The sequence below is a fragment of the Micropterus salmoides genome, unplaced genomic scaffold (genome assembly GCF_014851395.1).
Source record: "Micropterus salmoides isolate LMB-PRFRI ecotype aquatic unplaced genomic scaffold, ASM1485139v1 Ms_hic_scaffold_20, whole genome shotgun sequence".
NCBI lineage: Eukaryota > Metazoa > Chordata > Actinopteri > Centrarchiformes > Centrarchidae > Micropterus > Micropterus salmoides.
In genome coordinates, this window is record NW_024041151.1 from 16483028 (window position 1) to 16771385 (window position 288358).

General features: G+C 40.3%; 14 protein-coding genes, 2 long non-coding RNA genes and 1 pseudogene across 42 annotated transcripts; 7 read left to right on the top strand and 10 right to left on the bottom strand.

Moving 5' to 3' along the window:
* The first annotated feature begins 610 nt into the window (after positions 1-610).
* On the top strand, positions 611-9694 carry gdnfa (glial cell derived neurotrophic factor a). The gene is made up of 3 exons (XM_038733858.1): positions 611-2719; positions 3623-3856; positions 6645-9694. Exons 2-3 carry the CDS (start codon positions 3649-3651, stop codon positions 7202-7204), a joined length of 768 nt encoding a protein of 255 aa, XP_038589786.1. The 5' UTR covers positions 611-2719; positions 3623-3648; the 3' UTR covers positions 7205-9694.
* Positions 9695-11864: 2170 nt separating this feature from the next.
* On the bottom strand, positions 11865-52338 carry LOC119914516 (WD repeat-containing protein 70). Its single transcript, XM_038733859.1, has 18 exons — positions 52253-52338; positions 50845-50904; positions 50648-50731; positions 50463-50562; positions 50132-50321; positions 49446-49505; positions 48814-48947; positions 47573-47726; positions 43840-43916; positions 37013-37187; positions 26369-26468; positions 25869-25953; positions 25626-25764; positions 18718-18818; positions 18085-18164; positions 16268-16384; positions 13508-13670; positions 11865-12594 (listed from the first exon to the last, which is right to left on the bottom strand). The coding sequence occupies exons 1-18, from the start codon at positions 52275-52277 to the stop codon at positions 12507-12509; spliced, it is 1932 nt and encodes a 643-aa protein (XP_038589787.1). The 5' UTR covers positions 52278-52338; the 3' UTR covers positions 11865-12506.
* Positions 52339-52822: 484 nt separating this feature from the next.
* Positions 52823-74509, bottom strand: cplane1 (ciliogenesis and planar polarity effector 1). 4 transcript variants are annotated; one of them, XM_038734093.1, is made up of 50 exons: positions 74285-74508; positions 73910-74063; positions 73685-73820; positions 73479-73598; positions 72419-72651; positions 72202-72305; positions 71966-72122; positions 71755-71858; positions 71156-71338; positions 70321-70570; positions 70008-70205; positions 68960-69735; positions 68618-68808; positions 68430-68510; positions 68178-68342; positions 67412-67576; positions 67100-67331; positions 66833-66969; positions 66521-66738; positions 66008-66172; positions 65425-65572; positions 65230-65339; positions 64993-65142; positions 64786-64897; positions 63876-64179; positions 62655-63782; positions 62077-62228; positions 61898-61983; positions 61743-61807; positions 61233-61497; positions 60832-61152; positions 60053-60727; positions 59789-59970; positions 59613-59700; positions 59448-59523; positions 58612-58746; positions 58278-58340; positions 58089-58174; positions 57425-57659; positions 57039-57298; positions 56803-56902; positions 56472-56633; positions 56089-56131; positions 55859-55990; positions 55593-55773; positions 55422-55477; positions 55172-55339; positions 54586-54722; positions 54205-54488; positions 52823-53343 (listed from the first exon to the last, which is right to left on the bottom strand). In XM_038734093.1, the coding sequence occupies exons 2-50, from the start codon at positions 73988-73990 to the stop codon at positions 53188-53190; spliced, it is 9756 nt and encodes a 3251-aa protein (XP_038590021.1). In that variant the 5' UTR covers positions 73991-74063; positions 74285-74508; the 3' UTR covers positions 52823-53187. The 4 variants fall into 4 exon arrangements, 3 of the variants coding, with proteins under 3 accessions (XP_038590021.1, XP_038590019.1, XP_038590020.1); XM_038734091.1 differs by having other exon boundaries at positions 67412-67579; XM_038734092.1 differs by lacking the exon at positions 74285-74508 and adding an exon at positions 74149-74263 and having other exon boundaries at positions 67412-67579.
* A 3455-nt stretch (positions 74510-77964) lies between these two features.
* Positions 77965-99254, top strand: LOC119914029 (protein FAM222A). Of its 3 annotated transcripts, none has more exons than XM_038733003.1 (3): positions 77965-78289; positions 88113-88278; positions 96136-99254. In XM_038733003.1, the coding sequence occupies exons 2-3, from the start codon at positions 88149-88151 to the stop codon at positions 97515-97517; spliced, it is 1512 nt and encodes a 503-aa protein (XP_038588931.1). In that variant the 5' UTR covers positions 77965-78289; positions 88113-88148; the 3' UTR covers positions 97518-99254. The 3 variants fall into 3 exon arrangements, with proteins under 3 accessions (XP_038588931.1, XP_038588930.1, XP_038588932.1); XM_038733002.1 differs by having other exon boundaries at positions 77966-78289; positions 88110-88278; XM_038733004.1 differs by lacking the exon at positions 77965-78289 and adding an exon at positions 78306-78665 and having other exon boundaries at positions 88110-88278.
* Positions 99255-100155: 901 nt separating this feature from the next.
* LOC119914030 (glycolipid transfer protein-like) lies at positions 100156-102810 on the bottom strand. 2 transcript variants are annotated; one of them, XM_038733007.1, is made up of 6 exons: positions 102603-102810; positions 102112-102170; positions 101844-101977; positions 101584-101734; positions 101099-101305; positions 100156-100810 (listed from the first exon to the last, which is right to left on the bottom strand). In XM_038733007.1, exons 1-5 carry the CDS (start codon positions 102703-102705, stop codon positions 101123-101125), a joined length of 630 nt encoding a protein of 209 aa, XP_038588935.1. In that variant the 5' UTR covers positions 102706-102810; the 3' UTR covers positions 100156-100810; positions 101099-101122. The 2 variants fall into 2 exon arrangements, with proteins under 2 accessions (XP_038588935.1, XP_038588934.1); XM_038733006.1 differs by having other exon boundaries at positions 100156-101305.
* An 87-nt stretch (positions 102811-102897) lies between these two features.
* On the bottom strand, positions 102898-122734 carry git2b (G protein-coupled receptor kinase interacting ArfGAP 2b). Of its 5 annotated transcripts, XM_038732997.1 has the most exons (21): positions 122504-122734; positions 121847-121980; positions 121593-121705; positions 118619-118724; positions 116694-116780; positions 116456-116586; positions 114500-114594; positions 114339-114384; positions 114104-114109; positions 113939-113990; positions 113782-113854; positions 113586-113683; positions 113381-113492; positions 112910-113061; positions 112651-112803; positions 109553-109762; positions 109310-109399; positions 108595-108677; positions 107449-107604; positions 105792-105855; positions 102898-105521 (listed from the first exon to the last, which is right to left on the bottom strand). In XM_038732997.1, the coding sequence occupies exons 1-21, from the start codon at positions 122553-122555 to the stop codon at positions 105312-105314; spliced, it is 2223 nt and encodes a 740-aa protein (XP_038588925.1). In that variant the 5' UTR covers positions 122556-122734; the 3' UTR covers positions 102898-105311. The 5 variants fall into 5 exon arrangements, with proteins under 5 accessions (XP_038588925.1, XP_038588927.1, XP_038588926.1 ...); XM_038732999.1 differs by lacking the exon at positions 114104-114109 and having other exon boundaries at positions 113939-113987; XM_038732998.1 differs by lacking the exon at positions 114104-114109.
* A 1497-nt stretch (positions 122735-124231) lies between these two features.
* sgsm1b (small G protein signaling modulator 1b) lies at positions 124232-136990 on the top strand. 2 transcript variants are annotated; one of them, XM_038733796.1, is made up of 25 exons: positions 124232-124399; positions 124496-124539; positions 126479-126554; positions 127462-127624; positions 127834-127986; positions 128262-128329; positions 128475-128617; positions 128714-128845; positions 128960-129084; positions 129171-129238; positions 129329-129492; positions 129645-129774; positions 130226-130352; positions 130435-130499; positions 130623-130768; positions 130878-131006; positions 131097-131270; positions 131434-131502; positions 131938-133188; positions 133268-133392; positions 133476-133558; positions 133665-133774; positions 133870-133966; positions 134088-134255; positions 134558-136990. In XM_038733796.1, the coding sequence occupies exons 1-25, from the start codon at positions 124393-124395 to the stop codon at positions 134644-134646; spliced, it is 3906 nt and encodes a 1301-aa protein (XP_038589724.1). In that variant the 5' UTR covers positions 124232-124392; the 3' UTR covers positions 134647-136990. The 2 variants fall into 2 exon arrangements, with proteins under 2 accessions (XP_038589724.1, XP_038589723.1); XM_038733795.1 differs by lacking the exon at positions 124232-124399 and having other exon boundaries at positions 124477-124539.
* A 987-nt stretch (positions 136991-137977) lies between these two features.
* srsf9 (serine and arginine rich splicing factor 9) lies at positions 137978-143348 on the bottom strand. Of its 3 annotated transcripts, none has more exons than XM_038733797.1 (5): positions 143200-143348; positions 141219-141621; positions 140832-141031; positions 138987-139159; positions 137978-138895 (listed from the first exon to the last, which is right to left on the bottom strand). In XM_038733797.1, the coding sequence occupies exons 2-5, from the start codon at positions 141374-141376 to the stop codon at positions 138668-138670; spliced, it is 759 nt and encodes a 252-aa protein (XP_038589725.1). In that variant the 5' UTR covers positions 141377-141621; positions 143200-143348; the 3' UTR covers positions 137978-138667. The 3 variants fall into 3 exon arrangements, with proteins under 3 accessions (XP_038589725.1, XP_038589726.1, XP_038589727.1); XM_038733798.1 differs by having other exon boundaries at positions 141219-141395; positions 143200-143333; XM_038733799.1 differs by having other exon boundaries at positions 141219-141418; positions 143200-143322.
* Positions 143349-148830: 5482 nt separating this feature from the next.
* Positions 148831-162509, top strand: prodha (proline dehydrogenase (oxidase) 1a). Of its 2 annotated transcripts, none has more exons than XM_038733677.1 (14): positions 148831-149319; positions 149468-149676; positions 151959-151993; positions 152944-153093; positions 153288-153352; positions 153833-153949; positions 154126-154205; positions 154418-154499; positions 155774-155866; positions 156022-156168; positions 159968-160143; positions 160229-160327; positions 160629-160717; positions 161019-162509. In XM_038733677.1, the coding sequence occupies exons 1-14, from the start codon at positions 148846-148848 to the stop codon at positions 161207-161209; spliced, it is 2007 nt and encodes a 668-aa protein (XP_038589605.1). In that variant the 5' UTR covers positions 148831-148845; the 3' UTR covers positions 161210-162509. The 2 variants fall into 2 exon arrangements, with proteins under 2 accessions (XP_038589605.1, XP_038589606.1); XM_038733678.1 differs by having other exon boundaries at positions 151959-151988; positions 152939-153093; positions 161019-161209.
* A 1189-nt stretch (positions 162510-163698) lies between these two features.
* Positions 163699-168336, bottom strand: LOC119914287. The gene is made up of 4 exons (XR_005446754.1): positions 168200-168336; positions 167087-167252; positions 164407-164523; positions 163699-164209 (listed from the first exon to the last, which is right to left on the bottom strand). It is a non-coding gene; the product is annotated as an uncharacterized LOC119914287 (long non-coding RNA).
* Positions 168197-177457, top strand: LOC119914286 (galactosylceramide sulfotransferase-like). Of its 5 annotated transcripts, none has more exons than XM_038733493.1 (5): positions 168197-168463; positions 170936-171026; positions 173689-173796; positions 174511-174653; positions 175791-177457. In XM_038733493.1, the coding sequence occupies exons 4-5, from the start codon at positions 174529-174531 to the stop codon at positions 176950-176952; spliced, it is 1287 nt and encodes a 428-aa protein (XP_038589421.1). In that variant the 5' UTR covers positions 168197-168463; positions 170936-171026; positions 173689-173796; positions 174511-174528; the 3' UTR covers positions 176953-177457. The 5 variants fall into 5 exon arrangements, with proteins under 5 accessions (XP_038589421.1, XP_038589419.1, XP_038589418.1 ...); XM_038733494.1 differs by lacking the exon at positions 168197-168463 and adding an exon at positions 169435-170104; XM_038733491.1 differs by having other exon boundaries at positions 170936-173796.
* Positions 177458-183759: 6302 nt separating this feature from the next.
* On the bottom strand, positions 183760-184484 carry LOC119914289 (cytochrome b-c1 complex subunit 9). The gene is made up of 2 exons (XM_038733499.1): positions 184318-184484; positions 183760-184108 (listed from the first exon to the last, which is right to left on the bottom strand). Exons 1-2 carry the CDS (start codon positions 184456-184458, stop codon positions 184058-184060), a joined length of 192 nt encoding a protein of 63 aa, XP_038589427.1. The 5' UTR covers positions 184459-184484; the 3' UTR covers positions 183760-184057.
* Positions 184485-184518: 34 nt separating this feature from the next.
* On the top strand, positions 184519-188323 carry zmat5 (zinc finger, matrin-type 5). Of its 3 annotated transcripts, none has more exons than XM_038733496.1 (6): positions 184519-184675; positions 185711-185884; positions 186132-186194; positions 186304-186384; positions 186770-186878; positions 186988-188323. In XM_038733496.1, the coding sequence occupies exons 2-6, from the start codon at positions 185758-185760 to the stop codon at positions 187133-187135; spliced, it is 528 nt and encodes a 175-aa protein (XP_038589424.1). In that variant the 5' UTR covers positions 184519-184675; positions 185711-185757; the 3' UTR covers positions 187136-188323. The 3 variants fall into 3 exon arrangements, with proteins under 3 accessions (XP_038589424.1, XP_038589426.1, XP_038589425.1); XM_038733498.1 differs by having other exon boundaries at positions 184525-184605; XM_038733497.1 differs by having other exon boundaries at positions 184534-184748.
* A 6224-nt stretch (positions 188324-194547) lies between these two features.
* LOC119914984 (calcium-binding protein 7-like) lies at positions 194548-201281 on the bottom strand. Its single transcript, XM_038734528.1, has 3 exons — positions 201191-201281; positions 194813-194956; positions 194548-194696 (listed from the first exon to the last, which is right to left on the bottom strand). Exons 1-3 carry the CDS (start codon positions 201279-201281, stop codon positions 194548-194550), a joined length of 384 nt encoding a protein of 127 aa, XP_038590456.1.
* Positions 201282-213091: 11810 nt separating this feature from the next.
* Positions 213092-214352, top strand: LOC119914985 (annotated as a pseudogene).
* Positions 214353-216150: 1798 nt separating this feature from the next.
* On the bottom strand, positions 216151-228094 carry LOC119914291. 7 transcript variants are annotated; one of them, XR_005446761.1, is made up of 11 exons: positions 227787-228094; positions 226742-226833; positions 225349-225405; positions 223395-223727; positions 223019-223296; positions 222743-222875; positions 222593-222652; positions 222399-222492; positions 221878-222248; positions 221487-221731; positions 220935-221377 (listed from the first exon to the last, which is right to left on the bottom strand). It is a non-coding gene; the product is annotated as an uncharacterized LOC119914291 (long non-coding RNA). The 7 variants fall into 7 exon arrangements; XR_005446759.1 differs by lacking the exon at positions 222399-222492 and having other exon boundaries at positions 221878-222041; positions 222137-222248; positions 222561-222652; positions 227787-228093; XR_005446756.1 differs by lacking the exons at positions 220935-221377; positions 222399-222492 and adding an exon at positions 216151-216346 and having other exon boundaries at positions 222561-222652; positions 227787-228093.
* Positions 228095-233075: 4981 nt separating this feature from the next.
* LOC119914290 (calcium-binding protein 7-like) lies at positions 233076-252908 on the bottom strand. Its single transcript, XM_038733500.1, has 5 exons — positions 252016-252908; positions 236854-236997; positions 236625-236737; positions 235929-236076; positions 233076-233700 (listed from the first exon to the last, which is right to left on the bottom strand). The coding sequence occupies exons 1-5, from the start codon at positions 252122-252124 to the stop codon at positions 233573-233575; spliced, it is 642 nt and encodes a 213-aa protein (XP_038589428.1). The 5' UTR covers positions 252125-252908; the 3' UTR covers positions 233076-233572.
* Between the last annotated feature and the right edge of the window lie 35450 nt (positions 252909-288358).

Below are 288358 nucleotides of genomic sequence, written 5' to 3' on the forward strand. Positions count from 1 at the left end.
ACTCAGATTCTCCAGATGAACTTAAAGTAATCTTGAAGAACCACACAGAATTCTGACAGCACTGGCTCTGCTGTCAAATGACTCAGTATTTTATTATAATCGAATGTACGCCTGTTCACATAACATTCATCCATTTGAACTTGTTTATAGACTTACAATTTCCTGTCATTCATTCTCTTTGCCTGCTTATTCCTGTCCAGGGAAAGTGGGAGCCCGGAGGCTATCCCAGCATGCACTGGCAGGGGAAACATTGTAGAGTGCCGCTTTGAGGACAGTTTAATATTCCTGTTGAACCAAATGAAAAAACAAATTGCTTTATTCTCATTATAATACAGCTGAGTTGGACCTTGTCCACATTATTACTCACACTGAACTAGTGTGATGCTGCAGTGATCAAAAGGGCAGAGATAATTATGACTGCTGATCTGTGGGATCACTGTTAACACCTTGATTATATTGATTATAGGAACAGTGCTCATTTTCCGTTATAACAGAACAGCTCGTGTACAGTACAGCCAGGTTAGATCTCAATATCAGGAGTAAAAGGTGACTTTAGTCAGTGTGGACAACTTAAATAAAACAAATGTTTTGTTAGTTCTGGAACTTGTATTAAATGTAGAAGAAAATAATATTAAATTGCCAGAGGTGTGAAATACCTTTAGATTTCTATTGCAATACATTATCTAGAATGCACCAAATTAAATAGTTTGCATGGGGAGAGGAAGTTGAAGAGGATATGGAGACAGGAAGATATCCCCAGTGGATCTACGCTGAGACTATACTGTAAAACACCCTAGCAAACATCCACTTATTCTAAACACCGGAGACTTTTTGCCATTGTATAAAAACAATGAAGCTGTCAGCTCTGTGAAATAAGGTATAAGTCAGGGCCGAGTTACCTTTAAAGTTACAAACAAAAACAAATGATATGAATTGTTGTATCATGAAACATTCATACCTGTCAGCTGATACAATGAAACCATGTGAGGACATGAAAGCAAGGAATCCATACAATAAGGACTTGCCTCAGACCATGCAGATACTTTAAGAATGGGTAGGGCGCAGATAAAATGCTTGAAAGAAAACATGTATTGACAAGAAGTTTCAACCCACGAGCAAACAAATATGAGCCTTAATACCACAGAATAACAGATAAGTCAGTAGGGATTTAATGTGTCAGTGCTGGGATTTCTATCCTTTTATTGATCAGCCATTTTTAGCAGCATTTTACATGTTAAATTAGAACCAGAAAGCTTCTTGGAAAAGCAAGTGTTTAGTTGTTGGAAGCAGCCGGTCTCTTCTGGCACATGAACACAAAATTACTTTAATTCTTAAATTCTTTCAGCTTTGCAGAAGATGAAAGGGGGGCGTAGCTTGTAAATCGTGAAGGGTGATGGAAAGGCTTTTTTCAGGTGCCACATCTTAGCTGGTTCAGAGTCCTCCTTTTGTGGTCTCTGCGGTGTTGCCCCGGGCTCACCTTGACACGAAACCGCTTATTGAATGACCAGATGCTCCAAGGTGTGTATGAGTTACATTTGTATGTAATAATTTTGGAGTGGAACACATTGCACATGCCTACATATAGGCTAACACGACATATCAAAGTGTCCACTGTGCCCTAAATGCTCGCCTCATGTATTTACAAATATGTTTCTAGTAAATAGCAAGTGAAGTGGGACTCTTAAATGTGAGACGAGTGTAGCCATATGATGGAACCTGACACCGTTGCGCAGAGCGCGGAGATCAGGTTAGTAACAAGCATCGCAACAGAACATCTCCCAATCGCATTCCGCACACTGAAATCTAATCCGAGGACATCAGGATGTGTGACATAATCCCCAAGACATCTGAAAACTGCGCTCCTCCGAACGGGGCTCCAGGGGTGTTTGGAGAGATATGTGGACCTCCGTTACTCACTGTTTGCTCTTGCAGGGGTATATGAAAGAGGGGCGGTCACCAAATGCCCCAAACGTCAGAGCGCACTTAACTATAAATCTCCCCAAACTGCCTTCTGCGCCCGGTGCGGTGTTATGCGCAGACATCTGTCCTGCTTCAGACCAGTGTGATGACTACGCGTTGGGAAACTCTTCGAGCTACATAGACACTTTCTGACGTGGAGAAAATGGAGAATAAATACCCCGGTCTGTGTTGTTTACCATGTCAAGATACTGTCAGATGTTGGCGATTATGAACATTTAACCAGTTCTGGATATAACGGCGCTTTAACAGTTTTATCAAGGGGCAGACACGAGCTTCTTGCACTCTGGGAAACAGATATTGTGCGCCTTTTTTTGCGCCTCGCGTATGCGCGGGAGCCGCTGATGTCTTTATTTGACTCCTTTCAGTCGGAGATGGTGGAACTCGCTCGGATTTCCAAGGTGGAAACGTAGCATCCAATTAATCAGCGACTGCAACTGTACCCCGTGCGGCGCAGTGACACTTGGTCCGCTCTCACCAACACCTACCTTTGGACTCCAAAGTGTGGAAAGAGGCATGGTTTGCTTGGTGCGCTGGGTCGGAGTAAGAAAAACACACCTGGTGCAGTAGGCTATTTCAGCTTTTATTCTATCAGGACACAAGCCGAATTTTAACTCGTTTTAAGGACATTTTCGTATCGTGGCTGTTAAGCGGACTGTGCTTGGAACGCTAAATGAGTCGCGTTTTGGATTTTAACACGAACAGCCAAGTGAGTTTCAGGTCTGCATGGGCCATATTTGAGGTAAGTGAAGCATTATCATTTTTTATATCATTTTAGTGTGTAAAATGAAATAATCTCACACCCTCACAGTATTTGTGCGCAAAGGGCTTACAATCCTCACTTTAGTCATTTTCGTTGAAATAGCAAATCCAAACGAAAAATGCAACTTGTGCATTTTTAAAGACAGTTGTTAGGACTTTTGCATAGCACGTTTAAGCCCAGTATTTATCCATGCATAGCTGTTTAGGTTTACTGCAGACTCAACATGCCATTAGACAGAGTCACGTAAGCTTTGGCGATTGCCATCTGGCCAACTTACACCATTATTTAGGCTATGCTTGCCAACACGCTTTGGTGCGTGCTTTAGCCAACGCATTCTTTTTTAGTGCGAGGCGCACCCTCCGTGCCTCATTACAAGTAGCAAGAGGTCGCCTGATATAACAACAACATGAAAATATCATCTTATAATCCTGATAGGTCTGGAAGTCAGTGGGCTGCTGGTTAATCACAAATGTTTGTCATTTTTTAAAACAACACTTTTACGCACACATTTTCGCATTATTCTTTTCCCCCCTATATTTTAGTTATGTATTTTAACTACAATATATGCATTTTTTCCTTATGATATATTTTGAATTTTCTTGTAGGTTTTGTCTGATATTCATATTTATATCTACACTACGCGACAAAGGCAAAGTGAAGATCAAAGCCTATTGACATGATGACACAGTTATTAATACAGAATGAGTCACACTGTTTCAAACACTTTGCTGACTTCACTATAAACAAGAGTTGGCCTACATTCTGATTGGACTGAGTGTGTTTAGATTATTATTAGCATCATCACTATTACTATTATTTCGTTTGTATCAGCTTTGTTTAGTCTCCTTAATTTAAATAAAATACCCTGTCCTATTTTTGCAGCTTTCTTCATAGGAACTGAGTCTAAGATGAAGTTATGGGATGTTTTGGCCACGTGTTTGTTGCTCCTGAGCTCTGTTGCTACAAGGCCTCTCTACCAAAACACTCAACCAGCCAAGAGGACTTATTTCCCCAGCAGCTACAGTGATTCTGTGTCCCTGTCTGTGGAGGACGAAGAGCCGCCAGTGTTCCAGCGTGAAGACCACAACCTGCAGGAGATCTCTATGGAGGGTCAATGTAAGGCACACGGCATGTTTTGACAAAATCTCTCCTGATGTGCAGTCACTCTTGAATGGTGGATAATTGGCTCACATTAAAGACCTGTGCTGCTTGTGCAAACCTTGATAAAATAACATGCAGCTAAACATTTAATCATGTAGGAAAAAGTGAGGTCCAACATCTTTTCATCTCGTCATGCACTGCCATGTGTTGACTTTTGAGAGGAATAGTAGGCAGCACATGTAGCTCATACTGTAGGTTGCATTTTGTGTAAGGGCAAATCAGATGTTACACAGTTGGTTTGCTGGCCAAGTAATTGAGCCTTCCTAGACTAATTACACTGGAGAAACAGCATGTAAAGTGATAGCCAGTGGATTGAGCCAACAGTGGAGAGTCCTGCGTTGATAAGGCTCTCAGACTGGCGGGTTATCAGACGGAAGATCTTAATTTGTGTTTTATTGCTGCCGTGGGTTGCATCACACTGATGTCAAAACAATCCAGCAGCATTAATAAGAGTATGAACAGCTCTGATCCCAGAGGTCGCTCTCCCCATTTCCCCTCCTTCCTTTGTTTATGTTCACCTCTGTGACTTAGAGACCCATGATCTTTACCCATCTGCACAAAGTCAGAAATCATCTTTTTTTCTTTCTTTTTTTTAGAAGGCAGTGTGAACCAGGTTGCAGGAATTTCCAGGGTAGAGGCTTGACAACACCGGAAAGTTTGAAGCATCTAGTGAGAGTTCTGTGTTTATGTTATATTTTAACAGCGACAGTGGGCAGGAATTTATTTTGTTTGGATCACTGTGACACTGTATCATCTTCACACAAAAGTAAACTTGGCCAAGAACTAGATAAGGAATGGAACATTTGGACAAATGTTTGTCCTGCCACCTCATAGTCTGTTTGGGCAGAGGTGACATCACTGATCTGCTTTGTAATCCAAGACCATTAACAATGCACTAATAGTGTAAACAACATTGTTGCTCTGAGAGGGCACGGTCTTTGGTTTTGCGTGTAATGTCAAAGAAAAATGGGGCTTTCTTTTAAATTTTAAGCCAAAGATCTGCAGGCAGCAGCTGCACCAGAACACTGATATTGTAGAATTCAGTTGACAAACATGTAAAAACAAAAACAATATTGTATATTGCATTTAAGGATCCCACTGGTGTGTCTTTAGTATAGACTCTGCAAAAATATGGCCCAATTATTACCATGAATCTTTCCGTTTGCTGCCGCCGGTCTAGTCTGTCAGCAGGTGTACACTGTAGTCACCCTGCCTGTCAGCTGACATACAATAGGAGGTGTCTAAATCAAAGGGCAGGTGTGTCTAAACAGATTGGCCCGGGCACACCTGATATACGAGCGGCGGCCCAATAATATACCAAGCGCAGGCGGATCAGATGGCCTGTGCCAGCTACAGGTAAGAAAGGAGTGATAGATGACACTGCAATAGAGAGTCCGTGTCAACCACAACACCACCTGCCAGACATCATGCCCAGCCGCCCTGACTTCTTGACACACATACAACATGACAACACACATCCACCCACACACGCACACAGGTAATGTAATTAGAGTTTGACTAAATGATTCATTTAAAAACAATATGTCTTCATTATATTCATAAATAGTTTGTTAAGGCCAGACCTGCAGGTATTGGAGTAGGAGACACGTTACTCCATAATAGAATCAACATGCAACACAGGAGGGTCCAAGCCTTTCAGTCAGTCCTCATCTCTCTTCGCAGCAGATGGTGGAGAGCTGTTTTGAGTTTCAAGCAGACTACAATCTGCTTCATCTAAATGACTGAGCATATGATTTCCTTTTATTGGGCGTTTGAAGTCTTGGCATTCTAAAATTACACCCATGAAAGATTTAAATGACAGTGTCTCTCTTGGTGGTGTACTTGTACCTACTGTATCAATACAGGCAATAAGTTTGTGAAAGCAAACCGGGATAACTTAAGCTGTATAACTGAATCATCTTTAACAACCCAGGAGAGTACAGACTAATGTCAGAAGCTTGCCAGCCATGTTATGAATGCAAATTGAATCCTGCTCCCATCCCATCATTACAGATGTACACATTTTCTTCTTCTCTGACTACAACCCTCTAACCTTCAGCCTCCACCTCATTACCCAACAGCCATGTTGGAAGGAGTTATAGCAGGGGAACCTGCAGGTCCATATGAACAACTCTGGACTGCTTTCTGCATTCCTGCGCCTGAGAGAAATCTATAAATCAGCATGAACAGTTTCTGATCTGCACATGTCTCAGTATTTATGAACATTGTCTGCATTTGTATCAGAACATATTTTACAAAACATTCCTACGCGTATGCCAACTAAGCATGTACACTCAACAATAATGGACTTTCCCCCCCCCGCACAAACGGAACCTCAGTCTTACATATAAATAGTTCAGCATTTTTGGAAATACGCTTATTTGCTTTCTGCTTTAGAATTAAGATGAGCTAGAAGAGAAGATCAGAAGCAGAGGAGACTCCAGAATAGTCTGACACAAAATCTTCTATAAAACAGCAAATTGTCGTTTTGCGGTCACCTCAGTTTTTTACAGATCAAACAAACAACATGACATGTTATTTAGTGATCTTTAGAGGTGGCAGTAGGCAGATGTTGTTACGGTTGGACAAAGGCAGGCTAACCGTTTCCCCCTGATTCCAGTCTTTGTGATAAGCCAAGCTATCTACGTACTGGCTGTAGCTTAATGTGTAACATGATAAAATTGTCATTTAAAAAAAAAACAAACAGCTTTTTGAGTGAATCTGTTCTTTCTGTATCTTTCAGATGACATCACGGGTCCCTATCCAGAGCAGTTTGATGATGTAATGGATTTTATTGAAGCTACCATTGGCAGACTCCGAAGATCGTCGGAGCCCAGCGGGGACTCCAGGGGACGGAGGGAGCAAAGACAGAGGGGAGCAGCAAACACAGGAGGTGCGAGAGGTGAGAGGAGAGGACATGGCGACAGGAGGCGGGGTCGGGGGCGAGGTGGAAGCCGAGGCGGGAAAGGAGGGCGAGGCGAGAAGGGGAGGGAGGGGATATCGGTGCAGACTCGAGGCTGCTTGCTTAAGGAGGTCCATCTTAATGTGACGGACTTGGGGCTGGGCTACCAGACTAAAGAGGAGCTGATCTTCCGGTACTGCAGCGGCCCTTGCGTAGAGGCGGAGACCAACTATGACAAGATCCTCAACAACCTCACACACAACAAGAAGCTGGACAAGGACACGCCCTCTCGCACCTGCTGTCGACCAATCGCTTTCGATGATGACTTATCTTTCTTGGACGACAATGTGGTGTATCACACGCTGAAGAAGCATTCTGCCAGGAAGTGTGGCTGTGTCTGAGGAAGTCACATGGATGTGACAAAATGACCAGCATCAGTGAACTAAGGATCACCTTTACAAGCTGGTGCTGCAAAGAGAGGGATCACTTTTGGAAATGGGCATACAAGGTCGAAGAGGGAGTGTATTGTCTCTTTTTTTTCTGTAGGGGTCAAAGGAGACACAGGTGAGTATATAAAAGTCACCTGAAAGACAATGAAACAGCCGTTAAAGAAGCAAACTGTACATTTAACTTACAGTCCACACTCAGTCCTTCAGAACCCCTGACCAGTATTTGACGGTTCATGCAGACACATGCAGAAATGTGTAGAGGCGTGTACCAATTTTCCGGAAGAGACAACACTTTTACACTACACAGGATTTGCTAACTGTGCTGTCTACATAGGTGAGAGTGAAGAAAACATCTGACTAAGTTGGCTTGTTTTCCTAGAAGAATTCATTTTTTCCATAGCTGGCTCCTAACACTCCAAATGAACGTGGGAGATTTAAGGAGTATATTCAGCTGCAGTCTAAATCACTTCCACTGCATAGTCTGGATGATGACACATACATTCAGAGCCAAGAGATGATAAATACCACACCGGAGTTAAGCAAAGACTTTTGGTGCAACACATCTACATAAAATCCATATATACATACATATATATATATATATACACACGTGTGTGTAAGAGGTATATTTATTAAGATGGAATTAACTTATTGTTATTTATTTCAGTCCATTTTATGAAAGAAATTGTTTTTCTTATTTATTTAAAAGCTTTGTTTGTCCTGGATGGTGCCAAAGTGGAGCATTTTTCTCAAGCAAAATCTAAAAAGGTGATCCAGAACTGCTAAACACTCATCCACACATGCAATTTTTACATTGCTTATTTGCGTCAATTAAATTCCAGGGTTCCTTAATTCATGAGTCCAGAACATCATTGTTAGCTATCAAGTTATGGGAGGGTGGGAAGAGACACAGAGGGGACCAATAAAAGATTCTAGATTTAATTGATCTGTTGTTTTGGAGTTGGGGGGGGTTCACCTCATTTTCCCTACTGTGACCACGCTACAGGGGGGACTTTTGTTGCCCTTTCCTCAGAACACCAGGGTATAGGCTCCTGATCAAACGAACACATCATATATACATACATACATACTGTATTGTTTACAAGAAGACAAATGACTCTTTGCTGCTGTTTATTTTCAAGGCAATTTTCAAATGAATCATCTAGAAAAGATTTGTCACTCCAAACAGGAGCTGTCGCATCTTTTAATTGAATTCTGAAAACAACACGAGAGTAGTGGTCTCTCTGAGGATCTGTAGGTGCCTTTGAGGATCCATACTTTTGAGTCACAGAGTACAGAAGCTGCTAGATTGCCTGCCTATCAACGTCCGTTACCCAAAACCTCACTCTGGCCTTGCACCAAGTCTGAGCAAAGGCTTTGCAGTGGTTACTGTCCGAGTAGGCTTTAAAGTTCACAGGACTGCCTGTGTTTCTGTCTCGACTGTGACAGACAGGTCTTACTCCGTGAAAGAGGATTTGAAAGTGATCCTCTAACATGAGTCTTAACCAAATATTCCTGTTGGCAAAAGCATTTTGATGAAGGCAGTTTAAGGAAGATCCAGCTACTGTAGCGGCTGTCATCGTCAGCCGATGTAAATATCTCAAGACTAGACGTTTTGACAAAAGAATATGTTTTGGAATTACAGAGGGAAGACAATGTGTTGGCTCAGCATGCTTTCCACATGCAATAACTTGCTCAGCCAAGTTTATTCCCAAACTGTACAGAAATATACATCCAGGAAAACAGGAGGCTCCTTAAAAGCACGTTGCTGTGTCCATCAAGACCCTGCAAGGGGATCGTTTAAAGTGGAACAAAGAGAGCCCTCGGGTAGGTCTTGATGTTAGCACGGATTAGGGACCAAGGTATCTGTGCCCACCCAGCAGCAAGCAAGCCAGCTTTACTGTGTAATCCCCCTGCACACAGAACAAATCCACTGCATCAAGCTGAATTTAGGCCAAACACTACACAGAGACGAAAAAAGCTCTAGCTTTTATCACAGCATACCTCATCAATTGGATCATCTTCCCCTTTAACAACTGATTTGTGCGTAAGCCTTTCCAGATGAGAATGTGCAGTTAGGAGACTTCCCAGAAGCCTCAGAGTGTCCCGCTACTCTTCGATACCATACATTAAAGCGTGTAAACTGTGACCACTAGCCCTCTCATCTTCGTGGCTGTTTGCTCTACTGTTCTTTGGTGATTAGTCCTCTGGTTTTGATGCAAGGGTGAACAAGCAAAAGGTAAAGATGCGAAGAAATCCTCAGTGTTTTAATATTTGAAGAAAGGATTGGATTTGTTATTGTGTGAACACCTCTGTGGGAAAACCTGTCATGTCGTCTCACTTGTTTTCGTGTTACAGAACCAAAGCTCTTGGCAAACTTTATTTTTGTACAATATTCATTTTATAACTTTTTACAGAATTAAACTTGTTTCTATCAAATGAGCTTGTCTCCTGGTCTTCTGCCATGTTCAACAGCGCACCGGTGCCAGATGGTGCTAATTTGCCTGGGATATGTTTACACAAGCATCATGTAAAATTGGGGATGAAAATTTGGGCTACATGGAGAATTGTGGGGATGGCTTCAGAGATGGCCTCTAACAGTGTGGCGTCCCCTCCTGTTCTGCATTCCTGAACACTAGCCAAGGGTCGTACAGTAAACAAAAGCTAACCGTAAAGCGCCACTGAGCTGTAAATCAAGGCGCTCGAGAATGTTTCCACTGTGCAAAGAAGATATGTAAATGCTGATGAGTAAATGGCAGCAGTACAGACAGTGAGTCACTAAGCTTGGGCTCAAGGTGTGTATACAGTGTACAGCTGAGGTACTACAAGAGCTGTTTTTATGTCTTTTGAGTCAAGTCCACCAAGTCACAAGTCTTTAACTTTGCATTTAAAAAAAAAAAAATGCAATGTCTCAGTGCCGTGGTCTAATAATGGTGAACACAGTTGAACATTTAGCAGCTGAAGAGCCAGATATTTTCCTCAGGAAAAAACAGAGCTGAAACAGAGTGAATATTGGACTTACATTCACAAGATGGCCAGGAGCACACCTCCAAATTCAGGATGATGTTGCTTTGTAACTGCTGGATGTGTAAATAAGCAACTGTTTGCCAACAAGTGCGCTATATTAACTTAAAGGTGATAATAAATGTTGTGTTCAGAACTTGCGCTGTACCTTAGTGGCAAAAAAAAAATATGTAATTGCAGGTTTAACCCATTTCAGTAGGAGGCAATGGGCTTGTGAGGAAGCTAGAAAGACAAATTAACTCATTGGTTTTAATCTTTTCAAGGGATTTGTTGACAATAGGAAAAACATCTCCATATGCTTTAACTGTGACCAAAGTTCACAATTTTTTTATCCGGAGTCCTGTAAGAAAACATTTATTTGTAATTTGCATGAACTGAACCTATAAGGTGTCTGTATCTTAAAATGCATGTACCTGGAGGCTTTGGTTTCAGGTCCACACACAGCTTCGCCTGTTTGCTTGCCAACTCGTTCATCATATGTTGGTGGAGTGATCGACCCACTTGAATCACACAGCACTCCTCACCTCCTGCTGCTGGCTGAAAACACAAGAAGAGCTTGACGTCAGTATTTCCCCCACGAAGCCAATATCTTCTCAGCTCTACTCTTCAGTTGCTCTTAAATCCATCATTCATAGTTTTAGTCCTTCCATATTTCATGTCCTGGTATTGGTTTGTCCATGGGGAGTTTGCAGGGATGCTAAGACATTCAATTGTGTACTTGTAACTTTGGTTGGCGAGGAATTTTAAGATCGCTCTACAGTTTCACCCAGTGCAAGTCACTCAGTAGAAACAACTAACTGACAGACACGAGTGTGTGAAGATTTTTCATATCCTTACGATACACGTAAGGTGACATCAGATACCAGTGGAGGGATAAGCACTGAGCAATTGGAAAACAAAACCTGCATATCATCATGCCAGTGAAATTCAGAATTTATACAGCAGAATTAACCAGATGGCTTTTTCAGTTGTACTTGAAAAAACAAAAGCACTCACATTTGTTGCTGTAGGCAGAGGATGCATTCCAGAGAGATGAATAAAGAAACACAAACATGGGTTTCATTAGATCTTTATGTTGTGGTTTTCTCTGTCAATTTAATTTTTTCTGACACTGTACAGGTCAATTAAAACAAAAAAACAGAAATGGCTCCACTTTCTTAAAGGTGTTTGACGTGGTACAGTCATTTCCAGATTATTATTTGTTGTTGCAGAAAAAAAATGCAACAAACACACAATAAAATTGAAAGCAACTGGAGCCCCTAGAAATATGACACAATTTTGTACTGGAGCTTGAGCTTGTTATTCACCTTGAGGGTTCATCTCATGGTCTTCCTCAGGAAGATGAAGTTGTCAACTGAGCAAACTTCAGTTTGCTGACAAATACTGTGAGATGTGGTTGTAAACTAAAAAGGTAGTAAGTGGACCTTTATATTAAAGTTAATTTGAATAAGAATGACATTGTGCAATGTACCAATTTAACTATGCCAAAAGTAGCTTATAAAATCTTTATTTAAAGCAGTGAGGACTCGGTGTCCTGTAAATCTGCTGGTTTGAGCCAGTGCCTCACTTTGGATAAAATATATCACCATTTGACAAGAGACTACAAATTTCTTTATTTAGGTTTGGAGGTGAAATACAGTATGGAGGCAAATTAGCAGTTGGCTGAACTAAGTTTTCTATGTTGCATCCAACAAAACTGTCCAACTTTAGAAACCGTTTATTTAGGTTGCAATTTTCTTTTCTTTTTTTTTTTTACTTTTTACAAACTTGCAAACTGTTCTTTGTTGATGAAGAGAACCAGACCACAAAATCTGGACCATATTTATGAGGCATTAGCAAACTCTGGAAATGTGGGAGGAGAGGACAATAGAAATGATGAAAATAAAGGCCAGATAATCCAAACAGACATAAAAAGCCAAGATCTTCCAGAAGCTGACAAATTGCAATAATAGGAACATAAACCTGTATAAAAGGATATTATGCTTGCACAGTGAACATCCCCTAGCACACAAGCACACACAAAGACATTTTCGCTTAAAAAAACATTACTGGAGCGAGGACAGGGGCCGCACAATTTAGTAATATAATTGATGCTCGTATGCACAGTTTCTGACATCGACTCAAGTGTTCTGGGATTGATCCTGAGACCTTGTGGTTACAGTGCTGTATATCCAACCACAAGCCCACTACATCAGCTATCCTATATACAATGAACTGCTGTTGAAGAGCCTCAGATCTTGCGTTTCTTCCACTCTGGTTCCTTGTCAGCCTCCTCGTCCTCCTCTGAGTCCTCTGCAAACACAGGCTCTGGCTGGGTCCTAAAGTGATTCACAAAAGGGGGGGGTAATGATTTAACGGTTTTTATCAGGCAAATTCAGAGCAGAGCAATAAATTACAAATTGCAGATAATCAGATGACAGAGCTGTGAAGACAGGAATGCTTTAAGAGTGTTAATTTTTGGTGCCTCAGACAAATGATTTTTTTTCTGTCCAGGCCAACTGAGGCATAAGGAAGTTCAGGCTGCAGATGTTACAGTCACATGCTGCAGAGGACTGTAACTCAGACCAAATCTAGACCTGCCTTCACAGGGCAGCTCCTCAGCAGAATTAACTTGCCTTTGGTGTGGGAGACCTGGGTTCGATTCCCACTGTGAGACATCCACCATTGTGTCCCTGAGCAAGACACTTAACCCCTAGTTGCTCCAGAGGCGTGCGACCTCAGACATGCATAGCAATTGTAAGTCGCTTTGGATAAAAGCGTCAGCTAAATGAATAAATGTAAATGTTTAATGTAAGTTCTAGCCAAGCAAAGAGAGTTGTGATTGTGACTACTGCTGCTTGAGAGCGCTCTTGCAACCAGGCTAAAATGGTGTACTTAACTACTATACTATAATGTATAACACAAGTATTGCAAGTATGTGAAACAGACTGTCTGATTTGGCTCACAGATTTGTTCCACGCTCACATCGCTGTCTGAGTCTGATAGTGATCTAAAGCTGGCCATTAAGTAAGTGTCTACGTGTAAAACAGTACAACTCTTTAAACATTTATGTGTCACACCAGTAGGAAGAAACACAAGTACCATCACAATGGCATACGCAGCACTCCCAGTGCTCATCTTACACTTTTTGATAATGAGAGAGGATGTGTGAGTGAGGAAAAGACAAACTGATGGACAGAAAGTGTGTAAATTATTCATATTTTTACAAACAAAGATATGAGGTTCTCTTACTGTGTATATGCCGGAGCAACCCAGTAAGGGTTATCTGAAGCTGCTTTGGCGTGACGTAGGATGGCCTCTCGTGGGTTACTGTCATCTGTTTTATCTAAAGCGATGTTCTTTACAATGAATGAAGACAGAGTTCCACCATGAGCTGCTACTCTCCCTCCACGACCTGTCAAGACACATGATTACTGGATTAGATACAGTTTATGCACATAAAAAAACCCACACATTTTAAATGTAGGATTACAGAATTGTTCCAACATTAAAAATGTAAATGTGAGAACGTGCTGACATGGCTATACTATGACACCCTATTTTACCAGATTTACACACGTTAGCACACCACAGTTATCATTATAGATTTTTTTTTAATTTATAAACTGTAATCAGAAAGCACTTAATTAAATAAAATCCGCTATCAATATAATTAGAAAATTACTATATTTGGCACCCCAGAGTGGTATTATAACAATGGCAAAAAAAAAAAAATGTATATTTCAAACCCAAATCTGTTATTGGTGACTTCTACCAGACTGACCTGGCAGTCTAGTATTGGCTAGTCTACGCACTATTATCCATTATAACCTTCTATACTCTTTAGAGTATGAAATCACCTGGCGCACTGAGTCATCAGGGCATCTGAGTAATTTTTTAAGGAAATTCACTGACATTTATAGTATTTTATTTAGTAAAACGTAATTGCAAATATGTTTTTATCCTGTACATGATTTCAGTGCTTTCTTAAAAAAACGAACAGAACAACAGGCCGAGCACAGCGACAGCCTCGTCATCACAGAGAGTTTGCCAAGCAACCAGCGGAGACGCTGCACAGAAGCACAGGGTGGATAATTAACGAACTGTTGTTCGTTAAGAAATACTCACAGCACATAAATCATAAAGAGTTGTTTTTACATTTCTGTTTGGGTACAGATTAAACAAACAACACATCATGGTAATTAGTGAGCTTTAGAGATGTTAATGTATTTTTGAACTTTGGAGAGACCCAGGCGTGCTATTTTCCACCTGAGTCTAGTCTTTATGCTAATGCTAACTAACTGTCAGGCATAAAGCAAATAATCATAGTTCCAAAAATTTACTCCTTTAACTGTTAGGTACACAGTTTTCTTTTTGATGAATATTTCTATTTAAAATAGTGGGATGTGTACAAAGATTATGCGCCCTTTTCCACATTATTTTAATTATTACATTATGAGTTTTTTTATTACCTTTATATTATATTTTATGTTTTATGCACTTGTTAAATTCATGTTTTAGAAAGCGGTGCATGAAAGCTACACTGATCTTTGCTGCAGCTACCATACTTTTTGTGCTGTTGAATGTATCTGACTGCACTTAATGTAGCTTTTGAGGAACAAACTTCCCGTTTTCCAGAGAGGACATTATTGTCTTAAAGGATAAAATAAATACACGAATGTACACACACACACACACACACACACACACACACACACACACTTAAACACGCTGGGATTTCCTGGTGCAGTTGGTTGGTGAGGTTGTTTGGGGGATTGAGAGGCACGTCTTTCCATTGCTTGTAAGCATCGAGCCAACCACCAAACATTACCTTGCACTTATGCTAAGTCATTCTACACAGAGGATAAACAATATAAAGACACCCTGTCGTCTAAAAACCACTGGCCTGCTATCAAGTAGTCAGGCTTACATTTTCATTTGCAGACTATTTTCTGCATCGCTCGACCCCTGTCACTCTGTAGGTTTTCATACTTATAATACTAACGATTCCTAAATAATTTCATTTGGCTGAGCAGGTGATTTTACTTACTTTTACTAAGTGTTAATAAGTAATTTTTTTTTTTTTTACTTACACAACATATTTAAGTAAACAAAAAATGATATTTTAAAAATTTCATACTGTCAATAACAACTTCCTCTAAATGCAAAACATTTTACTTATCTTGGAAGGTTGCTGTGGCTTTCTTCTCCCCCTTCCTTTTTTTTTGGTGTTTTGTAAATTGGGCTAAATTTCTTTTACATGATTTTTTAAAATTTGTCTACTTTTGGTATGTTCCATGCTTAAACGCTTATAACATTTTGCTTTTTTCAATCTGAGAAAATATTGCACTGTGGAACCATTAGATGTGTTGTAAGTACATATTACGGAAGGAAAAAGTGAGTGAAAGTGGAAAAAAAACAACACACAGCAGCAACAAGCCAGCTGGAATACAATGTAGCAGGAAATGTTGTCTGGCACCGCGTCTTATTGGAACGAAGCTCAAAACTGTATCCATGACCATGCATTGGTGTGGCATGTGTGAAAGTGTGTATTACAGTAAAAAAAAAAAAAGTAAACAGATCGACTTTGAGTTCCAGAGAAAGTTCAACATGCATCATTATGTCCCAGCAGTTAAAAAAATTTGATGCCAACAGCAGGCTTTGAGAGGCCACGTGGGAACAGTGTTGTTATAGCTCGACTTCAGCTGGATTATGTAACACCGAACCCATCAACAACAGTGGATTTGTACATCTGCCTCAAACAGAATCACGCATTCATCCAGTTAAGAACATGACTAATAAAACACTTAAAAACAACTGCAGAACTGCAGCCATACGTCATTACTATACTCCTATTCAAATGATGGTATTTGTTGTGCATTTTTGTTGTTGCTCATTAGTTGTTTTTGTTTTATCTCGTCTCTGTGGAGTTGTACAAACTAAAGCATGCTTTCCTTGTTACTGTTTTTGTTTATTCTGTGAAGTTAAAGGTTTTTGGTTTCTGCATTTTACCTGGTCCGGACACAGGAGGCTCGGGTTTGTGGGATTTCTTTGGGTCAAGTCTGTCCTTCTCCAGCTGTTTTCGTGTACTCCGCTGCCGGGCCTCTCTGAACATGGGTAAGGCATGAGCTGGAGACACACAGGGTAAACAAGGATAATCAAGTTGCTTAGGTAACTCAAACTGCAAGATCACAAAACACAGCCGCGCAAATAAGCAGGCAGCGCACTTGGCAATATGTCCAGTGTTTGTAACCCACATATAGCTTACTGCAAACTGCTTTGCTAAAAGATGTTTCACACAGAAAGTGCAGAAACACAGTCTCACGTACTACTACGCCTTTCAGACGATACGCTGCATTTACGCAAAAATACACGCACTTGTTGAACCCTGGCAGCATCTCTCCCCTTGTGTACTTTTTCTGCCATAGTGCACACCAACATAATATCCCCCATGTTTAGATTCAGACCATCACACCGCCACTCTTCACATTTGTGAACACTACCACAATAAAGGCCCCCAGCACTTAAATCCATGAGTGTGTGAGTGAACGTGTGCATGAGTAAGTGTGAATGAGTGCCCTCAAAGGTGTGTAAGAAGGAGAGAGAGAGAGTGCGTATGTGTGTGCGAGCATTTGTCTTTGTGTTAGTGAGTGTATGCTCTGCTCTTATCCTCGGGGGTTACAAAGAGACACTTTAGTAAAGGGCGAGATAAAGTGATTTTCCATTCAGGAGTCCTGTCGCTGTTCAGTGTTAATTCTTCTCCTCCACGCTACATTAAGCAAAAAGGTTACTGTTAACAGATTCCCTCGCTTTTCTCAATGGGCCATCACTTGCTTCCTGTCCCCTCTAATTTTCCAGTGCCAGGGCATCAAGTGCGTCACTCGCCGCTCGTGGCAGTCAAATGCCTGCCTACTTCACACCCTGTTGGCATGGCAATGAAATCACATGATGCATTTGAAAAGGCTGCAGCAGCCCAAACAATAAATGGTGTCTGAATTGAGTCTCAGCAGCCAATCAGGGACAACGTCTCAGCAGCTGTTCTGTTCCTGTAGGTTCACGACTTCAGTCTGGGGGCAAAGGAGCGTGAGGCACGCGCAAAAGAGATGACAGCCTCGTGTGTTGGTGATATGACAGGATGACAGGTAGGGGGGTAGTGTTTGTGTGTTCGGGGGGGGACCAGCAGGAGATCAGGCCAGCAGAGGTGGGAGAGGCGGCTGTCCATAGCGTGATCCTGCGTGACTGCAGAGCACATGGCCGCCGCGTGGAACAGTGCCCCGAGGCTGTCGATCCACTCATCCACACCCCACTCCATCAGCTAATGGGCCAGAAAGCCCCCAAATACTCTTATTTCTCAAAAAGCCCCCCGGTTTGAATGTTTCTGTGTGAGAGAGGGAGCGTGTAAACAGAGGTTAGCAGTTTTGTTTATGTCAGAGAAGGATGATGCTTAGAATATGCTCCACTTATCACATCACGCACTCGGAAGATGGCCGGCATTGTTTTGGTGATGTCTTTCTCTTGCTGTTAAAACAAACAGTGCCCTTATTATGTGAAGAGCAAAGAGCACAGATGGGTTAGTAGCCGAAGGTGGATTAAACTGCTCGAGGACTTTGAGAAAGGCACTTCACTTTAATTACCTCAGTAACTGTTTACTGATTAAAAGGAGATGCATGAAACTGCATGTCATGCACGACAAGGCTAGAGAGCAGGCAATGAAGTTCAAAGCTCACTAAGGGGTGAATTTTATTATTTTTTGAAGGTATGGATGACACAGATTGTGAGTGTGTATGAATGTGTTTTGCGTCTGCGAGTACCAACGTGGAAGAACTTACGTGTGATGATGTAATCTTGTGTTAGCGTCTCTGCTTGTTTCTCTTTCCGCTGGGACTTCACTACACACAGTTTAGCCCCTCTGGAAAACAGCCAGTTGGTTACAAATTACATAATTTCAAGGTATTGTATAGAAAACAAGACACCAAGGATAAGGCCTTGCTTTTTTAAATTCACCTGAAGAAACTCAAACCAACAATGAGTTTATTGCACCTGCAATCCTTTGCCGCCTCACACTAATATTGCTTAAGCCTCTGTGCCACAGAACTTAAATTTTGTCCAGAAAAGATGACACAGGTAAGACATATTCGTCATTGGGAACTACCAGTACATGATTGAACTATAGTATATGGTTTGAACATAGAGACATGATGCTGCATTTTTAATCTTACATAGCATTTCATGTTTACACTGTTCTTCTCAGCTTGTCAAAGCAAACTACACTTGCCATGTTGATTGCAATAAACACATATCACACTTATCCATTCCAAAAGTATGGCTCTTTCAGTTGTAATTGTTTTTGGTCAACAATAGAGTTCTATGGTATGGAGGCATAGTGTTTTCAGTTAAATTATTGTCAATAAAAAGAAGATAAAAATAACAGCCTTATATCTAAAGTTCTAAAGTGAACATACCTGTGGCTTTTAACAGGGTCATAGTAGACCTTGGCCAGTCCATTCCCAGTTCCCACCATTATCTGGTTAAGTTTTGGGTGCCACAGGCAGCGGACGATGCTCTGGAACGCACAGGTAGACAGAAACAACAAGATACAGATAAATGTTTTTTGCACAGTAACTGAAGGTGGTACGCATGCAGTAAGGAGGTCACACTTTGAAACAGCAGCCCACAGCAGGTGGTGAGCAACTTTCTCTACTGTGGTTCAGATTTGCAAGGATATTTCCTTGCAAACAGAAGGTAACAATCATATTTTATTGTCTTAAGTATTGTGAGTGCATGACCTAGGTTGGTTGTAGTACAGAGATCAGTCCCAGCGTGCTGTGCTGCTCTAGTTGACTATATTTGGTTGTTGGGATGAGGGCTGGATCCCTCAGTCTGTGTGTGACAGATGGCCCAATGCCAATAGGCGAATGTGGCCACATTTATCCAGAGGTGTGTGTGTGTGTGTGTGTGTGTGTGTGTGAGCGAGAGAGACCCTCTGTTCATTCTGTGATTTGTGAGCTACAGTAGAGAGAGCTAGACTCCCTGCAGCAGTGCCTCCTTCCTTCACAGACATTATTAGAGCATCACGACCCTCTGTGATGACTTGTGGTTAAGAGTGTCATTGTTAACACACATCTATGTATATTTTATGCAGATGAGTATGTCCCGTAGTTGTACAGAATTTTTGAGAGAGTGAGCGTTTGGCACGTCTTTATGTGGAACACAGTAGGCAATCTGGGCGGTTGGGGGGGGGGGTGGACTACGACTGGGATGTCCAGATTCAATGACGGTGAAAGCTGCTTAGCGCCCAGCTGTTCGGCTTCCCTCCAGGATACCAGGGGAAGGAGTCTAAATCGCACACAAGAGGACAGACACGCACGAAGACAAGTACTTGTGCATACATGTACATAGAGAAAATGCAAGCATGGCTAGTGTTTTAGTTCAATATTACAATATGAAAACTATAAAATACAACTTGAAGTGATCATATAAACATATATTCTATATACAATGAAATTATGTCACCATGTTAATAAATATAATTAACAACCCTCATATATGCATATCTACACTATCAGGCCAACAGCTCAGTGGTGTGTAGCTCATTGGACAGATGAGGGTTAATCTGCTCAACCAGATCATGAACTGGCTAGAAAGATCTGGAAAATGCTTTAAACAGGATGTGCTTAACATGAGCCTCACATATCCTATTCATATATTGGCACATAAATGAAAATGTGTAGAAATAAGAGAAATGACTTAATAAGCAGAAATGTAAATAAGTTTGCAAATGCAGTGTGATATTGTAGCATAAAAACCGTTTATTTAACAAATAATCTGAACTTTGAAAATCTGCAGCATTTGTCCTTAGGGAGATGCTTTTCCCATAGAAAGCTCAGTCAACACTTAGAACATGTATCAGCATGTATGTATCGCGAACAATCAAAGTCTACCTACTGTGGATGTGCTTCAGTGTAAATGTGTAATGGGTTATAAATTGCCCTGTCAGAGTTGCTAAAGCAACGCGGACAGTCCCTACATGCGAGGAGAGGCAGATCCGACAGTTAGGAATTCTGTTGCACTCCGCAGGTGCCGTCAAATCTCGAGGAATTCACCCAATACAAAGCATGGCAACACAACATAGAATGACCCTAATGAGGCCATAAAAATAAAAAACAAAATAAAAGTGCCAGCACATAGCCAGGTAACAGCAGCCCAGTCAAACTTCTTCAGACCCAAACAAATCATTCTGTCAACAGTGAAACAAGTCAAACAGAAAGAGCAAAGCAGTCTAAAACAGACCAGTTCAGTGGGGCCCACCCCAGCTGGGTCTGCTGAGAAGCCCAGAGCCAAGCACAGCTCAGTCCAGTCCAACAGTAAGGCTGCCTTCCAGACATTCAGAGCAGCGTGTTTACACTCTAGGAACTCCTGTTTACGCTTCACGTCCACCAAATTATATTACATCACGAAGAAGAAAACTTTAATCAGTCAGTTCTTCAGTAGCAGCCTTCTATGTCTGGTCAGATTAAAATACCAAAGGCTGATTAGGGATAAATAAGACAACAGCCACTCGCCTACCCAATATGCTGGTTATGCAGCACTAATGGGACACACCAGTCACAGCTGTGTTGTTCCTTTAGTTGCTGGAGAGTAGATCCAAATGTGCTCTGCTTCTGACATACTTAGCTACACAGGCCAACTGAGTGCAGTAGGGGAGAGGGGAACTCTAGACTTAGCACCTCAGCTACACACTGAGTGGGCACACATCCGAGAAGTCTGCGATTAGTACGAACCGTCTTACTGGAACAACTGGCTTTTACAATCTTGCAGGATTTACTTGGTAAGATGCACAAGAAAGAGCAGAGTTAAGTCCTCCCTTCTACCTTTCAAGCTTACTGAAGGTGAAAGACTAAACATTATAATCAAAAGGTCTCCTTGAAAAACATGGGCACAGGGAGCAGCTCATTGTTTAAGAGCCACCAAGCATGAGATGGTAAATGTGACCTCAAAATTGTTCTATAAAAATCCCATTCCATGCAAAGAAACATCATAAATATACACATTTGGAGTCTGTGGGGGACTGGGAACCAGAGAGTTGCCGGTTCGAGTCCAGCATGGACCATTGTCGAAGGGGCCCCTGAGAAAGGCCCTGAACCCCTAACTGCTCCCAGAGTGCTGCACAATGGCTGCCCAATGCTTCTAATGAGAATGGGTTTAATGCAGAGAAAGAACAAATCAGGGATCAATAAAGTATAATAAAAATATAAAATACACAATAATTGTACTAATCAATGATTAGCTGCACCCCTAAAATGCAGGAATCTGCTTTTTCTCCCAGGATCTTTTAGACTTTTCATCTTATTTATCAAGTCATTCTGACACTTGATGATGACATGAGGCAAAAAACTCCCTCGCCAGAATTGCCAAAGTGCAGGTGATCACAATACAACGTACTAGAACACACACATGCATGCAAGTTGAAATGTGAATACATACATACACAGCACACATTTACAGAAAGTGCATGAGGGCTGCAAGTTTAAGTTGGTCTCCATTTGAAATTCGCCTAAAAGCTCAGTGCTGTGATAGTCAGCAGAGTCTCACCTGGTTTCTGCCCCTTTTGATGGACCAAGATAAGCTTAAGAGTGTCTGACATATTTACCAAATGGGCCTACAACAGCCTCCGCTCCCAAGCGCACCCCAGAATCCAGGTCTGGGGTTATGTAGACTGTTTAGTTAGAAATGATTGGTGGCCCTTCCTTTCACTCGCCTGCCTGGTATGCCACTTTATAAAGACTGCACTTAAATTCTCGGGCCATCCAAGAAGCAGACAGCTGATGTAAACATAGTAAATAGCACATTCACTAGGTTCACTGAGTGCATGTCAAAAAGAAATAACTGATCTGCTGAAAAACAAAATTTCGCTGCATCAAAATTATTATTATTATATTGTTTAAAAGGGGTTAAAGCCACCAATATAGTTACACTCACAGATTGTTAGATTAATGGTCAGTGGGCTGGGAAGATGGGCTGAATCTAGAGAATGAAATTTATGAAAACTATAAAATATGAATACAGTAAAATACCATCAACGGCATCAATCCAAATATGTAGGACATCAAAATGGTCTAGGCTGGGAAATCTGCCAGCTAATCCTAAAACTTCTCTCTATATACACTTCTCTAAACCTCTCTATTTCCATTTGTCAAGTGAATGTCAAAAAAAATGAAAAATTCAATATCACAGTTAGGGCTGAACAATAAAACAATAATTATCATGATACAATTCTTTTCAATAACAATATAACAAATGTTCACTAAATATTCAATATTCACTTGAATCATACATGAATTGGGACTTAATTTTTATAAAGATTTTTATTTTGTTGAAGAAAAAGGACTGAAAAAAGATTTTTCCTTAATTTTACTCGTGTGTATTTGTTGACAAAGATTTTATCATAATGATTTTGAATGTTCTACCTCAGATTTGTGAAGTGATCCACTGTTTGACATCAAGTGTTGACCATAAAGAAGAGTTTAAACCACAATTAACCATCAGGTTTCAACTGAAAGAAATAATGATACGGATAAGGATAAGGATACTTATCGTGATAATTATCAATGTTGAAAGATATTAAACTTTTTCTCGTGATAACATTTTTGGCCATATCATCCAGCCCTAAATACAGTAATAGTCCTCAGTTTTAGAAAGATTTCTCAAGTGCACCAATAGCATGATTCTCCATGACAACATGTGTTTTCTCTGTGCGCCATCCAACACGACTTTTGATGCACAAACCATTTATGTAAACGAAAGCAATTAAATAAAGTTATACGACTGCAGGAAACTAAAATATGTGAATGGCTTTGAAAGGATATCGCCATAGACTATGATACTTTAATCATTACCATATACATTTTGAGAGGTTAGTACAATTAACACAAATAAAACCATTGCCAAGGTGATTGGCAGGGTGCACCAGTCTCTAGACTGCATTGTTTTCCGTGGCACCGGATTGTATTTTGTGGGAAATCTGCTGGATTTCTGTACAGCACAAAGGGTGAGCAGACAGGAAGAGGTTTTGCCATCCTTCCAGCGAAACTGAGCTGAAGCTTTCAGAATTTCTCACAATGGCAGACGGTGGAATGAGTTAAAGGCCAATGGAAAAATCATTTCCAAATGTTTACCCTCTTCAGTAGAGTGATGCAGAGGAGGGTTGTTAAGTTCTAAACAGACTCTTTGACCTAAAGTGTCAGGTCTTTCTTTGATGCTGCCTATAGTGATACCACAATGAAGCCCGGTGCAAATGTTACAGCTGATTCTGTTTATAAATGTTTATGTAGACTCTGCAGGAAAACCTTAAATACAACATATGATGACGACCACCGACTGGTTTAAATGTCAGAAATCCACACATATGTGGACTTAAAAATAAATTAAATTAATAATACCACCGACCGTCTTTGAGTGACACCATCAATACTGAACATTCAAAAGTCAAGTATTTTAATTGGAGTGCAGACAGCTATCTAGAGAGGAGAGGACAAGTACAGTAGCAACATCATCTACACAACAGGGTATCTAGAAAATGGGGTTATAATTTTGAGAAACATTTGCATAAAAAATAGTGTAACATGAGTGTGAAATAGACATTGCTGTCATTTCTCTTGAATGAAGGAGCGCAGGAAACCAAGGTACTGACGGCTGGTATATTGATGTTAAAAATGCTATTCTTAGCTTTTAGTCAAAGTAACCAACCCTGAACTCAGCCAATTCTATTTGAACCCAGTGTCATTCTTTATTCTTCAGACGACTGCACAGACACGTTCATGTAGCTCTCTCAGTTGCACATTTGAAAGCTCACACTCCTTTTATATAAACTGGCAGCTTAAATAACTTTAAAGTTGTATTTAGATAAGGAAACAACAATAAATAGAAAATTAATACACTTGTTTTAAGTTATATTCTCAGATAAAATGGGTCACCCATAACACAGACCGCCCTCCACTCAGTTAGTGAAACTGTGCAACAGGGAGTACTTAGAGTGGATGCTGTGCCAAGGTTTGCAAGCTAGCAGCAGCTGGCTCGCAGGACAGGGGGATGCACAAACACACAAACCCAGCTTTTGTTTCCCCGCCCCCTTCTCGAACATGTTCACTCAGCGGCCCATGTGAACATGTCATGCCTTAGCCAGTGAAACAAAGTCAGAAGCCATTAGCCTCTGTCAGACCTCACTGTTATGACTACAGATACACAGCGCTAAATCTGTTGAAAAGGACAGACAGGACGACAAGGAGCAGGAAGCAACAAAAAAATGTTTTTCTACTGAAGACAGCACCTCTGCCCTTCATTTTAGCACCTATGGCTGGTTGCCTTCACCAAATGGATTTCTGAGAAAGCAGGATTAGTATAAAGTGTATGGTATGCTAACGTGTTTGACAGTGCGATCAGTGCATGTGAGTGGAACATGCTGATAATTTAATTTCAAATATAACTCAAAGGCAGCACATGTAAAAGCATCAATAGCTGTCCTGCCAAAGGTTTGTGGGAATGATTTGCAGCCAGGAAAGGTCACATTACTCTATTTTCTCCTGGCTTGCCTCTAACCATTAAAAAAAGTTGCCTTCACTCCCTTAGCTCCTCTCATCTTCCTCTATATTTTCCTCCAAAAACTGCTACCGTCAGTCTTTCATTCAGGATGAAGATGGAGAAAATATGGATATGCTATGCAGAGATAGGACTAGCTTCAGGCACAAAATAATTTAAAGGGAAAATATCTAGTTGCTGCTAGAGAATTATTTAATATTTGATTTACAATAAAGCAAAACTAATTTTGAGTGAATTCAAATGGCATTTAAAGTGTTTTTATAGACTCGAGTTTCTAACATTATTACTTCATAATTACACATAACAGAGGCTACTGTTTGCACAATTTTGAATCCGTCTCTCTAAATTCCTGTGGTGTACACTACTACATAGTTGCTGTTAGAAATTAATAAATAAAGACTAAAACAGATAATAGACTGAAGTTCTAACCCATTAGAATAATCCTGTGTTGGGTTGAATAGACTGTTAAATAAATCTCCATATCAGGTCAATCAAATCTGTTAGGCTGTCATAATGAGGCCTTAGACTTTTGTTGTTACAACTAAATAAAAACTTTTTCAGGCTGCAGTTTTGTTTGGGCCCAGACTACTTAACGTGGAGCAGAAATGACATGCACATTGGTTTAATTACATTTCATTGTGGATTCATTTTGTTTCTTTTCCACTGTGCATCATTTTGGGTAACTGTGGTTTGCAACCAACATATCACATCAACCAGTTGAAAAACATCTTGCAATGAGCGCAGCTGCGGTTCTGGGGATTGAGGCAGTACTTACTGCGTTGGTGACTTCTATTTCATAGACCCGCTGAAAGGAAGCTCGGTCAAAGAAAACCAGCTTCCCATTTCCCTCGTCTTTCTTCACTGAGGTCCCCGTTACAAGAAGCTTGTCATCTGGGCTAAAACAGCAGTCAGTCCTAATGGTGGAGAATTACACACATACAATATCATCAGCTAATAATCCACACATAATGTACAGTGATCAAGCATATTGTAATTAAGATGAATTGAAGTTACTCACATTGCAAAGTAGTTAGTCAGTCCATTAGCTACATTCACAGGCTTCCTGAAGTTACGTAAATCCCACGTCTTCAGAGTGTCATCACCTAGAAAAATGAATGGAGACAACAGGTAAACTCTAAATTGTGTGAATTACTTCACAGAGAGTCATCATGCTGTAAGAATTTATTTAATTTACATTGTAGAAATATGTTGGGTGAAGGACTCTTACAGAGAGTTGTTTTTCTTTGCTTTACAAACCTCCCGACTAGAACACATAAGGAGGAATAGAAATGTTTCTGTGTATAGATCTCTTGTGAGTCTTCTATACTGTGTTAGCGATGGTCCCTGTTTATTTACACACTCAGGAAGAGTCAAAGTACATATCTGCTTAAAAATCATCGCTTTGAATCAGCCATCAAGCATTGGACCTAAAAAAAACGCAATTGTCTGGGCTGCTGATGAATGCAACTTGTGTAATAGCTGGCTGTGGGGTTTGGAGGATAAACATCTTTGTATTACCTCCACGTGAAGCGAGAGTCATGCCATCATAGGAAAAGGAGAGGCAGGAGGTGTCTGATCCTGGAATGTGTGCTTGCCGGCAGTGGAACTTCGTGTGAACCTAAGAAGAAAAAGTGAAAACAATGCATTTGACCACTGATTTATACAGGGTCTGGTATAGTTTATCATTCAGTAGTGATGTGTGTAACAAACTACAGTTTATAGCAGAATGAGGTCCTATGTAAACAGCAATGACAAGGTGTTAACCTGTGACTAAAAGACTGGCATGAGTGGGTCAAATAAAAGTTAAATGTCATGTCATGTGGCTAGGCCTGCGTATGAAAGTTAAAAGTCTAGCACAGAGGTTCATGATAGTAGCAAATCCCTCCTGTTTGTATCTGATAATATTTATGTGCAAGTCAACAAAGTTAATTTATTTATATACTGCTGATATGTCTCACAGACAAAGCATTACAGAGACAAAATGTGATTGATCATTAATTACAGAACAAAATGAATAAATGCTTGGTCCTGGCTCTCTGCCTTTTCCATAAACATGCTGCCCTGGTCACTACTGCTCATCAATATTAATATAGTTCTTTTAATCTTCTGAAGTACTACAGTATGAAACAGCCAATGCTCTGCTTCAGTAGCAGACATTTCAGTTGCTCACAGCAGTAACAAAAAGACCTTTTCATTCTCGGTCTTCAAAACAACACACGGTTTCAATTTCCTCTGTGAACACCGTACTATATGTTTAACTATGAAGCACAGTACAGCTTATGAAATACCAGCAAACTTGACACACTGTACCCACCACACTCTTTAGCAAGACTCCAGACCACAGAGATTTACCTTGGCAAGCTTAGGTAAATCTCCCCATCTGACAGATGGTGTTTTAAATTTTTCCTTTACTCCTACCTGAAATGCTATTAAAATATTAGGGCTGTAACTAACGATTATTTTCATTATTGATTAATCTGGTGTTTATTTTCTCAATTAATTGATTAGTTATTTGGTATATAAAATGTCAGAAAATGGTGAAAAATGTCAGTGTTTCCCAATGCCTAAGATGCTTGATGCATGATCAAATGTTTTGTTTAGAACCCAAAGATATTCAGTTTAGTCAAAGAATAAAAAATAAAAAAAACTATAAAATATTCACATTTAAGAAGCTTGAATCACAGATTTTATACATTTTTTTCTTTTCAAAAAAAATTACTCAAACCGATTAATCGTCTATCAAAATAGTTACCGATTAATTTAGTCATTGACAACTACTCGATTAATCGTTGCAGCTCTATGTAATATTCGTACTGTGTACAGTTTACCAGCCAATGACGTACATTAGACGGTCTGGGCTAACATCGCCCTTTTGATTGTTTCTTAATGTTTGCCATCATTAAACAAGTGTTGTGTCACAAGTGTCAGCCAGTAACAACAACTAATTTAAATGTCACATCAAAATATCAACAACCACCAGGAGCAATTACAAAATAGATCTGTGCGTCACCCTAATGATGTCATCAGAGTGATCTTGGCTTGGGCTTGAATACTTTAAATTTTTAGCAGAACGCATGTCTTACAAACTGGGGGTATGGAGTTTTAAAGACAAGGCATTTGCAAGGCAGGAAAGGTCTAATGAAAGAGTATCGAGTTGCATTATTATTATTATTATTATTATTATTAATCTAAAAGAAAATGAATTTGCAACTATTTTGATAATTTATTAATCATTTTTCAAAAAACAAAACTAGTTCCAGAGTCTCCAATGTGAGGATCTACTGCTTTTCATTGTTGTCTTATGTGATAATAAACTAAATATCTGTGTTTCAGACTGTTGGTCGGACAAATCAAGAAATTTAAAGACATCAGAACCATTTAGTGATGTTCTATAGACTGAACAATGAATTGATTAAACAAGAATATAAATCAGTAGATAAACCAATAATGAAAATAATCCTTAGTTGAAGCCCTTGAGACGGTCCACATCAAACACACACAAGCTTACAATGTAAAAATATCTGCACACTAAATATTACAGCCAGCCAACGTTTCCCCAATCAATGTCTTTGTCAGGCTAATCATGTGTGCAATTCTTCCCTTGTAACTATTTCTGTGGCATGTTGCTGTATATCAGAATGTGGTCTTAGTCAACTTGGCTGTGATGATCAGCATGTATCACTGAAAACCAAGTAGGCTAAGTGACATTTCAGTTGGGGGTCATTGTATAGAGGTGAGAACAGACCAATTACAAAAGCTAGAGGGTTACAGAATCTCAGCTTTGTAGTTCATGGGGTCAAAACAGATACTAAATTGAGAATGAGAAATTACCATACACCCAATTAAAAAGACATCGAAAATCTTCCTAATTAATCCCAGCCATGTTCCCGCCCTGCAAACAGAAGCATTTGTACTTCTGGTCTAAACAGCTGTTTCCAAGATGGCCAGCCATTCTATGTACTTTCTCAATGTTCACTCTGAGCAAGTGGTGTACTACAGTAGTGCAGTGTAGGGTGTGTGTGCCAAGGTCCGCAGCCCCAGGTTGGAAATAACCCAGCTCCCAGACAGACACACACACACACACACACACACACACACTTCTCTCTCTCTCTCTCACACACACACACAAAGGAACAGCAAGAAGAAAGATCTCTACAAGTACACGGCCACTCAAAATGCGGACAATGAACACAAGTGAAAAAGGAGATAACCAATAAATAAGTACAATGACGACAACATTTCTTGGGAAGTTTTTACTCCAGATTTTACAATTAGGGGTGCAACTAGTTCTTACTCTCAATGTCGATTAACCTGAAAATTCTTTTAATCATTCAATCAATCATAATTTCCAAAAGCCATGCTGAGGTCTTCAAATTGTTTGTTTTGTCCTGCCAGTCTAAAGACTTTTGATGCACAACGATCACATTCACAGCAGCACATTCTCATATTTGACTTGTTGAATCCAGTGAATGTTTGGCATTTTGGCTTGATAAATGATTTAAAGGACTAATCGATTATCAAACGATTCATTTTATGGCGGTAAACGATTCAAATAATTGTTTCAGCACTAACTACAGTGCCTTGCTGCCTGTGTCTTCCCTCTGCTTTAGTTTAACCTGGTCTCGGTACAGCCAGATTACAGAGATCGATCATTAAAAGACGGCGGTGAAGCAACAGTCTGGGCAGCAGGCTTGCTAACACTCATACAAACATAACCTTGGTTTATACGGCTACATTTTCATTAATTCTAAACGGAATGCAAATAAATCAGTGAAAAGAGAATTGCAGCAATACAGGCTTTTGAGTCAGAAAGGTGGATAAGGAATTTGTGAGCACAGAGTGTGGAAGACAGATAAGATAGAGAAATGAAGCGAAAAGCTGGCTAACAGAGCAGGGAAGAGTGGAGCATGAGGTGAATGAGTGATGTGTCCTTATGATACAAGAAGGAAACCAGGCCATACTTCACTTCCAAAGTAAATGGAGGGAAGTTATTAACTTGGACGCGACAGATAACACTGTTACCTTGAACTGTAGATAACACGGATTCCACTTTTTTAAGGCCTTGGCCATTTAGCCTTTGTAATCTCTCCAGGGATAATTTTCTGCTTCCCATCATTTTGCTCACATATTACCTTTGACTCAAATCCATTCTCCTCTTTTGTTATCTTAGATTATCTACCTATTCTTTCATTTGCTGCATTGAAATTGACTTGGTTAAGAAATAAAAGTCAAAAGGTCAATGTTTTATAGAAATTAAATTTTCTAATCTTACAGCAGGTGTGTAACAGCTTGGCCACACGCTATCTCAGGCCTGCTAACAGCAGCTGAAGCATAATGTGTAAGGCCAATCAAACACTCAGTACCCCATTGAGAATGCATAGTGACTGAGCTTTGAGAATTGACTATTTTATTTGATCAGTCTAAAACAAAAGACACTGGGGGCCCCATTCCAGTCACGCAATCATAATGACTGCACCGCTGCCATGTACACATGGACAATGGGAACGTATCCAAACATACAATTTCCATTCATATAACTGAGAGCACATCTATGCATGGCAAGCACAAATAGGTTGGATGGAGTCAGCGGACTATGAAAAGGAGAGTATGCTAATGAACTGTTTTTTCGTAATTATCTTGTCTTATGACCAGTTGCATGAAGCTCAATGGCACATCATAAAAATGTGTCAAGTTGAGAAATCCAGGCATATTTTTAAGGTTTGTTGGAAAATAATAGCGTTGTCTGAGGGGTGCAGGGTGAGAATACATGGCACCAAGCATGTAGATAGTACACCATAAATATACTGCAAGGGGAAGGTGATGAAATCTGCTTTACGTAACTCCAGCGAGAACGGCGGAGATGCGCTTGTTTTTCTAAAACATGACCTCAAAACGCATGTTTTTCACTATAGGTTCTCTCAGGTCAACTAGTAAGAAAAGTTATGAGCGCTTGTCCGGCCTGCAATGAATCATTCCACAACGTTTTTCCCCCTCCTCTTCTTCTTAAAAAGAAAGACGTCATCCAATGTCTTTCTTTCTAAGATTAACACCATCTGCTGTTAGCACATGCTGTGTTTTAACCCCTTTTATGTATTGTTATGTTATACTGTCTTCAGTGTCTGTTTTGTTTGCATTTTGCATGACCATTTATATATTTAAAAAATATTCTCTCATCCTAACAGAGAAACAGGTGGAATAACCGAAAGAAAACCCATATACCACTCTAGAGTAAATTATAAAAAGAAAAATCAGGAAACAGTAAGAATTATTGTTTTTAAGTGAGTAAAAACAGTGGCTTCAATAGGTAGCGAGTGGTTATTCTAGCTGCTTATTGCAAACATACACCCACTCCAGTTATTTCTAGATCATGTACTGCAGTTGTGAAAGCTTGTGTGTTTATTTACTATCCTGATGTTGGCTGGCATTGGTAGATGCCAAGGTGTTTGCTTCCTGTGATAATCTACACAGCCGGCTTGTGAAACTGGATTCTCATACGTTGTTTGAAACCTCTCTCATGCCTTGTGACATCCTCTGTAAGCTGTGCCCTTCTCCCTAGCTTAAACAAGCAATGGGCAAAATTGTCAGGGTTTTTTATTCAGCAAGTGAGTGTTTTTCTAAAAAGATATGCATGTATGTATACAGTTTTATATAAGACATACATACATGCATATTATGCACACACACACCGAGCCCTAATACACATCCACACACATTCGGCAGCAGGAGTTGATAAATAGCTGAAGGAACACAGCATTGGATTTCATCCTCAGCAGACTATGATAACAATCTGCCACAGGGCCAACTGTTACTAACCACGCTATCCGAGTATCATTATCTAAATACTGCGAGGCTCTGCCTTTCCCCAACCTCCATACTTTTATAACCACACACCTGATAGACTCTATGATGCCCACTGTGCAGTCAGTTGTAACATCTCACTCTGACCTCTGCTACTTTCTGAGGATCAAGTGGCCAAACCACAGTCCAGAACAGCTGCTCTGATCTTTCATGGAAGTCAGCAAGTCATGATGGTGAAGTAGAGTGTGTGTGTGTGTGTGTGTGTGTGTGTGTGTGTGTGTGTGTGTGTGTGTGTGTTTTAGAGGATCACACTGGAGTGAGTATCCACATAATCTGATAGTGTGTTCCATTAAAGTAACTTTATTCCTCTATGTCTCAGCTACAAACTGTGTAAAAAAATAAATAAAAAAAAAAAAAAAAAAAAAAAAAAAAAAAAAAAAGTAGGACGCTGCATGAGGACATGTTGTTTCCACGTCTTTGTTCAGGGTTAAAACATGAGGTGATGAATGGGCACAACACAGAGCTGTTGCGATTGAATTGATAAAGAGCACCTCAACCTGTCGAAGGTCATTTAGTGACTAACACCTGGTGTAGAAAGGGTAGATCAGGCCGTGGACAACTCACAATGGAGGACTGAAATCTGGAGGAACTGTTTACGACTGTCTTTAGATAGCTTGGTGGATGAGCCTGATTGCACGTTCATGATGGGTGCATGCACTCTGGCCGGATATCAGGTCCCAGACAGTTTTCTAAACATTTTCATTGGACTTTAAGAAGTTCTTCTGTTCTTATTTTCGACAGCCCAATCTTTTATGACCTGCAGAGTTACTAGTTTACTGTGCAGAGTCGCATTACTGTGCTGAGGGTCCTTTTGGGACCGGTAACTGTAAATTATGTGCTGGTCAGCACTTGTGGTCAATTTAGGCAGGTGACAATAAACTGTGAGTGACTAGAATAATGTGGAGTGGAGAAAGGGGAGTGGAGAAAGGGGAGTCTTGAGCCCAGATGTGCTACAGGCAAGAATCATAAAGAATTAAAGATGAAAAGACAAATTCATCTTTGGACCAATTAAAAAACCTCTCAGGGATGTCTGGTTCTTCTCAAAATTAAGGATCAATTGCATTGAGTGACAAAGCCAGCAAATTCAGAAAACAAGAGAAAGTTTGCCACGTCACCTTACACTCTCTAACTAAGTAGTTCATCAAAACCACCCTTTTTGAGGTTCCACTTTGAAATCTGGAAACATCTAAGTCCGCAAATGACATCATAATATTCCCCAGATCTCTGTGGTAGTGTTTTTGAACGAAAGCCTGCACCCTCAATGCAAAAACTTGCACAGAGTGCACATTACCTGGCAACCATTTAAATGCACTCCTGTAATTCTGGCACGGATCCCTCTGGACTGGGAATGAGCATGCAATCACTCTGTGCAGCAGTTTACTAAAAGAGACCTACTCGACTCCCATCATAGGATCAATCATCTCATGTCAGGGTTCGAGAGCACGATGCGTCATCCTCAATAGCGTCTCCTCAGGCTGAGCTCTAGATCAAGGTCATGTACATGATTGATCGTGATTGATCTGCCTGCATATTCCGGCCATGAGTAATAGTGGTGATACAACATGAGATAGGCTTCCTTTGACTGGGGGAGGGAGAAGCAATAAAAACATCGGTAGGTCGACTCCTTTTTAGGCTTATGGCTGAATTTGTGTCAGCAGCACAGGTTGCTGATTAGGGCAAAGGGCATCAACCAAATTCTTGAGCCATTCAGACAGGACAGGCTCCAGTGGTCCGGTAACAGACATGACTATTGTAAGCTGCTATGGGACGCAGGGTAAATATTTAGTTTGGAGAAAGAGGGGTAATAAATTTGGAGAGCTTTAACCCAATCCCTCGAAGCCTGCTGCTATGAGCAGCCCACGGGTGGGCAAGTGGATGAGAGGTGGGAGTCCCTACAGAACGGGTATATAGAATCAGAAAAGCTCTTACAGTAAGAAACAAATCCTCCATCTAAATACATTTTTTGTGTGTCCTGTCATTACCAAGTTGACGGTTGGAGTAATTATCATGTAGCCTACTTCCCATTTGACTAATCTGGATAAGTCCCTCTGTCCAATCAAGCTGTTCCAACTCACCAACTACAGCTTAATTGTCACTGTCACTATTCTCATATGAAATAACAGAATCATTCAACCTTGTCCACATATGGGGTTGGACAGATGAAAGGATATCAAGTGGAACAAAAGAATTAGAGTAGAAATGTGCCAAACGCACAGGGCAGAAAAACAACTTACACTGGATACTAGGGTGCCACTCCAAAATGAAGTTTCTAATTTTCATCTTCCCACCCCCCAAATGTGTTAATGTGACAAAACTAAGTTGACAAAATTTGAATGTTTTCTAATAATTTTTACTGGTAGCTCAACACTGACAAAGTTTTACAATATTCAACATTTTCCGATTTTATCAGGTAATATTAACTTTAATATCACAAGTTAGAATAATGTAAAACTCCTCAAAAAGAAGACACATAGCTGCTAACGGTTACTTCATAAGTTAATAATAAACACTTAAGTATTCAGAAGTGTCCACAGAATGACTGTATTGCAGCTTAAAAAACAGCTACATGTGTTTTCTTGTAGGTTAGCTGTCCAGCTCACAGAGTAACTGCAGATTTCTATGAATTGGACGAAACACATGCACATGTAAACCAGATAGACTTTCAGATAGACCTTAATTGTGGCATAGATAGATAGGCATAATTATGGCTTTGACTCGGGTAGAACGGTCGTCCCCTTAAAGGAAGGTTGGGAACCCGAAATTGCTCCTGGTGGCTGTGCCATCAGTGTGTGAATGAGTTAATTTTCTGTTTCTGATGAGCAGTTGGGTCTCTGCTCATAGGTGGGTGAATGTGATGTAGTGTAAAGCACTTTGAGTGGTCGAAAAGACTAGAAAGGTGCCCATTTACCATATGTGACAGTTCATTTTGAATTGGGGGCGAAACCGGAAAATGTTCAGACTGTAGATCACCGAGCCCGGTGGAAAGCTCTGAGAGCCTAAATGTGTACGTCCGCACTGCGCTCCAACAAATAGAAGCGACAGCTGCAGAAGAAGCTCTTGTTAAGTGACCTCTCTTGAAGTGTCCTTCTTTACTGTACCAGAAAATAACTGGTAGGTGGTGCTAAAAATGAGAATAATTAAGATTAACATGACACACAGCACTGTCACCTCACAGCAAGAGGTTCTGTGGATTGAGGCCCAGGCCTTTATTTGTGGAGTTTCCATGTTCTCCTGATTCCTCCCACTGTCCAAAGACATGCATAGGTTAATTGGTGACTCTTTGCCCTTAGGTGTGAACATGTGAATGACTTGTTAGTCTCTGAGTTAGCCCTGTGATGAACGGGCAACCTGTCCAGGGTTCACCAATGACAGCTGGGATTGGCTCCAGCCCCTTCGCGACCTTGCACAGAGTTAACTATACTACTGACTATGGCTGCAATAGTGCTAACCCAAAAATATTATTCTGATTACATAGTATTTAAACCAAATAATAACACAAATCAGAATATGAAAAAGAACAGTTAAATTATATAAAATATTATAACAATACTTACTCAAGGATTAATTTACTTTGGTAGAGAAATTTTGAATTAAACAACATTTTATCGCAATGAAAGTAAATAAAAAACATTGAACTACCAGTAAATGTTAATATATCTGAATGAAACTTCTCACAGTTACTATGCATCATAAAAAGGAACAGAATGAGGGGGTGGGACCTGGAAAATGTTGAAGAAAAAAAAATTGGTCATTACATTGAGTAGCACCCTTCTGGATACTGGTTGTATCCAGAGTAAGTATTTAGCAATCTGTGTGCAGTCCTCCATCAATTTTATTTCCCATCTTAAAATGTGGGTTTATAGTCTTTTAAGACTCCCAGGCGAGTATCCACAAAGTATTTCTCACACCATGGAGAAAGCAACTTATTAAACTTTGCAAAAGAGCTTGTCATAATGCAAGACAAACCCAAACTGGAATGATGCCTGCATTATGTCATCTTTGAAGATGCTGAATTATGAGTGCTGCAGGTCCCCTAAACCCACTCTTTAACAAAAACGCACCTCTCCCCCTTCTTTTCTTCTCTTCCCATCTGTTTCGTGGAGGTGAATTTTCTGTGTGAACCAGCATGTGAGCATAAGCTGCCAAACCTGCTCTGTCAATTATCCACAGGAAACAACAGCGAGTCGTTTCCTTTTGCTGCCCATACATTAAGAAGAAGAAGAGAGACACCCAGGTAGACAGGCAGGCAAGGGTTAAGGTGTAGCCATCAGTATGCAATAAAACATTTGAGAGACCCAGATGATGTAGTTGATGAAAGACGCAGTGGATGCATTCTCTAGCCCTGAATGGAAGTCATTTTTATCCACAGTGACAATTTGTCAAATAACTCAAGTGAAAACAGCCAAATAAGTGAAAGCAATGCTAGTTCAGAGCCAAGAGCAACTATTACTTCAACTATGTGAATCTTGAAGAATGGAATGAACACTTTGATCACTTTATTGCCTAATTAACTAATAGTGGAAAATGTACAGAGCAAAATTGTGATTGGGCCTCTCAGTAACTTTCATGCAACTCAACTCAATCATCACATGTGAGTTAATTCAGTTACATAATCAGCTATTTTGAGCCATGCTAGTGGCGTGGTCCTAAGAATGGCAACGTCGGTCTGACGGTCGGCCCACCACTTTGATTCAGAGTAAAATAGCTCAATAACTATCAGACCATTTTGATGATCCCTTAATGTTTCATGTAGCGCCATCGTCAGATTGAATTTAAATGTGTCAGTTACTTTGGTTTATGGCCAAATACCTGCACAGCTGAATTACATTCCCATCAACCAGTGCTGTACTGGGGCTAATTAGCGACTGTTGGCATGCTAACACACTAAACTAAGATTGTGAACATGATAAACTTTTCAGTATTTAGCTCAAAGCACTACTGTGTCCAAGTAAAGCCTCACAGAGCCTCTAACTTGGCTGTAGACTTATGTTTTTCCAGAGTTTGGATTGAATGAGAGCTCACTTCCATGTACCTGGTTAATGTGATACCAGGGTCAAAACAGGTCATACAGGTTATTTAATAATATTCTCAACTACCCGCGCAGTTTGAACAAATGCATCTTAAAGCCAGTCGTTTTGAATTCTGGTCAGTGCTGGTGACTTGTTGAACTCTGACCTCTCTGGCCTGTGACCAGTTGACCCGAGTCTTATGACTCCACAACCGAGGCCATAACAAAACAGACATCCTATGTTTACAACCTACTGCACATTGGGCTGGTTGGTATGTGTGTGCTTTAAGACTCACGCTAAGGTTTCTGTCCCAGATCTGGATGGTGCCATCCTGGCAGCCTGCCGCAATGAGCTTCCCATCGCGGCTGTAGGTGCAACACGTGGGGGTGACTTTTTTCCCCTGGAGGGTGCGTGGTTTGAACACAGACTTGTGCTTCTTCTCTGAGTGCAAGTCCCATGTGCGCACAGTGCTGTGGACAGACAGAGAATGTAATTTATCCTCACCCAATTGCCATGAATCACTCATAAAAAAACAAATCTATCCCTCAGAACATATTTGGTCATCAACACCATCCGCCACCGTAATAAATCAGAATTATATCAAGATACAGTGTGCTTCAGCCATTCTCATGAACATAAGGTTGGGCAGCTATGTGTTGCAGGGTGAGGGCATTAATAAACAGTAAATCAGTCTGACAGGCATGTCTGAAGTTTCTATGAAGTCTTTGAACACATTACACAACCTGGACCACTGAGATGGAGGAATTAAATGCAGATTTCTCATACATTTCAAATACTGCACTCATTATGCTAATTAAAATTGTGTTATTTTTCTCATATTAAAAAGTCTAGTGTGTAATATTTAGAAGGATCTATTGACAGAAATGCAATTCATTATCAATAACTATGTTTTTAGAGGAATAAAATACCTTACCTAATGAACCGTTATGTTTTTATTACCTTAGAATGAGCCATTTCTATCTACATACACTGCGGGTCCCCTTACATGAAAGTCGCCATGTTTGTCAAGAAGAAAAAGATGATATACTATATTTAATCCCGCGAGGGGAAAGTCAATGTTTTCACTCTGTTAGTATTCTTTACACACAGGTCCGAAGGACACACACATGCACACAAACAGGACCTATACAACACAGCAACACACGTCTTAACTTTCAAATGATCATTCATTCCTTGCAGTCTTCATGTGACTTAAAATTAAAACAAAAAGAATAAAGTTACTATAAAAGCCCTTAGAGCAAGAAGATTATTTAGACTGGTCAAAGCAGTTGTCAGTATTTCCACATACTTTGAATTTCAAAGTAGAGTGTAAAATGATCTGAGAACACCAAGTTGTTTAGGTTAAAACAAGTTGGAACATTTCACCTTTGACCCCATTGGCATGGCTTGCTGTCTAGAGGATGTTCAAGCAAGGGATGTTGTACACAACTTCTACCCACCTAATGTCATTGCTTGTCTTTTCATTCAGCTAGTTCTGTATCTTTTCAGGGCTTTTGTGAAAACCAAAAAGTTGATGAGGGAGGACGAAAAAGGAAAAGAAACATAGAAACTGATAAATAAGAAAACAAAACTTATAACAAAACAGACATGCTGAGGGTGCCCACCAGCACCTCAAGAGCCTAAAAATCTCCATGTTTATTTGTTGAACTAGGCTACCTGACTACACAGTACACACAAACATGTTTAGCCAACCTCTCACACACCAACACTCATGCCAGACAGAGTGTATCCAAATGTGTCTGTGACCCACTGCTTACTTTAGTGAGCATCGTGACCTTTGGGTCATGAGGTCAGCAGAGGAGTATAAACATATAGGCAGGGCTGCTACTAACATCTAGGCAAGGATTCCTCCGTGGCTGGCTACAAAGTTACAGACACACACACACACACTCAACTGTGTTTGGATAAGTCTAACAATGTGATACAGATCCTAGCCGAAGACATACGGTTTGAGGGAGAAGGGTCAAGTAAAACTCTGTTTGATGCATGGATGTGTTTAAATCCACACAAACCAAAGCTGTTAATAAATCCACAAATCTCTTGCTGGGAAAAAAGACGCAAAAGCCACATATATAAGGAGTTTGCCTAGTATAATGTGAAGGCTACTGCATTGTCCAGTAAGTCTTTACATGAGTAGATACATGCATATGTGTGAGAAGGGAAGAGAAAGAGTGATAGCCATGGACAGGATGAAAAATTGGTCCACCTGCTGCCTCACACAGACATCTCTATTTTCTTTAGAGACTGTAGGCGTCTGTCAAGCCAATAAAGACAACATAACCTTTCGCGTAGCACACAAAACCTGGAATGCTATTTATCGTAAGGGCTCTTTCCAAAACATGGCAGTGCTGGCTGTCAGGGGGACAGAACAGAGAGGTTGGAGCCCACCAGTGTTGAGCCGAACATGAGCACAGGGCGAAGACTGCACACCGTCACCTGTCAGGAGCAAAACACACAGCAGGGCAAGAGAAGGGAAACCTCTAATATGTGGTACTCCAGACTTGTTAAAGTGTAAAAACTTTCCGTCCTCCATTAGAGTAACAAAGAAGTAATAACTGTAATGAACTGCATTTACCTAATTTAAGTTGCACTTTTTACATCATCTGGGGCAGTCTCAAACCTTATTCTCTCAGAGCAGGTGGTTGTGTTGGGAATGCAATAGCAGTGAAAGAGTATGACATGTCAAAATATTCACATTCGTCATGAAGAAACCACCAAAAACATTTGAGGGCAATACCTTTGGCCACTCCTCTTCCCTGTTTTCCCTTCAATCAACAGCCCCCTTTTTCCCGCACAAATGCTTCAGAGGCAGAGGGGTGAATGTAATAAAATGAGACCCATACATCCTCAGTCATGCATGTGCACTTTACGAGGTAGCATAGTCATTCACACATCAACTGAGGAGTGACAACTTTCCAGGCCCCAGATTTTATCTGTCCGTCAGGTAATAGGCCTTGTGGGGATGATGGTTGTTAGGATCACTTTCCCAGATGGTGAGATAAGGAAGAAAAAGGGATAAGAAAGGTGTATGTCTTGTATATGGTTGTTTATTGGTCGAATTCCGGTGATGGGGCTAGGCTGTGTTGCCCGATGGCCGGTTGACTGACTGACTGGGGCTCTGTTATTAGAAAGGCGGATTAGGAGGGGGAGATGCTCCATCTTGTATCGGAGCTGAAGAAGATAAAGTGGGGAAACAACAGAAGGATTTGTGAGGAGGCATACCCACAGTGGCACTCAAGCAAGGAAGCTAAAAGAAGAAACTGGTCTAAGCACAGATGTTCACAGCATTATTAGTGTGGCTTCAAAGTAGAAAATCAACCTGAAAAGGACACAGCATGGTAGGTGAGACCACACACTACAGGCTCAAAATGCTTGACTCAAGCTAAAAGAAAATCAAGACAGCTCTTCAGATTTAAATCAAGCAACCTGATAAGATGTTTTCCCTTCCAGGGAGGAAATGGCCCCATATTTAGTTCAATAGAAAAAGAAACAAACACTGCATTCACACACTAAAGAACTAGAGGTTAACGTCAGTCAAATATTCAGCCACTCGGACTGTAAATTGAACAAGGAGGATAAGCGCTCCTTAAAGGTATGGTATGTGCGTTCTTGGGCAGGATATGGAACACTTGAAGTGTAAGGCGGGCAGCAGTTGGAGACGAACTGGACTGTGGATGAACCTGATGTGTTAAAACTGTGTGAATCGCCCCAACATGCTCACACGCACTATGTGATGTCTGTCCTCACTCTTCATCCCTGTTCTGTCACGCAGATCACACATAATAACTCAGCAGTAATGCCCTTTCCCCTCAAAAAAAATAAAATAAAATAAAATCAAAACTAAGCTATCACCAAGCATAGGACTGAGAGCATTGACAAACAGATGTTTGGAGCGCATGGTAAAGACAAACAGTTTGTTCCTCAGCAGTTAAAAAAAAAAAAAAAAAGACCTGCCATGTTGTCCTCTCAGTCTTCTTGCATACAGCTACACATCCAAATCCAGCTGCAGCTCTGACAGAAGGCCAGCATGAAGGGAATCCCTGGCATTCAAACCTCCTGGAAACATTCCTCAAATTGTGTGTATTTGTGTGTACACATGTGCGAGTGTGTCTCAACAGAAATAACATGTGGCCCCAATTAGAAAGTCGCCGTTTGTCCTATCCTCTGCTCCACTGGCTGAAATTTCAGTCAAAGAAAGAGCATAACATGAATTTTTGATCGTCCTCCTGGGGCACTATAAAACTGCATAAAGTAAAACCAAGAATCAGCAATGTCATGTCCTTGAAGCCACTAATTCAAAGCTTTCTACAATGTTATAGTTAACAATTCCACAGTATGCAATGTGGTTTGTTAACTTTTTACAGAACTTATTCAAGCCACTAGGGTTTAGATCATTAGAAAAGGCTGCAGCTCACAAAAGGTCCCAGCCATATTTTTAGTTGACTTCTGCCAAAGAAATCCTTCCACCGGGAATAGACCCAGCACATATTGACAAATCTGCGGTTTTCAAACAGGTGTTTCAGCAAAGACTCAGTGAAAGTGTCTCATTTGGACACTTGGATCTACCGTGTTGGAAAACATCTCGCCGTTTTAACAACCACACGACTCTCAAACAGAAGAAGAATGTGAAATGTTGACATGTTCACACCAGTCCAAGCAGAAATGCTTTTCACTGACTGACAGTGAAAGTCGCACAGTTCAGCTGAAGCCCCATTCAAACCAAGGACAATCACTACCACCCTGCTGCTGCATTATGATGCTTCATCAGTACTTCCCTCACAGGGAAAAAAACTCTGGATAAATGAAATCATTCATGGTACTGGGAGGTAGTTCTTATGAATAAGATTCCATATAACTACGGGGACTTTTTAATTAAGGAGCTGGGCGGTCCAGTGATCATGCTTAATAACCTATTCAAATAAACACAACAAAGCCTCACTAACTAGGACAGGAAGAATGAGAGAAAACCTTGGTGTCTCTCTGATGTTTAAGTAGATACAGCCAGTAGCAGACACCCACTGGTTCTATTGGCCAACTGCTGGTCCATTCTCAGAGGCCCACTGACTACAGTATGGCCTCTACAGACTCCATAGTTGTTTAAGGGTGGTGAGGGGCAAAGAAAGGAACTGATGGAGCTAAAGAGGGATGAGCAAGAGGCAACCACCACAACAGAGTGTAATAGACTGAAACCCCTGTCAATCTAGCAAACACCCTCCCACGGCCCCCCAAATTGTAGACCTTTTGTCTAGCTGTACAGCAACAGGAGCTCTGTGCTGAAAATCTAAGGTTGTCTTCTCAAAGATGCTCAAATTTACCAAGGCAAAAAAAACAACAACAACAACAACTGACTAACAAAAAAAATGCATTCTAAAATCCTAAATGTTTAATTCTGAAAATGAGTCACCAGAGTACAGAAACAGGGACTAAAGTATCGTTATGGGTATGTCTGGTATCTGTTTACACCCTGGCGGCTATATTCTATTTGCACTAGAGGAATGAGGGGGGGCTTTATTTGAAGTGGGAAGTTTGAGGGGTACTGGGTTGACCAAGAAATCCAGGTACATGACGTTATCACAAATTGCACTGGACTTTACATTGTGCATCTGCATTGAGATTTGACATGGGGTTACATGTACACCGCATTTCACCTGTAAATCACTACAGGCAGTGCCTCCCTCTCTTTGCTCTCTTGGTCACAACCTCTTTACATCTCTGAGACTCAGGTTGCTGTGCCGACCTGCTCTGCTGTGAACACTCCTCACATGCAGCTGCTCCGCCTGTGAATGGTTCCCTGGGCACTCCTCTCCTCTGTTCTCCTGTGTGCTGGCCAGGGGCAACATCCAGTGCTAACGTGCCAGGGGAGGATTTCCAGAGCCTCAATAAGAGCTAAATAAACCAGCCTCCACATCTGGGAGAGCAGTAACACTGGTAAACACTGGGCCACGGCCTGCCTACAAAGCCAAGCCCTTGTTTCCACTTAATGATGATAGCCCAGGATTTCTGCATTGCTGCCTGTCACACTCACTTAGACTCATCACTGTGGTCTTGCTCAAAGTCACACGTATTCACTCACAAATATTCACTCACATCTATACACAGGGCAAAGGGATACAGCTTCTGCAGTCATAGAGGACTAGCAATGCTTTAAGGAGGCAGAAAATATGTATGTGTGTGTGTCGTCTTGTTATCTCCAGCAGTGTTTCTCTGGCCCAAATCACTGCATACAAATAAAGAGCGGCATTTGGTCTACATCCAATATAAAAGGTGCCATGTGTCAATGCGCAGCTGTGAGGCTAAGCTACTCTTTTCCAGAGGCATAATCTGGACTAGAGGACTCCCTGCTGGTGACATGAGAGCAATGAAGAGTCTTGAACATTGCCCTGCACGTGACATGCACAAGTTAGGTGCACAGTAAAAAGGATTCTGAATAAATGTTGGGCAAGTAGTCGTAATGTTCGGGAGGTGTGTGTATTAATGTTATCAGCAAATATGCCACATCCAAAAACAATTTCACTTGTCCTGGAGGATAGTGACTCGTGTGTGTAAAAGCACTCGCGGAGATCCTTCCGTTTCGTTCAAATACAAGATTTATTACGTCAAAAAACAAATTCTCCATGGTTGACTTTCAACAGAACCTGTAAACTTAAACTCTTCAGATAATCTTACAATACAGTAACTAATCTGTTTCAGTCCTCCTCCCTCAGTCATAACAAAGTAACTCTCCAAGCTGTCACCCAGCCCCTCATTATACCTGTGAAATTACCTGGTGAGGAGGGGTCAAGGTAATCATTTTTACCAACATTAGTTAATAGTTATTTCAAAAGTTTCCTAAATCAAAATCCAAGTTTATATTTCTTGATCTCAAAGTTTCAACAGAAAGAATGATATAAATTCAAATCATCTTGTTTTACTATAAATTAGTGACTTAATGGGAATAAACTTATTGTGGATTATTAATTATTATTAATGGATGTTACTCTCTCCTGAAAATGTAAAGGATTAAACCGTGATTGTTCAGGTTTACAGTGTGGACAATATAGAGAAGGAAAGTAATAGATTCTACCTACAACTCAGAGCTCACAGCACTTATTTAAAACTTACCCATCATTGGAGCAAGTCAGGAATTCTTCTTTAATCTTGGGATGCCAGCAGCCACAATTCAGCATCGCTGTGTGGCCCTGAAAAGAGCAGAAAGTGAAAATTAACGTAAAGTACTAAACAGTTGCTGACCTGATCAGTCGCTTCGAGGTGCAGCAAACCTGTGAATTTGCTGAGGATCCAGTCTGTAATGTGGACATTTAGGGCTGCCATTTGCCCTAAAACTGTTTTCAAACAAATTTGATATTTAGAGACCACCTGCAGCTGTTGAAAAAAGTAAGAGCTGGTGGGAAAAGGGAAAAAGATGGTGTATCCACAGAGACTCAGTCATCTATTACACAAACTAAAGTTCCCGGGAGGAACCAATTATGCATAATCTGATGCACCTTAAAGGACCCTTCCTTGAGGAAAGGCTCTCTGAAACTTTAATTTGATCATATTGTAACCTTGATTTTTGGCCTTTTTTGACATAGGCGTTGCCTTACAACTGAGCCAGTGAACTCTGAAGTGGCTGTGTCACCGCTTCAAACAGCGAGCTCCTACAAAGAGTAACTTTTAGAAATTTCCTCAGCTGTAGAAGTCCTGTGGAGAATTACTCATAACACATGACTTCAAAGTGGGATTACCTAGAGAGAGCCACCCCCACCCCACTGCCAGGTCAGAGAGGAACACTTCAGTGTGCTGCAAAGATGCTTCAAACATGACATGCTGCTATTTGACAGGATGCTCAAGAAAGCAGAGCCTTGCATGAGCAGAAGTTGACTAAATGACATTGGTATGTGTGCATCAGGAGAAGAGGCCTGCCTGCTCACTGTCAGATACTTCAGACACACCGCTTTAATAATTGATAAAAGGGAACAGCTTAGGCCCTGCTGTTTAATGACCAAAAAAGACTAATAACAAATTGCAGTGTTGTTAAATTTTATGGTCAAATACACACCCCCTATATGATGAGGTTAAAGCTCAAATGGGCCATGAATGGCTGCCTCCCTGCTCTGTGCAATAACATCAAAATAAACAGAGTCATCCTTCACAAGAGCTTCATGATTAGGAATGAGAGAGTCTCTACCTTCCTAAACAAATCTGATTCCTCTTCCTCAACAATTTAGGACAACCAATTGGCAATGACTAAAGAGAAACAGACTCATAATATATACTTACAGTAAACAAAATGGAACATGTTGATGACAAACAGAGCCAAGAATAGAAACCTCCCTGATAACAGGAAGTGACTTGTTGGGGACAATACTGGCATGCCTAGTTTGTTTCATTGCAATTGAATCTATCTTAGGCTAGATTTAGGAGTGCTGGAAGGATGAGCTGATTAATCAATGAATTAAGTGACAAAAACTTGGAGCTGAAATGTCAATAAATCAATAAACTAAACTGAACTGACAGAAAGTTTATTGACAGCAATTTAGTTTGCTATTTAAGTCACCTATGAAGGCGAAAACATTCTCTGGTTTCAGCTTCTCAGGATTTGCTTCTTCCCTCTGTTTTTCTCTCTCTGGGTTTCGGTTGAACAAAATTACCAATTTGAAGATTTTGGGATATTGGAAACTGTGCTGAAGAATAAAAAAATATATAAACATATCATGCCATTCTACAGCATGTGTAATATAGACCTCTGTGTGGGGTGAGGGAGGCAGCAAGTATTGTCTGTCAACAGAGGCAGAATAGAAGCAAGGAGGTAATTATCATATGAGACACAGCTAATCGACTGGGACACTGTCAGCGGGCCAAAACGCATTCTCATTGAACCAAACGCTCCCATCAGCTCCAGATGGGACTGAGCAGGACAAGAATGTAGGACATTGAGGAAAACACTACTTGTAATCAATGGGCCTTCACTTGTTCAAGTCATTCATATGGATGGCATAAACCATGTGTAAATACACTGCAGCTGGCACAGATGGTTGGTGACCACCAATACAGCTTTCTTAAACACAGTAAAACCAAACCATGGGCACATAATTAGGATCCTCCTTTGTAGATGCAGGTATATAAGCAAGAGATGAACCACAACAGTCCTGAAAGCATGTGTTGTTCCTCTCCCCCTGAGACTGCCTGTGGCTGGTCACACAGCACAGACCATTATCCTCATGTACAAAAACACACCAACTCATGGCTACACCTTTCTACAATTATGCATTGGCAGGATAAACCCACAGAGCAGAAGAGCAGAGTATCCAGCCTCTTGGGCACTATTCTGTTGCTAAGGAAGTGAAAACACGAATACCTGTAACATAATCAATCATTTTGTAATAACAATGTATCAATGTGACAATGTGAAAGGGGTCGTTCAAAGTGATGAACCTACACAGAATTATAACCTGAATCTGCAGCCCGTCTGTGCTTTAAGGAGCTCAACACCCAACTTTACTGTTTTGGTTCACTCTCGTAGCATAACTTTCAGCTGCAGCAGACAGCTGTTTTTAGTGAAAAAGCTATAAAATCTAAATGTATACTACCTGTTCAAGACCAAACAGCAGTCAGACACATTTAGCAACCAGCTGGTGAACATAAAAGACCATTTAGCAGCTACGAAGCCAGATATTTTCCTCAGGAGTTGGTAGAGACTAAAAACAAAGCTGAAGGAGAGTGGAGATTGGACTTAATTTCATCAAGTGGAACAGAAACATAATATTGTTGGCTCTTTAACAGCTGGACATGTAAATAAGTAACTGTTTGCTATCACGTTTGCCACATCAATGTGATGATATTTCAGTGTTGTGTTCACAACGCGTTTCTGTTGGCCAAAAAATAAAATAAAAAAATCACTAATAAGTTATGATAACAAGGTACACACAAAGATAATTGCTGAAATCTGGGAATGCTGCATCATCGCTAAATAGAAATCAGACAGGACAAGAAACACAAACTCGATTATCAGATCAAACACCCAGGTATGCCAAACTTATCTGGAAGACAAAATGGAAGGAAACTTTGTGGTTCAACTTTGGCCCATCACACGTGCCATCATCATCGGCGATCACTTGAAGTCGAGTATGATGGCGTTATTATCTGCATATTGCAGTTCCACAATGGATGTGTTAAAGATCTTGGGTTTGGCCTTCAAACGGTTAAATTGAGCAGCTGGCCATCAGTTCTATAGATGATCTGGATGATGGAGGGTAAGCCGCGACCAATTAGGTGGAGAATTGCTGCAATGAAAACTGTGAAAAGGGTCAATAACGCATCCTTGTTTTACGCTTTGAAAGGTTTGTCTCACTGCCATAATAGAGGACTTTGCTGACATGTGGTTGTGAAGAAGCCTCAGAATCCTAATGTACAATTCCAACCATCCATACTTTGACAGTTTTGTCCAGATCGCCTGACGGTTTACAGAGTCAAAAGCTTTGATAAGGTCAATGAAGACCATTTATAGTGGTTGTTTTTGTTCCTTGCATTTTTCTCGTAACTGTCCGGCTATGAAAATCATGTCATTTGGCGCCATGGTAACAAATACCACACTGGGATTCTGGGAGGATTTCTTCTGATAGTGGGAGGAGTCTCTTGAAGACAATGCGGGCAATCTTTCAATCTATCTAGGCTGTGGACAGAAGTGAGATGCCCCAGTAGTTTCCACAATCTGTCTCCTTTTTTGATCTGTCAGACCGTGTCGCCATGTTGCCAGATCTCACCAATTACTTTGTTACAATGTTATAATAACCACTTTAAACAACAGCCAAAACTATGAAAACACAACCCAAGTTCTATTAAACCACAACTTTACCTTGGTGTTGGCCATATCCACAATGTACTGGTCTCCCTTAATGCACTCCATGACATTGAAGCCATCACGGTCCAGCACCTTGGCCTGTGCATTGCCAGAAACGACCAGAATGACATCACCAGTGATGCTGTACTGCAGGGACCTGATCTGATGGCTGAGGGGAGACACACACAGACACGAGGAGGACATCTGAGATAAAGAAGACAAATTTTGTTTGGATTTGTGTGGTGCTGATAAGTATCTGGTGCCTGTTTGCAAGTCATCTGCACGCTGTGAAGACTTCTGCACCAGACATTGTTATATGATAAGCTTTTAATCTTTCAGACAGCTCAGGAACAAAAAACAAACAAAAGATAAATGTAGCTATAGGCAAAAAACAACACACCATCTTATTTACATCTGACGTCTGGTCTCTCTGATCTATGACAGGCAACAAACACACAGCGAACATTTTAGCTTTTTAAAGCTAAGAATGGAAAGAATGATAATACTCAATACATAATGAAACACACAGAAAGGCAATAAACATACCTAAAATCTGTTATTACAAACATGTACCACAAGAAAAATGATTTGGGATGCAAATTAAAAATCAGAATGGATATGGCATGTTGATGTTTTCAATTTTACAATGACGAACTAAGAAACACATAATTCTACAATGCACAGCAGTGCACACAATTGAAGAGATAACTGTTTGGACTAGTTAACCTGGGTGAGTCCTCTTCAAAGGCTCACTTCATAGCACCAAATGCTCATTTTCCTCAAAGAGGAACAGCGGCCCTCAACAGCACAGCTTTCTATATGAAGCCCAGGTTGTTAGTAAACCAAACAGACTACCGGATCACACTGTAATCAAATTTAATGTAGCGTACATTCCTGTTAATAAGAGGAGGCCTGCTCCAGCTCAGCCCACTGGTTCCCAAAACCAAAAAAGAATTCGATCTTTGATGATGGCCTCGGTGAAACACAGAATAAACACGCACAGACACACAAACACCCACATTTCTCTACCATCTGCTTCTGGAAGGCTCATTTTGAATGAAAAGAGAGGATGTCACAGAGTTAACATGAGGCTCAATGAAGCTCAACAAGTGTGTGTGTGTGTGTGTGTGTGTGTGTGTGTACACTCTGGCACATGTAAATGCAGTGAGTGTACTGGGTGTTTGCATCAAACTAATTAACCACATGTTAAGCAACTGTGTTGATGTTTCACATTGTGTTCTCAGAAATTGACTCACCACTCACAAGGCTGGAGGGATCGGAAGGCCTGCAGAGCCTGGTCCATCCCAGCAAAATCCCAGAAGCGCACATCATAATCGTACCCACCAGTCACCAGACGAGCTCCAGAGGGATCTAAGCCAAGAGCTGATACCTGAGGAGACAACGGTCTTCTTTAAAACTAACTAAGCCTGTAGTGGTCAGAGGAAAACCAACTGCGGAAGCTTCTGCTGCTTTGACAGTGTAGTTACACTGCATCCTCTAAAAGGAAGCTAAAATGAAGCAAACTAAAGTTGGTTCTTGTGTAATGATCAAATTATTTAGATCAGCACTGGATCTGGATACCAGATTGGCTTTATGCAGAAGTCACAGAGACCTCAACACAGAATGTATCCTTTTTCTTGCAACTACAAAGTATCAAGGGAAACTGACTTCCATCTGCTCTTATTGGTCAAATATAGAACAGTTAGGTGACCTTGGCTGAAAATCAAATAACAGATGCAGATATCCAGCTGTTTAGTGTGTGCATAATGTAAATAAAATATGGTGTTGATTACAAGCCACTTACGATGAATATAGACCTCCTTTCTAACAGAGTCAAGTCATTAAATATACTTCCATAGAGCCACAAAAGCAACAGCTAAGTCCTTACTGTCTTGGTGCCGTGCTGCAGAGTGATTTCATGAGTGTCTGGAATCTTCTTCACTGGATTCTAGGGTGGAAACATAAGGAAACGGTAAAAGACTGACAAACGCTGGATTAGGTGTGTAGTTCAAGTGTAGCATTTCATCCCAAGATTTAATTACACATTTTAACTTTAATGACCTGTATGACAAAAAAATGTCTGGAATCACAGTCTTCAGCTGCAAATGACTCACTGCTGGATGTAAAAACTTAGGAACTTCATTAATGCATCGCCTTTTTGGTAAAAGAAACAAAACAGGAGAAAACACCTGAGAGACAACACTTAAGTTACTGTTCAGTAGCGCAAGATCATGGTTGTTAAACCCTGTATAGTGCATCACTGACTACTGATTGTATTTTCTTGTGCTGCCATCTAGTGGTGAATTCCATATAGCTGCTTTGGTTTCAGGGTCCTGGTATAGTGCATGCTATCTCACCGTCATGGCTTAATGGGACACTTGAAAAAAAAAACAGAGCCAATGTTAAAGTTTATTTGTAACACCTGTGCTTTTCCTGCTATAACAAGTCAAAAAGTCGGATGTGAAAAAGGCCTATCTGAGGCAGCAGGAAGAAAGATTTCACCTCGTCAACCTATTGGGAAATATTTAGTGATACACCTAATGCCTACTGTTAAGCGGTACATTTCACACATACGTCATCATCGTCATCTTGTGCCTCCCCTTCATCGCTGTGAGCCGGGCTGCCTCTGTAACCTGGTGGATGATGCAGTCGCACGCGCTCATCAGCATCATCGTCGTCCTGGGCTGTATGTTGAGGAGGCAGTGGAGGCCCAATAAGATCTGAGTCTGAACCACTGTCACTACTGCTCTCACTTTCCTGTTTTCTAAAAAAAGGAAAAAATAAACATCATTGTCAGTCAAAGCAAAAACGTATCTTACTGCTTGAATAACAGACTTGTAACTAACCTCTAAGGCAGTGGCAGGTTGTAATACTGTATTCACTCAAACAGAAAATTCCTGGTTACCTGGAAGTAGTAGCTGCAGCTTTTTCTCTCTGGACTGATGAGTTGACCGATTTGGAGCTCTCCCCTTCCTCCTCCATCTGACTATCCTTCTGCCGCTCATCTAAGGAATTAAACAATTACAGTGCAGTAAAGTACACCTTGTGACAGGACAACTACTAAACTGCTCATCATGTTGGTAAACCTACCTAACATACGCTGACTCCTCTCAATGGCTGTGCGACGGGTCTGTTCAAAGATGGCATCCAGGTCAAATGTGCGAGCCTTCTTACCTGGAGGGAACAAAGACAGTTAACTATAACAATAACTGACACGACCCATATGGTCAGTTAATAGTATAAGAAAGAAAATATGTCAAATTAGTGACCATATGTGTTGTACATACCAAACCCTGAGAATCCCATGACAGATGCCATGTCTCCATCACCACTCATCTTGCCAGATGCTGCAAAAGAGGTGAGAAAATCTATCATTGCTTGGGTTATCTTGTTGATTGTCAAAATTACAGCACTACAAAGTTAAAGTAGTAATGCCACAGTGTAGAAATACTCTGTTACAAGTACAAGTCCTGAATTCAAACTGTCATTTAACCCCGTTTACTCCCCTTGCTTATTTGAATTTTAAACCCCAAATCTATTTTGAATTAAGAAACAACCTGTCATTCATTACAAACTGATTACCTGGGATTTCCCTCTTCACAGTGCAAAAAGAATGCATTAAATCAGTAAGCACCACTAATTTTTATTACAACACACTTGTCATGACTGTTTACTAAAGTAAAGGTTTATTATTATCATTATGATCGCTAAAGGTACTGCATAGGTGGGAAAAGATTTTTATTTTATTTTTTTTATTTGTATTTTACTGAAGGGAAACAATACCAGTCTTGAAAAATGAGGAATTCAACTACAAAATACTAGTCTTAGCATAACCCTAATATAAGTAAAGTACAAGCACCTCTAAATTGTATTTAAGGACAGTACTCAAGCAAATGTACTCCACTGGAAAATTGTCATGACATGAATTTGCTTTGGATGTGAAGGCTCAAAAACATAGAATGCAGCTATGACCCCTAGAGGGGTCTTTTAAGGGAGATAATTATTCTAAAGGGCATAAAAAATACTCAGTATCGACAGAAAGAACCACATGAACGACAATATAAAGGGCCCTCCCATACCAAAAAAAACTGGCACAAACAATAACGTTAAAAGAAAACAGCGTGGAGTAAATACCTCTAAGTTAAAGTTACAACACATATTTGGCACCCACACATCAACTTTTATATATTGTGGTCTGAAATTCTGCATTCTTAAAAACCTGTTAACTGTTATTATGTAAAATATCCATGCCTTCAGTGAGCTTGATTTGAGTAACAAACAATGCTAGACATACGTCAAGTTTACAGATTCACAGAATAACGTTAAATATTGAACCTTAGCTGTTAGCTACAAAAAATAATGTGACGTTATTATTTTAACTTGACAGAATGGATATAATTTAACACTGGTAGAGCAGCAAATCGTTCTCCTTTGAAAGACAGTTGACTAAAGCTAACGTTATATAGTGGAAAGTGTTGTACACCATGGCAGAGCAGAACTGTTAAGCTAACAAATAAACTAGCAAAACAGCAACGACGCCGGCTTCTTTTCACATAACTTTACTGGCTTACTAAGGCAGCTCGCTGATACACGTCAAACTAACTAGAAATACAGCTCAGTATACCACCCATACAAGTAAGTCGAATAAAATGAATATACAAAACTAAAAAACGTGTGACAGCACAAAGTTGCTACCTTCATCCACTTTGTTGGGATCCATGTTTTCAAATACGAAGATTACCTTTGACCTCCGGAAGTTCTTTCATCGTTTTCTTCTTCTGTTGCGCTTTTTGAGGAAGAGCGAATGCAGGGTGCTCCCATAAACTGTATATAGACTGCTCCAAGTGTTTTCAAAGTGCACGGCTCTTGCCTCATTTCATTTACGATTACACAGCAAAGCTCAGTTATAAAAGAAAAAAAATGGATTTTTGATACAATATCACTTTTTCAGTGTTAAGTGCAATGTGAGCGTGTCTTGATCATATGCTGTGGATAAAAATGATAAAGACTGCTGTAAAGGAAAATAACATAGGATCTGTCTAATGTAGGACACGTTTGTAGACCTAACGTTACTGCAAAAGCCAGTGTTTAAGGCAATAAAAGAACATTTAATATTACTGGGCACGTTTCAATCTATATGATATATGCTGTAAACTTTAAATACGTCAAATGGTAAAACTTTAAATACGTCAAATGGTAAAACAGGCAGGCTGTGATCCAGTCAGTAGCTCTCTCAATGAAACAATGAAATTGAGAGGAAACAGCTTTGAAATCAATCCAAAGATTTAATAGTTGGGACAGTGGAGTCTGTACAAAAATAAATTATAATTGTAGAAAACTTCACACACATCTAAATTTTCAAGGACATCACTGCAGATGTCAGTGCAGCAAATATACACAAATTATTTACTATAAATTATGTCTGAAAATGAAATTGATTACATCACATTATATATATATCACTGCTGATCATATCATATTTATTAAAACATACCTACATTATAATTTCTATGACCATAATTTAATATGCATCTGATTTACAGTATATTCAATAGGCACATAAAAGTTTTCCCCCAACAAAATACCATCTACTTGTCAACGTGGTGGTGTTTTTCGTTTTCTTGTGACACTCAAGCTTCCTCTGCAGCCACCATCCTTTCGATAGCTGCCCAGTCTATTTTGCTGAGGACACTGCTGCCGGTCTCAGAAAAGTTGTCTAGCCAGTCCATCTCTGACACAACAGCTCTGGCACCATTATCCTGTTCATCCAAACGTTCAGCCAAAATCTAAAAAGTGAACAACAATGTATGAAACCAGAGACATTAAACTATCTATGAAGAAAAAAGTATGTACTTTTGTGACACTGTAACATTACGGTTATTTTACAGAAAAGCTATCAAAAGCTTTTAACCAAAACTGACTAACCAAATTATTACTTACTTTCTATATACAGTAGTTACATTCCTTTCAAGCAAAGGCTAATATAATCAGTGTGCAAACTATACCATAGCTTTAGGGGGAGCTCACTTTTTTTTTTCCCCAGGAGAGGGGGATACAGGCTGTGATTCTTACTGCTGAATCATTAATGGCTCATAATTATTATTATCATCATCATCATCGGTAGCCATTCTGCTACAATTACTCTTCACACAACACCTGATAGCCGTGTTTTTGACCTGACCTTTCTTTTCTCTGTGAAAGGGAAGAATTTAGAAAGTTGCATGACGCTGCAGAGAACCCCCAGCTGCAGTGGTGCATGGATCACGTGTAATATTCATCCAGCCAGAGGAAGCGATCACGAACTGTTCACAGCGCGTCGCTCGTACTAGCAGCACAGCCTGTATCGGAGAGGGGGTGGGGCGGTGGAGCCTACAGGTCCAGAGACAGGAGATTGTGCAGTGACCGGCCTGCAGCTGACGGTCGGTGATCGTTCCCTCTGGCTGGATGAAGTCTGACGCTCCTGATTTTACGCATGGATCCATGATGATAGAGAAATATAGAAATGAATGGCAATAAACCATGCTGTCAGTATTTTAGAGACCCCCCAAAATATCACAAATCATGCTTCTAGGGGAGCTGATGTCTTATTAAGGGGAGCTAAGCTTCCCCATAGTTTGCACCCTGGATAATGCAAATGTGATTCTTACTATGGTAGATTCCTCTTGGGTCAGGTGCCTATTGAATTCTGAAGTAGGCTCCCAAAGGTTGACCTCTTCCCTCTCTTCCATCATCCTCGTCTGCTCCCTCAGAATCCCTCTCCCTACAGCAGTCGTTCCTTTCGAAAGACTTTTGTTCACCCCTGTCTTCTTCTGGTATCCAACATGCTGTTCCTCACTCTGACTGGCTGTGTGCAGTTTGGTGTGGCCCTTTGCGTCAGTGAGCATGCCACGTCTGGTCACCTGAGACAGACGGTCCCTTGGCAGAGAGGTAACTAATACAAAATTCACGCAACAAACACGTTTAGTGAATTTGACAATATAGTGAAAATACCTACAGGACATCAATGTAGCTGACTGTCATTATGATACCTGGTCTGTGTAGTCCCAGTCTCCTGCGGTTATCCTCCGAAGGCCGTGCCTGCATCTCAGCAGTCCATGGACGAACGTGGGGTTGAGCTTGTCCTGATTTTAGAATTCTTTTATCATTGGCAGATACACTGTAAGTCCTAAGAAAAAGACATTGTAGATGTTTCGAACAAATAGGTTTGGGTCTGTACAGGATCTGATCATTGACGAATGATTAAAAGTTCTGTGTGAGTTTTAATGTGTGTCTAACCTGCAAGGTTAAATAATTTTTTTTTCCCCCAAATAGAGTGGTGACAAGCAAGAGCGATAACAGGTGCTTCTGGTGGAAAAAGGATCTTATTCTTTGAAGTTTGACTAAGGTGTCTTTTTATGATGATCTGCAAGGTAAAATTACTGTTTTCTCTATAGAGTCTGGTGCACGACAGTGCCCATTTGTTTTGGTCTGAGATGCTGTGCAACATTTAGTGGCAGCGAACGTCACATACAGCTCCTTTAATGAAAAATGAATGATTTGTTCAAATGCTGGATCAGAGTACAATTATTCTTTAATGAGAACAGATCCTGGTCAGATTACTGTTGCAGGAAATACCTTTGAGCGCTATCCAGGAGTGGAGCTGAGTTGGATCGTGCACTTGGGGGCACTGGTGAACCCTCAGTCTGTGAAGAACAGTGTATGGCTGAAGGAGTGGTGAGAAAGTCACTGGCCAATGAACAGGCTTCACGGGTCCTCTGGTTGTATTGCTCCAGAAGAATGAGCCTAATAAATACAATGGAAATAACAGTTATACATAAGCATGTCTATATCATATTGTGCACCGACAATGTAAACAGGTACATACTTTTCTTTTTCCTCTCTGCTTCTCCAACTGGTTGCTCGATTACTGTTTGTTGGTTTCTGCAGGGGCATAACAGGTGAACAGGAATGTATAAATACATATGTGTATACATATATTTTTTTTAAGAACATACAATGGAATATTAATTTTGGTAAAGAGGCAAACATATCTCACAACTGTTCCAGAGGTAGAAAAAGGTTTGTGCTCCCTCTCCCTCAGGCTCTCTCTGTGTTTTTGATAAACAGCCAGTCGTTCCCTTTGTTTCCTTCTCATCCAGATCCTCAGCTCTCTCCTCTCATCCTCTGGAAGGACACGTTTCAGCGACATCCCGCTACTTTGCTGCTGGTCCAGCCTGCTAGAGGTCACATTATTTTCCAGCTCAGTGAAAATCATAGTTTGTTTGGGTAGTTATTTGGACAGCAGTGAATTTAAGTAGATACCTGCTTCGGTGTGCAGTCTGTGAACTGGACAATTCTAGGTCAGTCAGGGATAAATACCCTTCCTTCACCAACTCGTCTAAGATTTCTGCTGTATCGGATAGCCCTGTCTCACCCAGACTGTCATCTGCCCATCTAGAGATGGACAGGTAAAGGGCAGAGTGAGGTAAGCACATCAGTGAGGTAAGCACATCCATATTAACATGGTTAAAATACGTCAGACTTAAACTTACACAGGAGATATTCCAGATGGTTTAGTCGGCTGATCTCTCATTTCTATGGGGGCAACACAAACATTGTGACTGTACTGTGAAAATAACCACATATCTGAGTGATTCTTATTCTTGTAGATTTAAAAAGTGCATCAGCTGAGTTAATAAGAGTGCCCCGGTCAGTTGACTTAAATCTCATTTGCATCTTTGGGTGAAAAATGTTGCAGGTGGCTTTCAGGATATTACTGCGCCATATGTTGCTACATTGCTTTTACCCTTTGCACACAATTTAATATCTCTCCATCAACTATACATACAGTTGTTTGCCATTGTGCTAGCCACTTGTTTAAATATGTAATATTTAATATATGTAATATATATGTTTGATTAAATTTCATCGTTACTTGGAGGGGTGTGAAGGTAGGAAGGACCAGCATTGTGACCATGAGAAGCAGTGGCATAACGAAAAGATAGCTCATTATGAACCACACATTCTTCTTCCAGATTTTCATCATCTTCTTCAAAGGCATTTGGGTCAGTTGAAGTGTTCAGGCGTGGCATCCATGCTATTAGAGACAGGGAATGTTCAACAGTCTTTTAAACAATATTACAGTGTTATATATTACTCTATTAAAACTTTGTTTTTCTGTTTCTGGGTTTGAATGACTTGCAATGCAATCTAAAAACACAATTCAGTTTTGGCTTTTATTACAGATGAATAGCTTTAGGTCATACCTTCCTGTGGGACAGACAGTCTGACAGTTTTTTTTACTGCTGGGGCAGTCTTCACATCAGGCACCAAGACTGGGGTGAGCTTTTCAATAGTGTTCACCAGCTACAGAAACAAAGCAGGACAAGCAAGGGATGTTATATTACATATATTTGTCAGCCTTCAAAAACAATAAATAAATACATTTGGGTGTCATTAGTAATATGAGCAGGATAAATAGAAAAAGAACTAGTTTATGTACCATCCTGGAGTTGGAAAAGTCCTTCTCCAGATAGTCTGCAATGTTCTGTAGAGCAGCGAGCTGAGCGTCCAGCTCCGACAGGCGAGAGGAGAACCAGACTGTAGGAGGCGTGGATGAGGCAATGTGAGGTCCAACGCTCTGGGTCTTTACGGCTCGACCGATTTCAGAGTCAGAGGGATCTACCATGTCTAGTGAAGTGATTCTCTCTGGTTCCCTATTGGGTTCAATGAGGCTGAGTGACGGCGACTCCTCAGGGATATCTACAATAAAACAGATATTTGGACTAAATCTTACCAAAAGTGTTGTGCTTCACCACAGTATACGGATTGCATTCAGTATAAAGACATAACTGCATTAGACTTTATATATAAAGACATATAAAAGACCTGTGTGAGTGGTGGGATTCAGGAGATCCTCTGGAATTGTGACTAACGGTTGTGAATCAGCAGCGCTACTCCTCAAAACAGAAGTCGCAAGTACATGAAGCTGAGCAGAAGTAGGTGAAGAGGGGTGGATAGAAAGAACATCTTGTGCTCCTGGGCTGAGAAAGGCTGGCAAATCCTGATGCAGGGTTTTGTCTTCTAGATCCAAGACACTTATGAACTGGCGGCCATCCAGATCCTGAGAGACGAAGATGGAAAAACAAGGAAAAGTGAATTGAAATATCTATTAATTAAAGTAACCCCTTGCTAAAATTAGAGTTTAATATAAAAAAGGCATGCGTGTTGACACAACATGGATGAAAATATGACGTATGGAGACCGTGGTCACTACATTAAAATAAATCTCCACAATTCTGTGCCTCATTGAGACATTTTCTATATTATATGACAGACAATAAAGCAGCAAGATGGGGCATCTTCTGGTGTTAGCAAATTCCAATTTCTTTTAGTATACAGCATACTACACGCAGAACAGTAACCACTAACGTACTATGTGTTTCATTCAGTACAAAATTAGTAAGTAGAATGAAGGCCCTATTCAGACATAGCTTTAGAATCTCATAGCGTCATTCACAGCCCCTGCTGGGTCCTATGTTTGGTATCTTACCAAATTCTTCTCTGGTCCCTGTGTGGTCTCCATTGTGTCTTGTACAAGGCGCTCTTTGTAAAACTGCAGATCCCCTGAATTTGGTGCTGGATGGAGAAAACACACAAATACACACACGGTTTAGCTCTTCATTGTACCCACAACAAATACAAAGCAGTGTGTTATCTTTGTCATTTCAAATTAACTTACATTTAGGGCTACTAGCAGTCACAGAGGCAGACACAGCTTTATCCACAAGTGTGGGAGGACAAGCTAAAACAAAAAGAAGAAAAATGTTACTGGAGCAGAATCTAGGTTTTTAGAAAGCATGCACTTGAACAACCCATGAAATGAAATTGTCGTGAAATGCTGCAAAAAAGAGAAATCCTGTTTATGCTATGCATTTCTCATTGATCAAGAAAAGCTAAACTCATTAACACTTAAAAGCACTGTCATTCAATTACAAATACAAGAAACAATTGTACAACTGTGCAAAGCTCACAATATTAACACTGTGTAAATCTTAACCCAAACTCTAACTCACCTGGGTCTGTGTTGGTGAAAGCATCATGGCACTCTGGAGGTCTTTTACATGTGGAAGCAAAAGCATGCAGCTCAGCTGAAGTGGACATGGCCTTGTCCAATAATCTCTGACCAGTCAGCAAAGAGTCAAAGGACCCTGGGAGTTAAAGTGAATTAGAGAAAGAACAACAGATCAATAAGATTGGGGCCAGTAAATAAACTGCTGTGAAAAAGGAGTTACAATTGGCTCTTTCAGCAATGCTTATAGGAGCCTTTATTTCATCGCTAGTTCAAATGGCTGAAAACAGCAAAGAGAGAGACTTGGTTTGACTGCAGTACATCCAAATGTGATCAGTGCCAAGCTGTCTAAGAAAGTGTGTATGAGGCAGTTGAGGCACCCTTCTTAATTCAATCAGTGTATATTTGAAACAGCATTAATGTAGATTTGGCATATGATAAAATAATACAATTTTATATTATAGTAGTTTTGTTTTTTAGTTTTAGTTATTGCTTAGAGGTAACCCCTTTCTTTAAAGCTACCAAATAAAGGCAAAGTATACGCCATCAAAACTGCTAGCTGGACGGTCGAACAGCTTTGGAAACCCCCTTTCCCAAGACCTTAAGAAAGAAGCCGGGCTTGAAGTTCTTCCTCAAATTATTATTATTATTATTTTTTTTTATCCCCATTCTTTACACACCTATTTCTGTACAACTGTACAAGTGCAGCACTATGATTTGTCTTCCAGGATAGACTTAAACCCATATTTAAACTATATCAGTATTGGGTCTAAACTCCCTCAATATATCAGTTTAATGATGAAACAGGCATGTGTAATTATGTATGTATTTCACACTAACCAAACTGAATGCCAGGGTCCTGTCCAGGAGTGAACTTTTCTGCAGCTTCAGGCTCTTCAACAGGCTTATCTGTTGGCTGTAAATATATTGGAACAAACAAATGATAGTGGAATTAGACTTATACATTGGTAATAGCACAAAATACTAGAATTAATATTTTTATACCTCTTGTCTAGGGATGATCGACTCATTCGGTCTGAATGTGACCTCTGTTTTTCTTGCCTTCCCTGCTTTCTCCTCTCTCCTCTTCTGCCTATAAACAGCACAGAGGGAGTCTAGTGAGTAAAATAATTAGCTTTAAAAAAACAAAATCAATACCATGAAAACTAAAATGGGATTGCCTCTTGCTGGAGTTAGAGCTGGAAGAAACGGTAGCTCTTCTAGTGCGTTCAGTAGGTGGGTCTACTCTGAGCAAGCACAGTCCCCCCTCTTCAGCATTCTGCCTCCCGATCACTGAACTCGTCAACTCCTCCATGGAGATGAGGCGGGTCATTTGGGCTGGAGGAGCAGCCGGGGGCACCATCTGTGGCGGAGACAGATATCTGTACATGCAATATTCAATAATACCTCATTTAAGACATGGAAGTAATGGAGGTACTGCTTGCCATTTTTGGTCCAGATTCTATATGTAGAAGCTTGATCATAGGTGCTTCTCCCCTCGGAGCTGCAATGACAGTAGCGGGCCTGGAGGAAGATGGTAAGGGTAGTTTGGGGAACGTAATGTTGCTGTTTGGAACAGGCTGAAAGTGCAGCAGACGAAGGCCCTGCATTGGTGCAGGTGTGTGAGCTGGTAAAGTGGGAGGAAGTAGTGAGAACTCTTGATTCCTAGATCTCTCTGAAGTCTGAAACCCGGGTTGAGAGTTCCTGGGAGTTGGATCATGTAGAGAATTAAAAGTGAGTTGTGTTTTTGGAACAGAAGACCAGTTTCTATCTTCCTCTCCAGTCTTCTTTGAGGTGGACTGGTCACTGTTTTTAACCTTGTGCTGATGGGATTCTGTGGTTGCGGAGTTTGCTTTGTGCAGCGTCTGGAGCCCCTGATAGTTTGGGGCACTCTGCTGGAGCAATGGAGGACTATGGAGCTGAAGTAACTTCAAGCCCAAGACCTGGGGAGCAGGTTCACTTTGTATGCTATCGTTAGAAGGCATTAACACAGGTGCAGTGTGAATAGCGTAGCTGGTGTCAGTTGTGGCCAGAAGCCCCTGTGAGGGTGGGATTAACCTCCTGCTCTCTCTAGACTGGATTTCTGATGACACTGCATGTACAGAGAGTGGCTGCATTTCCTGAAGAAAAAAATTATTTGCATTCAGTTTGGTTTCACTGTGATTAAGTATTGTTTACATAGAAGGACAAGGTGACACAACTTAACAGAACACTTGGGCAATACCTGATAATTTACACTTGCACCATTTACAGCGGAGGGTAGATTCCTGGTGGTGTGACGTTGGCTGCACATAGGTGCAGGGATCTGACTGAATTGAGGGTTGTTGGATCCTGAACTTGGCATGCATGCTTGTGTCTGAGATGCCACAGAAATGGCGGTTTGAACGGGTAAGGAATTTGGTTGAGGGATGAAATTGGTAGCAAAAGATGATGCCACATTAGGGTGCAATGAGTTAATGTTAGCCAAAGAAGAGCTCTGCTGGGCAAGTTGTAGGTTAGAAAATGAAGCTCCTAAAACCTCCATCAGGCTCACGTGATTGATGTGCTGTAATGAAGAACAAAGACACTTCAGACGGGAGTCAATCTAAAGAGTCAGTCAAGTACTTTTGGTAAGTCTGTTCTTACCTGAACCAGTCTGAATAAGTCTTCACCCAGACGCTGTCTCATTGGCTGAGAGGATAATGTCTGATTGGGGGCTGTAGAATCCGCAGCGGGTGCACTAGCCATGGAGCTTTGTGGCTGAAGGCTTGGAGGATCCACAGGTGTGTTGGGGAGCAGCACTCCAATTGAACCAGAATGCTCTGCATGGATCTCTGCCTCAGGCTGGACAGCAGGAAGAGCTTGGGGCTCTGGGTGTGGATGGGCTTGTAGGCTCTTAGCCTGACTGTGGCTTGAACAACAAAGCAGGCAACACCCAATGTCAACAATTTTGTATGTTGAGGTTTAATCATCAGAATGTTGATGTAGAAATAACTCAGCATAGATTATGTTGATAAAATTTTAATAATTCTATAGTGCTTTACTGAAGAATTAAAGTGACATGTTATGCAATGATATAATATTGGTACTGCAATAATTACTCTCGTTAGAGAAGAACATAAACGCACAAACGCAAAGTTTACGTTAAAAACTCACAGAGAGGTGGAAGTGAACGTGTCTTCAGCGTTGTCTGAAAAGTCCAGGTCTGCAAGCTTTAAACTCTGCAAAGGACAAAAACAACACTTATGTGTGTGCTCTGACAACGTTGATAATACACATGAAGAATGTGAATCCCGAATGGTAATATTCACCATTTCAGGTGTGCAGATGGCTCCAGAGGTGTTACCATTGGAAACCCAGGATGATGTGTCCAGGCCCTCACTGTCACTACTTTTGCCTACAAATATAAAACACAACAATTAACATTCTCTGTTATAAGGGTCTGCATTACAGCAACTTCAATGATTCATTATATAACTTAGTATCATACCTTCTTTTTCAGGTGTGACATCTAAGTCATCGAGACATAGTTGTTGAGAACTGGATTGCCTCTGCTGAGCATCAAAGATCAGCGGATCCTGATCATTAGAAAAAGGTGTCCTGTGACATGTCAGTTCCTCTGGTTCATCTGTATGAGAACCACTGCAGGGAAACAAATAATATACAAATACAGTAGATAATTCATATTTATAAAACAAAAAAAAGGTTCTGTTTGAAATAAAAGTTTTTGAGATGAAATCATGTGAAATGCTGAGTCAGCAAATAAAAAACAAAACAAACTCCAAATTTAACCATACATTTGTCATGTTATTACAATTAGCTGACATACAGGTTTATGTTTCTTGCGCATTTAAGACATTCTGATAAACCACTCTCACATGAGTTTCATATACTCACTGAAACTTCTCCAAGGTCAAATGCCAGCTATTTATTTTAGATAAATATTTTCATTTGTGGAATTTCTCATCAGCTCATTTCAAACTGGCTTGATAAAAACTTGAAGCTTCTGTCCTAGTTGCCATTTAGTCCAATAATAAGCCATTGTAAATAACAACATGGGGCACTCACATGGACAGTTCTCCTTGCTGAAGATTGTGATCAAGACCAGTGATGGGAGTGTTGGCTGATCCAGGGTAGCCTGTATCAACACTGCTCTCTCTCTCCAGCTTCCTATCCACCTTAGGTTGCAGCACAGGGGCTACAGTCCATTGTGTTTGTGGAACTTGGATGCAGGACCCGTAGTGGTCAGTCCCGAGTAGAGCAGTGTACCTGCTCTGCAACAAGCTGAGGGAAGTGAGGACGGCAGGCGCCGAGGCTTTGACACGAATCACTACCCCTTCATCAGCTGTTCCCCCAACCCCTTCTCCCCTCTCTTTCTTCTTTTTGCCATGATGTCCTAGTAGCACCCTCCTATCAGCCCAGCGTACCATCCACTCCAGCAGCCTGCCCAGCTCTGGAAACTGAGCCTCCAATTTAGGGTCCAGGCCCTGCTGCAATTGAATCACGGCTTCCACAGCTGTTGAAGAGCCACATGTCAAGCTCTCTGATGGCTGCCCCGTGGGAATGGCACTTCGAATAGAGCTAGTTTCAGAACCAAGCAGGCCTACCTTCGTTCTTTGGCCTAAAGGCACATTGCTCTGCTGTCGGAGGCCAAACAAACCTTTTTGCATGCCAGTTCTCAGCCCAGGAAGAGAGATAACAGAAAAGCTAGTTCTGGATATGGGGGCTTCACTACAGATGGAGGACGTTTGCAGCTCAGGTGTTGCACCTTGTTTCACGGGCCTGTAGCAGCAGCCAGCTCTGAACACTGGGGGATCATTGCCTGAGTGTTTTCTTGCTGGATGGAGCGCGTCTCTTTGACGCCGATGAATACTTGTGAGCACGTCAAAGGTGAGAGAATGCAACTCCCTCTCCCTCAGTTGGGAGGAGAAGCCCTTCAGCAAAGGAAGTTCACCACCTGAGTCCCCTCCATCAGCACCATCCTTCTCTAGCACATAGCTGAGGAAGAGCTCCAGGAAATTTAGATACTCTTTGTCTTCCAGCTCAAACTCCCAGGTGCCAACCACTGGTAGGGATGGCTGCTCATTCTCCTTGGTATCGACTGGGTGACTCTCCTCCTGAATGACATTTTCAATCTTAACAGCAGTCTTCTTTGCATGTCCTCTGTTCTCTCTCACTTTTTTTGCTTCTTTGCCCCTGCAAAGAAAGACACAGAGTACAAAAATAAGCCAAAACATGGATACATTTTACCTCAGAGTAATAGTAGTGCTACTATTCCATGCTGGCTACCTGCTCATGTCTTTGCTATGCATGTCAGGAGAGACAGCCTCAGATGTATTATCCGCTGTGTCTCCATCACTGCAGACTGGGGGGAACACACAGTCAGTTAAGGTGCTATTGCTCAGACTTGTACCCAGTGAGAGTTCCCTTAACATGGCCATCCCATGTTTGCTTCCCCTGTCCTCCTCATCCCACAGACAGAGCTCAGGGGGGGCCAGGTGCCTCTGCAAGCGCCCAAGATGTTTTCTTCTCTGCCTGACTTTGTCTTGAATCACAATCATCATCGAATCGTTCACCTCCTCTTTTTCCCCCTCTGGAGAACAGGCAGAATTACATAGAACATATGGTTTAGGAAGTCATGGCTAAGAAGAATATATCATCCTAAATCTCTGCTTATGTATTCACTGAAAGAAATATATAAAGCTTTGAGGATTTTAAACCAAAATTAGCATACAGTGATCATATGTAACCAGTACAAATCAAAGCACAAAGACTGGTGTTATGACAAATTACCATGAAAAATTATCTTTGGGCCTGTCACATTTGGCCTTTCAGAACTAAGGTCCAAGGTACATTTATTTGTCAATACAACAGGTTGTAGAATGAAATTGAGTTTGTAACTCCCTTCTGCTACATAGCAGACAATATACATATAAAAGCAATTATAAAAATGGTAAACAGAAATTTTATTCAATGGAGCAGTGCTTAGGATGAATTAGAGTTTAAAAGCTTGGGGGGAAAAGCTGCACTGCAGAAAGTTTTTAATACATTCTCTATGTATCTTAATAGTTTAAATCAAGTATTAATAATAATGTGTATAATAATGTGTTAAACAAAAGTCAAAGTAAAAAAAGGATCAATGTGTAAAAACTGCATTCCTATAAGTGCACTTTAAAGCAACTTGAAGAGGTGTCCGTACCGATGACATTGCATTGCCTCAGTCTCTGCAGCAGTGAGTTATACTTTTCTCTCAGAGGGACCCTGACAGACTCCTCCTCCCCTGGGAAAGCTCGTACCAGCGTGTCTGCCACCTAAGAAAAAGAACAGGCGAGGATGAGAAATTTACTCACTCAAGGTCATTCTGTGTTACTTCAGTTTTTATGTAGAAAAAGGCAAGAAAAATCACCAGGGAGAGAGGAGGAAGCTCAGACAAAAGGCTGAGCAGTATGTCCTGGAGGATCTCCTCGGCATTGAGGAAGCAAGAGAAAGGCAGAAAACGACAAGCCCAGTGGAGAGCATCGATACAGGCAGATCTCACTTCTGAACCACCAGGGACCTGAGGGACATAAATACAAGCTGAGGCATCAATGGCTGAGGATATTTATGCTTAAACATGTCACACAATTAAACACAAATGGAATACCTGTTCATCTCTTCCATGCTGTCTGGCAGCCTGATATTTTCTGCAGGAAATGGAGAGCTGGTCCCTGACATGAAGCATCCAACATAAACCACACAGCTCCCGGAAACAGACTTCAGAAAAATGAAGTTAATAAGTACTTTTTGAAAGTAGATCATTAATTGTGATATCCACAATTCACTGTGAGTGGTATCTTACTAATAGTTTGAATGGTGACAGGGTCCAGGTGACCATCTTTGTTAGGCCCACGTCTGAAGAATCCACTACGGGTGACGAACTTCATCAGGCCCTCTGGGAAAGCCTTTTCTTCTTCAGTAACTGATGGATAGGAGTACTTCTTCTTGACCTTGATCATATATTTGCACAATTTACGATGTGGCATGGCACTTCATACCAAAGCAAAGTAATCACCAACTTTTAAACACTGCTAGTGAAGTTATGGTAATCTTTGCACAAGATAACATCATATTAGCAGGATAGGACATTACTATAGAGAGGTGGAGTGTGATAGGTTGTCTACTTTACACCATACAACCAATCATAATTTGAATTTTATTTTTATTCTAATTCCCTATTTGCACGATGAAAGTGTAGTAAAATGGAAAAGATTTGGCATTTCCTCTGACAATATTGGATGTCAAGTGTCTTTTAGAACAAACTCTTGAATTTGCAATGCATGAAAGTGCAAACAAAAAATCAGATCCACTAAAAATGTCAGCTACATATTGGGGATATTTAGTCCTATTAAACCAGATTAAACCTTTTCACTCTTAGAAAGTACCTTATGTAGTAGGTGTCTGGCACGGCGCAGGTGGCTGATGTACCACTGGGCAGCAGGATGGCAACAACGTGCAGATCTCAGAAGTAACAGTAATCTTTGGAGAACTCCAGACACTTTGTGACGTGATGCAACTTCTGTAAACTGCCTTATTGTCCCTACTGGGTCCTAAGCATGAGACACACGCAGCATTTAATTATATATACACAGTATCTCACAAAAGTGAGTACACCCCTCACATTTTTGTAAATATTTGATTATATGACAATATATGATACTTGTGTAAATGTAAAGTAGTGAGTGTACAGCTTGTATAGGTGTAATTTTGCTGTCCCCTCAAAATAACACATCACACAGCCATTAATGTCTAAACCGCTGGCAGTGTTCAGTGTTGTCACATGAAAGGATATAATCAAATATTTACAAAAATGTCAGGGCTGTACTCACTTGTATGAGATACTGTACATTTATATCTAAACACAATGCATATAAAAGTTGGTCTTGTGTGTTTGGTACCTGTGTGTTGGGGGAAGGCTGAGGGCAATAAAGAGGTGGTGAAGGTAGATACAGTGCATTAGGCACCAAGATAGGCAGGCAAGAACACAGGTCTTTGGCTGTATCCAGCAGGGAAGACAAGGGGGAAGACATAACATTCACTCCAGCCATGACCGAGGCCTTCAGAATCTCCTGTATGGAAACCTGTAATAAGTCCCAGTCGTCTCCTTCCAAAGGGTCTAGTAAAAAGGAGTTCAGATAAAAGCGTAGGTTCAAATCAAAGAGTTCTCTGTGCATTGCGGTCATCTTATAGCAAGGTCAGGTCTCACCAACCTGTAAAGCTCTTGTCACCATCTTTATCTCTGCAGTCTCGGGAGTCAGACTTATTGTCAAGAAGACACTCCAACTCAACTTGAAAAATGCTTTCTGGTTCTAAATCTGCTGGGAGGTGGAGCTCTCTCCTCCTGAGCCTGTCATAAAAGATGGCACTGAGATGTTCATGAAAACATACATGGTAAAACATAGAAAGTGAATTTCAGACTTTTACAGAAAGCCTACACCATACACTCATTTTCTCCTAGATTATACTTTCACACTGACCGAGTGAAGTCAAAGTGGTCAGCGCAGTAATTTGTATAAGCCAGGCTCAGAGAGGCCGCGGTCTTCCAGTCCCCAAGATGGTAAGCCAACCACACAGTCTCAGGAAGCAGACCCCCTAGCAGGAGCAGGTCCTGGGCGTAGTCTACTGTCCATACTTCTGACAGCTGCTGTTGTCGCACTGCTCTAGTCACCTCCTCTTGGCACAGTGGCACTAAGCGTCCAGCACCAGGGGCTGAGAAAGGATATGTTACCAAATAGCAATACAAATAAAGAAATTGTACTTTAAACTGACAAATAATTATGGAAACACACCATGAGGTATATGTAGTGGCGGCAGGACGGCCACATGGTGAGGGGGCAGGATGTAGAGGGGCTGATTGGAGAAATAAGAGGCCATGAATCTCCCCAGGGTCTGAACCACGGCACAAGCTGCTTCACTGTGAAGGTCAATCGGTAGCCACAGGCAAGGAAGAGAGTCTGCTGCAGGGCATAAAGGCAGAGCAAATAACTAACCTCTTACTTTCATAGTGAGGGACACGTCATTTTGTATAGTCACAGAGGAAAAAAAAGGTAGTCCTCATTTGCTCAGCTTTCTGACTACGTTTGTCAGATTGTGTCTATTCTGGTTTTACATCTGTAATGTAATGTGATTATATAGCATGTTTTATCAGTTTGTGATGATTGTCTGCTTAACATTGCTTGAATTACATGCATTGTACACATCCTACTTTGCAGCTCCCCCACCTAAATGCTTTTAGCTTTCTATTTACTAATGGCTAATTAGTATTTACAGTGATATTGATTAATGTGCATAGTTTCAGTTATAAAAGAACCCAACCTGTGCCTAACATACTGGGTAGTTAATAGTAGATAGCTCTGCTCTGTGCCAATATTAAGGAATTAAAAGTAAGACATTCAAACAGAATTGAAATGCTAGTATGACATACTGTAACCTTTTCAGTTCTCTCAGCACACTATGATGTACTGGCATGAAGGAGCTATTTGCAACTTGATTCCATAAACTGACTGACATATGAAACCCCTCTGAAAGACTGAGGAATGATTGACCACGGCTGACCTGTTATGCCGGTCATGTTGTCCTTCTGGTGTCCAGCCCTGCGCAGGATCAGGCAGGCCATGTGGTCCCCCAACTCCTGGGCTTCTCTCAGACGGTACTGGGATAACAGACTGTACAGGAGTGCCAGACAAAGCCGTGTCTCCTTGAAGACACTACGATCGCAGCCTAACAGAGAGACATATGATAAACCATTTCAGACTAAATGTGACCATGTGGTGTACTCAATACAAAAATTGAAGCAGCAGCTCTTACTTTTGTCACTCTCCTCACAAATTTGTGACCGCCATGTCTCAGCACTTTTTGGGTAAGACCCACACAGGAAAAGATGTTCACCTAGGGGGAAATGAGTGAAATACTAAACAATAACAATAATTATTCAGACATAGTCAGGCATAGCTCTTTGGCTTTTCTTCGAGTGGAACCACAGTTGAATTACAGACCTGGGTAACTCAGCAGTGCAGGACCCTCCTCTAGTCTTTCTCCTGTAGCCTGCAGAGCTGTTTGGATCTGTGACATGATGACAGACAACTGCTGCTGTTCCTCCTCCCAGCCATCACAGCCTTTAAAGCTTTTCAGTTCCTCCATATACTGCTGGGTGACCTTGTAGACCCACTGCCACACTCCCAACAATCTGCCAAAAAAAAGAAAATCACCAATCTTGTTTGTCTTTGAGACAGTCATAAACTCAAGCCAAAACATGACATGCTATGACGACATCCACAAACAATGGACTATTTGCTCAGAAATGCTGAGACATAAACAGCCAGAGAGATGGTCTATACCTGCTGGATGGTCGCTGGGGAACAGGTCGTGCCTGACGTACAAACGTGGATTTCTCTTCCGTTTCATCCTGTAACATAGGCACATCGTGTACATCTGAAGGCCATAGCTGTGGTGGCTGGGAGGTGGCTGCAGAGGACCAGACAGCTCTTTGCTGCAGGCTGTAGGTGTGGTCAAGAGAATCGGAGACCAGTTGAAGGATAAGGAGTACTGTAGATAGACTGTGAGATGATAACTGACAGTGACCAGTCTGATGTGACTCAGGGTAAGGGGTCAGCAGGAGGCGTACCAGCAGTTTACTGAGCTCCACCACCAAGCCCAGGCAGCGTGGCCCATCTGAGTGAGTGCAATCCCAGGGAAGAAAAGAGAGAAGGGCTTTGAGAAGGTGCAGGAGGCAAGCAGTAACTGAGGTGTTCTTTTTCCCTTTGTGGGACGAGGAGCTGGGGATCAAATGGAGTAAAGCTGCAAATCGCACCACGCAGTAGAGGGTATGCTTTAACAGGCGAGTTCTGTTTTCCAAAGTATTTCCTAGAGACATGCCAAAAGCCCAGGCAGTTAACAGCTTTCTCTGGATTCTTCCAAGATCCTGATGAGAAAGAGGTGTCTTCTTGTCTGTTTTAACAAAGTCCTTGTCTGGGCTACTGATAATTCCAGTGTCTGTCTGTGTGTCCAGGGCGTGGAGTGTGTCAAACATTGAGGCAAACTCAAGATGGCCGCGATCCTCCACATGAGAACCAGCAGGAGGTCCGTCAAAATCAGAGTCATCCTCAAAGAAAGTCTGGAAGCCCACACAAACAAACGGCAGTTAAAGATAGTTAACAATAGAGAATCTAGCAACACATGCCACATTATTACTCAGGGTAAACTGGCATGTAGGAATTACAAACTAAACTTTACACACCACACTGAGAATATGCCAATGCTAGGCCAAACATAGAAAAATCTGCTCTCATCGGCTTCTTACCTTCCTGTAAATGTAGCACAGTCAGTGTATACACCATACACTATACTCAAGATCTAAAGCTATTAATTTATAACTACTTGACCGACCTGTACTTTTTCAAGAAGCTCCTTGGTACCATCCAATGTCCCCTGGTCCTGCAGGAAAAGTGGCAAAGTGGATCTATCTGTGGCTGCTGAAATGACAGAGTCTGTGGTGTTAGGCCCACGAGTGAGTATGGGGTGAACCTCAAGGCTGCCGTCAAGATTCAGGCAAGATACGGACTCCAGCCAGGCCTTCACATGAATCTGAAAATAATGAATGCGAGGAAAATGTATTGTCAAGAATAGTCCTACAGAAATTACACAGACAAACTGCAGCCGAGTAACATCCCTATTCCTACTTCTTGAAGTGATTAACCACCTGTAATTTATCCAGTTTCCGGGTGGCCTTTTCAAGTTCCTTGCTTGTGTCCTTTACAAGTGTTTTCAGCAAAAGAGCAGGAGAAGGCTTATCTAGCACCCTCATAACTGTGGCCATGTAGCCATCAGACACAATCAGATACAACAGCCGTGGGTGCCAGGTCACAGAATATCGCTGCCTCAGGACATCCCGCACAGACAAGCTAGAGCTGGACAGAGAGGCCTCCCCTTTGCCTGCAGACATTGGCGGCCTGGAAAGGGCAAGGACAGTTGGTGGAAAAACAGAAAACCTTTGCTGAAAAACAGAAAACAGTACTGAAAACCATTATTCAATTTGTCGATTGATAGAAAATGAACCGCCAACTATCAACTATTTTGATAATTGAATAATTGTGCAAGTAATTTTTCCAGCCAAAATTATATTTTTTTTTCTGCTTCTCCATGAGGGGTTTGCTACTTTCCTCCCTTTTATATCATTGTAAACTGAACATTGTTTGGTTGTGGGACCATTTCAGACCATTTCAGACATCTTTGGCTTCAAGAAATAGTAACAGACATTTTCTTAGTGTTTTCTTACATTTTATAGGCCACTATAATGAAAATAATCCTTAGTTACAGCCCTACATTACATATAATAAAACATTACACGGTCCAGACTGGACTCAACATTTTGGACAATATCAAGGAGAGAGACTTGGCTCTCGTGCTAAAAAGTAAAAGTAAAGCCGTCAATAGAAATGGTGACTATAGATGAGAATTAAGATCATCAGCCCACTCAAACCAATAACTTGTTACAAGAGCTGACAAATGGTGATCAAATTGTCTCAAATGTATACCGGTAAGTGACGAGAGGGTGCAGGGGTAGGAAGTGTGCAGGCCCAAAGTCAACACTGCAACCACAGCTTGTTAGAGTGACAAGCCCCCCAAGGCGAGAAACCATAAGAAGGGAGCCTCTTTTCAAAACACAGGCCAGGAAAAGACTGCCCGGTGACCAGCTCACACTGCCCACCCAGTAGGACCTACAAGAGAAGATATGTAAAGTCTATTTCTAAATAAATATACACTGTACATCAAAGACTTGAAAGTAGGTCTATTGACAGATGGCATTCAGGTGATGCAAAGCACCCTTTGGTGGCAAGAATTTCCTGGTGTCTTACCTCTTTGGCAGTCTTGATACAATTTTATAAACATTCTTTTCTGTGCTGGTGATGCTCGGAATTGACTCTGGATATGTTGTGCTGAACTCAGTCACACTGTAAACACTATGTTTATTTAAAGTAGTAAATAGTAAGTAAGCAAGTAGTAAGATTCAGTTCGACCTTTGCCAGCAATATTTAGACAGTCCAGATAAACAGATGTTGACCCCGAGGTTCAGCCTCTCAGTGGAAGACTAGTGCTCAACACCTGTTCCCATTTTTATTTATACATACTGTACCTTATGTATTTAGAGGGGATGTCCATTTTCTTACTTCCACATCCTCCGAGGCCACTTGATATGGAGACAAAATTCTGTGTGCTCACAAAGAGGATCTGTGTAGCCTGCATTCAACAACAGGGAAAACAAATGTTGATTCACATTTCTAGAGCTGGACAGATGGAAAACAGATGAAGATGTGAAAACAGAGACAGAGAGGCCAGATGCTCACTTTAGGATGTCTTTGGTTCAGGACAATGGCTAAAAGTCGGCCATCTGGGGAGAAGGCTGGCACTAAGGCCCCTCTGGACTTGACTGGTTGGCAGGGTGGGGTGAGGCGAGACATGGGGTATGTCTTGGTGGCCCACTGTAAGCTGTATCCCACAGAACTAGAGAGAGAAATGTGTACATTTAACTACTGTAATACCCAATGACAGTCCTGCCTGTTACATCGAGCTGCTCACTCACCCCACTCTCACACGGCCCTCTTCCCATTGGATTTTCAGGCAGGTAATGATTAGCTTCTTCCCAGATGTGAAAACAAATGCTGATAAGCACGCATCACCCACAACCTAAGGGAGTTTGGCGAGAGATAAAATAAGATATTATAGAAAATAAAAAATGGTGTTCAGGTTTTTAAAATTGTGCTATTGGTTGAAACATGTAGTTTCTTTAGTATACAGACCTCAGACTTGACAAAGACAGTGTGTTGGGAGGCTTCTTTGTCTAGTAAAGAAGGCAGAATGGAGTCTTCAAGGGGCTGTATATGTGCCCAGTGTCCCTTTACTGTGCCATCTCGCACCCCTGTCAAATCCCTGACATCCATACACTCCCATAAGAACACTTGCCCTGTTATGCCTACCAGGAGCACACACATCCCATCCCCTGAAACCTGGAGTGACAGTCGTGTGGCATTCCCTGTGAAAACATACAATCGTAAATCCATGGTTTGAAGACTAAATATTACATTTAAATGTGATTAACAGTAATTAGGACATTCAATGTGTAGTTAAAGTAAGTTAAAAACAAAGAAAGAGTAGAAATCACCTTACAAACACATATCAACAATCTGATCCCATTTTTATTTCCAAGATAAATTATGTAAGCAAATAGGTACTTGTAGAGTGCGGGTCAGGAATGCACTCTCCCTCATCTTCAGAGATGATAACATGTGTACATCCAGGTAGTGACTGTCCACTAGTGTTGTAGTCAAGACCACCCAAACAGAGACCAAGTTAAGACCAAGACCAGAGTTTATTGAGACCAAGACTTTTAGTTTTTATTTTTAATTAGGATTATTGGTTGCATTTGAAGTAATACTTTTTACAACCACTCAAAGTTAGGATGTTAACAAATAAATCAGACAAGGCAAAAGCAATTTATCGATATTCCCAACGTAATGATTTTGACTGGTCTTGAAATAAAATCCTGAGTCCTCAATGTCCGAAACCGAGACAAGACCGAGTACAAATGCGGTAGAGTCCGAGACAAGACCAAGACCATCAAAAAGTGGTCTCGAGACCAAGACCATCAAAAAGTGGTCTCGAGACCAAGACCAGTCTTGAGTACTACAACACTACTGTCCACACTAGGCCAAAACAAGCAGATGTTTAATCAGCAGGCCTGAGCTCTTTCAGATGGGTAACACTTTTCCAAGATGATTGCAGATTTAATGTCAGCCCTGCTAACCATGCAGTTTAAGAAGAATGCTGTTATGCAACTTAAAGTGCCTGTACTGTGCATACCTCGAGTGGCAGTTATCATATGAACTACTTCTGGGACTGATGCAGCAGTCTTCAACAAGTCTTTATCCCTGTTCCACAGAAAAAGCTCTCCTGAGACCAAAAGTCCACAAAGCCACATGCCTAGAAAAACAACAAGAGACAAGTAATGTATTCTCAGAATTAACAGGTGACACATGTTTTGCTTTGCCTTGACACATTAAACTCACCATTGTGGGATGAAGCCATTGTCACCACACTGTTGAGTAAAGGGTGGAGTTTAGGAGTCCTCTTCTTGGTGCGACCAGACACCATGTTGATCTCACTGATCCGTTTGTCATCTAACAGAAACACAGACTCCTTCTCCTGAAAAGAAACATGACACAGGTTCAGTCGTGTTTTTCTGACAAGGCTAGCAACGTTTTAGAGTCATTGCCTGAAATGCTTTTCCTCACCATCCCAAGCCAACAGAATCGCGGCCATGGTTTCTTCCGTTTGATGCTGGATGACAAAACAACCTCCAAATTTAGCTCCATGTTTAAAAGACAGCATTGGTTCTTCCGCTTGATTATGCACTCAGGAAGAGTTCGTCGAGATTGCAAGACACCACTAGACAAGCAAGACGTTAGAAATCAATAGGTTAAGCTAACAAACAAGAGTTTTTTGTAGCAAACATTCTGATTAGCTAACTTACATAGCTATCGACGCAATCGTTATGTTTACAGCAATAAGTGTTATGTAAAGTTATTGACCGTGTTTAAGTATCGTGTTATTAGCTAATGCTATCCATTGTTTGAGTCAACAAAAGCAATCACCAAGGTTAACCATACCGTTAACTAGCGTTAGCTACCTAGCTAATTTTGCTTCCTGCACGGAGCATCAGTCCCGAAAAAAGCGTAACCTGAACACTTCAACTACACTGGTTATAGCCAAATATAATGCTAACACCATGTTAATATAACTATGGTGTAACGTGCTAAACCGTAGCTAATCATGAAATATTTCGAAACTCCCTCCGCTTCAGTAGCCAGAATTGTTTCCCATGATCCTCTTGGATGAAGCTTCAACGCGTTGCCGTAGGAACGTAGATGTTGAGCTGTGTCCGACTTTTACCCTTTTACCTGTGAGCCAAACCCTCACAGAAAAATCTTTAACCTCCTTCTTAAACATAGGCGTTTTCGTTTCATTAATGGGTTTCTTAGCGTTGTTACTTTATCTTTTGAGCACTTACTATACTGGACATAATATTTACAGTTTATACGGTGTTTTCAGCATCATGCCGTTGAAACTAACGCCTTTTTTCATCAGAAGTTAGCTAACCCGGTTATGCTAGTAACGTTAGCCTGATGATAAAAAGATTGTTGCCACTCCATAATGGGCAGTTATTCCGAGCCACTTTCATCGGTTTTGTTACATGGTCCTTTACAAACATTTCATTGTATTGAAATGTCTATCTAGGTTTGAGGGCTTTAATGCTTCCACAAGAGGTAGCCTAGTTGTTTTTTTATTTTTTGTTTGCTTTTGGTTTGAGCCAGAGGTGACCACACACATTCAGGAGCAGGGGCCAAACGCCCCAGAGACATTAGGAGAGAGTGTACCAACACAATTAATAAAGACTGCAAGTAAAGACAGTTGCGGTGTGTAGTGTACTGCACATTCACATATGCTTCAGAATATTTATGCACAAGCATATTGCCAGCAGATGGCAATGCTACAACAGAAAGTAGGCCACTGCTAACTGTGCAGACAGCAGTTTCTGAGTTCACATGAAAGCCAGATCTGACTAGAGCAGAAGAGATCACTGCAATAGATAAACGGTGGCATAAGAGGCTTTTTGTACTTTGTCTCTGAGCTATTGCAGATAGTTCTCCACAAGGTCAATTTTCTCTGAGGAACATGCATGCCTATTAATATTTGAGCACAGTTGTGGTCGTCTTCTATTAACATGCTTTGGGTTGTGTGAACTCTTAAAGCATACCTCATTGGCTTGTTACAGAGAGTTATTAGGTTTGCCCCCTAGCCCTTGCTGGTATTTAATTGCCCTTGCACGCTCTCCTTTTCATCATGATGGAGATGATGGCAGCCATTGCCAATAGGTGAAAGAGGAGACTTCACTAGACCTTAATTGGTTCATTTGCCTCCGCATGCCTGGCGCAGATGGAGCTCTTTATTAATGTCACTGCCAGGTTCATTCTGGTCTGATGAGAACCGTCTTAAGAGGGAGAGTGGGGCATCATATGAGGACATGATGACATGGTCAAAACAGAAAGATAATCAGGATGAGAGTATAAGAACAGTTACAGTCCATGCAGACTATGTGCATTCATAATATAAGCATACACATTCCTTTGTTACCAATTTGTTATGTTGTTTCAATAGAGCAAGACTACCATACTGTTATTGTCATGCTAATGAGCTCATTGTTTGAAAAGATCTAGCTGGTTCCAGGGTTTCAATTACATTCCTTGAAGCAATCCTAATAAGGTTTTTTTGTATACTTAAAGCTGTGTGTGTGTGTGTGTGTGTGTGTGTGTGTGTGTGTGTGTGTGTGTGTGTGTGTGTGTGTACATGTTTACAAATTTATAAATGTTGTTCTTGTATCTGTATGAGGATATTGTTGAGATAGTCCCTCTGCATGTGTTTATTTATCTAAATATCTTTAGTGTAGACTTTGGACACATCATTCATTGTTAAATGCATTTACACAGCCAATGGCGTAACTGTGGAATGCATGGCAAGAATACACATTTTTATGAATAAAAATCCAAAATGGTTGTGTTTGTTATTTATTACTTATGAAGTAAGCAAATACAAGTCTTCTGAACTCTTGTGCTTTGAATTACCTCTGAAATTAAGGCGATTTTGATTTGAATTGGCATATTTTTTTATATATAGAACACCTACCAGGAGACAAGAAATCATTAAATTAGCATACCATACCATACCATTAGCTAATTGAATCACTGAATGGAAATAAACAGTATTTCCACACAAATCTTCTTTCAATTTGTTCCTCACTGAAGATAACACACAAGCAGGTTAACAACTGAAGGGTGTCCCTAAATCACCCAACACCCTTTTTGTATCAGAAAGAAAATTTGTTAAAAGTAAGGGGTAATGGAAGTCTACTCTGTAATTACACTATAATGAATGTTGCCTGCTCTCTCAACAAGGCATGTCTGCACAGAAGGTGGAGGTCGAGCAAGGATTTCTGGATGATCCTCTTGCAAACTAAACAGTTGCTACATGTGGATTCTAGAGATTTAATAACGTATTTGACCACAGAGGGTTGGTAACATGTATGCAAAAATTCTCCTCAAGCACATGCTCAGACTGGACCATTATACTTTCAGTAAACTGTAGTATAGCCATTACGACATGCGATTAACTGGAGGACAATAACCCATCTCTGTCTTCAGTGTTCAATACAGGGACATTAGTTGGCATGGTAACCTCATTTGCCATCTGCAGGCCTCATTCATTCTGAAAAATGACACTGAGGAAGATGTAGAGAAACAATTTAATATTCTTTGAAACAGCAACAGTGGGTCAGGGTATATGTCAGCTGCAAGTCTCTTGGTGTGCACTTGATTGTGTTACTCAGAAAACATTTGCCTTCAAAGATCTGAATTCATAGCGGTTAGTTTCCATCATCACGTTTGTGGGGAAGATTTATTAGTGTTGGCTACTGAGTGAGGCGCTGCGTGTTAAATATTGACAAAGGGGTGTTCAAAGTGCAGCATTTGAGGATGTAGGAATGTATGTTGCCGTGTTTACACTTGGTTGGGTATTATGGATGCGAGGTCTCAGATGCTTATTTGAGGGTTGCTTTGGGCAGCTAACTTTCAACAGAAAAGCAAATAAGTGCAGAGGTGAGTGCTGCTGTGATTGATCTTCAGACATACCTACAGTAGAATTGGGCCGTTTTCAAAGCAGACATTCTTACATGTCATAGTAGGAGAAGCACATGTGTAACTAATAACATGAACACTGCTGTGACAATGGCATACCAAATTTGTTTTCAGCAACAAATCACGACTATCCTGAGATATTTCTAACCCGAGACAGGATTTGTAGTAGCCTAACATTAGTTATTTTCCTGTCAGGTCACATAATAATTAGCATTACTACTTTTACTTTAAATGATCCCAATCCAGTTCACATCTTCTCCTTCCCGATCCCCAGGTGATGGAGCTTTTTCTTCCAGCTCCAGCTAAGAGTTAATTTAAGCCCTGCTGATTGGCTGGGTTGTGATTCGAAACACATCTAATGTTACACATGTGTACCTTTCTTAATCGATCAGACGTGTAGGAGTCAAGATAGATGTTGTGGGCTAACATATAAGACGTTCTTCTCCTTTAAATGTTTCCGCGAAACAGCAACGTGCTTACTTTGACGGGGCAGGCATCACGGCAGCAGGCCGCCTTCTCTTTCATGCGATTGGCCGAGCCGTGGGAATATTCAAATTTAGCCTTGATTGATTGGCCCAGAGCCGGTTTTAACAGTGCAGGGGACTCATTTCCATTCCGACATCACTCTCTGTGGCACACACACAGGCTCAGCTTGGTGGGCTGCCGAGATGAGCTACAATCGGAGGCACGGAAAACACAATCGGTGAAAATATCTTTTTACACACAAGTGTTGAATAATGTCGAGGAAGTATAGTTAACCGAGCCAGCGTCATCAATGGATGTATCTCCGGAGGTTTCCAGCGCGCATCCCGAAATCAGTGGCGAGGTTGCTGTAGCAGAGGAAATACGCCTTCCGAGCAGGAGAACAACCAATCAGCCGTGGCGAACCAAAGATAAACAAGCCTTATGATAAGACAAAACTCTGTAAGGCATTGATTATATTCCTTATGTCCATCCTAATGTTCGGGGGACACTGTGTGGGCTCGTGGAAAATGTTTCCCAGTGCAGAAAATGTTTCGTCTGCTCTTCAGTTTTACTATCTGATTTGATTTTTTGATTTAACGGTAGCTGTGTAACTACCTGACAATAACGGAGTTAGGATAAATATTTAGGGTCGTAAAGGTCCTTCAGTGCATGATGGCAGGATTCGTCATGCATTGATTTTTTGGTCGACGGCGCTAAAGTGGTGAAAGATGCCCAGGGTGCACTAATGGATTAGGAGCGTCTCGCCCTCACTATATCAGTGTCCTGCCATTGGCTAATGTGTATTTATTTTTTATGGGCCGAGTCCAACTATGAGGTTTGTAATTTATATTAATTATACAGAGTAATTCTTGTGGTGGCAGATTATTCCCTAAAATGTATTAAACAGTTAAATATAGGAAATGTTAGGCCTAAATTGGCTGATATAATCGGAGTAAAAGACAAATCAATTACAAAACGTGTAGTTTCTAAATGTTTTTTTGTGTCTTAAAACTTAAATAGTCATGTTTTTCATCCCGAAATGACATCTTTGTTTGGATGATGGCTTTGCGCGCAGTGCAAGGCGCTTCATATGTCAGCATCTGAGTGGATAGTGGAAGTGCTTTGAAGTATATTACCGGTCATTCAGGGCTGCCTCTGAAGGTTTCCATTTCTATTGTCTAGAAGCCGGAGGTGGGATCATCGCACCTCACTGCACCGGTGGCAGCCGAGGTTGAAGGTTAGCCGCAGCAGAGGGGCCTATAGATTAGTGGCCAGGTGTGAAATTCTACCCTGCATGCTTTTCCTGCTTGTGCCAGATCCTTTATTACCAAGAGAGATGGGATGTCACAGCTTCCCACCAGAGGCAGAGAAGAAAAGCCTGCAATTTGATGTTTTATTGTCCTCTGTTTTTACTGGCTGAGTGAGAAAAGTAGTCCCCCCCCCCCCCCCCCGTTTATTTTTATTTTGAGGCATGTCACAATCAGGAATATTCTTATCTTTTTTTCTCATGATTTACTATAAAAATCATCAAATCACGTCATCGCTGCTTTTGATTTTGCTTTTGATGTCATAATACACATTTTAGTGCCTCGTTTCCCTTTCATCATAAAGTATATTGGTTAGCTTCATTCACTTTATATTCTACAGTTTTACTTAGCCAGTGAATGTCTGTTGCTGAATACTTTTCGTATAATCTAGACATTACTTGTGCTTTACCAATTGTGTTTTTAAATTATAGACTGTTAAACATATATAACCTTAATGGCATATTCATATTTTGTTTTTTTGTTTGAAATGTGCTTTGTCTTTGCCTTGGGTCTGAAGTTGTGTTGAGAGGCTTGTAAATGTGTGTCTTATTATGAGCAGTCCATGTGCAGGTATCCCATGGGGGTTTCCCCCTGATCTCACATCACAACCTAGCAGTAATTCCAACTCTGTCATTCGGCTGCCTGCTCCCCTTTGCTTTCTCAGGAGCAACACTGAGCTCTGATTTATTGTGAAGTTTCCCCAGGCTTGCTCCATGCCTACTAAATTACTGAATGGAGGAAATGGCGCACCACAAGAATGACCTTTTCTTGGATGACTATTACCCGGGCAAGTACAAGGACTGATTAAGGTCATGTCTTTTTCTTCCGTGTCATCCATAGCTTCACACTTAAGGCTAGTTAACTGTGCAGTAAGGTTTATGGTTAGGAGACTGAATGATAGGATGATGCAAAATACATATTGCACCCAACCTCTCTGGCCATCTTTTAGAAATAATGTCAGTGGCTTGGTTGCTTAGCATTTTCTCTCAATCACCTTTGGAATCACCTTTGTATCTGCTAAGATATGTCATGTGTAATTACAGGCAGCCTGCTATCTTCTGAAATCTGTCTAATTGGTCTTTTCATTCTAATAGGATGAAGGGATAGCGAGACAGGGGTGAGGGGTGGAAGGTTAAGGACTGGGCCCCTGAGGTCAGTGGGGAGGGGAAGCACTGCCAGGGTTATTTGGAGCTCCAGTATTCTTTATTTTTTCTACATGATGGGTCTCAGTCGTTGCATCAAGTCAGTGATTAAGCCTGCCAAATTGCAACTGATGCATTATCATTTGCCCCAAATAGAAAGGCAGCGAGATGATGACATTTTTAGTTGGTCCAGAGATCAAACACCTTTTTTTTTCCTCCCAAGAACATTTTGATGTTTCGGTGATGCATCAGAGAGTGCATCATTAGGTTATCTCCCACATTAGAGCCATACAGCCAGCGTTTTCTCTACAGTTTCTAATGAGTTTTATGTTTGCTTGAGTATTTTAATGACATGAAGGAATCAGTGACCCTTAACAGCGTGACAGTAAACAGCCAGGAGATTGGGGGTTGGAAGAAGTATCTGTATTGACACAGAGTCAGTTTTTCCTGTCATTTATGTCTTCTTCTATGGTTTTAACAACATTTTCCATGAGGGTGGTGGGTATAAAAGTCATTTCATCCGTGCCTGAGTTGACCGACAGATACAGTTTACATCATAATTTGATTCTTTTGAAATGGAACTTATCTTTCCACAAAACCTTCAACTCACTTTTTCACCATCTGTTTTCTTTGAAGTCAAGGTTTTCTAAAGGCTGGACAGCCTACCCGTAGCTCCTTGACAGCGTGTCTCAGTGTGCATACTGGGATACGGATAAGATAAGGCTCTGTTTACCCGCTAATGCTACCTTGGCATTGGCCAGACCTTACCCCATGCAGTGTGTTTCTTTTACCTTGGCACCATCTGTGGGCAAGGGCAGATTTGGGTCACTCTGAGGCTTTCTACTCCCGACCAAGTCTGTTCGCAAAGATAAGACTTGATTGTACAGCTTTGGCTTAATGGCTAAATTTGTTCTCAGCATTTATATACATATAAAGTCAGAAATTCTGTTTTCCAAAAAACAAATCCATGTTCAAACACTGGAGTATAACCTTGTGCATCTTCTGCCTCTTCACCAGCCATTTCCTCTTGGCATTATGCGGCATTTTGCACAAATTAAAGCTGGGCAGAGAAAAATGTGGACAAAACAAAAGAAAAAACCCCACCAGATATGTTAACTACTAATCATCATACCAGTACTATTTTTGAAAGGCTGACTCACAAAAATGCCGTATATTAACTCAAAGTTGTAGTAAATGATTAATTGTTTGTCAAAACTGTAAACCTCCTAGACAAATACTTCATGCTGGCAGTAGCTGTGGCTGCTGCTGAAATTAATGGTGCATGCGTTAATTCTTACGAGTTGGACAGTCATTCATACCAAACCATTTGTTGCTGCAGTGTTTACATGTAGGTGTTCGCTTCCACTGAAAATGTTGTTTGAGAAAGGTAGTCACTAGCTTGATGTGTCTATAGGGCTTCTTTGCACATAGTCAGCTGTGCTTTTTTGTTTAATTTTCTCACTCAGTTAAGCTTTTTCATAGTTGTATGATGCACATGCCTAAGTAAGTTGTGAGCAACTAACTGCTGATTGATGTCATTTTCATATATGAAATAAAGTCTTCACCCATCAGCTTAATTTCTCATCACACGTACATATATTATACATATACATATATTATAACCGCTTATACTGCTTTTGACAATAGATTTGTAAGGTGTCTTGATGAACACCATGTTTTCCTACAATAGAAAAGCCTCAAAGGGAGGCGGTTACATACAGGAGAAAAAGGCTATTGAAACATTGAAATAATATAGCTATGGCATAAGAGTTTACAGTGACAGACCACATTGGACACTGCATAAGCAAGTTTTAATGTATCCATTTGATCTTTGTCCAAGCGTGTGTGTCTTAGCAGTAGTGAGGAACTATGTGTAAGATAGTTTAGAGGCTGTTAAAGATTGTGAGTGGATGTTTGTCTGTTATCCAGTTGTGGACCTGTGATTTTTTAGAGTTTACCCACTCACGTGTATGCCATTATCTTTAACATTAACTGTCTTGTGATGGCTACGTGGAATTTTGCATGAGAGAAACAGCAATGTTAATGTTTTTTTTCTCCCAGACGCCTAGCCATTAACGCTGTATGATTTACACCCAGCTGAATGCTCTGGACATCTGTCTGAATATTGCCAAGCAATCGTATTTACATAAATGTTGTGCTTGCGCATGCATTGTATAGGAAACGCTTTTTAACACTGTTGTAATACCTTTTATAGGAGCTAATCTCAATGGAAATGAGGCTCATTGTTATCAGCCACAGGCCCTGAGTGTTGTTGCAGTGTGGAGCAGAGTGACTCCGGGTTGTTTGGTTATCCTGTATGTGAACCTTTGTATCATCTTTTTCTTTTTCTACAGAGAAGGAGAAGGGAGAAATCTGGTTCTCTCTTATATGCTGCTGTGATACCAATTATGCAAACTATTATAGAATTTAACCAGGCCAGCTCTTATCGGCTAATCCAGAAGTAATAGATTCTATTAAAAATGTATGAGGGGCTTGGGAGGGGGGGGGGGGGGGGGGGGGGGGGTATGTGTGTTGATGGGTGTATAGAGATGAATCCAGCAGCTGCAGCTCTGTCTAATTCTGTCTGTGTGTCAGACTACATGTGGTCAACATTACTTAGGCAGGTTCCTGCAGTGCCTACCTTGGAGACAGTATAAAAGCCATACATAATATACAGTTAATTAGATGGAAAGTGGATTGTTATTCATGGCCCATGTCATGTTCATTCAAAGAGTGACACTGCCTTTTCTCCTCTTTAATGACCAATTGCTCTTTGTTAATCATTTATTTCTTCCTGAATTAACCTTCTTTTTTTCTTTTTTGGGGGGGCGGGGGGGCTTTTGTGCTCTTTCCCCTTTTGCTTGTCTGCAGTTTCTGAGTGGAAGGAAAGGAAAAATATTAGCATAGCACTCACATGCTAATCCACCCAGAGAGTGAAAAGGGTGCTCGTCTTAAACCTTTTTCATTATCATCTAATTATTAACTGAGGATTCTGGGAACTGCTAACAGGAGCTGAGATGGCTCGGGTAGGGAGGTTGAGGATGTGTGTGTGTGTGTGTGTGTATCTTTTTTTGTGTCCGTTTCATGTTTGTTGAGAGGGAGGCTCTCTTTACAATTTGCTTCTATCTTCGCTCTGACCCTTGATGCTGCATGAAGACTGCAGAAGGTCAGGCAGATGCTCTTGTCTGAATCCCCGTATAATTTAAGGGCTATTCTTTTTTTTTTTTTTTTTTTATACGTATAGTGTATTTTCTGGGTAATGGTGCATAGCCAGCTTTATTATATCAAGAAATGGGATCCACATAGCCTAAATTGTCAGTTTAACTTAAGTCAGGTTTCCTATTACAGCATAAATATGAATGGTGCTAGTTTGATGACACTACATCAATAGTTGTCTGAAGAAATTAGCTATAGGATACCTTAGTTGTTGAAGAGATGTCATTAAAATTCACTTAACATTTTAGGCATCATCTATCCGCCCTTATACTAAAGCCATTATAAAGTCTCTCCATCGCTGCCCTCATCGCTCTTCAACTGACCTTATTTTCCCACAAAGTTCCATGTCCTGATCCCAGGACAGGCGACACATTAGAAAATGTTCGATGGACTGTACACCACAAGGTCTTTATCTCCCTGGCAGGCCCTCAGCGGACCACATCCATGCTGCTTATCAGCCGCATGGATGTCGCCTGAGTGTGGCGAGGATTAGAAGTCCTTGCAGCTTAAACTTTGTGCTCTTTTCCTTATTATGCATGTAAGAAAAGTCCTTGAATACACAAACATGTGAGACAATGCAAGTACCAGAGTACATGCTTTGGACGACACATGAGAAGTGAGACATCTGGTTTTATAACCTCCTCCATAAAGATCCTTGAACTTACGGCTGGACAATAAAACAATAATTATCACGATATATTTTTTTTCAATAACTATATAACAAATGTTCAATAAATATTCAATAAATGTTTGAATTTATTTGAATCATACAAATTAGGATTTAATTTTTTCATTAAGATCTTTATTTTGTTGAGGAAAAACAACTTAATTTTACTCATGCATATTTGTTAAGAAAGATTATATCATCATATCATCAATTGTTTTGAATGTTCTACCTAAGTGATTCACTGTTTTGCATCAAGTGTTGACCATAAAGAAGAGTTTAAACAACAATTAACCATCAGGTTTCCTCAACTTTCTTCAACTTCAACTGAAAGAAATAACGATTTGATACTTATCGTGATAATTATTGATATCGAAAGATATGAAACTTTTTATTGTGATAAAATTTTTGCCCATATCGTCCAGCCCTAGTTGAACTATGCTGCCATTTTAAGGAGGCTGGAAATTACTTTGCAGTTTTCATGCACCTAATTTCTGTATTATCAGCCACGCACTATTGGAGCGTGCTGTATGGAGAGAGGTCTTGAAATGACATTGTAAGAAAGTGCAAGACATAAAACTTTTACATTATCTGGGAGGGCTGGATAGTTGATATTGCGTGCGAACTTAGCCCAGATAATATCATGCATTCTGGGATCACTTTGATCTCATATCTCCCTTCCCTTTTTTGGGTGCTTCCACTCAAGAGCAAGAAGGCAATTTTAAGCTTAAATTTTCAGAAAATCTCTTTAAATTTAAAATTTAGATAGCGGGATGAAAGAAATTACTTGCAACACTTGTATTTCTAGCTCCCTTTTTCCGCATTCAGTGAAACTTTTTTCTTTAAGCCACTGCTGGCCTCTCCTTGAATTATAATGCCTTCCTTGATGTATTTTATTCCAGCTGCAAATTATGGGAGTAATGGAAGGTATTTCAATTCATGTCTCATTTTTCTGCAAGTGAAGGGATTTCCCTGGAGATACCTTTTCTCCCTTGTGTTCATTCTGTGTTGTCGGCACCTCCCTCTTGTCAAATGTGTGGTAATGGAAGGGTTGTTGTGAAATTGCCATTATTTTCAAAATGGAATCTGACCATACCGAGGCTTTTAGCTCTTCATATGTTTGTGCTCAGACGAGACAGGTTGCACTGAGCAGTTTGAAGTGGGCTTGTCACCAAGGGACAGATGTTGAGCGGAGGAGGGGAGCGGGTATATGAGAAAGGGAAGGGTGAGGGAATCTTTTTTTGGTTGACACCTCAGTAAAATGAAAGGCACTCTGTCTCTTTTTCCTTTTGAGGCGAACATAATCATGTTTCTGCAGCTCGTCACTGAACACTCTGTTCTGTGGTTGACTTGCTTTAGCTGCCCTCTGGACCCTGAGGGAGAAATGAAAGCAAAAATCCAAAAGAACCTTAAAACCAAACAAGAAAAAGAGGCAGTCTGACAGCTGTGTGCTGCAGGCTTATATTAGTCTTGTTGGGGACTACTAATACTGTTTCTTTCTATTTGTAATCATTGCCTTTATTAAATCCAGTCTGTGATTATTATTATTTTTTGCATAGATTGCAGCTGTCTACAAGGTAACTGACTCACTTACAGTTTTTAGTTTTGCAGTGCTAGCATTCAGATTTGGGGACTTTCAGATAATCAAAGAGAATGTCAAATGAGAAATATTCCCTCAGTGCCTGGCTTTATCTCCAGAATGATTGCTTCAATCAGCACAGCTGTGGAGAGGTCCCGTCTTTTTCAGACAAAGCCTCTAATTTCCTCTGACAATATTTAACTCTGCAAACAGCACGGCCTATTTTAGGTAGCTGTTTTTGGCTTTCTCTGCTGATCAATAAGGCCATAAATTTATGGAAGAAAAAATCCAGGTCTCAGGGATAATTACAAATTGAAACACACAGCCTGAGGCTACAGGAGGCCCTGTAAATGATTTGTGTGATTGCAACCGACAGAACAAGGTTGATAACAGGAAAGAGCCATCATAACAGCCAGGCAGAAAGGAAGTGATGAAGTCCTCATTAAGTGATATTACTTTTTTGAATGTACAATCTCAGCAGCTCAGCTCCTCTCAGCAAAGAGGGGCTCCTGAATTTTAATATGGTAAATGGACCCAAGTGGTTGCAGAGTTTTAGATATGTAAGCTACTCAAGTAATGTGGAAAAAATGTTTTTGAAAGAGGAGATCCTCCTATGGGGTTTTAAGTGTTCTCTAACAGCAAGCTTGCAGTTTTCCTCCAACATCAAACTTGACATTTGATGCAAGAGTTTAAATGTATTACATAAAATTTGACGTTTTCCCAGACTTAAAGTTGGCATCTACTTTCTTTCCATTGATCCTCGAAACTATGTGGCAATCACAGAAACGTTTAAAACACATGCGAACAGAACTGGTGGGGGATTAATTAGTCTCTTGTGAGGTCAAATTTTTTGAGTCACGCCAGCTGAATCACACTGGATGGCAGCCTTGGTCTGTTAGTTCATCCACCCCCTTGCCCGAGACTCAAATATCTCAATAGCTGTCGAATTGATTGCCAGGTAATTTGGTACAGACGTTCACGGTTCCCAGTGGATAAAACCTATTGAATTTGTTGATCCTCTGACTTTCTCTCTAGCACAACCACGAAGTTGACTTGTTTGTTTATTTGTGTTTGATGGATTGCAATGAGGATGTCGGTACTGACATTCAAACCATAATTTTAGCTTTCTAATGTGGTAATTAGTATGGTGAAAGTAGTTAACATATACCTGCTAAACAACAGCATGCTAGCCATTGTGAGCATGCTAGTTCAAGGCACCGCTGTCCTCAGGTATAGCCTCAAAGAGTATGGAAGATTTTATTGGACTTTAATATTTGTAACCCACAGAAAACAATCCACAAATGTGTACAATGATGCGCAAATATTTCACTATTCACTAATATAGCTGCAATAGGGCTAACCCTCAGTCTTGGGTTGGTTGGGAACGGCACCCCAAGATAGATCTCCAGTATTGAGTTGTCATGTAAACCCTACTCATGAGCCTTACAAAAATACAACGGAAAATGGACATTGACTGTACTTTTGAGGACCGTAACCTTATGCATAGGGTTTACAATAGCTCCTACAAACAGTAGGTACAACAGTACTTTCAAATAGTCTATTTATTTAAATATAAATGTAAAACAAATACAGTGATAAAGTATTCAGTAGTAAACTATATACACTTTTTTATATATATACAGCAGAAGTTGTTGTCTCCTACAGATGACCCTGGGAACTGCAATGGATATTCTTACAACTCATGAGAGGCAGTGTCGCTACCGCCACTGGCTGGTGTAGCTAATAAACTGCTCTCACATTTACAGATCTTTGTGGTACAGAGTTGACAAAATTCCACAAATGCGTAAAAAGGAAGTCACAAATGTAACGTGACCTGCAAATTGACAGGAAATGATCTTGAAAACTTTTTTGCATGTAAAAATAGATCCACAAATGCGTAAATAACACTTTGTATGTGAAATAAAAATATGTGTGTACAGAGTAAATTGTACATATTTGCAAATTGCACTGTATTTTTATGGATATGATTTTACACAACACAAATGTAAAAATACATGTTTTGGGTAGTGAGATATTTGTGGATATTTTTTTACAGATCTCCGCAGTACACATTGGACAAAATTCCACAAATGTGTAAAGTTACAAATGTAACATGACCCACAAATTGACAGAAAACAATATGCAAATGTAGAAAAACTGTTTAGTGTGTAGAAATCACTCTGTATTTTTGTGGATATGATTTTACACATCACAAATGTAAAAATACATATTTGTATATAGTGAAATATTTGAGCATCATACTACACTTTTGTGGATTGTTTTCTGTGGGTTACAAATATTAAAGTCCAATAAAATCTTCCATAAAAGAGCTGCTACCAAAGCTATAGAAGTCTTGTTTTTTTCCCTTTAGCAGGTTTACCCAGGCTGTGTGCAGCCCCAGTGAACTATCATGCTGGCCTGTATCCAGAGACGGCAGAACCTCTCGTCGCAGCGTCTGGCGTGCACACCCAAAAGCCTTGATGTTCAACCACCGCCCTTACTGCTGTCAGTACCACCACTGCAGCCGCACACCCACAAAGGTGAGTTTATATCACACAGGTGAAGACAGGTGGCAGAGAGGACAGACAGCAAGCACTGTAACTAAAAACACACAATCTACACAGTAAGGATCTTGTTCAGGTTCCTGAATTAATTTTTAATCAATCATGTTCAGCTTGGCATTGCCTCCAAGTGCACATAAAGATCATGCGTGGTTTCAGCGGTGCCCTGAGATTTTAGCTGAATTAGAATAATGGGCCTCTCGGTGATGATGATGCCTGTTAATTGGGCTACTAATCAGTGTGCTCCTGCAGTGCAAAAGCAGGGAGGTCAAAGTGGACTCTGAAATTACTGAGTTAATCAACTCTCCCATACAGGGTTACTAATGATGTTCACATTTGTTGCATACAGTGCTCCATGTCAGTGTTATTTGACCTTCATCTTTACTGATTAAACTGCAGCCATTTTAAGGTTGAGTGGGCGTCTTTGGGACTAACCTGGACTGACATTTGCAATTAGTTTCCTTTGACTTAATTGATTGAATGCGACATGTTTGCAGATTTAGTTCGTGGTCTGATACTGCTTTGTTTATGTAGGTTACTCTACATCCATATTGTCTGTGCAGTGCTCCCAATTGTATGTCTTTTTCTTCCTGGACAGTCTACATTCACATAATGAGATCATAGTACCACAAATGAAGTTATTCTGCTGTGGTTTCCTTTTCACGATTGCTTTAAAAATCTGCTGATGCTTTATACTTCTATGCTGGGTCTGGTTTGAAGCTATATTGAATATCTCTAACTACTTACAGTTTAATGGTTTAGCTGGATGTGTATTGCAGTCTTGTATGTAATAAAACATCTTATTTGGTCCTTTTTAGATGTTTTCTTTTCTTTTTGGTATGGGTGATGCAGTATGTTATGTTTTGGAGCTTGTGCTGTCAAATTTCATGTGTTTTTATTTGGACCCATGGAAGCATATAATCTACCACACTGCAGAAGCTACGGCACGGCTCACTGTGTTTCATAGAAAGCAACAGCATGAACATATTGACCAGCAGCATTGTGTACATTTCGATTTCTCCTGACAGAATCAATCACCATTATTTGCCTATCAATGTGTGCTTAGACTATATGACATATGTGCACTCTTGTCTGCAAAGCGGGTCGGGATTATCTTATCTGACTCATCATGTTGCCAGTAATCGTTTGGGTTTATTTCCACAAGCCTGTGCTTTCTCATACAGGATATCTTTGTTCGTCCATCACTATACAAAGTTTAATCGTCCATGGAGAGTGAATGAGTACTGTAAATGTAGGTTTGGGATGTATGCGAAGTATAGAAGGCACAACATTTTTCAGATTTAAAGACCCTGTAATTATCAGATTACAGTGAGGTTAACCAAACACCTACACAAACAGGTCCTTTTACTGATTCTGAATAATTAGACCTATTCTCAGGTTGAACTTGGGTGGAACCATACTTCCAGTTTTCTGAGGTCACCCAAACTCCATATACCTAAAAGAACCATAAATGTTTTCTTGATCTAACAGTTGCAACAAGACTAACAGGAAGATGTCAGTCAAGTGCAGAGTACAAATAACCACAGGGCGACGAGGTCTAGTCAGCCAAAATAAGTGAAAACGCCTGTGTGGTGGTGTGACAGACTGTGTAGTTGATTGACAAAAAGCGTTTCACATTATTTCTCCCTGATATACTTGTAGCCAAGAATTGTGTATCCATCTGTACTCATATTTGAAACTCCTTCTCATCGCAGTCCATCTTTCTCTTCTGTCTCTTTGTCATCTTTGCTATTTAATATTAATTGGGAATCAATGGTGCACTCGTCTGCTAAACGCTGGAACAGAAGGGCCTAGCTGCCTCAAGCAGAACCAGGGGTGCATTTCTTATTCTCTTTACTTGCAGGGCCTCCCCCTCCCTTGAGTTTTATGTACTGCGACTGTATGTAGTGCAGCTCCCTCCAGCTCTAGCCTGACATTTCAAGCACAACCACAGGGAATAAACTGCTGATGGGAGCTCAGTCTGTGTGGCCCAGGCTCCCTTCATTAAATGAGTCGTTGTTGGACTGAGTTAAATAGGGACAGTCTTTAGTTGCTGCTGCACTTTTGAAAGCCATTTCCATTTTTAGCTATCAATAAATGGAAGGCACAGGACGTGAAAGCTCTCTGCGGTACAAACCAATGTGAAAGTTTTCTGAGAAACAAGGGTTATAAATTATGTGATGAGAGTGAACGAGAGCTCTTCTCTTCTCTGCTATCTCCGCTTGAAAGTGGGGGCTGGAAATGCTTTTTCCCACGCTGCTGGCCTGTGCTCGGGTCAGCTTTGAGATGGGGAAACTTTGCCCAAGCTGGGCCAAGTGGCACAGAAACAAATGAGGAGTGACACTGGTGCAAAGGAGTATTCGCCAGAGCCTCTTCGAGCACACATAACTAAGTGTTCAACCCTGAGGTTACCCTGTTCTGTGAGCACCCTCCATGTAGAGATTACTGACATGGAAAGCGGAAGGCATGTGAAAATGGGGGTGAATGTGTGTGCATTTGCGGAAGAAGATCGTGAATAGAGAGGTTAGTGTGAGTGAGATTTAAGAGCATATGTTCTGGTGTCAGGCAGCGAGTCCTGTGAGTCCACTTCACCCCTCTCTGTTTAATGGTCCTCTGGTTTTCTAGGTTGAGTAAACCACATGGAGGCTGGCAACCTTCTTTTACCCCATTGGAGATTTCTATAGGTCTGTTGACATAAGAAAAGCTGCTTACTAGTGATACTTATTAAATCTGAAAACTGAAAGTTATTCAGGGACAAACCCAGTGAATTAACTTTCAGTTTTCAACTTTGAGTTTCAACTTTGAGTTTTGGCATTGTTTTGGTTTAAGGAAATGTGTACAATATGGTTCATGTAACCAGTTGTATCAACTCTGTTTCTAACAGCAGCAGGTAGTCGTATTCAGCAAACAGCCCTGATAAACCACTACACGCTACCTGCCGAGCACCAAATGGCAGACACAACAAAATAGCCAACATTACTAGCTGGTGATGAATGTCAAACATTAAGCAAGCTAACATTAATGACTCGGATATCATCAGGTGGCAAAAAAATAGGACTCCAACTGAATGCTAATGTTACTTCGCATCTGCTGGATGTGGAAATAGGCAACTGTTAACTCTTAACATGTTCACAATAGAGTTGTGAAGTAGTGCTGGTATTTTTCTCCTTATGGTATTCCCATTTCATATTACTTAATGCTATTTATGATTGAAACATAGATAATGTAACTACGCTGTAGAATTTAAAGTTTTAGTTTGAACTTTGTTTCTGAGAAATTCATGTTTTTTTGTCCGTCATTGCAGACTGCTCTAAACACTACAATACCCATTTGCCATGGAAAAGAAGCCAGAGGAATTTACAGAGAATCTGCAAGTAAAATAATTACTGCAGCCAGCCGTTTTCTCAACAACAAAATTCTTAGCAAACGTACATGTGCACAAGAGTGGCACATGTAACAGAATTTTTGCTTTGTGACAGGATATTTCTTGCCAAAATGAACTTTGGGAGTCGTAGTTAACTTATCATTGTATAATTTTTTTGAACTCTTATCACCTTGTTTATGTACACCCTATGTGTACACCCCACTGGCCAAAAATCCAGATTTAATCTGTATTGACCGAATGTTTGAAATGTGAATCAAAGTTGGAAATGTACTGAAATAATCCACTAATAAACAGCTGAATATAATTTGCATATGATGATAGCCAAAATAAATAAATAATAAATAAACAACAGAATTTTCCTTTCAATGTATGGCCTGAATTGAGATTGAGAACCCAGCAGCTGCTAGTTGTGGTGCTAATGCTCTCTCTAACCAGCAGATAGTCACTTGCAGAAGCTCGTCTGAAAGAGATGAATGAAGTCTGGCGCAATTAATTACATGGTTCTAATGACTGGGCTTATTGGGCCAATTGTGTGCATAGATGGGGTTGTCATGGTAACAGAGACATAGGTTTTAAATGTGTTGTGAATGTGCTGAGCTCAGTCCCTTGTTATTAGGGTAGGCCAGAGTATTTTATATATCAGGATTATTGGTGTGGTAAACAACTCTTTATGCCTGCTGACAAGCTCTGTTCTGTTATTAATTGACTGCTCTCAGTGCCATGCTCCTGCTGAGGATTTGACGCTCGCAAACATGTTAGTATTCTCGATAACTCTTCAGCATAACATCCGAGGCCTGCGGGATTTTTGCCCAGTAGTTCTGCCAACATGTATGGATATTAACATGGAATCATGTTGAATCCTTATGTTGGCCCGCTGGGTATGTAATGGTTGGAAGCCGTGGTTTTGGAAACGCAATGAGCTTGTCCAACTGCCGTTTTCAGCCCTGCCTCCGGGGCTTGTTTTGCCCATAAATTAGTGATTAACTCAAACTGCAAACTGGGGGGGGGGTGACCACGGGAAAAAGATTAACCAGTTTAAAGTGGCGGAAAGCATTGAGTGGGATAGAATAGTGGTAGAATCAGGGTTATAAAATACCATATATATATATATATATATATAATGTCTAGTGGTGATTGAGAACTTATAATAATTGGCTCCCCACCCCCAACTGTTTCTGTCTATGCACGTCCTCTGCATGGAAAGAGGAAATCAGGATTAGGTGTTTCCTGTGAAAGTGTGCCAGTTTTGCTCAGCATGGTGCCACAACAGTCGAGCAGCATGTTTAATGTGTGGAGCCCCTTCCAACCGAGAGAAACCTACAAACCTCACTAGCGGGACCATTAAATCTATCAATCTAGAGTTGTGGATGCAACACACATCCGTATCATTATGCTGATTTTTGAGGAAAAGAAAAAAATACAAACAAGCTTTTCAATCCCACGTAACCCACTTCAATCAGCCCTGTCTAAAAGCAAGTGGGAGAAAAAAATGTTAAGGGTCAAAGAATTAAAATTTGTAAGCGCTGCATGATGCCCTCAGCCAAGGTTGCTTGCGAAAAGTGGCTGTTATTTTCTGTGCTGTTTTTTCGTCTGCCTCTGTGCCTGTGCTCTCTGTCAGGGCTGGAGAGTGAAACAGCGTGCAGTCTGCAGGTTCAGGGTGATTAAGTGCTTCAGGTCAGACCGATAATTATCTCTGCCGTTCCTTACCTGACAACACACAGCTGCCATTTCCCGGTTGTCATGTGAACATACTTGTATTTGTTTTAATTTCTCGTCTTTATTTTACACCACTGAATTTCGCTGTGTGACTCCAGAGCTTGTCAATAAAGACAGACAGGGAACCATGTCACATGAAATTTACAGTTGGCGAAAAGATGACTTGTTAATATGTTTTATTTATATTTGTTACAGAATTAAACACGGAAGCCCTTGGGATCTTTTAATGGCAAGCAATAATCTCATCTCCTAAGGTGGTCCCAAGTGAAAACATTTAAATTTACTTGCTCATACGTTTTTGTGCTGCAATTCAAATGCCTAGGATTTAAAAGAGCCAAATAGCTGACTGAATATAATTATTGTTGCATAATAATAAGTAAGAAGGTTAGGGTGGGCTTCAGCTCTTGTAGTGCCAGATTGTAATTAACAAACCACACATTTAAGCACTACTTGACTTGGGTGTGTTTTGCAGGAAGGCCTTGTAAAATGAGCAAATATTGTGAAGAATGACTTCAAGATACACTTCTATGACTGCTACCACGTGTTTTGGGAAAGCCACAACTGACTGGTAAACATGATCCACTGTGTGCAGTTTTCTTCCATTTAGCACCCACTGGTGTTAAAGTCCTCAAGATTGAAATAATTGCCTCTGGTTGTGATTTAGAGCAGTTTTCAATGCTGATCATGGTGTTTCTGATCTCAGTTTTAACTTCACATTACCCAGCAGTTGTGCTTCTGTCAGGATCAGCTAAAATGATCCCTTTTTTTCAATGCGTATGTGACACAGTAGTGGTCCTCAGATGATAAATATGTGAATGCAGAGCGGGGAAGGCTTATTTGCTAATGAGGTTTCCATAGTGCCACATTAAGGCAGCCGCAGAGGGAAGTGCAGCTGTGTTGTGTCTCCATGGCTCTGACAGGGCTGTAATCTCTGGACTAACAATATCAGACACCCTGTGAAGACGTGTTAGCATTCAAAGCGTTTGAAGTGTTTGCGGAACAGCAAGCCAATCGCGCCACGCAGGGCTTGACATTGACATTTTTTACCGAAAAACAAACACCAATATATTTGTTTTGCTAAATTATGTATCTTTGGTAATTAAGCAATGTTATCCAATGCTGGGGTTCTCATCAAAGCTCCCTTTCAGGTGGATGTGAACCTCTTCTACTTATCATTTGTGGTCATAAATATTCAGCTTTTAGCTAAAGGCCAGAATTTGCAGCTGCTTTTTACCTCTTTCACCATGAGTGGGATTATAGGGAAACCAGAGAAGAGGGAGCACACATCTTGATGTTGTATCCAGTTTAAACACCTCTCCAACATCCTAGATGTCGTGGTTTTCTATAGCAGCACTACACTGTGATACATAATAAGCAGTGTTTTGCTTTGTTGTATTTCTCTGTAGAATTCATTCATGCTCCTGGCACCATGGTGCTGTTCCTTCTGCTCTGTTGGGAGATTGCTGGATGGATTGAACACTCCACTGTGCCTCTTTCCTCCATTTTAAACACCCAATTTATTTCTTTCATGAGATGGATCTTGTAGATTGAATCATTTTCACAGTCGGGAGGCTCACTGTAGGCCTGAAATGAAATGAACTCCCAAATCAATTTCAAATGGGAACAACAAGTAAGCTCTCCCCTGCATCGCTGGAATTGGTTTTGTTATTGAAAATGAAATGAAGTGTTTTGTTTTTATTTTTCGCCCTTTTATTGCAGATTATAGCCTTGTTCTTTTGCCTGCTATGATTTCCACCAAGCCTGATCTAGGTTAATTTCAGTGCCTTTTCTTTTTATGTCAGGAAATTCCATAAAAGTGTCGCTCTGAAAGGTGGCGGTAATTTCTACCAGGTGATTTATTGTTTTTAAATGGGCCGCGTTTTCCCACCTTTCCTTTGTCGCTAGGAGTTAAGCAGCCATGAAATTGCCTGAATAATAGTGTTTAAATCCAATCTTGGTTTGTCCCTTCAGCTTTCCCCACACACAATTCAATCGACGGTGCTCTTGGTGATTGCTCTTTTTCCATCAGCATCAACTTTTCCTTCACAGTTCTTTTTTTGGCTCCAAGTTTCTACAGCAGAATCAGATCAGGTTCATAAAAGCATAAAGTGGAACAAAATTTTCACAGTCAGGAACTGGTAATGCTCGACTGATTACATAGTTATGGAGAAACAACCAAAAACGAGGTGTGGATCAGCTTGGAAGAGTTTTAGCATTTAGGTAAATTAATGAAATATTCATCAGTAATCTTAGAAATGACTAACTAAGCTTATGCTAAGGTGTGTTCCAATTCTCTTTTTTTTCTTGTTCATTTTTTTAAGAAAGCTACAAAAAAAAACCTTTTGAAATGTTTTACAGTTTACTACAGTCAGTCAGCCCACTTGGCTCCTGCTGTGGTTTGACGGCTAAATATCAGCAAATGAGTCTTATTGGAGCCATTTCAGTAAAATTCGGTCCTCTCCCCTCTGCTGCTGCTGCCACCTCTTGTCTTTTGATTTCCCAGGGTAAACTAATTTTAGGTTGAACTAAGTCTAAATTAATTTCATTAAGAACTGATCACACCATGCTGGAGGTGTTTCCCTCCTTTGAAATTAGTTTATATGACATGTTGATGCCACTATTACCTAAAAGAGGTTTGAGATTGAAAGGAAAAAACAACAGAAAAGAGATGGAGGCACGATTTCTCCAGGTTTGCTTGAAGAGTAATCACTAGTTTCTGTGTGCTCTCTCCTCAGGTGAGCCAGCCTCCATGATTTCTCGGTACCCCTCTCCTGCAGAGTTGGATGCTTTTGCCCAGAAGACCGCCAACAGCCCTCTGTCCATCAAAATCTTTCCATCTGACGTCCGGGTGCCACAACATAAACAGCTTAACAAAACAGTCAACGGCTTAGACACCACAGGCCAACGCTATAGCCCCTATTCACACCCATACTCAGGAGGCTACCAGGGTTTGCTGGCCATCCTCAAAGCCTCTGTGGTGGTCAAAGGTGTGGTGAAAAACTCTGAGGGCAAGAGGACTAAACATGCAAACACCAAGACTTCTGTGGCACCATATAATAATCCTCTGAATAATGGTTACACAGCCAGACACGGGCATAAGGCCTATCATATAAGCTCATGTAAGCCTCCTGATGTTCCCATTGAGACACTTTGTTCTAGCACAGGGATGGCCTCCGGAGATCAGAGGCTGGCCCCCCAGTCTGAGCTGGCAGAGGTTCAAAGCCTGATGAGGCAGATGAGCAGAGTTTCCCACAGCCAGGCCCTGCAGCTGGGGGGAGAGGCTCGAGCCAGCCCCTCTCTGCAGGCTGTGGCTGCGGTTGCACATTCAGACTCAGACTTTGTCTTAGGAGTGCCGCCCCAGAGCAGCCTGGCGTTCACTGGGGCAGTGATACCTACACAGAGTGCAGACATAGCCAAAGCCGGGTACTTAGAGAAAGGAGACTACGCAGTGTGGCAGCATAAACATCAAATACAGCAGCAGCCCTATCAGCAGGGAGCAGTGAGGATGTACAGTGTGAGTAACAGTGCTCAGAGGCACAGAGCAGCAGAGGCTGGCCAGCCTCCTGAAACCTGCCTCCCTTTGGCGTGCTCCTCTCAGCTGTCATATAGGCCACATCCTGCCAGTGTGGGCGCTGGGCGGGAGCGAGTCAGCGGCTCCTCTCTGAACTGTGCCGGCATGCAGGAAGAGTTTTCTGTTGGACAGTACTTCGCCCCTCTCTGGGATAGTGTTGTGGCCACCCCTAATAGCGACTGTTATACTTCTCAGGTGCTGGCAACAGGTACATGCGCAGCCCGGCCTAGAGACCTGGGGCTCTCCCATCCCCATCTCCACCCAAACCGCCATCAACACCACCACCCGCAGCTGCGTCCTCCTTTTCCTCTTCATACCCAGGCCTACAGCACAGACCAAAACCTCTGTTGTGTGCTGCCTAGTTCTAGCCTGTGCCACGCCGCAGTACTTAGCAGCAGCCTGCAGTCTCTGGAATGCCTCATCAGTGAGATCCACCCTCCCTGCATCAAAGAGCGCATGCTGGGCCGTGGGTACGAAGCCATGGGGATGCCTCAGCTACTGGAGCACCACCAGCAAACCCACATCCAGCTTCCCGTCTACAGATAAGACGGGGTGATGCTACACAACGGGACGCAGAAGTGACAAACCTTTTATAGATGAAGGAAGTGTGACAGTTTAGACATCTATGACAATGAGACATGCCTTTTTGGTTTGTGCATGTACTGTATTTGTAGAAGGCTTTGTGTTATAAGCCAGAAGAGGTAAATGATAATCATGGCTTAAGATACAGGTTTATCTTATGGACTTTTCATGTTTTATTTTTATATCTTAAAATGCCAACAAATATGCTTGCTGTTCCTCATTTAATACTGATGCTGAGCACCTAATCAGAATTTCCCCTTATATTTGAACATGAACTGTGTAATTGCCGGTATATCCTCTCTAGGCCTTTACAAATATGGAAACTTACTGAACTGATAAAATCATTGGTACCCTTATAAAACATTTACTTGAAGGATGGCTGGTAACAGTTTTTGTGAATACATTGTATATTCTTACATAAAATGGCTTCTTATTTGGGAGGGAACACCTCTTAATTGTTAACTGAACTTTTGGTTGTCTGCTGCTTTGCTGTGGATTTAGTTTTGTCCACTTTTTGTTGACATACGCAGTGCCCCAGCTTCTGCAATGTGATGCAAATTTCCTGGCCACTGTATGGGGAAACATTTTGATCACTTGCGTACAAATGTGATTTTTTTTTCTTGTTGTTGTTATGCAGTTATTTAAAGTTATGAGATTTAAAATCTTAATCGATTTAATGTAGTCACGCTCAGCACAATGTAATAGGACTGTTGCATATCCAAATCAACACTGTGGCAAATCAAGCCAGACCAAGCAAGATGTGCCCTTTGGTTGTATTTTTAACATTTTAAGAGGTTGTGTGGACATTTCTTCAATTAAATTTTTTTTTTTTTTTTATGGAAGGTTGTGACACACAACACCTGCGTATAATGGAGTGCCACATTAGCAAGCAGGCCACCTGAATCATTTACAATATCTTCTTTGTAGGGCTATATTATATCTGATGGTGTGAGATGTATGACTGAGTAGTTCTTTGTGTGTCTGCACTGGTTCTGTAATACTATTTATTTATGTCAGCCTGTTGAGTTATATGGCAAACCGTCTCTATAATTATAAAGTGCAATTATTATATATGAACATGTGAGCGCTCTCCATGAAGTATGTTGTTGAAATAACTACATTTTGCAATGTATGACCCTAATCCCTCACCCTTTTTTGCCTCTTCTTAATAAGGATTGTCAAGTAAATTAAATTTTCTAAACCCAGCAAATAGTTTGTGTTATTACGTATCATCAGTATCTGCCCGACATGCAGCTGAGAAGACGGCATTATGTTCATGAATGATGAACTTGTGGAAAGATGAGACATTTTTCTGGTGTTACTGCAAAGGGATTTAAGGCTTAACCATCGGGCATGTCTTTCTTTTTTTTTTTCATTCATAGATCTCCTTTTATTAAGATCTATCTTTTCACTGGAGGTTTATGTGATGCAAGTCAATCCTTTACTGAAATATATTACACTGGTTCCTCTATAAATGACGCAGGTTGAAATTAATAATTTAGTTATCATAGTGAATTATGTGAGTCTAAATGGATGGCCAACGCTTGAGGCAGAAGCCACTGAATACTTCTAAATACATATATGTAAATAATATACAGGCCTTCTTATATATTACATTTGTACATGAAAAATACATGTTTTGTTTAAGGGAAATCTACAAGAATATTACTGTTCACATTAAATAGAAATGGGCTTGCTGTTACCCAGCTGTTGAATTGCTGATCTTTGATGGCGGCGTACCTGCACCTCTTATTTTGCTGTATTTGTCTTCCTAAATTAGATGCTATAGCAGTAATCTGGTTTAGGTCACAGTAGACATAAAATGCACACCCATTTTAAGTAGTCTATTACAAAACAAATAACCTTGATGGCGTGAATAATGGCATTAGATGCACTGTTGGGAATAAAACTGCAATATTCAATTGATTACCTCATTGCAGATAACAAATATTGCAGAATTAAAGGTCAGTGGCTTTGTCATTGAGGCATTGTTGTGAATGATTTCCTGCCTTTAGCCTATTGTGTCCTGGCTTAGCTTGGAGCTTTTCCATCCTATCTATCAGTCAGGACAGGCCAGGCCGCTCTGCTGATAAACCTACAGGATTACAGACATGCTCCTCTTGCTCTCGCTCAGAGACGATTAGCTCAGGCTCAGCTCCTCTGGGAGAGGAACCAGAGCCACTTCAGCCTCTGGGACACACTTCAGATAAGTGAGACTGGGCATAGGAAGAGGTTGGTTGATCTGGGGGATTAGGAGACATGAAGAAGAGAGGGGATTTTCCTCTGATTTACAGCTGATGTTGGCTGTGTTAACATTCCCCCCCCTCAATCGGCCTCAAAAATATTTTTGCTGAGAGCAAATCAAATTGCAGTCCACTAAAGGAGCTTTTGAAAATGCACAAAACTGCTTTTGCAAAGTTACATAAATCACATTTAAGATCTCAGTTAGGAAACACTGGAACTGGATCTACTTTGCATACAGTGTATGATTTTTGTCAGTGAACATAATTTACATTATTTATTACTTCATGCAGTAACCGCACCATCATTGTGATTAAAGGTGACAAAAAAAACAAGTAAATATCGCCGCCTAGAGTATAACTTATGAACTGCAAGTGTGATTTTTATTGGTTAACCATTCAACTAAGTTGACACTTTTCTAAAGTCACATTAAAATCTTGTAATAAGCACAAATTTGATCATTGTTGAAAATCAAGGAAAAAATAGCCTGTCTATGAGTAGTGATACAGAAAATGACGATCTGATGAATGAGTTATTAATAAATGTGCACATCATGTGCAGCTTCCTGAAATTAAAAATATTTATTGACATTATGTTTGTGTAAAGACATTTGGTTACTTCAGATATCAACTGGAACAGAAAAAGCCACATTACAATACAAAAACAAAAAGCTGATCACACCTTGTTATTCAACACAGACACACCACAAACTTCAGACAGGTGAAGCCCTCAGAAAACAGTTCTGGCTCGGCTAATTTTTGTAGGTGAAATAGCATTGCAATAGATTAATTCTGAGCTGAAAATATTATGTACGTGTTCAGTAAAACCAAGGCACTAAGTGGATTTCAGCTATTAATACATGAGTAAATGGGTCGTAAAAATGTAAAACTACTACTGGGGCTGCTGCTCCCAGGTTAACAGTGGAGGTAACTCCAGGGCTCAGGATGCAGAGAACTTCTGAATGTGAGGCATTAACAGTGTTTACAGTCTTGTATTCTTGTCTTGATGGGAGCCACCTGTTGTCATAAATAAAACAGCAACACACACAATAACTATCATTCTGCATAAGAGTAAAAGCTGCACGGTTGCTGTAACAGTCCTTCAATGACTTAAAATTAAAAATTTTAACAAACAAAAACCTGTGATATTTGTTTAAATTTAAGGCATTTGCATAATTTTAAGATCAAATATACAGTGTTATTATCTATTAAGGCATAATCAAAGCAATAAATACCACACTGAAAGGAAACAATCCTATTAAAAACCATTGTTGAAAGCTGGATTTGTAGGAAACTATCACACACCCAGTCCAGTTATTTCCCGGGACATCAAACGGTGTAGTCCAGTTCTGCGTTCAGATTTGTGTACATCTCATAGATGGCATTTACTGTGCTGGTGTAATTAACCAGGAACTGACGCACATTTGCCAGACAGTCCTCCTCTTCCACTTCCTCTCCTTTTGACAGAGCCTTGAGGAAGTTTGATCTGTAGGGAGCTGCATGTAATGCTGCCTGCAATGGACAAAACAATAAATAAATGTCCAATGATCATTAGGTAGAAGTGAGTTTACCGAAAGGTAAATTAAATAGGCTGACATCACATGAATATAAATGAAGAAAAATATACTTGAATGCAGGGTATGGACACACGATTAACATGTAAAATGCATTACAATAGCAAAGACTGTTTCCACAGCTTCAATGGCCTAAAGCATTTGTGTAGTCAGTCACTTTATTATATTATAATGAGTTATTAAGAACAACAAAAATAAAGAGGACATTTCACTCACTGTGAAAATCTTTTGAACAATCCAGCCGTGGTATTTCTTCAGCGCCTGTTCATAAGCTTTTGTGATATTAACCCGAATTAGGTTGGGGTTGTTCTCATCCCTTTCTCCATCTGCCAAACTCTGCAAGAGAATCTGTATGAAATAGAGACCCCTGCAGGAGAGCCACAGAATTAAAGAAAAAAAAGTTACAAAAAAAATAAAGCCTCTGCTCAGCAGCTTAAAGTTCAACATGCATAACAGTAAGTTCAGGGAGTGCTCACCTTTTCAGCCACATCAGAGCTAATGTCGCTCCAACTTTAGGCCATTCTGCTGCGTGGTCTTCTCGCTCTGCCACCAGAATGTCCTGCAGGGTAGTGTACTTCGCAGGATCTTTAAGATATACTGCTTTGATTTTCTAAAATAAATGCACATTTTTGATTGGATTTACATGTAGGAGCTTTACCATTGGGCTCCATCTTATATTCAGTTCTTAACAGTGCACTTAGCAGAGCAGAGGCATACAAATACACAGACAGATCTGTATCTTACAATTATATTGCCATTAATGTCCGATTTGATGACTGAAAACACTTTTGATCCCAAGCAATCTGAAAGAGAAAGAGACATTTGAGAGCAAAGCAAGAAAATATGGATGACTTCATCACACGTCCCTGGCTAGGAGGGGATGATTAATACAAATCAGCCTTTATGTACAAACAGAAAGGAGAGGGGGTGCAGTGAATTCACAGTTAAGACACAATGAGGTCATGTGTCCTCTGTTCAATGAGTAAACAAAGAGTTTCTCTATAGGCTGCACGACCGCAGCTGTTTCGGGATCCAGCAGCTCCACTTCTGGTATGCGTATAATAACCATGTCCTGGGATCAGAGTGGCAAGTCATTTAAAATCAACATGTCATGAGGAACATGAAGTCAGCCAAGTACGCAATGAACTGTGACGGCGGCAGCACCGCGCCAACATCGTCTCACTAACACTCGCGCTGTTATCGTGTTCAGGTGGAGGTGGTGGAGGTATACTCACCAAAAAAAGAAGGAATATGAGAGACAGCCTCCAGGAACAACTTTGTATCTATCGACTTGTCAGGAGGCAGCTCTTTGAATTGGTTATCTAGTAAAAGAGACATGGTCCCGCCGTACGCAGCAGTCGCGAGCAGCTCGGCTGGAAAGAACCCGGAACTCTCTTCTTGTCAGATGGGTGGGGAAGCGCCACCAGCCCCTATCGCTTTCGTCCTTGTCCAACAGGTGGGGAATTAAACATGGGCGTGTTGAACCCCTCCCGCCCAACACACACACACACGAATGAACACGACAATGAGTTGAGGTATGAATACTTTATTATACCTAAGGCAGGGATTGTTGTCAACCACAGAGGCAGTGTAAGCCTATAAATTACAGGGAGTCACATCTCAGGGTTGAAACCTTGAAACCAGGGGTGGAAGTAACTGAATACACGCACTTGTATTAATGTAACAGAGTACTTCATTCGTGCATTAAAAATTAACCCATAATGCTAAAAGCTGTGTTTTTAACTTCCGTTTTAAAACAATTTTGAATGTAGAATCAGGTTTGGTTGTATTGGGTATCGGATAGTAACTTACATCAGGCAATGCGCTCATGAACCACTCTGGATATCTAGTTTGAAATAAAGATTTAAAGCGCGACTTTTGAAGGAAGAAATAAAACATTATTCTGCTTGAAAATGAAAAGTTGCACCCACGAGCAATTAAATGCAGCATTGCTCAATTCACTACACAAATAGCCTTAACTTACTTGGTCCGGTATTACCACTGTTATGGTGGCAAATGCTAGCAAACCATAGCTAGATGTTGCAGTATAATGGATGTTGCTGAGTTTATGGAGGTGCTGACTGTCGGTCTACTTGAGCTACTTTCACATACTTGTTAGCGTTTGCAAGTATGCTGTAGTGGGTCTGTTGAGTAAAAGTTAGTCATGGATTAAGAACACTGCATCAGTGGGGGAGAAGGAAAATGAAAGTAATTGGTGGCTAATCACATGGCTGTCTGCATGACTAGTTCTCCCATCAGAATACCATACAAGAGGATATACACAAAAGGTCACAAAAAAGCTAGTAAGTGGACGTTGAGTCAAGGTATTTTTGTCCTTTAAAAAACCTTTCAACAGAAGAGATGAATAGTGTAATATTATGAAGTTGGTTTAAAGACAGTTTAATACTTATCTATGACTTCCTGTTTGCCTTGAAACCTTTTTCTCTTCTTAGCCAGCCTTCTGAAAAAACTTCAGAAAGAAAAGACATTTGGCACTTCAGAAATGACCACTGAATCTGAGAGATTGCTCAGGGGAGAGGTCGCATATTCATAATGTAATTCGACATGAAATTCATGCTGACCAGATATGTTGTAATAATAATAATTTGTACTTTTCATTAAATACATCCCAACACAGTTAATCTTACTTGAGTAATAATGAGATAACTGTACTCTACTTGTGCAGAGTATTCTAGTTCTCGTTCCATCCCTGGTTGAAACATATCTGGCTCACAATGAGTGACACACATTAGACCCAAGTTCTACAACAGGTACTTTGAGGGTACATTTACTTAGCTGTACGTATTTGACAAGAGGCAGCATCTAACACACTGAAGTTACAGAACCACACCAAATAAACAGAGATCACAAGTTGCCTATAACTTACTGCCAGCTGAGACGTCCCAAACCTCAGAGCAAGAGTTAGTCTGTGAGGAGCATCATGTTAAAAACAAAAGCTTATGAAAATAAACATTGATATTTTCTTAGAGGTATGACATTCAATTTATAAATAGATTAACATTTGGGTTATTTTGATAAAGAATTACATGGATACATACATCTTATATATTTGCATAATGCTATTAAAATTGATTCAAAATGGTTTTCACACAGCCATGGAGCCCATCTCTGTGACGACTGCGCCCCCACACACACACACACACACACACACACCCCCACCCCAGCGGAAGTATGGCTGTAACATTATAACCAAAAACTACTGATACTTTACTTAAAAACACATCTTCAACCCGAGCGGAGGGGTTGGACAGTGAAATCACCTGCTGGAGCTGCTGGATGGAGTGAAAGTTTGCACACTTCACTGAATTGCTGGCGACTTACATGGTGCTCAGTGCACTGAAGCATTTGCTTACTAAACATGTGGGCAAGTGTTGTCACACTGATTCAAGATTAAAATACTGTCATTGCGTCTTTAAAAACATTTAAAATGGATAAAGGCAAATAAACTGTCGCTGGTGTAGATGAAGGTCCATCAATAATAATCATTGATGCCGGGTGTCTTTTAGACTTCTGTCCTCTCTGGCAGCTCAGCCATACCTGACACCCGATCTCAAGGACCAGAACTGTTGACCTCTATGGAGAAAAGTACAATGTAGAAGGTTCACCTGCTTGTTCTATTTGTTTTATACACACACACACACACACACACACCCACCCACCCCCACCAGTGCACTTCTGGAAATTGTGTGGATTTAAATGTTATCTCTTTGTGAGGTAAGGAATAGTAACAGATTTGGTCCTTAGTCTGTATTACCATGAAACCAAAACAACAAAATGATCTGTAATTTTGCATGATATATATATATATATATATATACACACACATAGAAAACAAAAAAATGGCACTAACACTGATTACGCTGTAGTGAGCAACATCACTGATGAACTGTATTTTGGGTGTATGAGGAATGTCTGTGTTTTAGTTAGTTGCTGTTTTCTTTGGTTGTCACAGTGACAAGTTGCTTGGCAGCTTTGGCAATGTCATAGGCGCACTGGATGACCTGCTGAGTGACCAGCTGGATGTCCGATGGGCAGGGGCTGTGCTCTGCGGCCTTCTGGCACTCTCCATGGAGCCGGCTGGCGCTCGAAGTGAGCAGACACAGAGAACCTCGCACAGTCTCTGAGGACGGCCTCTGTGATGGAAATGAGGATTGATGGAGACTCGTTAAGAGACAGACATGACAATGTCCATAAATAAACCCTCAGTGTGGGCTGCATGTATGCAAGAAAACTTCAAACAAAGTAATCCAATAAATATTAAACAGAACACTAGGCCATGCAATGAACAGGGCCTACCTGATATAAAGATGTAATTTTAGATACCCTTTGGTTGGTTTAAAACAAACAACAAATCCCTTAATTGTACGGGGGAGGGACACCAAGCTGTTGGTGAGTCATCTTACCTTGGGAAACAGGGCAGCCATCTCTGACACAGCCATGCAGATCTTTTCTGAACAAGGTAGGAAGCTGCAGGAGATGGAGACAAAAGGCTGAACCACCACTCCTGTGCTATATATAGAAACATTATTGCAAAACAGCTACCACAAACATTCCCAAACACCAAACTAAAAAAAGAGAAACATGAAATACTACTCCCTGTCATGTAACTTTAATCCAGCACCCCTGGTAAAGAATACAATAAACAAACAAAAAAAAAATCTATGTTCCTTTTAATTGTTATTTTTGTTAATTGAAAAAAGGGAATGTTCTTAAATTTAGACATGTAAGTACAAACGTATTTAGTAGCAGAATATATTAAGTATTAAAGTAGTAATTAAAGTATTAAAACTAAAAGTATTAAAATAAAAGTACTCATTAGGTGGCAAAAAAAAAAAAAAAACCCATCTACAAACGTAACTGCTGTTTACACAGTATTTCTAAATAAACCATTCAAATGTCTGACACACTGCTCATCTTCTGTATTTGACCATGTAACTAATCACATGCAAGGCAGTGGTGCAACTTTCCAGAAGAACCCTGAGATAGGCATCTTGGGGGAAATGTGTCACAAAACTGCTGATGAGCAAACACGACACAGGGTTAGATGACAGCGGGGTTGGTGAGGCTCCAAAATAAACAGTTTTATTCAACTTCTTGATATATACTCAAACTGAAAGTTTGACATAAGAAGCCAATTATAAAGCTGTGAAAGTCTGTAGTAGACCAGTGATACCTAAAAAACTTCGGTCTATAATTTCATATCAACGCTAAAGGCTATGTTTGAGTATGTTAAAGAGCACCATGAGAGCTGGATCTAGGTGGTGGTTTGGTTAAGACCTACTTTCTAAAAATCAGTAGCCAGTCAAGACAACAAACATACCACGCCCAAGTCAGCTACAATATTTTTCACAAAATTAAACAGAAAAAGTAAAAGTAATCCACTAAATGATTCCACAATTAGCCTTTCATTATTGTGAATACCTAATAATAACAACAAGTACACACTTTGAATTTTGAAATATTTACACTGGATGAAAAAAAAAAAACAAACAAACAAAAAAAACTGGGATGAGGTAAAATGTACCCTAACAACAGCAATAAATAACTAAAAAACAGGAAATTAATATATGGTAAAGTACATACAGAAACCTCATTGACTAAATTAGCTCGCTGTGGATTTAGCAGGCCACAGGGGAATGTGGCGTTTCCTGTCAGCTGCATTTAAAGACTCAAGGCCTACCCCCAGCATACACACCGTTTCTAGGACACAAGGACAGAGGCCAGTCTAAGAGCCTCAAAATCAGTGGCTGTCAATACTGGTCTTTGAGACCAGAGTGCTGCTGGTTTACTAATATTACTTCAGTTGCCTTGCAACTCAAGTGTAAATCTGTCGTTAGCTGGCTAGAATGAATGGAAACCAGCAGGGTCGTGGGCCCGAGGACGACTACTGAAAACCACTGACCTAGAAGCAGCCAAGACTAGAGGATGAAACGGCATTTACCATCAAAAGGACAGACAAAAAGAGAATGATGACAGCAACTTTCAATATATTTGAAGTTCACTCATTTTATACTTTTATTTATATTATTATTTATTATTGATTTATTAGTCATTAACTACCTTTCATGTTTGGTCTCCTGGGCAGCTCTCAGAAGCTCCTGTATGTTCTTAGTGATCTGCTCAGTCTTACAGATGACGTCCTCTGTGCATGGCAGGGTGGCATCTTCCTCCCCCTCCTCCCCTGGCTCCACTGCTTCAGAGGCTGTAAGAGGGCTGCTACGAATGAAAAGAAAAAAAATGGTTTGTTACGGCTTACGGCTTACTGCTAAATGCGTTGAAACTCAAAAGACACAGGTTTTGAAGGAAAAACTGAAAAGTTGTGAAAAATGTGGGTGGTGATCCAGGCCATAACTGAATTCTGGATTTTTATTTCTTGTCCACTGACTGTGAATTAAGTGAAATGCCATTCCCTGTGATAAAACAGATGCAGTCTGGCTTGTAATTAGAAATTAAAGTTTAAGGAATCACAATTCAGTGCATTTTAGGTTCTATCTTAACCACATCTTTACAAAAAAAAATATCACAAAAATTGTATGATGGTGGTTGACATAAAATGCGCAATTAGTGTAGAGAACTGGATCCATTCATTTGTGGCTTTTCAACAAGCAGCCAATTGCAGTGACTTTAATCAGCACTACATGTACATATTTGCAACAACCAGAGGTAATGACGTGCAAGGTTTCTGGCTCTTGCTCTTATGTTGATTTTTTGCAACTGGTAGCTTATGTCAGGCAAGTGATATGTTAACTTAGTCCTGTACAGCCAGACTGTTCTAATCAATTTGAACATCTGTCAAAATCAATATTAGTCTAGCTTCCTCCTCTGTCTTCATGTGACCTTTAACTTTTGTAAGCTACTGCTACGATGATGTCACCATCTCCAGCACCCGTAACCAGAAAAACATTCCCATTTATTTAACTTCAAAGTTCTGTCCTGTCATTTCTTACTCCATGTCTTTGCTCGCCCTTAACATTTCATTTCAGTAAATACTGCATATTTTTTTAAATGTGTTTGTTTGAAGAACCTATTAGCTTGTTTTACCAAATAAATTGAGGATTTTTTGTGTGTTATATTGGGGATGAAAATATACGAATGTTTACAAAGCTTTACAGAGAAAATTGTATAAAATCTAAAATTAGTTTTAAAAGTATCACAGTCCGTGCCCTTTTGAACACGTGGGTACAAAGTTAACGCAAATGTTCTTACCTAGTCTCCTCCAGTTCAGAGTGGTTGGGCGTGGTGTCATAATCATTCTCCAGCATGATACTCTGTCCTTCCAGACTACAGCCCTATAGAGAGAGTGCATTACCATCAGTCAAACACAGTACATACTGTATATGATTAGCACAAACATAATACCAGAGCAACTGTAGGCACACACAACTCAGAATCATGCTTTTCTGAAATCAAACCCAAGTTCACATGATCAGACATTTTGTTTTAAAGCAGATTAAGAGAAAAAGACATTTACAACCAGGTCACTGTGGTGTAACACAGTGCATACTGCTGTGGATGCAATTAGTAGATGCACAGAAATCCTGATGTAAACTGGGTGCACTTATCAGTGGCTAATGAGTGCAATGTGATGAGCCATTTGATCTATCTTTCATGGATTTTGGACTCTGCTGTCTGATCATTCGAATAGCTTTCTCTGGCACAACATTTCATCATCACTTCTGATGTCAACTAGAGACAAAGCAGCTCTGGTTAAGGTTCTTTGTGGATAAAAAAGCTGGAGTTGTTCAGTTGACTGAACTGAAGCAGAGGCACTGTGGTGCATGCATGCAGGCAGGCGATACTGATAAAAAGCAGTTTAAAGACAAAGGTCAGGAGAGAGAAGACCGTGGGGTCAAGCAGAGGGACAGGTTTTAGTGTCCCCTGGGGGCTGCCTCTGAACCGAGGGGGAACTTCAGTACTTAACCCTTCGAGATCTCTCATCCCACGACCAGGACAGGGAAGAGGGGAAGGTAGGAAGGGAGGAAGCAGCCGTCCCCAATGGACCCCTCCCAATCTAGAAAGGGGTCAAACCAAGTTGAGCATACTCTATTGAGATGCAATGAATGAATGATTGAATGAAAAACCAACACCAGCCCCCAAAAGCCAGGCATAATTTTTTTGTCTTGTGAGGACAATCCAGCAGGAACATTGGTGCTTCTGTGCTTACATTGCTTGGGAAGGGTTGTAAAATGACTCCATCCTCATGCCGAGCTGTTTCGACTCGGTGGAGGTACTGCCTCGGAGCAGAGCCCGTCTCATACATGGACATGGCACGACCTCCGCGGGGTGGGTGTCGACCAAAGGGCCCCTGCTGGTGGTGTTGTCCGCTGGGGGTCTGCCACCGCAGTGTTGTATTTTCAGTCTGCAGGGTGTTGAGCTGAAGAGAACAAAACATCTTTCAATTCTACTCTAGCTGGGGGATGATCTTACAAAAGCTCAGCCCGACATCAATAATAGAGTAGAATACAGCCAAGTCTTCAGGATAAAGGCTATTCCTTAATGTTGAGTTCATAGTCACCTTTATTTTTTTTTTGGTTTCTCAAAGTTTTTCCTCACAACATAAGTTTTGTTTCTTCGACAATGGATAAGCTAACACTGTGTGTAGATAGCAACTCCTGAACTACGAGCCCTGGAGAAACTGCTGCAAGTGGTTGCCCTTAACATGAACTGTACGTAGAAACTGAAAAGGGCAATGGAAAACACGGCTTTCTGTCTCTTTGACTAAATATGTCCATCTCAACAACTTTTCTCCCATGAGGAGACAATGATATCATCACTGATCACTAACTGTGGCTATTTCAACATGCAATTTCTTAAATAGCTTAATGTGTAACTTCACCAAAATCTCTTTTTGCTGTCACAGACAAAAATAGAAGAGACGAAAACATTTGGAACGGTTTTTGAAACAACAGCTGGTGACAAGACATGTAACTGATGATAAAACTATAAACCAGCACAACAGATGGCAATTACCAACATGAACCACCAGGTTCTGAACAGACGCATTACAATCACCAACAAAAAGTAAAAGAGAGCAAATCTGTTGCGTTTTCCAGAAAGCAAGTTAAAGTTAACAATGGCAACAACAAGGCTTGGGAGAAATAAACAAGGCGATACTTGGGCCCATAAAATGGAATTTGAAGTAAGTGTGACTAAAATGACAAATAATTACTGGTTTTGGCTAGACCGTTAGCTTTGACTAGATTGATTGAAATGTTTAATATAATCTGATGATTAAAAAAAAAGGCTAAAATGTCAGCAGTTTTCATTGACTAAAACTATGCTACAAATACTTACAAATTCATAGATTTTTATACAACTAAAACCTACCTAAAAATGATTAACACTAGTCCATATTAATTATTTTTGTTAATTATTATAATGTCAACTTTTGGGATATGAATTAAGTGCTACAAAACCGATAAAGGTTAGATTAACACAAAAGCAGTGCTGCCTACAGCTTGGCCATTTTCTTTAATTAATGTTAATAAGGCTGTGACAACATACAAAACATGATGAATATTAAAAGGAAGAGCTTTTAGAGGCTAGTTAGCTCACAATTTGTCTATGTTGCATAATGTCTTGGGGTTCCACTGAGGATTTGGAGGGTGTCAGAAGCAGATAAGGGACTGAAATGAACACTTTTGTCAGTAAAGCAGTATGGTTAAGGAGTAAATAAACCAGCAGTAGAAGGCAGTACACATTATGTTTCTCAGCCAACTTAAAAGAGAAAGAATGTGGGCAGTGAAGAATTTTGAGGTGCATGAGAAAACCAAATAAAATGCTGCCATTTCCCAAAATGGGTGCAAACATTCCTGTCATACCATTAAGCATGCAGACTTGGTCTCTCCCTAAGGTGATACACTACTTAACTTGGTAACATTATCAGGTGTATCTAGTAGCGGAAGCTGACAACGGTCAAATAGAAATTAATTCATCAGATCACCGGAGGAATGATCCTAATAGTTCCCTGCGAGGGAGTGTGACCCCATTTACACTTAGTCACTTCAGGCATCCTGAGCGGATCAGACAGCTATCAGATTTCATATAAGTGTAAATTTATCCAACAAACATTCAAGACAGATTGAGATCGGATTGCCAAATGCTGAAAAGGTGTAAAACATTGGTCCACGCCAGCGTCTGTGTATTTTGCTGAATAACTGGGATGTTGTTTCTAGAAACAGACGCTGCTGTTCAAGTTCAAGTGTCACCATAGTATTGGGAGTTGTGGCAGAAATCTTAACAGGGAAGGATTTCCTCAAAACATGCATGTCTTAGTATCACTGCGGCTAAGTATCGCTACTTTTTTGTACTACTAAGAAATAAGAAACTGAGTGACAAGATATGCCTGGATCTTCAGATAAATAAATCAGTTGTGTATTTTGCCACTGCTTGCTACATGCCTTCTGGGGGTGTCAGAGATTTAATTTAAGTTGATAACTCTGGTCATTCACCCACACTCAAACACTAATCACTGCAACACTTAGGTGGTTTGTTGTTGGCTGTCTGATGGCTCTGATTTACAATGATGGATCACAATGTCTTCTGTGGCTACCATTTTCTGATTAGTATGTGGTTCTTTTGACATCTGACTTGGGACTCCTCCTCTGAATCCTCACTCTGAGACCACAAACAACTAGAACATCCAGTCCTATTTTGCTTTTTCACTAAACAGCATAGCAGAGAAAATGTTGTGATTGTTAATTATTACCACAGGAATTGTACCACATCCAGAAACATAGCAGCCATTTTCTCTGTTACGCTAGTATTGAGTTATGACATTCTAATGGTATTTTCATCCATTTGTCGAAATCTGCTCTTCCCTGCAACTACAAATTCACTGTATAATTCATACATGGTGTAATTTTAAATTGGGAAAAGGCTACGTCTGACACATTCAAACAGGCATGACCTGAACATAAATTACTAATGTCTGTGGGTTACATCAAATTACTTCATGTCTCTAGTAACACGGAGAAGCATCAAGTCTTGCACACACAGGCTAAAATGTTGAACACAAGCTGTTTTAAGAGGATAGAACGACTAGCAAGTAGAGAGGATGCAAAAAAACATAAATCCAGCACATAGTGACCTCTAATTAAGAATACTGAAATATTCATGTGGACTACCATCTAATTAAAGTGATGGAAACCAACCAATTAAGGGCATACTGACTTTGAACACATTCCTGCAAACAGAAAAAGTGTAAACAATCTGCAGCACAATTCCCACTCTGCTCATGAGTTCCATGTTATTTTTACTAACCTTGCCCTGCATCAACCGCAGCTCTTCACTAAGGTGACAGTTGACTTTAAGAAGCTGCTGTATTTTAGCTTCTGATGCGGTGAGGGCGCTCTTCACCTCCATAAATTCCTGCACTGTGATTGGTCCATCAGAGAGGTCAGATGACTCCGAGCTCTGAGGCAGAACATGTTGCATAGAATAGGATTAATTTGACCGGTTTAAAAAGTAAAAAGCAAGATTAAATATCAAGATGGTAGCAGGGTCCGAAAGGAACATTAACCTTGGTCCTTCTGTCATTGCAGCTGTCCCCACAGGTGGCCTCTTGCACCGGATCTTCATCTGACGCCACACTGTCATAATCGGGCTGGTCATTGTCCTGGCTCTCACTGTTATGGCGACTGTCTATTCCCTGAAGGATCAGCTCCACATTCTCTGAAGGCAGGCCACCAGTTCAAAGCATTAGAGATCAAACAAGTCATGCTGGCTACAGGCAGCAGTATAAAATCAAATAGCTAAGCAACACTCTTTCCTGAATTCAAAAGTCAGGACCTGCTCTTCTTTATGACCCCTAACAATTTTTGGTGCATACACACAGAAGAAAAAAGGCTGTGATGTGGTTTGCCATAATTTAGAGGATTTCGAGAATGCAGTTTTCTGTCCCTGCTGATTCATTAATAAAAAACAAAACAAAAGTACATTAGCAAGGAAATCCAACATCTGTTAAAAATATAAACAAGAGAAGACTTAGTACCTTTGGGACTTTCACAGGAATTACCCCACTGCCGTCGTTTAGCATCCGTTAGAATATCAATGACCAGGGTGGCAAATTCATGAGCACTAAACCTTGCCAATTTCTGACGACCCTGAGAAAACAAATGTGTCAAAACACATAAAGGAGAACATATCACACAACAAACTGAAGTTTAAAACAGGGAGACGTTGGCACTGTGACTTGCCTGGTTTCTGGTAGATGAATACTCTGGATTGACGGGCAGAAAAGGCACAACTGTGGTGTCTGTTACAAGTGTGCTATGGTTCTGGGTGGCCAACCACACTGAAAAACCACAACATAAAATATAGAGAAAATGCAGGACATATAGAGCATTACATACAGCATTATATAGCTCATTTTTATAATTCTTGGAATTTTACCTGCATCTGTTTCTCTTCTGTCAACTTCATCATAAACATCCATGGCAAGTTCTTCAAACTGATGGTTACTTAGCTGGGGAAAAAAAAGCAGCATTGAACAACTATTGAATAGTAAGAAAATGTGTTCACATGTAATAAAATGTTTTAAAAGTCTCACCGACTGGAGCTTCTTTTTTGCCGCTTTTGCAAACTCTGACAAATCCAGGCTGCTTTGAACGAAAAATTTAAACTGCTAAAGTGCCAACCTTAAATTGCTAAATTGCTATAAATCTAACAAAATTCCACACAAAGAGACATGCAAACACCTAACAAGTATACTTACTTATTTCTTATGCATCAAAAGAATGCAGCATAGGAAAAATAATATTGGAATTATTTTGTGAACATCAATGATCAAATCACAGTGCCTTTATACAGAGTAAGACATATAACATTGACGAGTAGCCAGTAGCCTAACAATTTCCCTTGGTTTATTTTCTCTGCATTAAAAGATCCCAACTTTGTAACTAATAGATATGACACAAAATCCCTAATGTCACTTAAAACATAGCTATTACCTGTCTGCCATCTGTGGAATGATGAAGTGTTGCCCATTTCTGTGATCTACAACACAAAAAAGGATATGAGAGAGCGCAACTACCATAGAAAATAATATATAGAAAAAGCACAGAAAATTCTTAAATGCCACGCAGCAGCAATGTTTAATACGCCAACTTACCTGGTCTTCTGCCACATAGGTAAAATGTTAACCGGTCAGTGAGTTCATACTGTATCTCCACTAGCCTCTCTGCCAGCTCCTGATGCCCAGCTTGTCTGCACAGATTAGGAATAAAAGGTCACATTTAAGAAATATGGCACTGGTGCCTCAGGTTGAATGCCTTTAAATTAATATACGTCAAAATCTTGTGTCTATGAAGTTCAATACATATCCTTTTTGGAAAAGAGTGGGTAATTTAATCTCAGAGATACTGGACCTGAAATATTTTACCTTTTTGTACCTTGTAAATATTCCCAAAGGTCTCAGTTAACGAGCGACACATACCTTTTGAAGATTTTTATGGCCACAAGTAAAAAAACATTTACAAAACACTGGCTCCAGGGGACCCCTCCCACCATTGTCCTTCTTATGAACATAATCAACTCTATGCGCCTTTTCTTTTCTTTGATATGCATTGTGAACTGTACCTGTGCCTTTTTGCCCTCTCACTGTGCTGTAACACATCAGGTATCTGTTCTATGTTCATACCAAAATAGTAATCAAAATCTGACATTCAAATGGAAGTGGAAGGTATGTGGGTGTTAGCTAGCCATGGTGACCAGTCACGCATAGACACCAGCAAGCCTTTATTATGCCAGAAACACAATTAAATATTTAGTTTTGACTTTCAGTGTGTCCCATACATTGATTTGTGGAGGCCTGACAAAATAGTAACGCTGACCGACACATATTGATTTTTCTTTACTATTTAAAAATAGATATAATCTTATTTAATTGCTTGCTCCGTCTCTCTCTCACAAACACATTGTCAACGGACCCGTCTGTGAATAGCCCCTCCTCCTTGTGCACAATCTGAATTAAAACATGGACATGCACTGGAGGAAGGATTGTTCCCGGCTTTTCCCTGCAGAGAAGATTCCTGAATCAATCTAGAGCTGAATGGTTAAAATCACGAACACTGCTGCACAAATTTGTCCAAAACTAATGCATTCAAGTTAACTCTGATACGTTAGTCCCCCCTCCCCCTAACCCAAACCATACCACCACAAATAGAATCCAATTCTGTGGGAAACACTGACTTCAAGTAAAACAAGGCACTTATTATGTAGCTCACATTACTGTGCAATGCAGATATTGTCTATATCATATATCTGTTTTGTACAATATGTATACTAATACGCAACATGACAAATCACTACCGCTTATTTTATTTTTTTATTTCTAGGTCTTTCCAAGTTTTGCGAAACTGGTCCAGCTGAGTCAGCTAGCACACTGAGCTACAGAGTGTTTCCTTCCTCTCTTGCCTCAGTTAGTCATACTCTATGAATTGAACCGTTTTATTGTTGAATTAGTCATACCGATAATGCCAGTAGGTCTGTGTCTAATGTTCATTGTACTGCGAGACATGCTAACTATTTTACCAATTCAGCTGGAGAGTTTGTTTCCAGTTTCTAACGGAGCCTTTTCTACCCGTTCTTGTTTACCTTTCAACAATGTGCAACATTTCGTCATTAGCACCTCAGTATATAAATAGTACACAGTTTGTTTCTGGGTATGTGCTTAAATTTCCAAAGGATGTGTATCATTTCCTGTGAGCTGGGCTGTGTCTGTTAAGGCGATGCTTGCAGCCACACTACAGGTTAGTCATGTAAGTTGGCAGTTGGCAGTTTGCTCTAATTTATACAAAGCCAACATTGTGAGATTATACCACAGAATTCACCAGAAATCATGGGTGATAGAGGTGGCCTGTGAGCTTGGGTAACTATGACTTGCAATACACTTCATCAAAACAATGAAGTTCTACATTGTAGCAGCTCTACAATGTATGTTGTTAGTAACATCATATAGTGTTGGTAGGACTTCATACTGCTTGTACCTAAAAACATCCTTTATTAGAAATAAAAAGACGAGCCAGTTAAATTAATATTAAATTAAAAAACATAGGCCCTGTTTTACCTTGCATAATCGATGGGGGTCTTTCCACTGGAGTCCAGAGCCCCGGGATCAGCTCCATATACCGCCAACAGTTCTGCTTGTAACATCTGTCCTGCTTTTGCTGCTATGTGTAGAGGGGTGTTCCCTTTCTCCTTTTGTCACAAAAACCAACACAATAGCAAAGCATTATTATGTCAACTTATAACCCACAAAAAAAAAAAAAAAAAAAACTACAGGTTGCTCCTTCCACTACACTTACTGGATGGAAGAAGTTGGCCTGTGCTCCCAAAGATAAGAGTCTTAGGCAGGTCTCCAGGTTTCCAGTCCGAACACTGGAATGGAGTTGCTGAAAGGAGATCAACAAGTAGTTAGTTTGTAATTTGATTGTGGGGTGCATACAGACCGTATAAAAGGCTCTGACATTTCTGGGTGCCCGCAGCTTTACGACTCTTGTTCTGTAGTAAAGTAGAGGAAGTGTGTAGCTGGTGTCTTGGCTATAGTGGGAACGAAAATGTGTTCAAGTTCAACGACCATAGTTTAGCCCATGTACCTGTGATGATTAGCATCTTTATTTCCTCCTGAATGATCCAGCTTCCAATATTCCATATGTTGAGTCATTGACGAAAAGTAAGTGAACGTCATTTCGTTGTGTTCATGTTTCTGTATTGTAGAGTTACCATGCATTCACATGTGTCCAGTGTGATGAGTGAGATTTCTAGTGCTGGCACAATGTTCATGCTTTTAACACCGCAGGAGGTAATAAGTTAGCTTGTGTGAGCCTTTAGATGTCTAACTTACGTAGTAACATTTATGACACTGAGTTAAGTTCATTTAATATCGTGTTTCGCCGTAAGTCTCAAGAAAGTCCCAAGTTACTGTGATGAAAGTCAAGTCAAGTAAGGTCAAGTCATTGCTTGGGTCAAGTCAAGTCATATAAAATTCTTAGTAATTCAGTTTGTTTAAACAGTTTAAGAGAGGTGGCAATTCAACTGTATGATCATTTTGGAAGATGTAGTGAGGTTTTCTGTTCCAACTATATTGAATTATACACAAAGGTGTTTCTATTATTTAGTCTACTGAAATGGAGTAGAAAAATTGAGTAATAGAAACATGTGTCAGTAACGGTAAGCTCTTACCATTCCTGTAAAATTCATTTTAAATGCTTTTTCAAGGTATATCCAAAGTTAATTGAATGCATTTCTTTAACCATTTGGAGTGAATTCATGATTTTGGGGCTGCTCTAACCCAAAAGTCAGAATAACTGTAAGTGCTACTGGAATTGATTAATGTAAGTTTAAACACACTAAAAGGTATATATTTTTCTTTTCCATGCAGACAAATACAGCTGGGATTTATTAGATGGAAATCACTGTGGGACCACAGCATATAGCCTTAAAAATTCCAATTAATATTTTAGTTTCTGTAAGTGCATGTCTTAGCGTATTGTTTTCAACAACAACAGCACTGCCCCTTGGCCTACCCAGGAAATAATAGGGGCATCCTTACAGGGTTCTCGTTGGCTATTGTAGGCTGTAGTAATGTTGTTGTAAAATATTTTCGGTTCAATATTTTTCCTTCATTTTGAAACTATGGTGGAGAAAATTGGTCTCGTTAACTAATGGGAAACACTACGCACCGATATGACAATATAGGTTTATGGGTTCGTTCACCTACATGCACTTTTCTCTTTAATTCTAAATCACAAAAACTTTGCTGTTATTCAACCACAATTGTTTATTGAAATACCTATTAACATGCATATAATCCAGCTTGTCGTTAAATTATTTGTAAGGAACACTGGAGAATTCAGAGCACATATCCAAGAGAGTGTCAAAGTTCAGAGAGGCTATACTATTTCATAGTCATTGTCTTAGTGTGACCTGCACAAGCAAATGTGAGTGGCAGTATGTCACAGTGGCACTGAATGCTAAAAAGCAATCTATAAATAGGCCAAACCCTTTTTGAAATGTATAGGAAATGGTCACATATCAAGATTAAAAACCAAAAATGCACTTTAGTAATGCAAGTGAGTGCCACTTGTGGTATTCAGAAGACACACCGCCATCAGTTTCACTCCAAGAAGATTCTTTGCATGGGACAATGTTGGATTATTCTTACATTTTAAAAAACTGTTGGCAATGAAGTGAATGAAAAATTAAGCAAACAAATAGAGCAATTTCTCACCTTGCTGAGGTCTTTTGCGGTTACACTGTCATCCTCCCGACAAGGCATCCGATGGACATACGCCAACATCTGGTATTTGGCCTTAATGAACTCGGTCTTGTTGGGACTGGAAACAACAGAAGATGCTCACATCTAAAACCAGGAAAACTGAAAATCTGGACCACCGTTGATATCTACATGTGTTTAAGACACATTAGCATTTTTGACTGGTGGCAAAGCATTTCCTTCATTGAATAAGCCACTTTACAACATCACAGGAACCTGAATATCTTGTGGTCCCTTAAAATCGAGAACAAAAATTGTCAGAAAATTGTCCAGAAGCTCCCCATCTCTGAACTGTCTCGCCTCTTCGAATTAGCATTGCAATTTCTGAGAAGACGTTCACGTCCAAACTAAGAGTATGGATCCTTATGTATCCTTCCTCACGGTCATATGAAAACTTGATCTCTGTACACAGAATACTGTACAGTAGACTACATTACTTGGGAAACCAACAACTAACTTTGTTTTAATGTTAAAGAAACTCCACCCTACAGTGCCTTGCGAAAGTATTCGGCCCCCTTGAACTTTTCGACCTTTTGCCACATTTCAGGCTTCAAACATAAAGATATAAAAAAACTGTAATTTTTTGTGAAGAAACAACAACAAGTGGGACAAAATTATGAAGTGGAACGAAATTTATTGGATATTTCAAACCTTTTTAACAAATAAAAAACTGAAAAATTGGGCGTGCAAAATTATTCAGCCCCTTTACTTTCAGTGCTGCAAACTCTCTCCAGACGTTCACTGAGGATCTCTGAATGATCCAATGTTGACCTAAATGACTAATGATGGTAAATAGAATCCACCTGTGTGAAATCAAGTCTCCATATAAATGCACCTGCTCTGTGATAGTCTCAGAGGTCCGTTTAAAGCGCAGAGAGCATCATGAAGAACAAGGAACACACCAGGCAGGTCCGAGATACTGTTGTGGAGAAGTTTAAAGCCGGATTTGGATACAAAAAGATTTCCCAAGCTTTAAACATCCCAAGGAGCACTATGCAAGCGATAATATTGAAATGGAAGGAGTATCAGACCACTGCAAATCTACGAAGACCCGGCCGTCCCTCTAAACTTTCAGCTCATACAAGGAGAAGACTGATCAGAGATGCAGCCAAGAGGCCCATGATCACTCTGGATGAACTGCAGAGATCTCCAGCTGAGGTGGGAGACTCTGTCCATAGGACAACAATCAGTTGTATACTGCACAAATCTGGCCTTTATGGAAGAGTGGCAAGAAGAAAGCCATTTCTTAAAGATATCCATAAAAAGTCTCGTTTAAAGTTTGCCACAAGCCACCTGGGAGACACACCAAACATGTGGAAGAAGGCGCTCTGGTCAGATGAAACCAAAATCGAACTTTTTGGCAACAATGCAAAACGTTATGTTTGGCGTAAAAGCAACACAGCTCATCACCCTGAACACACCATCCCCACTGTCAAACATGGTGCTGGCAGCATCATGGTTTGGGCCTGCTTTTCTTCAGCAGGGACAGGGAAGATGGTTAAAATTGATGGGAAGATGGATGGAGCCAAATACAGGACCAGTCTGGAAGAAAACCTGATGGAGTCTGCAAAAGACCTGAGACTGGGACGGAGATTTGTCTTCCAACAAGACAATGATCCAAAACATAAAGCAAAATCTACACTGGAATGGTTCACAAATAAACATATCCAGGTGTTAGAATGGCCAAGTCAAAGTCCAGACCTGAATCCAATCGAGAATCTGTGGAAAGAACTGAAAACTGCTGTTCACAAACGCTCTCCATCCAACCTCACTGAGCTCGAGCTGTTTTGCAAGGAGGAATAGGCAAAAATTTCAGTCTCTCGATGTGCAAAACTGATAGAGACGTACCCCAAGCGACTTACAGCTGTAATCGCAGCAAAAGGTGGCGCTACAAAGTATTAACTTAAGGGGGCTGAATAATTTTGCACGCCCAATTTTTCAGTTTTTTATTTGTTAAAAAAAGTTTGAAATATCCAATAAATTTCGTTCCACTTCATAATTGTGTCCCACTTGTTGTTGGTTCTTCACAAAAAATTACAGTTTTATATCTTTATGTTTGAAGCCTGAAATGTGGCAAAAGGTCGAAAAGTTCAAGGGGGCCGAATACTTTCGCAAGGCACTGTATGTCCTGGTATCTAGAATATTTCATTATCGTTTTGTGGATGAAGGAAGTTAAAGCAGCTGTAGGGTCTGTGTTTGACCATTAAGCCACATGCAGCCCTGAAACCTCAGGCCTGATAGTTCCTGAACCATAAGACGGTAGAACACCCAGACACACACCTGGAACTATTCAACAGGAACTAAATATAGTCCTTGTTCATCGGGTTTAGTTCCCCAATTCTCCAAAAGGCTATTAGTTCCCTGGGAAATTTCCTGTGGTGGGAACACCCAATACGATTTTTTTCGATCGAGAACAGTGCGATGGTTGGACTCAGCATGGCTGTGTTTATATGTGGCTCACTGTTTATCTTTACTCTACCAGCCAGACGCAGTGTTTATACCTGGCAGCAGATGGGGGTGACTACGTGACATCTCTCATTTTGTTTTCCATCATGAGTGACAGTACACACTGCATGTTTAAAGAAAAGCATTCATAATAAAAGGAAAAGATGCATAAACCATTCAAAATAAAATTTCTTGCATAATCATCAACATCATTGTCAAATCGATCCCATATAGCTAACATGATTATGATATTGCCACTTGCATTTAACTGAACATTATTTTTGTTGTGTATTTTCCCATCTGCATCTTCATTTCTTAAAGTTACTGTCTGGCCATGAGTCATATTCGTGGTACAGAAGGCCAATTATACATGTTCACTGACCTTAACTATGAAAATCAATTTTGCCAATAGAGCTTTATATCAAAGTGCAAACAGGCATACCAAAATCAGCCCTGACACAAGAATATCCTTAAAAGCACTTACTGAACTCTGTCCTGGGGGTTGGCTTTGCGCTTCCCACTCACTGAAGAGGAAGGGTCCAGAAGGCTATGCTCCCATATGGAATTAGCTCCATTGCCATACAGTGTCTGGACCATCTAAAACATGAAACCACAAGCCATTCACATACATACATACACACGTGCGTGTGTGTGTGCATATATATATATATATATATATATATATATATATATATATATATATATATATATATGTGGCTAGTGTCCCTGTCTTCTCACCTGTAACTGGGAGGATGGCCATGGAGAATGAGTCAGATGCCGGACTTGAGAGCTGTGTCGCCCCAGACCTCGATGGATGCTGCAGCACTCATCGCAAATCAACACACCCCTGTTAACGGAGGCCCAGCGTGGCTCTAGGATAAGGAGCACATGCTAGTTAACCTAACGGTGTAACGTTAGATAATTAAAATTAACGATAACAAAACCTTAAACTGAAGCACTTATGGCACATTAATTAATCGATTCTAGTCAGACTTACATATTCGCTAATAGTAGCAAATCATCTCCAGGTTAGTTGCTTCCAAACACACATCCACAATCACAAATCAGTCTTAGCGAGCTAGCTAATTTAAGACAATTAATCTGATTAAACCGAAACGTTAACGTTTAACAATATAACAATTCAGGCAAATAGTTTCCGAATCAGACAAGTTAATGTGATACAGACAAACAGATACGACACATTTTAACAAATGTTTCCACAAGAACAACAAATACAACCATTTCACTTAAACATCTAACAGTTAGCTGGTAACTGCTAATTAGTTATCGGCGTTTGGTAACGTTAACTAGGTTAGCTAACCGGACGTGTGGTAAGTTTTAATAAGGGCTAGCAGGTTAGCTGGGCAGCTAAAGCTAGCTTGTTTGACATCCTACCCGGAGCACTGCAATCAGCGCAGACCTCTCTGCTTCGTACTCGCTTTGACATCCCTCGATACAAATCCTTAGAGTGCGAGAAAGACAAATATTTAAGGATACGCTAGGACACAGCTAGACAAAGGTAAGATAGGATAGCCCGCCCTAGCAGACTGTACTTATCGAGTCTTCTCGCTGGCAAAGCCAACTGTGCTCGTCTGCTCTCTCCCCTACTGTTGAACAAAGCAGTGTCCCATTCCAACACTCACACAGCCTCCTCTATGGCCCCTTGTCTGCTTCCTTCCTCGTTTCCTTTCCTTGTCTACCCTATGCAACTAGGCTATATATCGACCAACTCACTGCTATATGTGATTGGGGCAATATCAATGCTGGTCAACCTTTGGAATTAAAATATTAACTTAGCTTCAAAAGATGAAAACCTGGTGTTGGGGGTAGATAAAATAATTCACAAAGTTCACTTTTACCAGAATCTGGTTGCCTCTGTCCTCCAGTGGTGGAAAGTACATTCACATAGTTTCACTTCATTCAAGTATTGTATTTGAGTAGGCGACAATTCTGAAGTAACCTACTTTACTTAAATATCTCCTCTTAATGCAACTTTAAACTTAAACTGCACCACATTTCAGAGGGAATTATTGTAATATATAGAATCAGAATCAGAAGGAGCTTTATGGCCAAGTAGTGTTTTACACATATGAGGAATTTTCTGTGGTGATAAAGTGCTACACGTAGACATACATACAGTCAACATAAATAAATGTAGAAATATATAAATATGGAATGGAAGAACAACGTTGCAGATATATACATGTGCATTATTCTGGGTCTGTGCCGTGCAGAAGTAACACAACAGAAGAGAATATTGTGTAGCCTACATAAATATATAAACTGACAACATAAAAATATACAACAACAAAGATCAACAATGAACAACAAATGTGTGCAACTTGCCAGGTCTGTGCCCCACATGAGATGAAACAGTCATGAGATGAAACAGTTACTCCACTATAGTTAGGCTACCTGGCAGCTAGTAACCATAGTCATTTTTCAGATTAAGATATCACATACTATGATCATAATATAAAATATGAGAAATTATTTAATATGAAACTACCCAACAATATAGGCAATAAAATACCTTTGTTAAAAGTAGGTCCTTCTTGACCAGCTACAACATTAAAATGCTGCTAACACATTAATTCACCAGAAATAATAATATAGTCTAATAAGAATTCAAACCCCAAAATGGGACCATTCTGCATATTTTTCCTTTAATATTTAAGTGCATTTTGCTGATATACACTTTTTTATAGGGTTTATACCTCTGCAGCTACAACATCTAGGCTATACACCTATGTATCCTATTTCACTGCCCCATAGCCTATTTCATGTCAAATGTGACATAATTCCAATTTCCAACATCCTGGCTACATATCTAGCAGATCAAACCATCATCTCTACTATATTAAAATCAAGCTGTGAAGATTTGATTAATAATGTGACTAAGAAACTTTTAAGGAACACCAAAACATCAAAAATATGTTATTCTCAAAATAGACCTGGGGACTTAAAAGTCCCTGGTATTTTTGGTCGAAAAGGCGCCTTTACTTGACAATAAATAGCCCACACCTTACATTTCTTTTCTTCAGTGAGGGGACAACGTGTGAGTGGTCTTGGCGTTGTATCGCTTATATATATGTATAGGCTACTGTGACTTTAAAGGGGTGGTGGTTCGCTCAGAGGTAACAGATAGGTTTAATTTAGTCGCTAAGATCACATCGTACATCTCGGAGCCTCTCTGCCTTTTAAGCATTGCTGTCTACATTGCTTTCTGGACATTCTCCCTAAAATAAGCTGTGCGTGTCAGCCGCTACACCCTGCACGGAGCGATGGGAGGTACAGCCGCCTTTATTATTATTTTCCTGTGGTGATCCTATCATCATTTATTTCCGATACGGCATCTGATCAGGGTTATGTTTTCTCCCGTGACAGAGGCCGAGACGCGTCAGAAATTGCTGCGCAATGTGAAGAAAGAGGTTCGTTGCATTTTTATTTCTTTCCTGCTCATCACAGTTTGTGTTTACTGGCGCTGTAAGCAAGACACTGTGTGTGTGTGTGTGTGTGTGTGTGCGTGCGTGTGTGCGTGCGTGTGCGTGTGGACATCGTTCATCTGGGTTGAGCCACGACTACGCCACACCACAGGCTTGTTTATCATAGAAATGACCATTCCGTTTACACAGTAAGAGTGCATGCAAGTAGGCTACCAGTAAAATTGTATGTTATGTGCTGTTAGACTGGCGTAAGATCATGATGACGATGATGGTGATGATGATGATGACGACAATGATACAGATGATGGTAGTGATGATGATGATTTTATAGACGTGTGTGTGTTGGGGGGGGGGGGGGGGGTACAACACATGTACAGATTATTTCATATTAATGCAATATCAGTTTTTTTCTTATGCTCTCTCTCTCTCTCTCTCTCTCTCTCAATTCAATTCAATTCAAATTAGCTTTATTGGCATGAATGTGTAACAACAATATTGCCAAAGCATCATACATACTACATGTCTCTCTCTCTCTCTGTCTCATAAGGGATAACAATTAAACTGACATTCCCATAACATAGTAAGATGGTGACCTTGGCATCTTTTTCATTGGCATGCAACAACAAAAAAAATACTACCCAAGCTGTGGGAGTCATTACTGAATTGTGAGCCATTTGGATATGGATGTCCACAGAAATTAAAGAAAGGACACCACAGACCCTTCCAAACTGCTCAGTGACTACATGACTCCCTAGGGATATAAAACAGCATGTTTAATTCATTGCTGAGAAAGCCGGGTACTTCCAGGCTTATCGTGTCCGTGCTCTCCCTCACCTGTGACTCATTGCCTCATATCTATGACTCTGGTGCTACATCCTGCAGCAAGGAGGGGCTCAGCTGGGATATAAAGATTTAAAATGCAACATATAACTAAAATAATGGATTTTTATTAGTAAATCCATGGATTTTAAATTTTGAGTTCAGGTTGCTATAGATGTTTATATATTACAAAGCAGACTTTTCAGGTTGTTCATTCATAAAAACAATTCTGTGCTATACAGACATGGCATCTGATATTTTGTCCAATAAACATTGTTTAGTAATAGTGTGCTGTTTCGCATGTCTCATTCTGTGGATATACAGCAACAAATTGCCCCTCTATGTTAATGTAAATTTAGTTAATTTTACAACACACATAAATACTTTTTAGAATATTACCTTTTCCAAAATCTTTCCTAAGTTAACTGAGAAGGTAAATCCCCTGATTGTACACATCAGTTCTCGTCATTAGGATATGTATGATGTCTTCTGTGTCTCTAGAGAAGGTTTGTCAAGTCAGAGAAAACAACCCTGATGATGACAAAAGGGTAATCTCAGGTTCGTCTTGGAGACTACAAATGTATTAAGAAAAGTCTGATTTCTAAACATGGTGCTAAGATGTATGTATTTACCTGACACCGAGGGATCTTACACTGAGATACAACAAAATTATGGGAAGTGAAGAATGCAGTGTTTTTGGAGTTTGACCCATAATGAACTTAAATACAGATATTTCAGCCTCTGCTTCGATTGTGACCATTTAAAAAAATCTGTTCTCCAACCTTATGGAAGTGCATAATCAAATTCCCAGAGTACCCCTTTAAAGGAAGCAAGAAGAAAATACTTGCACTTCTCTGATAGTGACATTCCTCAAAGATCAGTCCTAGGTGTCTTGAACCAAACTCCTCCAGAACGTCTCCAGAACGTCTAGGAAAAGTCAAAAGAGAATGTAATGAAGGTGTTGTGGGACTGTGCTGCTCAGTATTACCTCTTACAAAGTCGTCTCCCACTGCTTCATGTGCTTGTAGTTTTGACACCTTTGTGGCCTTATGCAACTGTGTCAGACAGATTACGTTTGGTCTCACTGTGTACCTTTCTCTCTTAGGTGAAACAAATTATGGAGGAGGCAGTAACGAGGAAATTTGTGCACGCAGACAGCAGTCACATCATATCCTTCTGTGGTAAATGTTTATTTGCACTAAACCTATTGTGTTTACATTGCACAGGAAGCTATATTTCTTTGGCAGGGTGTTCAAAAATTCAGGGTACATGCTAAGGCCTTTTTCATCAGCTTTAGGCTTATTAACTTAAGAATAGGTATCATAGGCTACATACAATAGGGCTATACAGAGGGCGACGCTATAAAAAAGCAAAATAAGAAAGAATCATTTTGTGGCATAATTTTGTTTTGTTTTAATTTTAATTTTCTCAGAAAAACTGTGCTTTTTTGCCTAAAATAGTTCAGCCTTTTGTATCTAATTTCAGAGATATTAACACAGGGCATGATGTATTAAATAGTACAAGTCACAGTATTGGTTACAACCACATTTACATGTACAGTGCAGCATGATGGTTGCCATCAGTTTGTGTCAAGCCGTCACCTCCTACGAGTTCATCCTCACAGTGCAAAATGATCCTCTACAGTCTGTTCCAGCAATGTAAAACCTAACAATTTCTTTGCATAATGCTATTAGTCATGTCTATATTTAATAAGGTGGATGGATGGATGTGTATTAAAGTAAACTAACACCCTTTAAAAATGTTGCTACTAACCAGGAGAGAGGCGTGTGTGATTCACATCCCTCATATCCTAGCAACGATAGACAGTGTTCGGCAGATTTCATTCTATTTGTACTTGTGCCACCTGCGCTTGCCTTTCACTTATTAAAAACATCAAGGCTTTCCCAAAGAGGAAATTATTTTGTGCTCATGAGATAAAAAAAAAAAACCTCAAGGGCAAATAAAAAAATTCCACCTCAAAGAAAACAAATACATGAATTAAACTGAAATCTAAATCAAATATTGACTAATATTCTGTGTGTTTGTGTGTGTGTGTGTGTGTGTGTGTGTGTGTGTGTGTGTGTATAGCCGTAGTGGAGGCCTGCGTGCTTCATGGATTAAAGCGTCGTATTGCAGGCCTGCTGTGCAGCAACAAGGTTGCAGCGCTCTTCATGAAGGCGGCAAAAAGCTTTTTGCCTGCCGAGGAACTCTGCCACAAGGTCCAGGAGCTGGAACAGCTCATTGAAAACAGGTGAAGCGTTAACTTCCACCTGTGAGAGGCCAGTGACATAAAATCATTATATGCATTCTTTCCTTTCTAGTCTCACAAATCTTTTCTCTTTGTGTTCTAATTTTACATGCTTTAATGCATCCTAATGCTTTGTTCTGTCCTATGTGTCTTTCCCAGTCTAACAACCTTTACAGACATCTCATCTGTCTGGCTTGTTTTCTGTTTTTCAGCAAGCAGAACAATTCTTCACTGAGTAATGACCGCGGCCGGCAATCCAAGTTGGCCAACCTCCCCCCTCAGGCACTAAAACACCTGTGGATCCGAACTGCACTTATGGAGAAGCTCCTGGACAAGATTGTCCTGTACTTGGTGGAGAACAGCAGGTATTGTTATACATTATTGAATGTCATTATTATCTGCTGAATATAAAAGATTATCTCCTTCATTCAATACCATAATTTTGCCTTAAGTAGTTCTATGTAGGAACCGATTCCTTTACTGATTTCAAAAACAGCTGAAGGTGTCCAACCTATTTCCAACCTTTTTGAATTTTCAAACATTTTAGTATTTTATAGCTGTTGTACAGATCTCACAACTATGATATGTGAACAGAGAGTTTTTAAAATTAAAAAAACATTCTAAATATTGTTTCCGGCAGTGCCTTCTATGAGAAAGAAGCCATGCTGCTGGATCCTGTGGATGGACCAATTCTTGCATCTCTATTGGGTATTTATAAACTCTGCACTAACCCATAAATAGACCACACTAGTACAATCAGATCTTTATTTTGCCTTACTTTCAGATTATGATCAATTATTCAAAACTTGGTAATATCTGAATGACTTCAAACTGATTAGCCTTGTTTTTACAGTTGGCCCTTGTGCTTTGGAGTACACCAAAGTTAAGACCGCTGACCATTTCTGGACAGACCCATCTGCTGACGAGCTTGTGCAGCGGCACCGCATCCACAGCGGCCACTGTCGGCAGGATTCACCCTCCAGACGGCCTGCCCTGGTTAGACTTGAAGATTTTAATCGAATAACCAGCTGTAAACTATTGTATGTAATGCCAGATCTGTAATACTTCTGATGTCTTCTTAACCTGGATCAGATCCAGAAGAGGCAGTCCAGTGGGAGCATGGATGATCGCCCTCTCATGTGGGTGAGGGATTACGTTGAATCACTCCACCAAAACTCCAGAGCCACACTTCTGTTTGGAAAGAACAATGTCCTGGTGCAGCCGGTATGAGTTTTATCCTTTTCAGTGTATCTTTCCTTTTTTAATACAATCTGCTTCAAGAGAGGGAATATTAAGAGAGGCATGCTGTGGTTTGAAAGCTCTTACATGTCTCTGCAGAGAGATGACATGGAGGCCATCCCAGGCTACCTTTCTCTTCATCAAACTGCAGACCTCATGACACTGAAATGGACGCCCAATCAGCTGATGAATGGCAATCTAGGGGAGCTAGATTCTGAGAAAAGGTTAGTTAGAACCCAATCTAATAAGAATAAATCCTCATTTTTACACAGTTGACTGAATGGCTCCCATTCTCTCATGCTTCCTTCAGTGTTTACTGGGATTATGCCATGACAATTCGTTTGGACGAGATTGTGTATCTCCACTGTCATCAGCAAGGTAAAGTAACCCCCTCATATTTCTTTAAGAACATAAAGCAGGAGTTTTACAACTTTCTTACCTTGTTATTTGTTGTGTTCATTTCTCTAGTGAACAGTGGTGGGACAGTAGTTTTGGTGAGCCAGGATGGGATCCAGAGACCTCCTCTACATTTCCCCAAAGGAGGCCACCTCCTCCAGTTTCTCACCTGCCTGGAGACCGGGCTGCTACCTCATGGACAGCTGGACCCACCACTCTGGAATCAGAGAGGAAAGGTCAGCATGTAACAGAAGATAGAAAAACACTTCTATAGCTTCTCATTTTCAGTATTTGAGGCAATAACTCTAAAACTATAATCTGTTGTAACAGTTCATATTACTACTATTTACAGTTAGCATAGATGAGGACATTGCATTTCCATTCACAGGGAAAGGTTTTCCCCAAACTGCGAAAGAGGAGTCCACATGGCTCATGTGATTCTGTGTCAGATAAGGAAGACGATGAAGCAACCGATTATGTGTTTCGGATCCTATTTCCTGGCAATCAGATGGAGTACAGTAAGGGTCTTTAATCTTCCTGTTCTGCCTCCCTGAGCTAATCTAATAAAGCATCATTTATAGATTACATCTACGATTACATTATTCTCTTAATACTGATGTACAGTTTAGACAGTTTCAGTTTAGATACATCTGTTGTCATCTGTCTTATTCATTTCTCTCTAATGCTGCATTTCATATCTTTTTCCTGCCTATTTAGTACCCATGTGTCCATTTCACATTATAGTCAATAGGAGACTTTGCATGGACATGCAGTAATTTGTCTGCCACATCTCCATCTCCATCCTCTCACTTGGTTTGTTTTTTTCCATTCCATATTTCCACAGTTTTTCTTATTATTTGCAGACATGCACTTTTATGTCCAATCTATTGGAATTTCATCTGGTTTTCAATTGCTTATGATGATCATGATATTAGGAATGATAATGATAAGGCCTATTATGCTGTGCAGTGGCTCTGGAGCTGATGGACCAGGGCGTGAACATGTGGCAACCGACGCCCAGAAAGTCCTCGTGCTCCTCCTGCTCACAGAATGGCTCTTCTGATGGCTCTCTGCTTAATGGCTGTAATCAGGAAAGGTATGTTGTTCCCATAGACATACTCAAATCGAAATTCAAATTACACCATTTGACTAAATTAGGCATTTCCCTTTCCTAACAGGGCTCCCTTAAAGCTCCTTTGTGACACAATGAAATACCAAATAATCTCCCGAGCTTTCTATGGATGTGAGTACAAACAAACAATTACTGGGGGTTAACATTGATTAATTGGAGAATCATTTCATTCAAATTGTTCCTGGTGAAACATTAGTTCTTGTCAATATGATAATGTGCATCTTTTCTCTCCAGGGCTTGCATACTGCCGCCATCTGTCTACAGTTCGTACCCACCTTTCTGCTCTGGTCAACACCACTATAGTTGACCCTGATGTGCCCTGTGGTGCCAGTGGAGGCCTCTCTGTGGAGGTCTGGGGCAGGTTCCTTAAGGACAGCACTGTAAGATTCATACTGAAACATCAGGCCATAAGATATATTTAAATTTTATTTCATTACGGTAATAAATAGTTATTTTAAATTGCGTGTGACCAGACTTTATCTTGTTCAGGCGTATGAGGAAAAGGAGATACACAGGCTTGTATATTTTGGTGGTGTGGCTCCTTCACTACGCAAAGAGGTCTGGCCCTTCCTGTTGGGACACTATCAGTTCACCATGACTGAGAAATGCCGGCTAGAGGTATTTGTTTGTGCTGTCAGACAATTTTAACATCTGTCTTTACACATGGGGTATGTTACAATCTTAGTTTACACAAGGTTTCTGTTCCAGATTGATGAGCAGATGCGGACAATGTATGAGCAGACTATGAAGGAGTGGCAAGGTTGTGAGGCCATTGTCCGTCAGAGGGAGAGAGAGAAACATGCAGAGGCCCTCGCCAGATGTTCGTCTGGAGCCAGTGTGGAAAGAGGACCAGTGCAGCGGGATTCGACTATCAGTACAGATGCAAGTTTGACCTCATAGCATAAAATGTGCAGCATTATGTAACCATTGTCACCACAGGCAGAACACAAAAGGGACCTGTTTGTTGTGTAACAAAGACATTTCTAAGCAAGTTGGCTGACAGTTCTGCTTTTTGTCTCTTGTGCGGTGCTTTTCCCCAATCCAGTCGTCTCTCAGTAGCAGCTCAGATCAACAGAATGCCCACTCGCAAAGTGATTCCAGCAGTAGCGCCCAGGTAGTTTCTCATGAACATGAACATCACAACAACAGTCATCTCCAGTAAAAGACCATACCATTGTTTTTTTCATGTAATAAGTGTTAGCCCACGTAATACAGCTTATATATAGTTTACTATAGGCTAATGTCCTCAAATTTCCAAAGCATATCATAACTTCATACCTTTCATTAACATTTTATTAGAATCAAATTGTTTGGAATAGGTAAAGAGTCATAGTAAATATTTTGCCACCTTTATTCCTTGTCTTATTATCATTATTATTATTATTATTGTCTTTGTTTTATACATTTTTCAGCAGTAATGTTATGTCTGATTTGTAGCTAATGGGCTGAAACATGCAAAACCACTGGTGTAACCCTTCAATAGTTGTCCATTTCATTGCTACGGGATACAAAATGTATTGCATGCCCACCATTTTTCTTTGGTTATCAGGTGTTTCTATCAGTTGAGGCAGTGGATCCAATTGAGTCCAGGGCTGAGGAAGGTGTAGTACAGCACAGCAGTCCACTGAAGGACATCACGAGTGACACTGCAGATCTACAACATCCCTCCTGCAACCCCTCCTCCCAAAGCCTGTCAAATCAACGTCCAGGTTCAGAAAACAATCCTCTTGTAACGGAGTCAGCTGCTGGATCTACAACCTCTCAGCAGACAGTGGAAGCATCAGAGGTCTTAAATGAGAAAACTACAACTGGATCAGAGCCAGTAGGGGAGAATGTAATGGGCCCTGTAGCCAAGGACAAGGTTTCAGAGACAAAGATGGAGACAGTTTCAGAAAGTGAGGTGGTTAAGGACTGTGGGATCAGTAAGTCTCAAGAGGCATCTAAATCTGAGGAAAAACCAGAAGTCAAAGAAAAAGATATAACAACAAATGAGCGATCTGAAGATTTAAAAGCAGTAGACACAAATAAGAATTTAAGATGTATTCCAGAGAACACTAATGTCCTAAAGCTAGAAACAGAGATTCATAACGAATATTTCCAAGCACCTCCACTTGGGCAGACCCTGACCTTCCAAGCACACAAGGGCAAAGATCTGGAAGTGGAGCCATTATGTCTGGCTACAGCAGAAAAAAATACTAATCCACCGACTGGAAAAAAGCCAGAGATTCCTGCAAAACCTGAAACAACTTCTGACAAAAACACATCACAACTGACAAAGGCCTGTTCCACGGAGTCAGAAAGAAATGATGCTGAAGCAGCAGTTTCTGACTTGGCTGAAACCAAAAAAGCTGCAGAAATTCCGTTTGAGAAAGCTGGTTCAAATTCACCTGTCAGACACGTACTGAATGCTCTTCAGTCAGCGTCAAGGGGGAGCCTTTCATTATCATCCCACTCACGGCAGTCTCCAGACACAGCAGATTCAGACGACTCTCCTTCTGCCCTGGAAATGGAGGAGATTCCTGCAGGGATAACATGTGTGACCTCTGAGAATATCAAGGCACGGCCTTTGGCAGGCCTTGCCCCACCCCCTATCTTCTTTGCACAAAGAGAGAAAATGGCATCAGTGGACCTTGTCCTAGATCACCATCTGGACACAGCTTGTAACACCAGTCCTGAGGGCACCGACTTGGGCCTTTCGGAAGATGAGCCTGAGATGGAAAATGTGCTCACTGAACCAGAGTCTGCAGAGGTCGGAGGAGACACCAAACACGATGAATCCTCAGAAGAACAAATCTATTCTGTAAGCATTGCACATGACACATGGCATACTTCTTTTAATCATAAGCATTCGCTAACAGAATTCACTATCATTTTTGTAGCAAGAAACACTGGACATGTACTTGATCAATTTACATCGCATTGACAAAGATGTCAGACGTTGTGACAGGGCATATTGGTACTTCACTCCTGAGAATCTGGACAAGCTGCGTAACATCATGTGCAGGTAAATCTGTCACCAAGCTGAACATCTCTGAAGTTTGTCTCAACCCAAAACAAAAAATCTGAAACATCTGGTTGTCTTTGTAGTTACGTGTGGCAACATCTGGAGATAGGTTACGTCCAGGGCATGTGTGATCTGCTGGCTCCCCTGCTGGTTATTCTGGACGATGGTCAGTGAGACTTTAGTGCAAACTCTGTTAGTATACACTTTTCCAAAATGCATTTAAATGGCTAAACTGGTACCTTTTTAAATGTGTGTGTGTGTGTGCTTCCCAGAGGTCATGGCATTTAGCTGTTTCACTGAACTGATGAAGAGGATGAACCAGAATTTTCCTCATGGAGGCGCCATGGACTCTCACTTTGCCAACATGCGTTCTCTTATCCAGGTATGTACAAATATCTGCACAAACACAAAGTATGAATGCATGCATTCAAGTAAAAGCTATGGTTTAATGATGCCGTTTTGTCTTTATACTAAAAGATCCTGGACTCTGAGCTGTTTGAACTGATGCAGCAGAACGGAGACTATACTCATTTCTACTTCTGTTATCGTTGGTTTCTGCTTGACTTCAAAAGAGGTGATGGGAAGCGAAGGCCTCGTGACATTTGTTTGAATTGCCCATTACAGAGCCAAATTTAGCATTTTACATAACATGATACTAAATGTGATCTGCTTTCTTTCTGTCGGTTGTTGCACAGAAATGGTGTATGATGATGTGTTCTCCGTGTGGGAAACAATCTGGGCGGCCAAGTACACCTCCTCTGAGCACTTTGTGCTCTTCATTGCTCTGGCACTCGTGGAGATGTATAGAGACATCATCCTGGAAAATAACATGGATTTCACAGACATCATCAAGTTTTTTAATGGTAAGACGATGACGAATGATAATACAAATGCTACAATATGATGGAAGCAATTGCCAATTGCCAGAGCTTATTCATAACTACACCAGGCTAATATATCATTCAAATAATCAGTTGGAGCAAAGTTAAATAGTTGATAAAGATGATATTATAGATCAGATAATTTAGGATACTTTCAAAATAGGTTAAAAAAAATGCTAGAACAGGAAATGTAAAGCAAACTTTACTTACTCAATATTAATATATCAATATTAGTAAGCAATTAACCTTTTTAAGTCACACTGATTTTTATATTCTCTTCTCAGAAATGGCAGAGCGACACAACGTCCCGCAGGTCCTGATGATGGCTCGAGACTTGGTCCACAAAGTGCAGACTCTCATAGAAAACAAGTGACGATGCTGTTTGGCTGCTGCTCCCACGTTTCCTTGTGCTGAATTGTTTCAAGATACGGACACGCCCACATAACAGTCATGTATTTAAGGGGAAAGGAATCAATGTTAATGAAATACAGTGATTGGTAAGTACTGGAAAGACTGGTAATTAAAACTGCTCGTTATTCTAAGACAGTTGTGCAACAGCTTCTCTCCGGTTGCTCCTTTCTATATTCAGGAGATGCAACTATTGCCAGTAAATGTATTTTTAAAGTGTTATTGTTCACCTAGTGAATGTACCCTTGTTGAAACTGCTTCAGGATGTTATTTATTTTGCCTTAAATCTAGATATTGTTTCAGGGATACCACAACCAAATTCTTCATTGTATTGTCATTCCACATATTTCACGAGGTTAACGTTGTTTAATAACTACCATACATCTTGTAATACACTTGAATATATTTCCAGTATTATTATTTTGCTGAAATTGTAGCTACCATGATTAAACATCTTGTGATGCACTTAAAATATATTTTCAGTAATAATGTCTGGCATTATTGGATGATATGGTTTTGTAAACATTAGAGATACTAGCTAATACTGACCGACCCCTTGCTCAGGTCAGTGCTAGGTTGTGTCCAAGTAGCATGTGTGGTTTGCTTCTCAATAGCCATTTTGAGGGCCGCTTGCTGGCTTCTCGGAGGCTCCTCTTCCCGTGTTTGCCTCTGATGCACACAAGCTTGCAGGATATCCAGACCAAACCTGTGAACTCTGTGCAGTCCTGCATGATTGCACATGGTTTGCATAAACCAAATCGCCCTTTCCTCTGGCACGCGACCAAGTTCTCGCACAGTGTGTTCCTTCCCTCTCCAGCCTTCTCTATGCATTAATTTAGGTGTGATTCATCCTGCTTAATTTCATGCTTTGACCCCTCTCCTTTTTATTTCTGTGCAGACCAATGCTTTTGGAATCAGCTGGTTCAAATGGTTAATGCAGACACTCAGTACAGCCTGCTTACCTTAACACACTGCTGCTCAGGCTGAAGAATTCAGCTGCTCTGGTTCTCATGACATCAAGACAGTACAGTGCTAACAGGTTCTGCTTCCTTTCAGCATTGCGAGGGCTGCTGTGATGGTTTATTTTGGGCTGATGGAAAACTCAAAGGCTTGTGCAGTAAAAGCAGCATGCTTCTTTTGCACTCTGAACCTCTCTCTTTCACTTCCACCTTCAGAGCACTTTCATGATTTTCTGCCTCGGTCTTGCCCTGCCAGTCTTGGTTGCCTTGTTTTTAACATTCTCTACTTAATTGTTTTCATATGCCCAAGCTTCATTATTACCTCAAGAGCCCCATGTTCATGCCCGTTACATAGGAGCTAACCACTTAACCTCTCAGTTGAGGCTAAGCCAGTATCACATTCGTGGACACCTTGCCTCAGTTACAGTACATTTTTCCTGTTATGCTAGTGTGTACACAGTGTGTACCTCCATTTATTTATTTGAAAGAGCAGTCAAATTGACGGTCGGCCTGCCTCATTGTATCTAATGCCCTCTAATTCCTCCCTGTAATAGTCACCAGATTAAACATCTGATCTTTTTGAAGGCATCATTAAGTTTTCACAGTACTAAGTACCAGAGGGTCGACTTATTACATTTAAAGGGTCAGTTCAGTGGTAGCTAGTTAGTGTTATGTAGCCATGAAGATATTTTTGGTTTTATGTGTGAATGTGATCTTTGAGATAAACACCGCTAATCCAATACAGTGGAGGTGAATGTCTCTTATCAAACACAATGTCCGGGAGACCTTGATGTCAGTCGTTTAAATTGACCGTATTTGGTGTAGAAAGTAATTCCAAAGTAATCCCAGTAAGGTCTGTGAACGTGATCTGTTTGACAGAAATTTCATATATATATATAGATATCATAAAATCTCAGCAGATAAATACAAAACTATCTACATGGCTGTATGCCAGCTTGAGTATGTCAGAAAATATGATTTATTAGTGCCATTCACTGTTGCAAAATAGCCTAAACACACCCATGTTTGGGTCACTGTGGCTTAAATTCCAGTGTTACAGCTAATGTGTCTCCATAAGATCTTCTAAAACATGGTTGAGTATCGCTGTTTTTGTCTTGCTGTGTTTGTTGTCAGAAGATTTACTGTATACAATGTGTTAAAGAGAAATGAACTTATCGTAGAACTATGTATTAATGAAATGCAATACAGTGTCTGTATAGGGGCTTTATCTGATAATGATGGACTGATATGCCATTGGAAATAAATATATTTTTTATTTTTTTGTGTCTTCTCAAATTGTCACCTGGTATAATTAATTTATTGCAATTAAAAATATTATATTTTGCATTCCATGTGCCTTATGTGTATTGTATATGTATACACCTGCACGCCTACCTCCAAACTGTCTTATATAAACATTCTATGTAAGAATATAGAGATGTTACAGCCAAACAAGCAAGTAAGTGAAACATAATATCTTTGAAGGACCAGACTGTTTCTGTAATTTGGAACTGGTGCCTTGTTTGTCTACTTTGTGTGTGTCTGGTCTTTGAAGTATAAGTTAAATTAGTTTCAGGTCAATCTAAAAACAACACTCATGTGGCCACATGTACATTGTAAAAGTCTTTGGTGGTTGGTCATGGCCAAATCCCTTCCTAATCCTTATTTTGCCGAAAGAGATGGGAGGACAAAATTCACGGTCCTCACTCAAAGGGAATTTCATAGCCTGAGACTAGCTTCTGCTGAATTTAGAAACTTTTTGTTACATTACTGTTTTTTTCATGACAAATTTGAAAGAAACTGGAAACTATCCCTTAATTTCAACTGAGTGCTTGAACCACTGACATTTCACCATTCAATGGGCCTGTCAAGAGAAGTCAGTTCATATCCACAGCCGTGAAGACAAAAAAAACTCAACCTCTTGTTAACTCACTGGAGGATTACATTTCAACACCACTAACAATATCTAAGATCAACGTTGAATATCTCAGAATATCCAGTGTGGGATATTTGATAAACTTACTGCTCAATATACCGCTTTACATACTTTCCTTATTTTAACAGAGGTGACTTTGACTTGCTGCAGATGTCACAGGTGTAAAAAATCTAAATGATAGCCATTTCAGGCCCATTATTGTACTAGCTGGCGATGACTCGTCTTTAAAACAGTTTTATGTAATGTATTGTGGTGTCCCAGGCAGTGTAACCTGACACATTCAGCATTAGTTCCATGTCCATACACCAGTTAAGTATATGTTTCATCCTTTTGCAAAGTTGCAATGACTATAGTGTACCCATGTATTAAATACATGTTTTAGGACAAGAAATGAAACACAGTAAAAGTTTCCATTTTATTGGTAAAGAAAAAACTAAACAACAAAAAAACAACAGAAGCAAACAAATCATAGTCCACCTACAGGCCACCTCGGACAGAGGTTCACACATTTTAAAAAAAAATTATCTGACAAGGTGAGGCACACAGTCCACATGTGTCACTACTCTAAAAGGCTCACCAATTTTACATGTTTTGAAATCAGGAGGTTATTGATTGGCTCCACGGGTTCTTAGATTGGCAAAAACTATAGAAATGTGTCACAAAAAGGTAACTTTTGTCAAGAAGTTAAGACGCAGTACAACCTTTAACCTGATAGCTGCAGAATTGTGCAATTTGTTTTGGACAATACAACATTGTGTGTGTGTGTGTGCTGGTTCCTGCCAGGGTTTGCCATCACAACCCAGGATTTCTTTATAAAAGAAATCCTTCAATTTGTTATACGATGATCAAATGTATTTACCTCGCAAAGAAAACAATCCTGCTTTCCAGATAACACATATGGGTGTTTAAAGAACAATGAAAAATAATCTTTAAGGCGGTGGGGAGGGGCAGGGTGTTCAGGCGACCTTGACCATGGAATGTATGTAGCAAGAAATAAAGATGTATCCTATGAGGAGGCCTGGGGTTAAAAATAAAATCAAAGTAGAATTACAAAACAGTTTCCCCAATTCCTCTACAAATGTTGGACCTTTCTACCGGTAATGACGCGGCGGTGGGCTATGGTTTTGTGGAGCGTGTCTCCTGGGGGGTGGGCTATGGCGCGACATAGCATGGCGTGGAGGTGACTGGTAACGTGGAGGGGGTGATCCTCTGTTATGGTAGGGAGGTGAATAGCGTCCTCTGGATCTGGAGCGGGAACGCGACCGACCCCAGTTGGGGGTACCCCTCTCCTCGAAGACGCGGATGTAGGCAGTCTCGCCCTACAAAAGGAAAAGAAGTATATGTGATTTTTTTTTCATTTAACTATCTGAAAAGGATAAGGGACAATTAAATCATCAGACTGAAACTCACTTGATGTGAGCGGAACTCCGTACGATCAAGTCTGCGTAAGGCGTACTCCATGTCTTCTCTACGGAGAAATTCCACCACGCCCTCTCCATCACGCTGCACATCTGCAAAACAAACGTCTCCTGCCTCGCGCATGTGATCCTTGAGATCCTGCCAACTCCCACTTGGTGGTAACCCTGGAACAGGGAAAAAGAAATGTGACGGAGACCAAACTTAATTTCTTGGTTCAAATAACCTGGCACTTTAAACCTAAAATCACTGCAGGGACTGGTTTCAACTTTTGTCCAAAGCATTTTGGCTTTGAAGTAAACAGCACCTTTATTCATTGGTTTTAAGACATTTTTATAAAGTCTGAGCTGAAAAAGCCAAATTTAAAAAGACAGAAGTAGGAAGAGTTGGGTTGTGTGTGTCTTCTTTCTTAATGTAAGTTTACATAGGAATGTTTTCTCTAAATTAGTCAGCACACAATGGAGTCTCCTGAATAATAGGAGCGCATAATGCTATACATTTAAATTACAGTCACCATAGATTGATTAAACTTTATTCCTGAGAAATCACATTTTGTCATCAATGAGGAATGTCAAATGGTACTAAAATCCTCTGTTTCTGAGCTTCATGAGCTTATTGAGAACACAGCCTTAATATCAACTATAGCATAAGTTAAATACTTTAATTATCAATTACAACTACTACTACTACGTGAATTGCAAGCTATGTGATTGGCCATTTCTTATTGCTATGCTCTTTGTGACTTGCAGTTTACTTAAGTGTACTATCTTACTGACTTTTTTCCTCCAATACAGCTATCCATTGTCAGTGCTGATGACATGATTCAGAGTTTCATGCCAATCACAAAGTTGGAAATGCTCAAATACACAGCCGCTTTAATTCTCAATAGGAAAGATGAATATGAATTTTAATTCTGTAACCCTCTGGGGGTCAGGTAAACCTCTACCAACTTTTCCACTCAATATTCACAAACTACTTTGTATGGTACAGACGTTGACTGATATTTATGGAAATTATCCTTGCTGATAAAAGGTGTACAAATAGGACAATTTAAATAAAATTACTGGGCAAGTGTTTCAGAGAAACCCAATATTTTCAGATCAGAACCCCACAGTGTGAGTACTTCCAAGAATCTGCTCTAGTAGTAGACTGGTCAAGTCAGGCAACTATATAAGCCTTAGACTTTATGGGTTTGGTCTTAGATTAGCAGTCCAATTCTAACAGCTTGAATAAACATGTGATAAATGTAGCACACAAATAATTTTAGAATTAATGACAAAATTACACCTACCAGTCACTATAGTCGGTGTTTGGGATTATGCAGCCAACATGACCGGTTTTCAGTTTACTGTTTTGTTTTTCATGACATAAGGAGCTGACTTGACCTCATCCACTTAGTCCCCTTGACCTCCAGTCCGCCATGAGAGAGAGAGAGAGAGAAATATATCTGTCTACGACTCATGACGTCCTCTACTAGTCTCCTTGTCCTCCAGTCCGCCAAGAGAGAGAGAACCATATCTGTCTACGACTCATGACGTCCTTTACTAGTCCCCTTGTCCTCCATTCCGCCATGAAAGAGAGAACCATATCTGTCTACGACTCATGACGTCCTTTACTAGTCCCCTTGTCCTCCATTCCGCCATGAAAGAGAGAACCATATCTGTCTACGACTCATGACGTCCTCTACTAGTCTCCTTGTCCTCCAGTCCGCCATGAGAGAGAGAGAGAAACATATCTGCCTATGACTCTTACGTCCACCATTCTACCAATCCCCTTGACCTCCAGGGTGGCGTGTAGGAGAGAAACATTAACTGGCTATGACTCACGACGTCCACCTACCAGTCACTATGACCCGGAATTCAGATCTTCGAGTTGGGGGTCCAAACCTTCCCCTAGGTCCTCCTCCTCCTCCTCCTCCTCCCCCTCCACCACCTCCCATAGCACCAAATTTAGCACCAGAGGATCGAGGATACTCTACACGCAGCTTGGAGTCTCCATATGCATATCCATTCCTTCCATAGACAGCATCATCTGCATCCCTAAGAGAAGAGAGCAAAGAACTCCTTACCAAAGTACGCCCGTTTCACTAGCGGACATAGAGCTGGAAATGCCGTCTCCTTCCATTCCCTGCTGTCAGTCACTGGAGACGATATTATATCACAAAACTTAAGGTATCCAACAAGGGGTATGTGATTCGCCTTGCCAAAGAGCATCTCTAAAACTCACCGTGGGTCTTCAAATCGGACGAAGGCAAATGGGATAGTGCCTCTATTGTTCTTCAATTCAATATCACGGATTTTTCCATATTTGTAGAAGAGATCCTCAATGTCTCTCTCCTGGACATCCACGGGAAGATTCCCCACGTAGATCCGGCCATCAGACATGGTGGTTGAGTGAGCTGCACTGCTGACACAGAATGAGGGCACCTGCAGACTTTAAGATCACTTCTTGCTTTCACAAATAGATGTGGAAGTGGTCCTTCCTTCCTTATCCTAATCCAAAACTTAGTCCATCTGTCTCCAATTCCTTAATGTAGACAAAAACTCTAAACCAAGGATGCAGCCATGATAGAGGTAAATGATGAGTTCAAAAAGAAAATGGCACAGGACCTCTGATCCAAGCCTGAAAGCTTTAAAACACAGGGTAATGAATGTCTAACAAACTTAACAAATAGTTACAGATTTATTAGATGGGTGACAAATGAAAGGAATTGCCCTCTAAAACCTCCCTCGGTTGTTCAATTGGGTTGATGATTCACACCATGTCAAACCAGTCTGTGGCTCTTTGTGCCCTATATAAAGCCTCTGCACTTGCTGCAATACTCCACTCCTTTATTCAGGTTTTTCCTTTAATTTGTCACATGTGTATTTACTTATCCATCTACCAGCTTTCCAGTAAGGTATATTAAGACAAGTATAAGCTTGCTAGTGTAAAATGAAGGAGTTGTATTTAATTATTGTACCATATACAACCGTTTTACAAAATGTACAATAAATACTAATGTACGTAAGCATTTATCACAGGGCTGTTTTACTGAATGACATTACAAGTTCAAAAAGGGGTTTGTCTATGAAGATTCTCAGTCATCCAGGTCATAGTTATCCAACGAAGGTTAAAGTCAAGGGCAACTGGACTTGGTTGAAGATACTGGAAGACGTTTTGTCCCTCATCCAAAGGACTTCTTCAGTTCTGACTGACTGGTAGAGAAATTCAACTATTTAACCTCAGTCCATGACAGGAGGGGGTCTACGCCACCACTTATCCCCCACTTACAATGCTGTCCTTTCATCACTTCCCAGGAAACTCAACAAACATAACCTATTGGCCTCAGGTGAAGATACCAACGATGGTCGTTCAGTCTTGGCCACCGGTAGTCCTAACGACTGTCGTTACAGCAACCAGGACCACTAACGAACCAGCAGTATCGACGATCCTGGCAAACGACCCCACTGAGGTTAAATAGTTGAGTTTCCCTGCCAGTCAGTCAGAACTGAAGAAGTCCTTTGGATGAGGGACGAAACGTCTTCCAGTATCTTCAACCAAGTCCAGTTGCCCTTGACTTTAACCTTCGTTGCAAAAAAGGAGTTTGTATTTTGCAGGAGGTTAAAACAACTGTCTCGACCTCATTACTTTTCCGGGGCCTTGAAGCTCGCGTATAATGTAACAGTTGGGGAACCGACCAAACCTGTTTGGTGCCCGCCAGCTGAACATTCATCAATGATTTATAATAACGTTAGAGGGTATCTCGAGAGCTCTTGGTTGACTCGTTCGTTTTAGTAGTAAGTTAGTTATAAAGCAAGAGGCGACGGTGGTCGCCAAACCTTTTGCCGTAACGTTAGCCTTTAACTGTGCTGATGCTAAACTAGCCTAGCTAACGTTAGCTAGCGGTTACATTCGATTGCAATATTCTGCAACTACATCTGTTGTAAGGGAGCATGCAACAGAAAAAGTTTAATCTTATGGTTCACCTTAACATTTGTGGCTTCAAAGTGAACACCAGCTGAAGACATACTATGTACTCTGTAGTAACGTTAATTACCTTACGATTACACATCAGTCTCTTTGTTGATAATGTAAGGTCAGCTAGTCCGGCTAACGAGCGTCTGTTACGACCAAAATGCATCAATATTTCTCACACTCGACGGTGCAAATAATTGGGAAGTGTACATTAAATGCATGTAGTAAACGACACAAACAACGCGGTTACCTTTCAACGCAACTGAGAGCGTCTTCGTTTGTAGACTTAATGCTACCAGTTCGCACGCTATGCTGCTTCCGTGTTGGTTAGCAACATTAGCAAGCAGCTTCTTCTACTTTCCGTTTCCGGCAGACAGTAATGAGGGCTCAAATTGCTCCCTCCTACCGGAATGCAAAGGAACATGTTACTGGCTTTGGTGTATCACAACTCCTTATAATGATATAAAAAGGTAGCCTATGTGTTGACCCCTATCTCAGCTGTATTCAAACACAATTGTATGTTGTAACGTTAGTGCATCTGGAGTGGTGGTATCAATCAGTGTAACGTTAGCTTGGCAGGCATGCCTCCATTTAAACACACGATAATGTTTCTTCTGTACTTAAATCACAGAATGACTGATGCTGTTTTTTCCATTGTTTCTTAAGTATTCTTACATTTGATCCTCTAGTCCTTCACTGTTGGCTCCATCCCAGTGGCGTTTCTAGACCAGTTTTATTGAGGGGGCCAGACTGGGGCCAGTTGTTTTGTCAGAGGGGCACATTCAATCCGGAACAAGAGAGATAAAGGCAATGTTCAAGCTTTCAAAATCTCTTGTTTAGTATATATTGTAATGTTTTTATATGCTCGTTCTCTTTAGACATTTTCAATTCAGTGCAATGAATAATATGAAGTTCATTAACACGTAACGTTAACGTTAGCCTATAAAAGCCTTCTTATAATCCGTGTGCTAGCTTGCCCTGCAAAATCCTCATTAATAAAACAATACTAAAACAATAGATGAAACAATCCACATGTTATATTTTTCATTTACTTTCATGAAGTCAAAAGTCCGCCTTCACCATTGAATGCACGCACGCTTACGCGGCAGGAGGAACACTTTGGGCCTTTCCGAAACTAGACTCTCGCCACTTCCACTCCGACACGGAGTGAACTCTGGTCAGAGTCACCTTCACAACCAAATTGAGCTCCCTAACCCATGTAGGGGTTAGGGAGCTCAATACTGCAGCCAACTTTCAGACGAACTACCCTCTCCCCCCAGAGTAAATAGGATCTGACTTTATGCTTTATAATATTTGTATTAAATAAACAACAGTTGTATTAAGATTTTAGGATTGATGTTGAGAAGTGTTTTTTACAATAACGAAAATGAAAACATTTGTCATTTAGTTTGTTTTGTTTATGAACCAAATTATTTTGGTTAGATTTCTTTAAGACTATGGCTTTAGATATTTACGAAAAAAGAAGCATCATATTCTTTTATGAAAAGATTTATATTCATTGTAAAAGAAAAGCCTATTTGAATCTCTTTATCTAATTTTAAAAATATTAGGCCTACATTCACAAATACAACATTTAAATAAATAAATCAAACATCATATTGAAGCATTATATAGTCTGAAGAATTTAAAATAGTAAAAATGTATAAAGACTTAACTATTTTTCTTTAATGCCTTTGTTGCTTGTGACGTGATCCCCCTGTGTGCCTAGTTGTGCCATGGTTATTCTGTAGGCTATTTTGTTTTGGCTGAAGATTTTCATATGCGATGAAATAGGATTCAATAAAAACAATAGTTGTGTTGTCTATCAGACAAGAGCATTTTTTTTATTGAACACAATTAAGTTAACCTGTGAATTGTGATATGAAATGTTGTGTTCAATGTGTAGTTTCTGAATTTAAAAATCCTACATGTTAACATGCGAGGTCACACGGAACTCACATTGAAAGAAAGGTCCCCCATCGTGCAGCAAAGCGTGCAGTGAAGCTATTGAGGATCTTCAGGCGTGTTTGGACTGCACTGACTGGGACGTTTTCAAGAAGGCTACCAACAGTCTGGATGAGTTTACAGAGGCTGTGACGTCCTACATCAGCTTCTGTGAGGACACCTGTATGCCAACACACACCAGGGTGAGTTATAACAATGACAAATCCTGGTGTACAGCTAAACTCAGACAGCTAAGGTTGGAAAAGGAGAAGGCATTTAGGAGTGGTGACAGGGCCGGGTGCAGGGCGTTAAAGTACAGGTTTAGCAAGGAGGTGTGAGAAGCTAAACGACTGTACGCAGAGAGACTAAAGAACCAGTTCTCTGCAAACAATGCCACTTCTGTCTGGAGGGGGTTCAGACAGATCACAAACTATAAACCCAAAGTCCCCCACTCCATAAACGATTCTCACCTGGCAAATGAGCTGATCCAGTTCTACTGCCGCTTTGAGAGTCAGTCAGACACCATCCCCTATAACTCATCAGCTCAGCTTCAGCCTCAGTCCACCACTTCTTCCCCTCCCTCCTCAGAGCTGGCCAGCTCCACCCCCTCCCCTCCTCTCTCCATCACAGAGAGGGAAGTCAACGGTCTTTTCAGGAGGCAGAAACCCCACAAAGAAGCTGGGCCGGACTCTGTCTCCCCATCCATCCTGAAACACTGTGCTGATCAGCTGGATCCGGTGTTCACGGACATTTTTAACACCTCACTGGAGACGTACCATGTGCCAGCCTGCTTCAAAGCCTCCACCATCATCCCTGTCCCCAAGAAACCAAGGACCACAGGACTAAACGACTACAGACCTGTCGCCCTAACCACTGTGGTTATGAAGTCCTTTCAACGCCTTGTGTTGTCCCACCTAAAATCAATCACAGACCCACTCCTGGACCCCCTGCAGTTTGGCTACAGAGTCAACAGGTCAGTTGACGATGAAGTAAACATGGCCCTTCACTTCATCCTCCAGCACCTGGACTCCCCAGGAACCTACGCCAGGATCCTGTTTGTGGATTTCAGCTCTGCTTTTAACACCATCATCCTGGCCCTGCTGCAGGACAAGCTATCCCAGCTGAGCGTGCCTGACTCCACCTGTAGGTGGATCACTGACTTCCTGATGGATAGGAAGCAGCACGTGAAGCTGGGAAAACATGATTCCAGGACCATCAGCACCGGATCCCCTCAAGGCTGCGTTCTTTCCCCCCTTCTCTTCTCGCTGTACACCAACAGCTGCTCCTCCAGTCACCAGTCTGTCAAGCTCCTGAAGTTTGCGGACGACACCACCCTCATTGGGCTCATCTCAGGTGTGGATGAGTCCGCCCTTCCGGGGGAAAGATTGATCATCTGGTGACCTGGTACAGCCAGAACAGTCTGGAGCTTAACGCTCAGAAGACAGTGCAGATGGTCGTGGTTTTTAGAAAGAGCCCAGCCCCACCCTCGCCCATCATCCTGTGTGACTCCCCAGTCACCACTGTGGGCTCCTTCTGCTTTCTGGGCACCATCATCTCCCAGGACCTCAGGTGGGAACTGAACATTACCTCCCTCACCAAGAAGGCCCAGCAGAGGATGTACTTCCTGCACTTCCTGTACTTCCAGAAGTTCAGCCTGGCAAAGACAATGATGGTGTACTTCTACACCGCCATCATTGAGTCCATCCTCACCTCCTCCATCACCATCTGGTATGCTGCTGCCACTGCCAGGGACAAGGGCAGGCTGCAGCGTATCATTCGCTCTGCAGAGAAGGTGATTGGCTGCAATCTTCCTTCTCTTCTGGACCTGTACTCCTCGAGGACTCTGAGGCGTGCAGGAAAGATTGCAGCTGACGCCTCCCACCCCGGACACAAACTTCAGACTCTCCCCTCTGGTAGGAGGCTGCGGTCCATCAGGACCAAAACCTCTCACCACAAAAACAGCTTCTACCCATCTGCAGCAAGTATCTCGGTTCAGACCCAGAATAATGCACGTGTATATCTGCAGCGTTGTTCTCCTATTCCATATTTATTTATCTCTACATTTATTTATGTCGACTGTATGTTTGTCTATGTGTAGCACCTTATCACCATAGCAAATTCCTCGTATGTGTAAAACACTACTCAGCATTAAAGCTCCTTCTGATGTGATCGTGCGGCACGAGGTGTTAAACACCTTCAACAAGCCGGTGTTGTGCCAAATTCTGCCTGCCTGCCAAGAATTGCATGCATCTCGCGGGTGAAAACGGTCATTTATGCTGAGAAAAGAGGTGGATGCAAATCTCGGCTGGTAGCCTACAAAATTTCTTCTGCCGAATAATGCATCCACCTCTTTAGGTCCTTTTCAGACACTTTGCTGTGCTCATTGATCGAACGGTGTTATCACCACATATATTTACTGAATGTCAAGGAATGGTACTTCTACTAAGTGTATTAAAATATTAAAGACTCTAAACATTCATAAAATATATACTTCGAAAGTTAGCACCACTGATGGACCCCACAAAGAATATTATGGCGTTTAAAAGCAGTATTTGGAAGTGCATGCAATTCTCAGCAGGCAGGCAAAACTCGGCACTACCACTCCGCCCTCACTGGTTTCGGCTGGCACTCAATGTGGCAGACCCTCCGCATGAACGTGCAAACGGAGTGGAAGTAGGTAGGGAGAGGGAGTAGCAAGCAGTTTCGGAAAGGCCCTCTCTATCAGGGATAACTGCCTTGGCATGACACTGTACAGTGGCGGTGTAACGTACTAAAGGATCCAACTAGTTGAGACACATTTGTTCCGCCATTCACATCAGCGCCATATCGTCACAAGGAAGATATATAACTATGATTATTGTAGACTTTTCGTTCAGAGGGGGGCCATAGGGGGTCAAAGGTCTGTGTTACAGGGGCACGGGAAAAACAGACTACAGAAACACACGATTCATAATGGCAATTACAACACTGTGGCCTCTTATTGTGGCACACCTGTTACGGCACACCTGTGCAATACCCATGCTGTCTGATCAACATCTTGATATGCCACACCTGTGAGGTGGATGGATTATCTCCGCAAAGGAGAAGTGCTCACTAACACAGATTTTGACAGATTTGTGAACAATATTTGAGAGAAATAGGCCTTTTGTGTACATAAAGAAAGTCTTAGATCTTTGACTTCAGCTCATGTTGAATGGGGGCAAAAACAAAAATGTTGCGTTTATAATTTTGTTCAGTGTAGTAGAAACTTACAGGAATATTTTATTGTAATTATTACATTGTTACATTCGTATAAACAAACAGCTACAAACAGCTATGCAAGCATACGGTGAAACACCATGGATACCTACACATACAATTTAGTTAGGTCTCTCTTGTAAAAGAGATTCTGAATCTCAATGGGACTTCCTGGCTAAATAAAGGTTAAACAAAAACATAATGCCATCCAATGCAATTAGCCCTGTAATAGATATTAAACATAAAAAAATGTAATGCTCATTATTGTCTCAGGCCATGTTGTGGTGTTGCATTTTATTTTATTTTATTGAAGAGTCTTGTAGGAGGTATAAAACAACAAAAATACCTTACTTAATGGACATACCAGACACTTAACCACATTGGGATGACATCAGTGTGCACTGTTGAGCTTGGCCGCACAGCATTAGCTTGCACCTAATGCTGTGCGGCCAATCCTTTTTATTATTTAAAATGTTTTGTAGGGATCCCAAAGTTTCCAAACATGCCAAATATGTTTGTTAAGAATTTATTTATTTATTTGGAAGACAGCTATTGGAGTGAAAGGAGCCTTAAAATTTTTTCTTAATTTTTTTAAATGAAGCTGCAATCTCACTTTGTTTTGTAAGGGCCTTTGAGGTTAAGCGCGTGTTGGCGAGAACGCGCATTTACCGCCGTGTGTGTGCTGTCCACGTGATACCAGGTCGCGTGATGTAACATGCGAGGCACCGCCCCCCAGCGCGAGATGACTAAAAATGTGAACAGCGCGCGCTGCGCAGCATCTCAGCAACTGCACAGCAAGGTGAGGAAGGTTGTGGTGGCTCGTGGTTTGCGGGCTGCTCTGAAAGCGAAGGAAGCCATGTTATACACTAAGTTTGTTGCAGCTCTTTTTAGGGCAAACACTGTGAATGTCAACAACATACACAAGGCACCTAGAAGATGTCGGGCGACAGTGGCATCCACCAAGAGCCAAGAAGAGAAGGATCAGCAAGAGTGCATCGTGGTGGAAGCTGTGCCGGCTGAGGTCATCAACCAGACCACACATGTTACAAACACGCAGTTAAATAAAATCCATATTGACTTCGACAACACCGAGGAGGCCTACAAAAGCAAAGGTAACATTGAACTGCTGCGAAGTCTGCTGGTGTTCAAGCTCTGTACAATTGACGTCCTTGTTGAAAAGAACAAAGAGGTGAGTTGATTGAAAATGATATGTATGTATGTATAACTGGGTAATGCTTAGGCGTTTGGCCAAGCAACTAACATTCAGCGCTATTATTGTTATTTTATGAATATTATTGTAGGCTGTTGTTAGCTTATTGTCCATGTTTTATTTTCAGTTGATGGTCCTGAGTAAGAAGTTGTTTGGTCAGTGGATGTTTGAGAAGCTGATGAAGATGACCTTCTATGGTCAGTTTGTGGCAGGGGAGGACCACAACTCCATCAAACCTTTGATTCAGAAGAATCAGGCTTTTGGTGTGGGGGCAGTATTGGACTATAGTGTTGAAGAGGACTTGACACAAGAGGAGGCAGAGAAGAAGGAAATGGAGTAAGTCATATTTACATCTGACTGAACCATTTAGGAAAAACTAGAATGCAGGTTACTTTCTCAGTAAGGTTTGTGGTTCAGGTACTGTAGTATGAAATGTTTTGTACTGAAGCTTTAATCCATGCACATTTAATCAGTATTTCATAACTTTAATATGACTCATCTGCATTCAGACATACTAAACTCAAAAGGTTTGTTGAGTCAGGTGTTTGCACTGTAGCCCAGTATCACATGTTCCATAACAAGATCAGTCTGTGCTCTTAAGACTCTTAAAAAACACAATTGGAATGAACTGGAAGAGGCAACCCCGCCCCCTCTCCATGCATGGTTCTATGGGAGCAGAGGAGCAATTATTCTATTACAGTAAAATAAAATATTACATGAGTTATGTAATCCACAGTATGGTTCATCCACATAAACAAACTGTAATCAAAACTGAATGTGTTTTTATTACATCTCTAGTAGCATAACAGTGCCTGTCTTCTATTGGTCGGTAAGGATAGACCCCTCTCCTCTGATTGGTTGAGCTTGTTATTCAGCCAGGGGATGTATTCATTAAAGGGCTGCCAGCCTTTCAGTAACGTCTTGGATCCATTTCATGTGGCAGACTGGCACACACTCACAGAAGAGTTGTGCAATGTTCTGAGGCAATAAGCTTTTTTTTCAAACTGGGGATTATCTCACTAAGCACGAACATACACACACACTAAATCCAAACACATTTTTGTCCAGGAAATCTTAATTAAATTAACAGAACGGAAAATACTGATAACTCTATGAAGACAACACAGTAGTTCTGCTTGTTCCCTGATATGTTTCTCATGTCACGGCACGCCCTAGAAAAGGCAGTTATCATCATAACTGCATCAAAAGGTTGAAATGAAAGAAAAACATTTGTCTTTCCTTTTTTGTTTCTTTCAAACTTCAACAAAGTCTTCTTAGATCGCAGTAGAAATATCTTTAGAACTTCTTGTGTTAACTTTGGCATACTGTCTGGATAATTAACTCATGTGAAGCAATGCAAGTGACAGAAGTCATAAAACTGAGAGAAAATATCTAAGCTATAATGTCCTTTTCATTTGTTGTATATAAAAGTAAACCTTTTTAGGTAGGGCTGCACGATTAATCTAATCGCAATCGTGATGTCCTCGCATTCGATTAGATAACCGCAAAAAGTGTGCGATTTCATAAAACAGGAAAAGTGTGTGAGACACTCTCTTCTCTGTGCACTGCAGTCTGCTCATTATCTCCGTCCACACCAGGCTCTCGCATGTGCCCCTAAAAAAAGATAAGCCTACAGTGCAATGAGAAAAATTATTTAGAACAGTGTGCGAGCAACTTAAGTCAACAACCTATCGTAACCCCGCCTACCCGCTAATTGTTACAATTGAAACATAGTCGGTGCTTCGGTCGCTCTGTGACAGAGACAGAGAGACGTCGGCAGCAGCTGAAGCAGTGAGACAGAAGAAAACTTGGAGAAGAAAAGGAAGGTTTGGGTTTGGCTCGCTGGCTTAACATTAGCTGTATCTTTAGTTGTTCAACTTTTCATAGAGCTGAGGTGCTTGTCAGTCACTTTTTCATAAACCGACCAATCACAGGCTGGATAGGGCGGGGCGTTAAAAAAGTGCTACAGCAAATCATTAAATGTTGAACAATACGATTATTGACAAGTTAGTACTTAGCATTAGCAATTAACAGAGAACAATGTAGAGCCTTTTGCTTGCACAAGGATTTAATGACCCCACAGAAATGAAACATCTGTGACCGGATTTAATATTCAAATAGTGGTAAATAAGTATACTATTAGGCCTGTATGAAAGTTTAATGTATGTAGTATTTAATATATTATTGTTATACTAACAGTATGCTATTAACTAAGCATTACACTCTATTTAATACACTCATGTACAATTCCTCCAGGTTGTGGATAGAGACTCTGCAGTAGACACATGTAAATGAGCCGGTGCCCGTGTGCCAATATTTGCTACTTCTAACTGCCTTCTCCATAGAGCAAAACAGTCCCCTTGTACTGTTTTACTAGTTATTGTTTTAAATATTGTTTATTGTTTAACTTTGTTCAAGTTGAGAAAAACACATTTCAAAATGTCATTATTTTGTGCATTTTCCTTTATAATTAAGTAAGTATACTCTTAGTTCCATTTGTTCCATTATAATCGCAATCGCAATATTGTCAACAATAATCGCAATATAACTTTTTCTCCAAATCGTGCAGCCCTAATTTTAGGTAGATCTTCTGATGCCAGTGCTTTCTTCTTTTGCAGTTCATGTGTTTCTGAAGCAGAGAAAGAGAGTCCAGGTTTGTCTCAATTAAAAATAACTTTTGATGTCATGTAGTTTAGCTGTTCAGTTTCCAAATGTGTTGTATTACCAGCTACTGGATTCTTCATTGTGTAAAGCACTCCTGAACAGTTAGCAGGCAAGGCAAGTTTATTTGTATTGCACATTTCAACGAGAAGACAATTCAAAGTACTTTACATGAAAGCAACAATAGGGAAATATAAAAAAAACATTTAAATACAATTTAGGCAAATAAATGCAAGGCTGAACTCCTGGTTTGCTTTGAAATTCAGTTGCTTCAGCTTGGCCTGAATGCAACACGAGTATCAGGGTTGGTATGTTTAGTCATGTGGCCATGTGTTCTAGCCTGGCCAGTACTGGTTTTATCTGGATATAGTGCGGTCTGAAATGTCCTGTCCAGTGTCTACAGTGAGAGCTTGGTTCATGTTACAGGGTTGATGTTTAAAATCCAAGTATATCTTTCACCTGCCTAGTGCTTTCTGTGGTTATTACAAATTTACACTGAAATTTCAGATTAAAAGATCAGATGCCAACTCTACAAATAGCAAATGTGGGGGGAAAAAGTGGGAAAGTTTCCATAAATAGTTTTTGTTTGTGATACATTCATTCTGACATAAATAATCTGATAAATAATAAGTGTACATTACTCAAAACAAAAGCTTGTAGGATTGAAATATGAGTCCAGTTGTAGAACTAGGAGAAAACTGCTTTTAATAACTTGCTAATATTGTTTATGATAATATTGTTTTTAGTGTAATTTCTGAATATATTGTCTTGAATTATCTCATTGATACAGATGTGATCGAGACATTTAAGGTTCAGTCAGCTTTTTTTAATAATAGTATTTCAAAATACAAAAACTCTGTGGGGAGAAAAAAAGGTTTAAGTTTGTAATGAAAATATCTTTTTCCATGTCAAGCAGCTAATGTTACTTTCTTTTCACTCCAGATTCTGATCACCGTGAGAAGAAGTACAAAGCCCATCGTCAGTTCGGGGACAGGCGTGGAGGGGTTATTAGTGCTCGTACCTACTTCTATGCAGATGAGTCCAAGTGTGACAAGCAAATGGAAACATTCATAAACTGTATTAAGGCATCTGGTAAGCAGTATTGTTAATGAGGAAGCAATTAAGAAGCATAACGTGTTAACTAGAGTTTGTTTATTATAATGGCTATACAAATACAAAAAAAACCCACAGCACAGTCGCAACATAAATAGACTTGAATTACACCAAATAAAATGGGTGGAGAGTTATACAACATCCAGCAACATAAAATGTGTTATCAATTTCAGGGGGAGCCTCTGCAGATGGATTTTCTGCCATCAAACTGACTGCTCTCGGGCGCCCACAGTTCCTTGTAAGTTAATGTCACTAATATGAACTAAAAGTTCATATTACAGAATTTACATAAAGGTGTGCATTGATTCACAACAACAGTGCTGCCATATGTAACACTAACAAATGTGTATTGGCACAAGATCACCTTTACAAAGTATTGGTACAATAAAACATATCTTTATGTTTTTGGTCAATACCAATTGATTAGTTATGATCATAGATTCATGTTACAGTGTACAAACCCCAGAAGTTGCTTTCAGTGTTATCACTGAAATTCTAAAAAAGCATCCAGAATTGAGCGTCGCAGGAAAAGGTATATGGACTCACACCTCAGTGTCACACTGTCCTAACATGAAAACGATCATGCCAACTGACAGTGAGTGAGGAGTGGTGTGATTTTCTGTGAATAAAATACTGAGGTGTCCAGCTAACCCCATCACACTATGACTCACACAAAATGATCATTTGCTCATTGATGCATTGTCCTGTGTTTGAACAGCTCCAGTTCTCAGAAGTCCTGGTTAAATGGAGACGTTTTTTTAACTTCCTGGCGGCACAACAGGGAAAGTCTGAAATGATGGTTTTGGAACAAAAACTTGAGCTGGGCCAACTCAAGGTGTGTCCAATGCAGGTTCACACATGCTTATCCATGACTGGTGTGCCAAATCCTGTTTTAGTTGTTTCTAAAATGTTCTTTGTGTTAGAGCATTTGTGACTTTAAGTGGCATGTGCTTTTGATAACATTAAATTCAGCAATATGTGTTTTTAATCATTGAAATATTTTTTTTGTAGGAAAGTTTGATTAAGCTGGGTGTTGGAACTAAGGATGACATTGAGAAATGGTTTACTGGAAAGAAGCTGGGTTTGCCAGGGTAAGACAGTTACTCATCAATGCAATGATAACAACAAATACTTCACATGCAATATTTTTGTACTCTGTATATACATAAATACAATAGAGCCTCTGGGCTGAAGTTCTTGAATCCCTCTTAAATCAGTAGCAACTGCGAATAAGGCACTGAATTTAAAATATTTTCACTAAAATTTCACATTTTAATACACATTTTTTACATCTTATTGTCAGAACGATAGATCTGCTGGACTGGAACGGTTTGATAAACGATAAAACAAAAATCTCCAATCTGCTCATGGTGCCAAACCTTGAGGTGAGTCCTTGTCATGCATCTATTTAGTGGTGGGAAGGGTCTGTGGGAGCTCAGTAAGTGTTACCCATGTAAGTGGCCCTTGTTTTAAATAAGTCTGGTTATCTTTTAACTTATCTGTACACTGTGAGCTTTGCAATAAACACTAGGCCGTAATATAATCTTCAAAAGAGCATGATACAGCATTTGATAGCAGAAACCCATTTCTTATGGTGATTATTTTTCAGTTTTAAAGGTGGAAAATCCAACATACTTCTAATAGATTACATTTCAGATCTCTACATTTTACAGATACATGTAATCATACTGTTAATGGTTTCTTAAACGGATAAATGAGTATAAAGTAGATGTAGGCAAGACAACTATTTTTGTTTTCTCATCAGTCATTACATCATTACCATAATGTAAAGTGGATAAGAGTCTTGTTGGTACAAGGAATTTAATTTCTTCCCTCAAGAGAATAACCTGCTGGCGCAATATCATATCTTCTTCCCACAAGTAAACATACAGTATGTTCTGATGAGGTGAAAACGTATCATTTCAGTGTTTCCCACAGAATGACTTTCATGACATTCTCCAGCTTATTTTAGAGTTCACTCACTACTTCTGCTCACCTTGCTTTCCCCTTCGGTACTTATTTGCCCACACTCCCACACCTCTGGTCTCTTACTGCAAACACTTACTTACTTGGCCTCTTTCTGTTTGTATCTACCTGTACGTGTTTGCCCTGCTGACTTTCTCCATCAGCAGTTTATTCGATAAAGTCGCAGAGAAGCACAGAACTCCTCTTTTGGAGTTTTCCACCCGCAATTCCTTTTTTCCAGCAGCTCTGCCAATTGAATGACATCTGCACTGATGTGTTCACAGTTCACTGTTGCTTTACCTGGTCCTTGCTTCAAAAATTTCCACCTTGTCTGCGTTTTTGTAACATAATGACAGATAACATCTCTCTCTGTGTTTATCAGCAGAATGCTAAAATGGGTCACCAAATATACTTTGGTAGCCTTTAATATACCTGGGCGGCCCGCCTAAGTAAAGTCTATATGTGGGAAACGAAGCAAAATGTCCTTTACATTTCTGCAGTGTTGGTATAAGTCGAGTTTTAGTGTGCATGTTAATTTAGCCAATGCTATTGAGAGCAGTTAAGAAACTCAACACAAAATGGCAGAGCAACCTCTGCCTGCCTATCACATAATATAGTTTGGGGGTTAATCCTGATTACAAAAGGCTTTGAAAGCAAATGCCAAACAATTGGATGTTTTGTGTTTGTTGTGCAGGCGGGCCAGCTGGAACCCTTGTTGAACAAGTTTACAGAGGAGGAGGAGAGTCAGATGAAGAGAATGCTCCAGAGAATGGACGTTCTGGCCAAGGTAAGGCGATCAAATCATTGTGCATTTAGGAAATGATTTTAAGAAGCAATACAGAAATCTTTTGGTGTTTGCTGAGTGACTGTCTTGCACTTTAATGGTGAGTGTCACTTATAGAGCCATGTAAGCTGTAAATACTCTTTGTTTGTGTGTCCTAGCATGCCATGGAGAATGGGGTCAGGCTAATGGTAGACGCCGAGCAGACATACTTCCAACCGGCTATTAGTCGACTGACCCTTGAAATGCAGAGGAAATTCAACAGAGACAAGCCAATCATTTTCAACACTTATCAATGTTACCTCAAGGTGAGACCAGTTGCCTCATTACAGCTAATCATGACCAGTTTGATTGATTATTTAAATCTACAAATCCTTTCCCGTTTGTGTGAACTGTGAAACCAAAATTATCTTTTTGTCAATACTGTTGGTACATTTTGTAACATTGAGTTTCTTTGTTGCTACTAACTGTACCATATGGATAGAAATGCCTAAACAGATATTGTATATGTGTACAATAGCAAGCTCCTGTCAGTGAAGCTGTACAACACATTATATGAAGACATCACAGATGGCTCCTGAAATGTCATGTTTTAAAGGGGCTATGTTTAGTCACTCAGGTACACAGCTTCTTCATTGTCTCAGTCGCTGTAACAAAGGTACCCACATAACAGACAATAATACAACATAACGCCGCAGGTCAACACCACAGTGGAAGACCCATACAGTACAGTAACAGAACTTATTACAGTCTAAAGTGTGATTCATACTTCTGCATTGAATCAACGGCATAACCTACGCATAGCCCCGTACCTTACGCAGTAGCTTACGCCATAGCATAACCTGCACCTCCTCCAAAATGTAAGGACACGTCAGGGTGACGCGGACAGTAACAACTGTGATTGGTTGGCTGGGTAGCCTAGCAGCGCCTCCTAGCCGACAGGAAGTGGCTGGTGCTTTGAACTGGGTACCCGCAGTGTCTTAAAAGTATTAGTCTTAAATTTCATATTCTAAAAATAAGGCCTTAAAAGTATTAAATTTCATTAAAAATGTATCAAATTTCATTTACAAAGATCTTAAATTTTTTTCTTGTCCTTTCATAGGATTAAATAAATGCCGTAGCGTCATAAATACTTTTTGCGTGTGTGACTTTACAATTTACTCCGTTTGGTGTGACAACGCGGTCTGCTATCAATTTGTGCTACGGTAGCATCTTTCGACAAGGCAGCATATATCGTCAGAACAACAGCAGTAGGTAACGTTACTGTTTACGTCAGTGCTTTACGCTCTGGACTGTGGAGTGCGCGGTGCACGAGCTCTGGCATCCAGCTCTGGCATCCAGCTCTGGCATCCAGCTCTGGCATCCAGCTCTGGCGCGAATCAGCCAGTTATTGGGTAAAACAAAACATCTCTTAAGTGCTACTAATAACCTAACATTAGCTGGTCGACTTAGAATGGGCAAGTGTCTGAAGTTCAGAAGGTCAGAGATACAGACAAGGTAGGGGATGAAGCTGAGGGCAATGACGCTGAGGTTAGCACAACAGGCGGATCAGCGTGCGAGTCAATCTCATTATGGGCCTGTGTCCACCAAAGCGTTTTTTGCCAGCTGAAAACGCCAGCTGCTCTTCTGAAAACGCACAGCAGGGAGCGCTAGCAGGCGTTTTTCCCACCTGCTTTGGTTGCTATGATACTTTTGTTGCAAGTGGTTGCAAGTAGTTCTACCCAGAGCCCTTTAAAGAGAGTCGCGTCAGCGGGGGTCCAAAATGCTACATCGTCACGTGGTTCATGGAGAACGCAGATAGTTCCAGGAAGTCCTAGGCGGGCAATTCGAAATGACCGAGAGAGACGACAAAACAGCGATTTTAAGCGATTTCTGGTCATTTATACAATAAATGCGTTGATTTACAATATTTGCACAGCAGTGACACGTGTATGTGGTTACATTACTATTTTTTAAAAAGGAGGACATATATTTTTGACAATAACAGCTACAATCACCTACCTTGTGGACATTTTTTAGCCAACCTTACTATGAACTATTCAGATGCTCCATGATCCGCCATTGCTGTGAAAAACTGGTCCATTGGAGTGAACGGAGATGACGCGACTCTCTCTTTAAAGGGCTCTGGTTCTACCTAACTTCACTGGATGTAAAAATGTCTACACAGAGTAGAGCACTTGCTCTGGCCCTTGCTCTGTATGAAGAGAAGGCTGAAGCTGTAGAGAGAGAGGACGGACTTGCCATATGTGGGTTCATGAGATTTTGTGGGCGAGGAAAGATCTTGGCGAGTACCACCGTTTGGTCCAAGAGCTGAGGTTCGACGAAGCCCGGTTCCAGGATAGTAACCGTTGCTACGGTGTAGTATTTGTCCCGCCCCTCCTGTACTGTGATTGGACAGCTGAGCAAAAAGTGACAGTGACGAGCGTAACGTTTTCCCCGAAGTTGAACATTTTTCAACTCTTGGTGACTGGAAAAAAACACTCAGTGCCTGGCGTTTTTACCAGCTTGCAAAAATGCGGCACTCCCATTGCAATGAATTGAAAAAAGAGCTGGCGTCAGAAAAAAACGCTTTGGTGGCCACTAAGAGTTCTTAGTGCCACAAATATTGTATTAATTTACTCTGGGGACGCTAGGGACATGTTTCCATCACCTTTTTTTTTGTTTAATATGTTTTGAAAAATGGCTTGCAACAAGAAATGTTAAAAAAACACATGAACATGCTTTGAAAAAGGTTTATTTGCACAATAAGAAAACAGGCAATGCAATGTAAATAAAGAAGAAACAAAAAAAGTAACTTAAGTTAAAAAAACAAGCTGCTGATTACTGCACTATTTTTTTTTTGAATTGTCACTTGAATTTTATGTTTCAGTTTATTGAAATAAAGACAATTCTACAATAAATTGGTACAGAAAAAGTCTTCAGAATGCAGGAAATTAAGTGTAAAATGCTCAATGTTTTCTAGGGGAGGACCCTCTGGTAGTAGTGTTATATATAAAAATATATATTTTTGTCTTGTTCTTGTGAACCCAATATTGTGAATCATGCATGCGAGTTAAGTGTATCATCACACCGCTAATCTGAACCCCTATGTCCCCACCACTTTTCAGCACAAAGTGAGGTCCTTGGTTCATTTTATGTTTTAGTACAAACACACCCCAAAAGCTATAGTGTATTAAATATGAATGTAAGTATTATAATAAAATGTTTTATTAAATTCAGGTAACCTCGTAAATAATAATTTTCTCGGGCTTAAAATTCATACAGATTTTCTATTATACGGCAGTGAAGTTGGCATTAAATTTCATCCTAGGTGGTATTAAAAAGGTCTTAAAAGTCTTAAATTGAACTTTGAAGTAACTTTTACTAGCGGCCAAACCAGCGGTTGTAACACGTTGGATCAATATATTTGGGCGTCACAACCCGAGCGAAATGACTTGTTTCACTATCAGACTGTGATCCATGAGGTCGATATCAGTTGAAAAGTAACAGCCGCACGTATATAATTTTACCCCTATTCACATTAGCGGAGGGCTAAAACAGTCGACACAGTGGACGCTGTAGTGCTACTGCCAACTAGTGTTTGGCAGTGTAATTGCAGAATGATGCAGACACTGACGCACTAGTATTAAATGCATGGCTACCACATGGTGACCATAGCTGACGCTGTAGGGTACGTCGTAGACTCAACACAAAAGTATAAATCACAACTGTTATGAAGAGTGGCAAAAGTCTCATTTATAACATCCAGTCTAGCTCACTAACTGTTTTAGTTATCCAATAAATTTGGCTATGCAAATATACTACATTGCTGAGCCTCTCTGGTGAAAGATACATAACATCAGCGTATCATGTCTGCTAATTGCGGTCAATGTAACATTAACATGCAGCGAGCATGGATTAGTTGAATCTCAAGCTGATACAAATGTTACTGTAATGCTGCAGTGGGAGTTTACATGAGTTTCCAGTATGTTGTGTAAAGCTGTCTCCCGTTGTGTCTCCCGGACTCTGTGTGTCGGATTCTGCTCACTCATGAGTTTGACCACATCTTGTTTCTGCAAGGATGGTTTGAATTTAGTGATATCCTTTGGTGTTTTTTAATACTCTTAGGAAGCCTATGGCAATGTAATTGTGGACGTTGAGGTGTCACGACGGGAAGGCTGGTACTTTGGTGCCAAATTGGTTCGTGGCGCCTACATGTACCAAGAGAGAGACAGGGCCAAAGAGATTGGCTACGAAGACCCGATAAACCCGGACTATGAGGCCACTAACAGGATGTATCATAAGTAAGTGTTGAAATATCATCAACGCCCTTTGTGGTTCTGCTAGAAAATGTCTAAATCTTAATCATCTGCCTTGTTGTTTTTCCAGGTGTTTGGAGTATTTGCTGGAGGAGATCAAACACAGCAGGAAACCAAATATCATGGTTGCAACTCACAATGAGGACACAGTAAAATTTACCCTTGAAAAGTAAGTTTGGTTTCAGGCCTGCATGAAAAATTCATAGACGGTGGAAAACTTGACATGCAATAAGTGCAGATTTAGTGTGACCATACATGATAGCCTTAAAACCTCTCATTCATGAAGGATCAATCTTAATGGTTTAAACGAATGCCTATCACATTTCTCTAACTGAAACCTATTCTTTGTCAACTTTCCAAAGCTCTTATAGGATTTACCGAAGGAAATTGCTTTCAACGGAATTGTTGAATACCACACTCCAGCTGTTGTTATGTAACAGCCCTTTAACATATGTGGGTTTACTTTTCAGGATGAATGCCATGGGCCTCTCACCCACTGAGAATAAGGTTTACTTTGGACAGCTGCTTGGAATGTGTGATCAGATCAGCTTCCCGCTAGGTACGTTGTGCTCAGCTTAGCTCAGATCAGATAGTAAAAGTTATGGAATCACAGAGGCTTACATCACACAACCATGTGACCATAGGGATACCACTGAAACATAGTCTATACACACATCAGCAAGCACTCCGGCAGCCAGTGACCTTACAAATGGTCTATATGATCTAGAGATATCTTGGGAGCAAACAACTCCAGTTCTTACTCTGGCTGTTTCTCTGCTAAAGTCATGACATGAAATGCACACAAGGTGGAGAGAGTGGACGCTGATAAAATGTGTCTCCTTTCTCTCTGTTGAAAACAGGTCAAGCAGGTTTTCCAGTCTACAAGTACGTTCCGTATGGCCCGGTCAACGAAGTCATTCCTTATCTTTCTCGTCGTGCTCAAGAGAACCGTGGCTTCATGAAGGGATCCCAGAGAGAGCGTAGCCTGCTGTGGAAGGAGCTGAAGCGCAGGTTGCTGGGTGGTCAGATTTTCTACACACCTGTTTACTGAGTCACAGAACCATAACATACTAACTGCAGCAGTAAGCATTCCACTGTCCTTATATTACCACTACCTGGTAACTGCTTTTTGTAGGGAGATGAAGGTCCTTTTTTGGCTTGTAAGGCTACGCAGTATGGGCAACCGTTTTGCAGTTTTTCAGAACGGACAAACCAAACACTGACTCTAGAGAGTTTCGCAGCCACTGTATGTGCTCCTACATGTTTGCAAGACAATGGGAAGGTGAGGCGAGGGGTATTCAGCCATCTGCAACCTCACCACTAGATGCCAAGATATCCTACACACTGGTCCTTTAAGTGTAGAATGGTTTATGATCGAGATTTATTTTTCTTTTAGCAATATATTTAATAAAGCAGTGTCTAAAGCATTGCCATAATAATACAGAGATACATGTGCTGGTCCTTTAAGAAATGATGATTTATATTTATCTCTAAATCGGAATATGTTTATTTAACACAAAAATAGGCCATGGTAATCCTCAGTGTCCACTCAACAAAAAAACACTTAAGCAAAAAAAGGCTGCAAAAAGTATATTGTGAATACGTTTACCAAAGGTGTCTTACTTGTATATTTGTATGTCCTGTGCTTTTTGTAAAGTTAAAATACAATATGTTTTGGTCAACGTCAAAGCCATCTCCCTGTCACTCAAAAGTGCCTTATGATTACGAAGATTAACAGGAAGTAGTCAGCAATAGCACATTGTTTTGTTTTTACTGCACACTCTTCCTAAGGCATTTTAAATTGTTTTAGCATGTTATTAATTTACTGCAATGAAGATGAACAGAAAAAAATAGAACTGTTAGGATTAAATGCTGCCTTTGAATGTGTTTTTAAATTGAAATGTTTTTTTTTAGAACTGGAAATACTGGGATATAGAAACTAAAAATCATAGTTCTGCGTACCTGTGTGCACTACTGCCTGCATGCTCACTGCACATGCAAATATGTTTTGGGTGAGTGGCTTTGTGGCTTTGGAGGGAGCCCAGAAGGGAGGAGATGCCTACCCTAGATTTAAGTACATTTAGTTCCAATATCAGTTGCATAATTTTAACAATACACAACGGATTGGGTTGCCTCCTTGGAATGAACCGCAGTGTATTATAAAGTCTGTTAACCTAGTAACGCAGGCATATTTTGAGTAAAAAAATGGGTTTTATTTGTGTGCTGTTCCTTTGATGTTTTTTTCCCCACATAATTTTGTATTTGGTATAAATCATATTTTGTACAATTGAAAAATGTATGTTACTGTGATTGAACATAATAAAATAGGCTACAGTTAATGTAAAAAGAAACCAGTTTTTTGTGTTATTGTTCACTCTTGTTGCCTTTGTTGATGTTTACTTAAACAACACTGAGCTGCAAATATGTTAAGTAATTTCGTTGGGAACGACCTACGTAGTTTGAAAACTTTGAAAAAGACTACACATCATTACTGACAGCTTTTGAAGACAGTCTGTTGCTTCCTCTAAGTTATACAAACTCCAGTTTCTGCCTGCTGGCAGCCCTTGCTTTAGCACCTTGGTTAGATGAAACCGTGATCTTAGGTTGTGACATTTTGTTATCCTTTCTGATATTGCCTGGCGTCAATAACAATAACTAAGCCACTCATCATTATGATGAGTAATGAGGCTTCACATTATGTGCATTGTTGTTGCACTATCATTGTCCATAATAGGTTATTAGTTTGAATTGTGATTTTAATTATGGCTATCACATTGTTTAGTTTATTTATTCACGTTCTCCTTAAGTTTTGTCTCATTCTGTCTCAGTTCTCTTAGTTGCTGGTATTTTTAAATGCTCTGTAGGCTACACACATGATATTATTTGGCCACACATACACATTCTAAATACTACATTAATTTTAAATCTCACATAATGTTACACATTCAGGACACGAAACTTATGCAAAGAACTTTATAACCGGGGTTCCCTAAGTGAAAAAGAAATATACTTAAGTAGCACCTTTTTTGGATGCATCATATTTTAATTGTACTATACTAAGTGTATATTAAATGTGTTATTTTGGAACAACTTAAAGTATGTTCAGTATCATTTTAGAAATACTTAAGTCAACTTTAAGATAATTGCAATATATTTTAATATACTTAGATGTGTTAAAATGGACCTATTTTAAGTACCTTTACTGTAATTTAAATATACTTTTTTAAATTTAACTTAAAATACCCTTTTGTACTATACTTGAAGAACAGTTTAAATATATTTTAAATGTGTTCCCTGAACATTTTATTAGCATTTCAGCATATTAGTAATTTATTACTAGTATACTCCAAGAGCCACTATTAATATCTTGGGAAGCTGCTTTATGAAACCATTCAGTATGAGAATAATGCATTATTAATGCATTAAAAATATCTTGCAAAATGCCCTTTTAGCATAATAATAAAAATCACACACACATACAGACAACTAAAAAACTTTAATTTTGTGTACATTACAAAAATAAATTCCTGTACAAAAGGTACAGCAGCATGTACATCTTTACCAAAATATCTTCAAATAAAAATAAAATCAGTAAAATGATGACATATGATCAGTATTACTAAAAAAAGTACACTATACACATCCCATCATTAATGTTACCCATGGTCGTCCCTCACACGGTTCGGACTCTGGACCTGGCTCAGATGACCTCAAGGCAAGCCATCCCACTTCTGACACCATATGCAGCCAAAGGCGAGAGCAGTCACCCTGCCCAGATTCAAACACAGGTCTGCAGGGTACCAAACATGCAATTTTGACAGCAAAGCGAAAGAGCCAGGCTCGTTGGTATGGCAGTCCAAGCGCTTACTCAACTGTAGTGAAGGTACTCCGTCACAAGCTTACAGTACAAATGGTGGAACCAAACTGAAACTGAAAAATGTCACAATCCTTATCCTTGGAGTGGAGGGTCGGTTATCTTTGAGTAGGACTCGTTGCATTTTCCGTGACTGCAGACACTATGGGATTTGGAAACTGCTTTATCACACAGCATCTGTGGAAGGGAAAAGGAAATATATTGTCTATATCAAAACAATATTACCTCTAATTAATTAACAACAGTTGTTAGATATTTAGCAATAAATATGTGGTGATAACCGCAGTTGATCAATGAGCACAGCAAAGTGTCTTAAAAGGTCCTATACAGGTGGATGCATAATTTGGCAGAACAGATGATGTAGGCTAATTTACCTGCCGAGATTTGCGTCCACCTCTTTTCTCAGCATAAAAGGGCATTACCACCGGTTACCACACGCGAGGTGCATCTAATTCTTGGCAGGCAGGCAGAATTCGTCACATCACCCGGCGCTGAAAAATGTCACCAAGATGTCACATCACCATGACATAACATTACCTCGCGGGAGCAAGGCGGTGGCAGGCGCCGAGTCTGGCGTACGTGGTTGTTTTTCTCTGGCTGCACAAAGTTGCAACCACCTTCTGCCTAATCATTGTTCTAAGCTCACGCAGCATACCGGAGGTAGACTGTGTCTGACGGCGCTGTTTTCATACCCCGCCCGAGCAGTCGCCTGCATCTCATATTAGACTAGCCTATCAAATCGGCGAAAGTCAGCTGCCCATTCTAAAGTTCCTGTTTTGCTTCGTTGGCCTCGGATCCGTGCTTGCCCATTTCTCTGTCGGCCAGTTGTTGGACCCCTCTGGATACTGAGGTATATAGTTAGTTTTCGGGATGTGCAGTGTGGGTGCAGGGCAGGGCTGTGCTCCGGTTTGTTCTGGGTTTGTGCCTGGAGTTCTCGGCCCTTGATGGATGGGTGGGTTGTTGGTGGCATGCAGCTGAGCTAGTTGATTTTGCCTCGTTGCTGGTTTGGCTGGTGTTGCATGGCGGCCGGGGGGCGCGCTGGGCATGGGGGATGTCGGCTGGCGCCGGCGGCCTTAGTTTTTTCCGGCAGTTGGGGGGACGGTGGACTTTTATTGGCGGGTGCACGGTGACCTGTGTGGCGCGTTTGCTGCCGGGCTGGGACTTGCTGCTGGTGTCTCTCTCCGCTGGCTTTCGCTGTCGTGTTGTTCCGTTTGCTCTCTCTCATTTGCCCGACCTCGCACGCGGGATTCGCGGGGGGCTGCTGGGCATGGGTGTCGCCGTGCTCGCGCAGTGTGCGCGTTGGGCTCGTCACTTGTGCATTGGTGTTGATGATTGCGTGGCATTTGGGCATTGTGGTTGTTTGCTGCGCGGCGGTGGGGTGCTGGATGGGGGAGGCCACTGGTCTATGTTGTGTCTGCGCCGCGGTCGGTCCGGGCGCTGCTCTTCCTCTTTTGCGTTCCGTCGGCATTACGTTGTCAACTGGCATTTGGGTCGGAGTCTTCTGCGTTTGCATCGCGGTGCATCTGGGAGTCTTTGTTTTTTTTTGATTTGATTTATTCTTTTTCTTTCTTCCACCCCTATTGGCTACTGGGGTTCTTGCCTGCCTGTTACAGTCGTGGCGTCCCACTCTCTCTAACAACTACATTCTTTAACAGGCTTATGCGCACACACATGTACATACACACACATACAGACACATTCACCCACACGCACACAGACACACACAGACACAAACAAACTTAGGTTGTCCCTGGTAGAATTATTCCTGATGCCTTTCTTTCAGTTACTTATTTAAATTAATTATTATTCCAGCTCTCGTGGCTGTGTTGTGTTGCTTATTTAGTGTGTGTGACTGTTTCTTGTTTTCATTGTTCTCTTAGTTGTCTTAATATGTCATTAATATGTCAGCTGTTTATTGCTGCTGTTCGGCTGGTTTTCTTTTACTATTATTATTATTTTTATTGTTTTTTTTTGTTTGTGTTTGTTTGTTGTTGTTTTTCTCCTCCCCAAGCCCCCCTCTCTGTTCTCTTGCAGGTTTCGTTGCTTTCTGCAATTGGTGTTTCCCACAGCTTTTCCCTGTTGTCCCCACCCTCCATCCCCCTTTCCCCCTTCTCTTGCAGGTGTTGTCCTTTCTCTGTGCTGTCTGTTTGTGCCCCCCCATCCCCGTGTCTGCCCACCTGTCCGGCCCGGTGACAAATCAATACATAATTAAATAAATAATAAAACAGACAAAGGAGTATTTTAATACTCTCTTGTTAAAGTAAAATCTGTCTGGCACAATATGGTATCCAGGTCATTATACTCTATACCAGGCTGCTGGGCAGGACAGGTTTAAAAAAAGAAAAAAAAAAAAAAAAAAAAAAAAGAAGTGAAATCTCTAAAAAACAGAGTACGTTTAGAAGATGTCCACTTTTTCATAGTAGCTTCAGAATGAATTTATACAAAAATGACAACTGTAGTGATGTCTTTACAGACTATATGGGCAGGAATAATAATTACAGTGACCAATAACTTACTATAAACACAGACATGTGAGTATTAAGGGAGACTATAAAAATGTGAACCTATTTTTTAGCACACAGATAGCAACATATTAGTTGCATTGATTACCTTGATAAAGACCTCACTGGTCATTTTAACAGTGCAAAAGCAGAATTGAGGGCTCATACACACACATGCACAGGCCTGCCTTGTTAAAATCTCATGCATAAAATTCCAGCAACAGGTTACTGAGATTGTTGATTGCTCCCGAAATTTTAGTAACATTAAAAACTGCCTTACAGCAAAAAGCAATACATTACTGTAACGTTAATTGGGTTACTTTTGTAACGCGTTACTCCCAACACTGTTTAGGGCAGACGAAAGTCACTGTCTCGATTATGAAGCTATTAAAATGCTAACTAACGTTAGCTAACAAATATATTAATCCACGTGCTAGCATTAGCTAATGCACACCAGAGCTATCCACCAAGGAAAATATTTCCAAACCCAGAGTGAGCTCTACTTTAGTTAACTTACACAATTGTGTTGTCTTGCTAACAATAATAAACTTACCAAGAAAGACGATTTTTGCTGGCAGTATCTGCGTCTGTCCTCTCCTTCTTGTACTTGGCAGTCACGCCTCTTTACCTCTTTTCACATTTAACTTCTGCAGGGAGCTGATATTCTTCTCTTCTGTGTTCTTTTCTTATTATGTCTGTGCCTGTCTCCAAGTCCGAGTCTGTAAAGTAAAACAAACGAAACCTGAGAAACAAAATGATTTCTGGCCAGAAATAGCTTCCCTCTCACAACGACAGTACACACGTTAACTTTCGTGAAGCGGATTTTCACGTTGTGTGATTGGGTCGTCGATTTGAAAACCTTGATTCTGATTGGTCAAATTCAGTGGGCTGTGCGGCAGGGCACACTTCGCCCCTCCGTACACATGTGTTTACTGTTTACATACAGAAACAAGTATAACTACATTATGATTTAAAGTATGCTTATTTCTGTATGTTGTTGTTTGTTAACAACATGTGCTGCTTCCTTCTAGACCAGGTTACCCTTATGAAAGAGGTCTCTGGTCTCAACTAGCTGTTTACCTGATTAAAAAAAATTAAATGAAAGAAAAGAAATGAAAAAAAAAAGAAATAATAATAATAATACTTCTGGAAATCACGCTGAAACATGTGGCAATTACATAAATAATTACAATATTTTGCAGTAGCCTACACAATGAAGCATGTTTGGCATAAATATATTTTTAACCCACTAAAAGTGTAATTGTTTAACAATGTACTTCCACAAAGTACACCTAAATAGTATTTACTAAGAGTTAGATAAATATATTTTTAATAAATAGACTAAAATGTTGTAAAAAAATATACTTTTATTTAAGTATATTTATTAAAAGTTTAATTAAGTATATATTTATTACCAATTTATTCAAAGTATACTTTTGAGAAGTATGTTAAAGCTCAGGAGAATATATATCTTTAATATACTTGTAGTAAGCATGTTAGAAGTATGAATGTACTATAAGCATACTATGTCAATTTCAAGTATATTTTCAGTGCCTTTAAGAGCACTTCTTTTTGACCTGGGTCGGAGAACTGGACCAACAGGTTCTCATAAAAAAACAAAAAAACAAAGACAGAAGAAAAAACACCCTCATCAGTTCCCGTTTACCTGCGTTCTCTAAAGCGCTGCGGCGGCTGGTCAAATGTAGCCAAACGAAGACACTTCTGGTTTGGAAGTTTTGGACATCGGTGCAATACCCATAGAGCATTTTTTGGGGTGGTTACACAGTGACAGGCAGGTGGCGGGAGGCGGGACTTTCTCTCCTGTGTTGATATTAAATCGGCTAAAGTTACGCATCCATCACCATACCTGTACTTTCTGGAGCGATGTGAAAACGGCTCACTATCTCCTGGTTTTGGATTAACGTTAGAGGTAAGGTCCTTTTCAGCTGTTTAAACAAAACGACCAACACGTTTTATTTCTGGGCGGGATCAGCTAAGCTTGAGCGCTCCTCATAGTAGCAGGATCATTCTGGCAAACTTAATTAGTAAATTCAGATTCAGTATCAATACCTTACTGAGATTAGCCTAACGTTACTCCACCATCAAGTTAAAGTCCAGCATTCAGAAATTTAGCCTAGCAAAAAAATACCCCCGTCAGTGTTTTATTCTTACCCTATTTTTATTAGCTTAACGTAAGCCTATTAGTGTTTCTTTAAATATTACTGATGCATCAATGACTGCGGTAACGCGAGCCGCCGAATGCGAAACCGTGGTCAAGCCAGCCGACGTCTGATTTCTGTTGCGCCTAAAGCAGTGTTATTATGGTAAGAACGAGGTGAGAGTGAGCCGAAGGTCCTGAAAGATACATACGCGTTTTTTTGTGACGCTCTTAGTGATTATATGAATACAAAAACATTCAACAGAAATATAATAATATTACTAATAACAATAATGATAATAGTAGTATAATTTATTATTTGTTATTAATGCAAATACAAAATCTACCTTTTCTTTTGTTATTTTGTGAACATAATTTATATGAAATTTGACCTTTCCCCAGGGTAATTCCTCAGCAGTTGTCTATGAAGATTCTCAGTCATCCAGGTCATAGTTATCCAACGAAGGTTAAAATGAAGGGCAACTGGACTTGGTTGAAGGCCAAGACTGTCATTGAACAGGGGAGGGGGTCTACGCCACCACTTATCCCCCACTTACAATGCTGTCCTTTCATCACTTCCCAGGAAACTCAACAAACGTAACCTATTGGCCTCAGGTGAAGATACCAACGATGGTCGTTCAGTCTTGGCCACAGGTAGTCTCAACGACTGTAACGACTGTCGTCACAGCAACAAGGAACACTAACGAACCAGCGGTATTGATGACCCGAGATAACGACCCCACTGAGGTTAATAGCTGAGTTTCCCTGCCAGTCAGTCAGAACTGAAGAAGTCCTTTGGATAAGGGACGAAACGTCTTCCAGTAGCTTCAACCAAGTCCAGTTGCCCTTCATTTTAACCTTCGTTGGATCCTCAGCAGTTAGTTCAGCGTCGTCATGGCTTCTCCTTCCTAGTGTCCTCTACTATCACTGGTACAAATATCATAAGGTTTTACTATACCACCTATGAGATATTGCACTCTAAAAACCCCAACAGTAAAATGTGAACATGTTAACATTTTCTGTGAACTTTGAGCTTTACCAAAATAGGTCCTTAATAGGTGACACCACCAATTTCATATCTTCTGCTTCATACTGTCTACTACTATCACTGGTACATATATCAGAACATTTTACTGTACTAACTTGGAGAAATTACACTCTAAAAACCCCTCCGACAGCGAACACTAAATAGACATTTAACATTTCTGTGAACTTTGACCTTTGACCAAAATAGTTCCTTAATAGGTGACACCAGGGCCGTTAAATAAGAGAGTTACGACACTCCCATTAACTTCTGTTGGAACTGTGGAATGTGGACGTAACACGCTTCATGGGGCAGCCGATAGTTCCAAACACTGAATAGTTCCAGCGCTGAGCCCCGTTCATTTCAGTGTTTCTGAAGTACGCTGCCTGGTAAGTTGATGAAATTACTGCATTTGTTGACATTTTAACTCATTATCTGTCCTCTCATGAATCTAGTCAATAGTGGTATTTTATGTCACCAGCTTTAGTCAAGGTTTATCGGAAGATATTAACTGTTAGATTATATAATTGAAGCTAGCTAACGTTAACGTGAGTAACGTTAACACTTAACCAGCTAACGTTGCCATACCAAGATGTCAGTTTGCCAATATTTACCTCAAATGTAAAGTTATTAGTTAGTTAGCATACATCGTTTATCTTTGGTTATTAGATTTGTTGTAACTCAGTATAGCAGCACTTAGTTGCTGCTGTACGTTACCTGTGATTACGATGAACGGTAAGTTAGCTATTATCTCAGCTAGATAACATGGCTTGCTTGTATCTAGCAAGGTTGTTCCTTGGTTAATTCAGTCATTACACACAATGTTTGTTAGACAGTGCATCGGTGACGGGTGATAAGATCAGTGGCATATGATGACCAAGGTCATATTTTGGACATCTGTTAGATAGAATACAATGATTTATTTTGCACACAACTCCTCATGTTAATGGCTCCCTGTGACTAATAAAGGTAAAAACGTGATACTGTAGTGATTCAGAATTATGATGAATGTAGCATGTACACTGCTGGTGACACATTAAACTTTAATCTAACAGTCCCTTGTGTGTAAAGGAATGTATGAATAGGTGTTTGTTTCATGTATAGGAACACCTGATATATCTATACCTAGATAAAGCCTCAAGTTTCAGCTGAGATTTAATTTGCAAAGCCGTCCAAAATCAACTATATGTGTGTGTTGTTGTTGTTTTGTTTGTTTTCAGCAGGACTGATTCTGAGCGGAGAGTGGAACGATGACCAGGCTGATGGAGCTTGCAGAAATGTCTGTCAGACATCACATTCAAGGAAAACCTTGTATGTTTTGCACTATTTACCAAAACTTCTTTCTTGACTTAAACTAAACAGCTTCTGGCATTCATTGATATTTACTTGTTGTGCATGTGTATGTGAATGTGTCTTAACATAACATAAGAATTTCAGTAATTATGACAATAGAAGCATGAGAAAAAAATATATCCATACTGTAATGTATTATACCTTATGGGAGCAGCCCCCCTTCTCTCCAATATTAAAAAAATGTAATTAAATTTAAAGGGCTTTATTGGCATGAAGGTTTCAAGAACAGTGTTTCCAAAGAATCAAAATACAATTTGTCAATACACATAGTATACAGTAAGTTAAAAATGGACATGTTATTAGTTATAAAACAAAATTTAAGTTTGGTGGAACTTGTGGATTTTGTAAGGCATATCATCAGGTGATTAAACAAACAAAACAGGTGCTAATGATCATACATACAATATGTAGGTGGAAACAGGATGATTGAGTGAAACAGCCTAACTCAGTTTACAAGGTAAGAGAAGACAGTTTACTGGCAAGAGAAAGCACAGCAGCCAGACATAAGGTAGAGCTACTGCATAAGCAAGGTCTCTCCCAGGCAGCAGCCGGTGTGGACTGATCAGTCAAAATGTGTCTGTGTTCTGTTTAATAGTTTAGCCTATGTCTGGGGAAGGGTGAAAGGGTACATTAGCCATACTGAAATGAATCCCCAGTTAACAGTAATGTTATGGATTGTATTTAGGAGTGTAGTTAATTCATTCAGTAACCATCTCTCTAGTTACATTTCAACAGACCACACTGTGAATGCTGTCTGTCCATCACTCCCAGGATAGAATACACTAACTATAAGTGTAGTCAACATAGTAATCAATGCACATTATGCATTAATATTGACCGAAAATTGCTGCAAATTAAGTCGCTGCTGTAAATGTGTAATGTTACCTTATGGGAACAGCCCCTTTTCCTTCCAAAATTAAACAGAAAAACTGATTAAATCTGTGTCTATGTATGTAATGTAAGTGTCAACTCAGTAATGAGAATCATATTTTGTTAATATTTACCGATAATTGCTGTAAATATAGCTGCTTCTGGTGTCCGTCCCGCCTAAACCCATTCAAACTGGTTGACAGCGCTGAGTCATTTGGAACTATGGAGAGCTACATGAACCACGTGACGAGATCAAAGAGTGTCGTAACTCTCTTATTTAACAGCCCTGGGTGACACCACCTATTTCATATCTTCTGCTTCATAGTGTCCTCTACTATAACTGGTATATATATTATAAAAAATTGGAGAAATGATACTACGATTTGAGCGCTAAGACTTGAGACTTGACTTGGACTTGTAAAACGGTGACTTGGTCCCACCTCTGGTAAAAGATCAATGTTCACAGAAATTATAATTGTCTGTTGAATTTTCGCTGTTGGAGGAATTTTTAGAGTGGAATATCTCATAGCTCGTACAGTAAAACCTTCTGATATTTGTACCAGTGATAGTAGAGGACACTAGTAAGGAGAAGCCATGACAATGCTGAACTAACTGCTGAGGAATTATGCTGGTGAAAGGTCAAATTTCATATAATTATAAAGAAAAGGTACCTTTTGTATTTGCATCAATAACAAATAATAATAAATTGTACTACTATTATCATTATTGTTATTAGTAATATTATTATATTTATGTTGTATGTATTTGTGCTCATATAATCACTAAGAGCATCACAAAAAAATACGTATGTATCTTTCAGGACCTTCGGCTCACTCTCACCTCGTTCTTACCATAATAACACTGCTTTAGGCGCAACAGAAATCAGACGGCGGCTGGCCTGACCACGGTTTCGCATTCGGCGGCTCGCGTTACCGCAGTCATTAATGTCTATGTTGCATTTCACTGCTGTAGTTCTGTAAGGTTGTGTTAATTTCATTTTAAACTGTTGGGTAGTTTAATCTTTAGTAATGCATCATATTCTAAGATAATTAGAGCCTATGTGTGAACCAAACCATGTAGCCTATCTCTAAAAAGTCAACTTTTCATGATCTCAATAAAACAGCTCTGTTTTTAGCTTTGTGACTATGCTTTTTTCAAAAAATTTGGATAGGCTATGCATGGTTTTCACTGAAAATTAAAAAAGTAACTAGTGACTTAAGCTGTCAGACAAATGTAGTCGAGAAAATAGTACAATAATTCCCTCTGAAATGAAGTGGAGTAGAAGTATAAAGTTGCATAAAATTGGAAATACTCAAAGTACCTCGAATTTATGTAAATGTATCTGGTTTACCGGAGTGACTGTGCGAAGCAATGCTGATAAAAAATAGGCTACTACATTTGATAAAATAAGGCAAAATGTAGCACAGTATTTGATCATGCTCAAAGTACCTTGGTTATGCCAACACTGCAGATCGATTTTTCATGCCCAAGAGTAAAGTTTGTTTTTAGCCTACAAATTTAAGTATACCTTACTACAAATTTGAATGCAGTCGGTTCAATTTAACACATCTTATGTACCAATTCGGAATACAAAAAGTTGCCAAATTGCTTAAGTGTAGTTTTATCAGCTTATTTGTCACTCTACAATCTGCTGGAACAGTTACGTAGAGTTGTGCCACTGAACAGTAGTGTAATTCATAAACTAATACAGTATGTCCCAGAGGAGCATTCAAATCTGACTTTCTTTCAGTTCTCACTACCAATGAGATATGGCTTCAGAGTGTACAGCAAGCTGAACAAAAGTGGATTTATAGATAGAAAAGCTTCACTCTCGCACTGCTAATGCTGTCATCTTCAGGTAAATAAAGTCTCTTTACTTGTATTTGTTCCACACATATTTTTCTTTGATTTAGTCTTTGATTTACCATGTCATTTATACTCTGGTTCTTTTGACTATCAAAAGTTTTTTTTTTAGTATAATGGGTCTACAGAGTTGTTAAGCTATTGTTAAGCTAATGGACCACATAGATAACTATCAATGTAAAAGATTAGTAGAACTGATCTACAAAGGGACACACATTTTCATATCACATCATCACTTGCTTGCTTGTATAAAGAGGAAGCATTTGTCCAGTGTCAGAGCTTGAAACTGGGTTTGATCTTTAGACATTTTCATGAGCAGTATTCTGTTGGAAGCTACTAGTACCTAAGCTGTAAACTGTGATGTTTGTGGATCTTTTGTCCTTCCATGTCTGCCTGTTGTAAAGGCATTATAAGCACCATAAACATGTTTATAGTATAAACACAGGGCTCTGTGTTTTATTTGACAGAAAAGGTGATGCAGCAGTTTCTTGCTCATCTGTATTATGTCTAGCTTTCCCATTTCATGTTTACAGTTATCATAGAGATCTTCTTTTTAGCAATGATAAACACCAGGTTACATGTAAGGTTAATAGACCAGGCTTGGGCTTTCCATCAATACATAATAAGTGTATTAAGGGATGAGTTAGTTTGTGTGTAAGAATCTCTGCAGGGCATTACACCTGTTTGTGCTCTTTAATGTAATTTTCAGGTTCCCGTTTGGGTATTAATGATGTCTGACATCAAAGGAAAGAAGTACAGACGTGCAATACGAAGGCTGTTTCTCTGGGTTTCATTGATCAACTTCATGCTGGTGCTGTACTGCTTGACAAAACCAATCCAATTGAAGATAAGGTAAAGATGTACAAAGAAAAGCACTATTTCTATTGCGCTAAGTCAGTTGAATCTGTTTGCATGTCAAGGCATTTGATAGAATTAATCATGAGCGTTTGTTTGTAAAACTGCTAGATAGAGGTGCCCCTAAATTTTTAGTGAGAATTTTAGTGTTTTGGTATGCCCATCAAACGTTTTTGGTTAAATGGAACAATCTGCTCCCTTCCATGAGAGTAATGGAGTGCGACAAGGAGGAATTATGTCTCCGATTTTATTTAATGTTTATATGGATGAATTATCAGACCAGCTAAATAGGTTAAAAACTGGCTGTCTTGTGGGCAACACTGTTGTTAATCATCTTATGTATGCAGACGACCTGGTCCTGCTATGTCCATATAGTGCTGGGCTGCAGCAGATGATGAAGGTGTGCTCTCAGTATGGCCTTGATTATGACATAAAGTATAACTCTAAGAAAAGTCACATAATGATAGTTAGAAGCGATGAGGACAGGAATTCAACTTTCCCGACCTTTTATTTGTCAGATAGCCCTCTTGCTGTGTGTGAGGAAGTTAAATATTTAGCTCATGTCATATCTAATGACTGGACGGATGACAAAGACCTATACCGTCAGCGCTGTAAAATCTATTCTCAAGCTAATGTGCTTATAAGGAGGTTTTCCATGTGTTCTGACCGTGTGAAGTGCTCTCTGTTTAGGACCTACATTACACCGCTATATACTGCTCAGTTGTGGTCTAACTATAAGAAAAAGAGTATGCAGAGGCTTATGGTAGCATATAATGATGCAATGAGGCTGCTGCTTCATGTCCCTAGGTGGCATAGTGCTAGTCAATTGTTTTGTATCTACTAGAGTGCCAACTTGGGAGGCACTCTTAAGACAACTGATGTTTAGTTTTATGTGTCGCCTGGACAAGTCAGAGAATCATATAATTGAATCCCTAGTCAGTCCTCTGAAAAGCTGTTATAGATACACTTCTAGGTTAAGACGACATTGGTGAAGTAGTCTGTATATCCTAGGCTAATATGGAATTTTTATGTATGCATTTTCTATTTATGTATTTCCTTGTATTGTGTACTGTATGTTATGGACCTGTGTCTGCAATAACGTTATTACCAATATCCATATATTTTTATTTACAGGGGCTCCCAGGAAGACACGTGTCCTCTCAGTAAAGGCAGACCATTGAAGAAAAATTTGAGCATGCCTTCTCAAAGCACAAATTCCCAGTCAGAAGAGTGTTCCCCCAGAGTGAACCTCATGTTCATGAAGACCCATAAAACTGCTAGTAGCACCGTACTAAACATCCTCTTCAGATTTGGAGAAAAGCACAAGCTTAAATTTGCCTTCCCTGATGGGCGCAATGACTTTTTCTACCCATCGCCTTTCTTGTGCTCCAAGGTGAGGGACTACAGGCCTGGAGACTGTTTCAACATAGTTTGTAACCACATGCGCTTTGACCATCAGGAAGTAGCCAAGGTTCTGCCTCCAGATGCCGCGTACTTCACCATCTTACGTAACCCAGTGGATCTCTTTGAGTCATCCTTCCATTATTATCAGAGAGATGTTCCTCTCACATGGAGGATTGATGGAGGGAACAAAGTGGTGAAGTTTCTGAACAATCCTCAGTCCTTCTACAGCCCACAGGCGTACAACTCATTCTATCTTAAAAATTTGCTCTTTTTTGACTTTGGTTTTGATAACAACCTGGAGGCTGATGATCCTCTTGTAATGATGAATATTCACAGCTTATCCAAACAATTTGATCTGGTTCTCATAGCAGAATATTTTGATGAGTCTCTTATCCTGCTTAAGGAAACACTCTGTTGGACCATGGAGGACATCCTGTATTTTAAACTAAATGCTCGCAAGAGCTCATCCATATCTCGACTGACCCCTGAGTTGAGAGCCAAAGCTTTACAGTGGAACGGGGCTGACTGGAGACTTTATCAGCACTTTAATGCTACCTTCTGGGCCAGGGTAGAGGAGTTTGGGAGAGAAAGAATGAAACGGGAGGTGAAAGAGCTAAAGAGAAGAAATGCTGAGATGAAGGTCATCTGTATTGAGGATGGAGGTGCAGTCGAAGCCCGAAAGATTCGGGACAGACATTTTCTGCCTTGGCAGCCGCTTGGAGAGTCATCCATCCTGGGATACAACATAAAGAAAGACATTGATCCCAAATTCAGGACAGTTTGTCAAAAAATGCTCACACCTGAAATACAATACTTATCGGACCTTGGCGTTAGCGTGTGGCTTACTAGACTATGGGGTTGGTTTAAAGATACTGTTTTGTATCCAATTTGACTTGGATTAAGACATTTACAGCTATGTTGTCCTCTTATTTTTGGAACATTTTCTTTTCTTTTCAATGATGCATCCATATTGTTAATTCAGGTTTGTCACATAGAAGCTGAATCTCCCAGATACCCCAGTTTACCATTCCCAAATAGACCTACAGATGTTTCACAGTTATCATAGATACGTCTTCTCTTTTGGCTGTTAATTGCTTCTCAAATTTTGCTGTATTTCAAAATTTTGCACTACTAAAAAATGCCAACCCTTTGGGTGTACACTCAAACAAAATGGGTTCAGGCTGAAAGTGTGAACAGTAAAAATCTGCAATGTTTTTGTACCTGAATTATTCAAATTCTGCTGTTGACACTCCCCTCCCTGGTAAGATTTACATAGTCAATGTTTCAGCAATATTGAGCAAAGCTTATTTGATAGGTCATCAAATGCAGCACAAATGTTTTTGGCCCAAGTTATATGTATGTTTCGGGAGAACATAAAATAACATAGTTGTAGTGGACCTGGTGATTTATTTTTTCTTGAGCCTGCAGTATTCAAACCACAGCAATCAGTGAAATAATGTTGATAAAATACAGTTACTTAATGGGACCGGTAGTGTTAGCATGACCCCTAACGGCCCGGGGGTTAAATGCAGTTCAATGCAATGCAGTTGTATGCAATGTACGTATATGAGTACCTAGTTGTCTTGCTTTTTAAAACTTTTTTGTCTTTTGTATTAAATTTTTTTAATGGTATTTGGTCGGTACATGAAAAGGACTGCAGTCAGATGAATATGAACATCGCATATGTCTGACACATCTTAATGGTCTACATACGATGTCTTGGTCAGTATCAGTTATAGTGGTTTAACGTATGCAAATGCATTTTCTGTGTACATTTTAACCTCAATTTAAACATAAGCACATGGTTGATTACCTCTTTAAACTACCTATCTAAGGTAATTCCTGACATTTTTCCAAAGACAAGACTGCGGTGACGGCCACACAACTCGGAAGAGAAGACGAAAGACCTCGGTGCTGGCGGACCCAGACGTGGCGGGGTTGTAAGGTTTGGAGGGCGATTCACTTTTCTGACTAATCAACCATACACGGTGATTGGTAGACCTATACAACATCAGAGTTTGGCATACCCTGTGAGAACTCTGATTAAGATCTGTTTGAAGCAGCAGAAAGGCCTACCCGGCGGGGGTTAGGCCATGCCCCTGAAAGGGAAGCCAAGTGAGGGAGGGGGTAATAATGATAAAAATCCCAGGCAAACTGAAAGAAGAGATAAATCTGACAATGGGAGTGAAAGTGACGATTCCCAAAGCATGAGGAAAATGTCAAGGTTTGGATGGATTTAAGCTGATAATTAAATTTTAAGGTAAGAGTGTCAAGGCCTTAAACCCTCTCAGACTGTCAGAGGAGCTAAAAAACAAAATGGGAAAAGTTCTAAATGTTAAAATGATGATGAATGGAAATATACTTGTTTTCTGCAGAAACGATACTCAGACGTTGAATGCCCTTAAAGTTCGCCATCTGCTCAACAGGCCTATAGAATGTTTCATACCTGTTTCATACCTGGTCAAGCTAAAAATATTAAAGGAGTAATATACGTAAGCCCTGAGATAGCAGAGAGTACCATCTTGAAGAATTTAAAAAGGAGCTGAGATTGAAGCAGTACAGAGATTCAAAGAATCTGGCACCGCTGTGCTAGTAACATTCAAGAAAGATAATATGCCAACAAGAGTCAGTCTTGGATATATGAGCTTTCCAGTGAGACAATACATTCGCCCCCCACTGCGCTGTTACAAGTGTCAACGCTATGGCCATGTCGCAGCAGCGTGCGGAGTAAATAAAAGGTGTGGAAAGTGAGGAGGAAGCCATGACTATACTCATGACTACACTATGTCAAGCTGACATAGTCAAGTATTGTAACTGTGGTGGAAATCATACATCTTCATTTACGGGATGTGAGCATCATGTTAGAGCTGTAGAAATTGAGAAAATGAGAGTTGAGGGCAAAATGTCATATGCAGAGGCCCTGAAGAAAGTCAGAGGAACAGGTGAACTCTCTTGGCAAATTGCAGCTGGTGCACCTTCTGATGTCCCTCTAGTCCAGGAGAAAGCAAGGCAGATCGTGGGAAGCCAGTCGTTCCTGGCATTCATGGTAGATGTTCTGTGGGCAGTCAGGGACCAGACCAGAAGATCTGACATTATCAAAGTGGTGGTGGATGCTGCAGAGAGATTCCTGGAAGAGGTGCGTCTAGGTCCTGAAGAGCTGCACAAATATATGAGGCAGAAACTGGAAGTATATGAAAGAGGGAGGGGAAAAGGAAAGAACACAGACAGAAGTGAGGAGAGTACTGGGGAAAGAAACAGCTAAGTAAATGATGATAGTTAAATTGCTGAAGTTTTACATCTTACAATGGAATGCACTGACTTTGGTGGCTAATGGGCAGGAATTTAAGAGATTTGTAGATGAATTTAAAGACTTACCACAGGTGATATGTATTCAGGAAACCTGGCTTAAATCATGTTTAGATTTTGATTCCTGGATACGAAAGTGTCAGATACGATTGAAACGGAAAATCTGGGGGAGGGTGTGCAACATTTATAAGATCAGCTGTACAGTACCAGCAAGTAGAAATCAAGACTAAACTAGAATGTGCTGTAGTAAGAAATATGGGGACAGCACAGGTGGATTAACATAGTAAACTTTTATAATCCATGCTAACAAATAAATCTAAGTGAGTTTTTGGGGTAGCAGAATAAAAGATACTAATGGGAACACTATAGAGGAATACACGGACAGATGGAGATTAGTTTGTTTAAATGATGGCAGGCCAACTAGATTTGATATTAGAACAGGAAATGTCTCATACATAGATTTAGCATTAGCATCCAGTGAACTAGCAAGAGTTGGAGAGTGGGATTGCTTGGACAGATATACAATAGGAAGTGATCATTATCCAATACTATTGAGGTTTGGGAAGACTATACTGAGTGAAGAACAGGGCAACCAAAAATTATTTAACTATAGTAAGGCAGATTGGGCATTGTTTTCTGAAAGGTGCAACAAAAATATAGAGGAAGTAAATGGGGAAGGGACAGTAGAGGAATGGAACAACAGTTTGTGTGAGATGATCATGAGAAGTGCAAATGAATCTATGCCGATAAAGAAGTACTTCAAAAGAAAAATTTGTGTACCACGGTGGAACAAGGACAGTGATAAAGCAGTAAGAGACAGAAATCGTGGATACAGAGCATTGAGGAAATATCCAACAGAAGATAAAGCAGTAGAGTCTAAAAGACTGCGAGCCAAGGCACGTAGAGTGATTAAGACTGCAAAAAAAGAGTGCTGGAGAAGATACTGTGGAAAACTAGGGGCAGAGACAGCAGTAGCATGACATGCTGTGGAAAGACAAAACTTTATGAGGCTGGAGTAAGAGGGCAGATCATTAACTTGATACAGGATTTCTTGAAGGACAGGAGCATCCAAGTTAGGGTTGCAAATGCATTTTCAGATGGCACAGGTATTGATAATGGAACACCTCAGGGAAGTGTAATAAGTCCAGGTCTTTTCAATATTATGATAAATGATATATTTGAAGGAATTGGGAATAATTTTGGAAAACCTCTGTTTGCAGACGATGGGGCCATCTGGAAAAGGGGCAGGAATATCAAACAAATAACTGAATGCAGATACCACTGAACAAGGTAACCAGTTGGGGTGAAACGTGGGGATTTAAGATCTCAGTAAATAAGTCAAAGTACATAATATTTGGTAATAAGAAAACTGAATGTGGTGGTTTATTTTGTATGAACAAGCAATTGAGAGGTTAAAAGAATTCAAATTCTTGGGTGTACACTTTGATGAGACGCTAACTTGGAAAAAGCAAATAAATAATGTAGTAAACAAGTGTGAAAAAGTGATAAATGTAATGCGTTCCCTCTCGGGTAGTACATGGGGTGCAGGCAGAGATACTCAACTAATGATCTACAGGGCAATGGTAAGGTCTAGGCTGGATTATGGTTGTGTATGTTATGGGACAGCAGCTGAAACACACTTAAAAAGGCTGGAAGTTATACAGGCTAAGGCACTGAGACTATGTTGCGGGGCCCTTCGTACAACTCCAGTCCTGGCTTTACTGGTAGAGATGGGGGAAATGCCACTATCAATTCGACGGGAGAAATTGGCAATGCAGTATATTGTTAAGCTATGGGCACATAAAGGACAACACCCTACAAAAACAGTACTACTTATTGCATGGGAGTGGGAGTCAGGGAAAAGGAGGAAGGAATGTTTTATATTTAACATGAGTAAAAAGGTGGAGGAACTGGGACTTAGGGGAGGTAGGGCTGGCCCCGCAAGTTCACTGGTCAGTTGTACCACTGTGGATGCTGCCCATACCAGAAATAGACTTCAGTATAATAGACAACATAAAACATCATGAAGGCACTGTGCATTCTCATATGGTAAAACAAAGACTGGAAAATCATTGGGTCTTATCTACAGATCTATACAGATGGATCCCAAGATCCACAAACTGGGAAGTCAGGTTTTGCTTTTTATATCCCACAATATGAAATTGTAAAGCTCAAGCGACTGTCTGAGAGGGTATCGGTGTATACAACAGAACTTCTAGCTATTGTATGGGCACTACAATAGGTGGAGGAAGTTCAACCAAGAAGAGCAGTATTATGCTCCGATTCGGCTTCAGTGTTAAAAACTCTGAGAGGACGCAATTGGGGAGCACGGCAAGACCTGTTTGTAGAGCTGATGGTTCTGTTGCACAGAATCGAACAGGCTGGAGGGTCAGTGGGATTTCTTTGGGTGCCTGCAATTGTTGGGGTGGAAGCGAATTAGGTGGTAGACAGGGCAGCAAAAATGCCTTTGAAAAGAGACATGATCTAGCAGTTTGTATTGGGGTTTCTTAATGTCGTAATGTGATTAAGGAACACATTACAGCAGTGTGGCAGAGGGAGTGGGAAAATGAAACAAGTGGTCGTCACTACTATTCAATACAAAGAAAAGTAAAGACAGATCAGTGCTAATTGGGAAAAACCAGAAGACATTCTGTAATCATGACAAGACTAAGACTGGGACACTGTGGACTTGTATGGGATCTGGCAAAGATGGGCAAACATGAGGATGGACTCTGTAGAACCTGCAATCAACAACAGACTGTTAAACATGTGTTTATGGAATGTCAGCAGTACAAAAGGCAAAGGGATCAACTTTACTTTACGCTAGCAGGAGCCGGAATACAGACAGTGACATTGAGAGACATGTTGAATCCTCCTGAGAACCAATCGACGACAGTGGAAGCAGTCATGGACTTGGACTATCTGCAACAGGATTACCCCTCTGAAAATGGTGATGCCATGAAACGATACTGAGAATGAACTGTGAGAGGCAGCAATATGCCATAAGGCATCTAGTCTGCCGGAAAGCCAGAAGAAGAAAAAGACTGCCACCCATTCAATTTTGTCACTGTGGTAACATTACCTACTGTTAAGTATAACTATTTAATTATCATTTCATCTCAATATGTGTGGCACATAAGGCATGTTTTTTAGAATGCACTAAAGTCTTTCCCTGCAGAGGACTGAAGTACAGTGTAAAGAAGGCTTGTACATCAAAATTAAGGGTGGTCGTCCACTTATCAGAAGGTCTGTGGTTCAATCCCCGGCTCCACCGGTCTGCATGCGTAAGTATCCGTGGGCAAGATACTGACACCCACATTGCTCCCGCTGGCTGTTTCATCAGCGTGAGAAAGCACGTGAATGTTAATTTCCGTTCTGATGAGCAGTTGGCACCTTATCCTCTGCCATCAGTGCATTAGTGTGACAGCGTAAAACTGCTTTGAGTGCTCAGAAGACTAGAAGGGCGCTATAGAAGTAAAGACCATTCACCATAAAATACACTAGGTACTGTATAACTCTGAAATCTTCCAGCTTTGCACTCTATCAGTTGCAAATATGCTTTGTATAAACTTGCTTAAAATGTGCTATGTAAACACAGTTAAGTTTTTTGTGTTATTTATAATATGTGCACTTATACTGATATTTGTAGTAATGTGGAAGACTTGTCAACAGAGCAGCTGCTTGTGCGCTTTACACTGAAACATTTGGGTTTCAAGTCCCCTATCTACCACCTTTTCTGACTTTCCATCTTGAACTATCTAATGAAGAGTCAATTCCACAAAAATAAGTCAAACCCAAAACCTGACACATAAAACTTATGTGGTACATTTTGTATGTAGTACAAAAATAGTTGTCTCATAGTTTGTAAATACTTTCACAATATTGCTCATGCATTTCATTAGAAATAGTCCTTAAATAATGTGTCCAGGAATTTTTGTACATGTGTGTATACAACACTGTTATAAATGTGACAACTGGGGGGATGAATTTGTGGTAGAAAAACACAACTTCAGCTATATAAAAATTAAATTATATTGATATAGACATCTGCCTATCCCATGACATTTTCTCTTCGAGCATTTCTTACACATTAGTAGGTTATGGCAAAACTTATAACACAAACAGCTGCCCTGTGAAAAGGACGCAAGTACTGATCCATTGTATATTTTGAAAAAGCTTCCAAACATCCAATTAGCAAATGGAAATGATCAGTTTTCCCAGAAATACCTACATTATGTCCTTTTACCAAGTTAACGTTACTTGTTTGATTTGTAAAATGAAGCCACTAATGCACTTGTGTATGCATCTGAAAACTGACAATAAAACTAATATAATAAATATGCTCTGACATACATGGCCATTTGGATATGAGAAATCAAAACATTGCGAGATCTCTAAGACATTACCACATGTTTAATTTAACCATTTACAATCTGTGAGGAGAACGAAGGCATTACAAACAACAACAGGATGGGAGGAGATGACAGGAACCATTGCTCTATCTTCATGGTGGTCTGGACAGTCAATCAGCTCCCACAGGTCCACTGATAGCCGCTGCCAGCCTGGGCATGACTTTGAGCACATTGTCCATGTTGACTGATGCTTGATTCAGGTGCGGAGTCCAGGGAGAATGGATGAAGGAAGTGTGACAACAGTTGCACTTCAGCAGTAGGTAACCCCGGGACAGCGTCCTATTCCTCCTCTTTGTTCTCGTAGTTGTGCTTGATGTGTTTCCATAGTTTCTACAGTAAATCAATTTTAAGAAACGTTAGGCGTGTCATTTAATCACATAGGTTGTATCATTAGATTTAAAAGGACACGACTGCTCAGCTTAACGGAGAAGCTAACCGCTAACATTATTAGCTTAGCTGAGTTAACGTTAGCGCCGCTTCGCCCTCTACCTACAAGGTCAGGATAAAACAACGTTTAACACACCAAAGGACGCACTTACCCCGCGATTCATTTGTTCAAAAATCGCGTCACCGCCTTGGTCGAACAGTCGTTCAAAGAAAACGGCTCCAACCATGATGGTTATAGCGAAAGTGGACGTTCTCCTGAAGAGCAGATTGTAGACGGACTTCGCCAGCGCCATGTCGGTGGGACAGTGCGCAGGAGCGGATGCTGAGATAATACGCTTCCGCTCCAAGAATGCGACGGGCTCTAGAGGACCCTCCAAAGATACCGTACTTGGGGAACTAGTATCAGGAAGTAGGACGATTTGTTTGTCTTTTTCAAACCGGTGAGCTTTATACTGTACGTGGTCTTTCAAAGCAAGGATCACAGTGGAGGACAGCTCTAGTTCGCCAATGGTTTGTCGTTTTAAATTCAATGTAACTTACACAGTGACTGAAAGCAAACGACCAGTGGTGTGACAGTAAGCATGTGAGCTAACTTAACTATCCAAATTTATCAACGCCAGGGACAAATATTTAGGCGTGTTGCATTTGTAGAGCATCAAACTGCGCGTTTACATGCTCAGTGTGATTCTAAACAGCTCGGAACCTTCAGACTTTTCGAAGATTGTATCCTCACAGTAGTATAGGAAGACAAACCAAGGCAGAGTCAAGGCACCTCCGTTACTAAACCCGTAGATGGCAGCACAAGAATGTTATTAATACTGCTTGTCTTTGTTTATGATATAGCTTATGTTCTTGGTGTTCTGTAGTAGATATTAGGCTGGTTCCAGTTTGTGCCACGCCCATGTCCTTTTTTAGTCCTATGCCAAATCTGTAATGACGTGTGACATTTACAGCGTCAAGTAAACAAACAAATGATTACTGACCATGATTGCTTTTATGTAAATGTAAACAAGCTTACACTGATTCAAAAGTCTCAAATGTCAAAACAGATCAATACTAGGACCATTATTATGCATACATTTGGTCTGCTATGCACTTCATACTGTGTGTGTGTGTGTCTTTAAAACTGATTGTGTCCAGCTCCGGTGAGGATTTGCTGTTGTTCTCTGTTTTAGATCACTGTAAACAAAAATAAATATCTCTATTTTTGACTGCTGGTCAGGCAAAACCACAACAGTTTGAAGACGTAGTTCTGGGCTTTGGAAAATTACGATTGTCATTTTTGACTATTTACATTTCGTAGCCTAATTAATTCATGGATTAGAAAAATAATCAACAAATGTATTAACATTTGTAGCTATACAGTCTGGCTAAACTCTTGTTTTTGTAGGAAAGCTTATTCATATTTGATACATGACATGGCAATGCTCACTTGGTTAATGTTGTTTCATACACAAACCATTTCAGTTAACACAGCTCTGAACTCACCAGGTGTTGACAAGGCAGTTATGTAGATTTGGTGCATTTCTGTTTACTGTCTTTCAGCGCTTTAAAAGGTGACATCTTGCTGGATTGAGCACATTACCTGCACCATGGGGAAGAGATACTACTGTGACTACTGTGACCGGTCCTTTCAGGATAACATGCATAACAGGAAGAAACATCTGAATGGTGTTCAGCATCACAGAGCTAAAAAGGCCTGGTATGACCATTTTAGAGGTGAGACTTGCAGCTGGGCCTTAGACCTCAAATTACATGCTATTTTTTTATGACATGATGTTTTAGTGTGTTTTTCTTTGAATTAGACAGTGATCCTATTCACTAGAATTCCTACTGTCCTACGGTCCTACTTATAAGATTGTGATTGTAGAGTTAAGCATGCTTCATTATGCCACCTTGGCTGCCCACCTGTTTGATGGAAGATTGTATAAACAACCATGCACACGCAATTGTTTTTATTTTACAGACTCTTCAGCCATTCTGTATGATGAGCAAACAAAGAAACCCTGCAGGAAGTTTCTCCAGAAAGGTAAAGGAACAGTTTAACCTTAAATTTTAACCAAGTTATAATAAATACCTTTTTGTAACCATCTTTTTTTCATAATGTTTTATTTTTGTTTTTGTTGTTTTTTTTCTAGGAATTTGTGATTTTGGCCCTAACTGCAGGTTTTCTCACATGTCTGAAGCGGATCTGTTTAACTTAAAAAGACAGGTGGAAGGTAAGCTGTAACCAAATGGTGGTGCTGTCTACCATGTCATTGGCAACTTTAAAAAAAAAATACATCACAGACCACCAAAGCGATATGCCACATATTTAATGCACACAATGCTCAGAGCATTTGCAAATATAAATATTGTTATTATTATCTAACTGATTCTTTAATAATGATGTGAACAGTCATACATGAGCAACACAGTCCTGATTGTTAATGTCTCAAATTTAATTTTGCAGATGTGGGTTCAAAACAAACTTTACAAACAGTTAAGCAGCCCATGTACCTTGTGGTAGCACTTGCTCGTGCATGCAAAAGTACAAATGATCAAGTGCATTTTGACTGTGTGAACTGCTGTATGTTGACTCCAGTGAGATTTTATTTCTTTCAGATGAAAGACAGCTCAGAGAGGACGCTGTAGACAGAATTATGCCTGGGAGAAGTATAGAAGAATGGCTCTCTAGAAGGGAAAAGAAGCGAACTGCCCTCAGCACCAAAGGGTATGCACGTTCATTTTTGTGTATGACACTTCAGTCATACATGGTTAGCATGGCTAATGGTTATTTCTGTTGATTTAGAATTCAACTGTTCAATTATTTATCTCAACAGAGATCTAAAAGATAAGGGAGACAGCGAAGATGGCCAAGCAGAAAGTGACGTACCTCAACAGCTCCTCTCCATTCCTGACCTTCCACCCTCTCTTCTGCCTCCTCCTCCAGGAGGATGGAAAGTCAAAGTGGACACAGAATGGGGTTGAACGATTCACTTCGTGTAGCTGATTTAAATGAATAAATGTTTGTATTTACATAAAGCACAGTAAGGCAAATCTGAGATTTGGGATTTTTAAACAGGCAATGCAAAAAACCTCATAACTAATATTTGTGTTGCTGATTGCTCCACAAATCTGGAGTAGAGGGCCTTTACAGTGAGACCCCTCTAAGGAGTTACATTTGATGTCATGTTAGTCCCAAAAGGATTGGCGGAGTGCTGAGCAGATGGAAATATTTTTTGTTTTACTTTAATCCTGTGCTGCGTCACGGGGAGAATCACTGATCTGACTAATTTTTATTTATAACCCAGCCACTGGGAAACACCATTTTACTTCAGAAGTAGTAAAGATGGCAAACTAATGATCTAGATTAAATGTCATTATGAAAGTTTTTATAGTTGGAAAGTTAATACAGGTTTGTCAATGAGCCTCAGGCAGATCCCTTGGATTTGTGACTAATATATTTATAATTGTCATTGGCTTTTTAGGTTATCCCTTGTAGCTGGGGTTTTGCTGATATGGATGTACCCTGAACTGTTTCCACATTTGTTGTACAGCTAATGCAGTGTTTTAAGCAGAATACTAGACAGATTGCTTTATGTGTTTTCTTTCTTTCTGTTTTGTTTCATTTTGTTGAACTCTTATTCTGCTTCTCGGCCAGGTCACCTGAGTACAAGATGTCTGTGAATTTAATTGGACTTAATCTACCTTCTTGCCTAGTTTAAAGGTACCCTGTGGTATTTTGACCATTATTAGCACAATAGAGCAATGTTTTTACATGTGGGTTTTGTTTTTATTGTGCACACACGCATGGGGACGTGTACAACCTGCCTTGATTGCAGGCTATTCCACTTATTGACAGTTGTTGGTAGTGACAGGCTAACAAACCCAGCAGTGCCACTGCAAAGACAGTGAACAAGGCTGATATTTGTTAGACCTCAAGGATGCACACGATGGAGTGAGAAACACTGAATGTACACATACGTTTTGTTTGTTTATAGGAAAACTCGGTACCTTCTTAAAATTAGGGTTAGGCCATAAGAAGTTCAGTTTCAGTCATATTTAAGTACTGAGCTTGTGGATTTATCCATGGTGGACCCTGTTTGTAACGTAACATAAATCTTTTGTCTCTGTAGCATTATGTTGTATCTATTAAATGTCTACTTGTAGACAATCGATAGTCCACATGTTCATTAAGGCAACTTTGGATCTCTTCATGCACCGTGAAGCCTGTTTGGATCCCTGTTCTGACTAATTTGGCCCCTCGAATGGCATCTAGATAAGTTTGACATAAACAGACATTACATCTCCTTATTGCAGATTAAATCCTCTTACATCGAAACTACTTCATGTCCATCGCTGCTGTGCTCACTACCTACTTTTGTTCATTCTTAATTCCAAAGCCTGGTTGTTTATGCGCTACTACATGAAGTGCACCACTATATAGCCACAAGGAAGAGGTCTTTCCTTCTCTGCAGGCTGTGTGCTGTGTTCTGTTACCGATATTTGCTTAACATGTTGCACCATCAGGGCCGTTGCACCATCAGGGCCATTGCACCAACAGATCCTGACCGTTCTCCCCTCCTTATCCGAAATTGTTGAATGAGTGGTGAATTTAGCTTTTCACTTTTTTCCTGAAAAACATCTCCACCGAGATCAGCTCTTTTTATATTCATATCCTCTCTGATTGTCAAATTTGTAACCAGAAAAACAACAACAAAACTTGTCAACTTTGATAAATATTTGTTAAAGAAAAAATTCTGAAAAATGATTCTTAACAGATCAGAGAAGTGAATGTAAGTGCATGGCATTAATACACACAAGGGCTTGTATCTGAATGTCCAATAAACCTGGAAATCCATCCATCCATCGTCAACCGCTTATCCTGCATACAGAGTCGCGGGGGGGCTGGAGCCAATCCCAGCTGACATCGGGCGCAAGGCGGGGTACACCCTGGACAGGTCGCCAGTCCATTGCAGGAACCTGGAAATCATACATCAGAAATCTGATATTTTTGTTGTATATTTTTTGTGTTAGTTTTATACAAAACAGAATGCTTACATTCACAATAAAATCACAGATTTAATGTATCACTTTTCCAAGTAAGAAAATATAACCATGTTATACTTTAAACTTTCCATCTAAAAGCCAGAAAACAACAAAAAGCCATGTATAAGCCAGAAAACTACATTTTTTATGATATGTTAAATTACTGTTCACAGCATACTGCAAAGTATTTAGGATTTCGATACCGTCTGCACGTCCACCAAAATTCACAGGAAAATACTGAGATTCTTTTTTGCAATGATCACTTTACAAATTGCATAATTATTTGAATACATCTATCATAATTCAAAAATTGATCTGACATTCATAGAACGCACATTTATTTCTAGTTTGATGTACATGCAAGTGTGCTGTGTGAATTACGTATATGCTTCATTCTCATTTGCTGCAAGTATTATAGCTTTAATCATGTCATGACTGAATTTATTCACAGCTTGTAGCTCAGGTTATATGGGCAACTCAGTTGTCTTTCACCCACTAAACTAATTTTGCTGCCTGTTATAGATGCACAGATTTGAAATATGCAGCAACATTGTGCATGTATCACTGGCAGACTGAGTATGAAACATGTTTTACATGTGTTATGTGATGGTCAAAAGATCAATATTTGTCATGAAGTCTGGGTTATTTGCATAAATACCCATGCGCACACTCTTGTCTGATATTTCTTCAAGGGATTTTGTGATTTCTATCTGTGCCTTTTATGTGGACTTGACTCCTCACTTCACTTTAGTTCAGTTGTTCAAAACAATCCCAAGTTGCTCAGCCAAGGAGACTCACTCTGAGTTTTAAAACAAACCCCGTGTCCATGTGTCATTCAATCCCTCTCTTTTCCATCCATCTTTTCAGCAGTGCTTTCCTATGTGTTCCTGTGCTTGTTCACCATTTTATTCCAATTGCTGGATTCTTTGTACTTTACACTGTTGTGTGGTGTAAAATCCGGGAAATGTAATGTGTCCGGGAAGTGTTCTTTTTATGTGTTTGCTTGTAAATATCATGTGCCTTTACTTCAGTTAGAGCTGAGCTGGGACTTAGATAATAACATGATGCTTGACAAAATATTAAAGGGTTAATATTTGTAGTATCTACTAAAAGTAACACAGCAGTGCACAGATATAATTTCATGACACCCTCTGCGTGTTGTCCTAAAGCTGTATGTAACTTCACAATATTTTAACAAGACCAAGAGTTTACAGCCACGCTAGGGGCTCTACTTAGACATAGCTGTGCTATGAACTAAATGCTGATGCTGGCATGGCAACACCTTCACAGTGATAATACTAGCCTGTTGATGTTCAGCAGGTATAATGTTTATCGTGTTTACTGTGACACAGTTTCGCAGTCTAGCATGCTAACATTTGCTGAGGAACACTAAGGAAGAAAAAGTACAGCTGAGGTTGATCTGAATGTTTTTGGTTTTACAGGTATTTGTTCATAATCCAAAGTGCTAGACAAATAAAAAAAATTAACCTGATGATGACGCTAGATGGAAAGTCAGGGGATCACCAAAGTTATTACAATGATCCTGAGGGGTAGGCCTACATGTCTGAAGCAAATTCCAAACAACATTTGAAGCAAAAGTCAACCTTATGGTGATGCTAGAAGAAAAATCAAATGTAAATGCTCCGTACTTGTGTAGCGCCTTTCTAGTCTTTTTGACCACTCAAAGCGCTTTTACACTACATCTGCATTTACCATTCACACATTGATGGAACAGCCGCCAGGGGCAATTCGGGGTTCAGTATCTTGCCCACTTCGACATGTAGCTTGGGGGAGCCGGGATTGAACAACTGACCTTCCGATTAACGGCCAACCAGCTCTACCTCCTGAGCTACAGCTGCCCCTGGTGATCAAGGGATCACCAAAGTGATTGGGATACATCCTCTGAGGACCATGCCTGTACCACATTTAGTGTCATCCTTCCAGTAGATGTTAGAATATTTAACTGGCTAAGTGAAAACTTTGATCAGCTGGTGGCCTTACAGGAAAAGTCTATATCAGCAAAGTCAGGAGGATTCATTCTCTGGGAACAATGAATATCTAGCTGTTGAGATATTTCAGTGGTAAATTGACCGACTGACAGAGCGGCATTGCCATCCCTAGAGCCGCTGGCATGGCTAACAAGTTGTCAAAATACTTACAAAATACTATACAGATTGTAAGTCAAGAATTCATCAAGTGTTCATTGGTAGTCCAGTCTAGCGTTTTGAAGTAGTGGGCCTACTCTTTTGTTAAGATTTAGATCACAGATGCTGGTTTAGCAAAGTATATTAAACAGGATGGGAGTTACTTGGTACTAGAATAAGCAGAGACTTAAGAGACACATAATGCATTACCCAGTCATTTATCCTCACGATTAAGTGAGTGATTTTAAACTCCTTAATATGTAGCTCACCAACACTTTTGTATTGCTTAATTACTATCATCAGTATATAATTGGGTACTTTCCGAATGACAGTTCTCATGAACAACATGAATTGTTTTTTATATATTAGACACAGCACAGCTATTACTACAGCACATACTGTACACTGACAAATTGAAGTCTTCTAGAGTCTGCGCTCCTTATCTTATTTCTTAGAAAACATGAGAAATTTGAATCAATGAAATGCTACGGTTCTAGGATACTAATCAGCCCTTGACATGTCTTTCTTTCATTATTTCTGTTTTACCATGATATACTATGATGACATCATTTCATCCATTAGAGAGAGAAGCTGTGATAGCATCACCGTGGGTGTTGAAAACATTGAACAAAACCAAAAACAAGTCAAGTATTTTGGTTAATGTTTGCTTTTTCATTGTCTTTCCTTTGATTTTGAAATGCGGAGCATTTGATTCGCTGCAATGAGCATAACACTGGCAAAGGCACAAATCAGGCTTTTACGCACACACGTGTGTTTTTCCTGTTGTGTTGGGCTTGCTGTGGAAAGAAAAAAAGTATTAGCACATCTAAGCAGTGGTGGATGAAGTATTCAGATCCTTAACTTAAGTAGAAGTAGGCTACTAATACCACACTGTAAAAATACTCTGTTACAAGTAAAAGTACTACATTGAAAATGTTACTTGAGTAAAAGTATAATTAGTTTAATCAGCAAAATGGACTTAAAGTAAAAGTACTCAGTGCAGAAATAAAAATGTTCCCTGTGACTTTTCTATTATATATTTTACCATTAGATTATTATTACTCATGTGTCATGCAAGATTAACTATGGATTAATCCACTAATTATTTTCTACATTAATCGGTTTAAAAGGTTCTGTTGTCACAATTGCTCAGAGCAGAAAGTGACACCTTCAATCTGCTTGTTTTGTCAGTCCAAACTTCAAAATTATTAAAATAATCAGAAGGAAAAGCAGCAAATCTTCACATTTATGAAATATTTTACATGAAAAATGACTTAAACAATCATCAATATAGTTGCCAATTTAAATTTCTGTCTACCAGCTAATGTACAACCTGTACATGTATAAACTGTTGGGTGGTTTCATTTGTAACAAAACATCATATTTTTTAAACTCTTCATATGTTTTGGGTGTAAAAATCTTACTTTGTAAAGTAACTAGAAACTGAATCTGTCAGATAAATGTAATGAAAGTACAATATCTCCCTCTTAGATATAGTGGAGTACAAGAAGCAAGAAAAGAAAATACTCAAGTAAAAGACAAGTACCTCTAATTTGTACATAAGTACAGTACTTGAGTAAATGTAGGCTACTTAGTTACTGTCCACCACTGCATCTTAGTGTCTTAACGGAGCTTGAACAATTTCTAAACAATATGTGAAATAAAATCTGCTCCGGATTGGCAATCGGGAATACCGGGAACAATCCCGAACGGCCGGTCCATTGCAGTCACATTGATGAGGAGGAAGAGAAGGAGGAGGGGGAGGAGCAGGAGGAGAACGAGGAGGAAGGAAAGCAGCAAGAGAAAGAAGAGCAGGAGGAGGAGGAGAATGGAACCAGTACAAAAACAGTGACAGGTACAGGGCAGTGTGCAGGGCTGGGTAGGCAATCATATTGTGCATAGATAGAAAATATATTAAAATAGAGTCATTTGTTTATGTACCAAGTTCAATCACACAGAAAAAAGGAGCTTAGCCACTATTGCCTATATTTTAATGGCTTGATGAATTATATATATATGTTCCTTTCCAATGATAAAATTAGTCATTTTTAATAAAATTTATAACTGAGTGATGTTCTTCTCACAGAGTACAACCAGTACAGAGAGAGGCAGGGTCCAGCATAGGGGAAGCTAAACCAGGGAGGGTTGAAAGTGAGGACACACACACAAATCTCTATTTTATGGGACTGCATTGTAGTTTTTGAGATTCTGAGTGTGTATTTGTAACTATTTTATCACTCCGACATGCTGGTAGTTAGCAGTATACTGTGACTTCTGTGTTCGAGATTAGGTTTTGCTGACCTGGTTGTGTTCAGTGCAGTGGTGACTTGCTTGTACAACCTGAGGAGGCAGGTGTCATCCTGAAGTTTCTTTAAGGTCTTCAGCTTAATCTGATTCTCTTTATACCACAAAAACACTATTAGAATTAAAATAACTGCAAAAATCCTTCTGCTCGCGCTCCAAGGGCACTCACGTAAAAGGCCTCTCCATCTTAAAGTCCTGGGCTGAATTTCAGTCCCAGTACGTCCCTGCCTGCATGCGACATACTATCAATGTCCACATGGGACTCAGGACTGTTCAGGTGGCTCTCCTCTGTCATGATGATGTTCTCGATGTCTTTCATGGTGAGGTGGTCACGGAAGGTATCGTAAAGCAGTCTCTTAAGCTCATCCACAGTCAGTTTCTGCATGTCACACTGGGGAGACAGAAAACACCAAGAAAGACTTTATTAGCGGAGGACAAACTTCTGTCTCAACGCCCCTCAGTGACACAGATAAGCTGTAGTTCAGCAATAAATAGTGGTAGCACAGGGAAGCTCCTGGCTATGAATGTTAGGAGCTATGAGAATATCCAGTGGGCTAATTCAAAACAATAGACATTTTCATTTAAATCAGACAGTGATCTAATGTATTTGATTATACAAAATAATGCAAGGAATGAAGACACTGCATGTGACGTATGGAAATTATGAGAGTGGTGCATCAAGGCCATTTGAAGGTCAAGGAATTAACTTGTTAGAGAAAACACAGAGAAGGAATATAATAAATAATGCACAATAATGCTAGAATTAGCTGTTTAAATTACATCGGTAAGTGTTGTATTGTAATTTTAATTGAAACAGATGGCTCTTTATCACAAAACAACAGAAAAGCCAGAAGGACAGAGAATGGATTAATGAACACGATAGAAGGAAAAGTATAGGCTTGATTAGACCTGACTGATGATACAGATGACAATGTATACCTTCCAAAACATTGAATCAAAGTCTGCTCCGTGGAACTTATCAGGCATCCCAGCAGAGGAGAGTTTTGGACCAAGCAATGTGACAAATTCTTCAAAGCCAACTTGACCATCACCTGATGACAGAAATACAAACATGTCACTGTGTAGCTCATGTGTTGGATTATAAGCAACAGCCTGTGTTCTTTCGAATTGCTGACCAAGAGAGAGAGAGTGAGACAGAGGACCCTACCATCTATATCAAGTCTTTGGATGATAACCTCCAGCTCCACTTCATTGGGCATGTAGCCCAGTGAGCGCATGGCCATCCCCAGCTCCTGCTTTGAGATGAAGCCATTCCCATCTCGGTCAAATACTTTGAAAACCTCACGAATCTCTGTGGGAAGAAGGACGGCAGAAATTATGTTAAGAGTGGAGAGGAAGGAGGCACAGCGCAACAGGCATGTTCATATAGATTTATCACTTGCAATTTCACACTGTGAGCAGCAGCAGCAGCAGCAGCAGGCTGGATCAGTTGAACAAGGTGACTTGAAATATGTGTGTACACAATGTTTATATTAGGAGTTTAAAGTAATTAAAGCAGTTACAAATTGTGTGTCTGTGTTGACCAAAAAATTTCATAGCTCAAAATGTATAATCCCTGTTTGTTTGAAGTTTATGTTTTGAGAAAAGGCAGACATTCCTGAACATTTATTGTTTGAAGAGCAAAAATTGCAGGAATTAGAGCAGCTTAAAAAATTTTTTTCCTGTTACAAATACTGCAGAGTCATTAAAAGATAAGTCTGGTGATATGGTGATGGGTTTTGGTTCTTGATTCTGAGGTTTTGGTTTTGTATCTGCATTTTAGTCCTGTCATCTGTTCTGTTGAGTTTAGTTCTCTGTGAGTTTACTTATTGATCTGTTATATAGTCTGTTGGGTTTTGGGTTTCAGCCCTGTCTGTCTGTTGTCTTGTATCCAGTCTTCTTGGTGTATGTTTGCATTTTGATTTAGTTGTGTCTGTTTGTGTCTTGTGGAGTTGATCTGGTCCTGTCTGTTTGTGTCTTGTGGGGTGTTCTTCTATGTTCTTCTGTCTTGTGCTTGTTCTGTGTGGTTGTTCTGGTCTGATCTGTCCTGTTGATATTTCGGTGCCTGTCTTAGTTCTTGTTCAGTTCTGTTCCTGTCTGATGTATCAGTTTCCGTACCACCGTGCTTGGGTTCTGACTGTCTGCTAGGTGTCAATTTATGTTCTCTGCCAGTTTCATTTTTTAATCTGATTTTGATCATTCTGCTTTAGTCTGCTCTGTCCTCAATAAGCTTATTATTCGGTTTGCCTGTTTGTCCTGTTCTAGTTGGCCTCTTTGTTTTTGTTGTTTGATTCTTGGCCTTTTTGCAACCTGTTAGCTTCAGTGTGTTGTCCCTGGGTTTGTTTGTAGCCTATCTGTATTGTTGGTCTTTCAGTCTGTTTCCTGTCATGTATTTTAGTTCTGTGTCTTAGTTAATGTCTGTGTTTAGTGTTCAGTAACCTGTATTCTGTCTGTTACTCCTGAAGCACTCTGCATGCTTGTCTTTCTGTTTTCCCCTGCTGTCTCTCTGCCTGTGTCTCCTTAGTCTCATGTCTCTAACCTGTGTATCCCCTCCCAGCTCGTTAACCCTGTGTATATATGTTTGCTTGTTACCCTCACTCTTTGTCCGGTCATTGTAGCTTGATGTTGCTTTGTCATGTGTAGCTTTGTGCTTTGTCTCGTCTCATGCCCTACCTGTTCTTCGATCTGTACCTGCTGGATTACCTGTTTTGTTTGGATTATTTATTCTTTGGATTCATTGAACACAGCCACTCTGCCAGTAAGTGTGCTTGCCTTTTGTTTGCCACAATAAACGTTTTGAACTGTACCTGCTCTGCTCAGTGTCTTGCATTTGGGTCCACCAACCTCTTCCACCACACAAAACCGTGACACAAATATTACCTGTGTAGCCAAATCCTAAAATACTGTAACTTCTTCCTCTGAGAGAGCTCCATCTTCATCAGTCATGTTCCTTCATTATGATGAAAATGGTGGTTTATTTTGAGTAAATCCCCACATACACTTTCCTGCTGCAGTAAATGCTACCACTACAGCACCAAATCTGCTGCTGAAAATAGTCCCCAGCAAGTGCACTGTTTACTAATAGGATTTTTAGAGATTTAGGTATTTTGCATGTAGGAACAAATGGGTTTGGGTCTGAGAGTAACAGATGATAGGGGAGTCTGAAATGGTCCAGCAATTATAAGTAAATTATAAGCACCACAGAGGGAGAGAGAGAGACCGAGAGGTTGTAGTTGAATTGAATGGTTTAGCACAAGAGAGAGAGAGAATTATTATTATGATTGGGACAATATTAAAGGTTCAGTGTGTAATATTTCTGAGGATCTATTGACAGAAATGCAATATAATTTCCATAACCATATGTTTATACCATATGTTTTCAGTGGTGTATAAAGACCTTATATAGTACTTTGTCGTCATGTTTCTACCGTAGCTGACAAGGAAGAAACAGGCTACAGAGCGCCTTTCGTCATCACGGTGTTCTTCTTCTGCTTGTATAATTCCGGCAGTGTAGACGCCCATCACTACATTGAATACATACATAGAAGAAGAAGGGGGAATAATAATAATAATAATAATAATAATAATAATATACAGTCTCTGAGTAGTCTTCCGGTTTATTAGAAGTAACATATGTGTTATTTAGCACGAGAGCCGACAGTCTGTGGATCTTTAGTTATACCATGAAGCCAGAGGAGTCAGGACAGATAGAAACCGCTGACGGCAGAAATTACGGATGTTGTGGATTTTCCCATATGGAAGGCTATAATGTGGGACAGATGTTTTCAAAGCGGTGCTGAAGTTGTCTGTTTTGTACTGGACAGGTAATTATCTTAAGTTTGTCGTTCCGTCTGCATTACGTTGTCAACTGGCATTTGGGTCGGGGTCTTCCGCGTTTGCATCGCGGTGCATCTGGGAGTCTTTGTTTTTTTGATTGATTTTTTAAAAATGTTTTTCTTTCTCCCACCCCTATTGGCTACTGGGGTTCTTGCCTACCTGTTGCTGGGGTAAGTGTGGCACAGTCGTGGCGCCCCACTCTCACTAACAACTACATTCTTTAACAGGCTTATGCGCACACACATGTACACACACACGTACAGACACATTCACCCACGTGCACACAGACACACACAGTCTCACACATAGACACAAACAAATTTAGGCGGTCCCTGGTATAATTATTCCTGATGCTTTTCTTTCAGTTACTTATTTAAATTAATTATTATTCCAGCTCTCGTGGGCGTGCTGTGTTGCTTATTTAGTGTGCTGGACTGTTTCTTGTTTTCATTTTTCTCTTAGTTGTCTTACTATGTCAGCTGTTTATTGCTGCTGTTCGGCTAGTTGTCTTTTACTATTATTATTATTATTATTTATTTTTATTATTTGTTTGTTTTTGTTTGTTTTTGTTTGTTGTTGTCTTTCTCCTCCCCAAGCCCCCCTCTCTGTTCTATTGCAGGTTTCGTTGCTTTCTGCAATTGGTGTTTCCCACTGCTTTTCCCTGTTGTCCCCACCTTCCATCCCCCTTCTCTTATAGGTCTTGTCCTTTCTCTGTGCTGTCTGTTTGTGTCCCCCCCCATCCCCGTGTCTGCCCCCCTGTCCGGCCCGGTGACAAATCAATATATAATTAAATAAAAAATAAAACAGACAAAGGAGTATATTAATACTCTCTTGTTAAAGTAAAATCTGTCTGGCACAATATGGTATCCAGGTCATCATACTCTATACCAGGCTGCTGGGCAGGACAGGTTTAAAAAAACAAACAAAAAAAACAAACAAAACAAACAAAAAACTTATGTTTGTCAGACTTTAGCGATGCAAATGAAAGCTGTACTAGCTTTAGCTTGAAGCTGGCCATTAACACACAGACATGACTGGGGTGTTTCCCCTGTCAGTGGTGTGAAATATATAGTTGCATTGGTTTCATGTCACCTACTTATTCTCCAGCGCTGCCCAAAAAGAATTGCTCTTAAAGGCATTGAAAATGTACTAGAAATTAACATAGTATGCTTATAGTACATTCATACTCCTAACATACTACAAGTATATTAAAGATATATTCTCCTGAGTTTTAACATACTTCTCAAAAGTATACTTTGAATAAATTGGTAATAAATATATACTTTATTAAACTTTTAACAAATATGCTGAAATAAAAGCACATTTTCACAACATTTTAGTGTATTTATTAAAAATATATTTATTTAACTCTTATGTCTGTGAAGATTCTCAGTCATCAAGGTCATAGTTATCCAACGAAGGTTAAAGTCGAGGACAACTGGACCTGGTTGAAGATATCTTCAACCAAGTCCAGTTGCCCTTGACTTTAACCTTTGTTGGATATTTAACTCTTAGTAAATACTATTTAAGTGTACTTTGTGGAAGTACATCTACACTTTTAGTGGGTTAAAAGTGGGTGGGTGTTAACTGTCTGTGAGAGGGAAGGTATTTTTGGCCAGAAGTCATTTTGTTTCTCAGGTTTCCTTTGTTTTACTTTACCGACTCGGACTTGGAGAAAGTGGACACCACAGACATAATAAGAAAAGAACACAGAAGAGAAGAATATCAGCTCCCTGCAGAAGTTAAATGTGAAAAGAGCTAAAGAGGCGTGCCTGGCAAGTACAAGAAGGAGAGGACAGACGCAGATACTGCCAGCAAAAATCGTCTTTCTTGGTAAGTTTATTATTGTTAGCAGGACAACACAATTGTGTAAGTTAACTAAAGTAGAGCTCACTCTGGGTTTGGAAATATTTTCCTTGGTGGATAGCTCTGGTGTGCATTAGCTAATGCTAGCACGTGGATTAATATATTTGTTAGCTAACGTTAGTTAGCATTTTAATAGCTTCATAATCGAGACAGTGACTTTCGTCTGCTCTAAACAGTGTTGGGAGTAACGCGTTACAAAAGTAACACAATTAATGTTACAGTAATGTATTGCTTTTTGCTGTAAGGCAGTTTTTAATGTTACTAAAATTTCGGGAGCAATCAACAATCTCAGTAACCTGTTGCTGGAATTTTATGCATGAGATTTTCACAAGGCAGGCCTGTGCATGTGTGTGTGTATGAGCCCTCAATTCTGCTTTTACTGTTGTGGTGGCAGCCCGGCTGACGGTGAGTGTCCTGGTTTTTTCTCCTTTTTATCAGTTTTTCTGCTTTTTTCCTTGGTTTTCTGTTCTCTGCCTGCCTCCCTGTGTTTTCTCCCCTGTGTGCTCTCTCTCCCTCTGCTCCTGAGCCCAGCCCACTACTTGCACCTGCATCCCATCAGCCACCTCGTCAGCCTGCCACACCTGCCAATAATCACCTCATGACCGCCTGTATTTCAACCCCGGTTCTCCACACCATCCTTGCTTGATCGTCGTTGCTCCATACCCGGTGCCATCCCCACGTTCAGGCTTTCATGTTTCTTGTTTTTTCACGTTTACCCTGTGCCTTGTCGCTGTCTTCCCTAACCTTGTCTCTCTGTCTGTTTCCCTCCCAGGTACACTCACCCTCGTCCTCCGTTCGGCTGGGCTCATCCACCGGCCCACTCCTCCTCGGACTTCCCTCACGGCGTCCTGCCTGTTCCCCTGCCTCTCCTCGCTTCCTCTGCCCCTGTGTTCCCCGGCTCCCTGGCCCCCTGTCTCCTTGGTTCCCCGTGCCTGTGCTTCCCCGACGTCCTCCTCTCCCTCCACTCCAGTCCCTCTCACCCTTTTTCCCTCAATAAACCTCCTTCCCTCAGAGTGCTGCATTTGGGTCCTCTCCGTCCACACACCACGCAATCCCGTAACATTTGCACTGTTAAAATGACCAGTGAGGTCTTTATCAAGGTAATCAATGCAACTAATATGTTGCTATCTGTGTGCTAAAGAATAGGTTCACATTTTTATAGTCTCCCTTAATACTCACATGTCTGTGTTTATAGTAAGTTATTGGTCACTGTAATTATTATTCCTGCCCATCTAGTCTGTAAAGACATCACTACAGTTGTCATTTTTGTATAAATTCATTCTAAAGTTTAGCGGAAGTTAATATGAATCATCAGTTAATCATCTGCATTAGACTATTCAAAAGTGGACATCTTCCAAAGGCAGGGCTTAAAGTTCTCTGGCGCTGTGCTGGAATTCCGGCGCGAGCCGTTTTGTATTCGACAATAAATAAATATGTCTGTGGAAAACAGACCGGTGTATACCGAAAGAAAGGGGACTGGCACTTCCTGGTGAGGTGTTGGACAGGGCATGGAAGTTTGTATTGGGTCAGTTAAGGTGTCACTCAAAAAGTCAACGTGTAGATGCGTTTTTTGTTTACATGCTAGCTGTAGTTAGGCTAATATAAAGCTACGCAATAGCACTCCGTGTGTATTTATTGAAATAATAATGCGTTTTGGACTAAATATTTTACTGGATTGGATCGTTTGGACCTTTGCCAACATAACAAGGCCATTTTTGTGGAATGTAATCCACCAGTGGATTACGGCTTCACAGATAAATGGTGTCAATTTTGATAATAGGCAGTGCTTGTAGTGGGCCACCGATACCAGTAAGTTACTTCTACATTTTGCTCTTTGGCGTACCGGTGGGCACTATGTGGCGCTCATCTGTTCCCATTCTCGCCTGTTTGCTAATCTTTGTCGGCGCAGCAGGTAGGAGCTCGGTGCCTTTCATGCAGCCGTGAGCTCCCATGTGAATGGGTAGTACCAGCAGGGCTGGGCAATATAATAATAATGATAATTATTGCAAAATAATTTTCCTCAATAACAGTATAACAAATGTGTCAAGTGTTTTATTAAATTCATTTGAATCATGAACAAATAAGCACTTTACTTTGTTGAGAAAAAGGGACAGAAAAAAATATTACTTAATTGATATTTACTTTATCATAATTGTTTTGAATGTTTTACCTCAGATTTGTTAAGTGATCCCAGTGTTTCCCACATAATGACAGTGTAACTGTGGCACCAGCTATAAACAACGTGGTAAACTCAACAACCCAGCTGTATTCTAACGTTAACTTAGCTCTTGTTAGTAGCTAGGCTCCTTACGTGCTTGCTAATAACGTTTTTGAAGCTGGGCGTCCGACAGCGTTGTGTTGGACAAATTTGTACAGTGGTGTCAAGCGGCAAACTTCCGGTCTCCTAAGGGATTAATATCCTGCCTTGATTCAAAACTGAAAATAAAGTTCTGAAAGGTTGAAACTAATTGTTTGAAAACTCCAACTGCAAAATGTAAAAAAATTAACTATTTTATTTTATGTTTTACATTTTGCAAGCTTGCAAATCTTTTCGATCTTGCACAACTTTTTTTGTAAGATTTTGAGTTTTCAAACACTTAGTTTCAACCTTTCAGAACTTTATTTTCAGTTTTGAATCAAGGCAGGATATTAATCCCATAGTCTCCCGCCTGAAGCCAATACGGAAGCATCAGATACTGCAAATCATCGAGTGGCCACTTGAGGCTGGCTGCAGAAGCCTCTCCATTGACCCCCATGTTAAAAAGCCCAATTTTACAGCAGAATAAAACATGTTTACAGCATGGTTCAAAAAATGGTTTTAGTGCATATTGCTATTTTTGCCCTTCATGACAACTGTGAGGGGGGTGAATTTTTTTATAACTCACCTGTTTAAATTATATTAAGCCTTAAAGTTCTGCATTATTAGGGGCGTGGCCGCTTTGATTGACAAGCATCTTTAGCGGCTGCCACTCCTAGCATTCGGTCCGCCGTCTGTTAGCCTCACTCAGCTACACGGAGCTCTGAGGCTCAGCCTGACGGAGCCTTTTGGACATCTCCGCGTGGCACTGAGAATTTTAGTCTACGCCCACCCACAGCGTGGGCCTCTCCTACGTCCACACCTTGTATATATACAAAGGTGAGACCCAGCCATCGGCTCCCATTTTTCTTCAGCACTGAGCTGTCTAAAGAGCAAAGACTTTCCAGCCGGAAAAGAAGAAGAACGATGTCTTCCAGCAAGCCGGCCAGAACGTGCCTCGGACCGGAGCACGCCAGCCGGTCACTCTCGGTTCGCACTGACCGTTCTGCGCCCTTCTCTCCCCCGAAGAATGGCCTCGCCGTGCTGATGGCTTGCCATTCAGGACGAGGAGGTGTGGCAGTCCACCCGCTCTCTGGACGAAGCCCTCGAACTGCTGTTGACGGAAGAGCGGGAGTGGATGGCTCCACTCTTCCCATTCACGGGTCTCCGAGCGGCTCCGAGCTTCCCCCGTTCTGACCTCCGATGATGCCGGCCTCGACGCTACTAGGTTGCCGCGGCGAGGTAAGCTAACAGGGAGCTAACGTTGAGCTAACGGATAGCTAACGTGACGCTCACATGCGGTCTGCCTGGATCAACCGACTAGGGAGACCCCATGTGCCCACGTTGCTCCACATTAGCTGTGGTTAATGACATTTAGCAATCGGTTTCATTGCTGCTGGCTGACCCTCGTTGGTCAGAGTGGACCACTGGTAAGCTATGGGTTGAAAAACGCTGTGTGAAATGTTGTTGCTCCTTTTTGTGGAAGTTGTTGAACAAATGCTGTCTGTGCCTGTCTCAGTCGAACCAGCCACACCAAGCACACATTTCCCACACGGTGCGAGCCAGCTGCCGTTAGCCAAGTGGCTAACCTGCAGCTTGAAGCTCAAAGCAACAAGCAGTACACTCTCAGAGGTCCCTTCACACACCCCTCCCCACAGAAACTATATGAGCCCACGACAGCGGACTTTCGCTCCGTGTGGACAGAACATATACACACCCGGTACAGATATTTTTCTGGAAGAAATCTGTCGGGCAGTGTGTTATGCTGTTGACATTATGCACGTTTCCCCTGGCAGTGCCCAGGTGCGAGCTCGTGCATAATCACGGCATTAATGGAACGGTCCTTCTGTGCGTCCAGGGGTTCCTCCTTGGTTCACAGAAGCCAGACTGTGTCAAATGAGCCCTTGAAGCAGTCATTACACTTCATGCAGACAGGATAGCACTACACAACCCTGCGTGTAATTATCCTATCGCTGCTCCACACATTATGCACGCCCCCCCCAGCAGAGCGCGGCTGCGGGCTCGTGCGTAACCACGGCATCACCGACGCAGTCCCTCCTCCTGCATCCAGAGGACCTGAACCGTGACGGCGGCAAGGGCAGCAGAGTGGCTTCCCTTCAGGGCCACCAGGGAGCCTCATCAGCAGGTCCCACCGCTTTCAGAGACGCTACTCTGAGTGGCTCACTTCCTGCTAGATGCACAGATGGATGGACAGCCTGATCCCCTGGGATCACAGGCTGCAGTTCGCCTCCTCCCCTCCCTCCTTCGCCGAGATTGTGGAGACTGTGCTCTCCTCCTCGGCTCAGAGGAGGGCGGAGCTTCAGGATTATTGGAAGTACCACAGCACTGAGACTGCCCTGCTTAAAGTCACCAATTACCTTTTAATGTCTGCTGATGAAGGCATGTGCTCAGTCCTTGTACTCCTGGACCTTAGTGCTGCTTTGATCATTGATCCATTGATCACAACATCATGTTAGACAGACTGAGGCACTGGGTGGGGATCTCTGGTACTGCCCTAGGATGGTTTTCATCCTACCTGTCAAATAGGAAGTTTTGTGTGTCTGTAAACAACTATGTCTCCTCATTCTGTCCAGTTAAATATGGTGTGCCTCAGGGGTCGGTCTTAGGACCCATTTTTGACCCATTGACTTTAAAATTCTATTGATCACTTTTAAAGCTCTTCATGGCCTCTCGCCTTGTTATATTTCTGACCTTTTAGTCCCATACGCACCAGCACGTACCTTGAGATCCTCGGGCAGAGGTCTGTTGTCTGTTCCAGAGTCTCGACTGAAAACTAAAGGGGACAGAGCGTTTGCTGTCAGGGCCCCGAGGCTCTGGAACAGCCTGCCCGAGGAAATCAGGTCGGCTGAGTCAGTGAACTCTTTGAAGTCCCTTCTTAAAACATACTTTTATAGGAGAGCCTTTCCCGATCTTATTTGACTTTATTTTATCCCTTTTATTTTATTGTATTTTACTAATTTTATATTAATCTGTATTTTAGTCTTTTCAATGTTTTCATGCTCTTATCTTGTTTTTTTTGTATTATTCTTTACACTTGTTAAAGCACTTTGTAACTTGTTTTTGAAACAAATAATCTTTTTTTATCTACAAATAAGGATTATTATTATTATTATTATTATTAAGGGGTTCTACTCCCGCTACTTCCTGGTCAGGAAGAAGACGGGCGGTGAGAGGTCCATCCTGGACCTGTCACTGTTCAACAGGGCGATTATGGTGAGACCTTTTCGCATGTTAACAGTGAAACAGGTGATGGAGTGTGTGCACCAGGGAGACTGGCTCTCCTCCATCGACCTGAAGGACGCGTACTTTCCTGTGCCCGTCATTCCCGGACACAGGAAGTTTCTGTGTCCGGGAATGACGGACACAAAGTTCTGCTTTTAAACGCTATACTATTCTTTGCGGGGTTCATCAATAGTGATAAATGATCAGTATATATTTTATGAACGTTAAGAATCGTTAATATATTATTACACTTACTAAGATTCAGCAAAAACGTGGCATTAACCGTGTTCAAACAACGTGAAAGTGTCCTAAAAGGACCTTAATAAGTGAATGCATAATTCTGCAAAACGGATGTTGTAGGCTACCTGCTGAAATTTGCATCGACCTCTTTTCTCAGTATAAAAGAGCATTACCTTCCACGCGGTGTATGCAGTTCACAGCAGGCATGCACCTGCGCTGCAAAACGTCACTAGACCTGCAATCAAAAACTTACTTGGGCGGCTTATAATCTACCTGGGTGGCCCGCCCAAGTGAAGCCTATGTGTGGGAAACAATGCTGCGACTCTGTGGACAGTTGAAAACACTTACTGTGGGCTACATTACTGCAGTAATCACTGTTTAATATGTAACCTATGAAACTGATCAATGAACAGTAATCTTTCATATTGTAGGCTAGTCGCAGTGATTGGAATATTCCTATCGTAGTTATCAACTGGAGATAGTGTGACTATTTCTGAGTGAGGATGACTGTGGTGCAGCTGAAATAAACAGGCCTAAATAAGGTTTAAATGTGAGTTTTTCATTATTACCTGCTGATAGTGTGAATGTGTTTTGACAGCATTAATAAAATATGAAATGAGCAAGATTTTATTAATGTAAAATAGATGTCTAAATCTTTACAGTCAGTTTGAACCTATAGACACATTTTCCACTGCAAAAAATAATTAATAGGCTAACCTGCTGGGTGTGACTATGACTTTACAATCACAGGTTCACGAGTAAACTATGTCTTATATTTGATCTATAGCCTACCCTATTTTCATAATTAGGTAGCCGATTGCCACCGGCATTTAGTCCCGTCGGGTTACAGCTTAATAAATATAGCCTTCCTATTTAAAATGAATGTAATGGGCTGTAGCACTTTATCATTCATTAAGGAAAGTCCAGTCTGGTAAACGATGAATGAGCAACGCTGTATAGTAGCCTAATAATGTTAACACACTGATCCTTCTTCCACTCCTGCGTTTTAGAGCCTATCATGGTCCACGTTGGCACGCATTCATATTTCTAGCTCCACCTGATTAAAATGGAAGCTTTGCCTTTATTTACCCGTTGCTATGGTGAATCGTAGTATCAGAGCTCCATTGATGATGGCTTTTTTTTCATTCCCACACACGCGCTTCCATCAGGCTCAGCATACTCAGAGTTGATAGAACGTATTCTGATCAGCTGTTCTGGAACTGAAAATTCAGAGTTTTCCACCTCAGGCTCAATCAACCCAGAGCTCGGGGATAAACTCAGAGTTTGTTAAGCCTGCTTTCTGAAACAGAGCCCAGGAGTAAGAAACCAAAATCAAAAGACAGAGAACGCATGGCCAAAATAATATAACACAGAACACCTCAGGACAGGATGACATTTGCTGCATGTATGCTGCATGTATGCTGTGTGTATGCTGCATACCATTTTGCAACAAAGTACATCACAGTGCACAATGTGTTTTAGTGAGTGAGAATGTGTTTAGAATTTTGCAAAAGGAGTGGATGAGATGACAGTGTATTAACTACCTGAACTTGTTTAAGGTTTTGCCTAAAGAGTGACTGATTCGAGCATTGGGTTCAGAGATTGGGGTTTAGTGTTTTAGCAATTGTAAAAAACTAAGATTTAAACTATTCTGTTTCAGTTTTATATTCAACACAAAGGTAGGGCAGTTTATAAGTTATCAAATGGTACTTATATGAAGTCACTTGGCCTATTATATTACAAAATTTCTTTCCGCTGACATCATATGGTGCAAATTCCTTGTTTGCTATAGATGTATACTAATAAGCACATTCAAAGCCAACACTTTTTACTATGACCATAACACAATAGGTTGTGACTAAGGGTGCTACGATCGATCAATCGATCGGTGGAGTAGACCATCTGCTTCATGTTTACATGGCACGCGCATGCCCAGTGTAGGCTACCTGAACGGCCACTAGATGTGTGTTTTCAGTCGTTCTAATATAGACAGAGATCAACTCTGATACGCAGCTGAAACGCAGCTGTGGACGGAGAAGATCGGTTTCGTTATGAAACCGTTTTTAAAACGTAGCAGTGTGGATGTAGCCTCGCATTACACCACTCCTCTCTCTACTCCTCTCATGTCAACCTTCCGTTTTCCCTGAGATTCCCCTGTATTTTTAACCTTTATGAAATCAAATCAAAATAAAAAAAAAACTTTCTGGCCGTTTGCTATTCTCTCCTCTGGTAAAGTCGGTGGCAGCATGTAAGATATGTAGACTGTGCTTCCTGCACAAGGATTAAAAATGAAAACAATCCACTGAAATGATATAAGGCCTATAGCGTACTAATGGCAAACCATATGAAATTATAATGAATATAGTAGCCTATGTAATATTAACAATTGACTGTATAATATGGAATTTACATTGTAGTCTATTTTTATTTATTGAAATTTTCCTTATTTTCAAATCTCATTGAAGGCAGTTTTGACTCCTCTCTGTAGCCCTTCTCCCTCTCTCTGCTCCTCTCTCTCCCCCCTAAAACCCACAGAACCTGCCTGAGCTTTCCAGAACAAAAAGCGGCTACTTCAGAGTTTATCATTTATCAACTCATGATGCCTGTGCTCCTTTATCTCCTAAATATTTTGGCTACAGCCTTTTTTGTTGCAGTTTTTATGGTTGTAGTAAATTTATAAAGATGCTGTTTGTTCTGTTTTTGTAGTTAATTCCACAGTAAAGCTATATTTGTTAAGCTATAAGATGTCACAGTAACCAGGCAAAGGGTGCTATGGTTTAAGTCTCTAACACAGATTGAGTGGAATTTGTTGCCCATGTTTCCTGGCAATAAAATAAACAGTTATCATTTCATGATACTTTATCATCTATTAACTTTAACAATTAATACATTGTTTTTAGGACCAATTAAATAAATATACAGTATACTGTATAATGCTACATGATAAATGAAAGGCTCCAAATAGACCCAGTGATCAGTGATCGGTATCGGCCGATGCTGCTTTCAGCAATCGGTGATTGGCCCAAAAAATCCTGATCGGAGCACCTCTAGTTGTGACAGAAGGCAGTGAGCAGGTTCATATGTTTCAACTTTTGGTTCAATATTGTGAATCATGTGAGTTAAGTGTATCATCACACCCCTCATCTGAACCCCCATGTCCCCACCACTTTTCAACACAAAGTGACATCCTTGGTTAATTTATGTTTTAGTTCACACACCACAAAAAGCTATAGTGTATTAAATATGAATGTGAGTATTATAATAAATTTTTTTATTAAATTCAGGTAACTGTAAATAATTTTCTCAGGCATAAAATTCACACAGATTTTCCATTATACGGTAGTGAAGTTGGCTTTAAATTTTATCCTAGGTGGTATTAAAAAGGTCTCAAAAGTCTTAAATTTAACTTTGAGAATCCTGGGGGTAGCCTGTTTGAAGTAACTTTTACTAGTGGCCAAACCAGCGGCTGTAAAGCTGATGATACACGGAGCAACTATTAGAGCAATGGTGCTGGGCAATGTTGCCGTCACTGGTAATGAGTAAAGATTACTACTGTAATCCCCTTCCCCCATCACTCCGCCACCCTACCCGCACCACCGCTATCCTTTCAAAACATAGTCAGACTTGCCACCAGCAACATTGCCCAGCAACATTGCTCATAAAGTTGCCCCTTGTATCATCAGCTTAACACGGTGGATCAATATATTTGAGCGTCACAACCCGAGTGAAATGACTCGTTTCACTATCAGACTGTGATCCATATGGTCGATATCATATGAAAATCCATCTATAATCTATAACAACCGTATGTATATAATTTGCCACTTACTTACGTTAGCAGAGGGCTAAACCAGGAAGTTAGCCTGCTCGGCTGGCAACAGTCGACACAGTGGACGCTGTAGTGCTACTGCCAACTAGCGTTTGACTGTGTAATTGAAGAATGACGCAGACACTGATGCACAAGTATTAAATGCATGGCTACGTGGGTAACTGACGCCGTAGGCTATGGCATAGACTCGACGAAGAAGTATAAATCACTCTTAACTGTTATGAAGTGTGGCAACAGTGTCATTTATAACATTCAGTCTACCTCACTAACTGTTTTAGTTATCATCCAATAAATTTTGCTATGCTTACATTGCTGAGCCTCTCTGGTGAAAGAACATAACATCGACATATCATGTCTGCTAATTGCAGTCAATGTAGCCTGAGGGAAGTTTGGGGAGAGCGATGAAGTGGGTGGCCTTAGAAAATCGATCAACAACAGTGAGGATGACTGTGTTACCTTGTGATGGGGGCAGACCGGTTACAAAATCCAAGGCCATGTGGGACCAGGGACGACCGGGAAAAGGCAGTGGGCGCAGGAATCCAGCCGGAGGACGATGGGAGGACTTGACATCTGCCTGGACATCCGCCTCCATGGTGGGCCACTAGAAATGCTGCTTGAGTAAGGACAGGGTCAATTCCAGGATGACAGGCGAAGCGGGAGGTGTGATTCCATTGGAGGACCTGGGAACGTACAGCGTCAGGGACGAAGAGACATCCCGCAGGACCAGTACCAGTGTCGGGTTGGTGCCGCTGAGCCTCCCTCACCAGGGACTCAATTTCCCAGGTAACCGCCGCCACAACACAGGAAGGAGAAAGTATGGTCTCAGGTTCCGAAGGGGACTCCTCACTGGTGACCTGTCGGGACAAGACATCGGGCTTGGTGTTTTTAGAGCCAGGCCTGTAGGTGAGGGTAAACCGGAACTAGGGGTTCCAACAGGGCCAAGCGGGCCTGCCTGGAATTGAGCCTCTTGGCAGACTGGAGATAGGCCAGGCTTATGATCGGTCTCCCGAACAGAGAACTGGACCAACCCCCTTGTAAGAGGTGTCCACCTCAACAATGAACTGGCAGGTGGGGTCGGGCTGCACTAGGATGGGCGCTGTGAACTGCCGCTTGAGTTGAATAAACGCCAGGTCAGCCTCAGGGGTCCAGGTGAAGAGTGTGGATGTAAGTCGGGAGAGAGGAGCTGCCACACAGCTGAAGTTCCTGATAAAGTGACGATAGCAGTTAGCAAAACCTAGGAATTGTTGTAATTGCTTACTGTTGACAGGTCTGGGCCACTTCGCCACCGCCTTGATCTTAGCCGGATCCATCTTCACCTGCCCACCTTGGATTACGTATCCCAAGAAACTCACCGTGCTGACGTGAAACTCACACTTTTCTGCCTTCACGTAGAGCTTGTTTTCGAAGAGTATCTGTAACACCTGCAGTACGAGGGAGACATGTTCTGGCAGATCTTTAGAATAGATCAGAATATCGTCGTAAGTACACAAACGCAAAACACTTAATGAAATCACTGAGGACGTCATTAGCTAGGGCAAAAATTGCCAAATTGCTTAAGTGTAGTTTTATCAGCTTATTTGTCAGACTACAATCTGCTGCAACAGTTACGTAGAGTTGTGCCACTGATCAGTAGTGTAATTCATAAACTAATACAGTATGTGCCAGAGGAGCATTCAAATCTGACTATCTTTCAGTTCTCACTACCAATGACACTCTGAATGGCTTCAGAGCGTACAGCAAGCTGAACAAAAGTGGGTTTTCTTTCTTTCCCCATATAGAAAGCTTCACTTTCACACTGCTAATGCTGTCATCTTCAGGTAAATAAAACCTTTACTTGTATTTGTATTTGTTCCAGACATATTTTTCTTTGATTTAGTCTTTTATTAAGCAAGTCATTTATACTGGCTCTTTTGACCATCAAAATATTTTTTATAGTATAATGGGCCTACAGAGTTGTTAAGCTAAGACACTAATTGTAGGGTTTAATTGATCAATGTCAAAGATTAGTAGAGCTGAGATACAAAGGAACACACATTTTCATATCACACCATCACCTGCTTGCTTGTATAAAGAGGAAGCATTTGTCCAATGTCAGAGCTAAGTTTGACCTTTAGCCATTTTCATGAGCAGTATTCTGTTGCAAGATACAAGTACCTAAGCTATGAGCTGTGATGTTTGTGGATCTTTTGTCCTTCCATTTCTGCCCATTGTAAAGGCATTATAAGCTCCATAAATATGTTTATTGTATAAACACTGGGCTCTGTGTTTTATTTGACAGAAAAAGTGATGCAGCAGTTTTCTTGCTCATCTGTATTATCTCTAGCCTTCCCTTTTCATGTTCTACAGTTATCATATAGATTTTCTTTTTATCAATGATAAACACCAGTTTGCATGTAAGGTTAATGGACCAGGGGTCTCATTTCTAAAACTGTGCGTAGAATCCTCACTAAAAGTGTACGTATACCCAAAAGCCAAAAATGGCATACGCCAAAAAATATTCAGACTTCTTCCATGTGCATGCACACTTCTAAGCAATGTCCATCCATCCATCCATTGTCAACCGCTTATTCTGCGTACAGGGTCGCTGGGCTTCTAAGCAATGTTCCCTTTATAAATCACAATCAACTTGAAATGTGGCGCACATGAGGGAGCTCCATGTCCAATCCTTCAAACACCCATAGTTGCATATTAATGGTCAATGAAACGCCCCTCATTAATATTAAAACGTACTGACTGCATGAATAAAAGGAGGTAAATTCCAACAGAAAAGCTACAAAACGAAATTTAACTCAGTGTGAAGCTGACTTTCCTTTTGGTGAAGCTGAAGCATGTTGTATGGTGGGTAAAAAACGCACTTTGGCGCAATGCTTCTGCACCAGAGGAAAGGGGGCAGTGGAGCTCCACCCCTTTTAGAACCGATCTGCATGAAGGGGCGTCCCTCTTTGGCAGTAATGCAACTCAGTGGATGCCAGCTGCCATAAAAACCTGAAGAAGAAAAGGGCCTCCCTCTTGAGTAGTGACACCACTGGCTGGAGGGGGACACACAAGACGGATGACCCAGGTACTAATTTGGAATCCCTTGTTTGAAAAGAGATTAAACCAAATACATTCCACTTGTGTTTAAACATTTATTTAGGATATACAAACAGTCCACTCATTTAACGAGGCTGCCGATGAGTTAAAAGAAATATTACTTGGCTAAATGATATTTATGTCAAAAAACAAAACAAAATGGCAAACAAGCAATCAAACCATACAAAGTGACATCAAGTTTCTGTTTTTTATCCTATTCAGTCTCACTGGTCTTAATCAATTAAGTCCATTTCCCATTATTCTCTGTAAACCAGAAAGTACTCGTTGACTCCTCTTTATGGCTGGTCAGCAAGGTTACGGTCCACTCTGAAACAACGACAAGAACAGGTCTCTTTAAGCTTATAAGCTTAAAGATTTACTTAATAAAATAGTGTTATATTTTTCATAACATGTTTTTAAAAGCAGCACATCACATCCACATGCTAGTGCACAGCGTTTGATAACAACGAATATCTGATAACAACAGGCTTTATGAAACTATGCTCTCCTATTTGCTTGACTGACACACTGAAAACAGCATCAATTTAAATGTGATTTGTCCTCCAGTTCACCTTATTTATGAGAAAAAATTCATTGCACTGCATGCAAGTATTAATTAATAATTAATGATTCTTGACTAAACTGTACAACATTTGAGGCATTATTTTGGCAGAAACAGATATCAATCAAATGGGTGTTGGTTTATTCAGAAAGGCTTTAAACCAATAATACTTCGATTTCGATTCACTTTACACAATAGTAGGCCTATTAATTTCAAACCGTTTCATCCTTCTGCCATGTGAGTCGCGGTTTCTCATTTGTCTGCACATTTTCCCGTCAAGTTTGTTTTTTATAGATCACAAGCTTTGCTTGGGAAGTGGCGGACGCACTTTTCCGGGCCATGTTTTGTACATATGCACTGTTTATAAATGAGACCCCAGGCCTGGGCTTTATACATAATAATTACTGTAATGTATTAAGGGAGGTGATGTAAGGGGTAATGAGTTGGCGTGTGTGTAAGAATTGCTGCAGGGCATTACACCCGCTTGTGCTTTAATGGAATTTTCAGGTTCCGTTTGGGTATTAATGATGTCTGGCATCAAAGGAAAGAAGTACAGACTTGCAATACGAAGGCTGATTCTCTGGGGTTCATTGATCAACATCATGTTGGTGCTGTACTACTTGACAAAACCAACCCAAGTGAAGATAAGGTAAAGATGTACAAAGAAAAGCACTTTTTATTGCGCTAAGTCAGTTGAATCTGTTTGCATGTCAATATCTATATGTTTTTATTTACAGGGGCTCCCAGGAAGACACGTGTCCTCTCAGTAAAGGCAGACCATTGAAGAAAAATTTGAGCATGCCTTCTCAAAGCACAAATTCCCAGTCAGAAGAGTGTTCCCCCAGAGTGAACCTCATGTTCATGAAGACCCATAAAACTGCTAGTAGCACCGTACTAAACATCCTCTTCAGATTTGGAGAAAAGCACAAGCTTAAATTTGCCTTCCCTGATGGGCGCAATGACTTTTTCTACCCATCGCCTTTCTTGTGCTCCAAGGTGAGGGACTACAGACCTGGAGACTGTTTCAACATAGTTTGTAACCACATGCGCTTTGACCATCAGGAAGTAGCCAAGGTTCTGCCTCCAGATGCCGCGTACTTCACCATCTTACGCAACCCAGTGGATCTCTTTGAGTCATCCTTCCATTATTATCAGAGAGATGTTCCTCTCACATGGAGGATTGATGGAGGGAACAAAGTGGTGAAGTTTCTGAACAATCCTCAGTCCTTCTACAGCCCACAGGCGTACAACTCAACTCATTCTATCTTAAAAATTTGCTCTTTTTTGACTTTGGTTTTGATAACAACCTGGAGGCTGATGATTCTCTTGTAATGATGAATATTCACAGCTTATCCAAACAATTTGATCTGGTTCTCATAGCAGAATATTTTGATGAGTCTCTTATCTTGCTTAAGGAAACACTCTGTTGGACCATGGAGGACATCCTGCATCCTGTTAAACTAAATGCTCGCAAGAGCTCATCCGTATCTCGACTGACCCCTGAGTTGAGAGCCAAAGCTTTACAGTGGAACGGGGCTGACTGGAGACTTTATCAGCACTTTAATGCTACCTTCTGGGCCAGGGTAGAGGAGTTTGGGAGAGAAAGAATGAAACGGGAGGTGAAAGAGCTAAAGAGAAGAAATGCTGAGATGAAGGTCATCTGTATTGAGGATGGAGGTGCAGTGGAAGCCCAAAAGATTCAGGACAGACATTTTCTGCCTTGGCAGCCGCTTGGAGAGTCATCCATCCTGGGATACAAATAGGATACAAATAGACCTACAGATGTTTCACAGTTATCATAGATAAGCTCTTCTTCTCTTTTGGCTGTTAATTGCTTCTCAAATTTTGCTGTATTTCAACATTTTGCACTACTAAAAAAATGCCAACCCTTTGTGTGTACACTCAAACAAAATGGGTTCAGGCTCAAAGTGTGAACAGTAAAAATCTGCGATGTTGTTGTACCTAAATTATTAAAATTCTGCTGTTGATACTCCCCTCCCTGGTAAGATTTACATAGTCAATGTTTCAGCAATATTGAGCAAAGCTTATTTGATAGGTCATCAACTGCAGCACAAATGTTTTTGGCCCAAGTTATATGTATGTTTCTGGGGACATAAAATAACATAGTTGTAGTGGATTTTTTTCTTGAGCCTGCAGGATTCAAACCACAGCAATCAGTGAAATAATGTTGTTAAAATACAGTTATTACCTAATGAGACTGGTAGTGTTAGTATGACCCCTAGAGGCCTGGGGATCAGGTGTGGTTCAATGCAATAGTTATATGCAATGTATATAGTGTATAGTAGTTGTTTTGCTTTTTAAAACTTTTTTGTCTTTTGTATTAAATTTTTTTAATGGTATTTGGTCGGTACATGAAAAGGACTGAAGTCACATGAATATGAACATCGCATATGTCTGACCCATCTTAATGGTCTACATACGATGTCTTGGTCAGTAGCAGTTATAGTGGTTTAACGTATGCAAATGCATTTTCTGTGTGTACATCTTAACCTCAATTTAAACATAAGCACATCATTGATTACCTCTTTAAACAACCTATCTAAGGTAATTCATGACATTTTTCCAAAGAGAAGACTGCCACCCATTCAATTTTGTCACTGTGGTAACATTACCTACTGTTAAGTATAACTATTTAATTATCATTTCATCTCAATATGTGTGGCACATAAGGCATGTTTTTTAGAATCCACTAAAGTCTTTCCCTGCAGAGGACTGAAGTACAGTGTAAAGAAGGCTTGTACATCAAAATAAGGGGGTAGAGCGGTCACTTATCAGAAGGTCAGTGGTTCAATCGTTGGCTCCACCAGTCTGCATGGTGAAGTATCCTTGGGCAAGATACTGATGCCCAAATTGCTCCCGCTGGCTGTTTCATCAGTGTGTGAAAGCGTGTGAAACCGCTTTGACTGGTTTTTACCATAAAACACACTAGGTGTATATATATATAAACTAGGTACATATATATGTATAAACTTGCTTAAAATATGCTATGTAGACACAGTTAACAGTTTTTTGTGTTACTTATTTATAATATGTGCACTTACTGATATCTGTTGTAACGTGGAAGACTTGTCAACAGAGCAGCTGCCTCCACGCTTTACATAATAATGTGACATTCGGGTTTCAAAATCCAAAGCCTTTGCTATTAACTTATTGGTAGAAAACAGGTAGTTCTATGTAAAATCAATCCCATATCGCGAAAATGGCATGATCCTTATTTCGCTGCAAAACTTCGACTGTGAGATTGACAGTCGAATCAGGCTCTGCCCATTGAAGCATCGAATCTTTGACTATTTGGGGTCAGCCCTAGACACAAGTACTGACCCATTGTATATTTTGAAAAAGCTTCCAAACATGCAGTTAGCAAATGCCTGCATTATGTCCTTTTACAAAGTTAACGTCACTCATATGATTTGTAAAATAAAGCCACTGACGCACTTGTGTATGCATCTGAAAACTGACAATAAAACAAATATAATAAATATGCTCTGAAATACATGGCCATTTGGATATGAGAAATCAAAACATTGCAAGATCTCTAATACATTACCACATGTTTAATTTAACCATTTACAATCTGTGAGGAGAATGAAGACATTACGAGCAACAACAGGGTGGGAGGAGATGACAGGAACCATTTCTCTATCTTCATGGTGGTCTGGACAGTCAATCAGCCTCCCACAGGTCCACTGATAGCCACTGCCAGCCTGGGCATGACTTTGAGCACATATGAAAAAATCTGTGAAAGAAAATAGACTTTTTACACAATCTCGTCGTCTGGATTCGAACTCACCTGAGCAATAAGTAACATGTACGCTGCCAGCTCTCTGCATTACCTGCGAGCTAATAGAACAATCACAGATTCCTGGCTTCCAATCATGTATTGATTAAGCACGTCAACATCCAGGTAACACTTTGTCTGGGCTGATCTAAAACGTGCGTCTGGCAGACACTGTTGTCTCTTTTAAAAAGGATCTGAAAACATGTCTATTTAAGAAGGCTTTTGGTTGATGGGTTTTCACTAGTGTCATTTTAATTTTATATATTTATATACATTTTATACTATTTGTTTTTATTTACTCTTTTGTACAGTACTTTGTGATTTTATCTGAGAAAAGCGCTTTATAAATAAACTGTATTTACTTACTTAGTTACTAAATGACTGATTTGGCCTACTTATGAAACAACACACAGATGAGTTTTATTTAAACACACTTTTATTGCAATCTCCATCTGCTGTCTCTGACAATCTGAAAGCATTTGTTTATTTGTTGTATGGTGATTTCTTTTATGGTGATGTATTGATAAGACGTTTAGAATGGTAAACACTGGTCAGTCCAACAGCAGGACCCTCCTGCCCGGCGGCTCACGGAGACCGCTGTCAGCCCCCCCATGGTCGGCGTCCCGGCCCCTTAGGGGTGGCCCCCCATGTCCCCAACCCGCGTCGGCGGCAGGGACAGCAGAGAGGCCTCACGTTATGGCCACCAGGGCACCTCATCAGAAGGCCCGACCACTTTCAGAGTGATACTCTAAATGGCTCTTTTCCTGTTCTATGGACAGGTGGCTGAACAGCCTGGCCCGCAATGGTAACTGGATGCAGTTCCCCCCACCTTTCGCCTGGATAGAGGAAAGTTCTCTCCTCTCCGGCTCAGATCGCCGCCCCCAGGAGCTCCTAGAGAAGCAGGCTATCTCCAGAGTACCTCTGGGGGAGGAAAACCGGGGGTTCTACTACCGATGTTTCCTGGTCAGGAAAAAGACGTGGGTGATGAGACCCATCCTGGATCTGTCACTATTCAACAAAGCGATTATGGACAGACCAATTCGCATGTTGACGGTGAAGCAGGTGCTGGAGTGTGTGTGCCAGAGGGGACTGGCTGACCTCTATATACCTGAAGGACGCATTTTTTCACGTTCTCGTCATCCCAGCACACAGGAACTTCCTGCGCTTCTCTTTCCGGGGCCTCCAGCATCCGCACAACCGCCTACCGTTCGGTTACTCTCTGGCCCCATGCGCCTTCTCCAAGTGCGTCGAGACAGCCTTGGAGCCGCTGCAGGGGGAGAGAATCATAGTCCTGTTTTACCTGGATGACCTGCTGCTGCTGGCACGGTCCCGAAACGAGGCGTTGGTGCAGACAGCCAGTTCTATCTCACACAGGCGCCTCTACTGGACTCTATGGGTACTACCTCCTCCAATCACACACACGCACTTGCCCACTGAAATTTTATCGTGCACGTAGCTGACCAATAGGACGGCGCTACCGATACGTGCATGACGTATAAATACGTGAGGCCCGTGCGTCCACTTAGCTAGCCTGACCGCCGAGTCCGCACGGCCCTAATGGTCCGCTTCCACGACGTGACAGCCGAGAAACGAGCTGTTCTTACCGTGGAAACTGGACAATGCAGCAGTGTACTGTAACTCTGCATTCCCAGCACGCCCACGAGGACTCGCACGGGCGCGTTGCTAGCTCATCGACGCTAAGCTAATGGTTCACCCCGCGACCCACGCCGCCCTTCGGCTCGGTGTGTAACATGCTTCAGTCTCCACAAAACTGCATGTTCACGGATGCTAAGCAAATGATCCGACCTACAGCCCACACTGCTCTCCTTGCTAAGCTCGAGAGACACAGTGGGAGGGCCCGGGTCTTTGCTGCGCTATTCAAACCACTGAACAGAAGCCCGTGTCCAACGTCACTCTCCTGTTGGCATCCGAGCGAAACGGTAGTAGGACCTGGGCTTCCTCCTCGCTAGCCGGCTGTCTGGCCCGCGCAACGGTTCGCCTACATCTCCTGGCAGCCGAATGAAGGGCTGCTGCCATGGTGGTGCGTTCCCCGTGCACTCACGACAGTGTCCACGGGAACACTGCTAGCTCACTGACAGTGTGTGTGTTCCTAAAACACACAACCACATCGTCGACATATGCTCAACCGCAAAGCGCAGCGTTTAGCTGACTAGCTGCGACGGCATGAGTCAAACTAATGCTAATCAAGGTCAGATATAGCCGGAGAGACGCAACCAGACAACACATCTCTTCCAGCGGTGCGGCCTGTGGCACTTTATCTCAGGAAAATGCTGGAGCCACTGCAGCCCGGCAACTGGTTCACCGCCATTGACCTGAAAGATGCCTATTTTATGTCGAGCTGATACAGTAACAGGGAATTTCTAGGCTTCTCCTCTCAGGGGGTAGCCTACAAATACATTAGGCTTCCCTATCTGTGCGCATCGCTTGGTGGTCCACAGGCTGCAGCAGGGGACAGCTGCAGCAGCGCTGTCAGCGATGCTGCTGTTGGGCCTCAGGGCAGTAGTCCATCAGGTGCTCCCTCTGGGCTTGCTGCACATGCGACGGCTACAATGTTGGTTTACAAGCCTGCATCTGGACCTAAAGAGGCAAAGGTGATGCATGGTAACCCCCCACTCCCACCCTTTCAACTAGTGGAGCAGGAGGACCTGCGGTTCTGGGGGTCTCTCACTGTCTGGCAGCGCGGGTGCTGCTCGGCAGGGTGTCTTCATCCGTGTCAGTCTTCATAGATGAGTCTCTCACTGGATGGGAGGGACCTGCCAGGGGAGTGCAGAGTGCACCAGAGTGTTGTGGCTCCCCGTTGTCTATCGGACATATCTGCATGGATGAAGGCTTGCCACCTTCAACTAAACCTCTCTAAGACTGAACTCTTGGTCATTCCAGCCAAGCAATCTATCCACCATAACATCAAACTACAAATTGACTCCACAACCATCACTCCAACCAAGGTGGTGAAAAACTGATTGATGACCAGCTGTCCTTTTCAGACCATGTTGCTGCTTTCTCTCGGTCATGCCGCTTTGCTCTATACAACATAAAGAAAATCAGGCCCTACCTCACTCAGTACGCCACCCAGCTTCTGGTACAGGCCATGGTTATCTCTCGCATCGACTATTGCAATGCCCTCCTAGCAGGTCTTCCAGCTTGTGCGGTGAAAGCCTTACAAATGGTTCAGAACACAGCAGCGCGTCTGGTTTTTGATCAGCCCAAAAGGACTCATGTCATTCCATTACTCAGTGACCTCCACTGGCTCCCCGTGGCCTCCAGAATCAAATTCAAGTCACTAATGCTTGCATACAGAGTGACTACTGGTTCTGCACCCATCTACCTAAACTCCATAATACAAACTTACGTTCCTTCTCGGCCGCTACGCTCCTGCAACGAACGCCGCCTGGCTCTGCCATCCCTTCACACAAAGCAATCCCAGTCCCAGCTATTCTCATCTGTGACACCACGATGGTGGAAAGAGCTACCACACGCCATCAGAGCAGGGGCGTCCCTCTCTAACTTCAAGAAGCTCTAGAAAACTCATCTCTTCTGAGAACACTTCCTCTTATAACACCTCTAACTCCTAACCTCTAACATGCACTTCCTGTGCTCTTCTTCTTTTATCCCCTACAATGATCTTGTATTGATTTCACTTTTTGTTTTGATTGCACTTTTTGTTAACTCTTCCTTCCTTCCCTAGGTATTTACCCCATTGATGTGATATGTACTATGAGCTCTCACTAGTATTTATTGCTGCTCTTACTAGTATGTATTGTCAGTTGTAGATCTGTAGTTGATGCTCTGTTGATGCTTGTATGTTGTTCCTCAAATGTAAGTCGCTTTGGATAAAAGCGTCTGCCAAATGAGTAAATGTAAATGTAAATGTAAAAATATACAACAACAGCGCAGACATGGTGCCCCACCTTCTGCCGGAGTGCCAGGAGTACCTTGGTGTACTTGTGGTAACTGTAGGGAAATGCTGTGGCCAGGAGCAAGTGAACTGTGTGTGCCTACTGCCACACTTCTCCCAGTACTGCCTTGAAGAAGGCTTTATTCGCATTCACAGGCAGTACCGGGAGGAAATTACGGCATTAGGCAACATCAAGGAGCCTGGGGATGACAACAGGGAGTCCCGCTATGGTGCCTATAGACACTTTATCTATTGGCAACATGGAGCTTTAGGCCAGAGAAACCAACTTGTCGTCCCTAGTTGTTGTGTTTGGAGGATCAGAGACAAGTTCCCTGATCCTCAAGGACACTCCACAGGTTTTATTCCTGGAATGTAAATTTCCTTCCAGGCCCTCTGGCATGGTCATACAGTTTCACACAAATACTCACAAACCTGCCTCAGCATCATCAAGGCATCAAACAAATGTACATAGTTAACGTTTGAATTATTATTATTACATTTCTATATATACAGTATTTATTCATATTTCTCCCCTCTTTATTTAAATTTGATGTATGTTGTATAGTTAGATATTGTGTTATAGTTGTTCAACTGCAGTTCTATGGTATCGAAAAAATAAAAGGTAAGAAATAGAAGCACATGGTGTTTTTATTTTCATTATATACATTTGTACATGTGTTTAGAATTTCAAACTTTGCCATAACATTTCCAATACCAATTTTAGTTATTTATATTTACATAATAGGGGACAGCTGTAGCCTTACTTATCATTACGTTCAAATTGTAAACTGTAATTTAGGCTACCTACTGAAAATAATATGCGCTGGTCACAGTGGACTTAGCAGAATAAGATGAAACGTGTACAAAATGGAATAACATGAAATAACCACTGGAGGAGGGTAGGAACAGAATTTAATGTTAATAAATTTCTCTTTTTGAAGAGTAAAACCTATGACTTTGTCAGTGAACTGAAGTTCTTTCCCTTGTGATGCTGCCTGACAAGTACCAGGACACATGCAAGGTGATCTCCTATGGGGATCCTTCCACATCAGATGCTGGTTGGAATAACGGTCCTTTTTAAGACAGTGCCATCAAACATAGTTACAGACTATATTGTAATGTAAATATCATTCAGTGACATGTAATGTGGTACAACATAGGCAACAAATTTGTGTAACTTACCTAGACCTCTTCTGACTTGTCTCTGCTACAAGTCTGATGTGGCTGGTGCAGGTACGGGGGGCACCAAACCAAGCTGTCTGGGATCATCTGGGAGAAGGCTCCTCCTTCTAGGCATCCCCACTCCACTTGTGAGTCTGTTCTTCACAATCCTTCTTTGCAACTCGGAAATGTATCCGTAGGTTTTTTCAGATTTCAAGGCATATACGCTGTATCTTCTACCGTTCTTCTTATACAATGTTTTGAAACTGAAATTACACAAATTACATCCATTTAATATCAGTTTGTAAGTAGAACAAGAGAAAACCTTGAGTGTAAAGACAATCAATTGCATATAAAACATTGGCTGAATATTGTACTATGAATGGGAATATTATATAAGTGTAAAACGTACATCTCTTTGCCGTCCAACGTTTTCATTGTTGGTCAGTTCCGGTGGAAATTGTAGTCCAAAGCAGCAAGTAGAACTCTTGCCTCATAAACTGGGGGCTGAAAGTATAACACTTGCTGGCATACATCAGGATATGATTCTGGAATGACTCTAGGTCTGCAGTCGATCTGATAGAACCAACAAATACATACTTCTGTGTACATGAGCAGTAAGCATAAATATTACTAATATACATCAGTGTGAAAAAGTATAGCCACACAACCTGATATAGCCAACTGCCCACGTGTGTCGGCAGTCTTGCAACACCACCGAAAATGGTTGACTATGTCCTTCAGCCAGTTGAAGAGGATGGACTCTCCTTTTATCTTTGCTGCCTTGAAAAGAGAAAAATAAATATTACTGTAAAATACAGGCATTCAACTATAGTCTGTGTGTAGAGGTGAAAGTGTAAATGTTCAAACCCCCCCCCCCCAAAAAAGAAAACACTAAATGACTACACCAAATGTCTAGAATGAGTAACACACCTTCTGGCAGAGGAAAGTAAACAAAATCTGTTGTCTTTGAGTGCAATGAAAACTTCTATACTGTCATCCATCAACTGCACATAGTTCAATAACCCTGATGTACAGAATAGTAAATTTAAGGTTAATAAATGTTTCACAACATCAGCCAGTTATTACACTTACTGCTGCTATTTGTTTGGCAAGGTTCTTCGCACCATGCCACATGTCCAGACTGTGATGAATTCTAAGGGCCTTGTATTTGCCTTTGTCTGGGTCTATGAAGTGGTAAATAATGTCATGTTACTATAACATTTATATTGCTGTTATACACATGCATCTATACAATATATCACATGAATACTTACTCATAAGGGCACCAATCTGGGCATGAGCATCTGTGCAGATCTCCACTAGCTTTATCTCTGATGTAAGCTTGTCCAGTCTGGATGAAACCCTCCTTCTCCAAGACGACAGAGTTCCATGATGTTTGCCACTTGTCTATGGTGGCAACATGAATGATGATGATGAATGAAATTTTTAAAGATATAATTCAACAGAAAAACAGTAATTAGTTGTTTCCATACTGTCACTGCTTAGTGTATTCAATAGCTATGTTACATAATACAGTATCAACTACACACCTAGGACAACAAGATCTTTCCCTTGAAGGCGACAAAAACCCTCTGTCCTTCTCTCTTCCCAGAAGTCCTTTATTGTATTGACGCAGTAAGTGTCCTGAATGGAGAAGAAGGTGTTCCTGTTTACCATCACCATGTTCATGAATTTGAACAAGAGGGCAACCTTTGCGTAGTTATTGCCAGACAACAAAATGTTGGTGGACAAGAGCAAATCTCCAGCTTGCATCCCAAACTTCATCACAGGCTGGGAATTCCACCTCCACAAGTTGTGTCCATTATATCTAAAAGTCCCACAGAAGAAACATTTGCTTTTGTCATGTACAGGTATAACCAAAATACTAATTTAAAGTTGTGATATTCTGTGATTGTCTGGACTTACCCATTCGATAGTAGCTGCTGTGCCCTTGGTGGTGATGTTGATCTCAAAGGTTGTAACAGAGTTGCCCAGTGCACCAGTCCTCAGAAGGCCAGTGCATTTATCCACAGGCAGGATCAGAAATGTAGCCAGTTGTCTTAAGCAGTTCTCGTACACTATGGAGGCTCTGACACCTATGATGTCATCTTCATAAAGGACATTCTGTGGTTCTTGGAAAACAGGGTCATGATCACAGGGAGAAGGCTCATCAGGAGGGTCTTCATGTGCAGGCAAGGAAGTCCATCGATAGAGTGTACTTTCTTCAGTGCTCCACCCATTCTATTGAGGCACAAAAATCTGTAATAAACAGACACCACAAAACAATTGCAAATTGAGACTGACAAATAAAACACCGTATAGAAATCGGTGGAAGATCCTCTTCATCAGAGCTGAAACCATTCTGTCCATCATCTCTTTCAAGGGAGTAAGGGGAAGCTTCATCTGCCTAATCAATTCTGTACATAATGACAACTTTCAGATAAAAACAAGTTCTCAAATAATATCACTGAAAAATAATACATGTAATTAGGAAGTACTACTTACACACTGTTCATTGGGTCATTGAAAACATTTTCCTCCAAGTCCTCCTCAACAATGCTCATGTCATGTAAGCTGCAAAAAACATATTACAAATATACACTCACCTAAAGGATTATTAGGAACACCTGTTCAATTTCTCATTAATTCAATTATCTAATCAACCAATCACATGGCAGTTGCTTCAATGCATTTAGGGGTGTGGTCCTGGACAATCTCCTGAACTCCAAACTGAATGTCAGAATGGGAAAGAAAGGTGATTTAAGCAATTTTGAGCGTGACATGGTTGTTGGTGCCAGACGGGCCGGTCTGAGTATTTCACAATCTGCTCAGTTACTGGGATTTTCACGCACAACCATTTCTAGGGTTTACAAAGAATGGTATGAAAAGGGAAAAACATCCAGTATGCGGCAGTCCTGTGGGCGAAAATGCCTTGTTGATGCTGGAGGTCAGAGGAGAATGGGCCGACTGATTCAAGCTGATAGAAGAGCAACTTTGACTGAAATAACCACTCGTTGCAACCGAGGTATGCAGCAAAGCATTTGTGAAGCCACAACACGCACAACCTTGAGGCAGATGGGCTACAACAGCAGAAGACCCCACCGGGTACCACTCATCTCCACTACAAATAGGAAAAAGAGGCTACAATTTGCAAGAGCTCACCAAAATTGGACAGTTGAAGACTGGAAAAATGTTGCCTGGTCTGATGAGTCTCGATTTCTGTTGAGACATTCAGATGGTAGAGTCAGAATTTGGCGTAAACAGAATGAGAACATGGATCCATCATGCCTTGTTACCACTGTGCAGGCTGGTGGTGGTGGTGATGTAATGGTGTGGGGGATGTTTTCTTGGCACACTTTAGGCCCCTTAGTGCCAATTGGGCATCGTTTAAATGCCACGGCCTACCTGAGCATTGTTTCTGACCATGTCCATCCCTTTATGGCCACCATGTACCCATCCTCTGATGGCTACTTCCAGCAGGATAACGCACCATGTCACAAAGCTCGAATCATTTCAAATTGGTTTCTTGAACATGACAATGAGTTCACTGTCCTAAAATGGCCCCCACAGTCACCAGATCTCAACCCAATAGAGCATCTTTGGGATGTGGTGGAACGGGAGCTTCGTGCCCTGGATGTGCATCCCACAAATCTCCATCAACTGCAAGATGCTATCCTATCAATATGGGCCAACATTTCTAAAGAATGCTTTCAGCACCTTGTTGAATCAATGCCACGTAGAATTAAGGCAGTTCTGAAGGCGAAAGGGGGTCAAACACAGTATTAGTATGGTGTTCCTAATAATCTTTTAGGTGAGTGTATATTATGAACATTTGGAGACAAGCAATACAGGGCTAAAAGTTATGATGTGTACATGTTACCTTTGTTTAAGGCCCTGAATTTCTGTGGCTTCTGGAATGACATCAAGATGCTCATCTCTGTAAAGAATAACCAGAGCAAGTTGTGTATATCCCACATATGCTCATTCAACAGTAGATATAGACCACAAATAAAATAAAATTACACACTAATCATAAAGTTCATGTTTCTAATCAAAGATATTAGGACAAAATTAATACACTGCTCAAAAAAATACAGGGAACACGTAAACAACACAATGTAACTCCAAGTCAGTCACACTCCTGTGAAATCAAACTGTCCACTTAGGAAGCAACACTGATTGACAGTCAATTTCACATGCTGTTGTGCAAATGGAATAGACAACAGGTGGAAATTATAGGCAATTAGCAAGACACCCTCAATAAAGGAGTGCTTCTGCAGGTGGTGACCACAGACCACTTCTCAGTTCCTATGCTTCCTGGCTGATGTTTTGGTCACTTTTGAATGCTGGCGGTGCTTTCACTCTAGTGTTAGCATGAGACGGAGTCTACAACCCACACAAGTGGCTCAGGTAATGCAGCTCATCCAGGATGGCACATCAATGTGAGCTGTGGAAAAGTGGTTTTACTGTGTCTGTCAGCGAAGTGTCCAGAGCATGGAGGCGCTACCAGGAGACAGGCCAGTACATCAGGAGACGTGGAGGAGGCCGTAGGAGGGCAACAACCCAGCAGCAGGACCGCTACCTCTGCCTTTGTGCAAGGAGGAGCAGGAGGAGCACTGCCAGAGCCCTGCAAAATGACCTCCAGCAGGCCACAAATGTGCATGTGTCTGCTCAAACGGTCAGAAACAGACTCCATGAGGGATCCTCAGACCCCTTGTGAGACCACATGCTGGTGCAATTCGCCCTGGGTTCCTCCTAATGCAACACAATGCTAGACCTCATGTGGCTGGAGTGTGTCAGCAGTTCCTGCAAGAGGAAGGCATTGATGCTATGGACTGGCCCACCCGTTCCCCTGACCTGAATCCAATTGAGCACATCTGGGACATCATGTCTCGCTCCATCCACCAACATACACGTTGCACCACAGACTGTCCAGGACCTCATCAGGAGCATGCCCAGGCATTGTAGGGAGGTCAAACAGGCACGTGGAGGCCACACACACTACTGAGCCTCATTTTGACTTGTTTTAAGGACATGGGCCTGTAGTGTGGTTTTCCACTTTGATTTTGAGTGTGACTCTGAATCCAGACGTCCATGGGTTGATAAATTTGATTTCCATTGATAATTTTTGTGTGATTTTGTTGTCAGCACATTCAACTATGTAAAGAAAGGAGTATTTAATGAGATTATTTCCTTCATTCAGATTTAGGATGTGTTATTTTAGTCTTCCCTTTATTTTTTTTGAGCAGTGTATATTGTTATGCATGACTTACTGGTCTGCTCCACTAGAAGCACCAATGCTGGAGCAGGGACTTGCAAAGGTTTTCTCTTCAAGGGAGTCGATGTTGCAGGACCTGTCTCGTAGCTGGAGAAACAACAGCAGCATCAATAAACGAAGTGCTACATGACACAGTCGCATACGACTGTAATACATTACTGTACTGTAATCCACAATGTGTTACATCTTTGTAGGGTTTACTCATCTGGCCTAATAAACTGAACATCCCAAAAACTATCACATCTAGTGCAAGTATGATCACTGACAGACAACATGGAAAACGTAAGCCAAGAGTGTGTAAAAATGTCCCTGTTTCTGTACCACACAGTCCATTATAAACCACATCATGGGTAAGTTTACAAAGCCATAGTCAGGTGAGGATCAAGGGTGCTCTACAATATAATATAACACAAATAAGTACTGACAGCCATAATTTCAGCTTGTGGTAACCTTTGTATGCACTGTAGAAGCAATACAAACAAATACGTTGTTTCTAATGCAAATTCTGACAATAAGCATAATTAGTCACTTGATAGGCACACAGTGTTGTTATCGTAATGCTGTTAGCAGTAAAAATAAATGTTTTCCACCAGGGCAGTAAACATTTAGCTTGCTAATCTGAGCCACCTGCTCCATGCAATGTTACGGTTTTATAGCTAATTGTAATCATCAGCTGAATGTCTCACAATCATAAAAGACACATTTCTGTTCACTAAACGAAGCTGAAGCGCTGGAGAACAACCTTCGAAATAAGGTAAAAGTTTAGCTGGCTAATATGAGCTGTTATGCCGTAGTCTAACTTGCTGTTTCAATAATACCAATCAGCTGATTGTCTCACAAACGTAACCAGCACATTTATCCCCACATAGCAAAGCCATAACACAGTGAGGGAGAAGAACCACATGAAACTATCCAACTACATATTTTACACCACTGACAAGGGAAAAGTCACTTCTCAGTGTCTATGGCTAGCTTCTGGCTAATGCTAACACTATCGCTAACACTATTTCATTTGCAATGCTAAAGTTGGAATACCTTACCTGTCCAGCAGAAAACTGGCAACTTCGGCGTCACTTTGAAAACATTTTTCCCTCATTAGATCCTTCTATCTGGGAAAAGCCACACCGATGTTAACCCATGATTTCTGCCTGCGTCGCTCCCAGATAAGTCTGGCTCCATCATGCTTTCATCAAGCAGATTCACCCTCCGTCGGCTCTTGTGCTAAATAATAGCTGTGGTCCTCCATTTGTACAAAATTCCACTACTAATAAAGGAGAGCTTCTACTACTACCTAGTAGTTAGAAACGTACAACTTCTTCTTCTGCTGCTGCTCCTGCTACTAACTTCTTCTGCTGCTACTTCTTCTGTTGCTTCTCTTTCAAGGTAGTGAGGAAACGCTCTCTGTAGTGCTGTTTGTTCGCTGTAGGCTACGGTAGAAACATGATGACACAATATGTCGACCTCCACAGCAGGGGGTGCTGCGGTGTATGTAGATATAAATAGCTCATTCTAAGGTAATGAAAAGGGTTCATTATGCAAGGTCTTTATACACCACTGAAAACATAGTTATGGATATTATATTGCATTTCTGTCAATAGATCCTCAGAAATATTACACACTGAACCTTTAACTAATTTATGATATATTAAGTTGTTGCAGTTAAACTGCCATGCTTTTAATTAACACCTAAAACACTGCTGAGCATGCAACTGTGTGTACACGTTGTCACAGTTAGCCATGGTTTTCGTTCACTTTTGGCGTCATGCACCACCATGCACCTGGAACGCTTTGATGTAGGAAGTCGGAAGTTTCAACTGGGAAATATCCCAGTCTCTAAAGCAGCATAACTCCTTCTAAACTTTCTACCAATCATAACACTCTTCCAGGGACAGCATATCCACACTGAAGATACTATCAGTCATCGGCTGCTCGACCTGACTTAGTGGGCGGGCCACAACACGTTGATTGACAGTTAAGGAAGAGGAAGGACAAAAGCAATACACATAGGTCTATAAGGGAAAAGCAATGACAATAGGTCTCCTTGGGGAAAGGCAAAAGCAAATGTATGTATTTATTCTTTTATTCATTCATTCTTTCTTTGATATATTTCTGCATTTATTTATTTATTCTTTTATTCATTCATTCTTTACTTGATATATTTCCCCATTTATTTCCCTATTATTTTAGTCATTCATTCATTCTTACATATATTTCCCCATTTATTTATTTATTCTTTCATTCAGTTCTGACACTTTGGATGTTCCATACTTAAGAACATAAGGAGCATGTTCAGGTCGAGGACAATAAATCTATATGCTTTATACCCCCCTACCCAATTTAGGGTGCAGGGAGGTGAGAGTGCATCTGTTGTGTCCATATGTGCTAGGCTAACGTCCTATGTAGAGCACACAGCCCCCATTCGTTGCACTGGTCAGCTGTTTGTCTGTTCCAGTGATAGTGCAGTCAGTAAAACCCTGTCCAAGAAGAGCCTGGCCAGCTGGCTTTGTGAGTGAATCTCCCAAGCCTGCACACCAGGTTGGTGTGTTGGACTTTGGCTTGTCGCAGCTACGGTGGACAGTCATCGGGCTCCACCCACTGTACCCATAGAGTCCAGTAGAGGGTGGAGCCTGTGTGAGATAGAACGAAGGTTACAATATGGTAACCCTAGTTCTATAAGCACAGGCGAAGCCCTCTACCGATGAGCCCTGCCGCTCGGACGCCGTATGCTGAAGAGGCGGTCAGATGCTGAGGCAGTAGGGACACTGCTATTTATACGTCACGCACGTATTGGTAGCGGCATCCTATTGGTCGATTACGTGCACGATAAAATTTCAGTGGGCAAGTGCGTGCGTGTGATTGGAGGAGGTAGTACCCATAGAGTCCAGTAGAGGGCTCCGCCTGTGCTAATAGAACTAGGGTTACCAAATCGTAACCTTTGTTACTATATGAAGTGCACCACTAGAGAGCCACAAGGAAGAGGTCTTTCCTTCTCTGCAGGCTGTGTGCTGTGCTCTGTTACCGATGTTTGCTTAACATGCTGCACCATCAGGGCCATTGCACCAACAGATCCTGACCGTTCTCCCCTTCTTATCCGAAATTGTTGAATGAGCAGTGAATTTAGCATTTTACTGTTTTCCTGAAAAACATCTCCACCTAGATCAGCTCTTTTTATATTCGTATCCTCTCTGATTTGTCACATTTGTAACCAGAAAAACAAACAGCGGGCTCATTTTTAATGTCTTTGTTTTTATTGGACTATATGCATCTACACACCACTTACATTAGTGTATAATTGATGCAGGAACCTCTATATGTGAAGTAACGGTTACAGAAATAAAACAGCGCTTGCTATTTTGAATCTAGACATTAAAATTACCAGTGATGTCACACAGTAGGATGGCACAACAAATATCAACTGGAAAGTTAGAGAACTTTTATCAAGAACAAGGGAGAGAGAAAGATAATACACAAATACGTATTGGTACTTACTGATGAGTCATTTCAATTCAAAAATACATTAAGCATCAGATTAATTTTTGTCAAAAGCGATGATTTTGTCAAATTCATTTCCCTTCTTTCTAAAAGTCTAAAGCAACTTCAAGTCAAGGCATGAGAGTGCCATTTTTAGTCCGAGTGACAAAGGCACAGAACAACAGAAGACATCTACAGTCCAAAATTAAATTCATAACAATTATGACAATCTGCAACATAGTGTACATAAATCTGGTCAAACACTAACATACAGAATAGGACACAATATTTGCTTATTTGTCTGAAGATTTGACACAATATCTATATTTTACACTCACACAAAACCCATACCTGATGTGATGTGTTCACATGAAGAGGTAATGTGATGTTGTATAAGTAGTTCATACATAAACATTTACAATATACAAGATAAAATATCAGTTTTATTGCCAGAACGATTCTCACTGTGTCATACATTTCCTCTTCTGATATAGCTTTGATAAACTTTTAAGATAAAAAGAGAAAAAAAATATACAGCCTTTTGTAAAACTTGTCAACTTTGACAAATATTTGTTAAAGAAAACATTCCGAAAAATGATTCTTAACAGATCAGAGAAGTGAATGTAAGTGCATGGCATTAATACACACAAGGGCTTGTATCTGAACGTCCAGTAAACCTGGAAATCATACATCAGAAATCTGATATTTTTGTTGTATATTTTTTGTGTTAGTTTTATACAAAACAGAATGCTTACATTCATAATAAAATCACAGATTTAATGTATCACTTTTCCAAGTAAGAAAATATAACCATGTTATACTTTAAACTTTAAACAATATGTTGTTTTGGTGGTCCATGTAAAAGCCAGAAAACAACATTTTTTATGATATGTTAAATTACTGTTCACAGCATACTAGTATTAGTAAAGTATTTAGGATTTCGATACCGTCTGCACGTCCACCAAAATTCACAGGAAAATACTGAGATTCTTTTTTGCAATGATCACTTTACAAATTGCATAATTATTTGAATACATCTATCATAATTCAAAAATTGATCTGACATACATAGAACGCACATTTATTTCTAGTTTGATGTACATGCAAGTGTGCTGTCTGAATTACATATATGCTTCATTCTCATTTGCTGTAAGTATTATAGCTCTAATCATGTCATGACTGAATTTATTCACAGCTTGTAGCTCAGGTCATATGGGCAACTCAGTTGTCTTTCACTCACTAAACTAATTTTGCTACCTGTTACAGATGCACAGATTTGAAATATGCAGCAACATTGTGCATGTATCACTGGCAGACTGAGTATGAAACATGTTTTACATGTGTTATGTGATGGTCAAAAGATCAATATTTGTCATGAAGTCTGGGTTATTTGCATAAATACCCATGCGCACACTCTTGTCTGATATTTCTTCAAAGGATTTTGTGATTTCTATCTGTGCCTTTTATGTGGACTTGACTCCTCACTTCACTTTAGTTCAGTTGTTCAAAACAATCCCAAGTTGCTCAGCCAAGGAGACTCACTCTGAGTTTTAAAACAAACCCCGTGTCCATGTGTCATTCAATCCCTCTCTTTTCCATCCATCTTTTCAGCAGTGCTTTCCTATGTGTTCCTGTGCTTGTTCACCATTTTATTCCAATTGCTGGATTCTTTGTACTTTACACTGTTGTGTGGTGTAAAATCTGGGAAATGTAATGTGTCCGGGAAGTGTTCTTTTTATGTGTTTGCTTGTAAATATCATGTGCCTTTACTTCAGTTAGAGCTGAGCTGGGACTTGTTAGATAATAACATGATGCTTGACAAAATATTAAAGGGTTAATATTTGTAGCATCTACTAAAAGTAACACAGCAGTGCACAGATATAATTTCATGACACCCTCTGCGTGTTGTCCTAAAGCTGTATGTAACTTCACAATATTTTAACAAGACCAAGAGTTTACAGCCACGCTAGGGGCTCTACTTAGACATAGCTGTGCTATGAACTAAATGCTGATGCTGGCATGGCAACACCTTCACAGTGATAATACTAGCGTGTTGATGTTCAGCAGGTATAATGTTTATCGTGTTTACTGTGACACAGTTTCGCAGTCTAGCATGCTAACATTTGCTGAGGAACACTAAGGAAGAAAAAGTACAGCTGAGGTTGATCTGAATGTTTTTGGTTTTACAGGTATTTGTTCATAAACCAAAGTGCTAGACAAATAAAAAAAATTAACCTGATGATGACGCTAGATGGAAAGTCAGGGGATCACCAAAGTTATTACAATGATCCTGAGGGGTAGGCCTACATGTCTGAAGCAAATTCCAAACAACATTTGAAGCAAAAGTCAACCTTATGGTGATGCTAGAAGAAAAATCAAGGGATCACCAAAGTGATTGGGATACATCCTCTGAGGACCATGTAATGCCTGTACCACATTTAGTGTCATCCTTCCAGTAGATGTGAAAACTTTGATCAGCTGGTGGCCTTACAGGAAAAGTCTACATCAGCAAAGTCAGGAGGATTCATTCTCTGGGAACAATGAATATCTAGCTGTTGAGATATTTCAGTGGTAAATTGACCGACTGACAGAGCGGCATTGCCATCCCTAGAGCCGCTGGCATGGCTAACAAGTTGTCAAAATACTTACAAAATACTATACAGATTGTAAGTCAAGAATTCATCAAGTGTTCATTGGTAGTCCAGTCTAGCGTTTTGAAGTAGTGGGCCTACTCTTTTGTTAAGATTTAGATCACAGATGCTGGTTTAGCAAAGTATATTAAACAGGATGGGAGTTACTTGGTACTAGAATAAGCAGAGACTTAAGAGACACATAATGCATTACCCAGTCATTTTATCCTCACGATTAAGTGAGTGATTTTAAACTCCTTAATATGTAGCTCACCAACACTTTTGTATTGCTTAATTACTATCATCAGTATATAATTGGGTACTTTCCGAATGACAGTTCTCATGAACAACATGAATTGTTTTTTTATATATTAGACACAGCACAGCTATTACTACAGCACATACTGTACACTGACAAATTGAAGTCTTCTAGAGTCTGCGCTCCTTATCTTATTTCTTAGAAAACATGAGAAATTTGAATCAATGAAATGCTACGGTTCTAGGATACTAATCAGCCCTTGACATGTCTTTCTTTCATTATTTCTGTTTTACCATGATATACTATGATGACATCATTTCATCCATTAGAGAGAGAAGCTGTGATAGCATCACCGTGGGTGTTGAAAACATTGAACAAAACCAAAAACAAGTCAAGTATTTTGGTTAATATTTGCTTTTTCATTGTCTTTCCTTTGATTTCTTTGTAACCAGCTGGAAACAAGTATTTACTTCATTCCTCTGCGGAGCATTTGATTTGCTGCAATGAGCATAACACTGATGATAAATGCAATGGCAAAGGCACAAATCAGGCTTTTACGCACACACGTGTGTTTTTCCTGTTGTGTTGGGCTTGCTGTGGAAAGAAAAAAAGTATTAGCGCATCTAAGCAGTGGTGGATGAAGTATTCAGATCCTTAACTTAAGTAGAAGTAGGCTACTAATACCACACTGTAAAAATACTCTGTTACAAGTAAAAGTACTGCATTGAAAATGTTACTTAAGTAAAAGTATAATTAGTATAATCAGCAAAATGGACTTAAAGTAAAAGTACTCAGTGCAGAATTAAAAATGTTCCCTGTGACTTTTCTATTATATATTTTACCATTAGATTATTATTACTCATGTGTCATGCAGGATTAACTATGGATTAATCTGCTAATTATTTTATCCATTAATCAATTAAAAAAATTCTGAAAATTGTGAGAAATGTTGTCACAATTGCTCAGAGCCCAAAGTGACACCTTCAATCTGCTTGTTTTGTCAGTCCAAACTTCAAAATTATTAAAGAGGTGGTATTATTCTTTTTGGCTTTTTCCTCTCCGTTATTGAGTTATATATCTTTTTTGTGCATATAACAAATTTGCAAAGTGAAAAAGCCCAAAGTCCAGCCCAAAGGGACTTCCCCTCTCCCACAGAAAGCTCTGAACCACTTGAAAACAGCTCCTTTGTAGTTCAGCCCTTCACTTCCTTTACTTGTGACGTCACAATTAAAAAGGGGCCTAATGCTTGCCAAGCCACTAGCGGGGTCAGGCACGCCCTCAAACCAAGCTAGTCTGAGCAGAGGCCCTTTGGCTCGACTCGCCTTTGTTTGGTTTTCCATTGTAGAAATGTTGTACCTGTACCTGCTTCCAGGTACTTTTTTTCGTATCACCTCACCTCCATCAAGGTTCCAAGCGAGCTGAGGGATACTAAAATGTAACGTGAAAACACAACAGACTGCTGATTGGTCAGAGAGAATATTCACTATTCACTGCATCATCATTGTGTGCACCAGACAGAGGCCAGCACGCGGGAGGAGCGTGTGAGGCCGGCCAGCCGCCCGCTCACAGAGCCCTCTGCTCCCGCCGTCACACAGACCGCTGCAGCAACATCGTCAGAGGAAAACATAGCTGGAAGGTTTTCATACCGCTTATCTGTCTTTACATTCTGAGGAATGTTGAAACGTTTTAACTTAAAAAAGAGAAAGCTGTGTGGATCGCTGGTGTGTGTGTCGCATTGAACATTATGTCGCGGCAGTTGTGTGTGGCGTCGCTATGACAACAAGCTACGTACTATCTCTGGGTTCTATCTGCAATGGAAAACGGAGCAGGGCCGAGTAGAGTCGAGTCTATCGATTTGCGCTATGGTAGCATTTTTCGGCAAGGCAGCACAGATCGTCAGAACACCGGCAACAGTTCAAGGTTTAGTCCTAAAAGACGATGCAACTCCGACTCTGTTTGGGCCTGGAAATTCACAATCACAACCTGTAAATATGCTTTATTGGTTGTGAATTATATTTAACATTAACACAGCAATGTAACTTCACAGACTGTTCAAGTGCGGAGTTGTTGTAAACGTTGGCTAACACAGCTAAAGTTATAATACTAATGTTACACCTGATGTGAAAGCGACTGAGCCAACGTTCAAATTGTTTGGCCAATTTTTATGTAAAATTGAGTTGAAATATGGTGATTTTTGTAGTGGTCTATGGTAAGATGTGGAACAATGATGTTGTGTGGTTGTGGACTTGTGAGTAACTTAAACCATCTGTAAGGTTACGGTCGCAGTCTGAAGCGGCTTTGATTTGGATCACACTACCTTGTTTCTTACTTCTCTGAGATAATACCACCTCTTTAAAATAATCAGAAGGAAAAGCAGCAAATCTTCACATTTATGAAATATTTTACATGAAAAATGACTTAAACAATCATCAAAATATTTGCCAATTTAAATTTCTGTCAATCAGCTAATGTACAACCTGTACATGTATAAACTGTTGGGTGGTTTCATTTGTAACAAAACATTATATTTTTTAAACTCTTCATATGTTTTAGGTGTAAAAATCTTAGTTTGTAAAGTAACTAGTAACTGAATCTGTCAGATAAATGTAATGAAGTAGAAAGTACAATATCTCCCTCTTAGATATAGTGGAGTACAAGAAGCAAGAAAAGAAAATACTCTTGTGCACGTATCTCTAATTTGCACATAAGTACAGTACTTGACTAAATGTACTTAGTTACTGTCCACCACTGCATCTTAGTGTCTTAATGGAGCTTGAAAAATGTCTAAACAATGTGTGAAATAAAATCTGCATGCGACATACTATCAATGTCCACATGGGACTCAGGACTGTTCAGGTGGCTCTCCTCTGTCATGATGATGTTCTCGATGTCTTTCATGGTGAGGTGGTCACGGAAGGTATCGTAAAGCAGTCTCTTAAGCTCATCCACAGTCAGTTTCTGCATGTCACACTGGGGAGACAGAAAACACCAAGAAAGACTTTATTAGCGGAGGACAAACTTCTGTCTCAACGCCCCTCAGTGACACAGATAAGCTGTAGTTCAGCAATAAATAGTGGTAGCACAGGGAAGCTCCTGGCTATGAATGTTAGGAGCTATGAGAATATCCAGTGGGCTAATTCAAAACAATAGACATTTTCATTTAAATCAGACAGTGATCTAATGTATTTGATTATACAAAATAATGCAAGGAATGAAGACACTGCATGTGACGTATGGAAATTATGAGAGTGGTGCATCAAGGCCATTTGAAGGTCAAGGAATTAACTTGTTAGAGAAAACACAGAGAAGGAATATAATAAATAATGCACAATAATGCTAGAATTAGCTGTTTAAATTACATCGGTAAGTGTTGTATTGTAATTTTAATTGAAACAGATGGCTCTTTATCACAAAACAACAGAAAAGCCAGAAGGACAGAGAATGGATTAATGAACACGATAGAAGGAAAGGTATAGGCTTGATTAGACCTGACTGATGATACCGATGACAATGTATACCTTCCAAAACACTGAATCAAAGTCTGCTCCGTGGAACTTATCAGGCATCCCAGCAGAGGAGAGTTTTGGACCAAGCAATGTGACAAATTCTTCAAAGCCAACTTGACCATCACCTGATGACAGAAATACGAACATGTCACTGTGTAGCTCATGTGTTGGATTATAAGCAACAGCCTGTGTTCTTTCGAATTGCTGACCAAGAGAGAGAGAGTGAGACAGAGGACCCTACCATCTATATCAAGTCTTTGGATGATAACCTCCAGCTCCACTTCATTGGGCATGTAGCCCAGTGAGCGCATGGCCATCCCCAGCTCCTGCTTTGAGATGAAGCCATTCCCATCTCGGTCAAATACTTTGAAAGCCTCACGAATCTCTGTGGGAAGAAGGACGGCAGAAATTATGTTTAAGAGTGGAGAGGAAGGAGGCACAGCGCAACAGGCATGTTCATATAGATTTATCACTTGCAATTTCACACTGAGCAGCAGCAGCAGCAGCAGCAGCAGCAGCAGCAGCAGCAGCAGCAGCAGCAGCAGCAGCAGGCTGGATCAGTTGAACAAGGTGACTTGAAATATGTGTGTACACAATGTTTATATTAAGAGTTTAAAGTAATTAAAACAGTTACAAATTGTGTGTCTGTGTTGAACAAAGAATTTCATAGCTCATATATATATGTATAATCTCTGTTTGTTTGAAGTTTATGTTTTGAGAAAAGGCAGACATTCCTGAACATTTGTTTGAGGAGTAAAAATTGCAGGAATGAGAGCAGCTTAAAACTTTTTTTTCTTGTTACAAATACTGCAGAGGCATTAAAGGATAAGTCTGGTGATACAGTGATATTTTATATTTTTTATAGTCAATAATTCCCACAAAAACACCCAAACCAGCAATGATCCTATTAACAAATATCACCTGTGTAGCCAAATCCTAAAATACTGTAGCTTCTTCCTCTGAGAGAGCTCCATCATCATCAGTCATGTTCCTATGATGAAAAATTATTTTGAGTAAATCCCTGCATACACTGTCCTGCTGCTGTAAATGCTACGACTATGGCACAAAATCTGCTGCTGAAAATAGTCCCCAGCAAGTGCACTGTTTACTAATAGGATTTTTAGAGATTTAGGTCTTTTGCATGTAGGAACAAATGGGTTTGGGTCTGAGAGTAACAGATGATAGGGGAGTCTGAAATGGTCCAGCAATTATAAGTAGCATACAAACATTTAATAAATGGATTATAATACACGATAATGTAGTTGTACCAAGCTATAAGGTCTGTTTATTGAGGTTCAGTAGTTGTAAGCAATTAAATCTTCTCCCATAAAAACTTATTTTATACTATTAAAACTAGGTTTTATGATATTATCATCCAGTATGTCATTATTCACTAGCCTCCACTAATGGGTGCTCACAGGAGGAGTTACTGCCAAAAGTCTTCTTCATTCAAAGGTCAATCTTCATTAAGAGCAGGGACAGAGTTTGATCGCTATAGCACAATGGACAGACACTGCATATGAATGTTTTAGCACCACAGAGGAAGAGGGAGAGAGGGAGGGAGCGAGAGATTGTTATTATTATTATGATGATGATTGGAACAATATTAAAGCGTCATACTGTTACTATAGCAACAATGTTCTTATTGTCATGGTTGTTATATTGTTTATTTATTTATTTATTTTATTTTAATTTTTAATACATTTTAATTTTTCTAACACAAACACACATACACTTTAATTACTTTATGCTTTAATTACTTGTTTAATGAAATGTATGGGGTTGATTGTTCTTATGTAGATTGTATGATGCTTTGGCAATATTGTTGTTACACATTCATGCCAATAAGCTAATTTGAATTGAATTGAATTGAGTGAGAGAGGCTGTAGTTGAATGTTTCAGCACCATGGAGAGAGACTCTGTTTGTTGAATTGCATGTAAATTGCAGTTTTTCACAATTTCTAAGACACATTTCTTGAAACTGTCACCCATATTCTCAAAACTTTAAACACAAAACCCAATCTTTAAACTACATTCACAAAACCCCTGACTCTTCTGGCAAAATCAAACACTTGCCTCAAAACCATTTGATTAGTGCTCAAAATCAAACAATGCTTTCAAAACATAAACACAGCCGGGGCATGTATTTACAGAAAATGTTTTTTTGCGTATAGGAAACACATTTTCCAATTTAAAAAGTCTAGTAATCACAACTTAGTACAGTAAATATATAGTGTACTGTAAGTTTTGCAAGTAATACAGTATTGAATATCTGTATTTTCAAATACAGTAAGCACAAAGAACAAAGAAAACTATAAATGAAAAGCACATTACACTCAATAATGTTTGTGCAACTGCAGTAACAAAGTCAATACAGAAAGACTTCGTTCACATCACATGCAACCTTGTCCCTTGCCAAGCAAAGGAGGAAAACCCTCGGAAGTGCTGGACGCAGCCTGACTGTAACAACACTCCACACCTATCTCACCACAGGCCAATTCCATTGCCCGTAAGAGATTTTCTGTAGTAAATGAGTTCCGGTCATAGACCTTCCAACATCAGGCAGAGAAAAATTCTTCTTTTGGATTGAAGTAAGGGCTGCATGGTTGAAGCTAATCATTTATGAATCACCGGTTGCTTGTTGATATTGAACCACTTGTTTAGCGGGACACCACAGTGAAAGTTGACATTGTCCCATAGACAGGATGTGCAAATAAAGTAAGAAGATGTTCAGTGTTACATGGCCCCAAGGTTGAATGAGGGTAGAGAAACTGTCCCTTACTTATAGCTTGGTCAAAGGGTGACATTGCCACTATGCTGGCCAGGGACTTGACCACAATTTGGTTTGATCACATCATTAGAAATAAGTGTGAAGAGTTATGAGTTGTTTTGTGTAAAAGATGACAGCTGTGTTTCAGTTTTGTTTAACTTTTGCTGCATGTATTTACCATTTTGCAACACAAGTGCATCACAGTGCAAAATGTGTTTTAGTGAGTGAGAATTTGTTTAGAGTTTTGCAAAAAGAGTGGATGAGATTTGCAAACAGTGTCTTAACTACCTGAACTTGTTTAAGGTTTTGCTTAAAGAGTGACTGATTCGACAAATGGGTTTAGGCCATTGAGCATTGGGTTCAGAGAATGGTATTTAGTGTTTTAGCAATTGTGAAAAACTGAAAAATTTAATATATTCTGTTTCAGTTTTATATTCAACACAAAGGTAGGGCAGTTTATAAGTTATCAAATGGTACTTATATGAAGTCACTTGGCATATTATATTATAAAATTTCTTTCCGCTGACATCATATGGTGCAAATTCCTTGTTTGCTATAGATGTATACTAATAAGCACATTCAAAGCCAACACTTTTTACTATGACCATAAAACAATAGGCTGTGACAGAAGGCAGTGAGCAGGTTCATATGTTTATAATTAACTACAACTTTGGTAAATAATCCATAAACATTGCCATTTGGCTCCTGTCCTCACGCTACATCACAGTATTCTGTTTGAAGTGGTAAAAATAACAGTTGCACATCAAAGGCACAGAGCCTCTGTGGTTCTTTTTGATGTAGATCCTCATATATACAAGATTCTTCAATGCTTGTTTGGTTAGTCACCTTTAAAAACAAGACGGGCAATTAAAAAATGTTTTTACCTGTAGGATATGAATGTATACATCAACAATGCTTGCCTAATGTATTAGAAGCAGAATGGAAATGGAAGTAAATGAACATTGGAGTTAGCTTAAAATTGGCAGTAACAAAACCTTGAATACTGCTGCTAAACCGAGAGCTTAGTATGGAACTTAATTTGAACTTCATATTCAACTTGCAAATTTCTGCCTGATCAGAAACTGCTAAAATAGCAACACTATATTTCAATGCCAACACTTATAAGTGACTAAAACACATCTCGTTCATTTTAATTGAATTTAAAATCATTGTTAAAAGACTAGTGCGTGATCATTCTCTGTAACTTATTCAAATAAACTTAAGCATGCTTCATTTCATGTTGTATGCAAGACCCTTAACCCCTAGTTGCTCCAGGGGCATGCAACCCCTGACATATATAGCAATTGTAAGACAATTGGATAAAAGCATCAGCTAAATGGATAAATGTAAATGTAATTGCTTAAACACATTTCTTGAAATTATGCCTCTTTTTCTCGAAACTCTAAACAGAAATCCACAACTTCTCACCCAATTCCCCAACATCCTATTTTCAGGTCAAAATGAAGCTCTCCGCTCAAAACCATTCGGTCTTGCTGAAAAACCAAACTTTGTCCTCTGATATGACACACAAGCCCTCAAAAACACACACACACACACTAGAACACAATTTTTTCACACTGGTGAGATCAATTCAAAACAATACTGCAAAAACTGGTTATTAGTAATGTTTCTTGTGATTCTCCAGCTCAAAAACCTTTTCACATGATGAACACAACAAAAAGAATAACAAATGTAAATATTTGCACATTTTTTGTTCCTTAGTGTGCTGTACAGTACAACACACCTATTTTGCCCCAGCGTCCTGTCTTTGGTCTGGGGCAGGCCAGAGATTCTTGTTATCCACCCCCTCCTACTCCTCATCTTCCTCCAATCCCATCTCCTGCTCCAACTCCCACTGTTCCTCTTCCTTCACCTCTTACTCCTCTCCATACTGCTCTTCCTCATTCTACTCTCTGCTCTCTCCTCTATGTCTTCCTTCAGATTTCTCTGGATCCATTGTTCCAAAAATGAATGAACTGACTCTGGTCCTTTTATCTGTTGAAAGTTCTGATTGGTCTGTCAATTTTGACTCTTTGTGTTTCCACCTTGGTAGCTGTGTGCTAATTGAGCTCAACATTTGCTGACTTGAGTGAACAATATTGAATATCAATGCTTTCTCAATGACCAGATGGTGTAGGCAATGAGAAATGAAGGGATTTGTGTGTAGAGTTTAGAGAAATGGGTGTGCTTTTTGAAAAATGGAGTTATGGTTTTGAAATTTTAGTTCAGTAGCCTGCTTATAGTGTTCAAGCAATTGAGAAAAAGTGTCAAAGCATGTTATTATGCTTCTACCACAGAGAAAACCAATTTGCATTTGAGTATGTGATTGAGCAAGCAACACCTGTAATTAGCATGCAAGCCCACGAGTGTACAACCATTGACCATTCATCTTGTGTACATTCGTTTGACTGAGATACAGCAGTTTATAAGTGATAGCCAACATTGCCAGTCTATAGCCTTGTAGGAAACTACTTTAAGAGGCCAGTCATTAGCACATTCATTGGAGGTCCTTCTGAACAAGTGACACTGTACCAAACCTTGACACATCAGACCCGACATATTTGTCTAAATTACAGCCAGCAGTGCTGCTTGAGTTCTGTTATCTTCCTTCAGCACCACCCTGGATTCAATGTTATGACCCCTGGTGCCAGTGCCACATAATGAATTCACTGAGCCAGCTGAGCAATTGGCTGGACTACTGATTGTTTCCCACCGTGAGGAGTGAATGTTTTTTTGTTTTTTTTAAAGGAATGAGGCAACCACTAGAGACACAACTATGTTGTATTTCTGAAAAGGTAGAATTCATGTCATATTTAATCTTTCATCAGGTTTTAAAAGATAAAATTACAATAATGTATCTCCTTAAAATAGATGTGTTAAATGTTTGCCTTTTTTGGTTTTAAAGACACTGTTTTAAGGCTCCACATACAAATATGTTACTCTATTGTCTAGCCACTTTGCCCCATCACAATTATTTAGCTCATTTACATAAAATATACATTTGACGTAATTCAGATTTGATATTCATAGAGATTTGTTTATCAAGATTTTAGGGAAGCTTCGTAGACATTTTCATTTCCTATGGGCCTATATATAAATTCCTTTATACTGAAATGCAAAATCTGAACACCATATGGTGCAGTGTAAGTACAACCTTGGACGACATCTGGGAGACAGTCTCAACAAAAAGTAGTTATGATCTTCACAAAAAGTACTATTATTTTATTTGTTACAGTGAGTATTAGTAAATCCTTATAAACAGATCATTATGAAGTGTGCTTACAACCACACAAGCATAAAATAGATGCCTTTAGACATAGATACAGCACACACATGTGTACAAGTAGTATACACAGGATACTACAGAATCACAATGTTGTTTTTAAAAGAAGCAAACTGGTAAAAGTGAGTTTTTAGAAAACATTCTCAGTCTCATCTTTTGTTCTACTGCGAGGCCTTGAAGCTTGGTATATAATCACAGGATATTTTTTATTAATTCAGCATTTCCCCTGCAGCAGCAAGTAATCAAGGTCTGTGTGACTAAACATTTTAGTGTTAACCCTGCTGAAAGGAGGAGAACAATTTCAGTACATTCACTGAAACACCACCATAAAGCAAATCAGGTGTGGCATGAGTTATTGCTCAAGTTAGAAAATTTTGTTATACATTGGTCATAAAAGATTTGTCTGTTGTCTTTGAGGTAACGCCATTGATGGTAACAGTGAGTCAAACACAATATCATCAGTGTTCACAGTCAAGACAAGGATAAAAACACGGTCATGAGAGTATCCACAATGATGAATACGGTCTTCCGGATTAAACATATTGGAAACAAATTCTTTGGTATATGTGTTAGAGGGTTCATTGACATAGATTTTAAAATCACAAAGAATAAATGATAATTAAAAGAAACAATGGCAAGTAAAACATTTGCTGTTATTTAGTTTAGGGAGCTCATTTAAAGCTTTTGACTTTAAATATATTGTGATATGTGTACAGTAGATTTTAGCAAATACATTTAGGGCATGCCGCATGCAAAACATAAATTACAAGGTCTTGCAGTGCCTTCTTATGCACTTTATTACAGTTGATGGGATGACAGAAACAGCATATTTTGGGCCTGCTGTTAAGGATTAAAAAGAACAGGACATCAATACAAACTATAAACAAATGTCCAATATCCTTTTGTTAGTGTACACGTCATTATTTGCCTGTTGTTATTCAAATATAGGCCTGCACAAAACCAATTTTGCTGGCACGATATAACCAGATATAGGCAGCTGTATTCCAATATATATATTCCTGTCAAATCCAATGAAGGCACCATTGTTTGCTGAACACTTGTTTGTGGATGGTCCAAACAAATGTGCACTGGGTCTTGAGTGTGTAGCCACCGTTGTCTAATCTATCTTTTTTCTGATAATGTACATCCTGGTGACAGGTGCTGCATTATCTTAAAAAGGGTTCTGGGGACTGCAGAAGAAATGTCTGTTTTTGTTGCTTTTCACTTTGTAGCACAACAACAAATTTCCCACCAGCATATCTCGTATTACAAATGTTGGAAGATTGGGTCACTGAGGCAAACGGGGGGGGGAACAGCATTTTTGATTTAGTGAAACAAAAGTGATATGACCAATTCATCCAATTTTTCCACGCAGAAACAAAATGAAATATTGACTGACAATTTCATGGCAGTTTAGACCAACAACTGCCAAGAGAATCATGACGCTCATTGATTCCTGGAGAGCAAATAGGTTTGTTGATTTCTATTTATTGTTCTTCAACCTAGAGCAGTTTATTTTAGGATATTGTACCCACTGTTAGATTATCAGTACTATTCATCATCTTAATAAAACAGGTGTTATCCTCATCCTTCTTGGCCCGATCCCAAAAAATGTAATGCCATCAGAAAATTCAGTGCTACTTTGAGGAGCCTGTATACATTTTGAGATACACTCAAATTTATTTGTCCCAAACATCAAAAATCCATATTTGCCAACCCTGAGATCTAAACCCAGGATTTAAAAGTCAGCTGACCTTCCAAGTGAGCTAAAACAGAACATGAGGACCAACAGATCAGACTGACCTTTCTGACTGACCAACCTAGTGATGCATGCTGGTTGTTGCTGCACATTGGCAGAGTGTCAGTGGCACTCATAGGGGCAGAAAGGCCAATGGAGCTCTCTCGCCTAAATAATTGGGGAAATCCCAAATAATGGCTTTGATCCAGAAGCAGAGTGTGGAGAGACCAACGTGGTGTTTGGAGAAAAATGACACTATTGTGCATCACCTTGTTATCCTAAAAATGCCATTTGTATTTAAAAGAAGATAACCAGTCATTCATAATATGACAAAAAATTCAAAGAAAAAAAAGAGAAAACTGTATTTGCTTATGGTCCCACTATCATTTAATTGAGGCACATGTAGCATTTAAGTGTGTGAGAAGATAATGGCTACCTAAAACAGAGCTCGTCTGCATCATTTCTGTGCTTTGGAGAAGATACTGGAAAATGCTAGGGATTCAAGGGAAACAGGTATTGCCGTTTGAACTAGGGACCAAACAACATTATCCATGAGGAAAGGCAGGCACCACTGAGAGAGCCATACGGTGATTGTTCAGTTTACTGCAAAAATCACCTTTCACCTTCAGAAATGATCATGACATTGGACAGCATACTGTAACAGAGTTAATACAACAGGTGGTAGATGAAGAGGTCTCTTTGCTCCACAGGAACTGAAGAGAATAACAACTACTTGTTGCCTTAAGCATCCTCTCTTCATTGTGTTATTATTCTGTATGAATGTGATCAGATGCGTTTTATTAGGATTATGCTGTAGCCTATTTATTCAATAGTTTTTACAGTCAATTTTATAGTGTTTATGTCCGGAGCAGTGGACGAAGCAAATTATCCCATGTGCGCTAATAAAATTGATCTGAATGTAAATAAAAGTTACTGTAAATGCATAAACATAACTTATGACACTATTCACGAAAGGTTTCGTCTCAAAACAGTCACCACATAATTATAGCTCAGTTATATTTACATCATTCAGCTTTTCATCCAGTCACATTCAGAAACTGAATATCAATTCACCCGGGGAAAATAGTCTCGGGTCTGTCCACTAATCGCTCTCGGCTAGTCAAGATCAAACAGGATCTTTTGTCTCAATCCAAGACGCAACCAGCTGATGTAAGTAAAGGCAGCGGATACTTACTCACAGAAAACAAGGAATACTAAAAAGGTTACATTTTGACAGCAACCTTAAATTTCAAGTACAAAGGTGAGAAAATATTACAAAGAGTGAGACCTCACTGACATGCTTGACTTAAAAGTAAAGAGTTGCGGAGTCTTGTGTGTTCCTTAAATAAAGAACAAAGTTTTCTTATCAAAAAGCCGCCTTTTGAGGTAGTTACAGTAAAATTGGTTAGAGGATAAAAATATTCACCGGGAGATGACTCAGACTCTTTTCATTAAATAAGAGGCCCTCCCAGGCAGTTACATCAATAATGTTATGATGACATCTTTCTTTCTGATAATAAAAGGGGAAAAACATGTGAATCATATTAACCAGACTACAAGAATAAAAATGCTTTACAGATGACATAGCTCCATCAAGGCCCTCTCAGCAGAACAAAAATAGGTCTAAATAATACAAATTTACAAATAAATAATAACACAAGGGTCTGTGAAGATATCACTAAATAGTGCTGAAACGGTTAAGAACACTTTTATCTTGACACAAAATACCATGGTTAGTTCTTGCTAACTATATTATACTATTAATATTATATATCTTTGTAATTAGGTAGTCTGAGGCTTAACTTGTGTGGATGCTTAAGAAGTTGTTCCACTGTCCAACGCACTAACAAAGAATAACTCATTCATACACACCATGTTTGAATCTAGCTTGAACCAAGCAAAATAGACACAAAACATTATTTAGTATAGTATTTGTTATTTTCTCACTGAAATTCATTAGAAATATGTAGAGTTGTATGTATGCATGTACAGTTTACACAATATCTTGAAATGTCCGCAGATCTCCAAATGAACTATGTGTATGTGATCATCACCCCATCATGACCGGTCACTTTTCTTTACAGTGTCACGTTATTGTTCACATTATTACATTTACATAAACAAACACAACACACTCAGTCATTAGGAGTGTGCCGCACAAGCCCTGCAGCTAAAACATCTCATGCTGTCAAAAACTACTTAAAATACTCCCACTACCTGCAGTTCTTGGCAGGCTGAGTTGAAATTACTTGACCTGATCTTTTTGGGGAAATATTTAAGAATTACTAAGAATTAGAGCTTGACTTTATTAGCACTTGCTGCTAACAAGTTAGGTTTTCATCAGTTAACATTTGCTTTGTGTCTAAGTGTTTCCCAACTCAGTATGATGATGTAAATGAAATATGGCTGGTGTTGACAATCAGACAAGGGGAGAGTAAGGACACCGTCTCATAATTAACATTCTGTAATAGTGCTAAACAATGTTGTTAGGAACTGTGAATCTCTCTGGAGGGCTACAACAGTAATGACCAGACATTTGTCTTTGACCATGGCAGAAGCCACATTTAAACTACGCAAATATGATGGATCATTAAGTTTCTATAGTTTTTGTCTATAGTTTTCTAACCTTATTATTGTTGGTTTGCTGTGAAAATATAAAAAACCACAAAATAAAATATTTACTGTTTGTATTTGCTAAAGTCAATAAACCCAATCAATATTTTTCAAATGCAGAGTACGAAGAGCATCTCCACTCTGTAAATCTGGCCTGGCAAATATTAATCTGTATGTGTACTAAATATATTTACTGTCCTTGACAGCTGTAATGCAGTACCACACACACTTGTCTGTTTACAATGTTGCTGCAAAAACACTCCATTTGTAAGCACAAAAGAAGACGGCTTTGCATACAGAGTGGAAGATGGTCTACACTCCACTACAATGCCTGATGTCTGGGGGATTCTCCTGCTGGCTGTGATCTATAAATACTATTCACATCCTCTGTCAGCGATGCACCGAGGAGTGACACAAGCTCGAAGAGACCTCCAAGAGTGTAACTGCAGGGAAGTCATGACTGTTCGGCTGTAAAACGAGAGTCTTATCAGTCTCGACACATGTGCAGTTAAAGTGTCTGCCACTTTACGGTGTGTTACGGCATGTGTTTTACGGTTGTAATACTGACATGGTGAGATCCTTTTTCAAAATAAGAAATTCATATATATAAATATAATTTGTACTCATATAATTAATAATTTGTCATAAAATCATAAAATAGCTCTATGTGTGGTTCCAAAATATTGCACATCAGTCAATTACCTTATATATACTGTATTTACATATACATAATTATTTTGAGTTTCAAAAGTGTAATTATTCAATGAAATGGAGCAATTTCAATGTAAATTAGTCAAAGTATCATAGATGTATTCAGTTATCCCAGTCATTCATGCATAATGGTCTGAACTTGGCTCTGGACCTGGGTTTTAGTATTGTGCTCATTAAATGAGAGACTTGGCACAGCATAATGGCTACATAGGCACTTCCAACTCTTTCACACAGGGTAAACACACACATAAATATTTAATGGCTGTGTTGAGCATGAATAATATAGTGAGTACTGATATGTTATCATTAAGCTATTTGGTAGCACTTTACAGTACGGCAGGTCTACTCAAAAGTGTGAGTACTAAGTAACGACCAGATAATTAATTAACTGCTAATAAGTAGTTCCTGAATATCTAGAATTGAGGACGGAATATGACAAGTTAGAGGACAGATTGAAAGATACTGTATTAATGAATCATTAGGTAATGATTAGTTCATAAATATCTGTGTATTGACCTACTGACCACTCTGCTCATGAGTAGTTCCTGATTTACTCTAAATCAGCCACTGAGTGACACAGTAACAACTCATTAATAACTGATTACTTAATCATTACTAGTTACTCTTTTTGTGCACTCCCAAGTAAAAGGATACATTATACTGAGTAGCTGCTAAGTAATCCATCTTGCTTCACGCTTAACATACCATTACTTAACCTTTTTGGTATTCAAGCCTCTGACCAAGTGTAGATGTAATTTGTGATGAAAAAAATGGGATTTTCTTTCCACAGAGAGACTACCTAAGGACCAAATGCCCAAGGTTAGTAATTTAAAAGATTGCATAATTACACCTCTAACTAAAACTAATCAGGTTTTGAATGAGAGATTAAACACTGCTTTGGAAGAAGCAGTAGTACAGTTGCTTGCACAGTAGTAATGATTTGAATACATATCAGGATTTATGACAACTGTATGACATAAGGGCATTAAAAGGGCAGGAACGCTTGCCACTGACCCTGCACACCTAGGCGACCATCTGTTCGAAAAACATTGGAAACTGCAGATGCAGAGTTATGACTGCTTAATCAGCCTCCCTAAAGCTCATCAGTAAACAGTCATTTTTCTTTTCAGTGTCTGTAATTCTTACTACTATTACTAATGTAGTTGCTACAGTTTACAGTTTTTTTAATAGAGTTTCTCCAAATATTGAATACCAATGTTGTGGTTGTCTCAGTTAGTTAACACAGTTGGCTTGTTACTGAAACGGCATCTAGTCACCATTTGAGAACCTGAAGCTCAAGGCACCTCTGCACTGGCTTTAGCACTGAACCGAGGTGGTTGACGGTTACTTAAAAATCAAAGTGGCTGATGATATTGTTAACGGCCCCAAGATTGTTGTATTTGAAATGCAACATTGTCTTTTCTGACCTCAAAAGGGGTGGTGGGAAATCCCTAGACATGTTCATTATTCTTCAATATGTGGCTAATGTATGTCCCTGTCATTTTAACCTTTTACTTGTTTCAAATCATTTGATACAGTATAGTATAGTATATATAGGTTAGCTGGTACAATGGACTTCCTTTACAGTTTCACCTGAAGCTTAAACTGAACTAAACTCTTTAGTCTGTTCCAGGGAAGTTATGTTTCACATACTGTCCATGGTGTGTAACATGCGCCATCTCCTTGCACAGGACACAAGGTCCTTTTATCCTTGTGTGTTGTGTTTGTCAGTGGGCACTTGAAAATGGTGGTCAGCGTGTCTCTGCAACAATGTCATCAAGGGAAGTTCCTGTTGATTTAATCACAGGACTCACTGAGGTTTATGCTCACTTGTTCTATAGTATGCAAGTTTCTCTGCTGTCTCTGCTTGCAAACATTAAAATAAAATATCATGTCTTTTGGTTAGTATTGCTTTTTAAGGTGAATATGTTTGTGAGAAGTATAGATGTATTGGATTATGTAAGACATTGTGCAGGCGATAAAGAATGATTGAGGTAAAATGAATGTAGTAAAATTAATATGTATTATAAAGAAGACATTCATTTGCAATAAGGTATAGTGACCGGATAATAATCAACGTAGATAAAATCTTACATTGTTATGTTAACTGCAGTCATCTGGATTAAATGCCTAAGAATGATTGATCTGGGTTTCAGGTTTTGTTGACTATGATGTGTAAAACATTTTATAGCAGGAGTGAGTAACCAAGTAGCATGTCAATTAAGGTAGTGAGCTCTTTCTTTCATTCTGGCACATTTTGAGAGATTTGATTTAGAGTCAAAATGAAGGCACACCATTACTGTGCATTTCTAGCATATAGTCGTACAGTCATCTCCAATAGCTTAATACATTACAGTTCAGTGATGTGTTTTTAATCTGTTTCTCAGATGATCCCAAACATGTCATATTACACTGGCACACACACACACACACACACACACACACACCTTGCTTGGAAAAATCTATTATCATAAATATGATTAGGGAGAGTAATTACATGAGTTGAGCAATCAGGGCTCTTCTGCCCCGCAGTAATTAAAGATTTTGCGAATGAAATAATATTTATAGGCAGATTTTCAGACCTCTGTGAAAAAGGGAGCTTTTTTCATTCAGAAACACTGGATTGCAGCACCGTTCACAGACCAACAACAGTACACTCCCACACTGGGAGTTAAGGTGGAGCAGTAGTAGCGTAAAAGGTAGTTGACCTGTAAGCACGAGGCTGATTCAAACCCCTCAGTCTGGCTTAGGTTCATCTGAAACTCTCTTACCTCCCTCAACAACTACAAGCAAAGTACTCTTTAACATGCTTTATGTGCTTTTGGAGCTGCTCAGTGACAAAAGGTGAAGCTCTGTTTACTCTGGGCACTGCCAAAGTGCAAGGCCCTGTAAATGCAGCAGTGCATTATATGCTCAGTGAAATCTTCTGGGTAAATACATTCACGGTTGAACGGTCTGTCTCGCTATGTTCTGAATATTTAATGTGTCTCAATTAGAAAACTACAGTTTGAAAAGGCTTCTCCATTACCTTAATAAAGAGCTGCATCATCACTGACTGCATAGCTTCTCTTGCAACACACAACACTCATTTCAATTCTTGCTTTTCCATAGCCAACCTTTTAATTAAATTTATGTCGGCATTGCAGATAGTGGATTTTCAATGTCAAATGAGTGGCTCAAAGCAAGGGCAGGCCGCCACTTGTGGGCCCGGGCAACCTACAGACAGAAGAAGAGGAAATGGAATTCCCTTTGCATAAAAGACTTTGTGATATCAAATCTGATTTGAGTTATCTCTTTATTGTAGTCTGGCTGGCGTTGCTTCAAATCACTGCCAGCTGTGCTTTCTCATTGTGGAGACCATTTGCCAAAACAAAACCTCCATTCTTCACAGCTATGCACTACGGTTACTATAGCAAGAACAATTATAATGCTCAAACGAATCTTTTAGATGGCTAGATAGAAGTACAACACTGCTATTGATGGTTGTTTTGTATTCATTAATGACAAAATGCAACATATCACGTAAACCTGAAAGAGATGAGAGGATGTAATTTAATTATAAACAAATCAATCTCACATCTTATTAATGGGTTGTTATCTGCCACAGATTTTCTAGAAATGGTGTTGTAATGTTTTAACTAGCTTGAAATGTGACATTCACTCAGAGCCATTATCTCAATTTCAGCCTCCTCTTTTTTGTGCCAATTTTAAGCCTTGTCCCCCTCACTCTTTGGTCTTGTCTCTAGGCTCAAACACAAACGAATTAAGTAAAATCAGGTGCAATTTAGTCCCACAGGTGGCGTGGACATAGCCAGAAGATTGTTGTTCACTCACGAGTTCATGACATGTATGGAGAACTTGAGATGTGTTGTGTACTGTAGCTGCTTGAAAACCATGAGCATTATAAGCTATTTACTGTAATTATTATTTGAACTGATGTACAAAGGACAAATATTGACAGGCTTTTGTGTTTTTGTGCCAAAAATCAGAAGCAACAATGTGCAAAAAGAAAGACAGCTGAAGAGATAGAAATGTGAACAAAGAGCAAACAGTTTCTCTAGGGGTCCCAGATTTTGTGGAACATTTAAACCCCCGACTATAATGTAGAATATCTGTACTGCAGAACCTTTTTACAAGCAGACCTACAATTTAGTGTGCATTCAGATGTGTGAATCAGGAAACTCCACCGGCTGGAGTCCATCTCACCTTGCATTTATGTGCAACAACTCTTAACATTCAAATAGAAACTTGAAACCGCAACCCAACCGACCAAACAAGCAAGACTCACCTTCCACCTCGTCCTCAGGCAGGATTACAGGTGTCCGGTAGGAGAGGACATCTGGAATAGTGCAAAGTCCCTTGTACATGAACCTGGTGGTCACAGCACGCACTGGCATTTCTGCGAGGGAAGACCAACAACTGTGTCGCGATCTTCATATAGCCTAGCTCTCTGGAGTTTTTCAGACAGACCCCTTGCTACTGTCCTTGATATCTTTAAGCAAACGCTCACGCAAATGGAACAAAAAAAAACTCCGCAAGCCCTCGTCCTGTTTTTGAGATGTTTGAAAATATTAGTAAAATCACATTTCACCTCTGTGCTCGCACCAGCCTTCTGTAAGCAATATATGAAGCAGATGCGATATTATATAAATGAGATAAAACTTTTACTTCAGAACCTGGTGAGCAAAACTCTTGCCTCTCTGGAATGTTTTTGGACATTTACGCTTTAATAACTTAATAGACCGTTCAGATATTGATTAGGACTTAAAATATTGATGCAATCAAAGAGATAAACAGGCTACTTTGCCATTCTTCTGTCAACGTATAGCTCCTGCGTTTCAGCATTCAAAGAACTTTTTTTTTAAAAAGAAACCTTTGCATTAAATCGACCTTTTCGCTATTGATTTGACTGATTCCTACAACGCATCTTGTTATTTCAAAGTGTCTATTCCCGACATAATCGGCCTCACTTTTCTTGCCCGTTTCAGCATCTTCTAAAAAAAATATATATCGAAACGATGATACAAGATAAAGCAGCAGCGCTGATCCTATCGGGTAAGCGAGGAACAAACAAAATCTGGTAACATTTCTTTTTCCTGGAGAGCAGCTTCAAGGGAATCCTGGGTGAACCCCCCTCCCTTCTCATCTGATACAGACACGCTGTATGAGGCAGAGATCCTCTCTCTCCAACTGTCTGCTCCAGACTCATTTGGGCTCTCACACGGCAGCACTAGCAGCAGCACACACACACACGCGCGCGCGCGCCTCCACCATACTGCTGCTGCCTCTGTCACAGCGGAGTCTCGACCGTTTCCAAACGGTCCGCTGTCTGTAATGTGATTGTCTTCCCATTCTGCACTCTGCCAGACTGTGTTTTAAATGTTAACACAACTCAAAATACATTTGGGCAAATATAAATGCTTGCAAGTTTAATAGATCAAAAAAAGTGAGAATTATACCTCTTGAGCCCTGTTACTTATTTCTATTACATTTTAGCTCAGATTCCATGTCAGAAATCTTTGCAATAGCAGGATGGGGGCTAAATGGAAACTGAGGGACTAGGCTAGCCTACTACTGAAAATTCAAATAAATCCTCTGGCTTTGGTGCCAGGCATATTTCAGGCATTTCGTTTATAATCAAATACTAAATTCATTGAAATGTAGAATATGTGGTCTTGAGAGTTATAGCAGGTTTAAAAGAATTGTAAAACATTATAGGAAATACATTTATTTGCTGGTTTGCAGAGAGTTAGATGAGAAGATTAATACCATGTTATTATTTCCCTGATAATAATGAAGCTAGCCAGCAGCCTTCTTAACATATTCTGAAAGCGGGGGGAAACAACTAGCCTGGCTCTGTCCAAAGGAAATAAAATATTCCTACCAGCACCTTTAAAGCTCATTAATTACCTCTGGAGTATCCAGTAAGTCACTGCTCTAGTAAAGAAATAGTCCAGCAAATAGGCCTAACCCTCCTTAAAAACCACACATTTTTTTTCATTGTAATTTTTATACTTTTGTTTTGTTTTGTTTTGTTTTTTACAGACAAACAAGATATAAAGCATTAATAAGTGAGCTTTAGGGATGCTGGTAAGAGGATTATGTTAGGGTTGCACAGAGCCAGGCTAGCTGTTTCCAGTCTTTATGCAAAGATGAGCTAACCAGCTGTTGGCTGGAGCTTCATTTTACCTTACAAACATGAGTGTTATCAAACTTCTCATTTAACTCTCAGCAAGAACTCAAATGAGTGAATTTTCCAAAATGTCAAACTAACTCAGTTTTTAAAAAGAAATGCTATACATAGCAAATTACCTTGTCACTCACTTATAAATTCAAATTGAGGAAATAACGTAAACGGAAAGGCCAATGATTTATGGGATATATAACCCACCTTATATCATTTTACTGACAACTGATTGGGAAAATCTGAATTTGCTCATGAAAAGAAATCCTGTTCCTGATAATGCGCAAACAAACAGAGAGGGTTTCAAGGAGCACACTTATTTATTTAAACCCAAAACAAAGCACCCTCAGCTTCTGTTCAGAAACCAGCTGTATGAATCGAAATTTGATGCATGTTCAGTGCAGTACATCCAAATCAACAAAACAGCAAAACCTCTGAAAACACAAACAGACAACACCCTTTGAGATTGCCTGCATCCTGCATGATGATGCTCTGCGTTAGTATCTTTCCACCCTGGTTCACACTAGATAAATGCAGTGTGTGAGAGAGCTGCATGTGGTTCCACTGGTTAGTTCCTCAAGGGTTTACAGGACTGACAGGTCTATTCCCCTCTAAATGTGAAAGAATTGTCTCTCTCCGCTGCACCTGAGCCTCGTGCTGGCTCTGTACTCTGACAAGCAAACTTAAAACCTGAATAACAGGCTTTGTTATCTCTCAGATCCTACACCACATGGTGGATATGTGATGGCTCAGATTCTGAGACTTTAATCATTTTCACACAGTCTTTAAAAGTGTGGAACCACATGATGAATAGCACTGACATCCAGTAACATTAGGCAAGGCAGTAATATTTGCTGGTTGTAAAAAGACATTTTGATGGAAATGATAATGCAACTTGTATGTAAAGCTTGAGCTTGCCACAAACACAATAATCAAATATCCAACACAGACACTGCATTCATGAATATTTGATACCACAAATCTTTAAAAAGCTACAATGTGTAAAGATATGGCCACAATTTCAGTTTAAGACATTAAAAAATTAACTAAAATTATCAACATGTGAAGAAGTAACAGTTCTGATGTTCTTATGTCAAAGACATGACATACATGTCTACTAAAGTTAGCATGCCAATGAGCTAGCCCAGGCCTGTCCTGTTTTCTAATGCCACTTTGTACCTCAAGAGGCGATAGACTAATAGAATAGCTCAGGCATTCCCCAATAGTGTCAGCAGGGAGATGTGTGTGAACGGCGAGTTCCCCCCCGACGAGGAGAGCAAGCTAGAGAAGAGCGAGAGGGAGGTCGGCATCAGAGAGGCAGTGACAGCATCTAGAGCTACACTATTTTCACATGTAACTCTGTGATTAAGGGTGTATATCCACCAGACCTGAGTTGGTGATTGTTGGAACAGTGGACTAACCAAGGTAGTTTTGGTGAGTTTAGAAACAAATTTCTATCAAGTTTGAATGAAGTGTGTTTTACGATGAGTTAACAAGTCAATTGGTTTGGTGAAAGAAAGAAACTTGAATTCAGAAGGAGTATGGTTGCATGTTTCTGTTTGTTAAGGAAAATAGGTGTAAGAATATTTCCTCCTTGAGATTTTGAAAGTTTATTAATCAGAGTAAAAAAGACCATATCTTTGTCATACCTGGAGTCAGAGTCCTGGCCGGAACCAATGTAAATCACCTGAAAGCTTTGTGTGGCCCCGGTTTCGTTGCTCGCTCGCCAGGCTCCAGTTCTGGTGCCCATTCTTGACTCGGTCAAGTAATAGGACCACTAAGTTAGCTGCACGTCTAACTGAGCTAACTAGTCAAGGGCAGTTAGCAACAGTTTTGACCTGATATGTGATATGTCGCCCCCAAGTATGATTTCGACAGGTGGAGAGTAGTCTCAATTCTTACACTTTGCATTGATCTCATCACTCAAAAGATCATTAACCAACACGGACATGAAGTAAAACAAATCAATACAAATGTATAGGCAATCCATCTTAGGGTAAACTTCATAAAACAATGTAAAATGTAAAAAGTCTACAAATTTAAAAAACAGACTGTCTTTTTATTCATACAACACCTGAGCCAAGATGTTTCTCATTATCTAGAGAATCCTGAAAAGCCCCTGTAAGCAGCTCAGTCACAAACTCCTCACACCCAAACTTGCCAATATTTTATGAATTAGGAGTGTGAGAGTCACCGATGGTCATACAGTTGCAACTGTAAGTAGAAGGCTAATATATGCCTCCTAGGGTGAAAAGAAAGCAATGGTGGTCATTCAGTGAGGGGAAGATCATCCCTGCCTGAGGGCTGTCACTGGTCGAGAGCACCTCAGTTCTGGCATCCATCCTATCATCATTAAATTAAGCCTCTAGGGAGAGCTGAGGGTTGTCTGCAGAGGCAACAGACCTGAAATAAGGGAGGTAAGAGACATCAAAGCCACAGCTGCTGACTTCCAGGAAGTCAAGATGGAAATATACATCACTAGATGGAGGAAAACTCTTCTGAATTCCAAGGACGGATTTGGTAGTCTTGACTGAGGGCTCAGACAAACATAGCAGGCAGAGTGAGGATCATCTACCACCGCTGGACCAATAAGACTGTAGAGGTTCATCTCACTGCAGTTTAAAAATATCTATTGTGAAATACTGTATCTAAAAATCAGAACAACTTCACAAACATGCTTTAATGGTATTGTGGAGAACAAATGTTGGAATTCAGACAAAATTGTCACATGTAATCTCTTCATTTTCTTCTACCAATATTTGATAAGCTTTGGAGAAATGCAAAGATTACATACAACCTTGAATGTCGGGCTGGTTTTACAACTATATTTTAGTACTCAGATTAGTCAAATGCAAGTTAGACAGTTTCACAAACAGCAAGTAATGAGAAGGGAAAATGTTTTTAGACACTACAGTAACCTGTTGGAAATAAACAGCAGTGAGGACAGAAACTATCCTGAGCCTGACTGAAGAGATAGCAGAAGTACTGAGCCCTGCCATGTTAAAAAGCAACAGCATCTCAGCTCTGCTACAGGTCTGCATTTGAGCTGTCATAGTCAAACAAAGTCTGTCTTTCTGGAGCGTGGGTAGCTCACTTGGTAGACTGCCCACCCCATGTACAAGGCTGAATCCTTACTACAGCGGCCCAGGTTAGAATCCAGCCTGCGGTCCTTTGCTGCATGCCGCCCCCTATTTCTTTCCCCGTTTCCTATCACTACCCATTGTCCCGTCTCTCAAAAATAAAAAAGACTCGACACCAACATCCAGCCAATGAGAGCAGGCAGCTGCTTTTTCACGGCAAAACACTTTTTACTCACCTCCAGCTCTCTCTGTAGCTCAGACAGTCCCTGCTACCTGCTTGTGCTAATCCATTCTTTCACCCATATTCTTTGTCTTTATAATTGCTATCTTTATAATAACAAACAACAGCTGTTTCGTGTGTAGGTTCGTGTCATTTCCCGTTTCACATTTCAAGTGTGTTTTCTACACAAAATGTGGTTTGGAGACCAGTGTCGGGTGACACAGCTGCTGTCAGCTCATGTAGTGTGTGACCCCCAGTCACCGATCAGTCACGTAGTGTGAACGCCACAACAACTTCAACACTCCGTCACAAGACGGTAACTTGTGTAGTGTGAACAGCACGGCCATCGGACGACACTGAAAGTTGTGTAGTCTGCATGAGCCTTAAGTGAAAATCTCCAAATTGGGCCCAAGGTGTCAATATTTTGTCTGGCCACCATTATTTTCCAGCACTGCCTTAACCCTCTTGGGCATGGCGTTCAACAGAGCTTCTCAGGTTGCCACTGGAGTCCTCTTCCACTCCTCCATGACGACATCACAGAGCTGGTGGATGTTCAAGACCTAGCGCTCCTCCACCTTCTGTTTTAGGATGCCCCACAGATGCTCAATAGGGTCCATCACCTTTACCCTCAGCTTCTTTAGCAAGGCAGTGGTCGTCTTGGAGGTGTGTTTGGGGTCGTTATCACTGCCCTGGGCCCAGTCTCCGAAGGGAGGCGATCATGTCACAGTACATGTCGTCATTCATGGTTCCCTCAATGGACTGTAGCTCCCCAGTGCCGGCAGCACACATGCAGCCCCAGACCAGGACACTCCCACCACCATGCTTGACTGTAGGCAAGACACAGTTGTCTTTGTACTCCTCCTGGTTGCTGCCACACACGCTTGACACCGTCTGAACCAAATAAGTTTATCTTTGTCTCATCAGACCACAGGACATGGTTCCAGCAATCCATGTCCTTAGTCTGCTTGTCTTCAGCAAACTGTTTGCAGGCTTTCTTGTGCATCATCTTTAGAAGAGGCTTCTTGGATGACATCCATGCAAACTAATTTTATGCAGAGTGTGGCATATGGTATGAGCACTGACAGACTGACCCCCCACCCTTTCAACCTCTGCAGCAATACTGGCAACACTCATACGTCTATTTCCCAAAGACAACCTCTAGAAATGCTGCTGAGCACGTGCACTTCTTTGGTCGACCAGGGCGAGGTCTGTTCTGAGTGGAACCTGTCGTGTTGAACCGCTGTATGGTCTTGGCCGCCATGCTGCAGCTCAGTTTAGGGTCTTGGCCAGCTTCTGATAGCCTAGGCCATCTTTACGTTGAGCAACAAAATTTTTTTCAGATCCTTAGAGAGTTATTTGCCATGAGGTGCCATGTTGAACTTTCAGTGACCAGTATGAGGGAGTGTGAGAGCTATAACACCAAATTTAACACACCTGCTCCCCATTCACACCTGAGACCTTGTAACACTAACAAGTCACATGACACCGGGGAGGGTTTTTGAGGGGACAGCAAATTTACACTGTTACACAAAGCTGTACACTCACTACTTTACATTAGAGCAAAGTATAATTTCTTCAGTGTTATCACATGAAAAGATATAATCAAATATTTACAAAAATGTGAGGGGTGTACTCGCTTTTGTGAGATATTGTATGGTTGCATGCCTCCTTTATTTTCTCCACAACTTTTAAGTGCTGAGGAGATGTCTAACTAGCAACGCGTAATGAGATTCATGTTTATCTTGAGAAAACACAGGTCATTTTTAAAATAAACTAACTGGAACAGCATTTTCCCTGCATGGCAAATGCAATCTATAAAACTAACTGCCCGGAAAGAAGTTCCAAAAATCTCATCAATGGCACCTACATCAAAATATCTTACCATCAAAGATTTATTTGGGATTATTGATTGCTTTTGTAATTGACTAAAGAACCTTTGGTGTCAGAAACTATGAGGTCGCACCACAGACAGCTTTTATGTGATCAGAATCGCAACTGACGTAAAGGAAATATAAATATATAAAGGAAAGGAATATATATATATATCTTTTGTGGGTCTGTTAGAGGCTTGGCATGAAAAATGCTTTGGATTATCACAGCAATACATTTGCCACTGAGCTACCAGTCAGTGGAGAACTGAGTCAAGTCAGTTTTATTTATGTAGCCCAAAATCACAAATATGAATAAGGAAAAAACTCAGGGGAGAAACCTCAGAAAGAGCATCAGATGAGGGATGGACACACAAGCAAACTTCGACTGATTAAGATTAACAAATGTGTATTAAAAAATATATTTAATATAACTGTCACAAAGCTAAAGACAGGGTGTTTTTTCTTACCTGATGAAAAGTCACTTTGAACATGTATGGTTTATAGCTTCAACACATACAAAGTCTAAAATTACTACATATTTTCTTTTTATGCAGGAAATGTGTCCGCTATGGTCAAATCTCAGGTGAAATATCTCACTGAAGATAAACATGTCCACACTCACTAAATCTTAACAATAAATGGAAGTATCGTCTAGCAGAGGAGTATTCAGGTGTAGCGGAGACCTGGATACACAGATAAAAAAGCCAGATACTGATAGCAAAGGATGTGTGTTTTTCTTGTCTTACCAACATAAAGGCTGGCTCTTAAGATGTCAGTATAGATGACACATATTTCTTAATCTCTACTTGTGGTGTTTTTTTCTGGATGGATGTCGTGCTCTCTATTAAATTCTTCTTGAGGTCACTTTCTTACACTTATCTTCCTACAAAAGAGATCCTTCAATCCTTCAATTGTCCTTCAAAAGGGGTTCATTGAAATGGTTATTATTTTTATGTTGTAGATGAGAAATGTATTAAAACCCATGAACACATGGATTTTTGCAATTTCTGTTATGATGTTGGACTATCATTTTCACCTTCAGCTCTTAACTGCAGGTGCAATTGGCAATTAGACACTGGTGTACAACATGGGCTATAATGCACAGTGATTCATGAATATTTGATAATGAAAAGCGTTATCGCAATTCACATTCACCATGAGCATCTGCACCGGCTCAGTCAACTTCACTGACACTAATTTGTCCTTGGTCCGGTCAGACTGTACCACACTCCAGTTTATACGTGAACCGAGGGTCTAATGCACTAGCCTATTTGAGGGGTATGATGCCATCATGCTGTAAAACATCTTCAATTAAAATGTAATGAAAACAAGCAGATCTTGAACGTATTAGTCATTGTTTTTACCCAGTAGAGCTGGAAGAAATCAGGCCAGACTGCAACATACTGAGCTCAGAAAGTAAACTTATTGCTTGTTTTCGAGAACAGACAACCCGACATTTGGGAATGGCAGCATGTTTGTCACTATGTCATTCTCTGTTCACTTCTGTGACAGCAAATTATAATGGATTCCTTAAATTACCTGTTGCTGTGGCAGATGGCACGCTTTGTCATTAACAGCAATTGTGAGAATTCCCTGGCATCCTGATGAAATATTCATCATGAATCGTCATGACCAATAGCGAAGTAATTTATTTCTTCTAGCACCCAAGTGAGGGCTAAATGAGAGTCAGAAGAGCACCTAAAAGTGTTTATTGAATTTTTACATCATCATGTATTCAACTGATGTATTAAAATATAATGAGGACATCAATTGCTGTACCCTTCTGAATATCTCTGGGGGCATGTCAGGGGACTGACTAAGGGTGGCATAGAAATCGGATTGGGCACTCACGGTGCGACCCCTAAATACTGAGTTGTGATTGGTGGATGGCCATGTTAGAAGCAGTAAACACGCCTTCCAGCAGCCCTTCTGAGAGAAGACTAAAGTTAGGCATTCCCTGACAACAGACAAAAAGTCTGGCCAAACATGTCTATTTTACAGCAGTACTTTAGTCAAAATAGTCTACAGACATGATGATTTACGAGGAAATTGATAATGTTATTAAATTCATGTCATATGTCATAAAATTTGGCATTTACAAATATTAATTGTTTTTACTTTAAATAGTACTGCTTTAAAGGTTGAGTAAGCGATTCTGGAGAAATCCAACACCATGATAAATACCATGATACAGAGCGAACAACAACAAGGCAAGCAATGTAACTGACATTTGCGAAGTTGTGGGTTAACAAACTGTTGTGACAGTTGCTTCTGCATATCTAACATGCAGAGAAACGGCCCCAGAGTGAGCACAACAGCTCTAAACAGCAATTCTCATGCTACTACAGCTAATGTTACAACAACAGCGTGTCTTGGCAAACTAGCAAATAGGCTAACTATCTGTGAACAAGTCATTTAATGTTACCAGACACACAAATCATGGTTGGAATAGTATTGTGTGGCAGTGTGCAAGCCAATTTATTTATTTCCCATTTACAGAGCCCGCGCACACACAGAACCCACCTTTATTTTCTAGACAATTATCATCAACAAAGTGTTTATAACATATGTACAAACAACAACACTTTTTTTGAAATTATTATATGTAAAACACTGTTTCAGCTAGTTGATATATGGGAACCAATTTTGGACATACTGCTATATTACTACGTTGTCATTGGCCATTTGAGGGCAGAAGACACAAGCTGTAAGCACAACACTGACAATTCGAAAAGCTTTTAAGTTATTTTAGTGGACTAGTAAACAGTTGCTTATTGAAACACCTAGCAGTTACGGAGCAACAGTATTATTCATTTGGAGTTATGTTCTGGATACCTGGCGACAGTATGTCCAATATTTACTCACTTTAAGCTCTGTTTTTGGTCTCTACCAGCTGCTGAGGGAAATATCTGGCTCTTTAGTTGCTAAATCGCTAACTGTGTCTTTCTGCTGTTTGGTGCTGAGCAGGTAGTGTGTAAAGTGGGGTTTTTTAGAGATCTGTTGGAGATAACAGCTGGCTGCTGTGGCCAAAATTTTTTGATATGATAGCAGTGAGAGTGGGAGTGAACCAAAACATTAAAGTTGATATGGCAGAAAACCAAAACAACAAGTTAAGAATTAAAAGACATTGTAACACTCCCTAGAGCTGAGTGGTTTGTCACTACGAGCATTGACACTTAAGCTGATGATACATGGAGCAACGTTTAGAGCAATTGTGCAGGGCAACGTTGCCATCAATGATAATGAGTAAAGATTACTACTGTAATCCCCTTCCCCCACCATTCCGCCACCCGCCCCGCACCGCCCCTATCTGTTCAAAACATAGCTAGACTTGCCACTAGCAAGATTGCCCAGCAACATTGGTGAAAAAGTTGCCCAGTGTATCATCAGCTTTAGAGCCATCTAAGAAAAACATCCCTTTAACATGTCCTTGTATCTGGGGGATTGAATTTTTACATTGTTGTATGTGTCCATCTGTTCTGTTCAATTAACATGTTACATTAGATCAGTTTGGTGGCAAGTAGAAAATAAATATAAGCCACCAGACGTGGTTAAACAGACCATCAACTGGCACAGCTGCCATCATGTTGTCTAGAGGACAGAGTGCCGATGGCATCTCTAGCCTGCTATCCTTAACCTGTCCATTTAATCCTACAATCAGGAAAACATGGCTGCTGCCCCCACCACCCCAGCAGACACAGAACATCCTGACAGGTGGAAAACAGCTCTAAGGGTACCTTCATGTTTAATAGCAAGGTCCTGGTGAAAGACAGGTCTCTTGGGAAACATTCAGAGAGAATACCTTCTCTCCTGCTCTTTTATTATATGTCTTTATTTTTGTTTTACCCTTTCTCCCAGACACGTATGTAGTATCAGTTATTCAGTATTAAATAAAACTAATCATCAAGTTGTTCAGGTCATTTCACACTGCTTGGATATTGCTCCCACATCGCATGGAATCATTGCCTTTTCTTTTTAATTACAATATCCAGTCAGTACCTCCTCTGTATCCCTGGGACAGATACAGGGCTTGGCCAGTGGGGATTAAAGATTTTAGCTCATTTTACAGATGAGAGAAGACCAATTTCTCTGTTATTTCCTGGTAAAACTTTCAGCTTCCTTTCCACTATTATAGTGTATCAGACTGAAACATTACATTGTGGACCGCTGCTGAAGCAGAATGTCTTTGTCCCCCACATACACCCACACCCACACACACACACACACACACACACACACACACACACACACAGACATACACAACAGAAAAGTCATTGCATAGATTGTTCCATCGATAAACATTTTACCACCAGGACAAGTTATTGGACTCCGAGTGGCTGCATTTGGAGTCCATCTTTGAAACCAATCTATCAATGAAACATTAACAACAGTTAATAACCTTCAACACAAAGCTCTGTGGCTTTCACTTAACATAAACAAATAAGTAGCTACATGAAGCCTCCTGCTAGATTTATTATACCACACACTAATCCCAAGATAAAAATGCCAGGATATACTTTGCTGATAAAAAAGTTCCCCTTGTCATGGATAAATGGAAATTATCTATGCATATGTAAATAAATACCATGAGTAGCATGTACCGTACTTTGCAATAATCACATTAAGTTGCTTACCCATTTGTTTGCATGTACTGTGTGTGTGTGTGCATTCAAAGTGCATTGCTTGTGATTGTCAATGCAGACATGCAGCTAACTTTTGCTATGTTTTTCGTCATGGAAGCCTTTGAGCAGGTCATTAACCACTGATAGTGACACGTTGGTGGGATGGCTCGCTGTTCACTGTACACCAGGGGGGGACCATCAATCAGGGTAAGAGGCACAGCAGACTGGCAGATGCTTGATGGGTGATGACACTAAATACGTTGCCATTTGGCCAGAGACTGAAGCCAGACTGTTAAATGACAGAAACAACTTCCACGACCACATTTCCTGATGGAATGATCGTATCACAGGAAGATGTATGTATGTTTTCTGCATTTCACAGACTGTTTATCTAGTAAACTCTCTCAGCAGCAGTACTCTAAAGATTGATCAAACTCCTGGTAATAAAATATTACTATCCAGGAAAAGCACTTGAATTGTGTTGGGAGGTCAGGATTCCATTAAAATGGTTGTTGTGAGATGTAGAGAGTCGTGCTTTTTATTACATGCTGTGAGCAAGGTCAAGAATAATGTATGTCTTTGTGTATTTTCTCCTTTGTCCGGCCTGGCACGAACCTTCTCACACTTACTGTTCTGCCTAAAACGGTGACCTTGAGGCTAAACTGTTAGCTCTTGGGGATCTTGTCTTGCACTAAAGTCAATTATGTTGCGGTAATGCATTATGTTAGGTAGCTTTCCCCAGACAATCAGTCATTATCTGCTCAAGCTGGTTGCACTGGCTCATCCTCCTCATCTCCCATTCCATTACAGTGCAGCCCAGGTGGGGATCTATGTAAAGGACCATTCCTGTTTCCTACAAGGTCACCCTGCTCTGTGAATTGGCAGTCCCATGTACATTTACAATTGTATGACTTAAAAACGTTTAATATTTGAAAAGGGATCTCCTTCACTGACAAGCTGTTCAGGGTGAGTTTCTTGAGGTTTCTATGAATAAACTGGCTAAAAACAAATACATTTCTATAAGCTATGGCATTTCAAGGTGACTTTTACTTTTGCCAATTACAATGTACAAATTAAATCTCTGCCATTCAATCTAGATCCAACAATAGCCTCTGTCTCACACTCTGTATAATAATATCACATGTAGCGGGTAGAGTGGAGGAGAGACAGAGCAGAAAGGGAGCAGTTACAAAAGGAGCATTACAAGTCTAGTCACAACAGTTCTTTGAAAAGTAAGATCAATACCATTTCTGTGACCAATTTTACAGTTCTCTGGGTCGGTTGCCTCTGGAGTAATAAAGCTGTTTACTCCACACATCCTTCAGTCTTTGCTATTCGGTCCCTGGTGGCGATAGAAGGCGATACATTTAATAATCTTCTGGTCAACTTGGCAGTGATGGCCTCTAGAAGACACGTGCAGAAAAGTAATTTTTGGCTCACAGATTCTGGCTTTGACTAACACTGTGGCTGGCCCCTTTGGTTTCTCTTTCACAATGGCTGGGTGCATCAGGTAACACCTCTTGATTTTAATCTTGAAGAATCAGCACCATCTCAAGGGTTTTTGAACAGATGGTTAGTTTGTACAGGGTCAGTAGTGTTCCTTCCTTTGGCCTCATTTCATGCAGGCCTTGTGTGCAGTCAGCTGATGGCCAAGGACCAGCCTAAGAGAGTAGAAAACTGCTGGAGTTTGTCCTTGGAAAACAGAGAAGGTGGACCAGCCTATGATTCAAGATGTGACAATGTCACAATGATTTATGCGCATGTCCCTGTATTAAGCGTAAATGTCTTCATATGGCAATTCGCAGTGCTGACTTAACGTGATGCAAACTGGTCTTAACATACAGCATGCTGGTTAGAACCATGACATTAAAATCTCGCAGGAGAAAGGTGGCTGGAGTTTTTTGAGTCTGGCGAACGCAGTTACTCTCCTCCGTTTCAACCAAGTGGGAACCACCTTTGTGATGACAGAACTTTACCCTCATTGGTTTAAGGCTTAACTGACACACATGGCATTTGTCACGTTGTTCTAAGAACTTCAGATCCATCATCTCTTCTGAAGGGGATGCAATGTAATTGATCTCGTCCTTCTGGCAGCACACTTCTTACATATGGCCACCGTTTACACTATAGTTTTCAAGTAAAACACTTCAGTTCAGGAGTTTGTTATTGTAAAAGAAGTAGGTCATATTTTCACTCAGTGTGGTGGCCCTTTATTTACAGTAGCCTAGGCATTTTCTCAAGTATATGGTCATCTCAAACGCACCTAGTGTCTGCATGTTTGTTTTACCAGCACATGTTCAGTCAAAGCACTGGTTTGATGTAATACTGTCAAGTGGTAGAGCTGATGTGTTGTAAAAAGGCAGCAGTGCACCAATAAAAGAGCTGATGCAAACATTGCAGAGTTAAAAACAAACAAACAGGCTTTTGCAAATGTTTTATGAGGTTTGAAACTACATTAAATATGTTTGTTAGGCCTGAAGGATCCACACAATGTGTTTTGTTGGGAAACGCTGAATATGAACAAAACCGTCTTTGTTTACAATGAAAATTCCACAGGGTACCTTTAAGACTGCTGCTTCTTCATTTTCAGAGAACGAACATCCTCTGGCTGGATTTCTTAATTAAGCAGCAGATGCTCTCATCGAACTTGAATGGTTGCGAGAACCAAGGAAGCCGCAATAACTGCCTTCCTCCAGCCAGGATGTCCACTATAAAACAGACAATTGAGGTGGCTGTCATTCAGTTAGAAGCGTTACTAAGATGCCTCTTAAGAAGATCAGTTTGATTGTAAAACAAACACTTACCCAAACACTTCCATTATGACCTGACAGATTTGTCCTGAGGGTCAATTATCAGACAAGTGCAGTATCAACATCACAGGGAGGATGGGGACTGATGAGGCAAGATTGTGTGGACAGGATACAACCCCCTTCCAAACCTCCCATTTCAGTACATACACTTAATATGGCCTTAATCCCTCCACACAAGATGGACTGAAATCAGTTATGTTTTTCAAATAGTGTGTGATAATGTGACATACAAATCAGCCGTGCTACTTACCAGAAAATTTAAACCTGTAATTGAATTTTTAAATATGTAAGCACTTTGGGAAACTTCCTTCTTGCTTCTCATTTGCACCATTTCCATATTCCTCTTTTTTACATTTTGCCATCTATGGGACCAAAACATATTACCTAATGTGTTTCTCAAGAAATGCAAGTGGGGCCTCATTTCAGCAAATGGTGCGGCTATATGCCAGCAGCCTGGTCTCCTCTGCCTGATTTCAAGTCAAACTCTACAGCATAATAGTGAAAGGTGAACATAGACAAAACATGCCTGTTTAGATTGCTACCTATGGAGGCCCTTATCGCTCATGAAAGTCACTGTGTCATAGGTCTACAGCTTTCTTTAAATGTTACTAAATCTCTCCTGCAGGATCAGTGAGCTGTGTGTTGTCCTCAATGTCCAGCTCAAAAAGTCAGAAGTTACCAGGGGTGTCCGCAGCCTTTGTTAGTGTATAACTGTAACAATGGCAAACAAGGTGTGGATTCAAAGAGCACACAGGCAGACAGTGGCCTTTACTACGAAGGGAGTTCAACCTACTCAGAGTTAACTCGGGGTTATCAGGTAAACTCAGGGTTGACAAACTCTGACCGCCTACACTGGAGTTAAAAGGGTACTATGAAGGTGGATAAGATGTTGGTTAGTTGAGTCCGTGTTAACCCAGTGTTAACTTAATTGGAGTTGGTGCGCGTTTGCACAAAAGGGGTGTTTTTGGCCGTGCAGGCAGAGTTTTTTTGCAACGGCGCATGCTCCGTATTTCTCCAGAGGAATGCACGTTGGTAGTGTCAGGATAGTATGAATGTAAAGACAAGTTAAGTCAAGTTAAATCTAATATTGTGGCGGCCGACATAGCCAGGGAGGCTTGTTGGAATCTCATTGAGTAAATTTGTAGCCTAATTATATTCACAGTGTTCTTGTTGTAGTTCAAATCTCTATAATGTATTGCATGGGCTGTTCTTTTATGGGTAGGCTAACATGATTAAGATGTAAAGGTACAACTGGACGTAAGGTCCATTGTAATAGAAAAAAAGTAGCAAGCGAACAGGGGGAATAATCCGCAAATTTAATTTCCAAGATTCATCTACAAGGAAAAACTTGAATATTCTCTGACATTATAGTCACACATTTATGAGAGAAGCTTCACTTTGCAAGGCTGCAACATCACACACACACACACACACACGTATGCCACGTAGTATGCACTCGTTGGAAAGTTATATTAAACTTTGTAATCAGATTTAGCAGTGACAAAATTTTAGCCCACAATCACTATCATGCACCAGACTTTGACCTTGGATTGGGCCTATTCAGAAGAAAACACCAGAGTGATTTACAATTTTTTGTGACATTAATTTCAGGGAATTTCTGATTTTTGCTCTTGTAAATTTCACCCTTTAATCTAGGATTTTTTTTCTCGGTTATTAACCTTCACCCTGGCTCCGTATTTTTGGACACGTAAAATAGTCTATCTAAATCCTATGAGAAAACACGTAGGAGTATTCAATTATAGACAGCAGATGGGCTGCATCTAAGAAACTGACCCGTTAATTAATTAAGATTCCTCTCTAAAATCACAGAGGCTGCAGGGCTCGCTGTCTGAACGTAGCCTAATGCTGTTGTGTTCAGAACTTCATTGCAGCGGCAGTGGAACAAATCAGGATGAAATCTAAACATAGGCTATTTTATGAAGTGGTGTGTATTAATATCCTACTTCTCATCATTAACACTGAGTACAGATGTGGTGTGTAGTCCCCGTGCAGGGTAACCTCGAGTTAACTACGAACAAAACCTGCTGGAAGCAGTTTAGAGATGCAGTGTAAATTGCCATGGCAACAGACCTCGGTTAGCACCTATCCACCTTTCCTAGTACGGGTTAACCGGGAAGTTACACCTGACGTCACAAAGTTACTCCTGAAGTTACCCGGATAAGCCAATTACCTCGCTTCGTAGTCCAGGCCACTGGTGTGCAGGTGCGACGAACAACAGGAACACGCTGCAGACAACTGTTGGACAACAGAAACGCTTAGTGGCTGACAAACAGAAAGAGAACCAGTAGCAGTGGGTAAATCACGAAAGTTGTGCACTGAAGTTGTGGACAAACAAGATGAGTTAAAGAATTTACAAAGTCTTTATCACACCCTTTCCAGCAATTTCTGATTGACAAGACCAACAACAAAGTAGAATAGTATCCATATATATATATATGGATACTATTGTAAAGTTTAGCCAACATTTCATTCCCCCTCTGTATGTTTGTGTTGTAAGTGCTAAATATCTGAAAAAATACCAAACACACTTGCTGTGTCCTAATGTTATGCTACACACTAATTGCATGCAGTATACTAATCATTAACTGCAGTTAGTGTACAAGAAAGCAGGAAATTATACAGCACTTGCTCTGTCAAATGTCTGTCAAACTGTGACTTTGTAATGCCACTGCTAACTGCTAACTGTTTTTATTTTTTCCAGCTGCTAGCAGCTCCTCCATTTTCTCTGTGCATTGTGGGAGAATAGTGTAAAACAACAGCTCACTCAAAAATCTAATGTGTGTGTTTTGTTATGCAGAATTGGTATGTAGTGCAGATTTGGGACACAGCTGAAAATTGTAGTTGGAAAAGCACAGGTATAAGTAATACAATTAACGATGGCTCAGTTCTATTGAAGTGGCCCATAAGTCATGACAGTGTGATAGTAAGCAAGCATGAAAAGTTATGAAATATGAAAATATTCCATATTTTATAACATCAAACTTTGTGTTGTGTTAACATCAACTGAAAACATTTCTGACTCAGCATAAATCACCTTGCCTGCTTGTTTTCAACAACTAAAAGAACCAAAGACAGCTGTAGGATATGTTTGATTAAATGACTTTAATGTTCATGTTTAATGTTCATCTTTGGCTTATTGCCTTTAAATGATTGTATTGAAGTATTGTCTTCTCACAAATGAGTCATAAAACATTAAATTGCTTTTCACATCGCAAGTATTCCTCTGGCTATTAGCACCACGGCTTGCTTAGCTGTTTGGCCAGACAAGGACATTCCCCATATTTAATTTAGTCTCTTATCATAGTCAGTAATCACGTCCTCTTGATGCAGATCTCATCAAAGACAAAAGAGCAAAAACGGAAAAAAAGGACACTGACTTAACTATTTTACCCATCGGCTGTGAAACATTTTATCAAAGAAACCAGGCTGTCCAAATATACAGAAGTTGCTTTATGAAAAGCATGATAGTAATAATAGTGTTAGTGTTAGTAATACCGTATGTAACAACCCTCTTGTCTCAACACTAAAAAACTGTTATAGAGAGATTGTGGTCTTTGGACTGTGAGGATTTAGCTGCATGGCTGAGCCCTGTTCTTCTTTTATTTTCCCCAGAATCGGAATGATGTTAACAGAAACACCTGTGCCTCCTCTGACCTCAGGCATGTCTTTGATGGTTTTTCTCAAAATCTGTCTGAGGAAGAGAAACTCTAAGAACAAGAGAGAGAAAGGCTTGTCATGGCTTTGGAGTTACAGATGACCTTTCTAGTGAACTGTTTCTATTCATTTTCTTTAACTAGCCGTGTAATTGCGTAATTTGGGTTTCTTTTATCTTGCTTTTCTAAAGCTGTCTTTGTTTCTGTTTCAACATCCCCTGTCTTTGTCATAGAGATATAATTGGAAAATGAAACATTGTTTAGATTAAAACACTGGATTCTCCACAAAGATGTTAGTGATCATTACCATTTGATTAACCTCTTCTGTTTTAGCTGAGCTCGTTCTGCTTCCACTGTAGCTGTGTTCAATCTCTTCCCACCTTCCTCTGTACACTCTTGCCCTTCAAGCAAGACGAATTCATGTTTCCATCCTGTTAACTCTGCTGTCATCCCTCTTCATTAGCGTTTTCTGTCCCCTCTATCTGTCCATTGACATCTTCAGGTTTCTTTTCTCCAAGACACTGTGCCCCTCTCCTTTTCTTTGGCATCTGATGTGGCCAAGCTAACAGTCAAGAGTTGAGTCCAACATACCAGCCACTCTTCAAGGAATCATTTGATATTTTCAGCACCTCTAAAGTGTAATTAACATATTATATATAATATTATTATATATAATATATGTTTAATATAAACTGAAACCAAATTGACATTTTCAAATTTTGTTTTCTGTATGGATTAAACAAACTATATATAATATGTTTAGTGGTTAGATTTATTGGTGCGGGATGATAGATTTTGTTACTTTTGGACTAGCCAATAGAATGATTTACAATTTGAAAAACGTTTTCTTCCTGCGCAATGTATCAAGAATAGAACATTACTGGAACAACTTTTTAAGGTCTTTATGTGCAAGATGGTTGAGTAGGAATATGAAAACACTGTTATGCACATTTTAAAAGTAGCTATTGGTTATCCCACATGGCTATGGACAGCACGTACAGAGCAGAAAATGCTGAGCACTAATTAATCTGCTCTGTTTGTGTTTCTTTTCATCAGCCAGACAACTGGTAGTTAGCGCTAGCTACTCTGCAGGGAAGAATTCTCACACTGCTCAGCCAATTGCCACGGCTTCACTTCCCACGACCACAGATCCAATCCAAGAGATCAGTGTAAAAATCACTACGAGACAAATGAGCCAGCTATAAGGTGACCAGATTTCTGGAATGAAAACCGAGGACAGTTTTGGTTTGGTGGTCAGTTTGTCATTAAAAAAATATAATGTCATTATACATGAAATTCTGTAAAAAGGGGGGACAATTTTGGTTTTATAATTTCAGTCAATAAGTAGAGGCTGCAATCACTTTCTGGCAAGTAGAATACTGCATTTTATGTGTTGTTTTGGCCATTTAAAAGGTATTTTAAGGGGTAAAAAGTACTAGGTGAATTATAATCTGTCAAATATAACTTCTGAACGAAATCAAGTCATTTTGAGGCAGAATCTACGTTTCAGTCAGTAAGTAGAAGCTGCAGTCACTTTCTGACAAGTGGAATACTGCATTACATAGGTTGTATTGGCCATTTAAAGATATTTCAACAGGTAAAAAGTAGGCTACTGGATTGGTTGGTACATAGCAATTGTCATAAGTCATAAGGATGATTAAAAAAGAGATCATGTCTTTATTTTATATATAATTCAACAGTCAGTCATGTTAATAATAGACTACATTCTGTTTTACAAATATAAACAAGGATATTAGACATAGGCCTACCAAACACATAATCCATCGGCAACAACAGGCTTCTATTATTGGCTATAATCACGGAAATGTCATGCCTAGTTACGCTAAAAACTGCAAACACTTAGCCTCATGTCACAATTGTGATTATTCTGTTAAAAGAAACGTTAAAGTATCACAAAGACATACATTTGCTATTACCACGGACATAAAGTGATGTTTATTTGCACGTTATGTCTGTTTGATCCAGATAAAAGCAGCTGTAGACTGTCGACAATCACTTTTCGGCACGACACCTGTCGGCTCTGCTGTCCAGTCTTTCTGGCCACGTAAAATCTGATTTCAGGTCTGTCAACACCTTATACAGTCTATGATTAACACACAGTTAAAACGGGGACATTTCCGGGGACAGCTACAGATGGGGACAGGCCACCAAAACCGGTGACTGTCCCCAGAAAACGGGACGTCTGGTCACCCTAGCCAGCTAGCTACCTGAAATTGGGAAACACCTGGATGCACAACAGTCCTGTAAAGTGTGGCAGGTGCACATCTAAATTATACATTCATGTGCATTTACAGAGGTGTCCAGGTATTGTCCAGACAGCTTTTGTTTCCAGCTATCATCTATGTTACTTTTTGACTAAAAGTGACCTTTTTGTGCTTGTAGTAATCAGATGTAGACATCTTGTACATGATGCAAAAACAAAAATTCGATTGAGTCAAATTAATTTGATGTATCGCCCACCCCTTTGGACGGAGCCAAGCAAGCAAATTTGCTGTCTTTATGCTAAACTACGCTAATTGCCTGCTTCTTCCAGTTTCATATTTAGCATAGAGACATCAGTGGTCCCAATTTTCTCATCTTACTCTCAGCAAGAAAATGAATAGGCATATTTACCAAAATGTAGATCACTAGGAATTTTTAAGAGGGATTGCTCAGTACTGTGACATGGCAAAATGTCACACTGAAACTTGTGTTACAATAATCTATGACTTCAAAGTCAAAAAGCTGATTAGACACTTTCTTGAACATTTTGGATAAAAAGATAAGAGATTTGTGCACGCTTTCAGCTAAAATAAGCATGCCTAAAATGAGATGGAACAGCGCCAGAGGTTAAGCTATTTATGAGACAAGACACTGGGGCAAACCTAAATTTGTGACCTCTTTGAGCAGTTTTGTGGTGACAGTGTCTCAAGGAAAAAAAGAAGAATTCACATGAGAGGTAATTTCATGTGAGAGTTATTCCTTTAAGAATATCTTCTGATACAAGAACAAATGTGTTTAGATCAGCCTCTAGAGCACAGATTTTACAGACAGATTTCAGGCAGACAGGATTGAGTGATTGTGAGTATCATCAATTTTCTTTGTTCAAAATGAAAGGAATATGTCTCTGTCCTCAGTAGAATCACAAGGGATGGATGGAGAATGAACATCCTATGGTATTCTGAAAAAAAAGTATACTAATGTAGTCAGAACAAACTTTTTCGTCAATTTCTAATGCACAATATTTCCTACACTGTTTCCTACAGCCCAGCCCTTAAGCAGGACTGACCCATAAAGTGGCATGTTGACCTACATTCGTTGATCCAAGTGCTCAATTGTGTATTTGGAGAATTAGGTCACAAAATACTTCTGTCTTGCCCAGGAAAGATCAGAGGATGATCCATCTGAGCAGAATAAGAAGTTACATAATTCTGACTATGATCCCTGGGCAACAGAAGTAAAAGGCAATATCATAGTACATTTCAGCTACCATTAAAACTGTAAGCATGCCACTGAGGGCATTTGCAAAACCATTAGCTATACAAAAACGTGCAAATTGGAGAACGATTGATAAGAAAAAGATGATTTTTATAAATCCTGACCTAATAAAACATCAAAGTTTTCTTTGAAGTCTACTGCTGAAACCCGTGGTTATGAAGGTTACAAAAAGACAATATCAAGGATCACGGTATTTAAATGTTTATTTGTCTAATAAACTACTGATTATTGAGAATTGGAGGGTAATGTTGTTACTGTTACAAAAATGAATGATAGCAGGTTAACACATCAATAATCTGCATGGTTATTTCCCATGTGTGATGTCCTCCAAGTCAGAATCCTCTTGGACTGATTCGTGTATTCCATGTATCTAAGTCACCCTCTAATAGACACCCAATTTCATGGAAATTAAAAGGATTGCTTCCTTTTGAAATGTAAATTGGGTGTGCAGATTTGGGATGAATCAAAATCTGCCTCCCTAGTTGACGCAGAGCTTTTCATGACCCATTACGTCTGTGCCAGTTGTCGACTGCTTACTCATTAAGGATCGGACACAACTCCAGGACAATCTTATCGGAGAGGAAGCAGCATCATAATCGTTGCTTGCCAAAACAAGTCATAGGCTTCAAAATGTTCTTCTTTGGTCACAGTTGACAGCTACTGTCTGAAAATCACTAATTTTCCACACATCTCTGTGTTGAAGGTATCTGTAAACTCAACATTTCCCCCTAAATAAGAGAGTTACAGGGAAGGAAATTCTACAATTAATTGCACTCTTGGTAAGCCTGCACACCTGAAAGTTACTGTCACGTACCCAACTCTCTCCCCAAATGCTCCATATTGTCATAAATTGGAGAGCTTCTTCATTTTAACCAAAGATTCTTAACAACAAATGCAATCTACTTATTTGATGCAACACTTCTGTCTCAGTGTGTATTCTCAAGGGCAGTTGAACAGCAAGTTGCGAAATTTTGCAGTAAACAGCTTCCCTTAACTAGTGCAGACAAACAGTTTCACTTCAGAGATAATTTGATTATGCTGTGACAGGCAAACATACCAAAGGCGATCATTATCAAGTCAACAATTTTATATTTATTGAGATTTGGTTTAATATTGTTCTTGTTAATGTAAACAGAAGAGTTATTCATGCATGTATTGCTGCACATAAAACAGAACAAACACAAGGTCATTGTCAATTGGTTTATTCCTCTGTGCAGGTAAACAATAACCAATTACTGAAATTCTTTCATGAGTTTGTATTGTACGTACAGGAATAGTAACAGTGATTGCCGTCCGTCTACCACTTGATATTCCACTCATGCCTGGCTGCTTCCTTCCAGTGAGTGGACAGTCAGTTTGCAGCAAAGTGATTTCCAAACTAGACAATTCCTTGCGCTCGTCTGCATCAATCTATCTATCATCGGGGAGATCCACATCTGTCTGTCTCAGCTTGACTGTAACAGTGAAGCTCTGCGTTTTCCATCTGCATCCTCATATGATGTTTTTGCAAAATAATCAAACAAAAAACAGTTTAATGAATTCATCACATTTGCATTATAGGAGATTTGATGATTTGGGCAAAAAGCTATACTGGGACTTTGACACTGTTTAAAAGAGAAACATTTAAGATTGATCACCAGAAGTGCTGAACTTCACCTTGGGCTAGGGAGTCCTAGTGGTCTGGAAATGACCCAGAGACACTCTCTATGGATTCACATGCCATAGCAATAAATTAAACACCCTTCCTCTATTATGTCAAAATAGGAGCTGCGATGTCAAAAAAGCTCTGTGTGGCACTCAGGGTATTCTGAAAATGGGTCAGCTAAAACATCTCTCTTCACTAATGAAGTCCCCGTGCACTGGGCCTCACACCTGCACAGTTTCAATTACCACAGTGAAACAGGATGGGAAATCCCGACAGTGCTAGTCCAGACAGTATACACACAGGCAAAGCAGATGCAGCAGTGTAACATTGTTTTTCCAAATTACGAACAGGAGACAAATGTATCAGCTTTGAATGAGGTGAGGGCTTATTTATATTATTATTTATTTATATCAAGATTACTTAAGGAAGTTTGTATTGAATTTATTGCAAGACAATTTATGCATTTATGTATTTATGCATGGATGGTTTTCTGTGTTAATTTCCAAGCCAAGAGTTTATTTACTTATAAATATTTTTGCTGCAGTCAGGAACAGGATTGAAATTATGCTCTTTGTATTTTTAACACTCACTGTGAGTAAACATGCATTTCTATGCAGTTCTTAACTACTAAATAAACAGTATTATTTTCATCTGCCATGTGTTTCTCTGCCAAGAGTTAATGCTACATGACTTTTTTCCACTTCTGTTCATTTAATCTTGTGCTCTTGGGAGCACGAGATCAAAGCAGTTTTGCAGAGGCACGTGTGCAATGGGCAATGTCTTGCACAGTGGAGCAGTGTTAGCAAGATGTCGATCTGATAATTTTTAACAGAGAGACACGTGTAAACTGAACAATACACAGAAATTCATCTTTATCTATGAAGCTCTTGTAAAGGTATTGAATAATTCATTTGGTTTATGTACGGTATAGCTTCAGACTTTTCTACATGTGTAATAGGCTTTCTATGAGTTTGTTCAACAAATTCAATATTTTTTAGTTCAGTGTTTATTCAGCTCCTCCCGGACCTTTCATCTGCTTATTGTCCCTGCTCTCATGTGGGTCTGTTATCTCTGGAACATGCCTCCGGACAAGAACTGTTCCTGATAGGACACAGGCCATCGGTACCTACAGGGGGATGAGATGCTTTGCCAGAACTTGTGGTCAGCAAAGATTATCTGGTTGTGTTTGAGCTTTATAGACTCAGTCGTGTAACTCTCTGGATTGACTCACACACTAATCCATCCTCTCAAAAGAAGCAAACTCATGTTATATTGAAACTAAGATTTATTTCAGATGGGCAGGTTTATAGCACGATGAGGTGGATATGCAGAAATGCAGAGATAACTTCAAACTTCTTTTCCTACAAGTCTGGCATTTTTTATAATACAGCTTACGCATGCTTTGCAGCTAAAATGTTCACTCCAGTGAGAGGTTAAACCAAATTGTACTTTTGTAGCGCATGTCCAATGTGCATATTAATATAAATAAGTAGTTCTAGCTTGTTGCTGCAGGATCTAAGGTTGCAGTGAATCATATGTCAGGAACAGGTAGGTAGAAACCGGCTTGGTCCAGCAGGTGATTACAGTGTTTTTATTTCAAGGGGTACTGTGTGGCTCACTGGGCTGAAGTACAAACCATTAAACCGTAACGTGGGTTTGAATCTGGCCCAGGTTTGTTGCATCAGTTTTAGTTTTCATTCTCTGCTCTCCCAGTGTTTCATTCTGTCTCTACTTTTAGTTCTCAAATACTGGCAAAAAGTAAACAAATATTAAAGAAATTTTTGGAAAAGGTAGGAATTATACAGCATATGCAAAAAAGCAAAATGTGGTAGTGAGATTAAAATGCAAAGAAATTCAATAAAACACATTACTTGGGTTGTAATTTTCATTCCCATGCCTTTCTGAAATTACTAAATGTGTCTTTATACCATCCAGTTCCTTACCAGGCTGTGCCAGTGCTGTTTTTATTTCTAATCATGCCAGATCTCATTGCACTGTCTTTGAATTAAGTGCCAATTTCAGGCCTTGAGAATGTTATGTGGGTGAGAAACCTCTCCTAATCCAAGCATGCGATTCTATGAATAACAATGGTGAAACTCCATTCTGGATAAGCCATTAGATCTGTAATGTCTCTCAGTCTCTAATTTTCTCTTTATTTCCCCTTTTGGTTTTCATGCCTTTTCTCTAACAGCTTGCCAACATGTTCTTCTATTATCTCCAGATTTATCATATCTTTAACTTAAAAAATGTAAATCCCTAAACGGCTAACTCAGTCACATATCCTGTCCGCCTCTCAGGAATGAAACAATGTGTAGTTTTTATTGAGAAACCTGCAGGTGGTTACATTCTCCCCATACTGCCCTGCCAATTAAGAAGAGGCATTGTTCTATCGAAGTAGGAAGATTTATGTGCAGACAGCAGCTGTCTGATTTAGATATATCAGGGCTATTAAAACACTTCTCATGAACAGCCTGGTCTTTCAACGCAAAGGCCATATTAATCTCCTCTGTGCACATGAGCTCAGACATCACATTGAGAGATCAGTTTCCAGGAATGGCTGCTCTTATAATCTCGTAGATTGTGTGTTGCAATCATTGTAGATTGCACATGTGTAGCGGGATTCATATTGTATTGTGTTTTGGAGTCAGGACACCCAGATACTGCAACTTGAGGTCATTTGTTTTCATTTCTCAAAGTGCCAATGAACAAAAACATTGAAGGTTCAAGACAGTCCATCTCCACAAAAAGAATCCATTGTCTTTCTTGAGGCATTTTAAAACCAGAGTCAGTGTGATGCAGCTCATTTTGAGCCTTCAGATAACCATCTTCCCCCCAAAGTCAAGGGCTTTAGACTCATGAATAAGACCATCAATGATAGCAAAATAAAATTAAATGCATATGAAATTGTCAGAAAATGCATACATTCTCTTTAAAATGTTTTTATTCGTGTTCAGTGGGCGCTATGAAGCAGATGACATCTGTCTTTTTAAGATTTTCTTTCAATTCACCTCAAGTTTTTCTGAATTGATGGATTCATCACCATTTGTTCAGTCAGTTCCGTATGTTTTTAAATTAGATGTGACTAACTGAAATAGACAAAGTCTGATAGAATAAGCAAAACCAGCCAGTGTTTGTATATGGTCTCCTCTGCCCAGTAATCAGAATTCTGTTTCTGTTTTCTGCCACATCGGTGTGGTTTCCTTCCAAACAAGCGAGAGGGTCAGTACCTCTCCTCTCAGTCCATCTGTCATGTTTATGCGGATGATTTGCTGCCACCACAGCTTATTTACACACTTGATTATTATGGAATACTCCATTCAGGCTGGTTTACATGTATATGTGGACATGGTGGTAACAAAACTTGGTTCAACTCATCTTTGCAAAAAATTACTAAAAACACCACAATGAGGTATTTAAAAAGTTTTAAACTCTATTTGTGTTACCTTTAAGTCATTGTGGTTAAAATCACTGTAGGCAGAATGCAGATTTGACAACTTGCTCATTCTTTCTGTTAGTTTCCATGTTTATGTGGTTGTCTCTGCATTGTGCCAGAATCTGTTGGTTTTGATAGTTACTGGACCCAAAAGCAGATAAAAGATAAAAGTTTATTTCAGGAATGATAAATTAAATTATAAGTGAGGGGTCCTGAGTTCCACGTGAGAGCAGGACAGACAGATTGAGCTGGGCAAGCGCCAGGCAAGTGCGCAAATGGAATCTAGGAAGGAATGAATGAATCAGAGGATCAGGAAAAACAAGGTCAGCACAAGCAAAAAGCAACAGAAAAAAGATAGCACAACTACAGACAGCCTTTGACTGTAACATAGGCCTACCACACTGAATGAGCTTGCGAAGAGTCGGGGCTGATATAACCCAGAGTCTGATTAGTGGATGGGACACAGATGTAGGTGATTGCAGCAGGAGGAGGATGATTGGCACGCCACACACACCAACACTCACAGACAGCGATACCACAGACAGGGGACTGACAAGCAACACCAAGGATGGGGAGAGCAGCTGAACACAACAGGAAAAGGGAAAGGCACAGCCGGACCATGACAGAATCAGATTTTGATTGACTACTTTCTGCTTCATGGGAACTCATCAAATTCCTAGCTTTAGAAAAACAGTGTACTGTGATTGGGCTCAAATGGGCGGTGAAGGCAAAACCAAAATCTATTTGAATTGATGATTAGTTAATGTAAGTCAATACAGTATTAAACATCAGATACATTTAAAAAAGCAACCAATACTAGCATTAGAAAAATGATAAAGTAATAAAAACGCCTTTAGACAAACTGGTTGTATAACCATAAACAAATGTGTTTTCCTATAGCTTTCTCTATTTACAAAAAGCAAATATTGGCATGTGGACAAAACCCTTTCACATAATTAAATTAAATTAGCAGTTGAAATTAAGAACTTGACATGCAGGCTTTTATTAAAGATTCTAATAAAAGCTTGCTACTAACTAAACACACAAAAATGTCTCAGACCAAACATGTTGATATATTCTGTTCCGGCCCTAATCCTTTGCTTTTCATAAATTGAGGGAAACAGAACTTGACCTTGTTCTTGGCGTCAGCTGTTGATCATTTAGTTAATTAACCAAGAGGAAGGAGGTTAACAGAGAGGGAATAGCTGCATTAGTTGAATTAAACTTCAAGCTTTTCTCACTGGGTTTCTACATAAATTCCCACAACCTTTGTTATTGTGTAATTTTTGCTGATATAGAGTGCAAAGATGTTTCCCAATTAACCGTATTCTACATTTAAATGCAGTAGGCAAGCAATGTAAGGCCAATCCTGTGGTGATGCGGAGGTGTGAGAACCTATATCCTAAATAATTTCATGATACTTGAGGGAAATTTCAAAACTAATTAGTAAACTAACTAGTTTGGCCAACAAAGCATTTCTAATTCTAATGACAAAGTTTGTTATTTTTCTCCCCCAGTTATGCTTCTGTGGGTTTATCTTTATCTGAAAGAATTCCTCACCTTGAGAAAAATGACAAATTATTCATGACTCACACTAATTATGCCACAAAGACACCTATCTTATTCAGCAGGGGGTGTTAATCCAGATTGAAACTTGATGTATAAAACATGTATAAAACATCCTGCTCTGACTTTATACACTACATAGAGGTTTTTCTCCAGCTGTACACGTGAAGGGCCATTCTCTCAGCTTTCCTTGGAAAACTAAAAACAGAAACGGAACAACACAGTTTGGAGAAGATGCCTGTCACTATAGAGGAAATCCTTCTCAGTCACTTGTTTGACTGAGCAGTAAACACGGCAGAACAACTTGTCTCCTCAATAACCCACCAGCTGTGATTTCCCTTTATTTACTTCCCTTTGATGTGACGGAGCATCACAGGGATCAAACTTTCAAGCTGTTGCCTACCGATAATGGACATTGTTTGTGGGATGCACCATGTAGTTGTGTGGTCTTTTGCAGCTGAATATAAATTTTGCTTAAATACTGCTAGTCAACCTATCAGAAAATACTACACCCTAGCTTTATGCTTGAGAAGTTTCTAATGAGGTTAGCATAAGTTCAACCAGGGAGACTATTGTTGCGTTCCATTTACAGTGGAAGTTGGAAGTTGGAGCTGGGAATGACGTCACAACCGAGTTGACAGCGTTCCAGTTGGTTCCAGGACATCAAGACAGAAAACTAAGATGGATGCCTCCAGGAAAACCTTTGTTGTGCTTGCTCTTTCGGAACATTATGCGGTATTTTGCGCATTCAAATGCCGTGGCAACATGTCTACAGATATAAGTTATACAGTACTGTGTGCACAACTAATTTAATGAAACACAAATAATACAGAAGTGCAATAAACAGTAAATTACTACAGTTTTCACTTACTGTTGATGCTCGGAGCAGCCTTATTAGATTTTGAGGTCAGGATTGGTGACATTTTCCAGGCTTTCCATGTCCGAAATCCGACTTAAGGGGATGGGGAGTTCAAGTTGAAATTTCCAACTGGGAACCAAAAAATTCCGACTTCCCAAGTGGAACGCAGCATATCTTAAGCTTCATTCATTCACAAACTCTCTCTCAGGGATGAGTGTTCACTCTTTAGTTTACCAGTCAGATTTTGCCACAATCACAGTGAGCCTTAGCCTGTCAAACTTTAAAATCCTTTCTGCTCTCTGCTGCTGTCAGCTGTCTTTTCAGTACAAAATCGCTTCAGCCCTCCTCCTGTTATGGTGTGGTACTGCAGTATCTCCCACTACCTTGTGTTTTTGTTTTCCCTCTTCCCTGTGTTTTCTGTCTGTTCTTCCTGTCCTTTTCTGTGTTTGTATGGGCGTGGCTACACTCTCTGGCTCCTGCTGCCAAGCACCTAATCCTACTTATCAAGCTCCTGCAGTATATCAACCCCAGTCCTCCATTCTTCGCCAGATTGTCAGTAAACCACACATGGTATATGTGTCAAGGCCAACATACTTCTCTAGTAAGATTCTTTTGTGTTTTCTGTGTGCACCTTGGACTAACTGTTTCCCTGTGTTCAGGATCACTTCCCATCTGGAGATACCTTGCAACGCCACACTCTTTCAACCCGTGTGGACAAACCCCTCTCCGTGCCTGCCACTCTACTCACCTGAAGACACATTACCCAGCCTTCTGTAGTACATTCCAATAAAACCCTTTGTTTCTCTCCAGAACTGTGTCGAGTCTGCCTTTGAGTCCCTAATGGTCCGACATGATCCACCCCATTCATCTCCTGCTCATCAAATCCAGGCTCAGTTCAAACTCAACAGAAGTCTATTCCGCATCACATCCAGATCTTCAGCATTTCTTCATGACCACCACCAGTGTCTAGATTCCGTTGGCGGGGAGTTCTCTATGTCTACGGGTCAATAACCCCTTTAATTTCATATCATCAGGATGGGGTCTAATCACGAAAGACTTTCACAATTCTCATATTCATTGTACACAAGTCAAGAAGTTATTATTGTTCACTCAAATCAAGTCTCTCCTGATTGAAACTATAGATAACCTGACATGATAAAGTATTTCAGTTTAAAATGGGGCTTTATGATTTTTTTTTTTTTCCCTGTTTTTTGCTCTTGGTTTGTCAATGCAGATCATGACCCACCCACACGTGTTGCCACTTATTCTTCTAAGAATCATGCCTTTGTCTGAAATTATTCAGCTTACAAGATCAAAACAATGTCATACGCTCCACAGGTCATTCCTCTAATCTGACAGCCATCTAAACAAAATTGTCATGCAATACATGATGCAGATGAATCTTGGTTAGTGACCAATGATTGTACCACTATTGCATTGTGGGTCAAATTTATTATATAAGGTATAATATTTCTTATTAAACATTTGGACAGCTATCTAGTGGACTACATTGTGGATATTGAATGATTTCAGAGCGTATACATTGACTGACATCTCTTTTACCCCATGTTCATTTTATTAGACCTGCTTGGAACAACTTTGTCTTGTATTATTTTTTAAATAATACATTAAGATAGAATAATACATTACAATCAGACATTATATTAAGACACAGCATTATATTTAATGCAATTTATATAGACTATGAACAATGAGAATGCAAAGCCATTACAATTCTGCATGGTATGGCACTATACTATAACACCATAATATGATCCGCACACAGTATTGAGAGTCATTTGGCAACAACTATAGCAAGCAAGCAAATTTATTTATATAGCACTATACAGACTGGCGAACCAAAACAATGTGTCTATAGTGCAAAAAAAGATTTCCTTCTTTATTGTTCTTATTAGCACACTGGAGACCTCATGTAAATTTCATTACAATGCCACCCAACTTGAACCTGAGAGGAGGTCTAATCAGCCAGAATTATTGAAGACGCCTGGGTGGGTGTGCAGAATTTCAATGTGTGCTGGTTAAATGTGGCCTGATTGAAGAAATGCAGAGTTTGGTAAAGACGAGAGAGGCAAATTTGATCATTTAGTGAATTTTAATGAATGAAAGTTCCTGTTTGCTCATGGCGGTACACACATGCAAACATATAGTGTAGTAGCATAGAAGTTGCTTTCTGGATCAGCTGAATCTTCCAGCTGCCCAAATCTGATTGGCCAGATGTAATGCCATACTGCATGAAAGGGAGCTATGATTTGAAGATCACTGCAAATTTCTCCTTGAAGCTTCTTCTTGAAACTGATTTGGAAAAGCTTCAAAGCACCAGAAGAGCTGCGAATGTGGCTTTTGTGTTTTTGGATTTTAGATGTCATGTGTCAAGTGTTGCTGCCCGACACACTGTGATTGATTACCCTACTGCTACCCTATAATGAATCTACTGCCGGCGTCACAGACTGTGACTGAATGATAATGACCCTGATAAACAATTAAAATCTGTATTTGCAGCAAGAACACAGCAGATGTCAGACGGCAATGACAGCGAAGGTTAGCCTGGGTCTATCGACACAGGTGACGCTCTCTAAAGGGACTCAATACATCTGACCCACTTCTTCATGATTTTGTATCCTAAACCACATATATATACCACATGTATATGCTGAGCTAACCACAGATGAGCCCAGTAGATGGCTGTAGATGTGCTGATAGAAGTTAGGTTTGCATAACCTTCTATTTAGCTCTCCTAACACAGCTCTACAGCCCAACAATGGCACACACATCTGCCAAGAAGACTCATGGGACCTAATCACTGTAACACACACTTCCTGTCAAGCTTGCCCGAGAACCGCCGCTAAATCCCATCCATCCTGGTCTGCGGTTCAAAAAGATGTTGGGTGAAATAGCAGACACAACCCAGTCTGTGTGTATGATTAACACTCAACAGCTCCTCCCCTCACACATTTCTCAAATGATGCCCTAGAATTGGGCTTCAGCCATCACAATCCACTGACCTTGACTGCACTGCAGCAGGTAAACATTACAGCTGATCACCGCCGTGCCTCAGCACAGCATGACACAGGCCCGTATCTCTACACAACAGGTCCTTTCTGAGCGCTAAGCAGGGACCTGGGGAGAGGCTGAGCCTCGGATGGCATAATGTAGCTGCTCGAGAGCCCATCCTTCCTGTTGAAGCACTGCACGTCAAGCCTCTTCACGCAGTGTAGGGAAGTGAATAGAAGGGGGAAAAGGAGGAGAGACACAGGTCACAAATAATACTTCTCAGCTTTCAAAGAAGAGTCAGCATCTTTCAGGTGAACCAATTCCCTGACTAGTCAAATAATTTCGTCAAGGTGAGCATACAACACAGCATTTGTTCCGTACAGTGCTTGCATTAACTGGGCACAGATCCAGGGTGGCTTTATCATTTTCTAAGCACCAGGAAACCCATTTTTTTTCACACAACCACTGCCCTTCGCATCTTAATTTCTGAGCCTGAACCCAGTCACAAGTAGCCATATTATTATTATTTTTTTTTTAAAGTTAACTGGTGTCCCCTCAAACTATAGAGCTGTTGTATCTGTGGAATGCTTCCTGTCCCCAATGCAACAGCAAACAACAAAGAGTAACAGGAAGACTAGGATGAAACCGATTGAAACTCCCATGATGGCCAAAACTCTTTTGAAGCTGCCTTCAGGGAGCTGCACAAGCAGGAATTGTTCAGGATGAAGACAGACAATGATACTTTGTGTCACATGTGTTTTAACAAACACCTAATAAATTATGGTGATGATTCATCATCAGCAATGTCTTCAACACCTACTTCTTTTATTTAAAACAATAGTATATTTAAACAGCTGCATGCATCAGATTTGCTTAGTTACAGAATGTTGTAGGTTTAGTTTGATGCAATCTGCCAATTAAAAAAATAACCCAATGACTAGGCATTGTTTGGCACGACTACCATTTTGTTCTTTAAAATAATACAAATTATCCTGATACCCAAAACCTAATTTGTAATTCTACATGTCTGTAAAAATACAGGTAAATATTGTATTTACTGACAGGTATGGCTGAAGAACTCTTTGGGTTTGCCAACACAGCACTGACCTTGGCTCATGACAATGCATTTTTATGTAAGCTTAGGTCAAATACAAAGAACTGTGCACTCAGAACAGGAGGGATAGGTGTTTTTTAAGAAAAGCAATGTAAAATGGGATATTACACAGATACAGCATTAACCTTCAGAAGTATTATTGAAATTAATTGAATAGGATGGTGTGTTTTATGATGTGCCTTTTTAACTGACATTGTGTGTTAGTTTTGTTAGTGCATTAAATATTAATCAAATAGATGTAATTACTTTTCTAACATCATTACATTCCCATTGTATATATACTACTACATACCTATATGTATGACACTATATTGGTAAACACTGCAAGAATAGTACATTGAAGATGCAGCAAATCAGCACAATCTGCCAACTAAATGAGAATACAGCTTGGACAAAAAGGGACTTTGACCTGCTGCAAGAGAAAGGTTGGGGTTACCAACATCATGAGATTTTCAGTGCTGGGGACCAGCAGCATATGTCATGGGAAACAGAGATTTTATTTAAGTTATTTGTCAGGTTTCTCACCTTAGTATAACAGCTAACAGCAGTTCTCAGCCCTAATCCAAGACCACAGAGCCCGTGTTTGATCACACCCTATGAGGTATGAACATCTGTAATCCTCCAAACTTGCAGTAGATTAACCTACAGCAAAAACTGTTTCGCAGCTTTAAAGTTTTTGAATATTCAGGGAAATGTTTTTTGTCCTTTTATAACTAAAGTAACTGCTGTAAGTAAATTGCTATATAGATCAAAGGTTGCACTCTTCAAGAGCAACTAGGGGTCACATTCAACAAGAAGGGGACCAAAGTATTGAATATTTAAAAAATCAACAACACTGGTCTAGTTTAAAATCAGTAATCAAATCAGAGCAAGACAGAACCTGGTCCAGATGGGTCGACTGTAATTTATAATCACAGGCTCCTGTGCTCCATCCAATCATCACATATTCATCTGCAGTATCTAGTCTACCACCACTGCGATGCCCCATATCTACTCAAAATTCTCTCTCTTAAGGTTTGAACAGCTGTCCTTGCATTTGATATCAAAATAAATGCATATCACGTACTGTATATCCAAGATGGCATTTTTTAGCTGTACAATTACTTCAAATGAAGAATTCTACATTTCTACACTACTTATTATCATTGTATGCATGTTTCCCTGTAATTTTTCTAACATATTTACATCATTGGGCTCTTTGGGATCATGTGTTGTTTTTAATTTAAACTTGAGTTCAAGATTTGAATTTCTAGGACATCTCAGCAAACTAGTCAATATGTTGGCATTCAGATCCATAAAGTTCATAAACACTTCTGTTAGACTTTGATTACATAAGGTCAGAGCAATTGACTTGAATACTTGAGATCTGCAACTGCAAGGTTCTTAATGGAACAATATGGATGCCATTATCAGTGTTTCCACATATGACCTTTGCATATTATTATTCCATCACCATGATATCACTGGGAAACAGTCCATTTTGTGCCACTTACACGACGTTATAGGCCACAAAACATAAATTTCATGCACTTCATGTTGAGCTGAGCTAGCAAATAAGACATTACTGTGTTAAATGTTATAGCTCAACATAACTTTCACACACTGATCATGAAGTGCCAGCTTAACAACAAGGCCAACATGCCCTGCCCCAAGAAACAGATATAGTGGCCTATAAGGTGATCCATTGTAAGGACATGTTCAAGCACTATGCCACAGTAACCAGCACACTTGTTTTTTCTGAAGCTTTACACAGGAAGTTAGTAGCAGAACAAACCCAGATCAGTTTCTTCTCCGGTTTACTGTAACTGAAGGGAAACACTATAACAAGGAAAGACATACAATCATACCTCAGCAACCGTAACACATAATGGCAGGTCTGTGAAGCTTTGGATTTCTCCACATGTTGAAGCTGTGTGCATCGAGCTGTAGTGAGAGAGATACTCTCCATTTACAAATACTGGTCAGTGGTGTCTTTTTCTTCAGCCATTCCAAAACCAAAGAACACACAAAAGAACAAAAGTGTAAGAAATTGATTGAACAGTGTGTTTGCTGTAATGTAAGGTGCAAACGTTAGCATGCCAAGCAAACTAGCTACAGTAGAACCCGAGCATTACTTCCAAGACCAAGAAGCACATCATTAACCAACTGTGTCTTTTGAACCAACTCATGAAGCTAACAATATCTTAATTAATTAACTAGCTGCAGCCGATAAAATCTGCCAGCAACAGTGGTTGTTTTAGCTGGCAAAACCCAAAGTCTACATTTTAGGTTTTAGACTCCTTGTTAACGCGTCCACCTCCAATGCCCAAGGTCACAGGTTTGAGTCCAGACTCATGCCCTACAAAAGTAGAAAGGTTGACTGGCCCTTGTCGCCAACTATTTTTAATGGAAAGTAGCTAAAGCCTGCTGAAAATGTCACTAGATGTCACTAGATGATATCATCAGCAATGTCATTGTACATAACTATTTACATGCATATAAGATTTTAAAAACAAATTTAAAAAAAGTAAATCTAAACTTTACTGCAGATATCAATGTCAATCAATAATATTTTTCAAGCCACTGTTATCACCTCAATATTCACCATTTATGAAGACTGTTGTATAGAATGCAGAATTGAAGTGTCACGAATAGAGAAGATGCAGACACTGGAGTAAACTCTGAAGAGGCCTTAAAAGTCACCAAATCTATCAATCAAGACATTTTCTAAATTGGCAACAGTGGACAGGCCTAGCAACAGTAACTAGGGATGGCGCTTAGTAATTCAATTCAGACTCACTTTGCTGAAACATGTACACTTGGGTAGACATGTTTTTTAATTAAATCAGTGTGCTAAATAATTTAAATAATAATAACAACTGAGACCAAATAAACATTTTATGCAAATGAAAATGTGGGCCGCTTGACATTTTGGCGTTTTGCAGATGATTCTCCCTTTTGCTTCATCGGACTGTGACCTTTGGTGTTCAGTGGAGAGGTTTGAAGCTGAATGATGATGCAGAAGAGGGTGGATTTCTTAATCTAGGTGAGGAGGGAGCAGCTG

Excerpts from the sequence above, each read along its gene's own strand:
- gdnfa (XM_038733858.1), top strand. The coding sequence starts at position 3,649 with ATGAAGTTATGGGATGTTTTGGCCACGTGTTTGTTGCTCCTGAGCTCT. Across the intron at positions 3,857-6,644 it reads GATCTCTATGGAGGGTCAAT|ATGACATCACGGGTCCCTAT; the intron begins GTAAGGCACACG and ends TGTATCTTTCAG.
- srsf9 (XM_038733797.1), bottom strand. The coding sequence starts at position 141,376 with ATGTCTGATGGCCGGATCTACGTGGGGAATCTTCCCGTGGATGTCCAG. Across the intron at positions 141,032-141,218 it reads GTCCGATTTGAAGACCCACG|GGATGCAGATGATGCTGTCT; the intron begins GTGAGTTTTAGA and ends CTCTTCTCTTAG. Across the intron at positions 138,896-138,986 it reads CGGAGTTCCGCTCACATCAA|GGCGAGACTGCCTACATCCG; the intron begins GTGAGTTTCAGT and ends TTCCTTTTGTAG.
- LOC119914289 (XM_038733499.1), bottom strand. The coding sequence starts at position 184,458 with ATGGCGCTGGCGAAGTCCGTCTACAATCTGCTCTTCAGGAGAACGTCC. Across the intron at positions 184,109-184,317 it reads TTGAACAAATGAATCGCGGG|AAACTATGGAAACACATCAA; the intron begins GTAAGTGCGTCC and ends GATTTACTGTAG.
- sgsm1b (XM_038733795.1), top strand. The coding sequence starts at position 124,477 with ATGTTTTCTCCCGTGACAGAGGCCGAGACGCGTCAGAAATTGCTGCGC. Across the intron at positions 129,085-129,170 it reads GAGCTAGATTCTGAGAAAAG|TGTTTACTGGGATTATGCCA; the intron begins GTTAGTTAGAAC and ends TGCTTCCTTCAG. Across the intron at positions 133,775-133,869 it reads ACATGCGTTCTCTTATCCAG|ATCCTGGACTCTGAGCTGTT; the intron begins GTATGTACAAAT and ends TTATACTAAAAG.
- LOC119914984 (XM_038734528.1), bottom strand. The coding sequence starts at position 201,281 with ATGAAAGGCACCGAGCTCCTACCTGCTGCGCCGACAAAGATTAGCAAA. Across the intron at positions 194,957-201,190 it reads GCGCCACATAGTGCCCACCG|AGATTCGTGAGGTTTTCAAA; the intron begins GTACGCCAAAGA and ends TTCTTCCCACAG. Across the intron at positions 194,697-194,812 it reads CCAAAGACTTGATATAGATG|GTGATGGTCAAGTTGGCTTT; the intron begins GTAGGGTCCTCT and ends TTCTGTCATCAG.
- prodha (XM_038733677.1), top strand. The coding sequence starts at position 148,846 with ATGCGAGGCACCGCCCCCCAGCGCGAGATGACTAAAAATGTGAACAGC. Across the intron at positions 160,328-160,628 it reads GTAAAATTTACCCTTGAAAA|GATGAATGCCATGGGCCTCT; the intron begins GTAAGTTTGGTT and ends TTTACTTTTCAG. Across the intron at positions 160,718-161,018 it reads TCAGATCAGCTTCCCGCTAG|GTCAAGCAGGTTTTCCAGTC; the intron begins GTACGTTGTGCT and ends TGTTGAAAACAG.
- LOC119914029 (XM_038733003.1), top strand. The coding sequence starts at position 88,149 with ATGCTGGCCTGTATCCAGAGACGGCAGAACCTCTCGTCGCAGCGTCTG. Across the intron at positions 88,279-96,135 it reads GCAGCCGCACACCCACAAAG|GTGAGCCAGCCTCCATGATT; the intron begins GTGAGTTTATAT and ends CTCTCTCCTCAG.
- LOC119914030 (XM_038733007.1), bottom strand. The coding sequence starts at position 102,705 with ATGTCTCTTTTACTAGATAACCAATTCAAAGAGCTGCCTCCTGACAAG. Across the intron at positions 101,978-102,111 it reads ACATTAATGGCAATATAATT|AAAATCAAAGCAGTATATCT; the intron begins GTAAGATACAGA and ends CATTTATTTTAG. Across the intron at positions 101,735-101,843 it reads GCTCTGATGTGGCTGAAAAG|GGGTCTCTATTTCATACAGA; the intron begins GTGAGCACTCCC and ends GCTCTCCTGCAG.
- cplane1 (XM_038734091.1), bottom strand. The coding sequence starts at position 73,990 with ATGGAGCTAAATTTGGAGGTTGTTTTGTCATCCAGCATCAAACGGAAG. Across the intron at positions 65,573-66,007 it reads CCAGACACCTACTACATAAG|GTCAAGAAGAAGTACTCCTA; the intron begins GTACTTTCTAAG and ends TATATGATCAAG. Across the intron at positions 65,143-65,229 it reads AGCATGGAAGAGATGAACAG|GTCCCTGGTGGTTCAGAAGT; the intron begins GTATTCCATTTG and ends TATGTCCCTCAG.
- zmat5 (XM_038733496.1), top strand. The coding sequence starts at position 185,758 with ATGGGGAAGAGATACTACTGTGACTACTGTGACCGGTCCTTTCAGGAT. Across the intron at positions 186,385-186,769 it reads CTTAAAAAGACAGGTGGAAG|ATGAAAGACAGCTCAGAGAG; the intron begins GTAAGCTGTAAC and ends TATTTCTTTCAG. Across the intron at positions 186,879-186,987 it reads ACTGCCCTCAGCACCAAAGG|AGATCTAAAAGATAAGGGAG; the intron begins GTATGCACGTTC and ends TTATCTCAACAG.
- git2b (XM_038732997.1), bottom strand. The coding sequence starts at position 122,555 with ATGTCAAAGCGAGTACGAAGCAGAGAGGTCTGCGCTGATTGCAGTGCT. Across the intron at positions 105,856-107,448 it reads CAGGAGACCAAACATGAAAG|CTTCCTACCTTGTTCAGAAA; the intron begins GTAGTTAATGAC and ends CATCTCCTGCAG. Across the intron at positions 105,522-105,791 it reads TGGCTGCCCTGTTTCCCAAG|AGGCCGTCCTCAGAGACTGT; the intron begins GTAAGATGACTC and ends TTTCCATCACAG.
- LOC119914516 (XM_038733859.1), bottom strand. The coding sequence starts at position 52,277 with ATGGATCCCAACAAAGTGGATGAAG. Across the intron at positions 43,917-47,572 it reads TGGATATGGCCAACACCAAG|GGCCACACAGCGATGCTGAA; the intron begins GTAAAGTTGTGG and ends TGCTCTTTTCAG. Across the intron at positions 26,469-37,012 it reads TCTGGGACAGAAACCTTAGC|GTTCACACGAAGTTCCACTG; the intron begins GTGAGTCTTAAA and ends TTTTCTTCTTAG.
- LOC119914290 (XM_038733500.1), bottom strand. The coding sequence starts at position 252,124 with ATGCCAGTGCGTGCTGTGACCACCAGGTTCATGTACAAGGGACTTTGC. Across the intron at positions 236,998-252,015 it reads GCCTGAGGACGAGGTGGAAG|AGATTCGTGAGGCTTTCAAA; the intron begins GTGAGTCTTGCT and ends TTCTTCCCACAG. Across the intron at positions 233,701-235,928 it reads GTCCCATGTGGACATTGATA|CAAGCCCAACACAACAGGAA; the intron begins GTATGTCGCATG and ends TTCTTTCCACAG.
- LOC119914286 (XM_038733491.1), top strand. The coding sequence starts at position 174,529 with ATGATGTCTGACATCAAAGGAAAGAAGTACAGACGTGCAATACGAAGG. Across the intron at positions 174,654-175,790 it reads CCAATCCAATTGAAGATAAG|GGGCTCCCAGGAAGACACGT; the intron begins GTAAAGATGTAC and ends TTTTATTTACAG.